The 210583-nt window shown below is 50.7% G+C and overlaps 8 protein-coding genes, 1 long non-coding RNA gene and 1 pseudogene across 19 annotated transcripts; 5 read left to right on the forward strand and 5 right to left on the reverse strand.

Moving 5' to 3' along the window:
* Positions 1-9286: 9286 nt before the first annotated feature.
* SMIM45 (small integral membrane protein 45) lies at positions 9287-10689 on the reverse strand. 3 transcript variants are annotated; one of them, XM_053661937.1, is made up of 3 exons: positions 10572-10689; positions 10137-10351; positions 9287-9395 (listed from the first exon to the last, which is right to left on the reverse strand). In XM_053661937.1, the coding sequence occupies exons 2-3, from the start codon at positions 10335-10337 to the stop codon at positions 9366-9368; spliced, it is 231 nt and encodes a 76-aa protein (XP_053517912.1). In that variant the 5' UTR covers positions 10338-10351; positions 10572-10689; the 3' UTR covers positions 9287-9365. The 3 variants fall into 3 exon arrangements, with proteins under 3 accessions (XP_053517912.1, XP_053517911.1, XP_053517913.1); XM_053661936.1 differs by lacking the exon at positions 10572-10689 and adding an exon at positions 10457-10556; XM_053661938.1 differs by lacking the exon at positions 10572-10689 and having other exon boundaries at positions 9287-10556.
* Positions 10690-17116: 6427 nt separating this feature from the next.
* On the forward strand, positions 17117-27468 carry CENPM (centromere protein M). 2 transcript variants are annotated; one of them, XM_037160773.2, is made up of 6 exons: positions 17117-17247; positions 17794-17873; positions 20889-20981; positions 21978-22057; positions 23150-23241; positions 26808-27468. In XM_037160773.2, the coding sequence occupies exons 1-6, from the start codon at positions 17191-17193 to the stop codon at positions 26946-26948; spliced, it is 543 nt and encodes a 180-aa protein (XP_037016668.2). In that variant the 5' UTR covers positions 17117-17190; the 3' UTR covers positions 26949-27468. The 2 variants fall into 2 exon arrangements, with proteins under 2 accessions (XP_037016668.2, XP_037016667.2); XM_037160772.2 differs by lacking the exon at positions 17117-17247 and adding an exon at positions 17512-17659.
* Positions 27469-34445: 6977 nt separating this feature from the next.
* TNFRSF13C (TNF receptor superfamily member 13C) lies at positions 34446-39133 on the forward strand. Its single transcript, XM_037160679.2, has 3 exons — positions 34446-34620; positions 34883-35206; positions 35709-39133. The coding sequence occupies exons 1-3, from the start codon at positions 34485-34487 to the stop codon at positions 35888-35890; spliced, it is 642 nt and encodes a 213-aa protein (XP_037016574.2). The 5' UTR covers positions 34446-34484; the 3' UTR covers positions 35891-39133.
* Positions 39134-45079: 5946 nt separating this feature from the next.
* SHISA8 (shisa family member 8) lies at positions 45080-50867 on the forward strand. Its single transcript, XM_037160067.2, has 4 exons — positions 45080-46195; positions 48928-49061; positions 49809-49952; positions 50213-50867. The coding sequence occupies exons 1-4, from the start codon at positions 45672-45674 to the stop codon at positions 50602-50604; spliced, it is 1194 nt and encodes a 397-aa protein (XP_037015962.2). The 5' UTR covers positions 45080-45671; the 3' UTR covers positions 50605-50867.
* A 2718-nt stretch (positions 50868-53585) lies between these two features.
* On the reverse strand, positions 53586-110123 carry SREBF2 (sterol regulatory element binding transcription factor 2). The gene is made up of 19 exons (XM_037160750.2): positions 110036-110123; positions 82981-83406; positions 81854-82035; positions 81027-81173; positions 79364-79585; positions 78001-78115; positions 77626-77807; positions 75971-76163; positions 75207-75388; positions 72322-72598; positions 70679-70848; positions 64363-64531; positions 62813-62930; positions 61972-62081; positions 60679-60811; positions 57893-58061; positions 56625-56810; positions 54855-54966; positions 53586-54491 (listed from the first exon to the last, which is right to left on the reverse strand). Exons 1-19 carry the CDS (start codon positions 110121-110123, stop codon positions 54271-54273), a joined length of 3402 nt encoding a protein of 1133 aa, XP_037016645.2. The 3' UTR covers positions 53586-54270.
* Positions 96676-97050, forward strand: LOC119060555 (60S ribosomal protein L27-like; annotated as a pseudogene).
* A 3342-nt stretch (positions 110124-113465) lies between the features above and the next one.
* On the reverse strand, positions 113466-128481 carry CCDC134 (coiled-coil domain containing 134). 8 transcript variants are annotated; one of them, XM_037160360.2, is made up of 8 exons: positions 128330-128481; positions 127853-127906; positions 126625-126743; positions 125662-125783; positions 125363-125447; positions 123276-123457; positions 122909-122980; positions 113466-116195 (listed from the first exon to the last, which is right to left on the reverse strand). In XM_037160360.2, the coding sequence occupies exons 3-8, from the start codon at positions 126725-126727 to the stop codon at positions 116070-116072; spliced, it is 690 nt and encodes a 229-aa protein (XP_037016255.1). In that variant the 5' UTR covers positions 126728-126743; positions 127853-127906; positions 128330-128481; the 3' UTR covers positions 113466-116069. The 8 variants fall into 8 exon arrangements, with proteins under 8 accessions (XP_037016255.1, XP_037016253.1, XP_053518173.1 ...); XM_037160358.2 differs by having other exon boundaries at positions 126625-126791; XM_053662198.1 differs by having other exon boundaries at positions 127853-127938.
* Positions 128464-131299, forward strand: LOC128626904 (uncharacterized). Its single transcript, XR_008391012.1, has 2 exons — positions 128464-128668; positions 130729-131299. It is a non-coding gene; the product is annotated as an uncharacterized LOC128626904 (long non-coding RNA).
* On the reverse strand, positions 129505-197974 carry MEI1 (meiotic double-stranded break formation protein 1). The gene is made up of 31 exons (XM_053662195.1): positions 197804-197974; positions 195584-195707; positions 194699-194749; positions 192737-192810; positions 189137-189242; positions 188428-188631; positions 187386-187516; positions 183363-183477; positions 182078-182194; positions 180991-181090; positions 180732-180866; positions 174011-174125; positions 172887-172978; positions 172232-172373; positions 170559-170670; positions 168647-168707; positions 167538-167635; positions 164874-165042; positions 162601-162748; positions 158112-158387; positions 147367-147532; positions 146173-146277; positions 144330-144440; positions 143866-144026; positions 141903-141984; positions 141572-141747; positions 132895-132976; positions 132331-132437; positions 130723-130854; positions 130425-130537; positions 129505-129616 (listed from the first exon to the last, which is right to left on the reverse strand). The coding sequence occupies exons 1-31, from the start codon at positions 197972-197974 to the stop codon at positions 129571-129573; spliced, it is 3822 nt and encodes a 1273-aa protein (XP_053518170.1). The 3' UTR covers positions 129505-129570.
* A 3569-nt stretch (positions 197975-201543) lies between these two features.
* On the reverse strand, positions 201544-207337 carry LOC128626879 (uncharacterized protein C22orf46-like). The gene is made up of 4 exons (XM_053661992.1): positions 207122-207337; positions 205241-205795; positions 202322-202474; positions 201544-201561 (listed from the first exon to the last, which is right to left on the reverse strand). Exons 1-4 carry the CDS (start codon positions 207335-207337, stop codon positions 201544-201546), a joined length of 942 nt encoding a protein of 313 aa, XP_053517967.1.
* Positions 207338-210583: the final 3246 nt, after the last annotated feature.

The following is a 210583-nucleotide window of genomic DNA, read 5'->3' on the forward strand; positions in this document are numbered from 1 at the left end:
AGCAGGCGGGGCTGTGCTCAGAGGGAGCGCTGGTGTCACTGCAGGGAGGATGGACCTGGGCAGGGGCACTTCACACAGAGGCCAGAGGCCACAAAGTCCACTGTGGGGGTCCCTGGGCTGCCTCTGGGAGGGAGAGGGGACGAGGCTGCAGGTACCCTGGAGCCCAGGCCAGGCCACAGTGACTTTCAGGCCCTGGAAGATGACCCAGTCAGACCTGCAGGTGGGAAGGCTCACTCTGGGCAGTGTGACAGAGCCATGAGAGGGGAACAGAAGTGGGGGTAGGACACTGTCGAAACTCTCTGTGGGCTGGGGGTGGGGGGGGAAGGCGGCATGACACAGGACCGCCTGCAGGTGGGACGTAGGGGGAGAAGAGGCGGACTGGGTGGATGAGACATGCCCCAAGGCCAGCTCTGGGGCCCCCAGATGACCAGCTGGCACACACTCCGGGCTCCATGTAACTCACCCTCTGCAACAAAGCTGTTCCTGTCACTTTCAGCACAGCAGGCTAGAACATGACGCTGGGGGTGCCCGGCCAGGGCTGGCAGGCAGAGCTCGTGGGAGGGGGGGGCTGCTCCTACAGCCAGTTCCCTAAGGTCTGGAGCAGGGGGTCTACACCGCCCCTCACAGTGCTGCCCCAGCCCCTCATCCCCCTCCAGCCACGTATTTGCGCCCAAGACCGCCAGCCTCCCTCACCTACCCGCTTGGCGTGTCCCTGCTCCCCTGCCCTATTCACAATCTCAGTACCCGGGCACATGCACATTCACCCTGCACACGACCATGAACGTGCACCCTCCGCACGCACACCCACGCAGCACAGGCCAGAGGACAGGATTTCTGAGACCCGTTTTAACGTCACCAGATCCACTCCCCACCCCCAAGATCCCTTGGTCCTCTCTCTCCCCCTACACACAAAAACAGCCACCTACCTCTATCAGAGAACAAGAAAGGTCCAGTGGTCTTTGGTCTGGGAAGCTGAGGCTGGTGCAGGCCCCTCACCTCCTCTGTGCCCTGTGTGTGGCCATGACAAGCAGCTCAGGGGCCTCTCCCCAAGGTCCCCTCCTAGGCTTCCACTCAGCCTCCAGGCCACAGCCCCCAGGCAGAGGGCCCAGCCCTCTCCTGACCTGTCGCACCAGCTACATCCCCAACTGGGCTGGGCTCTGGGTCAGGGAGGGGCTGGCTTCCTTGGAGTGGGCGGCCGTGAATGGCTGCTCTGAGCCTCTGGAATCCCAAAGGGCCATGGGAGGCTCCTAACAGCTAGGCTGGACGCCCCTGCAGTCCAGACCACCTGGGGCTCCGGGCCTGCTCCCTCCCTCCCCACATCTGCCCTCCCACGGACTCTGACCCCTGGAGAGATGTCTCCAGCAAGAAGGCCATACCCAGGTGAGCAGGGTGCCAACCTCACGTCTGCTTTCACTCCGCACGGGTCCTACCTCCTCTTCAGTTCTGTGACCTCAGGCCTTGCCCACCCAGCTGAGGTCTGGCCTCCAGCACACTGCAGTTCCTGGAGGCCAAGGCGGGACTGTCTGCTTCAACAACTCTTCCCTGAGCCCCTGTTCCACGGCCCCGAGGAGGTGAAGATAACACAGCCCCGGGCCTGCGGAGACCCACACGGCCACCCAGCCTGTTTCTGGTGCTGGGGGCTGGGCTGGGCACCCTTTTTGGCCTCTATCATAGCCACGATAATGATAGAGATGGTGACGATAATAGCTACCGTTTACTGAACACTTACTGAGAGCCGGGCTGGGAAGGAGCTCTCGTTCTGCTCAGGAAGACGGGAGTGTGAACAGATCCTCACAGCGTCTGCCGGACATCGGTGACGGCAGGCGCCACCCCAGCACTCGCCCTGGGCCGGGAACTAGGCCGGACGTTCTCCTAGCACCTCCTTTTACCTTCACCTGGTCACCTACATTCTGGTGGCGAGGACATCACAGCCCACACCACACTGCGTAGCTTGGTCTGTCTCCCTGTGCGTTGCTCTCCTTAACCAGTGAGCTTCTGGAGCCCCGCCGGCCAATAGAACTTTCCTCGATAATGGGGATGTTCTGTCTCTGTGCTGTCCACTGCAATAGCCACTGCCCGTAGGCAGCCATTGAGCACGTAAAGCGTGACTCCAGTGACCAAGGAACTAAATTGTTTATTTTATTTCATTTTAATTAGCAGGGAGGTCTGCAAAGCTTCGAAGGGCCTGGACTTCATTCTTTGCTGGGTCCCAGGGCCCGGCAAGAATCAGCCTCAGTACATTTCTGTAGAATCAATGAACTGATGAATGAATGAATGGATGGATGAATGGTGAATAGGTGGACCTAGGACCTTCCCCTCTTAACCAGACTCTCCCGTTGGAGCTATAGGTTTTCAGACTTGGCTGTGCTCTTGTTACCAGGGCAACCTGCGGGCCTGCCCCTGGATGGGGGAAGAGGGCCTCTGAAGTTCTAACCCCTTTCCTTTTTGCTTTGAGGCCTGAGGGCCAGACCAACCTGAGGAAGAACAGGGGCTGGAGGAGGGGGCGTTCCATCTAGCCAAATAGGGTGGGGCCTCCCCCCATGACTGCATTCTCTCTGCGGTGCAGAAATCCCAGAGCTGAAGTCAGGGGTCCTGGGTTGTCTCCCCACTTCAGCCAACAACTCATTCAGCGACATCTATCAAATCACTCGCCTTCTGGGCCTAAGGAGCCTTTTCAAAGAGGGACCAGGTATCCTCATGTAGCCTCTTCGAGCTTGAACGTGTAGAATTTTTTCATCTCATTCCCTGCCAGGCCGTTAAGGCCTTGAGAGCAAGCAATGTGTATTGTTCATCTCTGTGCCCACCGCCCGGCCCCCCTGCCCCTCTGCCCGGCTGGTGAGGGGCCTGGGGGCACTGCCGGCCCAAGACAGTAGTTACAAACCTGGCCTCAGCTGCCCTCTAGTGGCCCAAAGTGTACACAACTTTTCCCACCAAAGGACAGGTTGACAGGCCTGGAGGTGGCCTCTGAGAACAGACCACCTAAGCAAAAGCATCGCTGTGGTGGCCTCCCAGACAAGCGGCACAGGTTCTGGAGGCTCAAGCCTGGGTTTGTTACGGCTCTGTGATTTGAGCAAGTCACAATCTCTCTGAGCTCCAGTTTATCCATCTGTAAAATGGGTTTTTGTCAGTCAGGACAGGTTAAATTATGCTGCAGTGAAAAACAGCTACAAAATCCCAGGGGCTTATAACAACGAAGGTTTCTTCTCCTTCGGGCCTCACGTGCACTGTGGTCTGGGTCAGCTGAGGCTCCGCTGCTCTGTGTCATCTTTATTCTGGGACCCAGGAGCCACCGGACACCGTGGCCGAGGGAAGGGCGGAGCGCTGACTCGCACACTAGCTACTAGGTGCTCTGGCCCGGACTCACTTCTGATCACAACTCACTGGCGAGAACTAGTAGCCAGCACGAGGCGGTGACACCCTGCCACGTGCCACAGCTGAGAGCCAGAAGTATTTGGTGAGCCGCCCTGCCGACCCGCATGCGTGGTTGTGAGAATGCAGTGAGAGGTGCCGTGAACTCGGTCCCTGTTAGCCATTAAAACTGTGCCTTGCAAGCCTGATTTCCTGTTTTATTTATCCTTGTGGTTTCCTGTGACTTTGACATTAGTTCCAGCTGTTCACAGCTGCAGATACAGAAGGGAATGGGCTTGCCAAGGTTCACACAGTGAACCAGGAGCTGAACACTCAGCTCTCCAGGGTCCAAATTCTGAGCCCCCTCCCACATCATGGGGTGGGGCAGAAGTTTTGCCCACCCAGGGGTCTCTGCAAGGGCATTGACTGGCATTGCGACAGTTTTCCGGGGGAGACTGCAGCCTCTGCCCTCCTCCCAAAGCTGGTCTCTCAGCGTTCCCAAGCTCTTCCCGCTCTGCTAGCGTGGAGAAGGAGGGGGTGGAACAATGACAAGCCTGTGCTGTCCCCCGGGGCCAGAGTCCGAACATTGTAGCCATTCCTCCGCAGGGACCCTGCCCATCCCCGCCTCCTGTTCTCCTGCTCTGGGCTGGGCCCAGACACAGCCGCCCTATCCTGACAGCTCCCAGAGGGTGGGGAGGGAGAGCTCCCAGGACTCTGCAAAACCTCCAGAGGCATTTTAAAAACCTGCACAACAGCCTGACCCCCAGGAAGCCTTCACACCTCTCTAAAATCTTAGTCTCTAAGCAGACAGGTACCCTCTGGCGAGACTTCTAAAGAGACTGGCCCCATTCATCAACAGCATGCTTTCATGAAGGCCCTGTCCAGTGCCAGGCGGGCTTTCGGTTGCAACCAGAAGCCGCTGCTCTCCACAGACACATGCACAAAATCACAACACAAGATTAAGGCTAGAATGGGAAAAGCTGCTGGTGGGGTCAGGGAAGGCTTTCTGGAGGAGGTGGCGACTGGAAGGTTCTCTTCCTGAACTTAACCCTTACTCGAAACACCACTTTCTGGTTGTTCGGTCTCCCCCACACCACTGACTGGCATGCCAGGCGTCAACCACATGACATCACTCAGGGGTCTGGACTGGACGGGATTCTCTCCGGTCTCTTGCCAGCTCCTTTTCCCCACCTTCAAGCCCGGCTCAGTCCTTACATCCTCCAGGAAGGCTTCCCTAACAAACCCCCTCTGTCTTCAGTTCTCACACGTACTTCTCTTGCTACCTTTAGTTTTGTGCTTTGTCTTCACACCCACCTGCCCTTCCCATTCGTCAGCTCTTTTGATTCAGGGGCTATGTGGTTGTCTCTGCCTTCTTGGTGCCGGGCTGGGGTAGAGAAGGCACATGACGTGCCTCTGTAGGGCTCAAGAGTATTTTTTACATTTTTATTCATTTATTTTTAGAGAGACAGGAAGGGAAGGAGAAAGGGAGGGAGAGGAGCATCACCCTGCTAGCTGCCTCTCGCATGCCCCCCACCCCGGCATGTGCTCTGGGCTTTCTCTCCGTCTCCTTTGACATTTGCCACGCCCGACAAGTCAGGCAGGGCAGGACAACAGGTCTCCTCAGAGAACTGGACGTTGGCTTTGCATGTCAGGCTCTGGCAGGGGACATTTATCTGAACGTTCATCACCTCTGATTCTCAGTGCCCCCCACACACAGAATCGCTGGGAGAATTCGGCCATGTGTCTGTGAGCTAAGGACGTGAGGTCTGAACAAATTATAGGAGTTTCTGCTGTCAAGGCCAAACCTCAATTCATTCTCAGGACAGACCTCTGGCGCGCCTGGCAGGTGGAAGAAGTCTGCCTCCACGCACACGGACCTGTTGCTGCAGTGTCCACTGTCTGGGTAGATCCTTCCCCTTGTTTAAAAAAAAAAACCTTGGCTGGTGTAGCCCAGTGGATTGAACACCGGCCTGCAAAGCAAAGGGTCACTGGTTCGATTCCCAGTCAGGGCACATGCCTGCGTTGTAGGCCAGGTCCCCAGTAGGGGACACATGAGAGGCAACCACTCCTTAATGTCTCTTTCCCACCCTTTCTCCTTCCCTTTCCCTCTCTCTAAAAACAAATAAAATATTTTTTTAAAAAGCTGAGCACAGTCTGTTGTATTACCTTTAATATCCCATTTGAGACATTTCTTCTTAGTCTTTAGAATCAGAAAATTTGCCTTTCATGAAGAGTCCATCTCTCCCTTTGATCACATAACAGAAATAAAATGAGCTCTTTGTGTTTACCTTTTCTTCCTGGCTGCCGGGAAGCTCAGAGGTAAGTAATAGCACTATAGTAGGAATCAGAGTCAAAATATTTTCTTCTCACTTCTATGGACTTCGCCCCTTCAACTGAAACCTTGTTGGGTCCTTTACGAGAAGGGCACGTGAAAATCAACATTTCTGTAACAATCCTGCTGAGAGAACTGGGAAAGGACCCAGGTTTAAGAGCCGAAGGTTCGGGCCAACCCCTCACCCTCTCCGAGCCCCGGGCTCCGCCTCAGCAGCCCTTGGAAAGAGGCGTCTCTCCTGCGACGGCTGCCTACTGCCTCGGGGAGGTCACGGGGCCTCGGTCCGCATCATCCCCGTGGAGGCTGTGAAGTTCCCAACCTTGAACGCGTTCACACTTCCGTCCTAGTGTGGCTAGAATTTTCATTTGTATAGAGCAGTTGGAAGAAGAGATTTTCCTGACCTAATCCTCTGACCTAAATGCGGCCACCTAATCTGCATTTTTCCAAAACACTGTGCTGGACAGACCACAGCTGGCTGCAGGCCAGGTCTCTCCCCAGTCAAGCCCAGCCCACCCCCCACACAGTCTGCTGGGTGTGTTCTGGCTGGGGGCGGGGCAGCAGCTTACACCATTTCTTCTGAACCCTGTCTTCCCCACCCCCAACTGCCCCCACAACATCCCAAGAAACCTGCCTCGTTCTGAGAAACCCCAGCCCCCGTCAAGTAGATCCAAGGGGGCCCTGATTCAAGCTGGACCACACATCGGTAGGTCCCTGCCCCGGCCTTGGGTGATTGATTTGAAATGGGTGCCTCGCCTAAGATGAGCGGATGAATTCCCTCCCCTGGGCGTGTTTTTGCTGGAGGTCAGAGAGGAGCAGGTAACTTTCTCCAGGGACTGAAACAGTAAGATGATATAAAACTCAGCCACTGGCTGCTACTTCGTCCGTGGTGGGGCTGGGGGCTCGGCCAGTGAAGAGGGTGCACAGAAGTAAGAACGAAGAACTGTGAGAGAAATGCCCCAACCTGTGTGGCTCAGTCAGCTGGGCGTCATCCTGCAAACCGAAAGGTCCCCAGTTGGACTCCCAGTCAGGGCACAGGCCCGGGTTGTGGGCCGGACGCCCAGCTGGGGCGCCTACGAGAGGCCGCGTGTCCATGTATCTCTTGCACATCATTTCTTTCCCTCTCTTTCTCCCTCCCTTCTTGCCTCTCATAAAATATTTTAAAAAACCCAAAAAACAAAAAGGAACTGAGCCCTGGCTGGTGTGGCTCGGTGGACCGAGTGTTGGCCTGAGAACTGAAGGGTCACTGGTTGGATTCCCGGTCAGAGCACAAGCCCGGGTTGCGAGCCAGGTCCCCAACAGGGGCACACGTAAGACCCAACCACACATTGATGTTTCTCTCCCTCTCTTCCTCCTTTCCTCTCTCTCTAAAAATAAAAAATAAAATAAAAGTAAATAAATACACGGCCGAGAGAAAGACTGGGGGTCCAAAAGCCTGCTTCGCATCCTGAGCCGTACAGGGCCCAACATCCCGTCCTCACGACAATGTTCCCTTCTGACCCAAACAAGCCGAGCTGGCGTGTGTGTCCCTTGCAATTATCAGTCCCAGCACATCCCTGTGGCTTCTGCATGGGCCCTTCCAGGCCTGCCCTGACCGAGGCCAGGAAACAGCTTTTTGATAAACAGGCAGCCCTGAGCTTCGGGGCCTGGCCTCACACCTCTGGGTGCTCAGGTGAGCCCCGAAGGAGGGCCAGAGCCTCAGCTGTAAGAGGTTTTCTCCCTCAGGGAAGGGAGCCCAGAATACACTGGGGCTGGCACCGTGAGAGAAACCGAGGAAGTGCGGCACTATTTACCCAGTGGGTGGTGCTGGTCCCCCCATTCTTGTGCGGGGTGATCCGAAAGGCGCTGGAAGGGCCCCACCCTCCACTGGGTCCTTGTAGTACCCACTCAGCTGCCCACCAGCCTCTGCCACACGCTGCCTGCCCTGGCGGCCTCCACTCAGAGCCCCAGCTCACATGCTCGCCCATCTCTGGGGGCTCCAGTCTGCCCCTGCTCTGCCTCCGACTCCCAGTCCCAAACCCAGGTGGCAGTAACCGCGGGTCACACTGGGTGGGTCGCTTCTCTCTGAGCTTGTTTCTCCCTCTGTGTGACAGTGTCCTCAATACCTCTGGTTTCTCACCCATCCCTTCCTCCTTTAGGGAACAGCCGCTGCCCACACCCCTGCGGACCACGTGGTCAGTAGAGCAGACCGCCACCCCAGCTCCGGTGGAGGGTACCAGAGCTGTACGGCACTCGGGACTCCCCACCTCTTAAGCTCATGGGCCCCGGGGGCTCATGGGAACCACACCCTGAACTTCGGCTGGAATGAGACACATGCCGTCCCCTGAAATCGGGGCGCTGAGGGCTGCAGGAGCGAGAGCACCTACCCCTGTGTGGAGACAGTTCTCGTGGGAATGAAGCAAGACTGGGCGAGACAGAGCAATGCAGAGGGGGCACGTCCCGGTGACCTCCTAAAGGCCTAGGGTCCAGCCTGAGTCCAGAACCGAACCCTTTTCTAAGCTGTTTTCAGTTTGGTTTCTTGTGCCTGCAAGAGTCCTGGGCAGTAGTGAAGGGGAGCTGCCTGGTGTGGGGGTTCACGCTGTGAGGTTTAGACACAGCAGGGCCGGAGCCCAGCCAGGGTGAGGCAAGAGAAGTGCCCAGGACTCGGAACTTCCTGGATGTGACCCCAAGGGGCCTCTCTGGCCTCACCCTCAACCAGCTCTGCAAGACGGCTCCTGGCTCCGCCCGGGGGAGGAAGAGCGGCAGAAGACAGAAGGTGACAGAAGACAGCTCTGCCCTCCCTGACTCCTTAGGCGGGGCATGTGCAAGCCCTGGTCTGGGGTCCGGAGAGCCTGTCCACCTCTCAGCCCACTGCCCCATGGCCTCAGGCAAATCCCTATGAAAATGAATGGTAGCTGTCTCACCTGTTCCCCACCTTTCAAGCAAGTGGATTTTTTAAATGGACATGCAGCCACCCAGCTAAAGACTACACTTCCCAGCCCCCCTTGTAGCTAGGAGTTCACGGTTGGATATAAGGGGACAGAAGAGGTACAGCCCTCTGGGAGGAGGCAGCCCCTCCCATCCTCCCTGTGCCCTGCAGCTGGGAATGTAGAGGGCCCCCCTGGATTGGGCCAACATCGCAGGCACAGAAGCTGCCAAAGAAGAGCAGCTTGGGTCCCTGATGACTGCGTGGAACCAGCCACTAGACCAGCTCTGGACAAGCTCCCCATGGAGTGTGCCATGAGAAAGACAGAACACTATTTGATTTAGGGCTCTGCTCTTTTGCATCTCTGCGCCTGACTTTATACGATAACTAGCTCCCTGCCCCAGGGATCCCTGTTCATCGTTTTGGTTGTCCCGACTGGGGGTGGGGGCAAGTGTGACTGGGTAGAGACCCAAAGGTGCCCAACATCCTACAACATGCAGCACGGCCCCCAGACCGAGGATGACCTGGGCCAGGCCGGAATGCCCACGGGACTGCTGCCGAGAAGCCCTGCTCTGCCCCGAGGTCCAGTATTCCCACCTGTCATGTTTTCTGTGCGGACCCAGTGAGATGACAGGCACACGCCTACCTTCAGGAAAGACCACAGTCCCACAGAGATGCTCATGACGTCTTTTTATTGCCATAAGTTAAAAGGGAGAGAGTGAGGCAGGTTGCCGATCTGTGTCCACAAGGAGGCAACAATGCTCCCCCACACAGGAGGTGTGTTCAGGGTGGGGGGGTGCGGGACTGGGAGACCTGTCTCGGGAGAAAGGGCAGAGGGAGGGGGCGGGAGCTGCCGTGGGTGACCCCCAGACTGTCCACGGAGCTCACCCCACCCCCATACCTCCTGCCTGGGACCCCCGTGTCCCCTCTCACACATACATCTCCTCCCCTCCACTTGTGTGCCCACTTTCCCAAGACTCGCTTTCTCTCTCTCTCTTTCATACACATGCCTCCTTCCCCATGGTCTTGCCCCTCTATCAGCCCTCCACACACACCAATGCCAAGTCTGAGCCCAGGGCTGTGGGGCTGCTCTGGACCAAGCTGACCCCCCTCCAGACGGGACCCTTTCCTTGGGTCAGCTTGGAAGCCGGCCACCGGGAGCTGTGGGGTCAGTGCTTTTGGGTGGAGTAGGGATCTGAGTGTAACTGGGGACTGAGTGGGAAAATGGGAGACCTGGAGGCTCAGGACTCCAAGTGGAGGAAGGGACAGGAGTGCTAGGCAGCACAGAGGCACTGGGGGCCAGTGGGGGATGTCCCAAGGGCTGGGGAAGGTGGGCACAGGGTGAGCCAGCCTGATGTGGGGAGCCAGCCCTGGGCCAGCGGCAGCAACACCTCAAAGCACCCAGGTGCCTCATCTTTCCACAGGCAGGGTCTGCCCCACAGGCAGAGACGTCTGCTGGGAGGGACGGCCTGGAGGCCCAGAGGTCTCCAAGCCAGGTGGGGCTGGAGAGGGTGCCCGGCGCCCAACCCCCAGCCCAGAGCCTTCAGTTCAGACCTCTGGGCCTCCGAAGGCCAGGTTGTCACGGACCATCAGTGTCTTGCGGAGGTCACGGTCCACCACGGGGCGCTGCATACGCCACTTGTGTGCCTCCTGCAGGCCAGGCTCGAAGTAGTAGATGCAGGCGCCGAAGCCCACCAGGACGAGGACAGAGATGACCAGGTAGACGGGCACGAACCAGTCCAGGAAGTGCGGCATCGCGGAGGCCTCAGCTGCCGAGACAGAGGTGGTGAGGGCCAGCAGAGGTGACCCATGTGCCGCCCTCCAGCCCAGCAGGTCCACAGAGGTTCCCAGAGCCAGGGGGGTCCGAGCATCACTTTCTAGATGGGAAGCCCGAGCAAGAGCAGACTCCGGAGCAGGCCCGGCGCAGCCCCCATCGCAGGCGGCGCAGCCCCTCTCCAGCAGCACATTGCCTCGGGCAGGGCGCCTGACCTCTCCGGGCCTCCGCATCCTCCCTGGGGAAGGGGCCACGGGCAGAGCCTCCTGGGGATCAGCGAGGCGGCAGACCCCTCAGAGCGCTCGGTAAAGGGCAGTGCGGGCGGTGCCACCTCCGAGCCGTAGCAACTGCACAGTTTAGTGACAGAGGCTGCTGCTGCCAGTCCCCTCACAGATGGGTGGGTCCCCAGCCGCCCACACATCCTGGCCAGGTGTGGCCGGTGAAAGCGTGGCAACCAAACACCCGTCCCCAGGGGACCTGGTTGAAATCAATAGGGACGACAAAGGCTCCCAAATTCAGGCCCACGCCCGATGTCCCATTTATAGGACACAGGCACCAGCCCCCAAACTGGGGCCTCGGTTTCCACTTCTGTAAAATGGGAACAAAAATAGTGCCAAAGGTCGTAAGGCTGTTGTGACTGTTAAATGAATTAGTTGATGTGAAATGCTCAGAACCAGTGCCTGGCACAACACAAGTGCTATACAGTAGTTTGTTTTTATTTTCTGAGACTCGGTTTCCTTTTCTGTAAAATAGGGATCAAAGTAGGACCTACTTCTTAAGAATTTGGGGTGAGGAGCCCCCTCTGCCTGCCAGGAAGGGGGAAAACAACAGGCCTGCGGGGCGGGGGCAGCTGGCCCTGCGGGCGGGAACTGAGGCCCAGACGGGTCCACTCACCTGGCCTGGGAGCCAGACCCAAGCCCTGGTGACGTGCTGAGGTTCAAGTCCACCCGGGGGGTGGGGAAGACGCATGAGCAGGAGGCCACCTTGGCTTCCGGGGGGAAAGAAAGGGGCCAGATGGCATGACCCCCAGCTTCTGGGACATCTGTCTCCAAACTCCACCTCCTCTTATGCCCCTCCTTCCAGGGGGGTCTGCGAGGTGGGCAGTCACCCAGGTGCTGCTTGCCAGTCCTGTACCCCAGGGTCCCCACTTGCTCTTCTGAAGCACAGACATCTGAAGGTGCCCCAGCCCCGGAGGAGTAAGTTGAGGACCACTCTGGAGGCACGCACGCAGGGCAGCACAGCGCCCTCCTCTGCATCTGCCTTTCTGAAGCACCAAGGATAGAGTTCAGAATTGCCTGGTGCTGCCTGGGGTAAGTGGGGGGGGGGGGGGGGAACGACATCAGGAAGGGGGCCCCCAGGCAGAAAGGCTGCTCCAAACTCATCTGACAAAAGCCAAGGCGACTTGTCAGATGTCCCTAGCCCCAGCCAAGACCCCAGTCCCCTTTCGGCTTTAACATGAGAAAGGGCGGAGCAGAAGTTGTTTAGCTGCAATGTGTGGTCCATGAAGCAGAGTTCAGGGCCCCCACCCTCTCCGGCCCTATGGACAGAATCGCAGGCACTCAGGGGCAGACGGAGGACCCCTAGCCCTGTGCTGGGCTTCTTGGTGGACTGGCCTAGTTGGAGCAAATCACTCACTGGCCTTCTTTGTGACCTCGGGCCACTCCTCACCCTCTCTGGACCTCAGGCTTCCCCAGGCACAGTGACAGGGTTCGGGTGGGGGTTTATCCAGTGATCTGTAAGGAATTTTGCAGTCCCATTGCAGCCAAGGTCCCGTCCAGGACAGTGCACGGGTTGCAGAGCCACCAGCATCCCTCGGTCCCCCACCCACCGAGTGCTCGCAGACCCACCTCATGCCCTGCAGAGAGGCCTGGTCCAGGGCCCTGCGCTGAGCTCACCACCGCAGCCTGAGCACCTCAGCAGTTCAGCATTGGCCCGTGGACTCAGTCACAGCTGCTGTCCCCACAGACACTGCCATCTGCAGGTCCTGGTGCTGGAGGCAGAGGAAGGGTGAGGCCAATGCCCCCCACGGGAGACAGAGCTTCTCAGGCCCGGAGCTTCTGGCTGGGCCAGAAGAGAACGGTCCTGGACTGCTTCGGCACCCTGGTACCTCTCCCTGCCCATGGGAGACCCTTCTCTTGCCCCCCACCCTCAGGATGGCAGGAGGCGGGACCTGTCTCAGCCAATCAGTAGCCTGGTAGAGCAAGGGCTTTATCCTCCGTTGCCCTGGCAACCATCCCTTTCTTCTGGATCCCTGGCACTATGCACGCGGTACAGTGATGACAGACAGGGAGGGTGTGGGGGAGTCTGAAAAGCAGTGGGAGCCATCCACCGGGCAGGTCACTCAGCCCCAGAGCTGGAGGACCTGGAGAGGAGGGGACCCGACTGGGACACATGGGAAGGTTTGGAGGCTTGCCAGTTGAGAATAGGGAGAGACTAGGGTCCCTGGCAAGTGGGTGAGGACACGAGCAGTTACCAGTAGAGCCAATGAGGGCCATGTGTCAGGGGAACGAAGATGGAGACCGAGAGTCTGGACACAGGGCCCAATGTTGCTTTCGTCACGGGCCAGACCCTGTTTTCAGGGCTTTATTTACATTAACTCGTTTATTCGTCACACAGCAAGAAAGTGACGATGCCAGGCTCTGAGCCCTGATCCCGCTCCTGAGCGGCGGCTGCCCCTCCCTGTTCACCTCGCCAGCCCCACCAGCCCCCTGGCTGGGATATGGCCTAAGATAGTGGTGGGTCCCGGACCCTGAGCACCCCCATATGCCAGGCATGGCCCCCCATATTTGTCCTCCAACTTGGTGGGTGTCACGAGGCCATTGTGGGATGAGGCAGCTGCAGCTCAGAGAGGTAAAGCTGCCTACCTTCTAGGTCACTTGGCTTCACAGTGACAATGCTAGGGAGGGGGTGGGGTGGGACAGCCTCCCAAGCCTGGGTCCTCCTTCCTGAGTTATAGACAAAGTGTCTGCAAAGTGGGTGCCTGGCAAGTGCTCCTTAAACCGCAGTGGCTTTTGTCTCAGGAGAGAGCAGCCCCAGAGGCCCACAGGGTGGAGAAGAGGCTGTCCCCAAGTTCATTTCCAAACACCTGAGGACAGGCAGGTGGGAAAGGCTGTGAGCGAGATGACTTCAGCACGCAGGGCCCCCCACCCTGCCACCTCTGGGCCCCCGCAGGGGTGCGGGGCCCTCTCCAGCATATGCAGGGCAAGGAGAGGGAGTCAGACCACACAGAGGGCTTTCCAGTGAGACGCATGGCACATACATGGAAATACATATCTCAAGGCATGAGTTTTTACCTGTGCATACACCTGTGCGACCACCACCCAGGTCGACATCTAAGGTATTTCCGTCACCCCAGTTTCCTCCTGCCTGAGCCAGTCAACCTCCCCAAAGGGACTCACTGCCCCGATTTCTATCACCATAGATTCGTTCTGCCTGTATCTGTATTTCCCATCAACGGGATCACACAGCCGCATCCTTTTCATGGCTCGCGGCTCAGCACACTGCTTTTGCTATTCACTGACGCTGCGTGTATCGGTGCACCGTGTCCTGTTTGTCCCTCCACCACTGAAGGACGTTCGGGTTGTTTCCAGCACTGGGCTATTGTGACCGAAGCTGCCAAAGTGCTTTTCCCCAGTTTGGAGTAGGAGGGCAGAGAGGAGACGGGGGGAGGAACTCTGGGGCGGGGGGGGAATGGGTTTGTTCATTCTCCTAATTGAGGTGGTGGCTTTTGAGATGCACACATATGTCGTAGCTTATCAAACTGTATGCTTTAAATATGTGTAGCTTATTATAAGTCAACTATACTCTAATAAATCTGTAAAAAAAATGTGATCAGTGGCCTTTAGACATTGTTTTAACCCACGATTCTTTATTCACACAAAAGCTTATGGGAAGCTCAGTGGCCAGAGCTGCTTTGTTAAACAGAGGGATGGGGTTTCTGGACCCCAGCCTCGCAGCTTCCCCCTGCCCCTCACGGTACCCCAGGGACATCTCCCCAGGGCCCCACAGAAGGCCCAGAGGGTCTCTGAGCCCTGCCAGCTCACGGTGTCCTTGCCACGAAACCTCCAGTCCTGGGTCCGGCCTTCCTGCCAATCTCCTCCTTTCCTCTCACTCTGGACCCTAAACACAGCTATTTGCTGTGGCATCGGTCCACGTGACAAGCACCCAATCACCTGACAGCTAAGCCAACAATCACCTCCCCACTGCAGTGTCCCACGCGCTCCCAAGGGGTCCTTCATGCATCTTTGCTGGGCCCCTGCTGCTCCAGGCGGCTGTCACCCACTGTGCTGCGTTTGGTTGTCGCCATCCGCTCAACCACCATGGACAGCTCCCTGGAGCTGGGGTCACTTGCTCAGCGCCAGGCCTGGCCCCCTGGCAGGCACTCAGCACAAGCTGGCTGAGTGGCTCGGCTCAGTCCCTCCTAGGAAGGGATGACCAGGGTCCGAAGCTTTTCCATGACTCTCGAAGGGCCTCAGTCACCTGGCCCCCAGTCACCTCTGTGGCTTTGTCGCCTCCCACTCTCCTCTCCAACTGCAGTAGCCACGGGCCTCCTTGCAGTTCCTCCAAAGAGTCAGGAATGCTCCCCTGGGGGTCTCAGCACCTTGTTCCAAGGCCTCCCCTGACCTGAAGTAGCTTCTTCCTACTCACCTCTATGTATTTCCTCACCTGCCTTACTTTATTTCCGTGGTACTCATCCCCACCTGACTTCCAGGGAGTCCCCCCCACACCCTTGCCATTGGGGAATCAAAGGCCCATCTGTGCTGGGGCAGGGGTTCTATGAAGCCATTTACTTCCAGCTCTTTCAAAGCAAGATAGTCAATCTGTGGTGACACAGATTTAGGTGAAATGGGGAGTCTGCCTCCGCTTTCCCAGAGACCACTGCAGTGAGGACACTGAGTGATCTCAGTCTGACTTCCCCAACACACCGAGCCAACCCATAATGTCTGCTTCATCCATGCTCTCAGTGCGGAGCACTGGGTCTGCCCTTCAAAATAGTGACTAAATCAATCACTGCTGGGAATGAGTGGGTGAATAAATGTAATGAACGAATAAAAAGCAATCCATTCATTCAACAACTATTTATGGAGCAACTACCATGTGCCCAACGCTTTTTAAGGTGATGAGCATAAAAACTGGCCCAGTCTCTGCCCTCAGTATTTGGCACTCTAGCTGGAAAGGTAAGGAACAAGTAGTTTTATAACTGCTGGAAGAAGCCAACAGCCATGGCCCCTGAGCACCCCTGGGTATCCTAAGAAAGCAAGACCCTGAGAGCTCCTTACCAAGGCCATTTCTCAGGGCGGTGATGGCAGCCAACAACCTTGAGGAGTGACGTAACAGCTCTCGGGGACAAAGAACAGGACAGGAGAACTAGCACGAACCAACACGAAGCCCTAGCTATTGGTTTTACCGAAAGTAATAAGGTCCTTTGTCTCTTACCAAGGTGCTTCATGGCTTCTGCCAGCATCTGTGAGATAGTAACAGACTATTACAAAACAGCGATAAACTGTTTATTGGTTTGGAAAAACAGTAAAATCTCAGAGGCTGAACGGTTCTTGATGATGTGTTAAGTGGAGGTTAGAGCTATTGAGAAACTAGAGCAGAAAAAGGGAGATAAGGAGAATGGAGGGCTTGCTATTTTAGATAGGTTATTAGGAAAGGCCACTGTGAGGGCAACATTGGAGCAGAAACAGGAATAAGTGAGGAAATGAGCCACATGATATCTGGCAGTAGAGCATGTCAGCCAGAGGCAGCCACAGGCGCAAATGTCCTGAGGTGGGGGGATACGTTGATATTTGAGGGGCGGCCAAATGGCCCATGTGGCTAGAGGAGACGTAGAAGAGAGGAGCAGAAGATGAGGTCGGGGAGACTGCTGGGGGACCAGAACACGCTGAGCTTCAAAAGCCAAGTGAATTGCTTGTGATGTACTTAGAGATGGGAACTGCTGGTGGTTTGTGGTTTTTCTAAAGATTTTATTTATTTTCAGACAGAGGGAAAGGGAGAAAGAAAGGGAGAGGAATATCAGTGTGTGATTGCCTCTCGCAGGCCCTCAACTGGGGACCTGGCCAGCAACCCAGACATGTGCTCTGATTGTGAATGAAACCAGAGATCCTTTGGTTAGCAGGCTGGCACTCAATCCACTGAGCCAGACCAGCCGGGGCTGCTGGTGGGTTTTGATCAGAGATGTGGCCTGTTCCGATTTCTGTGTTGAAAGAATGGCTTTAATTGCTGTGTGGGGAATAGCCAGTAGCCCTGGGGACCAGGGTGCAAACCGGGAGTCAGGGAGAAGGCCGTTGTAGTAGTTCCCGGGGGGTGGGGGGGGGGGTGGCAATGGCTTGTCCTGGTGGTAGTGGAGGAAGTGGAGGAGGCAGTGGGAAGTGGTCAGCTTCTGGATGCATGTTAAGATTAGAACCCATAGGCTTGCTTAAGAGCTGGTTGTGAGTTGAGAAGAGCCAAAAACGACCCCAGGGTTTTGTTCTGAACAGCTGCAAGGTTGGAGTCAACTGAGATAGGGAAGATGGGGAAGGGGCAGGTTTGGAAAGAATCGGGAGTAAGGTGAATGAGCAGAAATGAACGAATGAATCATTGACTACCTTCTTTCTCTGAGGCGTGAAATAGAAGGCCTGTCCCATGGGCATCGCCTTCGAAGTCTGAGGCCAGCGCTGGAACACCGGCTCAGAAAAGGAGGTAGCATTTCCTTTAAGAGGGCTCCGCCCCGCTCTGCGAAACCCCGCCCAGGGGAGTCACGTGACCCTCGGGGAGCACCAGGGCGGGCCTGCAGCGCTGTTTGAAAGGAAGCCCCGCGCCGCCTGAGTGAGGATTTGGTCTGCGCCTGGGATGGCGGTGTTGCGGCCTCAAGACCAGCTGCCTGGCCTCAACACGGCCACCATATTGGTAGGCGTCGGCAGCCCGACTTCCGCCGCCCACCTTCCCTCCGGGGCTGTGCTTCAGCTACACGGTGCCCTGCGCTTTCAGGGGTGCTGGCGCGCGGTTCTGGAAGGGGTGGTGGGCGGGATAGCCACATTCTGAACCAATCGGAGTAGCCTCTCTCTGAGGCTGAGGTCGCCAATAGGTGCGCATCGGGCTCTTTTCCTGTTTGTGATTGGTTTCTGGCTTGGGGAGGCTGCGTGCCGGGTAGGTAGCTAAGTGGCTGAGATCCGCGCCGGGCAGGGACTTAGCTTTCCCTGGTTGCGGAATGGTCTGGCAGTCCGAGGGAAGGTCTGGAAGGCAGCGAGTGCTGTGCCAGCAAGACCCGAGGGTCGCAAACCTCAGGCCTTCCACCCGTGCCTATCAGAGTCCTTGTTCGGTAAATAGCGCCCTGCGCGCTGGAGCCAGAATCCTGGGAGTCGCGGCCGCCTTCGGTCCTTGCCCAGATCCCCATGGCCTCCAGAGGAACTGCTGCGTCCAGGTACCAATCGGCCGCCTTCTCTCTCTGGGCAGCTGGTGGGCACGGAGGATGCTCTTCTGCAGCAGCTGGCCGATTCGATGCTCAAGGAGGACTGCACCTCTGACCTGAAGGTGTAAGTAGTTGAGGCTGGAGTTGTCCGATCGCTCAGCTGTGGTCTGGGCGCGAGGGAGAGCGGAGGAGCCGCTCGAGGCTGGTGAAGGTGCGAAGGTGGAGCAGGTTGGCCAACCCCTTAACCATCCTTAACGCGTGGTCTGCCCTCCCTAACCCTGCGGGCGTCTGGCAGCACGCCATCCAAGGTGTCCTCTGTCACTCTCCCGCCACATACTTGTTCTCTTCCATCCAAGGTATCCTGTCACTCTCCCGCCACATACTTGTTCTCTTCCTCTAAGACTTGTCACCTCGAGAACTTTCTTTATTCACCTGTTCTCTTACGTGTTTCCAATCCACCACCCCAAGATCAGCCTCTTGAGGCCAGGGCTTTGGCTTTTGTTCCATGGTGAATCCCCAGTGCCTTGAGCAGCACCTGACACAGCATAGATGTATCCCCCGAATTTGGAGGAAAAGTGACTAAGGAAAGTATATTTTGTTTTCCTTCTAAACTGGTGGGAAGTAGAAACAGCTACTGATGGAGTCAACTGCTGTATGTGTGTGGGTGGCTTCTGCCGTGATAGAGGGATAAACTTCTAGGGCCGTGTTGAAGGAGGACAATCCAAATCTAAAGGGCATTTCCTCCGTGGGAACTGGAAATGCGCCTTACTAGGTAGATTAAATCCTGTAACAGCACCTGCACAAATCTCTGATGAAAGATTGTCCATTAATCTATCTGCCGTATGCATCGTGCGGCTCTTAGGCCACAGAACATCAAACACAATCAACTGTCTCAAACCCATGACTTAGAAATAGGAAAGAATATTTTTTTAATAATTCATTCAGCCCTGGCTGGTGTAGCTCAGTGGATTGAGCACAGGCCTATGAACCAAAGGATCTCAGTTCAATTCCCAGTCAGGGCACATGCCTGGGTTGCAGGCCAGTTCCCAGCATGGTATGCACGAGAGGCAACCATACATTGATATTTCTCTCTCTCTCTCCTTCCCTTCCCCTCTAAAAATAAATAAAATCTTTTAAAAAATAAAATAATTCATTCAGTTAGCAACAAGGTGAATGGGAAATGTGAACAAATTCTTTCCGCCTACATTGAGCAAGGTGGAAAGAAGTGTCATGGAAACCCGTGCTGAAAAAGGGCAAGGTAGTGACCTGCTGAAATCTGATGAAGAGCCCACTCCGGAAAAAGAAGAAAGCTCCTTCTTGAGTGTTTTGTGCTGTTGAGAAATGTAATAAGAACCTGAATATTTTAAAAAAGATTTTACTTATTTTTAGGGAGAGGGGAAGGGAGGGAGAGAAACATCCATCGGTTGCTTCTTGTGACCAGGGACTGAACCCGAAACCCAGGCATGTGCCCTGATCATGAATCAGACTGGCTTTGCTGGATGACGCTCAACCAAATGAGCCACACCGGTCAGGGAAGGAAACTGAAATTTTAAGAGGCATTCAAAGACCAAATGATAGAACAAATGAGTGACAGAAAAAGGGAAGTTGCAGAGCTAAGGGCAAAAATGGGCCAAAAATAATACAATACACAATCTACAAATAGAAACAGCAACATCAGAGTTGATGTAGTTCAGCACTTAATTATTTACAAAGAAGAGAGATTTGAGAACATCACAAAAATGTTTAAAGTTGTTTTAGAAGAAAACTTCCTGAAATGAGTAAAGAGTTTAATTTTTCTATTGTATGGGGACTGTACACCTTATTCCAGGAAAAATGGACACAGAACACTTTATGCCAAGGTAAGTTACTGAACTTCAAGGGTAAATGATTCTTCATATGGTCACCGGGTCCTTCCGTTGCCACATATTTGCAGCTTCTGCATTTGGAGCACATAACTGTAACCAGATCGCGCCTTTTGACCTTTTTTGGGTTTGTGGAGCCAAGTGACTAGTTCCGGCCAATGAGTTCTAAGCAGAAAAATGATCATCTCTTTTTTGGTGAGCTATTTATTTGACATTGAGACGTCCTCAGGGCCCTTTGCCCCTCCCATGGTGACAAGCAGTGTTCCAGAGAGGCAGCCTCATCGGTCTAGGCCCAAGGTTATAGTCAGAGCAAAATGTAAATATATATAGTAATAACAACAGTAATAATATGTCTTGTCCAAATGGTAGGGGAAGATAGAAGAATGTTAATTTTCTCATTTTTTATAATAGAAAATCAACGCAATTCAGATAAAATTCAAATGTGTGGTTTTAAATGATACCAATTTACTAATTTTTTCATAGTTTTTTCTTAATTGGGTCCTTTCAGGAAACAGTCTCCGTAGTTAAAAAATTATTTATCCAAGTTCATCTATTTTTTTTAGTTCTACTTTGTTTTGATTTCATTAAATGCAAATAAAATTAAATAATACTGTTGTCCTATTTTAGAGTATATCTATTCCAGTGTCTGAGTGTGTATAGTATGTTACATATATGAACATGATGTTGCATACATGTTGAGCAAAATGCTCTAATGTTAATTAATACTAGCAATTAAACATTCATATTTTTTGTACTTTTGGGTGTTTCCTGAATGGTAGGATGCTGGGTGGGAGGAGATGAGTAACAGGAATATGTGGAAATGGGCAGAGGTAGAGGGTTCACGAAAAACCTTCAGTGGGTATTTGACAACCAGAGACCAAGTCCCAACGAGAAGGACGGGGGCAGTGTGTCCAAGACCACACAGCTGCTGATCAGCAGAACTAGAATTTGAGCCACTTCTGTCACACTCTCAAGGAGTTCAGCCTTAACCTAAACTTCACAGTCAACACCCCGTCCTCTGAGCCTGGTGCCCCTCGCAGCAGTGTGGCTTGCTGGCCTCGCACGACCCTCCATCCAAAACTCCCTCTGGCGAGGCAGTTACTAAACAGCTCCTTTCTGGCACAGGAGCCGGAAGAAAGCGGTCTGGGTAGGACTGGCTCTGCCCTGCCCTGTGCTCCCCCGAGGGGTCTCCCCAGGAGGGTGGCAGGTGCATAGGTGATGTGCCTTTGACACAGCACGTGAGGGGTCACAGGAATGTCCTGCAATGTCTTTTTTAGCCACTTGGCACAGTCCCTCCCTCTGCCTTCCAATGTGACTCGCCCCCGAATTGACCTGATTGTGTTCGTGATCAACCTTCACAGCAAATACAGGTGAGAGCCAGCGGCTGGGGCTGTCGGGGCCCAGGTGGACCTGGCAGAGGCACCTACTGGGACAGCGACTCCGCTTTTGATGGGGATAGGAGAGGCAGGGAGGGGCTGCCTGGGGAGCCAGTGGCCAGCGAAGCGTGTTTAGAAGACACTGATACATCCCAGCAGTGTTACTGTCCCTTAGCTGAGGCTCTCTGGTGTCCGCCCTGCATCCCTGACGGCAGGCCAGTGACGAATGGCACACACCCCTGTCCTTCAGGAGCTCCTAGGCCCTTGGCTGGACTTTTGAATGCTGGTGAAGCCCAAATGACCTCTGACTCTCAGGACTTAGTCAGGGTAGACTTTGTGACACCTGAAAGGTGAGAAGGAAGGAGTTAGCCAAACAAAGCTGGGAGTGTTTAAACAAGGTGCTGGGTTTAAATACGGCACCTGATGGAAGGCCACTCGGCGATGCCTGCGTGCATTTTTAAAGGACGCGTGCTGTGCCCGCCAGGCTACTGCCCTACAGACACGTTCTCTTGGACGTGTCAGGATATGTGTGAGCAGGTGCTCCTGCAGCATCTCTGTGCCAAGGAGGACGTGGGGACCATGGGAACCTCGAGTCACTGGGAAACAGGGTGGCACTGTGGTCGTGCCAAACAGTGAGACAGATGTGGCACACCCAGCAAAATGCTTGTACCTGTCCCTGTCTGTATTTGCATGTGAAACGTTCCCAAAGAATCACACCCTAAATGTGGGCAGCAGCTCCCTCCGACCCTGGGGTGTTGGAACTGAAGGGCAGGCCGGCGAGGGAGGCGGTACTTTCTCGCCCACATCACGATTCTACAGGCTGGAGTCACCTCGTAATTAAAAGCTGACAATGAAAGGACAAACTATTGCTGTGGGGAAGTTTCCTGTCACCCGCCTCTCATTCCCTGGCCTCTGGGATGAGCCGGGGCTTCTGGGTTCGTCATTGTAAGGCTTGTCCTCTGATTTCTCTCCCTGGTCTGGCCGCCACAGCCTTCAGAATGTGGAGGAGTCTCTGCGCCACGTGGATGCCACCTTCTTCCTGGGGAAGGTGGGCTTCCTCGCCACAGGCGGTAAGTGCACCCCTCGCCCGCCACTGCCCATGTGCATGGAGGGCAGCGCCCCCCTGCCCCCCTCCAAGGGCAGCTGGCGTTAGGGTAGACTCCTGGCTCAGGAGGCCTGGCTGAGGGAGAGAACACAGGCTTCGGAATCTGACCTGCTGTCGGTCTTTCTAAAAGCACAACCTGAGCAGGGCATTCCGCCGAGCTAAGTCTGCTGAGAGTGTAGCTCAGAGTCGCCTGGTCGTTCTAGGGTAAAACCCAAACTCCTGGAAAGGCGCCGCGTGTTTGCAGCTGCCTCCCTGCCCGGCCTGGCCTCCTGATGCTCTCTCATTCCCTGGTTCAGCCTCCAGTTCTCTGAGCAGGCCCTGCTGCCTCTGCAACTTTGCATTATTAACAGCGGAAATAATGATAGCTGACCTCCACTGAGTGCTCACTGTACACCAGACACTGTTCTAAGTGCCTTGATTCTGTGTCACTAATCTTTGCCACAAGCACCCCTGTGAAGTAGGAGTGGCTATCTCTGGTATAGCCAAGGAAACTGGTTAAGTACCTTGCCCAAGGCCCCACAGCGAGAAAGTGTGGTGGAGCTGCGAGTCGGACCTAGGTAGTCATGTTCCTGAGCCATGTGGCTTCTCTCTCACTCTCTGCCTCTTCCGTCCAGCTAACCCCCTTTTTCTGTGTCCCGGGGGAAGCCCCCCCGCCCAGCCCTGCAGTCTAGGCCCTCGGGCACCCACCTGCCCTGCCCCCACGCAGAGCTGCGAGCTCCTTTCGGGAAGGGCCTGGTGCAGATTATTGTCAAAAAGCATCGGTGAATAAAGGAAGCCAGGTCGCTGAGCGAACTCACTCCGTGGGGCTCGGCTCTCACAACCCTCATTTTATAGAAGAGGGGACCACGTTTCCTAGCGTTCGTGCTCAAAGCCCTTTCGGCTTTCTTGTCTAATTTGATGACCTTGGGCCTGAAGAGAAGGTGGGACAGGATAGTCTACCCCCACCACCAACCAGAACCTGGGGCCGGAGAGGGAGGGGACCCGCCTTGCCCAGGGCACCCTGTTTGCAGCCAAGCAGCTGGAGGTTACAGCTGTGGCACTTGCGCCTTCTTTGCAGCTGGGCGGGACAGCCACTGCAGCGTCCACCGGAACACCGTGCTGAGGCTGGCCCAAGCCTACCGGAGCCCCCTGCTCTTCTGCGACCTGGAGGTGAGGACTGCACGCGGGCGCGGGGAAAGGGCAGTTTGAGCGCAGTGAGCTTGCAGGACTGCTCCTTGGAGGAGCCCCCGGTGCTGAGGGAGGGGTCCTGATGTGCAGGCACAGGGTCCCGGTTTGAATCCTGGCTTGTCCGCCCCCTGGCTGTGATTTGGGTTGGCCACCCTAAGCCGCGGGGACACAAATGTGAAGTGAAGCGATGACGTTCATTCATCTTGAGTGACTCTTATGTGCCAGGTGGTCCCTTGTTACCTTGCTTTTATTTTTGTTGTGTTTTCTGCACTCATAACTGAGCCGTGGGTGTTTATCTGTGGGTGCCTGTGAATGCCTCCCTCTCCTACGAGGGGTAAGTGCTGTGGGGCCAGGCCCCTGGTCTGTCTTGTTAGCCGGTACATCCCCCAGTGCCCTGGCCGTTGGAATGTCCCGCACCCCCTCACCTCTCTGATTGCAGACCTTGTCCACTCCCAGCCCGGGGCAGGGGACGGTGGGCGGGTGGGCAGATGTTGGAGGGACGCCTTGGGTGTTGGTTCTGCCCTGACTCTAGTGGCGTTTCTCTCAAGGTGATCTCAAGGTGAGCCCTAGTCATGGGCGGTACCAAGCAGATTTCTGCTGTCTTTTTTTTTCTCTCTTCAGCCTCTCTTTCTGCAGTAGAAATCCTGGTGGCCTTTTGGGAGGTTTGCTGAGGCCCCCAGGGCCTGGGCTGCCCAGGTGGTTTGAGGGTCTGTTTATTGGCTTTGAAGGTTCATTTAGAAGACTTGTGATTCTGGTCTGCTCTGCTTCTTGCACCCTTCCCCCAGGGCAAAGTGATGTAATGCAGAGGGAACTGAGTCAGCGTGCGGTCCTTCATCGCTGTTTGGATCAGGGGTTCTTAGTCCTGGGCCTGTGGAGCCCTCTGATCTGAGAGGAGAATCCAGGCATCTGTGAACTTGGGCGAGACAGCAGTTGCTTCTTTTATCTCACTAACATCTAAGTGAAATTTAGCATTATGAGCACAGGCAAGAGATGTCAGTAGTAGTAGCAGAATCTGACTGTTGCCGTCAGAAGTGGCAGGTGCACAGGGGTGCCAGCTAACCTTGTGGCGGAGGTGCAGTTCTGTGTGTGGCCAGTGGGTGGCAGGCCACACCAGGTCCTGCCTTACCCTGGGGCCTGAGCCCTGGAAAAAAGGCGTGTTGCCCCACTGCCCTCCACCTCCAGCCAGCAGCAGGCTTGCTGAGACCCCGTCCCTCAGAGGACACAGGCAGTGTTTAGACAGTCATCACTCCTCGCTCTCTCGGTGTCCTTTTCAGAGCAGACTCCATGTGATCAAGTTTGGGCCACACCGTATTTTGAGGCCTTTGGGTGGCAACAGTTATGGCCCCATTTTACACAAGAGGAACCCACTCTGAGGTGTGGGATTCTCCCAGTGAACCCGTTCCCTCGCTCTGCCAACAGGGCTGTGAGCCGGTCCCTGAGAACACAGATGCGCCAGGCGTTGGCTCTGCCCTCTCAGAGCCTGGTGAGCTTGGCCAGCTCATTACTTACTCAACAGAGAAGAGCTTGCTGAGTTTCTGAAGCCTGGGGGCGGGGGGGGGCGGGGGAGGGGACTGATTCCTTCCTTTCTGTGGGTGACAGAGGTGGTGGGGATTGGTCCAACTTGGGTTTGGGGGCTATGACTGGAGCACGGTGTGTACAGTGGGCTTGGCCGGAGGCAGGAGGCCGGCTGTGGGGCCGAGTGAGACCGGCAGCTTGCAGGTGTATTTCCGAGTGAGAGGGTTTATTCAACAGTTTCTTACATGTCTGCAGAGTGCCGAGCACTCTAGGCACCAGGGACGCATCACAGAACAAAACAGTAAAAAAACCCCGGTTCCATTCTAGTGCAGAAAGCAGGCGTGGAGTGCGTTAGAGAGTAGGGGGTGACACGGCAGGTGTTGCTAAGGTGATGAGATTTAGGTGGGGTGACGGGGAGGGGGTTCACTGGACAGCGGCCTGTAAGCAAAGACAGGCAGGCCGTGGAGGCTCCTGCGAGGAAAGCACTCGTGGCGGGAGGAACAGCAGGTTCGAAGGCCCTGAGTTCGGGACTTGCCTTGTGTTCAAGGTCCCAGGGGGGTGTGGGTGGCCAGGGCAGAGCGAACAAGGGGCAGAGCAGCGGGAGGTGAGTCAGAGTGACAGTGTGGCCAGGTTGGCAGGGCCTTGTGGGGGCATAGGAAAGGCCGGGACTTTTACTCTCAGCAAAACTGGAGCCGCCGCAGGGTGTGGGGCCAGGGAGAGATGTGGTTGCACTTGGGTTTCAGCTGGGTCCCTGCAGCTGTTGAGAGGAGAGTGGACTGAGGGGACGCAAGGTTGGATGGAGACGGGCCCGGGGGCTGTTTCTGGAAGAGTTGGCAGTGGCCTGGACTTGGTGGCATCTGGGGAAAAGGGCCCGGGGTGGGGCCAGTAGACCGTGCTGGTGGCCTGGGCGTCAGGTGTGAGTAGGAAGAGTCGGGGACGACTCTGGAGCTTTCGGCCTTTGGTTGAGATGGAGCCCCCCGGGGGCTCTGCGCTGGACAAGGTGAAGGTGTCTCTTAGTGGTCTGCACAGAAACTGAGTGGGCAGCTGACATGTGTGTGTGGCATTCAGAGGAATGGTCTGGAGATGTCATCTGGGATTGAGATGGTGTTAGGGACGTGGCACTGGATGAGGCCACCTAGGGACTGGGTGTGGGGCGAAGAAATGCAAAGGCCAGGCCCTGGGGCCCCGCATTTAGACTTTGGACCAAGAGAAGGGAGCAGCCTGTGCAGGGGGAGTCACCTAGGTGACTCTAGGTGGGGCCCTGGAGCACGGGAGAAAAAGCAGCTGGTGGGGGTGGCAGGGGACGGCACGGGGGCTGCGTGGGATTCTACCAGAGTCTCGGTGAGAGCCAGGCTGGTGCTGTGAGGACCGAGGCTCTGCCTCTGGGTTTAGGACCGGGGAAATGACAAGTGACAGACATGGGGAGCAGGAGGACTTGAGGATGCCTTGCTCTCTAGTTTGAGTCACTGGGTGGACGGTTAGAGAGGCATCAGAGGAAGGGGAGATGCTTCGGAGGCCACGGTCAGGCGGCTGGGGGAGGACATCTGAACGTCCGTCCCTCTGCTTGTCTACAACTGTGGAGCGCTGGGCCCTGGGACACTCACCCACAGAAGCCCGAGAAAGGGGCTCTTTGCTGGCGGCGTGTCCCTGTCCCGGGGAGGGCACTCTCGGTCCACCCCTCCGCCCCATCCCTGTGAGCGTCTTTCTCAGACCCAGGTAAGGGAGCTTCAGGGGCTCTGACCCTGGGCGGTGGTCGGGACTGGCCCCTGGTTGAGACCCCACCTCTGTGGTCACTGAGCGCGACTCTGGGCAGTTTGCCTACCGCCCCGGCCCCGAGGTTGAGCACTTGTTTCCTCTGGAACAGGGCTCACCGTCTCTGGTGTCCCTGGAGGGCGTTGGAAGGACTCGGAAGCTGCCCGGAGAGGTATGTGTGCCGTGGCCGAGGGCACGGCCGTGATGGGCAGTGGTGCGCCAGTCTGCCCCCGCGGGCGGTGTGTGGCTGCTCTGACCCTGTCCTCTGCTCCTCCCCACAGGTGGAGAGCTTTCGAGTCACCGTGGCGCAGCGCCTGGTCCGCATGCTGCAGATCTGCGCCGGCCACGTGCCCGGCGTGTCGGCCCTGAACCTGCTGTCCCTGATGAGCAGCTCCGAGGACCCCTTTGTGGAGGGCCTGTGACGTGGCCCTGGGCCAGCGGGCCACTTCCCTTTGGGACCCGACTCTGCGCCAGCAGGGAGTGCCGTCGGGGAGCCTAGCGGTGGGACCAGCCCCCCTCCCACCCGCACAACCCCACTCACTCACTCACTCGGCTTTGTCCATCGAATATGGTTCATCTCCACTCAGGACTTCCTGTGAATGGGGAGTCTGTGGCCAAAAACAGTTTAAAAGCCCTTGGTGTCATCCACCGCTTCCGTGCTGCAGATGAACTAACTCAGAACCATTAAGAGCAGGTGCGGGCGGGGCAGCTTGGCCTCTGCAAGCCCAGTTCGCCTGCACAGCTGGGCCTTGCTGTTCTTAGAGCCCCTGGTTGTTGCCTCTCGGAGCCTCAGTTTCCCTGGGAGGTCCTGGAGCTCGTGCTCCCTTTTTGCACCGTGGGGACTGCACCGAACCACAACAGGGAAGGCCCGAGCTGGCGTCTGCCCACCCTGTGCTCGGCCCGCGCTGATATGTTTCTTAATAAACTGTTCCTACCAGGCGAGCACTCAATGAACAGTGACTTGCTGGAAATCACAGAGCTAAGTTCCGAAACTGGTGCAAATCCAGGACTTCACGTTGGACTCCTCAGTTCGTGAGAATGAACTGAGGGTTGGCGGCTGGAGGCTTCGGGTGACTTGCACCCCTTCTCCCTGGGGTCTGACTGGAACCTGAAAATCCTACCAGCAGGCTGGGGCTCCTGCCCTGCCCTGTGGCTGCCGCATCCAGGGGAGCAAGGGAGTGAGTGGGAGGGCTGGTGGAAGAGAACCAGGTCCTGGCTCCCTTGGAGCAGGGCCGCAGCCCCTGGAGCTCACCCTGCTAGTGCCAAGGCCTGCCCTCCACCCCCAGGCGTCAGGAGGGCCCGGCCAGGTGCCTTGGGCAGTGCGGACACCTGATTCTCACTGGCGTGCGGGTCAGCTGCAACTCCTTACAGACGCTGGGGCCTCCTCCCAGAACCCAGCCTGGCGCCCCACCCCCAGCACTCAGGTTCCCCAGCACCTGACTGTCTGCGGGGCAGCCTCGCAGGCCCACCGAGCACCTCAGCTGCGTAGGTTTCGGTTGAGGCCCCAAATGTCACTGGACATTTGGCAGGGCCCTTCACGCTCCACAGAGCTTTTCTCACACGGTCGCTCCTGTCGCCTCCCAGCAGACCTGTGAGGTTGACGTTCCTCATTTCACAGCTAATGAAACCGAGACTTGTAGTCAGAGGCGTGTCCATAGTCGGAGCTGAGCAGCAGCGGAGCTGGCCTCCAGCCGCAACCCTCGGCTTTTCCTCCGGTTGTTCTCTTAGGCGGCTAATTGTTGAACAGAGGCTTTGGCTTTGGCTGGGCAGGCCCTGAACAGGGGACACGGTGGCGGAGGTGGCGGAGCTCGGGCCTCCTGCCTGAGAAAGCAGCCACTGCCTCCTGCTGGGAACCTGTCCCACGGGGCCTGGGGGCAGGGGCGCTTCACAAAGGAGAGGGCAGTGAGCAGGGGAGGAGGGCTGGCCCACCCCAGGGAGGAAGGCAGTGCCGACCCAGCCACTGTCCTTTCTGGGCATGTCACTTTTTGCTGGAGACAAAAGGAGGTCCTCCCAGTACCCCCGACCACCAGCGCCTCAGCCAGCAGAGGCGCGCTTCCCCCTCCAGCCCCTGTGCCGATTTTTCTTTGCTGCCTGGTACCATTTAACAAGAGAAGTGGCGTCGCATCTCCTGCCAAGGACCTGGAAGCCATTCCAACTGCTTGGGGACACGACACTGTCCCTGCTGCCAGCTCCAGCGAGCTTGGCGGGTCCTGGGACAAAGAGGCCCCTGCCTGCCGGCAGCACAGCTGCTTCGCACTGTCCCGAGGCCAGTCTTTATGCGCAACGGTGCCCAGAACTGGTGCTTGGCGCTGTGGAGGGAGAAAGGAGCGCCAGTGCTGGGCTGCTCACCGACCTGGTGACCTTAGGCAGATCACTTGTCCTCGTGAGCCTCAGTTTCTTCATCTGTAGAATGGGGTCAGGCTAACTAATGCCTTCCTCTCCAGCTGGTTGGGAGGACTGAGGATGAGAAGCCGTTTTAAACAAAGTTTGAAACAAACGTTAAGACCTCTCAGCTGTTACTGCAGCCGGAGTGGCAGCCTGAGGCTCCTGCAAGAGCCGCCCTCCACTGGGCCTGGAAGCTGCTGGGTCCGTGCCCTCTGAGCTGGAAGGAGGGAGGCGTTCGGCCCCTGCTGCGTGGTTCAGGCATTCAAGACTCGGGGGCAGGGCTTGTTCAGAGTCACAGGTGCTTTTGCCCCCTCAGGCCACCTGGCTGTGGGCAGCCCTCGGGCCTGCCCCAGGGAACTCACATTTCTCTGGGAGGTGGCCCAGGCCCTAGTATTCTGGCCCCAGTGGGGGTATTTCCCATCCCTGCCAAGGGAGCGGGGCCTCCCTGGTGAGGAGGGGCTCTGCAGTGTGGCACCTGTCACCTCCACCCCTCAGGGAGCGAAGGTGGGGCAGCCGGGGGCCCCAGGCCAAGGCTGGGACGGGGCGACCTGGCCTCAGAGGGGAAGCGATTTGGTGGGAAAGGACCTGGCCTTTCAGTCCCACTGACTTGGTGCCTGTGGCCAACCTGCAGCGTCACCTGGTGCAGCTCACTTCCTGTCCCTGAGCCCCAGAGCCTCTTGAGGTTCTTGCGAGGCTCAGAAAACCGAAGAGGCTGTCACCCACTGTACCTGCCCCGAGTCTGCCGCTGTCCACAGACAGCGGCCCCAGAAGGGTTGGTGGGCTGCACCCAGGGTTGTGGTGGGCGAGGCGGGCTGGGGACTCCCGAGGTGAAGCCCAGCCCCAGCGTGCCCCTCCCCACACGCAGCTACTGCTGGGCCAGACCCACCTGGCAGGACCCCCAGATGGAGGGACCACCCCACCCTCCCTCAAGCTCCCCTGGGGCCACGGGGGGGGGGGCAGGCAGAGAATCGTGAAAGGACTTCACCCTGACACTTGCAGACCCGAAGGACAGAGGAGGACGGGCTGAGGGTGACTGTGGAGAGCCCCAAGTCTGAGTCCTGCCGGAGTGTGACCCTATGGACTGGAGGCCACTGAGGGCCAGCTACGGATGGGCAGTCCCCAGTGTCCCTGACCTGGGCAGGACAGCTGCCTGCCTTGGGGCCACCCTCCAGGAGGACTGTCAAAGGCGTTCGGGGGCCCTGGGGCTAACATTTGGTAGTTGCCTGGTCTGACAGACAATGAGCCCCCAGCACTTGGTCCTCCTGTACTAGGCCTGGCCCCAGGCCCTGGTGGGCCTCACCTGACAGGGAGAGGGGCCGGGAGGGCCCAGCCGAGGGGCTGCCCGGCCCATCCTCACCCTCCTGCACTTGGTTGCTTTCCTCTCTGTAAAGGAGGATCGGTGCCACCCCCTACTCGGCTTAGGCAGAGGGGGCCCAGGGCCAGGCAGGGGGAGAGTCGGCCTGTGCTCCTGGTTGCTGCCTCGCTCCCTGGGCCTTGGGCCCTGCTCCCCAGTTGGCCTTGGGGATCCCTCGCACCTCCCTCCTGTTCCAAGGCCTCACCAGGCCTTCCCTGACTCACTGGCACCCTTCCCTCCTAAATGGTTTGACCACATAGGTTTTGTCTCCCTGGTTCCCTGCTGTCTCCCCAGAATGAGGCCTCAGGAAGGGTGGTCCCTGGGGAAGGTCCATCCTCCCCCCACACACAGCCTCCTTCCACCTTCCCACCTTCAGGCCTGGCTTCCAGGAGGTGGGCACTCCACTCCCGTGGCAGGAAGACTAAGGGGTGACCTCCTTTCCAACCCAACATAGAGGCATGGAGGGTCCACATTGCCCCACGTGAGTGCCCTTCGGAGTACTGGAGCGCGTGTGCGCGTGCGAGCCTGTGCGCGTGTGTAGGTGCAGGGCTGGCTCAGGCCTGTGGAAACCTGGGTGTGGGTTTTGCGACTGCTTCGTAGAAGGGCACTGTGTGCCCTTGGCGCAGCTTGAGTTCAAGGGGAGGGGCAGGATGGGGACTCCCGGGCTCTCCCAGCCCTCCTCCAGTGTCCTGAGGACCAGTGTCACATCCTTCCTGCTGTCCCCAGTGAGGGGGACTTCTTGGCAGCCTCCGGCTAACTCGGAAAAGGCAAGGGGAGTCTGTTCTGGGGATGCGGGTGGACTGAGACGGAAAGGGGACAGAGCAGCTACCGGACTGACAGGGATGGGGGGCGAATACAGGGGCTCCCACCGTGCAGCCCCCTTTATGAGACACAAAACCTGCATTCATTTTTAGAGAGGGGGAAGGGAGAGAACCATCGGTGTGCGAGAGATAACATCGATTGGTTCTCACACACCCCCAACCAGGGACCTGGCCGGAAACCCAGGCATGTGCCCCAACCAGGAATCGAACCCACAACCTTCCGGTTTGCAGGCCGGCACTCAGTCCACCGAGCCACACCAGTCAGGGCCAAAACCTGTTCCCCTAGGTACGCACTGGAGAGTTTAAAGGCACGACACAAGACTGGAATGAAAGACCGCCGCCGAGTGAAGTCTCCACCACCCTCCCCAGGGAGGGCGTGGAAATGCCTGCTCTTACTCAGAGACTCTGTATTGTTTGAGGGTTTTTTTCGGGAGAATGTCTTTAAGTATTACTCACAGAATTACATGTAAAGCTAATTTTTACCTAAGTAGAGAGTGCATTCTGGGTCTCAGAGTGCTTTCAGGTCCAGACCTGGGGGGCCGGGCCACCCTGCCCTGAGGGACTGCCCCCACATAACACCCGCTTGGCCCTGAATTTCCTCACTTCCCCCACCCTGTCCCCAAGGCCTGAAGGGCACAGGCCACGCTTCACGACCGGCTGAACACAGACCCCAGCCGGCCCCTCTCCAGTGCTGGGTCATCCCTTCACTCTCACGGCCTCTGAGAAACAGCTCAGCACAGCACTGGATGTTGGGCCCTTGGGACGGTGTTTTGAGGGGGAAAACATAGGGAGACTCCCTTCTCCTTGACAGACCCCAAATTAATCATCCTTTAAAAAATCATCAGTGAATGAAAACTTGAGAAAATGGAGAGATTCAATCACTAGGTTTGCAGCAGCAAATTCCCTTATTTTCTACTCGGGAATAGAGATGATGGTGTCCGTTACGTAAACACTATTGAAAGAATGAGGAAAATTCGTGAGAACCACATTGATTTTAGAAACTGTAACGCTTCCCTCTTGGGCACATATCCCAGTCAGAAAGCGATGTGGAATACTTGAATAAAGAATAAACTTAATTGCTGTGAAAGAAGAGAAAAACACATAGAGGAGTAACCTCACATTTAGCCCGTGAGTCTGATGGCGAAATTCTTCTAACTGCTGCACTGTCCAGGCAGAGCTTGGAGGCCTCCCTGCCCTCCCCGGTTAAGAGGCTCAAGTTAAATGGTTTGTCCAGGGTCAGGCAGCTGTACGCTCCACCGACGCAGGTCCCAAGGGCCCTTCGCTGTTGCCGGCTTTGTCCTTGGCACCTGCCCTGGGCAGGCAAAAGGAGGCGCCAAGTAGACATCTGTGTCCAATAAGTGCCCCCACCTCGGCCTCAGGGCTGCCCACGCCCACGGGCAGGAGTGACCATCTACGGTGCCCACTCTAGCTCGGGGCCCCGAAGGTCACCTCCTCTGCTCTCTGCCTGGGGAGTCAGAGGTGACTCCTATAAATGACCCCTCTCCTAGGCCCACCCTCTCCTAGGATGCGGGTCCCACTGGCGGCTTCCCGCAGGTCTCCGCCAGCTCTGCCCAAATGAATGTCTGGCAGGAGGTCTGAGTGAGGTCTGCCATCCCAAGGGTGACAGGTAGTAACACCAGTGGGGATGGGGGCGTCTTCTCCCCTCACCTCTACCCCTCTGCCCATAGGAGGGCCTTCCCTGCCTGGGCTGCTCCCCGGCTCCTGGCTCCTCCACCCCCTCATTACACACCCACACCCACACTCACACCCACTTCTCCTTTGCAGCTGCCCCACCGCCCACACTTTCCTGACAGGGGGTTACTGGCCCGTGGGCAGGGGCTGGGGAGGTGGTGGGCCGGGGCTTCTCAAGGCTGGCTGAGTCGGGGCTCTGTGTGAGTCCTCGGGGCCCTCCGAGACAGACATCTGGGACCAGCCTTGCTTTGCTTCCTCCACAGCATCACGCGTGTCTCCTAGACCGCAGCCCCCGTCCACGGTGCCAGACTCCTCCCTGCTCCACTTACCCGCCGGGGCTCGATGACTCGGCCCCTTCTAAAGAAACACAGTTCTCCTCACGGCCAGGGTGCCTACGGCTGGAGACCAGGCCCTGCCGGCCCGCAGCCTCAGGCAGGCTCCTGTCCTCCCACCCCTCCTCAGCGTCCCCTGAGGCAGCAGCCGTATCTGTCCCCGGAGAAAGCTTCCCCTTCCCCACACCAAGTCTTTGCCCTTCTGCCCGGAAGGTTGTCCTGCTCCTTCCATCTGTTGAAGAACCACTCCTGTCCCCAGGTTCCCTCCCTGTCCCCTGGACAGTTGCTTCTTCCTCTGTGCCCGCAGCCCTGGAGTGCTTCGGGCTGGTATGGGCCGGGAAGCACTAGGCCCGGCTCCTGTGCTGAGGGTCTCTGCCGGCCGCTGCCCCAGGGAGGGGCAGGCTGAGGGAGCTGGCGTGTGTGTCTGAGACTCACTCTGAGAGACACGGGCAAGGGACAAGTGGGGTAACGCGAGCCCTGGGGAGACAAGACAGACAGGAGGGGCCTTGGTGAGACAGAGGGGAGCAGCCCAGGACACAGTCCTGGAGGAAGGAGCGGGGCCGGTGCACCGTCCACTGGGTCTCCATCCCCTGGTCGGTCTGTTGATCTGAGTCTCCCTTCGGCTGAGGGTCTGGAGACTGAGCTGTCGCTGCCCGTTAGGCCCCCACGCCCACCCGCTCCGTGGCCTCCCCTCCAGCCGGAGGTCCCCGGCTAACCCTCAGGTCGAGGCCCGTGCAGCTCCCCAGTGCCTTCGGCCGGCTGAGCTCCTTCGCCCTGGGCTCAGGCTCTGGGCCAGCCCCTCCCACCTCCGCAGCTGGGCCTGGAGGCCTGAGCTCAGGCCAGGCCCCTCTTCCATAACTAGACCCCGCTCCGTCCAGCAGACGCCTCCTCATCTCCACACAGCTTTCCTGCACCTTCCGTGGTGAGCACCTGCATGGGCTCCCCTTTGCCCCGGCTCCCCCATCGCCATCGGCAGCGCGGCAGCGCGGAAGTCCCTCAGGACACATCCAAAGTGGGCACTCAGGGTGCATTTGATGAACTGAACCAGCTCCGCCTCGGAAGGGCAGGAGGGCTCCCCAGGGGAGGAGGCAGGTGGGGGGGGGTGGCTGGTGGCCTTGGGAGCAGGACAGAGGAGGCCCCCCCCAGGGTCTGTGCCCAAGAGCAGGCCCCGGCCCCGGTCCCCGGCCGGGCAGAGGGTGGGGGTGACGGTTGAGTGGCTGAGGGGAGGAAGCGCAGGTAGGAAGAGAAGGTCTGGGGTGCAGGTCCCACCCCACCGGGCAGGAGGGCGGGGCGGGGGCTGGCGGCCCCTCCTAGGCTCCTCCCAGCGGGGCCGCGGGGCAGACGCAGTCCCGGCCGGTGCGTGGCGGCCGCAGCATGCCGCGGCCGGCGGGGCGCCCGGGGGGCCAGGGCGGCCCGGACCCCACGAAGTGCGTCTCGCCTCAGTGCTTCGACGCGCTGGTCCGCTCCTGCGTGGCCTGCGACCTCTTCCGGGCGCCGAAGCCGAGATCGGGTAAGAGCCGACTCCCTCCGACGGCCGGCTGGCCGGGCGGCCCCGGGGGAAGGGGCCGGGTGCGGCCGCGGGCGGGGGCCCAGGCGCAACGCAGCCGCTCGGGCCCCGGGGCGCGGGTGCGGGGCGGAGGGCTGTCCGGGTCGCGGGCAGGGGCCTGCACGGAGCAGCCATCCCCACGTGGCCCTCACGGTCTCTCTCCTCCCCTCTCCATGACCCCACCCTCTCCACGCCCGGCCCTCCCTCCCTCCCCTCCCCGGTCCAGCCTCGCCTCCCTCCGACCCTTTACTCTTCCCTGGTCGCGCCTCTCTTCCCTGTGTCCCCTGCCCTCCCTCCCCGTCCCCTCCGCCTGTCGTTGAGCCGAGCAGCCTGGCGCCCAGGACCCCGCTGCAGCAGCAGGAGTCGGTGGGCACGGGGATGACCGCCCAGGCCGAGCCGGTGTTGCCGCTGCCCGCGCTGCTCTTAGGCGCCCCGGCGCTGCTGGGCCTGGCGCTGGCCCTGGTCCTGGTCCTGGTGGCCCTGGTGGCCCTGAGGCGGCGGCGGGCGCGCGGGCCCGCTTCCCCGAGAACCCCAGAGAGAGAGCAGGACGGTGAGTGCCCCGTCCGGGGAGGGTCCCACTGTGAGGGCTGGTGGCAAGGGAAATGGGGGGGGGGGGGAGGGCTCCATGGGGCATGCAGAAAAGGGGGGAAGGGCTGTGTGCTGAGGGTCTCTGGCTGAGACCCCCCCCCCCCAGGCTATGACTTGAGCACGAACTCCTGTGTTCAAGTAAGGGACACACATCTGCGGCCTCCCAGACTTAGGAGGAGGAGACCCAGGCCCCAGGGAAAGAGGGGCTTGTTCTGTCCTCTCTGGAATGGGCAGCCAGGCACTGGGCAGACTGGCTGCTGCACTTCCTCTCTCCTGTCAGCACCCGCTTTGCTGCCTGCTCAGCACTTCCTGTCCTGAGGGCCCATCGTGTGTCCCCTCTTCCCCCTCTGAAGTGGGGCTCCATCCATAACCCCTCAGCCGGAGGGCTGTGCTGCCCGTGAGGCTTCCAGGACAGGGATGGAGAAGGCTGTGACCCAGTCCTGACCCCGAGTTCCCCCCTCTAGGGCCCCTGGATAAAGTCGTGGTCCTCTCTTCTGGGTCCCCTGATGCCACAGCCCCGGTCTGGCCTCCACCCAGAGAAAATGCAGCCACCGGCCCACCTGCCCACAGCGTCCCCGTGCCAGCTACAGAGCTGGGCTCCACTGAACTGGTGACCACCAAGACAGCCGGGCCTGAGCAACAGTAGCGAAGGAAGGGGCAGGAGGTGGCCCTTGTCCGCCCTGGAGCCATCGGCCAGCAGACTGCAGCTTGAATTTGGCTCTTCCTCCCAGCACCTACCTGCCCCTTTCCTGGAAACCAGGCCGCGCTGCATGCAGACTGAGGCTGCAGATCGAGGCTGCAGGCCGCAGGGTTCAGCTGTCCCACTGTCCTGTGCCCATGTATCAGTGTTTGGGTTAAAACCCTACCGTGGGCAGGGCCCCCCGGAGGCTGTGACTTGAGCCCGAGCTCCTGTGCTTGGCAGGGTCCTGTGCTTGGGAGGGTCCTGTGCTCGGGAGGGTCGGGCCCTTCAGGCTGGGGTTTGCTTTTAGAGAGTGGAAGGCACCTGTGAGCCGGGATGAATCTCAAAAGGACCCTCGGGTCAAAAGGACCGAGTGGGACGAGGCAAGATTTGTAGCTGAGCGCTTATTTCTTTACTACTTGCTCTCGGGGCTGTCCTGCTTTTAAACTGATGCACACGGCTGCCACGCTGACCGAAAACCAACCGATGGGCTCACTTGGGGATTCAGCACAAGATGATTTTAAGAAATAGCCTGGATTGTGCTGATTCTCAGGTCTCTGCACCCTAGTGGCAACCCTGAGCTGGGCCCAGTCTGCTAGGTCCCATGATGCCATTTGCCCTCCAGGGGCAGTCCCTAGAGCCCAAGGCTCACCCTTGGGAGGAAGTCCACATCCCCTGGGGCGGGACTGCAAAGGCTCCGCACCGACAGGCGGCTCCCTCGGAGACCATCTGGGCCCCACCTGCCTCCAAAGCTCACTCAGCTGTGCACAGGGAAGGGCCCAGGATCTGCGTTCATAAGCCCGTGGCCTTGAACCAGCTGGACTCGATGTCCCTTGAGTTCCCTCCTATCTGTGGCCTGCCCTCTTCAAGCACTGGGCCCAAGGGCTGGGGCCACTTGGCCATTCTGTGCCAGCCCCTGGGGTCACCCACCACCCCAGTGGAACTGTTACTCTGGAGGCGGTGCCACCTGCCCTGCCCGGGGCTCCGGACCACACTGCGCACTCCGTCAGCCTCTCCCGCCAGCCCTCCTTCTCAGGGCTAGACCTGACCGGGACTCCTCCCTGGATAGTGTCCTTGGAACTTCTTACAGCTCAGCATCCCTGGAAGGACCACTGGGCTGCAAGTTGCAAGAGGGGGTTCTGGGTATCATTTCATACCGCCGCAGGACCTTGGCTACACTCTGTCCCATTCGCCGAAGCTCTCAGCTCTGCTCTCCCTGCGCTGAGGTCCCAGTCGCCTGGCCACCACCCTCGACTTCTGCCGAGAAGACCGTCAGCAGATGGCATCATTTGGAGCCCCCAGGACCTGGACCGTCACAGCGGTGTCTCTCCCTCCGCTCCCTCCCTGAACCATCTCAGACGCCCCTCCCTCCAGGAAGCCAGGTGGCTGTGATGAGGTCAGGTGGCAGGCAGTAGGCAGGAGGATGAGGGGCAGTCCCAGAAAGGCTCCAGGCATCCACTCTCCCCCATCTCTGGGGCCACTCCATCGTGCCCAACCCCCCTTTCCCCTCCGTGGAGCCCCAGGGCTGGGGGCTGGGCCTTGGAGGTGAAACAAGCGGTTGAAACTCCTCTGGGGCCTAGACATGCAAAGCTCTGGCACCTTGTCTCGCTCCCGCTGACCGACCCCTGGCTGACCCCTGGCTAGTGGGTGCTTCCCCTCCAGTCTGTTTCCCTTTCTGAAACATGGAGGCTGGGTTCGAGGTTCTCTCTGGCCCGTGACCCTCAGAGGAGGAGGACTGGAAAGAACCTTGGAGAATCCTTGTGCCCCACTCCCCATTTTACAGATGAGGAGACTGAGGCCCAGAGGAGAAGGCCTGGCATCACTGTCATCCAGCAAATAACAGAGGGGGTTTATTCAGGAAGAACCAGGAGCCGGGGCCAGGTGTGCAAGGAGGGGAGTCAGTCTCCTCAGCCCTTGAAAGGACCCCGCCTCCCAGGGGCCTCAGTCCTGGGCATTGTTTTCTAAGCAGCCTTCTCAGGATTACTTCATTTGGTCTTTAAAATAGCACCTGAAGGGGGCGGGGTGGGGGGGAGTGTTTGCGTTTGCTTTAAACAAATGTTTTCTATTTAAAAACTCAAGGCATGCACTCTGTAGACACTTTGAAAAGTTCGAGGCAGCCATCTAGGATGGGATCTACAGAGAACTGGCCCACAATCCAGCAACCCCAGGCCCAAGTGCTGGGGTTTCTACGTCACTGTCATCATGCTGTACCTAGGAGTTCGTGTCTTGACCGTCCCTTGTATTTAAGTCCTTCGTAAACAAGATGAAAACCTTACAAAGGTTGGAAAAGTTTGCCCCTGGGGCATTTGGTTTTGTTCCGTTTGTACCGTGGTCCCCCTTCATCCACAGTTTCACTGTTGGCTGCCTGGTGTCAACCACGGTCTGAAAATATTCCATGGGAGGGTCCAAACATGAACAACTTGTGAGTTTTAAACGGCACACTGTTCTGAGTGGCATGCCGAACTCTCCAGCTGCCCTGCCTGGGACATGAACCTGCCTTTGGCCAGCGTCTGTCTCCACGCGGTGCCCGCTCCCTGCCCCTCGGTCACTTAGCCATCTTGGTCATCAGATACAACACTGGGGTTCAAGTCAGCCTTATTTTACTCACTGTGGCCCCAAAGCACCAGGGCAGTGAGGCTGGCAATTTGGATATGCCGAGCAGAGGCCTTGAAGTGCTTCCTTTAAGTGAAAAGGTAAAAATGTTCCACTTTAATAAGGAAAGGACAGAAACTGTGTGCTGAAGCCGCTAAGATCTACAGTAAGGACAATTCTGTCCATGAAATTGTGAAGGGAGAAGAAGAAATCCCTGCTGGCTTTGCAGTCAGTGCGTGGTACGCGGTTAGTACAATGGAGAAAACATTCCATTTGTGAGTGGAAGACACGGCCGGAGCCCTGGCCGCTGTGGCGTGGCTGGCTGAGCCCCATCCCACAAACTGGGAAGGTCTCGGGTTTGAGTCCCCAGTCAGGGCCCATGCCTGGGCTGTGGTTCCCCGTCCGGGTGGGTGTGAGAGGCAACTGATCGATGTTTCTCTCCCATGTCCATGTTTCCCTTCCTTGCTTTTTCCCTCCCTTTCTCTTTCTGAAAATAAACAAATAAAATCTTCAATAAAGAAAAAGGCCATGAATAGAAAACATATTCTAATCCACGGCAGCCTGCGGTGCCGGAAAGTGCTGAGGCTGTACAGACTGCAAAGGGGCCACATTTGCATAATTTACTACAATCTATTGTTCTGTTTTATTAATTATTGTTAATATTGTTAATCTCTTATTGTGCCTAATTTATATGAGTTAACCTTTATCACAGGCATGTCTGTGTAGGAAAAAACAGCACACATAGTGTTTGGGGCCGGGCCGCCAGCTGGGAAGGGGACCGCCACCACGTTGCACTGGAGCCCCTCCTCGTGCGGGACTCTGCCTGAGTGTTTCCCAGGAGAGTTGTTGCTACCAAAGGCTTTGACCTTTTTAAAGGCCCCTGTTGTTTGAATTGCTTTTCTGCCAGTCTGGACCAGTGCATATTCATGACAGGGCTGATATGGCCCGTCTTGCCGATAGGAGAAGAGAGGCCCAGAGAGGCGAAGGGATCTGGCTAGAGATACAATAAAGCAGAGCCAGCCCGGGCTAGACCCAGGCTCCCACCCCTACCCCTGCCCCATGTGGAAGGTCATCAACCCAGGTGCCCTCCTTGAGGGACGACTCTAGGTTCTACTCCTTGCTTTCATCACTACTCAAAGATTTCTGTCCCCAGCTGGTCTCTTCGCAGTAAAGGGGATCCAAGGTAGACCCTGGAAGAACTGCGCTTTGGGATGGGGACCAAGGGAAGCAGCCCCTTCTCCTTAGCCTGTGCGTCTGGCCTAAAGGGGGTTAGGGGAGGGGCTGGCTGAAGTCTCAGTTCCTCCTGGGGCTTCCTGCAGGCACCTTTCACTTCCTGCCCCGCAGCCCTGTGTTCGGGGTGGGGGAGGGGGTGGCCCAGCTGGTGAGGCCAGGAAGGAGGGGCCTGACCCCTGATCTTGCCCTGTCTCAGCAAGGGCTGTCCCACTGAGCCCTTCCCTCCAGAAGCTGGTGGCATTGCTCTGGGCCTGAATCCCTATCTTCAAAATGGAGCCTGCAGGCCACCCGGCAGTTGGAGATTAAAGGGGTCAAAGGGCAAGCAGGAGGGCCTAGGCCCACCCTGGATGCTTCCACCTCCTTCCCTCCCTGGGACGCAGACACTTCCTGGCGAGCCCCCAACCTTCAGCAACCCCGACCCCACTCTGAAAGTCAGTTTCCCAGAGCAGTTTCCACCCCGTCACTCATCCATTACTGCCCCTGGATCGCGCGGGATCCCGGACCCGCCTGCTCGTGCCAAGGCCACCTTGGGTGGTGCTGGGTCCGCCCCAGGCCCTGCCATTGGGTCCTAGTCTGATGGGAGAGACCGACCATGGCACAATGATGGGACAGGGTGATCCCCTCCAAGGCCAGGGAGTGTCCCAAGCAGGGGGTGGGGGGAGACTAACCCAGCGACCCTGGGCAGGTGTTTTGAAGAATAGGAGGTATGTCCTGAATCCTAAGGCGGTTTTCTTGCTGCGATGGAGCAGGGAAAAAGCATTCCTGGCCCAGGGGACTAGGTGCGGAGGAGAGGGGGTGGGAGGGTCACGGTGCAAGGGAAGGGGCTGGAGAGCTGGGCCGCAGGACCTGAATCCCAGGACCGGTGCGCGAGAGCCTTCGCCGTGCCCGGCCTGCCGCCTGCACACAGCCACCCTCAGGGAACCCGAGCGCTCCTCCAGCCCCACTGGTGGTGTGTCACCTGTTCCGGTCCCCTCTGAGAGGCCACCAGACCCAAGTCTTCCTAACCCAGAGATGAAACCTGATCCCTCTCCAACCCGTGCCCCTGCCCCGCTGCCTGGTCCTGACCCCGGGTCCGGGTGGGGTAGCAGCAACTGCCCAAGGTCACAGGAGTCGGGAGAAGCCAGGAAGACACAGAGCCTGCGTCCCGGCTCTGCTCTTTCCCGGGGCTCTTTAAGGTAGGGGGGCTGCCCAGGGGACCTCTGAGCGTCTCTTCACTCCTTTGAGCTGCAGAGAATCTGGGGTCCAGCCCCGGTGGCGTCTCAATGAACGACCGCTAGGTGCTTGACTCAGACGGGATGAGGTCGACGCGGGAAGCGCAGCCCGGGGGCGGGGTCAAAGGAGGGAGGCGGGGCTGAGGGACCCCAAACCCCAGAGGGGCCAGAAAGGGGCGGGGCCAGAGGCAAGTGGCCGGCGGAGGGAGGGCGAGGAAACACCGGGAGGAATCCGGTGGGCAGCGGCGACGAGGCCAACCCTACACTTCTCCAAACTTCTCCGCACTCACGTGGCGTCCGGGTCCCCCTGCGCCCCCTGAGCCAGTGGGCCCAAATGCAGGGCATGGCCGGACTTTGGGACAAGGTGTGAGGAGGACACCTCACCCACCCTCCCGGTCTGGGCTGGGTGCTGACCTCGGAGCTGTGTCCCAGGAACCCGCAGGCCGGCGGGGCAGGGTGGACGCGTCCCAGGTGGACGGGTTGTACGGCATTTGCCGAGCCCTGTCCTCTCTGGATTCTTTTCTGTCCTACGGTCTTCGTGGCCAGCTCCGGACTTCCATGTTCACAGGGACCTTTGGAGGGTCCTGAAGATGGCGACTCATGGGGTCATTCCAGGCAGGGGGATTAACTGTGATGTCTGGGGCAGGACTCCCCAAGGCCCGGGAGATGAGGGGAGGGGAGGGCTGGGGAGAGGGTGACTGGGGAGTTGGGATGGGAAGCTAAGCCCCAGCTCCCTGTACCCGGGTCCTTCACTCCCTCACGGCCTCAAAGGGCCCGGCACCCCCTCCCTCCCACAGGCAGCTGGAGCCTGAGTCACCAGCTGCCTGTCAGGGAGACAAAGGAGCGGGGGCCCTCCCCTCCAGACCCTCTTCCAGTGCTGGCACCCATCTGTGCCGGCAGGGAGTCCACAGTGTTCTGCCTACAGCCTCTGCCTCCACCAGGGAGAACATGGAAGCACGATGAGCCAGAAATGAGGGCTTTGAGACTGCGGGCGGCACCCCCCCCCCCCGTGGCGATGGCCGGCTTCTCAGCCCAGCGGTGGGGGAGGTCCCCTCGAGGTTGCCTGTCCCCAAGAGCGCCTCTGGCAGGACCGGCTGGCTTCTCCCTGCAGCCCTGTGGCAGAGGCACCAGCAGCCCATCTTTCGAATGAGAAAACCGAGGACTAGAATGGTTAAATGGCCCTATTAGAGCAGAAATTGCAATCCCCGTTAGCCTGGCTCCAAGATGCAGGATAAGTAGGAGGGGCTGGGAAGGCTTCCCGGAAGAAAGACCCGCCCGTGGGAAGGCTAGGGGCTCCTGGAGGAGTCGGGGTGCCTCCAGCACTGGTCAGGCGGTTAGTTGGGTGCTGGGTGTGCTGTCAGGGTGCGGGAACGAAGGGCACTCGGTGCCAGGGCCCTCCAGCTTCTCTCTGTTGGCACTGAACTAGCCAGAGGGCAGTTTGGGGCTCACAGCGCAGGTTCCAGGCCAGACGCTGGCCCTTCCTGGCTGTGCTCCAGTCACAGCAGTCGCTTCCCCACTCTGGGGCGTGGGTTTCTCGCTAGGAAATCCCAGATCCCCTGGCCCAAGGCTGGGCAGACTGGTCACCCACCATCTAAAATGGGGACACTGAGGCACAGCACAGGCTTTCCCAAATGTCCACAACCTCTCGGGACCCTGAGCCTTGCACAGCCAAAGCTGGGCACTGAGTGAGGCTCAACAGTGAGGAAAGAACACGCTTTCACAGGTGCATCTGCACTGACACACACGTGTACACGTGCCCGTGGGGCAGGGAAGGCAACAGTCACAGTAGCCCCGGGCATGTACACTCGCTCAAATTCGTGAGCACGCAGACACCGCACACTCGAGCCGCCAGCACTCACAGCTGGGGGGCGGGGCAGGTGCCCTTCAGGCTCAGAGACTCGGCTCATCTGCCCGCCCCATGGGGCTCGCTGCAGATGCCAGGGGTTATTTTAAGCCTGGATCAATGGACAATTTTTGGTGACACAGGCTTGGGGGCTGGCGAGCAGAGGAGACAAGGGGCAAGTGCTCTGGTGCCATGACAGGGAGGGAGACCCCAGGTCCAGGAGGGCAGCCTGGGCAAAGGGCTCGCTCCAAAGCTGGACCACTCCATATGTGGGTCCCCTTGCCTGGCACATGGCTGGGCACCTGGGGGGAGTGTCGGCTGAATGGACGGCCAACGCCCAGGGCTCAGCCAGCCAACTGTGGTCTCTCTTTGCTTTGCCCCCTCTGCCCCCCCCCCAGGCTGTTTGTTAATACAGAGAGGGCACTGAGTGCTGGGCACGGATGGACCTGGTAGGTGTGGCATCTCTGGTTTGCTGGCTGGCCACTGAACCAGACTGAGATGGGGGCAGGAAGCATGGGTGAGGGAGGGGCTGGAGGTTGGACCTCAGTCCCTGGGGTGGGAGGGGACTGGAATATGTTCCTTTGTGGGACAAATGGAGATCATATATTATATATATATATGGAGGTTAACATGGGGGGGGAGGCTGAGCAGAGCACCCACTGAGGCCAGGATGGTGCAGGCAAGAAAGGAAGGCCCTCTGGGCCCAATAGGGTCACCCTGCCTGGGAAGAGGCCACAGTCCCAGGCAGCTGAGACAAGCCTTTTTAAACCTGGCACCCAGCAGTCGGGTGGAGAATCAGCCGCCCTCGGAGCCCTGGTAACCTAGAGGGCAGCTGGGCGGAGGGTGGCGGGGCATGGATCCAAACCGGACTGTGCTATGGGTTCTGTTCCCCCAGGAGGCAGGAAAGGACCCCCCCCCCCCCAAACACAGCCAGAAAGTCCTAAGCAGAATAACAAACTGAAAGTTTGGCATCAAAATGTAAACTAAGGGAGCCAAATATGTGGTGATGGAAGGTAATTAAAAAAAAGAGTAAACGAAACCACTTACAAAATGGTTTGTAAAGTGTGACATATTAGCATCAGTTGTCCCTGGTGTTGGGATTAAGGTGATTTCATTTCATTCCTTTGCTTATTTCCTTTTTCTCCAAATTTGTAATAGTGTTTCAGTGGGCTAGGGTCTTCGGGGCTGGATCAGAGGCACGTTTGTGGGTGGAGGGAGGTGAGGGGCTGCCTTTAGCTGGGGGATTGGGTGTTGCAGGAGGCCACCCCCCCCTTCCTGTCTTAGCCTGTCAGCACCTCATCTCAGCAACAGGACTTGATCCTCCTGAAAATGTAAATCCTGTCCCCTCTTCTCCCACCTCCTCTGTTTTTATAAGCTGATCCTAGTCGCTGAGTGAAGATGGGATTCAGAGGGGAGCAGACCCGAGGAGCCGAAATACTTCATTTTATAGGCACTGGAGACCAGAGTCACCTCGTTCATTCATTCAGCAGATACGCGCGGCCCTGCACTCTCTGGAGACACAGGGCCAACCCCCTGGTGTTCCCGCCCGGATAAGGGCTGACACCATAGTGACCTCTGCCTCTTGGGGGGGGGGGGCGGGGGGCGGGCACATGATGACTCTGCCCCAGGAAGAGTTTCTCAAGTTAAGATGCGAGACCAAAGGAGAGAAGCAAGGCGCTGTAGTTCGTGCTCACTCTCCAGGTAGAACCAATTTAGGTCAGCAAGGCCCAGCGCGCTCTCCGCCGGCCCAAGTTCCTTGCCCGCGCCCTCGCCCAGGGCTTGTGAAGGGACCCGCGGGTCCTGCGGGGGCCCGGCAGAGGGTCCGCCAACGGACTCTCCCCCTTCGCCGTCGGCCTGGGCAGCCGAGTCGAACCCCGGCTCACGTAGGGGGTGGCCGAGCGATCTCTGGGAGGCTTTGGCCCGGCCGTGCCCGTCGGCACCGTAGATATCCGGACACCTCAGGACCCCAACCCAGCGTCCAGGAGGTTCTGGGACCAGGGCGCGAGCCCCTGGGTTAACGCTGCGCCCCAGGCCGCGGGGAGGGGACCCACATTGGTCCCGGCGCAGCGGCTCTGCAGGGGGTCTCCTTCCCAGGTGACAGGCGGGAACGATCGGCACGCAGAGGGGAAAGGACTTCCCCGTGTCACACCTCTGCCCGGGTCAGAACTGACGGGGACGCAGGGGTGGGGGCAGCAACGACATTCACGGGGCTGCTCGGTCCCCTCACCTGGAAGGCACGGGCGCGCCGCGGCGGGCCCGGTGTCCGAAGCGCCAGCCTGGAGGGCCGAAGCCGAGCCCCTGCCGCGCCCAGTTCCGAGGAATGACCTGGGGAGGCCTTCGGGGCAGGTCCCGGGGGGCGTCGGGCTGTGCGGGCCCCGCCGCGTCCCCTCCCGCCCCTGCAGGCGGCCGCGCTCCTCCCCCGGCTCCGCTCGCTCCTTCCCGCGCTCCCTCCCTCCTCCCCCGCCCGCCCCAGTCCGCGCGGAGCGGGAGCCGGAGCCGCAGCCAGAGCGCGGGCAGCGCGGAGCGGGCGGCGGGAAAGCCATCCCCGCTAGGCCCGGGACCCGCACACCCGCTGGGCGGGGAGAGGAGCGGGGCGGCGCGCGGGTGAGGACCCGCCGCCCGGACCGGGGGACGTCCCGGGGCGCAGACCGGCCGGCTCCAGCCCGAGGTGAGCCCAGGCGGAGGACGCGCCCACCGGCCCCGAGAGCTCGGGGCGAGCCCACCCGGGTCTGGGGCCCTCGGAGGAGGCTGACGGCCCAGGAGGCATCCGCCGGGAGCCAGCGCCTGGGGAGCCGGCCCCGCGAGACCCCCGCGGGCACGGAGCGCGCGCCGCCATGCGCGGGGCGCTGTAGCCGAAGGTGCGGGCCCGATGGCGCGGGCCGGCGTGCGGGAGCTGCGCGGTGGCTTCGGCCCGCCGGGGCTCCGGCTCGCGCTGGCGCTGCTGCTGCTTCTGGCGCGGCCGCCGTCGGGCGGCGCGGGGGCCCCGGAGGCACAGGAGGCCGCGGCCCCCAGCACCGCGGCCCCGGCCGGCGGCGACCGCTGCCGAGGCTACTACGACGTGATGGGCCAGTGGGACCCGCCCTTCAACTGCAGCTCCGGCCCCTACAGCTTCTGCTGCGGCACGTGCGGCTACCGCTTTTGCTGCCACGACGGGCCGCGGCGCCTGGATCAGAGCCGCTGTTCCAACTACGACACGCCGGCCTGGGTGCAGACCGGCCGGCCGCCGGCGCGAGCCCGAGACCCCGCGGTGCCCGGGGACCCGGGCCGCGAGCGCAGCCACACGGCTGTCTACGCGGTGTGCGGCGTCGCCGCGCTGCTGGTGCTGCTGGGCATCGGGGTGCGCCTGGGCCTGGAGAAGGCGCACAGCCCGCGCGCGCGGCGCACGGTGACCAGGTGAGCGCGCGCCGACCGGGGATCCCCGCACATTCCGCTTGGACAGCCCGACTACGCGGTGGGCGCCTCCTCGCTACCCTCTGTCCTTCGTGCCCCTCTCGGACTCTGGTCCTCTTGACAGCACCCCCTCCCCCCGTTCTTCCTGTCTGTCTCCAGGTCTGTCTCCCCCCAGCCCCCACTGCACGGAGGGAGACAGCCGATACCGCCCTGTCTCCTCCCCTTGACCTTCCCGCAGAGCTGGGTGCTGGGCCGCCCTCCCCCCGCGGCTCCCCGGCCTCCTCCCGAGTGGGCGGAGGGCAGGATGTCAGGGCCCAGGGGAGGGGGTCCGGGGCCTGACCCCCAGTAGCGTGGGGTCGAGGTGGGGCGTAGGGTTGGGTGTCTTGGGCCGGAAGGGAACGGTGGGTAGGGGGCATGTTCTGTAGCCCTCTTGGCTGTCTCCCTCCCACTTCTCCCCTCACTTCTCCCTCCTTCCACCTCCCTCCCTGCCCTCCCGGGGCTGTGACTCAGGCCTGACCTTTCCTTTAGGTTTCAGAAGGCCTCCCCAGCTCACCCCACTCAGTACCCCTAGGAAGGGGGGACGCCTGTGGGAGGCCTAGACAGGTGCTCGCCAAGTTTGGAGCTTTGTGTGAAGTGGCATGTCCAGGACCCCGTTCCCCTCCTCAGTGGGTTAGGGACTCGGGGACTCTGTGTCCTGACCCTGGAACCCTCACCCACACTCAAATGCCCCCAGCCACCCTCATGTCCTGGGGTTTGGGCCCTCCTCCCTCACCCAAGTGCCGTTTCCCTTGGGCATGTAGGTTGCTGACACTGCTTGTGACAAGCTAGTATTTAGAAGTGACAACAGACGTCCCCATGCCTGCGCGGGCCAGCTGTGGATGCTTCTCCACTCCTACACCTCAGGGACAGAGGATAAGCGCTTCCTTGGGGCCCCACAGCACCCCATTTCCCCAGACCATTTAGCTCACCCTCTCAGACGGCTGCAGGGCAGAGCTGGGCTGGAACCTGTGGAGGCTCTGAGCCTGGGCCCTGGATGCTGCAGGCGCAGGGCCGAGGCCCCCGGGGCCGGGAGTCCCTGACGCGTGGTGAGGGGGGAGGATAGGGCATGTCCTTGACCCGAGTGGGGCAACGGGACCTGAGGTCTATGATGGTAGAGAGGGGCTGACTGGGGCAGCCTAGCTGACACATTCACCTTGAACCTGCTTCATCTGCACGGACTGGAAAGCAGGTCTGGTGAAGATTCAGAAAGAGATGGCCCACACCTGATGTGCTATGAGGCCAGGGTCAGTCCTTTTCTCTTTGAGCTTCAGGCTCCCTGTGTCCTGACCTTTTTCTCCTGCGGGGAGACCTGAAACCCAACTTGAGCTCACCTGCGGGTGTGTTGCGAACTCCTGTGCTCCTGCCATGGCCACGTCGCCCCCTTAATCCTGCCAGGTCGAGACTGATGATCAGGAAAGACTTCACCGAGAGCTTAGACGGGAGCTGGAGTCTGTCCCTAGAGAAAGTTTGTGCAAAGGCACAAAGGAATGAAAATTACTCAGGTGTCTGGGACAGCTGACGGAGGGGTGTTGGCCCAGAGACGAGGCGGGCCGCTGAGGCGTGGGCAGCACACGCAGGTCGGCTCAGGCACAAGGCGGCTTCCAGACCCTGCCGCATCGCAGCCACACCGTGCCTGCCCTGGGGGTCCCACCTCCAGTGTGATTCATCATGAATGAGCCATCTGAGGCCCCGACCCCAAAGGGGTCCAGAGGGAGCTGGGAGAAAACCATGGGTTGTGGGCGCCGAACGCAGCTGGGCTGCAGGCTGGGCCTGGCTGTTTGCTGGGAAGGCTCCGTCAGATGCTGTCACAGCTGGACTGGGGTCACTGCCCAAGGTCACACAGCCTTGGATGTTGGGCTGCCACAGGGGGGCCCCTGGCTCCCCCTCCCTCATCTGTCCGTCCTCCATGCCTGTGCTGGCAGCTACACCCCAGGACCCAGCAGAAGACCCCACTGCAGGAGGGGAGTTAGGTAGACCCCCCCTTTTCAAATACTCACCCAAGGGTGTAGTTTTATAGGTTTAGAGAGAGGGGAGGGAGGAGAGAGAGGGGGGCAAACATTGATGTGAGAGAAAAACACCGATGGTTGCTTCTCATATGTGCCCTGACCAGGGAATGAACCCCTAGCCTAGGTATGTGCCCTGACTGGGGATCAAACCGGACACCTTTTCTGGTGTACGGGATGATGCTCCAATCAACTGAGCCACCGGGCCGGGGCTAGGAGGGACTTCTTTAGGCTTCCTGGAGGAGGCATGCTGGTGGGGCTTGGAGGATGGGTAGTTTTATGGGAGGAGGTGGAGGAAGGATGCTGTCAGCAGAAGCAGCAGCACAAGCCGGTCCAGGAGACTGACACACTCACGGGACTTGTGTTGAGGGAGGAGGCTGAACTCGAGGGTCCTGCAGAGTGGACTCCAGGACCGGGGGGAGGGTTTGGAAAATAAGGGGCCTTGGCTACCCTAGCCCTCACCTGCTGCGGAAAGTGGCCACGTTGGGGCCACAGGTGGTGCCTGGGGGGGGAAACTACCTGTGTAAAGTCGGTCTGAGGGGAAAACAAGGGAGGCCCAGAGAGGTCGAGAGAGTTGCCCGGGGCCACGCAGTGCGGCAGTGGTGGCCAGGGCTGGCCTTCAATAGGGCAGAGCCTGGGCGATGGGGAAGCAGGCACCTGGGGGGTGCTGTGTCTCATCGCTGTTTCTCGCAGGACACTGACCGAACTTCTGAAGCAGCCCGGCCCCCAGGAGCCACTACCTCCACCTCTGGGTCCACCTGTGGGTAGCTATGTCCAGGTGCAGATGGGCGATGGCCTCCCCCGGGGCTCCCCCCACAACAGCACAGGTGAGCAGGCCGACGGGCCAGCATCTGCTAATCCACAGCACTGGGTCTCCCTGGTCTGTCATGGGCCTGGGAGCAAGGGAAGCGCTGGTTGTGCTGAGGGGCGAGAGGCTCGACAGGACTGCTTCCCAAACGGTAATGAGCTGCTGCCTCTGCAGGTGTGAGTGGGGGAGGGGCGCGCCGGCAGCTCCCCCTGGTGGATGGAAACCTGCGGGGTCCTGCAACCTCCAGCCTCAAGGACTCCAGGGAGGTTCCAGATAAAGGGCTCAGGGGCTCAGGTTGTGGTCCTGGGCTCCAGCTTAGCCCCCTGGGGTCTGCCTGGCCAGGCTCTGCGGCCGCCTGCAGGCCTTCCCCTCTAGGCTGGAGCCTTCCTCTTGTCCTCTTGTTGTAGAGGCAGGCTTGACGGCAGCCCCCAACACACACACACACACACACACACACACACACACGAGGGCTCTAATGCCAGGGCAGGTCCTGGGACTCAGTGCCTGGCTCAAGCTGAGTACGCTGGCGCGTCATCCCATTAGGTTAGCACCCACTTAGGACTGGCTGCCATTCATGTCATTCTGAGCCAGACCCTGTTCCGGACGCTGGAAATTGTGCCATGGAGACACCTTCCACTTTCAGTCTCACCCAAAGAGCCACCCACCCGAACTGCCCTTGGGCAGCGGCCCCGAAGCTCCGTGGCGGTGCACTGCAGAGCCCTCTGGTCAGCGGGCTGAGTCTCGTCTTCCCCCTCCCCCGCTCTAGACAAGAAACGCCACAACGGGCCCCTGGGGTCGGCGACACTGGGACCCCTGCGTGGCCCCCGGCTGCAGGGCGGTGGCAGCAGGACGCTGCAGCCCGACTACGCTAAGTACGCCACCCTCAAGGCGGCGGCGCTGAAGCCCTCAGGTGAGTGGCCGAGTCTGTGCGGGGAGCGCGGGGCGCACTGGAGTGGCAGAGACCCCAGCCTTGCTGGTCAGCGCTCCAGCCAGCTTCTACAGGGGTACAGGGGGGCCCCCCCGCCGCCGCTGTGGCCCGCACCCTGACCAGGCCGACTGGCTGGGACCCCTCACGGGACCCAGAGCCGCCCGGCGTGGAAGGCCGCGTCTCAGACGGCCTATCCCCGCCCTGCCCCCGACACGCCCCGCTCTGTCGCTCTGTCCCCACAGAGGCTGCCCCGCAGGACTTCTACCAGCATTTTCCAGCATCCGCCCCCGCCCCACTGAGCCTGCCGGCGCGGGCCCCGCAGCCCCCAGAGGACTTGCCCGCGCTGCCTGACGCATGCCCGTGGGCCCCTCCCGGCTACGCGCCCCCCGCGGGCCCCGCCCCGACGGGCCACCGCAAGGCCTGGACCACCGGCGGTCTGGCTCGGTCTGTCCCCTGCGGCCATCTGGCGGCTCAGGCGTCCCCTGCTCCCCCGGGCTCCGGTCGCCCACCCAGGCGCCAGTTCGGTGTGAAGCTGCCCGAAGTCTTTGGCACGCAGCCCCCAGGCCTTCACAGCTGCTCCGGTCGTGCACCCGGGCATCTGAGCACCAACAGCAAATCTGAGGTCACCGTGTGAAGGCGGGGCTGTGGTTCTTCTGAGGCATCGCCTCTACCAGGGATCCGAGTCGGCCTGTTCGAGGGGCCCAGGCCACAAGGGACAGGGGCACCATCAGCGTGAGTCCAGCGGTTCTGCCTGGCCAAACTGGACAGGAGCCCTTGGAGCCTGCAGGGCTAAGGAGGGGCCTGTCCTAGGGCTGCATGGCCCAGGTTCCTCATGTAAATAAACCCTTCTCTGTGGCTCCCATCCCTGAGAATAAAGGAGCCCCAGCTTGGGTCTGAGCGGAGCTGACAGCGGAGGCATTGGTCATTGACTGGACAGACGGCAGTGCGGGCAGAGAGCACAGCATGTGCACGAGCAGAGGACTGTTCTTGAGAGCTATGGGGTGTGTTCCAGGAGCCGGGAAGTGGCGGCTGAAGGGGTGGTCGGGGTTGAATGCCAAGCTTAATGTCCACACCAGTGGACCTGTGGGAGAGGGGCAGTTAGGTCCTAGCCATCTTGAGGCCTGTGCACGGGTGAGAGGGCAGAGGGGCCATCCCCTGACTGGCGGTGAGCACCCCTCCAGAGGGCCACCCCCCTCTGCAGCTTGAGTTGGCAGGGCCGGCTGATCCTCATTGACACAGTTTGGCGCTGGGCCTGCCCCTGGCCTGCAGGCCACTTGGTCAGCTTGGCCCAGAGCCACCCCCCTAATGGGTGTGGGCAGTGGGCCTGGTGGACAGCTGGTGCTCAGGATGGCTGGGCCTCCCTGCAGTAGCTGCTGTGGAGGGAAAGGGGACTGGAGATGCTGGATCCGGAGCCTTGGCAGCACCCCCATGTGGGTGCTCACACCACACACGTGCACAGCCTGCTCTCCCCCTTCCAGCCAGGCTGGCTTTGGGCCCCTGGCCGCAGCCCAGGGCAGTGCCAGCAGCCCGGGTGCATCACTCTTCTGTGACAGGTCCTGCCCGAGGGTTGAGGGCTGGGCTGCGACCCTCATGGTGCGACCTCAACAACACCAGCCAGGTGGGCCTTCTCCCCTCGGTGCCCTAGGCACGGTGTACTGTTTGAGTGACGGTGGCCACCATTCGTTGCTGTTTCTTTCACTTAAGCCTCACAGAGGCCCCAAGGGAATGCCACTTTACAGACGAGGAAAACCGAGGCTTTGAGACCTCAGTAACTTGCCAAGATCACCCAGCCGACTCCAGTTTAGGACTCTTCCATGTCTGGCTGCCACTGTGGCCCTGTGGCATGGCAGGCAGGGGGCAGCCAGAGGAGGAGGAGGAGGGGTATGGGCATCTGTGTTGGTAGGGAGTGGCCCCTGCTTCCAGGGTGCAGGCAGTCTCAGGTTTCCCGAGGCGCCCAAACCCACCAGCTCTTCAACCCCGGTCCCGCCCCCGCCTCTACGGGCTGTTGAAAACAAGGCCCAGAAGCCCCAGGACAGCAGAGCCCAGAGAGGGCAGTGAGGGCCCCAGTGGTGTGCTGGGAAGACGACCTCATGCCCTCAACCCAGGATGGGGTGGGTACCGAGTCCTGCGGGCAGCCCAGACTCAGAGGATCCGGTCCCTGGGCACACTGACCACCCACGATCACTCACCCTGGTGACTGAGGCCCTGGCTCTGCACCCCACAGGGTCAGGTTTGGGTGTGGGCATGACTGTGAATGGGGACCAGCTACAGTTGGGCTTGCCCTCGGGACAGTGGCTTGCTGTGACTGCCCTTCAGGGAAGGCAGTGGCTGAGACAGCTGAGCGGACAAGGCCCATTTCTCAGCCAGGCCGGGTTACCATAAAGGTCAGTACCCAGCATGCTTCCCTCCCCACCGCTCCCTGCGGTCTGTCTGGCCCCTCGCAGCCTCACTTAATGTAAACTGGCACGTCCAAGTCAGCTGACACACCCGAGGGGGCTGTAGCCAGAGGCAGGGGCCGTCACCCCCATTCCGCACACGTGGAAGGAGAGGCTGAGCAAGGTCCTGCCTAAGGCGGCCCAGCCTTAGGGATTTACAGGTGCTGGACTCGGGTACGACTTGAGGGCCAGTGCGTCTCCTCAGAGGCTCACTGCCTCTAGGGAGGATGGGGAAACTGAGGGGTGGCCCACCCAGTAATGGAGAGTGGTATCTCAGAGGGGTGAACACCAAGGGCTTAGCACCCCAAATCCGAAAGAACCGCTCGCTGCTGTCAGTTGAACAGCCAGCTCTGTCCTGGCTGAGTGACCACCGATGGCGCAGTACCACCCTTCACCCTGGGCTCTGTCCCAGCCCTGGGGTGTGTGCCAGGCAGCTGGTGCCAGAAGGAAGCTCCAAGTGACATAGAGGGAAGGCCTGTCCTCAGTCCCTGGCCCACTGAAGGCCAAGCCATGCAGCCACCCGGCTAGTCGCCACAGCGGTCACACTACAGACCCTCTCACACTTCGTGCAGGGTGGTACCAATCTGTTTATTGAATAACCTTCATCCAGGACATGGTGTAGGACTGATTCCACATCAAGGCTGCCACAGGTGCATCCCCCTTTTCAGTGAGAAGCCACCCCCTCCCACCCTGAAACAATACTAAGAAAAGGCACAGTATCTACACGACACAAGGGCTGGCTCGCCCTGTGGCCAGGAGCCATAAATTAGTGGGGGGGGAGGTCAAGGCAGGGGAAAGAAAGTGGGTGTGGTCCAAGCTGCCCCCCTCAGGCTCTGCAGAAACAGCCTCGGAGGAGGCACCAGGCCAGGGATCCACAAGCGGGACCACTTTTCCGCAGGACTTCTTTCAAGGCAGGGGCCCCATTCCTAGTGCCCATCCCACAAAGGGGCTTGACACTGGGGCGCCGGTCCCTATCACCCTGGCTTATTTTCAGATGAAGATTCAGGGATAAAAACAGACCATGGAGGTAGGAGTTGGGTGGGAGGGAACTGAGAACCCATGCTGAGGGAGGACACTGTCCCCAGTCCCAATGGGCGGCTTCATCTCTCCCAGTCCCTGGGCCTACCCTGAGCTTGGGCTAACACCGCAGGGATTGGGGGAGTGGGAAGGAACAGGACAATTAAATAAGACACCATTTATTTTTTAAAAAATTAAAAAATAATGCCGACATTATTTCATCCATTCCCGGGTTTGCCCCGTCCCCTGCCACCTCCCCAGGGCCGGCTCCCCCACTTCCCTGGCTGTCCTGTGTGGTAAAGAAAAAACAAGGAACTGGCTTTGGCAGCACAGGGGAGGGATGCAGACCCAGGGAGAAATAAAAACGCCACAGCAACTTAGTCCCGCATCACGGCAAACCCAAGCACACTGATATAAAAACGTTCGTATAAAAAAGGGGAGAGGGCATGCTGGGCACAGTGCCAAGGGCAAAGTGCTCTGGTGCCCAGAAACTCATGTCCCCAGAGGGACAGCCTGATAAAAACAAGGAGCAGGAAAGGGGGGAAGAGACACACAAAGAGAGAATCTTGGAAAGGCTGGAGACGGGCTGGCAGCCTGGGAGCAGGACCCCCTGCTGCTGTCGGATCAGGGCACCCCCGATTCTGCCCTGCTCGGCCCTGGACCTTCGCATCTCCCCGCAGCCCAGGGGTCCACTGTTCTGAAGTGGTCCACGAGCCTTGACAGTCGACACCTCGGAAGCTCAGGCGCATCCCCCAGCTCCGGAGGAAGGAGGGAGAGAGAGACTGAGAGACAAACGGAGAGACCGGGACAAAGGGCAGGAGAGGGCCGAGGCAGGCAGGGCGTGATGGTCAGGAGGCGGCGATGGCGGTGCCGCCCCCCAGCTTGACAATCATCTGCTGGCAGTCGCTGCAGGAGCGTCGGTCGCCCACCTTCTCCAGGGTGCGAGCTGCCTCAGCCAGCAGCACCGCCCGCTGGCCCGGGGAGGAGAGGAAGGAGAGGGGCAGGTGCCGGCAGGCCAGCAGGATGGCCGTGGCCCGCTCTCGCTGGCCGGGCCAGGTGTCCACCTCTCCTGTGGGAACGAGGAGGCAGGTGTAGGAACCGCTTGCTGATAGCCACCTAGAACGCAGGTCCTACTCCTGGGGCTCGATGTGCACTCGGTTATTCAGTCCTCACGTGGCTCATCATGTGGCGCAGTGAGAGGTGGCCCGTGCTGCCAGTCTGGCTTCTGCACTGGGGCAACATCCCCAGCCCTCCCCTCCCCACCCTGTGGCTGGACCCACAACCAGCCCACCCCCACAGCACCTTCACAGACCCTCCCAGGCAACATACCAAGGCAAGCCATGGGCTTCTCTCACCCACCCCACCTCTGAGAACACGGCCGAGTGCCTCCCCTGCTCCGGCAGGGCCTGCACCAAGCCGTCGGGGGACTCACCGTGCTTGGTGCTCTGAGCCGTGCGCCGCCGCAGGCTGTGCTCCAGCAGCTGGTGGGTGCGGGTGGGGCTGGCCCCTGCCATCAGGCGCACCGTGGCTTCATGCAGGAACACCTGGGAGGCACAGGGGCAACGCAGTGAAGACCCCGGTCTTCTCCAGTCTGTGCCCCAGGTGTATAGGTGCCATTCCCTGCAGCACCGCCTGCCACCTGACGACACCCCTTCTCTCCACGCCACCTCGCCCTGCTCACCCCTTGAAAGCAACCTCTGCTGTCCTCGCTCTGACCCAGTATAAGCCAGAAATGTGGAGGAATGGCAGCAGCAAGGAATGCAGCACAGGCCAGCTGGCAGGGGGAAGCCTCAAGTATTTGGAGGCTGCCTCCATGTTGAAAATAGGACAGAATGAGAGGTGAGGACAGGAGCAGTACTGGGGGCGGGATGGCTGGGCTGGTGCCAGGGAGGCCCAGGGCCCTGTTTCTTCAGAAGGAAGCAGAGTCCAGAACGTTCCTGGGTGAAAGTCTGCAGCTCTTCTGTAAATACAAGTCATGAGAAGGGCGAAGGACCAAGCCTAGGCCTCTTAATTTCTTGAAATCTCAAGGTTCTTTCATACGTCAGTATCTCAGAGTGGGGATTTTTTTTCCCTTTTAAAGATTTTATTTATTTTCAGATAGAAAAGGGAGGGAGAAAAAGTGGGAGCGAAACATCAATTTGAGGGAGACACACCGATCAGTTGCCTCTCCAGCACCCAACCCAGGTATGTGTCCTGACTGGGAATTGAACCTGTGACCTTTTGGTTTGCAGGCCAGTGCTCAATCCACTGAACCACACCAACCAGGGTGGGGAGGGTCTTGAGCGCGCCCTCAAAGCAATGGGGGAGCCATTAGAGGATTCTAACAGGGTTGGGGTGGGGTGGAAATGCTGCTTCAAGGGAGGCCTGGTAGCCAGCCCTGCCCTGAGCAGACCGAAGAAGGGCTGCCGAACCGTGGGGCACACTTCCTGTTTCCGGTAGGGGCGGCTCTCTGGTGATTCTGTTTTGTCTGCTGTGTCTGTCCTGGCTCGCTGAACACAGTGGTCACAGTGTAGCTCTGAAGGTCCCACGGCACCCTTGGGTGACAGCAGCCTCACCGGGAGCCCATTCCCTTTTTTGCACCCTTTCCCCTCACTGACACTCTGGCCTCCTCACTTGAAGTTTGTGAAGATAATTTAGGCAAAAATATGTAGAGCACATTACTCTAACCAGCAGTAAAACAAACAAACAAACAAACAAACAAACAAGGAAATGGTTTAAGTGCAGTCAGCCCAATTTTGCAAATGCCCTTGGAGACCTATCTCAGTCACGGCCAAGGGGCTGTTATGTGGACAGACGCGGGCAGCAGACCACAAGCTCCCAGTGGCTCAGAAGCGTTGGACGTAGTCCTAAGGATAGTCAGTCTCTGAGGCCAGCTATGAAGGCCAGAGGAGACTTTCCTGTGTCCTGCCCACCCCTCTCCGGAGGGGCCGGAGCCCTTTCTATCCCAGCCTTTGACTGTGAGGCACCAGCCTCTCAGTCTGCAGGCTCGTGTGGCGTGGCCTGCTCACCCCACACTCTGGGGCCAGGCACGCGGTCCGTACTCAACCCGCAGGAGCTGAACAAAAGGATACACAGCATACAACCAGTGCATGCCAGGTCAGCTGGGTGACCTCCACAGACCAACTCCTCGACCCCATGCTGGTGCTGGGCTGGGCCCTGGGGACCCCAACCTGCCTTCCCTCACCAGGTAGCTGGGTCTCACCTTGCGGTAGGCTGGGCAGAAGCTGTGTGCCAGCCTGCGCAAGCTGCCCAGGTCCCGCTGGAAGCCAGCCAGCTCAGCACCTGACGCGTGGTAGGTCTCTCCCAAAGCCTGGCTGGCTCCTGCCTGCTTTTGCCAGAGTGCCGTTCGCAGCGACAGTAGCAGATCAGAGGTCAGCAGCTGGACCACCTGTGGGGTGGGCGATGGAGGAGGAGACAGGCTGAGTGCTGGGGCAGGGGTCCCAGCAGCTCCAGGACGAAGCCGCCCTGCCAAAAACAAACCCTAGCACTCCGTAGAGGTGAGCACTGGGGGGCACCTTTGGGTGGGGCAGTTGCCTGGGGCTGATTCTGAGAGCCATGAAGCTGGATGGGGTCTCCCTCTTCTGGGCCCACTGTCCCACACATAGCCACCACCCAGGAACATGGTCCTAAGGGTGCTTGCAGCCTCTCTCTTGTTCTCCAAATCTAGCTGGTTCTGTCCTGAAGATCAACAAAGGAGAGGCACAAGTGGGGTGTGGCTCCCCCACAGGCCTTTGGTCTCGGGCCCATTCTGCACACTGCCTGTCCTGTAGGGCTGGCCTGCTGTTCCAGGTTCACCCCAGTGAAGTCCTGGGGCACTGGCTACCTCTAACTAGAAGTGCCAGCCTGGCTGGCACAGACCAGTGATGGGCTCAGAGAGTCTGACCCTCTGGGAAATACTCGTCCCTCCTCTTCTGGAGCAAAGCCCTGCGCCTCCGGGTGAGCAGACAATACTGCACTTCCAGTTGTGTGCGCTCCTCCCTCCCCTCCTGGGGGCTGCATCCGGGACCCAGCAGAGTCCTCTCATAAGGCCAGGGTGGGAGGTCTGGAGGCCGGGCAGGCCTCTGTGATGCACTGTGGGAACATTGCACGGGTACTGCCAGAACATGCAATGCAACTACAATGCACCACAGCTGCCCGCCACGAGGGTGCAGCCGGTCCGATCAGGGTGCGTGCGTGTGAGGGGTGGGGTCCACTCTGAGGCTGGCCTGTAAGCTCTGTGGGGTCGTGCAAGCTGCCTGGAGCAAATGCAGAGCCGAGTCTGGGACTCAGGTGCAGGTGGGACGTGTCCGCCCCCAGAACTGAAGAGGGGACCCACCTGGGCTAACAGACTACATTTTGGGGGAGGGGCTGCTTGCTTGGGCTCTGGCTCTTGGACAGCCTCACAGGCCAGGTCAGCTCAAGGCAGGTCAGAGTATTCTTACCCACCAGGGCTGGGCACCTCCCAGAGGGGCCAGATAAGCCCCGACTCACGTGGTTGAGGGTGGGGTCGCAAGTGGCCCCGCTGACGTTGAGGCTGCTCCACAGGTGACCGCTGGCCCTCTCACAGTGGCAGAAGCAACTCTGCGGCCCATCTGCCTTCCCGGGTAGCGAGGCATGCACGGCTCTGCAGGTGTGGAGGACGGCCTTTACCAGGGCGCTCCTGGGGAGTGGGGGGGAGGCGGGAGGAAGGCAGTCAGTACGCATCGCCCGGGTAACACAAGGAACCTGCTTAGGTAACCACCACACCCCAAACTGCCAGGACGTGTGGGTCTGTTGACTCAGATGCTGCCATAGCCCTGGCTGGGTGGCTCAGTCGGTGGGAGTATTGTCCCATACACCAAAAGGTTGTGGGTTCGATCCCTGGTTAGTAGGGTACATATGAGAGACAACCAACGTTTCTCTCTCTCTCCTAAAACCAGTAATAAAAAATAGTCTTAGGTAAGGACTTAAAAACAAAAATACATAAAAAACAAATGCTGCCACTGTGGTTCTGAGCGCCCAGCTCCAGGTCTGAAACGCCAGACCCAGGCCAGGGTGGGCTCCCCACGCCTGCAGAACTTCCTCCGAGCGCTGACTTGCCAGTGGGGGCCTGACAACAAATGCGCTAAATGCCGGATATACAACGGTGGGCAGTGCAAGAGCCATGAAGAAGGTCACTCAGAGGAAGAGGGTGGCACTGGTGAAGAACAGCCAAGAATGTCCTCTCTGGAAAGGTGACACTTGAGCAGAGAGACATGAAGGAACGAGGGGAGTAAACCGAGTGAGTTCCAGGGAGCAGGGCCCCAGGCAGAGGAGCGGCCTGTGCAAAGGCCCTGGGGAGCTGACAGGGTGAGAACACCCAGCAGTCGGTGTGGCTGCAGAGGAGGAAGTGAGGGGAGTGGGGAGGGCGAACTGCTGGGCCAATCATGGCCCTTCCCAGCCCAGCCCTGGCCTGTCTCCCATCTGCCTATGGCCCTGCTCCGGGCAACCAGAGCACATCCGTTCCTTTCTCACTCCTGCCCTCTGCTGATGGGGCAGCCTCTACCTGGAATACCCTCTCTCACCCTTTCCCAGTCCTGTCTGACACTTGTTCCACCTCTAGGCCACCTTCTCCTCCCTGCTAGCTCCACCTCCTGTCCCTACAAGCCTCCCCTGGCTGCTCAGTGGGTCAGGCCCTTTGAACCCATCTCCATGGCCCCAACACCAGCTCTTAGGTTATGGGCGTCCCTCCTTCACTGGACTCTCAGGGGATGATCTGCCTGTGGCCCAGAACCCCTCCCAGTGAAGAGATACACTGGCCGCTTCAGGGAAGCCGCCATGGCAACGGCCCCCCACAGAAGAGCGCCTGTGCAGGACGGGTCACTGCCTACCTGCTTATGACCCTAACTTGCTACCTGGCTCTCTGCTGCCTCCCTGAGCCTAGAATGGTGCCAGCATCAGGCAGCCCCCCGCTGAGTTTGCTGAGAAAATGGAGCAGTGGAGACTGCACAAGGAATCAGTGGCCCGGGCTCAACCATCAGGACTGCCACTAAGGAGCCACCCACCTAAGACGGCGAGACGAACAATCTGTGTCTTAGTTTCCTTGTCTATCCAGTGGCCATGATACCACTTGCTGCTGTCTATGGTCACAAACAGTGTTGGCCTGTTATTTGTACCTGCTTTCTAAGAGGTTATTCCCCCAGGAACTGACATTAAACTCTCTGGAGAAACTTAGCTACTTTTCATAGCGCAAACTGAGGAGAAGACGGCAGAGGCTGGGCTGGCAGAGGGTTTTCACAGCACCATTATCCCTGAAGGGACCCCAGAAAGTCTGACTGTAAGGGAAGGCATGCCTGCTAAGGGTCTTGGCTGCAGGCTGGGCTATGCTGCTTAGAAGTGAGGCAACTTCAGGCAGTTTCCTTGCCAAGCCTCAGTGTGTGGCTGGAAGACACACACAAGTTCAAGTGCTAGTACAGAACTCGGTGCAGGATGGGTGCTCACTGGCCAGGGCACTTAAAAATGAGTTACTTAGCACTGGCTGGTGTGGCTCAGTGGATTCCGTGCTGGCCTGTGAACCAAAGGGTCACTGGTTCGATTCCCAGGCAGGGTGCATGCCTGGGCTGTGGGACAGGCCCCTAGCAGGGGGTGTGTGAAAAGCAACTACACAGAGATGTTTCTCTCCCCCTCTCTCCTCCATTTCTCCTTCTCTAGAAATAAATAAAATCTTTAAGAATTAAAAAAAGTTAAGAAAATAAGTTATTTAAGTAAAATTGGGTGTCAGGGCTCCTTTAGGGAACCTGCTCACACCCCCTTTTCTCAGCTCCCTCCTGGTAAGAGTCTGCTTGGCGGGAAATGCTGTCTGCAGCCTTGGCCCCAGGACCGACCTCCTGGAGCCTCTGTGCCCCTCCCCTCAGTCACACCCGGTCAGAAGCGACCAGTCAGCAGGCCAAATGCCCGCAGGCATGAGTCCCCAAAACAGAGTGTCAAAGATGCTGGACTAGCCCATCGGCCCGCAGACCCCCGCACCGGCCGTGAGCCATCACCACACCACCCGGCTCCAGCATGAGTTTCTGAGGATGCTGGAGAAACACACCCTCCGTCAGCCCTGGCTCCATGGAGGCCGGGGGGCCCCCAGAAACAGCACCGCCAGCTCTGAGACGGCGCACAGACAGATGTGCTCACCAAGCCCCATTTCTCCATAGTGCCCCGGTCCCCCCTCCACCATTTGGTCCCCAGGCTGCCTGACCCTTCAACCCAGGGGGTCCCCCAGCATTTGGTATTCCCCTGGAGAGAAGTGAGGGTCAGGGAGGCTTACGCACTCGGTCACTTCCAGGGCCTTGGGGACACGCTCTACTTCAGTAAAATGAGCACGCACAGCCACATCATCTCCTTGGAGCCAGCTGATGGCCATAGTGATCGCAGATGTCCACCAACGACAGACGACGTCTGGACCTGGGGGGAACAGCACCAAACGTCCCTCTAGCACCCACAGAAATCAGACCTGTGGCACTCGGCCTGCTGGCTGCACCCAGTCAGTCCCCATGCGGCATGTGCTGTCTTCACTGTCCACACATTTCTGGTGGGAGCATCCCAGCGCCTTTTGGCAATGTGTATTTAGAGCCTTAAAAATGTTATTAACACTCCTATTAACCTGGTAATCCCATTCTGGGCAATCTATAAGCTGGAATTGGCCTAAAAAGGAGAAAAAAGCTTAACAAAGCTGTAGCGTTATTTCTAAGTAAAAGGCTGGAAACAAGCTGAATTCCCAACGGCCACGACAAACAGTGTTTCCAAACTCTCTGCAGGAACAGGCTCACGTTAGCACCTTTTAGGTCTTCTCTTCTCTTAGGGCTACTTTCCTCAGCTGGAAATTTATGATGCCAGTTTCCTCAAGATGCAGGGGAACGGACGCGCAGAGTAGAAGGCCTGAGAGCACGCTTTCAACTCGGAAATACCGACAGGCCCCGAGGTCACTGGTTGCCGGGGGGCAGCTGGTTTTCTGGGACCCTTCCCTTCCCAGGGAGAGTGACCAGAAGGGAGCTTGACACCCTCTTTCTCCCATCAACCTTAGAAGCACAATAGGTGGCAGCTGATGTGCCATCATCCTGATGGCATTTTAGGGACAGAAGCAAAGAATGTCCTGGTCCAATTCAATCAGCAGACTGTGCCCTGTCACCCAGGGCCATGACAGCTGGAGCAGCACAAACGCCCAGATGACAGGTCTTTCCATCAGAGCGTCTGACCCAAGGGCAGCCTGGGGTGGGGGCCGCGTGTCAGAAAGGTGGGTTCCCACCAGCCCCTGGTGCTGCACCACTTGCTGCCCACTCTGGGTGTCTGGGAAGGTCGCTGAGCTGCCCTTCCAGCCGGGACCCGAGGGAGACATCCATCGGCTCATCCCACTCCCAGGAGAACCTGTTATTTCCTGACCCCAGAATGCTGCCCAGCAGGGGTAACTGGGTCAGGGCTTTGGGCAGGGTGCGTGGATACAAACCTCAGATCCAGAGAAGATTCCCGAGAGCGAATTCACAACGAGCCCGGGACCATGGGACAAGGGGCTGTGAAGGATGGGATTAGCACCCGAGGCCTGGGGCGCCACCCTGCAAGATGCTTACCGAGGGCTGACTTGAGCACCGAGCTGCTGGAGAAGGGCGGGCTCACAGTCCCCACAGAGTCCACAAAAGAAGTAAGCAATTTCAGGTACTCCAGAGCACTGGAGAACTCACTAGAAAGAAAAGGAAGAGCCCCACTTACATCCAAATGCACATAAGGACCACACTGGTAGCCTGGCTCTCTAGTCATCCGGCTCCGAGACCCGGGATTGTTCCTGGACCCTCCTCCTCCACCGTGCCAGGCACACCAAGCTCTGCCCCTACGCCATTTGCGGGGCTTCCTTCTTCACACGTTACTGACACTCTTCCCTCCCCCGCTGGGAGGACTGGGCTCTCTCTTCAATTCCTGGTCCCCAGGCCTGACGCCTCCCCTCAAGGCCCACTTCAAATGTCACCTCCTCCCACAACTTTTCTGAACTGCCGGACAGAATGCCCTCCCCTTCCCTCTCAGGTGCATGCAGTCAGGATGTGGGCCTCGTATGAGAGTGGTCTTCCCTGTGAAGAAAAACGGTGTAAAAATAACTGTTGGCACGGTCTGGGTCTCCAGGTTCTGTTCCTGTCCTTTTAATAGGCCATTCCTCACTACCCCAAAGAAATCAAATCCCTGACCTGCTCTGGGAACTGATTCCACTGCAGGGGCGGGTGAAAAGGAGCAAAGATGGGAAAGTGACCTAATCAGTCTGGAAGACACGGGCCGAGGCCGCGCTGCAGGAATGAGCACAAAGGAATCACTCCAGTTCCTGCAGACCCGGCCCTGGGGCCTGTGTCCTTCTAGGAGCTCGGGCCTCACAGGTGCCCTGGAGCGTCCTGGACGTCCCAAGGCAGGGCGTCCTGGGGACATTACCAGCTCTCTTCTTCCTGGTCTCCGGCCTTCTTCTTGGCCTGCGGTTTCACCAAGGACTCCACAGCTCGTTCTAGCAGGTTCTTGCAGAAGGCCTGGTGGACCTGGGCAACAGGGTCGGCTGAGGAAGAGGAAGATCAGAGGAAGAGTTAAATGGGTTTCATGGTCGCTTACCTATGTGCCCATTTTGTCTCTACGCAGAGAACAGAGGGCAGCAAGAGGAACCCAGGACAGAACAGCCCCATCCAAAGCTCAGAACTACCTTGTTAAGGGGTTGGCAGGGGGTGGCGGTGGGGAGAGTGGCCAGCCTCAGAGTGCAGAACCCAAGACTACGCGTGGCTGTGCACAGGTTGTAAGTGCGTGCACATGTGCAGTGTCTCGGCACTGAGCTCAGCACTTCCGGTCAAGGCTGGGGGCTGTAAGGTGGTGGCCGCAAGCCTTGTCAGAAAACAGAAAATGGGAAGGCAGACCATTCCCCCATGTCTCAGAGACACTATCTCTTCTCCCTGTGCCTCAGGAGGACAGACAGCTGAGGAGGAAAAGGAGGTGGTTGCTGCCCAGACATGACAAGAAAGACTCCACTCCTGTTTTCCAAAGTCTCGTCATGGGACTTGTGGCCGGTGATGGTCTGGCTGAGCTGATCAACAAACAAGGGTCCCTGCAATGCCTTCAGTAGCTGGCTGTCATCAGTTAGGTCTCCTGTCAGCAGGCTCAAAGCCAGGCGTCACCAGCCCCTCACTTCCCCTCACACACATGTGTGGGCCTCAATCTGACAAGAATGAGAAGGCAGGACACTTACGAACACGCCCTGGTGACGAGGCCTAGAACCAGAGCCTGCCAGAGGCAAGAAGGCTAGTGAACATCTCGGTGTGAACAAAGCAGTCAGTGGGAGGGGCTGAGAGACCCAGGCTGGCTTTCGCTTTCATCCTTACTTTTTGGTGCTGTACAACATTGTTTTGTTGAGCCATAAAGTTATCTTTACAAAAAGGATAGTGGCACCCCTACTCCCCAAAATGTGTGACACACACAGCTGCACCTGTGGAACGTGCCCCACTCTGCAGCACAGAGGCGAACGGCACACAGGGCCGCTCCAGCCTAAGTCAACCGGCCCAGCCCTACCACTCTGAGTGGGGAGAGTCGACTCTAATCACCGTCAAATACCAGGGACGGCAAGCCAGCGTCCCCTCCAGCGCCTGGAGCCCCGTGCCTGCCACCACTCTGGGTGCTTCATGACCGCCTGTCACCTATTGTTTCCTATTTATGCCTGTCTGCTTTCCAGTGGGACCCGGGCCAGCAAAGAGCAACTCCACGCATCCCTTGTCTCTCCAAGGCACCCAGAACAAGGGCGAGAGGACAGTCTGACCGATGGAAGGCTCTGAACGTCAGAGGAAGTTGAGCCACAAACGCAGCGTAGCTGCTGATCAGGCTCAGGAGCCCTGAGCTTCAGGAGACACTGAGACGCCCGCGTCTCCACGGGCTGGGGCACAGTCACCCTGCTGTCCTGGTGGTGACTGCGGCTCTCCCCGTTGCAATGGCTGCAAAGGCGTTCTCACCTGGGTTCCGCTGGGCACAGTACAGACTCTCCTTGGCAGCCGACTTCACTGACCAGCTCCGCTCCATGAAAAACTTCTGGCCAAGGGGGTGGCAGAGCCAGCGCAGCGAGTCAGGGACAGCACTGCGCTCGGGGCCACACAGACTCTGGGCTCGACTGAGGAAGTAGCTCTGTGGAAGGACAAGGACCACAGGTGACGCCGGGGTAGCGGTAGGCTTGGGACAGGAGATCAGTGGGAGGGCTGGGACCCTCACATGCCTAAAAGTAAATGCCACCACTGAAAGCAGGGCAAGCGGCCCAGTGACCAGCCTGTGAAGAAAGGCCAAGAGAGACTTTGGAAGCTGCTCTGCCAGGCAGTTCAAAGAGCCAGCACCGGGCCCCTCCTCTGCCCACAGGAGAACGTGCACTCAGGGCCTCGGGAACAAGAACCACAGGGACAATGCTGCCTACCCACGATTTCAGAAATTCTGACGCTTCTCACCAAGGGCATTTTTATTCTAAACCATGCTGTCTGACATATAAAGCCACCGGATACAGGCCAACTTGAAAGTCGGGCAGAGAAGGATGCGGGGAGGAGCACAAGGCACAGGGAGCTCAGGAGCCCAGCGGAAGGGTCCCCAATGGTCTCTTCTACCCTGGCCCCCACCCCAAGGGGAGCTGTCTCCATGTGAGGTTCAGTCTGATGGTTCTGACCTTTCCTGGGCTCTAAGCAGCCATCAGCTAATATAACAGCTGCGAGAGACTTGAATGCCAGGATCAGAAATAGCACCGCCAAAGTGCCACTCAAGGAACGTGGACCGAGAGGGCTGCTTCTCTCTGTGGGAGTCTGGAGGCAGCCGCCTGAACGTGAGAGGAAACGACCCGGCCAAACCGCTCTCCAGACACACTGATATCACCACGGTGCTCACGGGGCCAGGCGGGACATTTCACTCGAACCTCTCACCACGGGCCAGAGCCTTAGTGGCCCTTCCTCCTCTTTGCTGGCCCCCACACCTGCGAAAGGGTCCTGAAGGGCAAATGCAAAGGGATCCCATGACCTCCTCCTGACCCTCAAGAGAGCATGTGCCGAACGGAGCTCACAAGGGCAGCGCTTAGACAGCAGCTGGGCCCAGGCGGAGGCTGGGGTGGGCCGGCGGCAACACCAGGTCCTCTGGAGCCGGAGAACCTCTAAGAGCTGGAAACTCTCCAACTCTCCCCAACTCCCCCTTGAGCACCTGCCTGATGGCTGCTCCAGGGGGAACTGAGGACCCTGGCCCAAATGTGACCCAGCAAAGGAAAGTAGACCCAGAACCTGTTTGGGTTGTACGGAAAGAGGAACCCAGAGAAGCCATTTAGAAAATCGCTAAGTTAAAATACATTTTTATGCTGTATTCTTTAAAAAGAAAAAGAAAAATCTTAGCTATAAACAAATCTCAGCTGGGTCACTGAGTCTGAGTTTAGTGGTTTGAATTAATAATAAGTATAAATCCACAAATAGTCACCCACAGTACGGCTGCTAGAAGGGAAATTGAGAAAATAACTTCTGTTGCTCTTTTAAAAATGTTCTTGGCACTAACACCCCATGAAGACCCCCTCCCAGAATTTTACAGACACCAGAATCCACCAGACCCGTGGCCCAGGAGACCCTGCCCATAACTCATCAGCTAACTGCCGGTTGGATCCAGTGACGGAGGTGCGAGACTCAGTAGGGTTTAGATCCCCAGGGCCGCCACGCACTCTGGGCCGGTCCTAACTCCACACCGCCTGACCTGGTTCTCAAACAGTGTGCCAACGCACCGAAAGCACTACAGTGAGCTTGCAGGGGTGCTGCTAGAGGTCACATTTTTGAGGTCAATACGGCAATGCTCAATGTGAGTCGGGCACCGTGTAAACTACCTGATGGAGGTAGCTCAGTCTCAATGAGACCTCAGCGACTTTCCTTCGGATGATATCACATCGCTCTGAAGCTGACTTTGTGAAGGTTGTAACACACAGCAAGTGGAAATCGATGTGGAACAAAAAATGAATGAAGTCCAACCTGACTGCCAAGTTCAAGAAGGCACACGCATCCCATTCGTAGGTAATTACAGTTAACAGTGAAAAAACTTCTTCTTTCAATTTCGTGTATTATTTTTCAGTGGCTACTAAATTGTTGAGATATACTATTTATTAAGATACTTGTACCAACCTAACAGACAAAACTGTTAGGTATTTCTTTTACTCCAGGCAAACCATGAAAAACTGACTGAGACACAAAGGGCGCCATGAACTGAGAAAGACAGGGAACCTTGGGCCTAATCCATTTCTAGGGGCCCCCGGGCGCCCCAGAGCCCGACTCACTGGCCAGCTAAATACACTCGGCTGAAATCAAACCTCTCCCTCTTTTAGAAAGTACCGTCTGGGCCTCTTCACCTGTCCCTTCCCGAGAGAAGCAAGCAGATGCACGGGGCGCTTATCCTCCTAGAGGTCAGGCCCTCCCCTCCACCACCGGACTGAGGACGGCCAGACGCCAACACCCCCCACGATCTAATGTCTACGTGGTCACCAGCACAACCACTTCCTAGAGATGTAACCCCAAGTGCGTGAAGACCGTGTGCGAGGACGCTCCCTGCCCCAGTTTGTCACAGGCAGAAATGGCTCAGTCAACAGTGGTACAAACACATGCTTACAGTACCAGGTAGAATAACGAGGTGATGGAGACAGAGGCCCAGGACTTAGGCTCAAAAAAGCAAAACAGGGTTTCTGGCCCTGGCTGGAGTGGTTCAGTGGACTGAGCACGGGCCTGTGAAGCAAAGGGTCGAGGTTTGATTCCCAGTCAGGGCACATGCCTGGGTTGCAGGCCAGTTCCCAGTGGGGGACACATGAGAGGCAACCACACCTTGATGTTTCTCTCCCACTCTTTCTCCTTCCTGTCCCCTCTCTCTAAAAATAAATAAATAAAAACATATTTTTTTAAAAACAGGGTTTCTGGTGCAATCATGTTAAATAAACTATAGCGCGTGTATGTCAGTACGTGCAGGAAGGGAGTTCTGAGGAGGGACGCAGCACACGGTTCACCGAATACTTTCGGTGGTGGGTATGGGAGTTCATGGGCAGGGACAGTTTCAGGGGAGCCACGTTCCTGATCCTCAGCCGCCACACACGTGTCTCTCGCAAATGGGCTCGCTAATTCCCTTCAAAGGACAGCTGTGTCTCAGCGAAAAGAAGGATGGAAACCCTGGTGGAATTTTTGGGATGACGAGATGATCTCAAAATTTGTACGGGAGGCTGAAGAGGAAACACTAGCCACTAAAGCCAGAGGGGTGACACCTCCACGTATCGAAACACACAGAGAGACTCAGCCACTGTGGCGTGTGGTGTGAGGGCGCCGGGGCAGACCACAGCGTCGACGCGGACCCCCATACAAGGACCACTGGACTAGGAAAAAGTAGCCTCAGTGCAGTGGGAAAGGACAGTCATTTCATTTCTTTTACTTCTTTCAAATCTGAACAAAGAAAATCATTTAATGCTAAGCCCTGACAGCACACGCACAGCAATGCCAGAACTGTGAATGAGTGGGACGAACCTAAGCCAATATCCTCCCATAAACGCACACAAATTGTGCGCAACGGCCCCCCCCAAACAATGAACAACAAACAAGTTAGGCAAACTCGGTCCTTCCCCCAAATTCATCCTGTGATTTTCTGCAGACTGGCAGCGACCACAGGAGCAGCGGAGCCGGAGTACGCAAGGGCAGGGAGAGTCGGCATTCCTGGAAACAACCGGAGTCCACGGCACGTCCCTCCCAGATGGGTGCGGGAACTTCCTTCCCCTGCCCAGTGGGTGGTCCTGGAGGAGCAAGTAGCAGGGCTCAGCAGGACACAAGGTGGTAACAGAAGGACAGATCTGGGGCAGGGACATGTCCATATGGGAAAGAAAGTAGATCTGCACCCCTACCTCCAAATCACACAAAAATCAACTCCAGATGGACTGTGGGCCTCTGTGTGAACGTACAAAATAAAGCACCCAACATAATATAGGAGACTATCTTCAGGACTTGGAGGTAAGACGAAGATTTAATAAACAGGACATAAAATGTCTAACTGTAAAGGGAAAGACTGGTACCCTGGAATTCATGAACATTAAGAAACTGCTCATCCATTGACCCGCGGAGGGAGAGAACAGGCAAGCCCCCGAGGGGAAAAGACATGAGCCACGCACATACCAACCCGGGGCGGCCACAGGCCAGACTACCGAGATCTGCTCAGGGCCATGAAAAGCCAGGCCCCCGGGATAAATAATAGGTAAAAGGCTTGGCCAGGGTTTTCACAAAAAAGTCTACCCAAACAGCAAACAAACCACCCAAACGGCCAATGCAAAGGTGCCGAACATTATTAATCACCTGGGAAATGCAAATAAAACCACAGTGAGATACCAGCAGAAGGGCTAACAAAACAAAGTTGGCACACTCGTGCGTTTGGTGAGGACGCAGAACAACTGAACCCCTACCCTGCTCACAGAGTGGAAGTCAGAACAACCACTCTGGAAAACTGCCAGGCAGCGTTTGCGAAGCTGAACCTCTGACCCAGCAATGCCATTCCTAGAAACGCAGTCAGTCGTGTATTTACTCAGCGAGAGATGAACAGAACGTTCACTCACCACTCACAATTACCAAAAGCAGGAAACCAGGCCAAAGTCCACCTACAGGAGCTGTCCTACAGTAGACACTACAGGGATACCACAAAGCAACGGGAGTGGACCTTCTACGGCTGCACGCAGCACGAGGGACGTTACACGTGACACCGAGCAGAAGCCGCCTGACGCCCACGGAACAGGCTCTGTGACTCTTCCTGTGTAGTTCAGTACAGGTCACCTGGCCCTGCGGATCAGGGCGCTGGTTACTCTGGCTGGAGAGCCTGGGGGAAGGGCAGTTTGCTGACTGCAGGGGGGCCCAAGGGAGGCTTCTGGGGTCTTGGCTGCTTTCTGTCTCTTGCTCTGTCTGTTGGTTACATGGGTGTGTTCCCTGTGAAGTCACTGAACTGTCTCCTTATGATTTGTGTACTTTCCCACATGTACACTGTAGTTCAATAAAAAGTTTACCGGAACAACAAACAACAGGTAGATTAAACTATGGTGACAATTCACGACAATGGCTACCTTTGTAGGGGGCAGGGTGAGTGGCAAAAGGCTGTGGGAGGCTTCTGGGGTGATGGGAACCTTCTACTTCTTGATCTGCTTGGTTGTTACATGGGAGAGTTCGCTTTGTGAAAATCCATCAAGCTGTAAATGTGTGCATCTTTCTCTATGTACATCACGCTTCAATAAAATTAACATCTTCAACATACCTTCTGGGGGCAGAGAAGCCGTGTGTGAGGACAGTGGCTTCGAGCACTGGGACAAACAAATGGAACAGAAGAGCAGCCTGGCCATGCCCTGCTCTCAGCCTGGGTTCGCCTTGCCCCGAGAGCCCCCGCCCGCCCTAGGACCGGGTCAGGACCCCGGTGCTCTCCGGGTGGCCAGATCAGCCCCAGCTCGCGCTCATCCTGCCATCCTGAAGGCCTGCTCCTCATCTGGATTCCCTGCCAGACTGCTGCTCCTCAAGGACAGAGCAAATGTCTTGCTCGCTGCTGCATTTTCACTCCGAGAAGTGCCCAGCCCAAGATAATGTTTGCCGAATGACTGTTTTATCTAGGGTCATGGGAACGGGGATGAGGCACACCCTCTGTCACCATGGGCCACGTTCCCGTCCAGTCGGCTCCCAGAGCCACTACTGACATATGAAAACAAACGGAGACGTGACAAACACAGCCAAGGCACTTGGCAGCCTGCCTACCAGAGTAGGCAATGAATAGAACCCGCCTGTCTGCTGGAGTGAGAGAGAGAGAGAGCGCCTGTGGACCAGCATGGAACAGGGCCTGTGAACCACCTCTGGGGCCTCCCAAGGCTGGTCCACACCAGGCACCTGGAGGCTCCTGACGACCACAGCTCCCACCCTGGTCTGACCTGGCTCGCTGCAGACGTGCACCATCTTCTATTTCTGGATCCAGTGACACGATCAACACGAGGTACCCAATAACTAACTCTTTCAGCAAATAAATGAACCAGAGACACAACCAGAAGATTCTAAGAATTCTTATCACCACTCGACGAGCAGAAGAGTCCAGATTAACCTTTGAATGTGGGTCACTGTCTCACCGAGTGGATCGTATCTCAGAGTGGATCGTACCGACATGCCCTGCTTATGCTGGTGAGAGCCACGGCGGGCGCACTTCAAACTGCTTAACTGTTCTGAGCACCTGGAAGGACCCACTGGGCCCCTCAGGCAGTCAGCGCCGCAGAAGGGAACCGAGGGGACTCACCGCCAGGAAGCCCAGGCGGCCTCCACACCGGGTCCTGAGCCCCACGGCGGCAGTCAGGTGGATCTCTGCCAGCGTGCTTGGCGGGATCTTCTCCTCCGCACACTCCGCCAGGTTCACAGCGCACAGAGCCATGTGGACATCCGAACAGGCAGATCCCGCGGGGAGCTTCCCTGTGGGGGCAGACGCCAACGTTAACACATCCCCCGACCCGAGGCTTTGCCTGCTTTCTCTAGCGCAACCAGAGCCATAGCAGAACCAAATGAGATAGTACGTGGACTGTGATCACACGGTCCTGGACGGGGTGCTGGGTCCTGCAACTTCCTAGCTGCATGTTTCTTTCCATCCCCCAGAGGGGACAGGAGAAAATGGGCCCCGTGGCACATGTATAAGGGCTGTGATGACAGGTTCCATAGGGGACTCAGAGGGGCACATCGTACTAGTTCCCGAAACAGTGTCAGCACCGCAGCAGTGTTCTGCTGACACACTCCCGTGTCTCCGAACTTTGCAAGAGTGGTGATGAAAACCTTTAAAATGGCCTGATTTGTATTCATTTTCACTTAAACAGACCCCAACACAGTGTGTAACAACGTGCCCTTTCGGAGGAGGGAGTAACACAACGCCGAGCAATGATGGCCACACGTGTCCTGGGTCAGTAGCTGGATGGCAGGAGTGGCTTATACTCCCCCCCACGTGAGGGCAGCCCCGACAGCAGGCTGAAGTGACCTTACAAAGGCACGTGGGCTCATCAAGGCTCTCGGGCTTTCACCCTGTTACTTGCTTTGGTCCTCACGACAGGACGGGGAGGTGGCCAGGGTAAGCAGTCACCTCACCTCACTGAGGGACAAAGCTGAGCCTCAGGGTGGGCCCGGATCGGAGCTCCAGGCGGGGGCAAGGCCTCTGCAACCTCCAGGCCTCCCGACCTCCCCCAGCTCTGCACCCTTCCCACGGGGCCGCTCTGCCTCCCTGGCCTTTTCATCAGTGGGAGACCTCGGCCCCCACACTTCATTCTGCACAGGTGGTAGGTGTCCGTTTGCCCTGGAGGTGCCCCCAAGCTTTCTCCTTGGGGGGAGGGAGGGTGGGGACAGTGTGGGAACCACATGTTGGTTGCCTCTGTCCCCTTAGTCAGTGCCGTGCACACACAGCACAGCCCACAGCACTGCAGAACTGGTGAAGGCCACACACCCTTCCATGCAAAGCCAAGACTTTCCAGAAAGTCTTTCGTGGAAAACCTCCCCCAACAAGTACGCACCCCCAAGGGAGCCCGATCCTTCTGCTCCCTCCACCACACCGAACTGTAATCCACTTGCTGACCTGTCTGCTTCTACTGGAGCAGGAGTTTGTTGAATGAAATAAATTATCATGTTTCACTGGATCTAAGATGTCAACAATTTTAAGTTTCACGATTAATTTAAGTCCACTAAGGAAAAAACACTGCTGATGCACCCACAGCATGCCACTGTGTAGAGGACGCAGCCCAAGTGTAGAGATGACAATGAGAACATCTGTGAGCGCCTTTAACTGATGAACGACAGTTACAAGCCACCCTTACAGCTGTGGATGTGGCAGAAAACCGGCAAACCAAGCCAGGGTGGGAAGGTGGCTCGGGGCACCTTGGGGCAGCAGGCAGCGGTGGTGCCTCTCACCTGTGATGTGCAGCTGGTGCAGCCTGTGATAGGCCAGGGCTGCATCCCGGGCACTGGCCTTGGCTTCGTCCTCAAAGCCCGCCGTGGTGGCCGGGGCGGCCCGGCGGCACTGGAAGACCTTCTTGAGCAGCCAACGTACCAGGCGCAGCTTCTGCAGGCTGTAGCGGATCACGTTCCAGGAGAGGCTGCAGGCCAGGTCCAGGCGGGAGGTGGGCAGTGCCCGGCCCAACACCGACAGGCAAGTGTGCAGGTTGGCGGCAGCAGCCGTAAAATCCCCCTAGCACACGGCAGAAGGTGTGATGCTCGCCAGCCTTGCTTTGGCTGTTTTATGTTCTAATAAAAAATCTTCCTCGCCCTGGTTGGTGTGGCTCAGTGGATTGAGCACTGGCCTGAGAGCCAAGGGGTTGTTGCAGGTTCGATTCCCAGCCAGGCCTCATGCCTCGGCCGTGGGCCAGGTCCCCAGTGCAGGGTGCGTGGGAGGCAACCACACATCGATGTTTCTCTCCCTCCCTTCCCCTCTGTCTGGGAATAAATGAATAAAAGCTTAAAAAATTGTCCCCCTCTCCCTTCATGTTCCAGAGTATCAGAGTAACACATGCCCCATGAAGAAGCCCCGGGGAAACTCAGAAAGCTGTGAGAGGAAGGGAACCGCCCGCGCCGTCACCTTCTCCCACGGCAGGGAGGACCGCCGGCACTTTAACGTGTCTCCTCCCAGCCTTTCCACTGTATTGGGATTGAACTGTGCCGGCACTTTAACGTGTCTCCTCCCAGCCTTTCCACTGTATTGGGATTGAACTGTTTCATCTCTGAGCAAACGCTCTTCAGAGTTTCCTACAGTCACTTTTATACACAAAATGATAACATGCGTTTAGATAACTTAGGTGACCTTTTAGGATCTCAAAGTGTGGTCCCTGGAGGTAACCAGCAGCATCAGCCCCTGGGGTCTGTTACAAATGCAAATTTTTGAAGGTTTTATCTATTTATTTTTAGAGAGAGGGGAAGGGAGGGAGAAAGGCAGGGAGAGAAATTTCAGTGCGTGGGCTGTCTCTCACACACCCCACACTGGGCCTGGCCTGCAACCCGGGCATGTGCCCTGACTGGGAATCGAACCGGCAACCTTTTGGTTTGCAGCCCACCCTCAATCCACTCAGCTACACCCGCCAGGGCAGAAATGCAAATTCTTGACGTCCCATTCCCACCCTCCTGGGCCTGCAGAACCTGAACCTCCCAACCCTTCATGTGATTCTGAAGCCTGCTGAAGTCCAGGAAGCACAGTTTCGGCAAATACAACAAAAGACTCCAACCAAGGATGTGGATGAACTAGTCCACTGGACTGAGAGAGTCTACGGACCTGCGCTGAAGCCTTTCTCTGTTTCGCTCATCACTGGGGGTTCAGAGACTCAGGCTACCCTCTTGGGAAACTTGAAGTAATCTCTCCTCTCCTTTCCCACAACAAACAGCGAGTATGAAATCTGTTCTTGCCTTCCTACATCGTTACAGGAGAGCGGATTATTACAAGGGGAAAGTGGATTCCCCTCTACAGTGCTGATGGCATCCTTCCGGCCAGGAGAAGCACCTGTATTTACAGATTTCAAAGGAGGTGGCCTTCCTTTGTCCTTCCTGTCCAGGAAGGTCGGCTGTTCCCAGGGCTCAGCCTTTGGCTCCTGCCTCTTCCGAGCCTCCTCAGGCAGCCCCGCCCTGCTGCAGGTGCAGAGCTTCCAACACACTCTGGTCCCCACCCTCCTCGGCCCCCACGGCCGAGGTCTGGTGGCTTCTCATGGTGTAGGGCCCTCTCACGGCACTGCCAAATACCGTGGCTTAGACAAAGTCCACATTTTCCAGGCTCCTATTTTTGAGCCAATGTCATTGCCACTTTCTTTCCATTTTACATCTTAGATCTTCCTTGACATGCCTTTCAATTCCATGTCCTCGCCACCTTCCCCCACCGTCTCCCTTGCATTTTTTGTCTCTCTCCAGAACCACACTCTAAACACAGACTGAAACCTGCCTCCAGGATCTATGTCCTGGGATTCTGTTCTCTGGGGACAGTCCCACTTCAAGGGGTAGGCCTCAGCAACCACAGCAGCCGTGCCCCAGGTACAGGGCTGGCAGACCCAGGCTGCTCCAGGAGGGGAGACCAGGCCCGTGTTTTTTTGCTGCTGCTGCTGCTGGGTGTTCTGGTTCTTGTGCCTCCTGAGACAGGGATGTTCAACTCTTCCTTCGGGGCTGAGCTGCTCCAGAATCCTACCTGTAAACTGTCTTGTTGATTTAAAAAAAAAAAAAAAAACCCAAAAAACAAAAACAAAACAACAACAAACTTCCAGCTAATTTTCCTGCTTAAAAATCTTTCTGGTTCTCCACAGAATTGGGGGAAAAGCCCCAGTCGGTTGCCAGTCAGAGCCCTCCCCATCTGGGCCCCAGCTACGCTACCGGCTTCGGCCCTACTCTCTCCTGACATTCCTCACACTCCAGGCACACCCATCTATCTGACATTCCCCACACTCCAGGCACACTCATCTATCTGCTACTCCCCACATTTCCCATGTATTCCTGCCTTTCACTCTGTTTGGCAGGTCCTTCCTGCCTCTTGACCATTCTGCTCAAGCCCCAGATTCCCTCGGTCAGGATATCTCTTCTGTTCCCAAACTCCTGCAGCACGATAGACTTCCTCTGTCATCCACGTGCGTGGAACCATTTACGCACGGGTGCCTCTGCTCCACTGCCCTGGGAGAGTTTAGGGGCAGGGTCCCTCCCTCCTCTCAAACCCCCGCTTTCCCCTGCAAGCACCTGCCATGGGACTTTATTCACTGGGGTACTTAATGTGACTTGCTAAGTCACTGGCTAATCCTGGTGGAGGAAGGGGAAAGGTGAACGGCGGAACTCACCCTGGCGAGGTCCAAGTCTGCCTGCTTCCGGTGCCTCCAGAAGGTGACTGAGGAGCGTGAGTGTGGCCGGATCACTGGCTCCCCGTGGACCAGCAGCTTCACAAAGACACTCAGGACAATCACACCATTTACCAGCCACAAGAGGAGAGTTGGCATCATCCAGTCAAACCAGCCCCCAGAACCTAAAGAACAGCTCTCAGTCAACTGGAGAGGAAGCCCCCCACTCCCCACCTTGGAGCAGCCCTGGGACTGCAGGGCACCTGCCTGACCCCTGGACTGTGACAGGAAAGAGCCTACTAATTCATTTGCAGAAGGTTGGACAACAAGATCACTTTATTTACTAACAACATCTAAATGCTCACGACAGGAATAACTTGAGACAATTCTACAATCTAAATAGGAACCCTATAATCCTTATCACTATGGAGCCAAGTGCCACAAAAAAATCTTTGTCAGCCAAGGGGGAGGTCACAGGTTTTAGGACTCAGGTGAAAACACCACATCCTCTTTCAAACAGCCCCCGACCCCATCCCTGGGGGATTATAGCAATGCGGGTTCTTGGATTATTTTGCTCTAACTAAACTCAGGTTTGCTCTGTTACTTCCAAAATGTGACTTATGCCAGTCCCTATCAAAAGCAAGCAGGTCAGGGTCACTACCAAAACCCTTTGGGACCTGGTGGACAAGCTGAGCAGTTTGTACACAGGGCCCACCTCTTCCACAGCAAGCCACCCGTGCTGGTGGCACAAGGACCCGTCTACCCACCTGACTCAAGTGACAGTACGCTGCGGCCGGAGCCTGAGTATGGGTGCTGGTCCGAGTCATGCGACCCTCCCCACTGCAGCAGGGCAGTCAGGGGGTTAAAGGACAAGCACAGGAAGGTGAGGACACACAGCAGGATTCGGGAGCGGTCCACCATGCCCAGCGCTATGGGAGGAGAGTCCGGCTCATCTTTGACCTTCAACACAGGGCCATGAGGTTAGAGTGCATGAATGCTGCATGGGTTTCTACAACATTTTACTTTTACATAGCTCAGAATCAGACTGTGAAATTTAAACTGAAGACCACTGAGCCAGACAGGAGTGAAGCTGGGAGGAAACTGCGACTCAAGCCCAGCAGCCCTTGCCCTCCTGCCGCCTGGGAAAGAACACATGCTGAAGACCAGAGGCAGACGAGCGGCACTTTTCTGGCAGGGCTCTACCCCAACAGGGCGCACGGCACGGCTGTTTCCTGTGTGATTCCGCCACAGGCAAGGCTGACCCAGTGATGGAAGTGGAGCAGTGGCCTGAGGCTGGACAGGGGTGTGTACATCACCTGCACGGGTGTACAAGGGAGCTTCGTGGGTGATGAAAATGCTCTGTAGTAGTTATATAAATGTACATGTGATAATACTGTACGATACTGTAAAACAGGAGCACTTTATTACACATAAATTATGCCTCAGCAGAGTTGATTGAAGAGCATGGATCTATATACAGGGGCTTGCCTGTTTTAAAACCATAGCACTGCCCTTTTCCTGCCCACTGTACAGAGGGAGGACTGGAGGCAGAGGCCTCGCCCACCCGGGAGCCCCACGGAGGGAAGGAGGCTGGGCTCGGACCTCCCGACTCCCAGTGTGCGTGAACCATGCCCCCTCTTTTTCAATGTTTTAAAATCATCTGAAAACTTCTTATGATGTTGAGGCTTAGCTAATTTGATGCATATGTCATATGGCCTTTTGTTATCAAATAGAACCACATTTATAAAATATTTGGAAAAAAAACCCCACCAGAGTTTCCTTAGTAAAACTAAGTATATGACACTATGAACACTTTGGCCAAAAGCATACACTGGAAGGGAGCTTTGTGCAATCAGAGTCAGAAAGCGCCAACGTTGAAATCCACTGCAGACCCAGTGGACTCCGCAGATTCCAGGAAGATCATTAGGCTCGAGCCTCTTTTAACCAATTCCATTAAACAGCAATTGCTGGGGGGGGGGGGGCTTTCTTGGTCCATTAGAGGCCCTTGGTTGGAACGCTATTTGTTAGACTGCACATTGTAATCATTTCCAGAAGAGGGCCCAGAGGCAGCTTCATCCTAAACCAGTGATGAACCTCACACAGTGGTCTTGCTAGGCCCATTACAGGCGAGGGAAGTAATTTTTAGCTCTGGATCTGGCCCTCAGTCCTCTTGGATGGGCCCTTTCAGCATGACCAGCTCAAGAGGACTTCACTGAACCAGTTAAACAGCCCCTACTGTTTCCCCCCGCAGAGTCGGTGTGCTCTTTCTTTATCGTCCAAGATTTGGCTAATTTCACTGAGTTCCTGCTCCTACCCAGCCTGGGTCCTCTGAACACCAGAGGCACCTGTCGGTGGCCTCCCCACTGCTAACTTCGGAGACATGGGAGAGATCCAGGGGCTGGGAGACTTTGAAAGTTCATACCTTTGCCTCATCCAACAGAGGGCTTCCGGGCTCAGAGTCGATGGAGTAGGGAGAGAATCCAGCCTGGGACCCCGAGTCAGAGGCCGGAGGGGACATCAGAAGCACATTCTGATTAAAGTCATCGATTTTCAGATCCACATCATTGTCCACCAGGCTGCCTAGGTCGATGCCCTTCAGGAGCTCTGCAAAGAAAACTCTATCTGGCAAATGGTGTTTTCCAGAGTCCTGCCTGGGCTGGGCAAGGGGTACACAGCCCCTGCTCCTGCTTTACCCCTGGAGGCACCTCGTGTGCATCAGTGGGCCCTCCCTAGTACCTGGCACGGGACTTCACCTGTCACCAGGTCTGACAGCCCTTCCCTCAATGAGCATACTCACTGTTTTTCTGACTTGCCAGCTTCAGCACCATGTTCTCCTGGCGCAATTTGTGATTGACCTGCTGCAAGTATTTGATGTAGTCAATGGCCTTCCTCAACACACCAGATTTGTGCATCTGGGAGGGAGATGGGTGAAAACACAGCAGCATCAGTGCAGGCTGCACGGCAGAGAGAGCGGAGGCCCAGAGCTCGTTCATGACAGCAAGGAGGATCTGGAGGGGGTGCAGCCAGGTCCAGATGCTGGCTCTCCCACTGATCAGCTCTGCTATCAGGACAAAGTAGCCGACATCTCTGAACCTCACTTTCCTCCTCCTTAGGATGAGGATAAGGATAATTATGTAAATCATAGCATGTAGTGAGGGCTCAAGGGGATAATACATGGAAAGAGCTTAGCTGCTGGCCTGGCACACAGTGATACTTGATAAATTTAGCTCTATGACTACTTCCTGTAATAATCCTGGCACCAAACAAACTTCAAACAAATGACAAAAAACCAGAGCACTGCTGGACAGTTTATCTTAAGTAAAGGTGTATCAGGTACCTTTCAGATTTGTAGGCTACAAAGGAAAGTGAAATTTTCTTCCAAAATAGAGATGAAGAACAAATAGGTAAAAAAAAAAAATCTAGATACCAGTGTATAAGAACATACATTCATTGAAACATCAGAAATATATATATAAAAAAAACAGCCACGGCTGGTGTGCCTCAGTGGATTGAGCACCGGCCTGCACGCCAAAGGGTCACAGGTACATTTCCCAGTCAAGGCACATGCCTGGGTTGCAGGCCAGGTCCCTGGTGGGGGATGCATGAGAGGCAACCACACATTGATGTTTCTCTGCCTCTTTCTCCCTCCCTTTCATTCTCTCTGGGGATAAGTAGATAAAATCTTAAAAAAACAAAACAAACAACCCCACACCAGAAATATATAAAAAAATCAACTTCCTCTATTTGCTGTTGATCCCATACCAGTTCCAGTTTCTTCCTCAACAGGTAAAAATAGAGCTAGCCACCCTGAACATAATTCAACACAGGCCAGCAATGCCATGGACCGACTTCAAGGCACATGCAGTTGTGTACCTGGCCCCCCGGGAGTGGCAGGCATTTCTCTGCCTGTGACTCTGGGGTCCATGATCACTGCAGGACAGAGTCAAAGGTCCAGGAAGGCCACTGTCGTACCCAACCCACAACAGTCCCCTTATACTGGTCAATGTTTTGTAATCTTGAAAAACTAAAATGCTTTATTTAATAAGAAAACAGCTAATTTGCATGCACTCAGCCTGGATCTGGAGACTTCTAAATTTCCGAAGCTAAAGAAGGTAGAGGGAAGATGGTAGGGCATGAAACATCACTTTGTTGGCACCCACCTTGGCATCTGTCCCCATGACCAGGTCCTTCAACTCGATGATTTTGTCATTAATGGAGGAGCGATACCGCTTCTCAATGATGTTGTGTGTTGTCCGCCTTTCTCCCTCTTTGGGGGGCTCAAGCTGCTTGACTCCTCCGGGAACCTGTTTAATGGGCACTTTCTCTTGCCCCATCATCACAGGCATTGTGGTCAGAATGGTCCCACTGCTGCCTACCAGGGTCTAGAACAGGCACAGACACAGGGAAGTTACCCCTTGGTTAGTCTGAGTAAAGCAACCTCACCAGACAAACCTGAGGACTGTCCATGTGGCACCAGCTGGTCCGCTCTGGGTGGTCTGAGACCCTTTCTGGGTTACAACCGAGAAGCCCCAAGAAGTCCGAGGAGCCACAGGACCTCAGTTCCTATGCCTCTTTCGGACTCACTGTCCATAACTCACGCTTCACTAGGACTAATGTAGGTAAAACTGTCTTAGCCTTTGGTCTGGGGATCCAGAAACAAGTCATATGACATCTGTTTTCCTGCTGAACCACCAACCACCTCTGAACTGAGCTTGCATTCAGCATCACTGAATCGTCTGGCCCCAGGGAGGACTTTTTCATAGAGTACAACATATTTTTCCCCTCACGTGACAGTGAAGTAACTTACTGCATTTGCTTATACTCTGTGTCCATCAAAAAGGGCAGAAGTGACACTTTCATCAGAGCGATGTCATTAAGTGAATAGGCCAAGCACAGAGGCTTTCCCCCATTTCTCCCCTCAAATTTGCTTTTTCCGGTTTCTATTTGTACTAATTTTAGTTTTAATTTGTTCCAAAAATGGCCTCAAATACCCAAATGACCAATGTACAAATAAAAAGTTGCTCGACTTCATTAGTTACCGAGAAATAATTTGCACATAATAAAAAACACACATTTTAATACACAACTTAATGAATTTTTACGTATGTGTATAATGGGTGTAACTAAGATAACCCAGACCAAGACAGAGCATTTCTACCCCCAGGAGGTTCCCTCACACCTCTTCCCAGTAACGCCTGCTCCTTTCTCCTCCCGGAATCTACTCTGACCTCTACCACCACGGCTTACTTTTGCTCTTCCTGAACTTCCTGTAAGTGGGTAAGTGGAATCATTGGCACAAGCTCTTCCTTGATAGTTATCTTTTGCTCAACATACTACACCGAGGGTAACTCAATAGTTCTTTTTGGACAGACACTTGGGTTGCTTCTAGTTCTTGGCTTTTGTGAATAAAGCTCGCTTTCAAATTTTGATCACCTTTTACTCTGAAAGTGGCTGAAACCCTACGCCTGAAGGATGGGTCCCTTCCATGCCCCTCACTTGGAGCCCCTCCCTGCCTACCGGGTCTGAGGTCTTTTAGAAGCCAAACCTCCATCGGCAGAACCGAGGAGGGTGGTCCTGTGCTGAGCTGTTGCCCAGAGCCTGGGCTCCGCTGCTGTTCCTCTCTCCCGCTCTGGTCCCTGAACTCCCATATAACACGCACCGGTGGTGCTTCTCTCGGGGAGAACACTAGGGGCGACAGCTGCAATGGGTGACAGCTGCAACACATTCCATGGAGCTCCCGCAGCTCCTCAGCACAGGGGCTGTACGGCCGTCTCTGAGACCGCACACCTCCTGAAGGGAGGTGGAGGGTGAGGTGGCTCTTACTGGGACTTGCAGGGCGGCCGTCTGGATGGGGGTGGTGAGGGCAGTGAGGGCCGGGTTCTGGACTGCGGCCATGACAGGGCTGCCATCTGTCTTCAGTGTGGTCAAAACAAGGGAATCTGTCTTGATGATCTGAGGCTGTACCAGGACCTGGATGAAAAGGAGGAAAAGGAAGAGGGAGGTAGCATTATTTTTCTTTTCTGCATAAGCTTCTTACTGCATAGACCCTCCAGGAAAGAGAAAATGAAATTTTCATGAAACTGAGAATACAACCCGATGACGGGATTGAGAGGGAGAAAGAGGGTACAGCTAAAGAGGGCCCTGATTTCAAGGCTGAAAGGTTTCGAGGCGAGCAGTGCCAGTGGCCTGGCAGGGAAAGGGTGGAATGACTTGGGGCGGATGGTGGTAGGGAGACAGGTCTGATTCTGAACAAACTCAGGAAAGCGGGGAACCTGGCTAAGAAGCAAAAATGATAAACCGAGACTTCTTTTCAAAGAAAAATTACTTTGTAAGAAAATACATCTACTGTGATTCACGACTTAAAAACATTCGAGCACCTTTCTTCCCAGTTTTATACTCACTGTCTGTGTAAGTGATACACCTGCATTTGTGGAGTCCATGTGAGTGCCGGTGCACACCCTCAGATGCCACCTCAGCCAGGTCTCTACACCGGGCTCAGGGATGCTTTGCAGGGCCTGGGTGTCCCTACCCACCCTATAAGTGCTCCCTCACACCCCAGTGGTCCTTCTTAGTATGCAGACCACATCTCTAACAGGAGACCAGCTGACAGCCCCACACAGTGACTCCCTGAAACCTTATCTGCCACCTACCGGGACCTGCTGCACCTGGGGTGCAGCGACTGTCTGCACCGTGGCTGGGGCGAGGGTCTGCAGTGTGCCATTGGCCGTTTGCGTCAGCACCCGCTGGGCCTGCACTGTCTGCACCTGCTGCTGGATGGTGACCGGCTGCACCTGGGAGGATGTCACTAGGCTTTGGACTTGAGGCTGAAGGACTTGGGAAAAGAGGAGAAAAAAGTCACATGAACAAGGAATGCATTCTGTCACTGTAGCCGCAGCAATAATGGAGGATAGAGTGCCTCATAACGACCCCGACTCCCCACCTACTGCTGCTGAAGATGTGCACAGCCATTTACAAGCCGGTCTAGATAACAAGAACATCCCAGAAGGGCCGCATCCATTTCTGAGGGAATGAGTGCAAATTATTTTATTATTCTGGGTGATGGAGTGGAGGTGAGGGAAGCTAATCAGCGAATGACTGGCCCAGCAAGGGAGTTAACAGATGTTGAGAATAACAAGTCCCTGGGGCTTCCCTGCCTCCCATGAAATGAACAGAAAGTGCACTTGGGGACGATTATCTCAGCTTTTGGCTTTGATGCTTCCTCCCACCATCCCCTAAACCCTGAAAGCCCAAAGAAGAATTATCAGAGCAATACTAATCCCACCCGGAGTCCCCCACAGGGCCGGAGGGTGTCTGACGAGAAGGCGCCGGGGCACAGCACAACAGGGAAAGCCCCGTACACGCCAAGGGCCTACTGGAAGGCCTGCTACTTGGCGACCCGGCACCAGTGTTAAAAGTTGAAGGCGCAGTTCTCAACCTACAGGTGCCAAGCCCTGGCTGTTACCTGGGTAAGTTTCAAGACTAATTCTATGTAAGCCTCCACCTCTAGTTACCAGGACAGTCCTGTGTCTGCTCTGCTTGCTGGACTCTTTGAAGCAAGCACAATAGATACTAAGGCATTTGAAGAGGCAGAATGTGAGCTATTCCATACCACTGTCCTGACTGCCAGTAACCAAACCTCATTGGACAGGACCAAATCAACAGATTCTGTCATCGCCAAAGAGGACAGAACTATTTACAATCTGCCTCGGGAGCAACAGCAAACTAGCACATAAACTTTTGAATAACCCATCACTATCATATCTGACTCTTGAATTACCTTGAAAACTGGTAGCCGCATTCTGGTAGATCAAAGGCTGCTGGATGATCCTCGTCTGGGGTGCAGTGCTGAATGTCGGGGTGATCATTACAGTCTGCTGCTGCAGCTGAGGTTGAGGCTGAGGCTGGGGGCGGGGCTGAAGAACGGGAGTTACCCTTGGAGGAGTGAGAATCGAGGTGGGGGAAACCTTGACCTGTAGCGCTGGAGCTTGGGGGGAGGTGGCCGAGGAAGAGAAGGAAGGTAATGGGACCTGGCTGAAGGAGCGCTGCACCGATGAGTCCCCAGCTCCGCTACTGCTGCCCCCGCCATTACTGCTGCTGCCGTTGCCACCGCCACCACCACCACCACCAGGGAAGGAGCTACACAGCTGCTCCGGGAACAGGTCAGGAAACTCTCCCACTTGATTGCTGACAAACTGCAGCATCTCTGTGAACAAATGAAAAGGGGTCATTTTACTCACACCCAAAATATTTAACTTTCAAATGTGCTTAGAAACAGGCATGAAAATCCAAAAGCATTCCCAAGATCAGAGCAGAAATGGGTCAGGAAACCCTCACCTCTTGTGTGGGGTTATCAACTGGGCAAAGACGGCCAAACTGAGGGAAAACGAGCCAGGAGTTCGTCCATTCGATACTCTTCCCTCTCCTGACCCCACCTCCAGGCCCTTTCTATCCACCTTCCTTACTGCATCAGGCCTATCAGGAGCCGCCTCCGTGCTGGGAGAAGGGTGCTTTTAGAGGATATTGCTGGTCCCATTTTACAGTTGGGGATGCTGGGGCAGAGAGTGGGTGGTCATAGTGGGTAGTCACTACCCTAAGGGTTTGGAGCTCAGTAACTTTGCTCTGTGAGGCCACTTCCAGTCACAGCACTGCTCCCCATGGCACCCAGGAGTCCTGTGGGTCTGGTCTGGATGCAGAGCTGAGCCAGACTCTCCTTCTCCCTCACCCCAGACAGACTTCCCTTCTGCCTACAAGCAGGTTCTGGGCCTCCTCTCCAAGATGGGCATGTTCCTGGGCACTGCTGGTACCCCCAGGAACACTCATGAAGTTGACCCAAGTCATGGACCTTTAGGGGTAGAATGGATGGAAAATCATCCACAAAGTCTAGAACAGGGAAATGACCTGGCCAAGGTCATAGAGCTCATCAGAACATGGCCAGGTCTCTGCCCCTCAGTGCATTCACTGCCAGAAGGGCAGGGTGGAACAACCTGGCTGTGGACTCTGTGCCTTGGAGGGCCCACTCTGGCCCTCCCCTGGCTGTGCCTCTTCCCCAGGGCATGGAGTCTGTGGGACCAACAGGACGCATCCACCTGGAAGCATCACCCCTGCCCACTCCGGTTCATGCTCCAAGTACCCAGGACCCCTGAATTCTTGGCCCAGAGGGCCTCAAGCCTGCTTCCAGGGCCTCTTCCCCGGTTCACCCTCACAAAGGTTTACCAAAACCCAACCGAATCCATGACTTGCCTCTCATGACTCCTTTCTTCCTCCTCATAGGACTGGCCCCCAATAGGAGTCTGGAGCCTCAGCTTTGTCCCAGGTATTTTTAGATCTGTGATTCTCTACACTGTCCACATCACCCCCCAACCTTTCCTCTCGCATATATTCCCAAAGACCTACCACTTGTTTCTGAACTGTGGTACCTCCCTCTCCAAACCCTCAAGGCCACAGGATGCTCTGATTTGTTCACCAAAATAAAAAACAAAACAAAAACAACCCCCTAAACACCATTTCCTTTCATTTCCCCAAACTTCCACCAGCGAGTCCCTCCCAGGTCTCTAACAGCTGCGGTGCACAGTGATGTTATTTACCAACACTTCCACACCACTCTGTCCCCACCTGGCCAGTGTGTGACAGAGGGAGAAATGGACAGCCTGCTGCAGGTACTGTCACTCATACCAACCGATTCCAATTCCTTAATATAGGACTAAATAAGGAGCATCCTCAAACTCAGCACAAAATTGAAACAAAACACAATTTAGTGCTGCCATGTTCCAAGTACAACAACATAAGATTATAAAAAAGCTTTAGGAAAAGGACTAAGAGAAACCTAATAATTTGTTGAGCTTTCCAGAATTCTGTGTCAGTTTGGTGAACTGACACAGAAGCCTGCTTCTGCCAAAAGAAAGTCACTCCTTGGCTGATTGTTTTTATCCACAGAATGCTAAGGACAAAAGGGAAAAGAGGCCAGAGGTCAGGTAAGTGGGCACAGGCTCTGGCACTAGGTGGGTCTCAAGGCAAGTCACTTATCTTGGTTTCCTCACCAAAAAGGCTGCCTCAAGAATGCTCACTTGGGCCCTGGCTGGTCTGGCTCGGTGGGCTGAGTGCCGGCCTGTGAACCAAAGGGTACCAGGTTCAATTCCCAGTCAGGGCACACGCCCGGGTTGTGGGCCAGGTCCCCAGCAGGGGACGCATGAAAGGCAGCCAGCCACACACTGATGTTTCTCTCCCTCTCTTCGCTTCCTTCCTTCCCTCCTCTCTAAAAATAAACAAATAAAATGTTTGTTAAAAGCCTTACTTGGTCTCTCTGTTTTGAGTATTAACAAGATAATTTATGCAGAGTGCTTGGTGAAGGGCAGACCTTTACAAAGCTTCCTCTTAGTGGTGCTTCTAGAGCACCCACTACACGGCACTCGGCTCCACTTATGTGATCCTGTTGGGTGCTCTCCAAAACCTTCTGTGGGGGAAGACCTGGCTGGCGTGGTGAGGTAACTCGCAGAGGTCACAAAGCTCAGTTCACAAAGCAGGGTAAGAGTGTGTAGGCAGATGGAATACGACTACTCAAATTAAAAAAATAAATCCTTTTCAACCCACACTTGACAAGCTCCAGTGGTGTTATCTCCAGCCAGGCAGATTGGCACTGGGCTGATTGGCACAAAGGGCCCATTAAGACCCAGCACTTGAAGGGAGAAGTAATGGGAAGCTCTTTAAAGCCACTGTCTCCCTGGGACCCCCATCTGGTCTGCAGTGACAAAGAAGAGGGGGGCTCCCCAACAAGAATGAGGCCAAGAGAAATAAGGCTCAGGAGGCCCACCCCCAAATGCAGCTTTGCTCTGTAATTCTGAGCTACCCCACACCCCTCACCAAGGGAGCACCCTAATGTCTCCTTGCTGTTCCCTGCTCTGATGACATGGGTTTTCATTTCCACAGAGAGCCGTAAGACCTACAAAAGACAGGCCTGGGAGGAGGCACAGGTTTTATGGAGCTTTGAAAATGAAGTTCCAGTTACTGCATCATGAGCTGAGGCCCCCAGAGCTGAAGGCCAGATGCCCTCAGTTGGGGAGGTTACCCTCCCCAACCAAGCCACATTTCTGTTTTTAGCTGTTGCTTAAACTGTTGGCTGTTGCTTAAACTATGGATTAGCTGTTGCTTAAACTATGAATTAAAAGTGGACTGAGCCCAGAAACTATAACTGGGTTTTAGACTCTTTAAAAGCTTGTAACCAAACAGAGGTTCCAGTTGTCACCTGTGTACTACAACCAGTCAGTCCAAAATATTATCAGATTAATTCTCGCCAGGAATAATGAGTCTGAAGCCCCAAGTGGAGTAACACTGTCTCCAAACTGCGTGTGTATGTCCAGACTTTTTCCAATACAGGGCTTGTTCACACACACAACCATGAACATGTATGTGAATGGTTTTGCAAAAACAGGATTATACTATTTTGTACACTGCTCCCTTTGCTTAGTAAAGCATGAAGAATATTAATTGTCAACCATTATGGATATTGGCTTACACTATCATCGTTTCTGAGAGTTCCAAAGTATTGTATTATATTGAATTAATGCACTAGAATTTAACCACTTAGTAATGATGGGTAGGTGTTTTCAACTTTTCAGGATTATTAACAATTCTTACACAGATCTTGAACAAAAATCTTTCCCCAGTTGTCTGATTATTTTCTTGGATGAATGTCTAGCGTTAGATGGCTGAGTCAAAGGACAGGTGCGTGTGCCTCGGAAAGGCTGCGACGATCTCTGCTCCTGCCAGCACTTCCCCACATCTACTTCTGTCCATCAAACGGAGGAAGACAACGACATCTAACTGTTCTGACTGATGTGAATAAGTACTAATGAGGCCAAATGTCTCCTCTTCCAATTTTACTGGCCATTTGTATTTCTTCCTTTGCAAATTGCCTGCTCCTGACCTTTGTCCATTTTTTTCTATTGAACTATTTGTCTCTATTCATTGATTTGAAAAAATTTCATATTATGGACATTTGCTCTTTCTTATATATTGCCACACTTTGTTACTTTTAGTTTGTTCAGGAAAAGGAATGACACAGAGATTATAGTTACCATGTCCTACCTAGCCTTGTGACTTGGGGCAAGTTTTACTTCTGTTAGCCGGTTTCCTCATCTGAAATAACGTGGTTCACAATTACATCTAACTCATGGGGTAAGTGCCTGGCACTTATTATTAGATAGCACAAGTTATTCATAGTGGGTTTTTTTGACTGTCAGTTTTGCTTTGACTCTTATTTTGAAAAATGCAAATTTGTTCCAATGCACTGGATAGATTAAGGGAATAATTTGAGCATAACATGAATTTTGTGTTTACTTATGCATGAGAGAAACACTAGAAAATGCAGAAAACCGTACCCGGCTGAAATGAGCCACACAGGAATCCACAAAATGCACACACACGCCCACCTCAGCTCATCACCAGCTGGTCAGGTCGCTTGGTGTTCCACACCATCACCTCCTACTTTCCATCGCGGAAGTCGGAACTTTCCATTTGACTTCAGGGAGCCCCGCTCCTGCCATTTCACTGTTCCAGTGCCCACTTCCACCTTACCTCTTTTCCAAGGTAAAGTGCCATGTTTTTGGTGGTATTTCTATACTTCTTAGCCACTTAACATCTGTTAAAACTGCACTGTTTTACTAGCTTCCTATCTTTAGTTTCTCTATCTTTTTTTTTTCTTTTTTGGTTACCTCTACAGTTTTTGAGTATTTGACCCCTGCCCCCATAAGCCCTGTGGATTTTATTGCATGATTTTTCACAGTATGGTGATTTTTTGGAATTCAGGTTACATTACAGCAGAAATTGACCACATATAAGTTTTAATATTGTGTAGTAAAATTTGTGTTCCACTTAAAAAATCCCTAGAGGGATTTTTTTAAAGATCATTAAGAACATTCACTTAAACTATCTCCATTTAGGTTTTTTTTTTCATTTTACCTTTCATATTAGCTCAGTTCAAGAAACATAGAACACAGAAATAAACATGGTATATGATGTGTGTAGACTATGGAATAAGACAGACCACAGCCAGTGGGGGAAAGGGAGGTAAAACAGAAAATCTAATTCCCAACAAGTATCCTTCTTGAGTGTCTTGCTTCCACCCCTCCTAGGATTTTCTTTTCCTAATAATTACAGAATCATAACATAATGTAATGTGATGTAATGTAATATAAATAAGAATAAACTGTAAACCAGTATCAAGCCTCAGGGTCAACAGTGAAAAAACTTTTCATTTCTCCACCATTCTGCCATTTGTGATCACCATTGCTTTCTCGGGACCTAAAACATCAGTCACCGCCATTCACGCAGAGGAACAAGGGCCCAAGGAGACAGACACTACCGACCACACCCTTTAACAACAGCCGCCCTGAAAGGCAGGCAGTAACACAAAGAACACAGGGACGGTTTTAACAGGCAAACCAGTGCCTAAAATCCTTCCGCTCCAACACCAGGGGGGCACATGCACTTGGACCAGACCTTGGCTCACAGGGACAGCACTGCATACTCCATGGGGACTCTGGGGAAAGGGAGTCTGGAGGAGGCACTGAATGACGCAGGATGGCAAACGAGTGACTAGGCACCCCATGTTTTCAGTGCGGGGTGAGTAAACTCTTTTTACTGGCAAAGAAACCATAAAGGAAGAAACTGGGTGGAGAGATGGGGTTTCTCAAATGCTTGTTTCATAACACACAAATGTGTCATATATGCCTTTGCATTTATCAAATATTACATAATAAAATAAAACATTTGAAAATTAAGAGAAAAAGATGACACAAAGGGAAGCCAAAGTCACTCTCAAATGCTCTCCTGGTCTGCTTTGCTTGGCTGTCTCTGGGGCAGCCTCAGAGGGTTCCAGCTCCTGGCTTCTCTGGTCCAACACAGCAGGGGACCGGAGCCAGCTCTCCGAGTTTCCGCCAGGAGAGTGATCTTCAGCACCACCTTCAACTGCTCTTTCTTCTTTCCTCTGTGGTAAGTTCACTCTGAATTTCTGGCAGGCCTCCTTCCATGGTATCAGAGGTAGCTCTGCCCCACTTCCATACCCCGCCTGACCTCCACTGCAGCCTCCCACCGAGACATCACCTTCTCTGAGCGGCCTGCTGGCCCAGCAGCCCTTCACACAAAATCAAGTTTCCTAAACAAAGCTTCCCACCCACTGCTCCCCCGACTCCAGGGGACTCCACTCCCCACCCCCATCTCACCATCCAGCCTGGAAAAACACCTACTCCCTGTTCCACAGCTGCCTCTGGGCACCGGGCAGGTTCTCAGAATGTGTTCACCGTGCCTCACCTTTCCCACTTCTGACCTCCTTCTTCCCATCTGTATTTCACAATTTTATCTCAAAAAGACCCACAATTACTTTCATCAAGGGCTCTCTTCTACCTCAGATCCAGTTACATATCAACTCTTAAACCCAACTGTGATTCATTATGAAAATTATCTAAAACTTGAAAACAAGGCAAAAAACAAAACAAAGACAAAAAAAAAAAAAAAACCCGTCCTTTTAAAGTCATATGAGAGGCAGGCCTGTCTAACCTGCCCGCCTAAAAATCCCCTGATGCTCTATGGAAACACATTGTTTGACTTTCTCTTCACTACCGATGAGGCCCACAGTCTGTAAAGTTAAGACGTTTACTTGTAGGAAACTGATAAATTGCAAAGGATTTCTGTCTGGCAAAAGGGATAACTCTGAAGGCTTTGTTTCTATTGGCTTGTAGGACATCAGTTTTGCATCTAAAATTGCAATTTTATTCTTTTTTTGTACTATGTAAATACCAGTTTTTTTGCACTCTCCTTAGATCCAAGTTGGTCATCTTGCTAGTTTTTCTCATTCATAATGTTAATAAGTCTTTAATTGGGGCTAACAATTTATTAGCATGAGTATGTGTTTAACATTTCAAAAGTTTAATTTTGCTACATTACATACAGTAAGTTTTTTTTTAAGATTTTATTTATTCATTTTTAGAGAGGGGGGAAGAGAAGGAGAAAGAAAGGAAGAAATATATCAATGTGTGGTCATCTCTCATGTGCCCCATACTGGGGACCTGGCCCACAACCCAGGCATGTGCCCTGACTGGGAATCGAACCGGCGACCCTTCGGTTCGCAGCCCATGCTTAATCCATTGAGCTACACCAGCCAGGCAGTAAGTTATATTTTTAAATGCTTTTCTCATTATCTTGTATCCACAAGCACATGGACAAAAATCTCCCACTACCCTGCACCTGTCCAAGAACTAAGCACTCTGGTAGTTAAAAAAAAGAACTGGCATCTACCCTGACTGGTGGGACTCACTGGTTGGGCGTCATCACACAAAGTGAAAGGTCACCAGTTTGATTCCCAGTCAGAGCACATGCCTGGGTTGAAAGTTTGGTCCCTGGTGGGGGCTCATGCGAGAGGCAACTGACCAACATTTTTCTCTCACATCAGTTTCTCTCCCTTTCTCCCTCCCTTCTCCTCTCTCTAAAATAGTAAATAATAAATAAAAATCTTTTAAAAAACCCCTTAGTATCAATTCAATGAAATGTCCCCAAAAGCAACTTTTGTGAAATCTATAAAAACAGCAATCATTCTTTCTGAACAACAATTGCAAGAGACTCATTACCTCACAATGGGACAAGATAGTTTTGAAACTGTCCTTGGATATCCAGATAAATCTATGCAATTTCTACAAGGTTTCCACCAGTATTTGGTGAAGCAGGTGTGTAATGCAATACAATTTATAAATTTTTTTATTTTTTGATTTAAGAGGGAGGGAGGAAGAGATGGAAGGAGGGGGAAGGATGGAGGGAGGGGGAGAGAGATTGAGACTGATTTCGTTGTTCCATCCACCTGTGCGGCCCGTATGTGCCCTGAAATATATACCGACTGCATGCTGGCCCACAGATGATAAAGTGCTGCTTGACCTTGAAGAGTTACTGGAAGTGACACTATATGGTCTGTGGTGATTGTCACAGCAGACAACAAGGACATAGGGAATGTGATAAAACCACTGGCTCCAGCACATCTAGCAGCTTCCCAAGAGGGCTGGACTGAAGGCTGATCAGGGCACAAGGTGCACTTGAGGCCCAGAATCTCAGGAGCCAAGGCCGGAGGCACGGAGCTGTGTAGTGGGCTGGGGAGGAGACTGAGTGACTGACAGGGCAGGGCGCCAGGCCAGGCAGTCAGGCAGAGACTGTAAAGGGTTCTGCAGCTCCTGGTAGTGCACTTGGTTTTTCTCTTTTTAAAAAATATACTTTATTGATTATGCCATTACAGTTGTCCTATTCCCCCTCTTCATTCCCCTCCACCCTGCACATTCCCTCCCCCACCATTACCACTCCTTTTGTTTATGTCCATGTGTCACAAGTTCTTTAGATTCTATATTTCCCATACTATTTTTGCCCTCCCTCTGTCCATTTTCTACCTACCGTCTCTGCTACTTATTCTCAGTACCTTCTCCCCCCTTTTCCTCCTCCCACTCCTCTGTTGCTAATCCTCCATGTGATCTTCATTTCTATGGTTCCGCTCCTGATCTAGCTTCCTCTTAGTTTGCTTTTGTTTTAGGTGTGGTTGTTAATAACTGTGAGTTTGCTGTCCTTTCACTGTTCATATTATTTTTTATCTTCTTTTTCTTAGATAAGTCCCTTTAACATTTCATATAATACAGGCTTGGTGATGATGAACTCCTTGAATTTGATCTTATCTGAGAAGCACTTTATCTGCCCTTCCATTCTAAATGAAAGCTTTGCTGGATAGATCAACTTGGTTGTAGGTCCTTGCATTTCACGACTTGGAATACTTCTTTCTAGCCCCTTCTTGCCTGTAAGGTCTCTTTTGAGAAATCAGCTGACAGTCTGATGGGAACTCCTTTGTAGGTGACTGTCCCCTTATCTCTTGCTGCTTCTAGGATTCTCTCCTTCATTTTAATCTTGGCTAATGTAATGATGATGTGCCTTGGTGTGTTCCTCCTTGGGTCCAACTTCTTTGGGACTCTCTGAGCTTCCTGGATTTCCTGGAAGTCTATTTCCTTTGGCAGATTGGGGAAGTTCTTCTTTATTATTTGTTCAAATAAGTTTTCCACTTGTTGCTGTTCCTCTTCCCCTTCTGGTACCCCTATAATTCAGATGTTGGAGCGTTCAAAGATGTCCTGGAGGTTCCTAAGCCTCTCCTCATTTTTTTGAATTCTTGTTTCTTCATTCTTTTCTGTTTGGTCATTTTTTTCCTTCCTTCTGGTCCACTCGATTGATTTGAGTCCCAGTTTCCTTTCCATTACTATTGGCTTCCTGAGTATTTCCCTTCAATTCAACTAGTTTAGCCTTGATTTGTTCCTGTAATTTGTGTCTGAAATCAATTCTGTGAACATCCTGATCACCAGTGTTTAGAACTGTGCATCTGAAAGGTTAGCTATCTCTTGGTCGCTTAGTATTGGCTCTGGGGCTTTGAGCTGTTCTTGAGCCATAATGTTTTGGTCTGTTCGCACCTGTTAGGTATGAGGGGCGGAGCCTTAGGTGTTCACCAGGGCGGGGCAACCCAGGTCTCAGGGTTGTGACGCTATATGTGGGGGCACGGTCAGAGAGGGGCAATGGCACTTGTTCTGCTCTCAGATTTCTGTCCCCTCTGCTGCTTCCCACAAGCAAACTGGGCCCTTCTGATGTTGGTTCCCAGTTGTGTGGGCTTGTGCACCCTCCAGGACCCTGTGGGTCTCTCCAATGAACTCTCTCTGAGCCTGGGAGCTTCTCCTGGCACCTCGACCCCGAAAGTCTTTCCTACTCGTGCTTTCAGGCTCTAATTCCCGTCACTGGGGCCCTGGCCTGAGAGGTCTGCCTCACTGCTTGCTCCTTCGCTTGGTTTATCTGTGCACGAATATGTGACCATAGTCAGCCAGCCACCTTGCACCCTCACCAGGTCCACCCGTTGCCACCCCACGCCTGGGATCCGCCAACCACCGCCTGCGCTCCTGAGCTCCTGGGTCAGTCCGGCTGATCTTCCCTGCCCAATCCCATTCTGCCACTGACTCCGCCCCTCTTACTGGTTTGGCTGAAGGGTTCGTTGTCGTCGGACTTCTGTACAGTTCAATTTTCTGTTTTGGCTGCATTTTTGTTATTAAAACTTTGTTGTCTTTAAACTTGGTTGTGCGAGGAGGCACAGTGTTTCCACCTGCACCTCCATCTTGGCCAGAAGTTGGTTTTTCTCTTTATTAAAGGAAAATCCATAGCAAGTTGTTTAACGAAGCTCTAGGGAGAAGAGTCCCTCCAGTTGTTCACCCTAGTTTGTACAGAGGGGCTGCTGGCCTGCCCAGAGTCCGGTAACACCATGAATTCATTCAGAATCGTCCTGAGTGTCCTGACCAGTGTGACTCAGATGAGTTGTGGGTTCAATCCACAGTTGAGGTGTGTATGAGAAGCAACCAACTGGTGTTTCTCTCTCCTTCCCTTCCCCTCTCTCAGAGAAAATAATAATAATTCTGAGCATTAGTTGGAGCACTGTCCCACACACCAAAAGGTTGTGGGTTCAATCCACAGTCAGGGCACACACCTAGGTTGCAGGTACTGGGGTGCATATGGGAGGCAACTGATTGGTGTTTCTCTCTCACCAAAATCAGTAACAAAAAAACCAAAACAAACAACCCCCCCAAAACCCGCACCTCGCATGAAGATTATTTTTAAAAAAAAAAAAAAGGAGAGTCATTCTGAAGGGCTAAATTCTGACTTGAGGGGAGAACATCTGAATAGCTGAAACAAAAACTTGGATAATTTTGTCAACCAATGAAGAGAGTCTTCTGAGACTCCATTAAAAATAAGTTCTGGTTATGTACAGGTGGGACAAAGCAGATTTACAGTTGACGTGAAACAGTTCATTATTGCATTAATGAGTCTTAATTACTGTATTTTTTCCTTTATGGACAACTATAAACCTGTTTTGCCCCACCTGGTATGGTGTTAAAAAATTCTCAAAACACACACAAGATCAACACCACAAAACAGGCCACCTGCTAGGAAGTGAGGCAAAGAATCTTATTAAGGGAGAACCGGATGTCCAAAAGCTTAACCAAGAACTCACAGGAAGACAAAACAGAATGGGGATTCCCGAGTTTCAATTCACAGAGAATTTCACAGATTCTGTGTGGACAACAACATAAGTACAGCTACTACTGACACCTACTCAGGACCCCACTGTCTGTGGAATCAGCGAGACCAGGCTGCCAGCCCAGGGATGTGATCATGGTGCTGCCTTGGGAAGATGACTTAAGTCTCCCTGAGACAGTTTCTCTACTAGTAACTACGGGAGGAATCCAAACTCCGACGGATATATATTAATATATAGAACTATGTCTAGCACATAATAAAATGTACCTGATTCTTTGATAGGTTTTTTAAAAACATCAAATTAGAAAAGGTGGTATCTGAGGTTAGAATCCAATTTAACCTCTAAATAAAAGCCAGTGATCACACTACTGAAGTTTAAAAGCAAAAGTCAGTGACAAAGTTAATAAACATATTTTCAAATGAAAAATCATATTTTATTTTATTTAAATGCACAGCAAGTGGTTGAAACTGAAATTAAATTCATTTCACACAGATGCTGTGTGGACAGCAACATGAGACTAGCTACCAATGATACCTACTTAGTATTTCACTAAATATTTAGTACTATAAACCCCGAGGCCAGCATTATTATTCTACTTTACAAGTGAGGAAAAATAAGGTTAAAGAAAATTAAATAACTTGCCCAAGACCACCACATAGGAGTGACAAAGTGGCTGAGCCGATTTGGATTTAGGTCTGTATTTAGGGTCCTTGGAATCTCTCCTCTGCACACAGTATTTGCCACAATAAAACGTTCTTGGATTTTTACACTCACACTCACCACAACTTGAAAGATGCAAGACAGATCTGGAGTGACAAGTAAGGAGGACTTGGGGCATGTGTATGGAGGAGGGAACTAATGTAGTCCATCTCATAACTCCCAATATCAAGTTCAATGCTAATGGAGAAGATTAATTTCAGGGTAAGCATCATCAGGGAAACTGACTCATCAGGGAAATAAGGGAGATTTTTGCCTGGCTGTGTTTTGCAAGTATACTTTGCTACCCAAATTATTATATTACTCTCCAAATAAGACCTTCAACCTTGACAAGATGCTCCTTTCGAGAACAATTTCTCTCTCTCTCTTTAAAGATTTTATTTATTTACCTTTAGAAAGGAAGGGAAGGAGAGAGGGAGAGAAACATCAATGTGTGGTTGCCTCTCATGCGTCCCCTGCTGGGGACTGGCCTGCAACCCAGGCATGTGCCCTGACTGGGAATCAAACCGCGGTTGTTTGGTTCGCAGGCCCTCACTCAATCCACTGAGCTACACCAGCCAGGGTAGTCTCTCTCTTTTTAAATAGAAAACAAATCAATAAAGACATGTCCCTTAAGACATTATCCAACAAACATTAACTGAGCCTACTAGGCGCTAGACATAAAATTAAACGCCTTCAAGACACACGTGTTCTGGTGGAGAAACACTATGCACACATCTGCCAAGGCCAGGAACTAAGGGTTGGGATAAAAAGAGAAACCTGTTGGAATTGTGTTGTTTAAAAAGCTTTTGTTGTTGATTTTTACTGCTATTTATCTTGTCCGTGTGTAAGTATATATATACATTTAGAAAGAAAATTTAACCAGATTAAAAAAAAAAGATTTTATTTATTTATCTTAGACAGGGGAAGGGAGAAATAAAGAGGGAGAAAAACATCAGTGTGCAGTTGCCTCTCACAGGTCCCCCACCAGGGACCTGGCCTGTAACCCAGGCAGGAGCCCTGAGTGGGAATCGAACCAGCGACCCTTTGATTTGCAGGCCAGCACTCAATCCACTGAGCCACACCAGCTAGAATAGATCTTTTTTTTTTAATTGGACAAGAACTTCATTAGCACTGTCACCCAGTTGTTTCTGCTTTTAACACTTTGCTGGCACTTTCACACACTTGTGGCATTGTGTATAATCTTCAAATCACCCTGTGAGGTAGCTATTTTAAGTACCCTTTTTAATGAGTGAATATGTGTAAAGCACCCAATAAGTTCCTGAAAAATCGTGGTGCTGGTTGTTACACAGGAAGAAACAAGTCCGGGTCTACAGAGGGAGCAAATGGCACACGGTCCCAGGCAGGTGGGTAAGTAAGCAGCCCACCGAGGCAGGCCCCTCCGCTTCCCCCAAGCACCCTGCTCCAGTCGTGGCCCCAACAAGCACACTGGGGGGTCCTCTCAGAGCCCCTCTCTGCGCTGGGCCCTGGAATGCTGCAGTCAACAATCAAATGCCATCCTGAGTGCCCTGACCATGTAACAGCCCCAGCCAGTGTCAGCGAGGGAACCCAAGCCTCCTAACCTAACACCAAATTAGAGGCATCAGAAGGTCAGCACCACGTTTGAAAGGTTGTTCATTTTATTTTGAAATGGTTGTTAAAAGGTTGTTTCATTTAACTTTGAAATGACTGTTCAAGTTCATGAAACCCGGGAAGGGGGTGCTGGTCCTGGCCTGACAAAAAGTGGTCATTGCAAAGAACATGGCATCTCAGACTGCCCCGTAGTCATGCTCTGGTTGCTGGAATTGACCATTATCCCACAAAGTGACAGCTGGGCAAGAAGGAAACTGCCAGGAGGTCCAAGATCAACTCTTTTGTAAAAGCTTGTAATTAAAACCACCTCATGCCTACAAGGTACTCTGTGAACATCCCCTTGGACAAAATTGTTATCAACAAGGACATCTACAGAGACCCTACTCCAAAATGCAAGGACCATAGGAGGCCAAGCTCAAGTTCAAAGAGAAGTACAAGATTGGCAAGAACAAATGGTTCTTCCAGAGGCTGTTTTAAATCTTTTGTCATTAAAAAAAAAAAAAAATAGTATTGCCCTGGCTGGTGTAGCTCAATGGACTGAAGATCATGGTTTGATTCCCAGTCAGGGCACATGCCTGGGTTGCAGGCCAGTTCCCAGCAGGGGACACACAAGAGGCAACCACACACTGATATTTCTCTCCCTCTCTCCTTCCCTTCCCCTCTGAAGATAAATAAATAAAATCTTTTAAAAAATAGTATAGTAATTGTTAACATTTACTGAACTCTATGTGTCACAAATTATGTTAAGTTTTTTACATAGATTTCCTCATTTAACCTCCATTACACTTTGGGGTACATGCTATTATCACCTCCACTTCACAGGCAAGGAAAATGAGGCACAGAGAGGGTAAGCAACTTGTCCAGCACCACCCCGTCAACATGTGGTGCTACTGGGATTTACAGTCACTCTCTTAGCCCCGGCCAGTGTGGCTCAGTTGGTTGGGCATCATCCCACAAACCAAAGGGTCACAGTTCGATTCAGTCAGGGCACGTGCCTGAGATGTGCGTTTAGTCCTCAGTTGGAGCACATATAAAAGACAGCCAATTGATGTTTTTCTCCCTCTCCCTCCCCTTCCCACTCTCTAAAATAAAAAATAAAATCTAAAAAAAAATTTTTTAATGAAATAAAAATGAAGTCACCCTCTTAGCCATCACACTTTGGTTCTATTACTGTAGGGGTGTCACTAACCAGAGCCTGGCATCAGGCAGATGCTCAGTAAGTGCCTCACTTACGAATGAGCACGAATACCCCAAGCTCAGGAAGAGAAGGAGCGTCACCCCAGCCCTTCCAGTACTTCCCAAGTCTTCACTTGCTCCTGCCCTGCACTGTTTTATTCTCTTTCTCACTCTTCCAGAACAAGAGACTGAGAGTTGAGCAAGAGCAGAGAGTAAGACTCCAAGGAACCCATACTGCATGATCCTGTTCTATTAAGACGAGGGCCTGGCATTTCACCATACCAGGTAACCAAGTGTCAACAGAGTCAGGCACAACCCCTAGAACTGTCCTCCTGGGGGCAGTCTCAATAGCAAGGGTGGGATGCTTCTCAACCTTTCCAGTACTTAACTGGCTGAGGCAAACAAAAACAAACCTGCCCTAGCTGGTGTGGCTCAGTGGACTGATTGCTGGTTTGATTCCCAGCCAGGGCACATGCCTGGGTTGTGGACCAGGTCGCCAGTTGGGGCACACCACACATTGATGTTTCTCTCCCTCCCTTCCCCTCTCTCTAAAAGTAAATAAATAAAACCCCTTTTTTCTTTTTAAATTTATTCATTTATTTGTTTAGATAAGAGGACGGGAAAGAAAGAAACATCAACATGTGGTCGCCTCTGGCACGCCCCCAACTGGAGACCTGATCTGCAACCCAGGCATGTGCCCTGACTGGGAATCGAACCAGCAACCCTTTAGTTTGCAGGCCGGTGCTCAATCCACTGAGCCACAGCAGCTGGAGCAATAAATAAAATCTTAAAAAACAACCAAACCAAAAACGCGCCACCAACAACTCATCATCTTACCCTTCCAATCATCACCACACCCCCAAATCTCCCTAAAATTAAGGACAAAAATAATACTTGCAAAGCAGGTTATTAAATCATGCTGCGAATATCCACCCAGCCCCTGGGTACTATGGCTGGGAGCTGCAGGATCCCGAGTGCCAGGCGTGGGACCCGGCATGAAGCGGGCTCCGAGGTGTTGGTTTCCTTCCCACCTCCCAATCTCAGAGAAACCTAACCAACAGATGGAGTTGGGACAATGACAGGAATCCACAAGTGCCTCACAAAGAAAGGGCTGTCAGAGTGTTGAGAAAGGACTGGTCCATCCTGGCAGGCAGTGGAAGCTGAGCATAGACAAAGGAAGTTTTGAGAGTGAGGGGCGAGTACCACAGGCAAAGGAAAGTCTGAGTAAGTGCACAGCACCAGGAAGTGGCCTGCAAGCTGCAGAACTGGAGAGGGCGTGGAACGGAGTGAGGAGATGCAGCTGCTTATAGTGAAGCTATGGAAGGCCTCAATAATACCACATGGCATCTGCCTTTATTTCAGAGGCAAGGAGAAGCACAGCTAAGGCAGTGGACACATTTGCCACTTTTGTCTTGTCAGCCCATCTCCTACCCCTCCCCTCCCATCAGCACCCTGAGCTTCCTTTTGGAGAACCCCCCACAGGGGATCTTGGCGGATGGAGAGGCTTCCTGCCAGTGGGCCCTGATTGACACATACATCACCAGCAGGGTGACTCTTCCGGGAGTGACCCAGGAAAGCAGTAATACGGCGGAAAGCATGGTGGCAGGCTCCTAACCCAGTTGCCTTGGGGCTACCCTCCGCGGCTGAGCCTCCCCTGGCTCTGGCCCATCTTCCAAATCTGGTTCTCCAGCTTTTCTCAGTCCCTGCATCATTCTTCCGCAAACCAGCGATTTTCAACCTTTTCCATCTCAGGACACACATAAACTAATTACTAAAATTCTTCAGCATGCCAAAAAATGTACTTTTTGCCAATCTAACAACACCAAAAGGCATAATTTTGATTCATTCACACCAGACAGTTATTGTTGTATGGACTATTGTCATTTTTTATTTGACAATCTAAGGAAAAAAGATGTCAGTGCCAGGTATTGCATGTTTCAAACATTCTTGCAGTGCCCCAGTTGAAAATTGCTGTCCTGAACTCCTTGTCTGTTTGGCAGCCACCAGAAGTTGCTGCTGCTTATTACCAAGGCTCCGAGTGACACAACCCACTGAAGCGGGAAGAGCAGCCTGCTGTGAACTGCGTCTGAGAAAGGTAACAGTTATCAAGAGTGCAGACTGCAAATTGCCCGCCTGCCCCCGCACTGGCCAATCCTTTAGAAAGGGCTGTTCGCGCAGCTTGGAACAAGGCTCCTTTCTCCTATCACCCTTTTGCCCTTAAGACCTCAGATTACAAGGTGCCCTCCCCCGCAAAAAAGCCTTCTCTGCCTTTACCTCTCCACTAGTTAGGTGCTGCTCCTGGACACTGTCCCAGGCCTTCCAGATTCAGATCTTTGGAGGTGCACATACCCTGATGGGTTCTTAGGCACGCAGTTTGAAAACCTGTGTTCCTATAATGCATTCTGGCCACACTGAACCACGTGTTCCAAGAACATGCTAAATTATTCTGAATTTTGGTTCAATTCTGTTAAAACGAACACCCTACCCCTTATCCTTTCTAAAATTCCATGCTCTCACCCATCACAACTCAGCTCAGAAGCAAAGTCCCTCTGAAGGTTTTCCTAATCCCCTTCCTCTATACTCCAAAAATGGGGTCTGTACCTCTTTCATGGCCTCTGTTGCATTTTGCTTTGTACCATGACTGGTTGTTATGACCAGCTCCCTGGAAATCGGCACTGTTTCATTCATCTCTATACTTCAAAGAGTCTAGCACTGTGCTGTAAATATAGTGGATTCAAGTTGAATTGAGTTGAATTAATTTTTTAAACTAAATTAGAAAAAACAACTTCTGATCAGAGCTGGGGCTCCTACTCAGCCTTCCTGAATCAGGGCATCTCCCACCTTATTCCCACGGGGCAGGAATGAGCAGGAGATTCCACATTAGGACACCCAAGTTCAAGTTCTGACGCCACTTCACCAGCATAGGAAACCTAGGGAAAATCATGTTTTATCTGTCTCAGTATCTCACTGAAAAATGGGAGCGAAAATTAAGCATGTGCCTCACAGCACTGTGAGGAAGACAAGTGTGCCAGGACTCGTGTGAAATACAAAGCCTCACCAGACTGTCCACACCTAGGAAGAAGCACGGTCTCCCCCTTGCTGTGGGTCTGTGAGGGCCCGAATGGAGCAGACACCACCCTAACAAGGCAGTTCCACATCTGGTCCAGCAGCCAGGATTTCGTCACTGTTCCGAACCAGACCCTAAACCTATCAGACCAGTTCCACAGGGCCAGACAGAGAAGCTAGATTATTAGGGACATTTAGACACATTCATTAGCAATTTCAAAGGCCTAAGATATGTGGAAAGAACTCTGCTTTCCAGTTTCCCAGCCCTTCAATGGTTTAGGACTAGTTTCTACACAGAGGTTCCCCAGGGAGTCTCACCTCGAGTCCCAGGCTCTGGGATCCTGCTACTCTTTAAAAAAAATTCCATCATGTCAACAAAGTTTAACCCTTGAATCTTGTGGTCCAGAAATGGAACACTTTACCCTGCACTCTGTGACTGCTCCTTTGTGTCCCACCCACACCTACAAAAGTCCTTTCAAAGAAAAAAAATAAACATTCTAAAATTGTATTCTAAAAAAAAGGCCCCTTGGTCCTAATTAGGAGTCAACTTACAGACTGAAGTTCTTCGTTCATTCTCAGATGGAATCAAAAGAAAAGGTGAGGTCCTGCTCCAACCAACCCCTGCCCCCCCACCCCCTTACATCAGAAACTGGGGCCCGGGTCTCTCTCGCCTTGGCCCACCACACTGCCTTGTTTTTACAACTTGGAAGCCCACTTACATCAGACAGGGCTGTGGTGTGGGGTAGAGGAAACGTACATGGGTTTTGGAGTTGGACAAGTCTAGACTGAGGTCACCACTCTATCTCTTCCCAATTGTGATCTCGGCCTCAGTTTATCCACCTGTAGTGTGTGGTAGAATTGGAGAAAGGATTAAAAAGTGAAACTTACGAGACCTCGTAGGTAAAGGGCCTTACACATTGTGCGAGGGTCTGAACTGTGGGTCTGCCCAGAGGCAGTGCCGGACACGTGGTGGGCGCTGCCCACACTGTGACTTCCAAGTCTGAGGAAGGACAGAGAACTAGAGATGACTGCAGAGACGATCAGTAACCAAGAAAGGACAAGTCTCATTCACTCAGAGAACACCAATGCACCTCAGGATAAAAGAAAGTACATCTGCACAGGATCCGGAGGAAATGGTCCCATATTCATTATCAAATATATGCACGCAGCAACCCCACTGATGGTCATTCACCCTGAACTCACACCTGCAGAGGCGCCAAAAGATGAATGTACGAAGCTATCGGCCACAGCCCTGTTTTCAGTAGTAAGACTGAAAATGCCCTCAGATGTCCATCGTAAAGGAACTGGATGAATGAGACACGGCACAGCCCGACAACGGAAAACCGTACAGTGCAGGGAACTGGAAAGACCTCCAAGACATATTGTTAAGTAAAAAAAGGGACCAAGGTGCAGAAGAACAAAGCTCAGAGAGTGCTACCTACTTTTTTATAAAATTGACTTGAGAGAAGAAACATCGATTTGTTGTTCCACTCATTTATGCATTATTGGTTGATTCTTGTATGTGCCCTGACCAGGGAGTAAACCTGCAACCTCAGTGTATCGAGACGACACTAACCAACTGAACTGCCTGGACAGGGCAGAGAATGCCTAAAAAACAGAGGGGGGAGCAAAAAATAAAAATCTATGTTTGTTATTTGCTTATATTTGCATTATGTTTTGAAGGTGGTAAAAGAACCTAAAAAATTGATTTCCTTGTGAGGAATTGGGGGTTGTGGGTCCCAAAGAGAAGACGGACAGGGCTGCTAGCAAGACTTTTTCCCAGACTCCTCTGATATTTTTTATTTTGCAACATGAAGATACTGCCTTTTCAAAAAAATTTACATTGTTTGCAAGTCATAAATCCCAATCAACACAGTCATTTAGAGCACAGGGAAGGTTTTAAAAACGGAAGAGCTACAGCTGGCAGTGCGAGAGAGCTCCTGCCTTGAAGGGTCCTCCGTGGGAAACACACACCAATGAGCTGACTCCGAGGTGACCGGCCCATCCATGTTCAGAGCAACAGCCTCTAAGATGATGAAAAACTCCAAATGACACAAGTGTCCCACAGGCACAGATATGTGTCAGTGTTTGCCTTTCAGATGGATTATGTTGGTTTACATGGCTATTACAACTTAACTATTTCAACATATAGCAACCTGTAAGTAAAAATGTAATAACCTGGTGCACAATCATAAAGTCCAGACAGAACCCAGAAGGATACAGACAATTTCATATTCAAGGACTATCTGAATAAAGTTGCTTAAGAACCTCTTAAATTGAGAAGAAAAAAGACCGAATTGAATAAGAAGTAAAAATACATTAAAAAAATGCCAAGACATGAACTGACTACAAGACTGACAGAAAAGCACGTTTGGTGAGAGGCAGGCAACACCGAAGAACATTAGGCCAAAGGCCTGGGTGGAGAATGTTTGTCAAGGGCGAGGCCAGTCTGACCTAGAAAGGAGGAAAAACCCAAGAAGGCTGGTTTGGTGTCTGAGCAACCCCAGAAAAAGTGTCCCAGGAAATGGACCTAGATGAGATCAAGAGCTAAAAGTGGGTAGAAAATAAAGAAGCTGTGAGTTAGCTCTTTCAACCCACATAAGTAACAGTGACATGCGGGCGGGTTGGGGGGTATATAGAAACCAGAATTATCTTCCGGAGGGCGAGTCCCTGGTAGTACAAGTGAGTGTTCTAGAGACCCATCTGTATCAGTGTGCCAGCTGGAATGGTTGTGAGAAGCTGCATTGGGCTTCAGTGAATTATTTTTTGACAACTCTTTCAGTGCATTTGCCTACTTTATGATGGGCAATTTACGAGCGCACCTGCCCACACAGCACTGCACATTTAGCAGTCTTTGACCAAAAAACGACATGACCTCCAAGCCCCACCCTCCCTATTCACGGGATCTTGCCCCAAGTGACCTTTCTTTTGTTTCCCCAGATAAAAAAGTCCTCAAAGAGAAATATTTTGCCAATGTGGAGGAGGTGAAACAAAAAACGAAGCACTAAAAGGCATCAAAATCAATGAGTTAAAAAACTGTTGGAGTAGTGGAAAAATCATCTCAATAGGTGTACTGCATCAAATGGAGAGTACTGTGCAGGTGGCGAAAGTTTTAGCATGTAAGAAGATAAAATAAATTTCAAATTTTTGGGGGGTTCAAAACAAAGCTGTCTTGAAAAAGGTACACATAGGGTAAAAAGTAGATCTGTGCGTGCCTCACCTCACTGAGTAGTTTTCCAAATTATGACTCACTGGAAAAATAGGAAGTGAGTTTTTACCCCTCTCACTTGCACTTCCCAGTGGTGTGTGGGCCACACCCTCACCGACTCTCAACCCTGGCTCACTGGGTTGGCCACTCCGACCTTCCTAGTGATGTGGACACCAGGGCTGGGGGCCCGCCCATCACCTTAAACTTCAAGTGCTTTCTTCTCCTCATTAAACATCCCTTTACCAAGCACCTCAGTGCCTGATAGGGCCTGGAGACTCTGCCAAAGAGGGAATGAATGACTGCAAGGAGAAGCTGGCAGAGACCCAAGACAGTGCCACCAAAAGGCTCACGGACCGAAGTTTCTTGCAGCCTGGGGTGCAAGGTGAGCTACCAGCAGGACTGTATGAACGAATGCAAGTATCTGACATCATCAGCCCTGTAGAGCCCATCATGCAGGGGCGTGACTGACAGACAGCTCAGTCACATCAGTGTGCACCATCGTGGAATTCAGAATGCCACAACAAGACCCTACAAGCTTCCAGAGGAGAAAATAGGTCACACACAAAGGATCAGGAATCAAAATGGTATCAGATTTCTTAACTTCTAGATGCTAGAAGACAATGCCTTCAAAATTCTGACATAAAATTATGTCCAACCTTAAAATTCTAAACTCAGCCAAACCATCCAATTGGAGTGAGGGTAGAATAAAGATATTTTTTAGACAGGCAAGGTCCCCCCAAATTTACCTCCAATGTACTCTTTCCCAGGAAGCTACTGGAGGATGTGTTCTGTCAAACACATGAGTGAAAAAACAGGAACTAGGGAATAGGGGCTTCAACATGGCCCACAGGGAGATGGCTAAGGGTACTCAGGGTTAAGCGCGGGACAGCAGACCTGACAACCACCAGGTGGGGCAGCAAGAGGGAGGTCTCCAGGAGAGACATCAACAAGGGGGATAAAAGGAACTGATCACCATGTTGAGAATTTGTCATAAAATTAGGGCTGAATTAGTTACGGAAACATGGGAAGTGAGCAAGTGAATAAATGGGGCTATCACAAACCCTAGAAAAACACAAACACCAACAAAAAATGTAGAGGATCTACCCAAGAGAAATGAAAAAATGTCTACACAAATGTTCACAGCAGCTTCATTTATAATAGCCAAAAAGTGGAAATAACCTAAATGCGCATCAACTGACGAGCTGATAAACAACGTGCTGTATCCATACAACTGAACACTATGTAGCAACGCGGATGGACCGGAACACTATACCACATAGTATATGAATTCATTTGTAATGAAATGCCCAGAATAGGCAAATCCATGAAGACAGTAAGTAGACTAGCTCGCTCAAGTTTCGCTAACCATCTCTGAAGAGAATAGCTGCCTCTCCTTGTCCATAGCCTAACTCACCCCTGCCTCCCTTCTGGTTTATCTAGCCTTATATTCCCTTATCTGACTACCGTCAAAGGCTGACCTCCTGACTGCCAGATCCCATGGCTCCTGGCTTGGCCTTGTCATCCTTACTGTCCTCAGCAGCAATGTCTCCATCATCCATGATCACCCCTCAAAATGCTTACCTCCCATCAGTTATGGCACTTCCCTCACCTGGTCTGGCCTCCCATTTCCATCCTCTCCCACACTGCCTACTCCTCGATCCCCAGTTTTGACCTCCTCCCAAGAACCTGCCTTCCATTTCCTAGTGGATGATCCTCCATGCACCTCAATTTCAGTTCATTTAAGACTAACTGTCATCTGCCCAAACCAGCTCTTCCTACTGGCTTCTGAATTTTAGAATTCCAGCTCTGCTCTGTCTTCAGATCCAAGCCTTCAGAGGCCATGTCCTGTCTTATCAACTTGTCCTGTAAAGGCAACCTGCACAAAGGCTACTTCCCACCCAAGTCCCATCACCCTCTTAGCACCAGCTCATACCTGGATGGCCGCAGTTCCCTCCTAATTGGCTTCCCCGACTCCAATCCTCCTTGCTCATCACCACAGTTGAATTTCCTTAAACCCATGATTAACATCGTACCTTCGCTACTTTCCACAAAACATGTGTCTGGTATGAAAACTCCCCATAATTTGGCTCCGAGTCACCTTTCAGAACTTATCTTCTGTTTCCTAACGCACACCCTCTATTCCAAGAACTTGCTTGTGATAACTTATTTTTTGATTGTTCTCTTTCCACATTTGTCATGCTGCTTCTGCCACCCCTCTTTCTGGGTCCAGCAAAAACCCTCTAACGACTGTGCCTTCTTTCCTGATCCCGGTGGAAGAAAATCCTGCCTCTGCTTTTGCAGAAGACCTGGCTTATCACAGTGTCTCACAATACAGACACCTACCACACACACACACACACACACACACACACACACACACACACACAAATACTTTAGATATCCTATCATAAGAGGCCTGGTGGCCTGTGACAACTAAGCATTCTGCAGCGGAACAAGGCACTGGAGACCTATTAACACACATGCTTTGTTGGGCCAATATTTGGAAATCTGGATATTTCACATAAAAATCCAGAGTTGGGGCCCTGGCTGATGTGGCTCAGTGGATTGCGCGCCAGCCTGCAAACTGAACAGTTGCCAGTTCAATTCCTGGTCAGGGCACATGCCTGGGTTGAGGGCCAGGTCCCCAGTTGGGAGCAGGCAAGAGGAAACCCATTGATGTTTCTTCCCCTCTCTTCCACTCCTCCTAAAAAATAAAATAAAATCTTGTAAAAAATCCAGACTTGGGCATCTCTTGAAGAAGAGATGCTGATCACTCTGCTGAGGCCTCTTTGACCTACTCAATTTAAACTTAGCTTCCCTGGCTGGCGTAGCTCAGTGGATTGAGCGCAGGCCTGCGAACCAGACAACCGCGGTTCAATTCCCAGTCAGGGCACATACTGGGGTTGCAGGCCGGTTCCCTGCAGGCCAGTTCCCAGCAGGGGATGTATGAAAGGCAACCATACATTGATGTTTCTCTCCCTCTCTCCTTCCCTTCCTCTCTAAAGATAAATAAATAAAATCTTTAAAAAAAAAGAAAAAAAAAAAGAAAAATAAACTTAGCTACTAGTCACTCTCTATAACATGGGCCCATTTTATTTTCATAGAGCTATGCCAACAGTGTTATTTTATTTGTTTAGCTTATTTCCTCCCTCAAGAACTGAAGTTTCCTAAAAGAGAAGAGACCTTGGATGTCTCGTTCAAAGCTATTCTCAGCACTTTGTCCATCACGGGGGGTACTTAGAAGCTACTCAAGAGATGTGCTTAGACCCTGGCTGGTGTAGCTCAGTGGATTGAGCACGGGCTGCGAACCAAAGACTCACTAATTCGATTCCCATTCAGGGCACATGCCTGGGTTGCTGGCCGGATCCCAAGTGGTGGCCACATAAGAGGCAACCACACATTGATGTTTCTCTCTCTCTTTCTCCCTCCCTTCTGCTTAATAAGTGATATGGCCTCCTTTGGTCCACATCCTAGTGAACTATAGCAGGGCCAGTGATGGCTACTGAAGAATTCGCCATGGATCCAAGAGGCAGGTATGAGCTCTCTACGTTGGAATTATCCCTTCTCCCCTACCACACACACACAACTCTGTGTGTGTGTGTGTGTGTGTGTGTGTGTGTTTCATATCCAGAATCTTTTTTCTTCCTCATCTGACTAGCACCTAGAAGCATCTGAGCTGGCTACCCCTGATCTAATCCAAACCCCTAGAATCCTGCCCAGTTCAAGGTTCTGGGTTCATTCAGGCATTCCACAAATAGTTCTAGGTGCAAGAAATACAGTGTGAATAAAACAAAAGGCCCTTGTCCTCATGGTGCTGATGTTCTGGAGGCAGAATGGATGAGTAAGTATTCAGGGATATTGGCACCTGCAGACCACTGGCCTTCAGTCTGCCCAACCGTTCTTGTCCTCCAAGGCCCAGGGGAAGGGCTCTCCTTGGTGTAATCTTCCTGATAAGCCGGCCTTCATCAAGCTCCCTTGATACTTTCACTTACTGCTGTGTGCAATAGTGAGCTATTCTATATTCAGCAACTATAGTTTTACTGCTATTCATCTCAAGCTCCATGAGGCCAAAAAATTGCCTATATACTATCTCTCATCGTCCCTACAGCCCAGAAACCACAACTAGCACTTCTTGGCCAATTAGACACAGGGAGCCACTTTCCCCCAAATCTGGTATGGGGACCTATGAAGCCATTGAACCACTGTGGTAATTTCCAGAATGTACGCTATACTTAGAAATCTCTGGGGACAAAGTTAATACTTAACCACTATGTAATTTAACACGTTACAAATCAAAACAAGTAGAGATGGATTATGAAATGAGAATGCAAAATAGACCCAAATTTCTAGGTGTGAACATCCTGGTAGGCAGTTCAGACATACTTCTTACTGGCTGTGTGACCTTAGGTAAATTAATAAACTACCTTGGGCCTCAGTTCCAGGATCTGTGAGAGTAGACTGGCAGTACCTGTTAAAAATTGAGAACATTGAGGTATATGAATACCTAACAGAGTGCCTGGCATGAAGTGCTCAAAACTTAGCTGCCCTTGTTAAGTTCCAAAAACTACCCTCCCCCACTTATTAATACATCTCTGTTTTAGCAGCACTTAGTGGAAAAGACTGTGGTTAGACTTGGGGCTTCAATTAAAGGTCTAACCATGCTGCCCAGATGACCAAAAATAGAATGCAAAGATAGGCCAAAGTGTAAAAATGTTATAGAAACAAAATGGGAAACTGATCCTTTTCAATTAGCTGCTGCCACTCATCTCTTCCCCTAGAAGACAATCTGCAGGTATGATGGAGCCATCATACCTGCTGCAAGGCTGAACTGAGATCCCAGGTTCGAAAAGTGCTTTGCAAAGAGCACAATGCACCTGAGATACTGCTTAAGAGCATTAAGTTCTGGACAATCTAAGGTGAGTGACCTTATCAAGTTAACATCTCCTAGACTCAATTTCTTGTAAAAAATAGAAGTAAGAATATCTGTCTTACGGGACTGTAGTGAGGAATAAGTGAAACAATATAAAGTATCAAATATCTGGGGACTAGAACATCACAAGAGCCCAACTATTCAGAGTTATCATTACAAACGTATTCGATGGACTTCTCACCCCCAAAGGTCAGACGGAAGCCTGATGTAGACACCAACACTGGCCCAGGAACTGGGCTCTGTAATCAGCTGGGTGACCTTGGGCAGGTCGCTGATTCTCTCCAAACTTTGGGGTCCAATGGTAACAAAGTGAGAGCATTTCAGAGAGGATCTCTGGGCTCCTACCAGCTCTTCCACTCCGCTGTTAAGGCCGCTGGAACAAAGGCTACCCGCTCCCCAGCCTGTCCCCGAGGGGCCACAACTCAAAATTCCTGCTGCTCAACTCCCTTTGCAGCGCGGCAGCAGGAGCACTCGGGTCTCCATGCCACCGAGATGCGTGCAGACTCCGCCGCCGCCACCCCTTGCTTCATCAACAACTTGCTTCTGCAGCCACTCGCTGCCCAAAGTTTCCCGAGCGCCGAAGACCCCGCCGTGGGTCCACCCCAGAGGACCGGGGCTGCGGGCGCGGAGTCCGGGGATCCCAAAGCCGCCCCCGCTTCGGGCGGGGAGTGACAGGTACAACGCTGGGTCGCTGGCGGCGGGAGAGTGGGACCTGGGGAGGCGTGTGTAGGCGCGCGAGGGAGGAGGCGGCTGCGCGCTCTTGTCGGGTCGCTCCCACCGGACCACCGGGACGCCCCGGGCTCCGCGCCCCCTGCCTCACGACCCTCGCTTCGCTTAAAGACACGCGGATCCCGGGAGCGGATCCTGTGGCCAGTAGGAACGGAGGGCCAGTAGGAACCCCGGCCGGGGTTCAGACCCACAGAGCCCGGAAAGCCTGGGGAGCTCCGGGGGGACCGCGTGTGCCGGTTCTCCCCGCGCGAGCCGGGGTTCCGGGCGGGGGGCGCACGCGCACCCGCGCGCGCCGCTGTAACCCCTTCCTCCCCGCGCGCCCCCGCACTCCCACTCACCCACCCACCACTCACCATCGATATCCCCCAGGGTCAGCTCGTCGCCCAGCTCGGTGAGCGTCTCCATGGTCTCCAGACCGCCCAACTCGCCGCTCTCGTCCATCGCCCGGCTCGGCGCAGAGGCCTCCTAGCCGGCCTGTTCAGGAAGACGCGGAGGCGGTGCCGCTGCCACCACCCATGACACCCTACAGCCTCCGCCCGGCACCGCCTCACCGGCCGGTGTCACCCTCCGCCATGTTTGCGCTGCGCGGGAGGGGCGGGGCGGGATTCCCCCGCCCCAATCCGCGCCCTCTGCGGCCCCGCCCCCAGGTCGCACGTACCCGCGTTTGTTGTCAATGGGACCAGGCTCTTCACGGCCAATCGGCGAGCAAAGCCGCGCGTGGGGTGATTGCGCGTCAGCGATCAGCAGCTCAGATTTGCATAGCAAAACACCTCCCCTCACGGTGTGGTAGCGAATGCGAACAAAAGCCTCCTGGTCCTCGGCCCAGCCTCCTTCCCCTAGTTTAAAGGAGCCTCTCTCCTCTACGTTGGGTCTGCTCCGCAAGCTATTCCATCCACCCGCCGGGAATTGCAGAGTTAACGAGCTCCACCCCCCGCCCGCCAGTCAGTCCCAGAGCAGGCAGTGAGCACATTACGTCATCGTCCCAGCTACCCCGCCGCATTCCCGCCTGGGACTGCTAGTGTAATCGAACCTGGCCCCCAAACGCTGGGCCCCAGAACAGTCCGGAGACCCTTCAAACCGCGTTCCTCCCACGCCCCCTACGGAGGCGGAAACTGAGGCTCGACGTGGACTACGAATTGTCCAAGTACGGAGCACGCTGACCACCTCTGCGCCTTCGCACCTGCCGCGACCACGCGCTTTTTCCTCCGGATCTCACCCCGGGTACCTCGGAATCGCCTGCGGACCTTTAAAACGATGCCAGTGCCCGTGCTACCACGAGCCTGCTGAGGCGGGCGCGGCATGAGCATTTTGCTAAAGTTGCGCAGGAATTCTGACGCATAGCCGACCCACAGGTTCCCACTCCTTCAAGCACCCCATTGCCCCCATCCTGGAGCTAGTCACGATGTAAAACAAATATGCAAGCGTCTAAGGATTTACCCTACAGAATAAAAGAACGAGTGCTCAAACAAGTAGGCAAGTCCTTTGTAACTGTCCCCAATAAGGAACTGCATGAATAAATGACAACCACACAATGGAATACCATGGCGTCATTAAACATTATGTGGCTAAATGTACAGCTATTGACAGACTTTTGTAATATATTGGGTATTTTAAAGATTTTATTGTTTTCAGAGAGAGGGGGAGGGGAAAAGAGGGAGCAAGAGAAACATCAATCGGTTGCCTCTCAAACGCCCCCATATGGGGACCTGGCCCACAACACAGGCATGTGCCCTGACCAGGTATTGAACTCCTTGACTGTTCCCTCGCTGGCACTGGATCCACTAAGCCACACCAGTCAGGGCTGCAATATATTGTTAAAAGGGAAAAGTATATTCCCTATGAGTATGAGAGGCAGCTGTTGCTTTGTGGTCAGGACTTACAAGCACAGAAGCTGCGTGGAGGCAGATATAGGGAGTCACTCATGCAGTGTGACCTTGGGCAGTTTGACTGTTGTAAGCCCTGGTTTTGTCATCTCTAAAATGGACCTGGCTGGTGTAGCTCAGTGGATTGAGCATGGGCCTGCGAACCAAAAGATCATGGTTTGATTCCCCATCAGGGCATGTGCCTGGGTTGCAGGCCAGTTCCCAGCAGGGGATGCACAAGAGGCAACCATACATTGATATTTCTCTCCCTCTCTCCTTCCCTTCCCTTCTAAAGATAAATTTTAAAAATTTTACAAATGGAAATAGTGCCCTCTCATAGTTGTGAGGGTCACCTGCACATTCATTTCATAACATTTGTTGAACACCTCTGTGGCAGGAAATAGTTCCTGCCCTCTGAGAGCTTCCAGTCCAGTGAAGAAAACAGATGTCAAACAAACAAAATAAGTAACATAATAGTACCAGTGATCAAGGGAAAGTAACAGGTGTGATGAAACTGACGTGGGATTGTCAGGAAGGGCCTTTGCCATTTAAGATGAAACTACAATTATGAGGAGAGGAGCGCGTGTGGTGTGGCTGAGGCAATGGACGACATGGACCAGGGCCCCGAGGCAGGAGCAGCTGTGCCAGCAGCACTTGGCATAAGTGCCCGCAGTATAGTAAGTGCCCACACAAGGTAGCTTTTTAATAGAAAAAACAGGGATTTATTTGCTCACATGAAAGGCAAACGGATAGAAGGCCCAACAGCTGAGTGCCAGTCAAGGTTATGGGAACAGTGGGTTTAGGGTGAATTTTACTTTCTTCTTGATAGTTCAATATACTTTTTATAATACACTTGTATAACATAAATAAAGTCTTACTTTGGGGAAAAAAGACAAGAATGTTCTCATTATTACATGTTGGAGAGCTGGTGTTCACTACACCAGTCTCACTCTGAGACAGAAAACCAAACCCTGCTACCCTGCTCTGGACCTGGCACTGAGCTGGACAGTGTGACCATCAACTGCGCCTCTCAGTGGCTCTCACAGGGCTCCCTACACTGTGGAGGTGACCATCTGCTGGCCCACCCTATGACTCACTTTGGTCCAGTGCCCTCCCATCCCCCAGTCTCAGTTACCCCCCACAGAGGGCTGCAGGAGCATCAGGTTGAGTAGGTGGACACAGCACTGCCCTTTCTGCAGCTGTTCCCACAGCTCCCAGTTGGACCTGCCCAGAGGCCCCGGTTCCTAGCGAGGCAGCCTGAAGGGAACATAAATGAAGCTCCGTAGAAACTATGGAAGATGATGGCACTAGACCCAGCCTCAGGAAAGTACTGACATTCTCCTTCTGGCCTGGACCTCACCTAACTGAACAGCTCCTTGAGCTGGCATCTTGCCTTGGCTGGGAGAACCAAGACGGACTCCACAGGGTGGACCAGCCTCCAACGAGTCACTCCTCAGAATCTGGGTTCTTCATCTGGGAAAGGAAGAGACTGCACTAAATGACCATTATGTCCAGATACCAACCACGGACTGGGCACTTGCTAGAGGTCATAGAGAGAACTTGGCATGTTTTTCCATTCACTACTTTTGATGCCTACACTGACAGGCCTCTGTTCCCAGAACTTGTTCCCTTCTCCCTCCTTCACTAATCTTTCTGGATTCAGCTTTGATATCATTCCTTCCAGGGTTAAGCAAGAGTGAGTACTCCATGATTTGACATAGAGGTGAGGCTTTAGGGTGGGAAATACATTTGATTTTGGATAAGCTGAAACATCAGGACTGAGGGTTATCGGGTAGCAACAGGACAAGTGCCATGAGCTTTGTGGTATTAGAGGATGCAGCTGTCAAGAAGAGCACGGGGGAGACTAAACCAAAAAAAAAACCCAAAAAACAAACAAAAACCTCTTTATTTAAGGCGCAGGTGAGGAAAGATGGATCAGGAAGAGACAGAGCAGGCTCAGACCAAGGGCAGAGAACCAGGACAACACGGTGGCCCAGAAGCCTGGGCGGATCAACAGTATCACTCTGTGGGCAGCAACGGGAGTCGGCAGAGGAGGATGGGGGCTGCAGTAGGGAGGAAGAAGGGTAGTGGGTAGGCCAGGAATGCTTTGCTCCCAGGGGACACCTGTTATAGGAAAATGAAGCGACCAGACACCGAGGGATTCTGGAGTACGAGGTTTATTACTTAAAGTGCATGGGCCCAGAGGAGTAAGTCTCCAAATTCTGAGCCCCGAACAAAAGTTTCTTGGGGAATATATAGATTAGGGGTCTTCCTGTCTAAGTGACAAATGTGGGATACAGAAGCAGAATGTGATAATTGTTCTATCAGCAGGGGTGCTAGTTCCAGTCCTCACTATCTGGCCACCCGCCCTCCCAGACGGCCCCATCATTCTCTCTAGGGCGCCTGGCGCCTGGGCAAATAAAGGTTAAACAGAGGTTTTTCAAAGTTTCCCATATCACATTTAGCAGTGTCTGAGATGTGGTTGGATGTCATACTGGGAGATCACTACAGATTTAGTGAGCAGCCAAGAATGCTGCTAAGTATCCTATAATACACACAGCCCTCCTCACAGTCACAGCAAAGAAGTATGTGGCCCCAAGTGTAAACAGTGCCACTGATGAGAAGACTTGCCTTAGGGGATATTGGGAACTCCAAGACTTTCCATGGGTGTCTCAGATCAGGCCTGGAAACTCAACACAGGAACAAAATCTAAGACCACACTAAAAGCAACACTGAAGACATCATTGGGCACCCCTGGGGCCACTGCTTCTACCAGCGCCACTCACACAGGCTGGTGATGGCATTTCAGCCACATAACTGAATCCCAGAGGCAAGGAGGCTGGACAAACAGTACCCTTGGGTCTCTACAGCTTCCAGCGGGGGAGGTGGACAGGCTCTGCGTACAGTAAGACTCAAGGTGGAGTTTCAGGAACGAGTGACCACAACAATCAACAGTGCAGCAACAGGAAGGAGAAAGGGGAAGTAGGTGATTCTGTCTGTTTCTCTGATGGTGTCAGATGGGGTTTGAAGATGGAGAGGAAGATATCGACCAAGATGGAGAGAGGCGGAAGATGTGTTAGGAGGAGCCCAGGAGCATAAAGGTACCAGATAGGGCAGAGGTGAAGACTGGACCCCTCTCTCTGGCTGTGCTTACAGTGGGTGCTTAGCAAATTTATAGAACAATGAAGAACCATCCGAGAAGGCCACCTGTCACTGAAAAGGCAGACCCCAGCCTTGGAGAAGGGCTAGGCAAGCAATTCAGACATTATCAAATTCATTTGGTCAATGAAGCCACAGCACAGACAAGAGGTGGGCCAGGCTCACTCAGCAAGTCTGATGGGCTGAGACAAGACTTGGGTCTCCCTTGGGCTTTGATAGTGGTGGTAGTGGTGGTGGGTTCAGGAAAGTTACATCTCTCCCCTGTTAAGAGGCAGGCCCTGGCTTGCCAAGGTCAAAGAGACAGAGCTAGAATTCCCTCCAGAGCCCCTCCCTCCTCTCCCTGGGAAGAGCACAACTGAAGGGCAGCTGCTCCCTCAGAGCCTCTGCGCCTTCCCTGCCCTGTGGCACAGGTCTCTGCTCGCATGCATCCTGAACCAGAGAGCTCACCGTCTGATGAATCAAGCTTGGAGCAGCTTTGCCATCACAAAGCATAGCCTTCTGCAGAGCTGCAGCCTGTCCCCCTACCCCCTGCCCAAAGGCTGAGGGTCTCCCAGCATTGCCAGAGAGAATAGACTAACGCTTCCCTGTGCCTGTTCTATGACTGTCCCCAGATAGTAGAGGAGAGAGATCATGTTGCTCCATGGTCACTTTGGATAAACACATTCCTAGGACCCTTCCTGTCCCTTTCCAACACTGATCCTTCAAGGACAGTGCTAAGAAGGGATTAGGGGGCCAAACCAAGGCCCTGCTTCACTGCCCCTCCTCCCCCACCTCCCAAGGGCCTGGGGCTCTCCTGATGAGATGGGAACATACTCTCAGGTGCTCAGTACGTCTCTGAGGGCCTCTGGTTACCCACCTGGTAAAGGGCTTCATAGCTACCTGGGGCCCAAACCAGCTGTGACTTGCCCAGAGGGTTGGCTGGCTTTTATTGCATCTCTGCAGGGGGCTGGAACTCATGCCATGTGGCTCAGTGACACTGGCACCACCACACATGGCTCGGAGCCTGGTTCTGCTACCTCCCCATAAAGGGCAGCAGCCAGCCGGCCATCAGTCCTCATCCGCTGGAAGGGTACAGCCCTGGACCCCTCCTACCTCCCCCAGCATCTCCACAGGGTTAGATCTGCAGCACAGTGTCCCCTGAAGGTCCCCTCCACGCTCCCTCCAGGGAAGCCCCTGGGAGGAAATCCAGCCCTCTGTAGCCCAGCCTCTTCAGTTGGGCCTCAAAGCCAGCTCCAGGGGGCCAAGCAAACAGGGCCTCCCTTCACAAGGGCCAGCTCTCACCACCAAGCAGTCAGCGCTGCTTCACCTTGGCCGTGCTGCCTCTTCCTCTTCCCCCTGGCCTCTTGAACCCTGGGCTACAATGGGCCTATAACTCAGACCGGGATCTCGAGATCCGCGGGCCTTTTCGGATTTCTTTCCGCTTCTCCTCTTTCTTCCGGCGCTTCTCCTCTTCTCTCAGGGCCTTCTGGAGAGGGTCAGTGCTAGAGATGAACTGCGGGCAAGAGCAGAGTGGTCTTATTTAGTTCGCTGGCAGCAGTTTCCCGTGAGCTAGGCCACTGCGGGCTGTGGGGACAGCAAGGCTGGTTAGACACGGGCCCTGCCCTCAGGGAGTCCACAGACATGGAGATGGTTCAATGGGCTTGGGGACAACTGCTAGTGGATCCTGAGAGGCCAACAGCAAACAGGGTGAGTGACAGGGGCCGATGTGTGAACCTGCACTGGCATCAGAGAAACAGTAAACAGATTCCCCCCAGGGTGACGGGGCCCGGCAACGGACCACACCCCCAAGCCCTGGCTGCGCACCACTGAGGATGAGAGACAGCATGCCTCCCGCCTTCCTGCCCAGGTGAGGAGTGCATAGGAGGCAGGTGGGTCACAAGTCAAACTGACAGGCCCCGGAAAGCAGGTGGGAGGAAGAGAAGACTGGACAGTGGAGGGTGATGCCTGGTGAGGAAGCGGGAACACAGGGTGAGCAGGAGTGGGATGGGGGTGAGAGTACTCCAGCTGGGGTACTCTGAAAATGCAACCCCAGGCCCTGCACTCCTTTCCCCATACTCTCTCCAAACCCAGGCTTCTGTTAAATCTATATGGTCAGTTACCCCTGAAATGTGTACCCCATACCTAAGTGTCCACCTGGCACCTCCACTAATATGTCCCAGATGTGCCCCCAACCTGGCATGGCTGAATTTCCCCAACACCCTTGCAGCAGCCCTGTCCTCACGAACGGTGCTTCCCCTACCACACTCTACCTCCTGTCCCTCTGAGTTAACTGGTCCTCTTGGGGGAGATGAGGAGCTAGGAGACCCATTAGGCCACCCCGATAACTTCTGGCTCTGGCTGGGGAAAAGTCAGTCAGGACCCTGCCCCTTGGGCCCCAGATGGCTGAGCCTCAGTAGGGGAGCCCAGGCTAATGTCTACTTTAAATTTCTGGTGCTAAGCTCAAGTGGGCCCTTTGTGCTGCCTGGTGATGGAGGCCGGGCCCCCCTCCTATCTCCATGCCATCATCAGTCCTTCCTCCCTCATGAGTCATTGCTGTCGATATGCAGACGTGCCAGTCTCTTCCACTGACTAAATTCAAATTCCCCTCAGGCCCACACTGCTCCCCAGCTACTCTCCCACCGGTGTGTTCCCTGGGAAAACGAACTCTTCAAAGGGGTTGGCTACACTTCCTGTGTCTACTTCCTTTCCCTTTATCTTCTGGAAATCCATTCTCTTGTCCTCACCCTTCCACCAAAATAGCCTTTGTGAGGATCTCTGATGGCCTCCATATTGCTAAATCCAGTGCCCAGGCCTCAGGCCTTGCATTCCTAACCTCTCCATCGGGGTTGATGGGCCCATCACTCCTTCCTGCAACTGTCTTCACGCGACCTCAGGGAAACAACTCTTGGGTTTACTGCTCTCACACTGCCTGTTCTTTCTTGGGGCTCTTTGCTAGCTCCTCCTCATTCCCTCAAACTCCAACTGCAGCCACATCTCAGGCTTCAGCCCTCACTCTGCTTCTCCATCTGCCCTGACCCTCCCCTCCGGACCCCCGTCCCCCATGATGGCCTCCTGGACACGGATTTTGACATTTTCTTTGCATGCATGACTCACATTTGTAATCTGAGCTTCAGCCCTTCCCCTGAAATCTAGAGTCATGTGGCCAATTGTTTCCCTGGCATCTCCATTCAGATGCTCACCAGGTCCACAAACAAAGCCTGGCTCCCCACCCAGCCCCCAGCCTGCTCCCACCAGTCTGCCCATCTTAGAAAACGGCAGCCCCATTCTCCCATGTGCTCAGGCCTACAATCTTCCAGTCATCCTTAATATTTCTCTCTCACTGCACATCTGCTTCCTTAGCAAGTCCTGCTGGCTCTGCCTTCAAGCGGAACCAGAATCTCACCATACGCACCAGCTCTACGGCTGTCACCCAGTTCAAGCCACTGCCCACTCCCACGCAGCAAGCACAGGAGCCTCCTCACCAGTGTCCCTGTCTCCACCCTGGTCCCCCAAACTACTCCCTTAGATCCCGCGCAGCAGCTAGATCCTTTAAAGGGGTAAGTCAGAGCCAATCACCCTGCTTGCTCTCCACGTCTCTCAGGGTAAATGCCAAGGCTCCTGGATGCCCTTCAAGGGCCTGGTGACCTGGCCAACAACTCTGACTTCACCTCCTCGCTCTCCTCACTCCTCCAAACAAGCTTCCAACTCAGGCCCTCTGCACTTGCTGTTCCTTCAGCCACGAAAGTTCTCCTTCCATCCCCGACAACACGCTGACTCTTACTTCCTTCCAATCTTCTCATTGAGACCCTCTGCATCCCGTCATGCAAGACAACTAACTGTACCTCCACCCTACCCCGGGATTCCTTAACCATCCCCCCCACGTTTTCCCCCACAGCCATGGTTGCCACCTGTCATAGTGTATTTTTATTGACTGTCTCCTCCAACTAGAACGTCCTCCCCAGCAAGAGTAGGGCTGGTCTGTTTCTCTAGCAGCAGCGAGTCAGTAGGTGCTCACTAAATGTGGAATGAAGGAACGGGCCGTGTCCCTGAGCCTTTAAGCTGGTCCTTCTGCCTGGAAGGTCTTCCCTGAGTACGTCTGGCAGCTCTCACTTATCCCACCGCCTTCCCCAGGTACCAGCAGAGGCCTGGGCCAGGCCCCCTCAGGGGTCCTGCGCTCATCACTTCCCTCCTCCACTGACATAGTGATCACGCTGGACTGGGACTGTGATTCTCTGCATCCTCCCCCATTAGACTATCAGCATCTGAAGGGCAGGGAGAGGGACAATGGCCAGCACTCAGCCTGACACAAGTTGGAGCCTGTGATAGCTGCATACAGTGGGGGAGGCCCCTGGAACACTCGTGAGTGTAGAGAAAGTGCATGATGGGAGCTGAGCAAGCCTGGGCTATGCCAGTAGACCGGTCCATGATGGACATAAAAGTGTGTAAGCCCTGGCTGGCTAGCTCAGTTGGTTAGAGCATCATCCTGGTATGCCAAGGTTGCAGGTTTGATCTCTGGTCCAGGCACATATAAGAAGCATGCAGTGAGTGTTTAAGTGAGTAGAACAACAAAGCAATTTTCTCTCTCTTCCTTTCTCTAAAATCAATAAATTAAAAAAAAAATTAATGTGTAAAACCTTGGGGCTGTCCCTAGACAAGAAGTAAGGAAAGCATGTTGCGGCTCTGGTTCTGTCCAAGCAAAGTGGGCACGTTACGATGAAGCTAAACTAAACCTACCTGGAGCCCACTCTCTCTGAGGCCCACACTCTCACCCCCTACCTGTGCAGGGCACCTATGTATGATCTGCAGGGTGAGGACAGCCAGTGTCACAGCCATATGGCACCCCTGTGGGCACTCTGCATTGGGAAAGGCAATCTGCTGTGGTCTTAAGCGTCCCTGCATGTTCTTGCCAGGTCCACCGAGAACCCAGCGCTGACTGTTCCTTACCAGGTCCATTTAACAGGACTGTGATTGGTGTGAGCAGCCTTGACCAAACACGTTATCTTGGGCTTACACGAAGGGGTGACAAACCACTGATTCAACGGAACCCTAAACTCACAAACTACCCTGAATACTCAGTCCTGGTCCACTGACAGTTCAGCCGAATTACTAGCCAATGGTGCTGTTGCAGAGAAGGGTTAGCGGAGCCAGCCTCACTGCTACCCTCTGAAAGGCCTGCTTCCAAGGTTGGCCTGTGCCTGGCATCTGGGACCTGGGATCCTGGGAGGGGTCCCACCACTCCGACCGACAAGAGCAGCTCACAGGGCCTGAGCCGTGGTTTATGCTGAACGCCTGCTTCCTCCCGGGAGTCTGGAATTTTGGTGTGTGCCAGGCAGAGGGTGCCTGTGTGACCAGTCCCAATAACAACCTTGGGCATTAGTCTTTAATGAGCTTCCCCAACAGACAACTTTCAAATGTGCTGTCACAACTTGCTGCTGGGGGAATTAAGTGTGCCCTGTGACTCCACTGGGAGGGGACGGGCAGCCTGTGCCTGGTTCCCCTCTAACTTCGCCCTTGCGCCTTTGCCCTTTTCTGATTTTGCTTTGTAGGTTTTCGCCACTGCCACAATAGAGCGCAACTATACACAGAGACCTAGCATATCATCAACCTGGGAGTGCAGTGAGGGACCCCTGACACGGCTGTCTATAGGTGGCAGAGCCATCAGCCCTTGCGACAAGGATGAAAGACCAGCTGCCACAAAGGCCAGCCAGCCAATGATCTGAATTAAAGCCGTCACCTTTACCTAGACAATGCTCCTCGTGACCAGGCGTGTTGCATTTTTACCAGCTGTTGTCAGTCTCCTACCATTTGGTCTGCTGCCCACAAGACTACAGACTGGCACATTGAAGACGGCCATCCCTTTTTGGGGCTGTTAACCATAGAAACATCTGGACAGTCTGTGTCACTCGCTTAGATGCCCACGGTGAGGCCCTTTCTCTGATGAGACCGACAGCATCAAACGGCGGATCGAGCTAGCACTGGCAGGCGTCACTGTACTGGATATGGCAGCACACCTGCCACCACGGGCTGGCACAAAGCCCACTCTGCACTTCTGGTTTGGTGACCTGGAGTCCCAGGTCGGAACAGAATGGCCCAAGATCATTAGGATAATGTCCACTGGTTGAGTATATTCCTTGCTAAGTGCCCCCACAGTGGCCCACGTGGACCAAGATGGAGATATGATATGCCTCTGCAAATGCTGTAAAGATGCCCTTGTCTCATTCCCATCTGACTCTTCTAGACAAAGGTCTAGGTGAGAGTGGGGGATGACCAGGATGTGACACACCGGTCTTGTAGCGATAATCCCAGCATCTAGCATAACGCCTTAGGTCCAAGGAAATGTGAACAATTAATCCTTTTTGTGCCTTAGATCCAGCACTGCCACTTGGCGAAACAGTCCCAGGGGCTGCCCAAGCCAAGGGCATTTGACCAGATCTTTTGTGCATGTAGTTCCCCCACTGAACCCCATCTGCAGCTGCAAATGACCATTTGACCAGCTGCTGGACGTGTCCTTCTCAAGCATGTGACAGAAAAACTGACGTGGACACGGTCAGTACTGAACCACTCCGGTGTGCCTAATGCCATCAAAGGCAGCCCCCGAGTGACCCTGTGCAGACATACAGGCCAGTACAGCTTTGTTTCAATCTGCCCGATCCAAACCCCTCTCCTTTTCCTGATGCCTGAATGGCCTGGGGTTCTGTCATGTAGGGCCACAGAGGCTGCAACTGCACAGTGACACTTGGGATTAAGTCAAACAATCTAAGGGTGTCCCATATCCAGTGTGACACGTGGGAGACAGTGGGCCACGGAGTATTTCTCCACTGGGGTCGAGGGTCGCTGCAGTTCCATCTACTGCCCTTGTAATCACTGGCAATAACAACGAAGACCAGCAGGTCAGTCTAAACTCTTGGGTGGGTAATAATGAATAGAGACTGGCCTTCGACCACATCTGACTGTCTAGAGTAAGACCTACTGGTTCCCCCAAAACTGATCACAGTTGAGTCCGGGACCCTGGAGCACAAGGCTGAGATCGATACTGCAGGCTGGCCTCATCCTGCTGCTTAGTTGTACTGATGGCAGCCTTAACTACATGCAGTAGGAGACAAATTGAACAAATTCGATCCTAGCCTCTATTGGTCAACTTAAGAGACGGAGAACACATTCGCTTGGAAGTCCGAGTTAAGCCACAACACGCAGGGCTGAAGGGCTGACTGTTGGGGAGATAGCCATGTGGCCCTGCATGTCCCTGCATGTTCTTGCTGGATGCACCAAGAATGCAAAGCCCTGACCACTCTGCACCTGGGCCATTTCTCAAGATTGTGTGTGCAGAGAACCTTGAAGGATGAGGTGGTGTCTTCACCACACACCGCCCCCCCCCTTGCAATGTTCACTATAAAAGTGGTAAATGTGCCAAGCTTGGTGTTCTTCAGCTACGATGTAAACCCACTGCCTGTGTGGCATCTACCTGGGCCCCTCTTGTCACTCCTGTGGGACTCAGGGAACAAGAGGAACCAACATGAGCAAGCCCCTACTCTGGACACTGCTTGTGCTATAGTACATTCTGATGTCTCTGACTTGTCAGTATCCATGCAACCGTAGCAGGCTGGCTTGCTAGCCTGCAAGCAGGGTGGAAAATCTGAGGCTCCTTGCAGACCCTGACACTCTCCCTTTCTTGCACCAGGGGTGAGCCTGTGATTTGAGGAGTCCAGTTCTCCAACCCTTCCTTCCTGCCCTTCTGTCCCCATGCCACCTCTGATCGTCTCCTCTACTGTGTGTGCCCTTACCTGTCATCCTACCCCATAGCCTCCAGCCCTCAGAGCCCACCTCAGCCCCCTAGGATGACACAGATACAAGAATGTAGGACAGAAGCCTGGCTGGGTGATCACAGACTCAGTGACAGAGAAGAGCATGACTTGACCTACCTTGGCTTCCCTCACACGTACCTGCTATGCCATGTCTACTATACACGGAGAAGGGAGTGTTCACAGCCTCTGACTGCCCTACAGCTGGGGTCCCCATGCCGTGAACAGACAGGCAGCCCGAGGCTAACACAGGAGCAGCCCGCAGGCACCAGTGAGTGAGTGACAGTTCCCGGACCCAGATCCAGGCCTGTCTGGCTCCAAGTCTAAGACCCTCAGGCTCCACCTCAGGCACCCAACCCCCTGCAGGACCTGGCTTCCCAAGGCCCAGCAGAGGCAGACAAACATGGACACAGCCCCCACAGCTCACCTCTGTGTGATCTACTTTAAATGGGTTCTGGAAGTCAGAGCCTTTCTCGCTGATCCCCAGCTCCTGGGCCATCTGCAGATGAGGAAAAGCTAGTCATCCTCTGCCTTCTCCTGCATCTTGCTCACCCATGAGGCACTCCCTCCATGTTGGAACCCAGGGCCCAAGACTTGGGCAGATGTGGGCTAGGGAATGACCCCTAGCAACTGAAATCAGCACAGAACCCCTTAGGATAGCACCTCAAGGTGCCCCAAGGCTGCTCACAGAAAATACAACCAAGGGCTGACATTCAGGCCCAGCTGCAGGCAGCTGCGAGACTCATGGGACTCTGGGAGACAGGGCTCCGGACTGCCTCCACCCCAGTCCTTACCAGGCTGAGGATGGGCGAGTGGGGCCCCTGGTCAAAGACACCCGACTGGTTGCAGAAGCTGATGCCCCAGCGGATGAGGAGATTCCAGTTGGAGTTGTGGTCAAAGTAATGGTGCACGATCCTTGGGAAGCGCAGCACCACGTCACCGAAGAAAGCCGTGTTCTCCATCACTTGGGAGAAAGCTGGCGAGAAGACCCTGATGAGTGCCCAGGGCAGATGCCCTTCTACTGCCCTCCTGGCCAGCCCCAGGCACCTCCCAGAGAATGGAGCCCAACAAACCCACTAAGCAGAGAAAGCACCAATGCCTGCTGCCCACAGGTATACTCCGTGCTAAGGGCGTTACATCCACCAAATCACTGAATCCTCAAATGACCATTAGAGGGAGATGGGGAGGCTGTTCCCATTTTACACGGGAGAAAGCGAGTGGCAACCTGGGCTGCAAACCCCGTTGTGACTGCCAAGGCCCTGCTCTTTCCCCTGTATTGCATGGCTTAGAGGACTCATTGCTGTGGGGATGAAAGGAGGGTGTCACTCTGCACAGGGAAGCAGATGCGTCACATGAGGCTTTTGCTGGGGCCTACTCGCTGCAACTTGGTATCCAAATGTCCAGAGCCTGGTGTTAGCACAACCGCAGCGTCAGTGAGGCTTCAGGTCGAGTAGGATGGCCATGGAACATACCAGGGTTTGCCTTTTAAAAATATTCTTTCGTTTTTATTTTCTTTTAAAGGCTTAAGTACTTATTTTGAAATAATTTTAGACTTACATAATACACCACAAATTTCCTTCACTTGGCTTCCTCTGTCGTTATCATCTTACATGACCATTGTACAATCTACACCAGGAAATAAACATCGACACAACACATCCCCAGACCTTACTTGAATTTCACCTATTTCCCCACTAACAGCTTTCCTCTGGTCAATAGGTCAGTCAGTTCAGACTGAGTTCAGCGTCCATCATGATGGCAGGTCCCCCGAGCCAGGCTGGCATGAAATGTAAGTGTAGACCCAGCCCTGGCGGCAGCTCCTGTTGGAGATCAGGCCTAGGCAGCCCTCCAGCATGGGCCAGGCCACACACAGAGATCAGCAGGCCCCCCAAAGATATGCCAAGCTGGGTCTGAGACAAGGGGGGCCAGACCCCGGGGTCTGCTTTAGAACAATCTTGAACTCAGGAGTTGGCCTGGTTGAAGAGCCAAGACATGCGTAACTTCCTCAGTTACAGAGATGAGAGATATCTGTAAAAGCGTCCACCACTGACTACACAAAGGCTACTTCCAACCTCCCTCAGTGTAATCTAAGACATTTTATTGTTAAAATGTTACCCATTACTGGGAAAACTACCACTGGAGAGAAATTCTTGGAAGAGGGGACAAAGAATATTCTTTTACCTTACAAGGAAAGGGACACAGAATATTCTTTTACCTTACTTATTGATGTTTGTCCCAAGTAGTCTCAAAAAAAAATTTTAAGGGGGTTGGGGCTTTTAGAACAGTAGTAAAGAGTGTGGACAACTGCCCCCACTGCCCAGTCACTTCAGTAGGCCCGTTTTTTTTTCTGTAAAGGGAACAACCTTTGCCTTCTCTATCCACTTATGCATGGTGTCAAACTCATTTTCAGCGGCAGCCACACAGCCTTGCGGTTGCCTTCAAAGGGCCGAATGTAATTTAGGACTGTATAAATGTAACTACTCCTTAACTAGGGGCAAGATGCTCAGCGCTGCCACCAAGTAGAAACAAGGCACCAGGCCAGATAAAACAAGGTGGAGGGCGGGATTCAGCCCAAGGGCCTTGTGTTTGCCACCTGTGTCCTTAGGGCTAGGCTGGTGGAGAAGGCAAGGATCCTTGGAGTGGGAGTGGGCAGAACTTCCTTCCTGGTTCCCCTGCTCCGAGCAGAGGGCTGCACCGAGGAACACATGTGTATCAGGGACATAGAAATTGGCCCTGAAGCCCAGGAATTCTTGGAGAACCACATACTAAGTGCCTATCCACCAAAGGGGAACCCTGGAGAGAAAAGAAGAGTGACAAACACAGAAGGGGAAAAACCAGTAGAGATGGGAGGGAGGAGAGGGAGAGACTGGGAAGACCGTACCATCCTTCAGCTTCTCATCCTGGGGGAAGGGCCCATCTGGCAGCACGTCCGCAGCGATGAGCACTGTCCGGGAGTCCTCCAGCACCTGAGGGAACCCCACCTGGCTGAGTGGCTTTGCAGATGCCTCACAGACCAGCCACAGCCCCGTTTACTTAAACTCTACTTCAGATCTTTTGTGGACGTAGTTTCCCCACCGAACCCCATCCCCTTAAGGAATTCTTCCTTCAGTTGATCAAAGATACAAAAATTCCCAGATCAAACACTAGGTCTGCCATGAACTGCCCCATGCCTGTATGTACCTTAAAGAGCCCCTTGAGCATGACATCAAGGATCTTGTACTGCTGGTGGACATCATTCAGCTGGACCAGGTTTTTCAATGCCAACAGCTGCTCCCGCCGCTTCACCTCAAACAGCTTCTTGTCTGAGCAGCATCAGGTTAAGGAGCTGGCACCAGCACTCCTGCCTGGATAATCCAGTGGTCACAACCCAAAGGGCCCATTCCTGACCAGCAAATACCTGCAAAGGCCACAGATGCCCGTGCCTGAGGCCCAGCCCCCCATGGAAGTAAGGAACTGGGAAGTCCTCGCATCCTACAATGTATCATTTGTCCAGTTCACAAAGGGTCCCACACCCAAGAGCCCGAATACAACCCTTCAGGACCTGGCCCCTGCCCACTCCTCCCCACAGTCTTTCCACCAGCTTCTAAAACCATTTGCTACGCCCAGAACCTCCGCTCCTCTGCTCACACTGCACACTATGCCTCCAACCCTTCTCTATGAGTCTTTATTCTTTCAAGATCCAGTTCAGAAATCAGAACACCGTGTTTCTCCCACGTTCCATATCAAAGCACTGATCACAAAGTACAGTGTGAGGCCTATGAAGGCCTCAAAGCCAGGGACTGCTCCTGACTCATCTCTGTGCCCCCAAGGCCTGGCCCATAGTATGTGGCCCAATATACCAGTGCCTGAGTCCCTGCCCAGGGTCTCACCCACAAGGTGCTAGACACATATGTGTAATTCTCAGAGCCCTCGTGGCTCTGAGATGTGCCTTATCTTCTCCATTGAACACAATAGGGAAACTGAGACTCAGAAGACAGTGGACTTGATCAAGATTTGATGAGACTACCTTACCTGTTCTCCCTTGTTCCCATCAGCTGGGCCTGATCCATCCCTAGGATGCCCCACGAGGTTGTGAGTATGAAGACCTCATTACAGACCTCTCAGGCACATCTCATGAACCTCACCTCCAACGCTCAAGGATACAGATCTCCAGACCCGGGTCCAGGGAGGTCCTCAGGGAGCCTGTGACTCCTGTCCCAGACACTAGCAGGACAAACAGGAAGACCAGGAACTGAAAGAGGTCCATATCCACGACCCTGGAGCTAGGCAAGTAACCCAGAGAAACAAAGGGAGACCTGGAGTTTGGTGTTCTGTAAAACAGAGGAAATGAATGGCAACTTCCCCTGACATGGCATAGCCTCCAAGTACCAAGAACCCAACTTTGGGAAGCCCTGGAGTCCCAGTCCCTAGCCCAGGGCCTGTGACCAGCAGACAAAATAAAGACCATGGGACAGTAGGCAGGAGAGAAGATAAATGCCAGTGATGCAGGAATGCTGGCTTAGAGCAAGGGGCTCAGCGTCTGGAGCTCTGAGCTGGAACCCTAGCTCTTCCTGTGGAACATTGGGCAAATTGCTCAGCCTCTCTGAACCTCAGCTTCCTCAATGTAAAATAGGGATAAGAGGCTGGTCAATATCATTCCTTCTCAACCCCCCACCCTCCATCCTGGCCTCCCAGGAAGGTATCTGGTCAAGGAGGCCCAGGCAGTCAGAGGGGGTGTGAAACTTCTAGTGTTTCCTTCCTTTCCTGACTTTTTTCATAAAGGAAGGGACACACAGCAGGAAGGGAAGCAGGACAGTCTTGGGCTAAAAGGGATGTTACTCTGGAACCTCAGGCACCACAAGCAACACCTACTCCTATCCAGGCAACAATGCCCCAATTACTTATTGAGTACCTACCATGTTCTAGTCACTGTTCTAGAGCTGGGAATACACCAGTGAATAAGACAAAACTCCCTACACTCATTGCAGTTATTTCTCTAGTAGCAGTAAGAGATAACCACTAAACTTGTAAAACAAGCACAGAAGAATGAGAGGAAGTTAGTGGTGTGCAATATTAAATACGGTGGTCAGATATGGCCTCAGTTCAGATGACAGGGGCCCAATTTCACCAACATGGAAGCCAAGGCACAGAAAAGTGAGGTAACTGCCCAGTCACTCAACCATTCCCAGGCTAAACCAAGAGTCTAAATGAGCATAGACTATCCCAGAGAAGGTCACTGTTATACCAGGACACCTGTCCCAAGGGAGAGATGCACAGTTACTGACAGTGAGATCCTGCAGAGGTCACCGAGAGAACCCTCCGGACCACACACAGGTGATGTAACTGAAACAGAGAGAATGAAAAGTAGTCCAAGTTCACCCAGAACCCCTACCTTCCAATGTCACACCCAAGACTCCAGGGAACCGGACACAGGATGGAAGAGAACCTGGGGGCGGGGGATTATCAGACAGCAGACGACTGAAGTAGGGGAAGAGTGGGAAAGAAAAGCAAAAAAAAAAAACAAGATTGCGTGGGGAAGGGTCTGTCTTCCCTACCGTTATTTCCATTTTCCAGCCTCCCAATCCTGCTCCCGGCCCGTGCGTCCCTAGAGCTCTTTCTGGCTCCTCGAACTACTCTGAACCCATTCTGCAAGAGTAGCGTGGTAGTGGCGGGCCGGGCCTGAGCCAGCTGTCTGGGCTCGCAGACCCCGAATACTGACTCCAGCCTTAGGGGCTCCGGGAGTAGAGGAATCTTTCCAAAAGGAGGAGGAGAGTCATAACTCCCATTGCCTGCAGCCGGTTCGAGGGCCCTCGCTCTCTCTTCCACACCCACTGGGAGCCTACCTGTCGGGGACCCGACCCCAACCTACCAGGCCAGGGATGCGGGAAGCGGCAGCCGCAGGCCCTAAGAATGCGGCTCTTAGATCCGCCCGGACACCCGCAAGAGAGTAGAACCCCACACTACCAAGGAGCGGTAGCGTGAGGACCGCCAAGCGCCGTCCCGCCCACCGCGCCACTCTAGGCCAATGAACGCGGGCCGCGACGCCCACGACAGTGACCTCACTTCCGGCTCCTCCTCGCGAGTCTCCAGGCTGATCCCGAGCGAGGATTTCTAAAGCCGTGTCCCGTCCACCCAGCGCTGGGGCTCCGGCGCGTGGAGCTCGATAAAGATCGGATTGGAGGAAGTTCAGTCGGCGCCAACGTAGAGGGTGCGTCAGCAAACTGGGGCCCTGCGCCCTCCCCGAAACTGTCGTCACGTGACAGGGTTTCGGCAAAATCAGTTTAGTGGGTCGTTGACTACCACTTTTTTTTTTTTTTTTTTTTTTTAAGTAACCAGCAGTGTGGAGTTGGCGCATCCCCCGCTCGCCCCTCCGGCCTGTGTATACGGGGCTTCCCTGTCCGTTCATTAGGACGGAGTCAAAACCACTTTTGGTAGGGTCAGTTCCTGGCACTGGGGCCCTCGCAGGCAGGTATTCTAGAAAGGAGCTACAGGTCCCGTGAGCTGAGCGCGGAACAGGAGTGAGCAGTTACAGAGCGCAGGCTTAGAAGCTCCAAAGAGAGCCGTTAAAGGAACAGAGGCCCTACTTTAGCCAGGGAAGGGCTGGGCTGGTACAGTTCCGCTCAGCTAGGAAGGCTGAGAATTTGATCTGCTCAGCTTCCTTGCCTGGAAATTACTTCTCTCCACCTCCACCGGAGGTGAGGCAGCCGGTAGAATGCCTCTGAGAGCACTTGAATAACAGCAGTGAGGAACACATGGCCTCTCATGGGCCTTCCAGCCTTGAGGGTTGATACTGTTTTCTGGGTACAACTGAGGCACCCAGCTAGCAGTGGTGCTTTTTCTGTGTTTGTTAGGACAAATCACGCCCCCTCTTTTCCTGAGAAGGCCATCCATCCTGACTAAAAAAACAGCTGGAAGGGGCCAAGATAGGTGAGAGTGAAAGGTTTTTGGAGACTTCACGCAGGCATGTGAATGTTATCATTTTATTTCTTGATGAGTAAATGGTTCCAGATGAATGGCTCCAGTTGTCATCCATTTCCCCAAACCACGGTGCCCCAACTGTCTTCTCCAGGTCTCAGTCCTCTCTGTTTCTGGGTCTTCAGTTGTTGAGGGTCAGCCTCTGATGTGGGACAGGGATACAGCCACCCCTCCCAGGCAGCTGGCAGCAAAACATGAGTGTAGAACAACAGAGAGGTAGAGCCAACCATGGAAGAACCACACTTCCAGGGCCCCAAAAGGATAAGAACCGTCAGATGAACAGAGGTGCTCCTGGGCTGGAGTGGGCTGGATTCTAAAATCGGAACCTGCACACCTGGGCTAGGTAATTGTCACAATGGACAAAGGAAAGAGGGCCAGGAAGGCAGCCAGTAGGATGGGGAACAAGCACCTCCACACACATACACACACACCTCCTGACCAAAGTGTCTCTGGAGCACCACAACAACCCCCAGAGGGTCTCTGACCACTGCCCATGACCCCAGGCTCCCTCTGGAACAAGCCAGTCACCCAGCACCATCTTGGACAGAGGGAAGCACCTGTGCCAACTGCACTGGGCAACTTTCTCCAAAGCTCCTAGGGAAGAACTAGCTCCTTCCATAGTTTGGTGATGTGCCTTTGGGAACAAATAAATCTATGATCAAATCCTAGTGCTACCACTGTGTGATCCTGAGCATGTCATTTAACTTCTCTGGTCTAAGTTACAAATACATTAATACTCCTAGCTGCTATGAGGATGAGATGCAGTACATGTAATGTGACTGGCCCTTGGTAGGATCTTTATTAATAAACAGAACAAGTCATTGTCATTGCTATCACTATTATTCTCATCGACCCCTCCTTGCTTTAGAGGACAAAGCTGTGGACAGTGCACCTCTCTGTCCTGCAGTATGATGCCACAGCATCTCATAGCGTAGCTCATAGCACAGGTCTTGCCCAGACCAAAAGCTCCCAGATGCAAGAAAGGATACAGCATGTCCTGCAGCGGGGGCTGGGTGGAGGAGGCACTGGTGGAAAGGGCCTCTAAGGAGGCCTGCAGCGTCTGGGCCACGCTACGATCAGCCAGCAGGCCCATGCTCTGGACCTGAGGGAAGAAGCAGACAGGGAAGACAGGCCTTTTCAGTGCCTACTCCACACAGGCCCTCTACCCTCCACCACCTGTACTCCTGACTCACCACTGGCTGCTGTGGCCAGAGCCCCCGCCCTCCATAGAGATGAGGGTATGAAGGGTCTAGCCTCAGTAACTACACGCATCCCCTCCCTACACACCTGCAGGAGGAAACCACGCAGAGCCTGGAGTGTGGTGTTCGCGAGGGTGGAGAGGTCGGCCAAAGCTGCGCCTTGCAGAACAAGACCCACCTCTTCGGGAGAGAGGATGCTGCTGCTCTGGAACCGCACAAACTGGCACAAGAAGCCCCAAACGTGCAACAATTCAGCATTTCCATTCACAGACATTGCCTGCACCCCTGCTGTGCTCAGTGCTGGGCTGAGAATGCAGATCTGTAGCCCACAGCACCCTGATTTCAAGGAGGTCAGAGTTAGTGAGCAGGGGTGGGGTTGTGTCATGGGAGAGTGGAGTAAATGAGGCAGACTTCAGACCCTGAGAAAGGTGGCCCTTCAGTAACCCCCCACTCCTGGCCTTGCACCTCACACTTGTAGCCAAAATGGACTATGTGTGGTTACCCAAACATACCACCATAGGCTCATTATGTTCTGCTCTCACTTCACTACCTGGGTTACATTTCCTCCTCTTTGCCTATTAATCCTTCAAGCCTCAGCTAAAATGTTATGTTCACTAATAATGTTCTTTCAATTTATTAAAGACAGGCTCCTCGTGCTGACTACATTTTTGTTCACCTCCTCCTCCCAGCACTAGCAGAGTACTTCCTTTCTTCAGAGTCACTTATTCTCTTCCCAACCTGGCACTGATTTATTCACTGATCCACTTTACTGTCATTGACATGCTTGCTGTTTTTGTTTTTATAAACATTGCTTTTTATTGAGCACCTACTATATGACAGCTTGTAGGAGGCACTACAACTACTCATTCACACCTTGCTTTTCCCTCCTTCCTGGAACATCCATTTGTAGTTAGGCAGGAGCCAGTATGCCATTTCCATGCTTCCTTTGCCACTCAGCACCAAACATGGAGCCCCGGTGTTGAGACAGTGGAGCTACGAGGTAGAAGCAGCCAGAATCCCTGATTTGCCTGAGAGCAGAAAGTCTCTGTGTGGACTTTAAGCAAATTATTTAAATTCTCTGGGCCTTTGTTGCTCATTGGATCACCAATTTATTATAAAAAGGATATAACGTAGGAACAGCCAAATGGAAGAGATGCACAGGTCAAGGTACGCTGTAAGGACACACAGCTTCCATGCTTAACCAGATGCTCCACGCCCCAAATCTCTAAGTGTTCACTAACCCGGAAGTTCTCCAAATGTTTTGTTCTTTATTCAGTGGGCACTTACTGCGAACCAGTCCCTTAGCATCTCTTCTACTCAACCGCTAATAACGTCACACTTTAACTATAGTTTCCTTCTCTATCTCCTTTTCTAGACAGAGATCCTTAAAGGCAGAGCATTTGGCTCATCAGCATCTCTGGTCCCTAGTATAGGACCTGGCATGAGGCAGGCCAGCTCTGGTCAATGTTTTATGAGGGAGTGAATGAGAATATCCAGCTCTTCTGGGGTGGGGAGATGTGGGCCTTGAGAGGAATTCTCTGAGCAGAGTGAAGGCTTTTTGCAGGGTGAAGGCCTACCCAGCCCCCTTTACCTTTTGAGGATTAGGGTTACCTAAAACTAAGGTGACCCTGGCCTCCTCAGGACCATCCAACTCATGACATTATTCAGACCACAAGACCATCCTTTCTACACTTACCACAGTCATGAGCCTCAAGATCTCAGGCCTGAGGAAAGAATTCTCTCCAGCATCCAGGAGGGTAAACAGCAAAAACCGATTCCAGGGCTGGGAGGCCACATGTAGTGCTATAGGAAACACCAGTCACCATGGGCTGTTGGTGCTGCTTTTCCAAACATCTTGGAACATTACTAAAAAGGACCTTCTCCTATTGGCTCAAAAAGGGCTACTCAGCTAGAGGCAGAGTATTGGACAGGCGACCCAAGGAAGTTTCTTTCTTGCCTGGGCTTCTAACCACCTCTGTGGCCTGGCTCAGGGATACCACGTACCCCACTATTGAGGGAGGCAGGCAACAGGAAGATTTCTGCCACTTAAGAACTTCGTGACTGTGATGGGTATGTTGCCTGACCTCTCTGAGCCTCAGTGTCCTCATTTGCATACTGGACACAACACTGCATGCAGTGTTGTTAAAAGAATTGAACAAAATTAGTGTGATGTGCAGAACAAGGGGATGGCAGTCTGCAGCAGGAGGTGACAGAGGCTGCCCGCCCCCCTGCCCCATTTCCCTCATGGGAGGGTTTCTACCCATATCTGGATTCCTGGCGTGCAGGTATTCAAGCAAGGCCTCCAGGCAGCCGACACAGGCATGGGACAACAGAGGGTCCTTCTGCAAGAAAACAAAAAACACAGATGTTTATGTCAGGTTTTGCTACCAATGGATTTTGGTGCCAACCAAGAAAAAAAAATCTGGTTTTCAGAACAATTTGGATTTCATAATTTCAGATTTGTGATTGGTTGTTTCATCTCTTACCGACTCACAGAGCACAATGCTTATGCTGATGATTTACCTACAGCGACTGTTCTGTTTCAGCAGAGGAGATGGACTGTGCCCCCCCCAAGAGATCTAAGAGATTCACAGTTTATCCTAGCTAGTGGGTTTCAACTTTTTTTTTAAGTACATGAACCTTTCATCAAACAAAATTTTATGCACTAATAAGCATGTGAAAAGATCTCACTATCAAAGTCATTAGGGAAATGCAAATTAAAACCACCATGAGGTATCACTACACACTCACCGACAGCTCAATTAAAAAGACTGATGATACAGAATGTTGGCCAGAATGTTGAGCAAGTGAAACTCTTGTTTACTTCTTCTGGGAAGGTAAAATGGTACAGCTGCTTTGGAAAATAGTTTGATGGTTTCTTATTAAGTTAAACATATACTTAGTGTATGTGGTGGACAGAATTTTAAGATGGTCCCAAGACCTTTGCTCCCAGATGTTGCTCCCATGATTATGTTGTATTAGATGATAAAAGGGAGATTGTTCGGGTGGGTCTAATCAATCCATACCAGCCCTGCCGGAGAAGGCAGTTTTCTCTGGCTGGTGGCAGAAAAACCAGAGACACTAGAAATGTGAGAAGGATCAACATTCACTGCTGGTGAGAAGAGGGGCCATGTGAGAAAGAATGTGGGCAATCCTAAAGAGCTAGAAGAGGCCCCAGGGGAAGAAATAGGTTCTTTCCCAGACATCTCAGGCAAGTGCTCAAGCTAGCCAACACCTCATTTTCAGCCTTGTGAGACCCAAAGTTGAGCCCGCCCAGATTTCTGATGTAGAGAACTGTGCAATAATAAATGGTTGTTGTGTTAAACCCTTAAGTTCGTGGTAACTTGTTACACAACTATAGAAAACGAATACAGGACTTCCTCCAAGATGGAGGTATAGGTGGATGTGCCGTGCCTTCTCACACAACCAAGTTTAGGGACAACTAAATATTAGCATCAGAAAACACAACCAGAACACGGAAAATTGAACTTTTCGGAAGTCCGTTAACAACAAATTCTTCAGCCCGACCGGTAAGGGGCAAAACCGGCCTCTGGTGAGGGATTGCACAGGAGGACTCCGGTCGGACGGACCCAGGCGCGGAATCCAGACGAGCGAATCCAGACGCACGGGTTCCAAACCCAGGATTGGACCTAGTGAGCGACCGAGCAACCCACCGGGTGAGCGACTGCTGAGGAGACAGTGGGGAGGCGGTGCTGCGTGTTGACTGCGGTTGCCTATCTGCGGGCGAGCGGACAGGCGAGGGAGTGGGCGGTTGGACCGGGGCCCAGCGGTCCCCGTGGCTTGCGGCAATAGAGGGCGCCGCCATTTCCCCGCTCTGACCACGCCCCCACATACAGCGTCACAACCCAGCGACCTGGGAGTCCAAGGCGCCGCTTCTCACATTTAAAGGGCCAGAACAGACCAAAAATGTCACAGGAAGACCTCAAAGCCCCAGAGATAAATCTAAGCGACGAAGAAATAGCAAAACTCTCAGACGCACAGTTTAAAACACTGGTCATCAGGATCCTAACAGATCTGGTTGATTATAGCCACAAATTAGAGAAACATATGAAGGCTAAACTAAGGGAAATAAATGGAATTCCACAGGAAACCCATAGAGATGAAAAGGAAACTGGGACTCAAATCAATGGAGTGGACCAGAAGAAAGCAAATAATGGCCAAACAGAAAAGAGTCAAGGAGCAAGAATTCAAAGAAATGAGGAGAGTCTTAGGAACCTCCAGGACATCTTTAAACGCTCCAATATCCGAATTATAGGGGTACCAGAAGGGGGGAAGACACAACCACCAGTGGAAAAATTATTTGAACAAATAATAAAAGAAAATTTCCCCAATCTGGCAAAGGAAATAGACTTCCAAGAAATCCAAGAAGCTCAGAGAGTACCAAAAAAGTTGGACTCAAGAAGAAACACACCAAGGCATATCATAATTACATTAGCCAAAATTAAAATGAAGGAGAGAATCCTAGAAGCAGCAAGAGCTAAGGGGACAATCACCTACAAAGGAGTCCCCATCAGACTGTCAGCAGATTTCTCAAAAGAGACCTTACAGGCAAGAAGGGGCTGGAAAGAAATATTCCAAGTCATGAAATCTAAAGACCTACAACCAAGATTGCTCTATCCAGCAAAACTTTCATTTAGAATGGAAGGACAGATAAGGTGCTTCTCAGATAAGATCAAATTCAAGGAGTTCATCATCACCAAGCCCTTATTATATGAAATGTTAAAGGGACTTATCTAAGAAAAAGAAGTTAAAGAAACATGAACAGTGAAAGGACAACAAGCTCACAGTTATTAACAACCACACCTAAAACGAAAGCAAACTAAAAGAACAGCTAGATCAGGAGTGGAAACATAGAAATGAAGATCTCAAGGAGGGTTAGCAACAGGGGAGTGGGAGGAGGAGATGGGGGGAGAAGGTACAGAAAATAAGTAGCATAGACAGTAGATAGAAAATAGATGGGGGGGACAAGAATAGCATGGGAAATATAGAACCTAAAGGACTTGAGACACATGGACATAAACTAAAGGGGGGTAATGGTGGGGATGGGGGGGCAGGGTGGAGGGGAATGAAGGGGGGAATAGAACAACTGTAACAGCATAATCAATTTAAAAAATAAATTAAAAAAAATTACATTTCAAAAAAAAAAAAGAAAACGAATACATCATTTGACCCAGAAATCCCACTCCTAGGTTTCTACCCAAGAGAAATAGAAACATATATCCACACCAAGACTGTACTTCAGTATTAAGAGTGACTTAATTCATAACAGCCATATAACTGGAAGTCCCAAATACCTATCAATAAATTAATGGATAAACAAATTGCGACAGCCACATAAGGGACTACTTACTCACCAATAAAAAGAAATGAAGTAATGATACACACAACAGTATGAATGAATCTCAAAAGCATTAACCTAAGTGAAAGAAGCTAGATATACAAGACCACTTATTGTATGATTGCATTTATATGAAATTCTAGAAGTGGTAAAACTATAGTGACAGCAGATTGGTGTTTGCCAAAGGTCAGAAATGGAGAGCAGGGATTTACTTGAAAAAGGCACAAGAACACTTTTCGTGGTAATGGAAATGTTCCATAGCATGAGAATTAGAAATCACCTAATTCTACACTTAAAAACCAGTGAATTTTATTGCATATAAGTTACATCTCAATAAAACAAAACTTTTCAAATGTAAAAGCAAACTAAAAAAAACAACCCTATACTCTCCTCGTGCTATTCTTCTGAAGATAGCGCCTGATGGTTGAGGGAAGGGGGCAGACTCAGATTTCAATCCTTGCTTAGTCACTTACCACCTGTGTGGTCCTGGCCAAGGTTATTTAACCTAGCTGAGTGGGAATATAGAGATTACCTGGGCTGCTGAGAGGATGAGATGAGAAATGAATATAGTGTTTAACCAGTGCTTGGCCCGGGTAAACACTCAATGAATGATAACTATCTTAGTGAATTGTACAATGGGGAATCATGCCCCTTCTTTCACAAGCCCTGAGCCTCCTGCACAGAACCCCTAAGGCCTCCAAGGCACACAGCTTAAAGTGGTTGAGCCCACACACTCAACCTCATTTTACTGCTGAGAAAATGAGGTCCAGAGGAAAAAGAAAACTTGATCTGAGGACACCTGGTTAGTAGGTGGCAAGTCTAGAACCAAACCCTAGGCCTTGTAAAACAAACAAAAACAGTAACAATATAGATGGAGTCACTTTAAAATGCAATGTTGAAACTGCCATCCAAGAGAATCTGCCGTGCAAGTCTTAAGCCTCAAACTTTCAGAATGTTAAAACAGGGCAAAATAACCTTTCAACTGGGCCCAAAGCACCATTGTTTCCCAAAGAACTGTTTGCAAAGAGTAAGAAAGTACATACTATGGCTAGCAGACTGATGGCTACCAGACTGAAAATTTACAACAATGTTTGGAATTAGTATCACTATGTTCGTTTATTGCACCAATAGAAATGCCTTCCTTCTATTGATGTAATTGTTCTTCCCTCCCATAACCCCTCACCTTTGCCTCCTAATCAGAATCCTGTTTGGATTTCTGCCTGAATCAGTGCTTCCTGAATAGCTGTTCTTTTTTTATCTCAAACGCTTGTTGCCTTCTACTTAGAAAGGTCTTTTCTTTTTAGGTTAACAGCTTTGTGCCCTTTCTCCTTCTCCAGTCTAAAATTAACTCTTTTTTAAAAAATATTTTATTCATTTATTTTTAGACAGAGGGGAAGGGAGGGAGAAAGAGAAAGAAGCATTGATGTGTAATTGCTTCTCATGGCACCTTGCACTGGGGAACTTGGCCCACACCCCCAGGCATGTGCCCTGACTGGGAATCAAACCAGTGATCCTTTGCTTCACAGTCCAGTGCTCAATCCACTGAGCTATACCAGTCAGGGCTAAAATTAACTCTTACCCAGTGGGCACTTTCAGCCTCTTTCCAGGTACTCAGGACCCCTGAGCCGTGGGCCAGCTTGCCTCAGCTTCCCAACCTGGTGAGGAGCTGTGGCCATATGCCACTCTCTGACCCTCTGTCCTATTACCCCATACAACCAACAAGGGCTCCCGGGATGGAGGGTGAGGAGCTGGGGCTGCTGGGCATTAGGAAAACCAGGGACTGCCTCTCAGGCTACAATGGCTCCTATTCACAAGATGTGCTTCTTGAGACACTGAAAGAACTTGGGTCTTGTAGTCAAAAGACTTAGGTTTGAATTGTGACCTTAGGCAAGTTACTTAGTGTCTCTAGGACTCTGTTTTCTTGTCTATAAAACTGAGATAATAATTGCTACCTTACAGAGTCATGACGAATAAATAATAGCTCAAGTGCTGGTACAGAGTAGGCAGTCAGTAAAGGTTATCTCCCTGTCCTCCCTACCTCCCACTCTCCTAGACCCTTAACCTGACATCAACATCTGCTCTTGTAGGAATGATCCTTTCACTCAAAGCCTCAAGTCTGGTAAAACTAATTGGCTCCCTGGTTTCCAAACTAACACATTCCACTCTCACCCTAATCAGAAAGCAAAGTCTGAGCACAAAGGACATGTCTCAGGTCCACACTTTGCCTCCCACAAGACTCCCCAGGGATGTGGCAGCTGCACCAGAATCAGAGAAGCCAGCCTGAAAAAGCACCGAGGCCATCTGACCCTGGTTAGAAAATTACAGAAAGCAAAACCAACCGGTCCAGAGAGCCTCGTTCCAAACCTCCAGGTGCAGGGCCAGATGGAGACACGTGACTGCTCTGAGCAGGCTAAGCCACTGTTCCCCCTCAAACCTGATACTTGTCAACACCTGTTAAGTGCATGCTTAAGGGTGCGTCTGAGCACTGGGACCCTGGGTGGAGGAAGCAGCCTATCTCCCCTCAGCACAGTCTACTCAGCAAGTCCAAAACCCTGCAGTCCCACTCTCCTCTGGAGACACAAACCACCACCACCACTTCAGGGCATCCTCACATTTCCTCTCCCAGAGGAGCACCCACCTCTGCCCGTGTCCACTTCCTTTCCATAGAAGGAGAGAGGACTAGAACAAGAGATGATTCTTTGAGGAGAAATACACTCAGCTCTGCCTCTACAGCAGACACTGACTTGAACCCACTGTCTATAGAGAAGGATGGTTTGGTCTACTCTCGGCCAAATGGTAGGTTCACCAGGAGGTGGGGAAAGGAGTCCTGGGGTTGTCCAGCTCTGCCTGTGACTGGGTGAGTACATTTAATTTTGGGGTGAGGTTGTCGGAAGGTCAATGTCCTTATATAATAGCCATTTTCTCCCTTGGGCTTTACCAATAAAATGGAAGTTTTGATCTTCATCTGAATTCTGTCTACCATCCAAATGATTCAAATTGGTAGATGGTAGGATATGGGACCGGAGCACTCTTCACTGACCCTCTAGTCCCATCCAGGGGTCTCACCTTCTGCCCCAAACAGTTTACCCAGTATTTCCTTCTAACCACACATAATTCTTGGAGTTCTCTTCATTGCATCCCCAGGGCTGCTGTGTCCCTGAAAAACTGGACCACTGCCCAGCTCTGCCAGGAAATGAGCTCTTTGAGAACTTTATTTGCTCTTCCTCCATCTCTAATCTTAGGTCACCCACAAGCTGTGTGACCCTGTGGAAGTCACATAACCTCTCTGATCTATAGTTTTCTATCTCATAAGGTTGACTTGTATGAGAACCATGAGATCACAGAGACAGAGGATTTGGGAAACTGAAAAGTGCCAACTATATAATGTTTGCTGACATTGCTATTTTTAATTGCCTTCCAGTCTCCTCCTCAGTGACTTGGGCCTGTCCTTCCACAGTGTACTCCTGGGCCTCTGTTTCAGGAGCATTCCCTTCCCCTAAAACAGAATCCCACTGTTGAAAGAAACCTTAAGGTCACCTAAACCAGTGTCCTTACCACCCTCTAGCAGGAGTTCTTGCTGGGAACACCTGCTTTCTGCTCAGAAGCCCCCAGCCACAAGACACTCCTCTCCATTTCTCCCCATCTACCATTAGACAGTCCTGGACACAAGAAAGGTCCTCTTCCTACCTTCCTGTAGCTCCACTCACTGGCCTAGGTCTCCATCTCTAGAAAAACCCACAACAAACCTATTTGTTTTCTGCTCTGGAAGGTACTTAGAGATTTACAGTCGTGTGACCCTTTTAAAACTAAGCAGAAGTCTGCCCCTGGCTCCTCCTTACTCCCGTACCACCCAAATCACACCAGGGACCACAGCCCTTCTTTGGACACTCCACTGCCACAGACTTGTCCTCTTCCCACCATGTGACCCACCGCAGGGAACCCTGGACACTGTTTCCATCCTCACTGCAACCAAATTTCCCTCCACTATGCTCCATTCCTGCACAAAGGCCCACATTGCTTAATGCTGACTTTTATTTTGCAGATAAAGAAAATGAGGATCAACTTGCTAAACTCCTTCAGGGTTAGGGGCCAGCCAGGGGCTATGATGCAGATCTGTGTGACTCTGGCCAGCACATCTACAAAATTCTAGAGATGGATGCTGGTGGCGTTTGCATAGTAATGTGAATGTTGTACACAGATGTGCTGATAGGATAAGACTCGCAACCACAGAGCCAGCATAGGGCTCCCTCCTGGAGCACCTGCTAGCTCCTTGCATTTCCCAACTTCCCCAACCTGTGCACAGGCCCAGTGGGGACCAATCCTTTAACATAAGAATTGATCTCCCACAATCGGTAGCCATATCATATGTGTGCAGTCATTATCTGGGCACTGAGTGGGACCTACTCTATTCAAGGCCCCCCAAGAAGTCTCTGCGACTCCGCTTACTCATTTGCAGGCTGCCCCACCTCCCTCTTCTTGTCCTGTGAGTACCTTGCCAACAGACAAGCATAAATGTCTGGGGCCTTGGTCACCCTAAGTGATGAGCTCATATTTGAAAATAATAGACAATAAGCTCCTTGAAAGACAAAAATCAAGAGTAGGAAACAGGCCACAGGCCAGGGACACAGAATGAATCCAAATTAGAGACTGAAATGGTGCTACTGTCCAGATCAATCCCACTTCTGATGCCCCTGCCTTTGGGGACCTAGGACAAGTCACTTGGTCTTTCTAGCCCAGCTCAAGCACCTCTCCCAGGAAGCCTCTGACAGCCAGCCCCACACTCACCCTACACCAGCCTATCAGTTACACCCTGTGCCCGCACAGTGCAGTGCTTTAGCTCACACACTGTTACACCCCCTATCCACAAGGCACCATCCTCCCTTCAACTGTTACTACTCAAAGGCAGGCACTTGACTTATCTCCATGCCCCACCATCCTTCACAGTATCTGCTGGCTAGACGAACAATGATCTCCAAAAATCCTCTAAGCTGTAAAACACAAACCCCTCCTGGTGAGACATCTTCTGTACTTGCTTGCCCCAGATCCAGTCCTCCTCCTTCTGGGAACGGTTTCCTTTTGCAGATCATCCCTCTCTCATGTTTGCTCCACGTAGGTTGTGGGGAGCTGACCATAAGCTCCAGCTGCCAGGAGAGGGCACTGACCCAAGCCAGGGTGATCAGAGCATCCCATGCCCCTGCCAGAGTGATTGGCACATTACCCAAGCAAGGCTAATGAGACTCAATTATGGAAACTGCTGGGAAAAGGAGAAACCTTTTTGCTAGAAGGATATAAGCCAGGGGCAGCTGTTGGTCATCCTGCCATCCATGACAATTAAGCCAAGAGATGGAGACAGTTCTGATGACATTGTCTGAGCCTCTGGGATCCAGTTCTGCCCGAAGCCAGCACTGACCCCTGGACTTCTCAGTTATGAGCCAGTCTGAGTTTCATTTCTGTCACTGTAATTTTAAAAGTCCCAGTCAATCTACCCTCCAGGCCCTGAGAGGCAGCCATTCCTCCCTGCTCTTGTCCTGGGATAAGCAGGCTCCACTACTAGGGACCCACCCAGCAAAGACCTTACCTGCACCAAGAGATTCTGCAGTCCAATGACCAAGGACAGCACTTCTGATGTTCCCAGTGGAGCTAGGACAGCGTCCTCAGGGGCTGGCGGTGGCCGGGCCCCTGAGGGCACCAGAGTCACCAGGGCAGAGGAAAAGCTTTGCTGCAGGGCTGTCCTCAGGAAGCGTAAGATAGCAGCTGCAAGCAAGAAACCCTTTACATCTGCTCCCTGCCTTCTTCCCCACCTCCACCCAGCTCTGTCCGAGGGGGAAACAATGTTGATAATAGTGGGGTGACCACAGAATCCAAGGGGAGAGCTTTTCTTTTACTGATAGAGGCCCCTGAGCCCATACCTGAGAGCAGCGCAGCCTTTTTCTTTGGAAAGCTGAGGGCCTTCAATACTTGGTCCAGTTCCACGGACAGTGTCTGGTGGACCTGGCAGGGTGGGGGGTGAAGGATAGCCCACATGTCCTGGGAGCTTAGACAGAAAATGACCTACGCCAATATCAGTTCTACCCACCCACACATCCCAGCTGCATCCAGAATGGCAAAGGAGGCCACACGTGGTCTTGTGTGCCTCACCAGCCTTGGATTCTGGAATGTGAGGAGGGGAATCAAACCCTTACCTGGAGAACCCCACTTCTCTTAAATCTCCCCTATCCTCAAGGACCTCCTCCACCAGGGAGCCTTCCAGAGCCTCTTCTGTAGTCTAGTCTCTGCCCCAGTAGTCAGGAAGTCCAGAATCAAAAATCCTGGCTCTGTCACTGACCAGCTGTGCAGCCATGGGGAAGCCACTGCACTTACTTCCTTCAGCTACGAAATGGGGACAATGTCACCTGCTTTCACTCTCTCCAGAGCTACCGTGAGGAACAGTTGAGGAGTAGCACTGGTGAACATGATCCTTAAAGTTAAAGCAGTGCCCTATGCCCTGGCTGGTGTGGCTCAGTGGACTGACCACCGGCCTGCATACCAAAAGGGTCACCAGTTCCAGTCCCAGTCAGGACACATGCCTGGGTTGCGGGCCCCGTCCCCAGTAGGGGGCACATGAGAGGCAACCACACATTGATGCTTCTCTCCCTCTCTTTCTCCCTCCTTCCACTATCTCTAAAAATAAATTTTAAACATTTTTAAAAAGAAATAAACTTTAAAAAAGAAGCAGTGCCCTGAAGGTTTAGTGGGGGTGGCCAGTTCAAAGCCATGAGCCCACTCTGCTGCATTCCTCATCTAGAACACGAGCTGCAGGAACTGCTTCTCCTCTGCTTAGATCTCTCACACCCTGGCACAAAGCAGTTCTCAAAAATGATTGTAGGCTGGTGGTTCTAGACAGAAGAACCAATTTGTGTAAAGTTAGGGTGATTCCATACTAATGTAAGATATTAACAGAGGAATCTGTTTGGGGGGTTTCTCTAACAATATGGGAATTCTTTGTGCTGTATGCTCAATTTCTTCTATAATCTAAAACTGTCCTAAAAATAAAGGCTATTAAGAATCAACCAATCAAAACAAACAAACACACACAGGTATGGAGATGGGAAAGAGCACAGTTGATTGGGAGAATTGAAAACACCTGTTCAGAGGACAGACAGGCAGTGGAATGGCCGAAAACAAGGCTGCAGAAGGGCTAGGTGAAAAGGGTCTCAGCAGCCCTTCGCAGAACAAAAAGCCAAAGGAGTGTAGGACAGGGGAAGTTTGGACTGACTGTGGCTTCGGGGACAGATGTGGAGGAGGGGAGAAGGTAGGGCCAGGAGATTAAGAAGAGGCCACATTAGTAGTGAAGAAGAACAATAGGTCTATGGTCTAGGGCAGTGGGAAGGATGGAAAGTGAAGGTAGTTACGTAGGTGGCCAGGCGTGAGTTAAGGGCCAAGGCAGAGCCAAGGACATGGGGCAGGCTTCTGCCCAGGCAGTGACTGTCAAGGATATGGGGAGGTCCATGTGCTTCACACAGAAAAGCAGGAAAGGCTCCTGCACACCTGCAGTTCTGCTATAGCATAGATCTGCCACCTAGAGGTCTCTTCATTATTTTTTAAAATGTTTAAAATAAGATTATTTATTTATTTATTTATTTATTTATTTATTTATTTATTTTAGACAGAGGGGAAGGGAGGGAGAGAAACATCAATGTGTGGTTGCCTCTTGAATGCCGCCTAACTTGGGGACCTGGCCCACAACCCAGGTATGTGCCCTGACTGGGAATCAAACTTGTGACCTTTCAGTTTTCAGGTCAGCACTCAATCCACTGAGCCATACCAGCCAGGGCAAGAATTCAGGATCTTTATGCCATCTGTGTCCCAAAGCCACAGGGGTTACAGACTAACCTGGAGACTGCCATTGTGCTGCTGGGCAGAGAAGGAAGCAGTGAGCAACCAGGCAGAGCAGAGGAGCGTGGTCCTGGGAGAGCCTTCCTCAGCCCAGGTAAGTGCCAGCATCTTCTCTAGAAGTTCTATCAGAGAGGTACTGCTCAGGAGTACTGCAGCAGCTGTAGAAGGTCCAGCAAGGCAGGGGCCACATGCATTATATAAAATCCCAACATGGTGGTTAATTAGCAACCCAATGGGACCTTCACATACACAGTGAATGAACCCAAGGATCAGCTAGAGGTTCTAAGGGTTCCATTTTCATTCCAGAACCACAGGTTATCAGAACCAGAGAGGCCCTTACAACTACCTGGTCCAGCCACATCCCCCCTTATTTTTTTAAGATGGGAAAACTGAGGGCAGCAAGGGCCACATACACTGCCCAGCACCCCTCCTCTTCACTATTACAGCCTGGGCCCCAGCACCTCTTTTCTGACTGCCCAGTGTGGTCTGGTGAAGGTTCCAATACAGGAAGTTGAAGGAGGGCTGCAGAATGTCCATGTCAGTAGGGCTGCATTTCCCACACAGCTTGCTCACTGCAAAAGACGAGAGTCCCCAGACACCCTTCTTACAGATAATGGCCCTCAACTAATTTCAGACTTCAGTCTTGGGGACCAAGCACAAACTAATTGTCCTCAGTATTACAGCCAATGAAAAGAAACATAGTGACAAACCTGAAGTCATCCTCACACTCTCCACCCAAATAAACATCTGGCAGGCAGCCCATAACTGCACATGAGAGTAGACCGCACAAGTCTGGGTGGTCAAAAGGTATCCCATAACAGTGCTCACACCAGCACAGACTCCAGGCTGGAGGCTGTGCAGAGGTCATCTAGGCCAACCTGCTATCCTTAACAGGAGGAAGACCCACACTCCAAATTCTCCCAGCAATGGGGCACTACCTACCTTCCCAGAGGAGCTCTGCAACCATCCATATGAGTTCCCTGAACTTGCCATATTCTCTCTCTCACATCACCCCCATCTGGCTAACTCCTTAATTCCTATTTGGCAATCATGATTCAGGTGAAAGTCCACCTCCCCCATGAGGCCTTCCTTAACCTCTCAAGGCAAACCCTCATCAGAGCAGTTACTATACCGTGAAGTACAGAGAATACATCCCTTTCCTCCTGGGAATTGCTACTCCTTGCTCCCTTGTTCCCATGACTCCAATATAAAACCTATTTAAGTTTCCATTCACCTTTTTGTCAACCACATCATACCTGACTTCTAATTGGCCTGTGGTCAACCAGACAATCAGGCCCACTACCCCACCCCCAAACAACCCCACATCCCTCACCCCTAACTATAGTCCTCTACCACCAAAACTCTCAAATACAAGTACTCAGTGATTATATGTAAATGTGCATTACACTTAACATGTGTGTTTCAGCCCATTACTCCCCCCTCTCAGAGACCCTTTGATGGCTAATTTTGTCATACACAGACCTCACTCCCAGCTGAGTGTCATTCTTGACCTGACAGACAGGCCGACAATGACCAGCACCAAGCTGGGCCTACAGGTCCTTTTTGAGCCTGTCACTGATCTTCTCATGGGGTTTGAACTCCTGGCAGGAAAAGAACCATCCTCACTCATGGCCAGAGGACCTGACAGTTCACAGGTACTGAAGATGCCATTTTCTCCTATTAATTTCAACCTGTCCTCAATAAATCTTCCTGAGGAAACTGCCTATGAGGTGGCAACTGAATTAATGAACAATGAAAAGTCCTAATAAGGTTTGGGGTGGGGGTAGAAAAGAGGCCTAGAGAACTGTGAACTGGACTATCAAACCCTGAGTCAGCTGTGGGGCTGAGGTGAAGAACTAAACTTGTACCAGAAAAATGATCTACACAGACAGTATCCATTGTAGGCCCACTGTGCGCCAAACACTGTGAATTCTGTACGTACAGTCATTTCTTATTTTAAACCTACATTGGGAAGTAGTACTACTTTACTACCCATGAGAAACTTAAGGTGCACAGAGACTAGGTGGCTGTCCAAGGTTATACAACTAGTGATGAACCTGAGAACAAACCCAGACCTTCCCAACTCCAGTGCTTGTGCATATCGCATAATTTTATATATATACCTATTTTGGAGAGTATCTCCCGAACACTCCTAGGGAACAGCAGAGAAAGATCTGAAAGGTCCGTTAGCAAGAAGCCTATGGGAACATTCATTAGCTTCTCCAAAGGGATGAAAAGAGGGAAGAAAGGAACCCCCGCCCACCCAGCCCCGGACCCTCGAGCACCGCGCCAAACGGCTGGCACCTTGGTGGAGGAGCTTCATGGCCATGCTGTCCAGCTCTTGTTCTGACTCGTTCCTTAGCTGCACTAAAGAAAGGAGGCTCAGCAGCAATGGCAAGTTCCCTGAGGCTGTGAAGAAGAAGAAGGGCTGGTCAGGGGCCTGATGCTCAGATCAGTTCAAGGTCAGACAGATACCCATCCAGCTGTAAATGGTTTGTTGGGATTTACCCCACTTCCTCCTTCTTCCTTCTCCACTGGGCATAGGGACAACTGAAATACTGAGTGCCAGTTTGGGGCTGGGTAACAAGAATTCAGTATTTCCCTTCATCCCCTTAAAACCATGTGAAACAGGGACTGTTATTCCTATTTTGCAGTAAAGAAAGTTGTGGCCTAGAGAGGTTGAGTGACTTCTTTAAGGTCCCACAGCTAATAAGTGGCAGGTCCAGGACTTGAACCCAAACCTGAATTCAATGCCCACAGTCTTTCTATTACATGTTTCCACTAAATCTCATGGCTGTCCAACACTGTTGTCCATTGGAATGTGATTTATGCTTCCCTGCAAAGAAAGGATTCAGCTCCTTGCGACACCCTTAAATCTATTTTCAAACTCCACCTCCAGTCAGGACTGGACCACGTGCCACAGCTCCCCTCCAATTTCTAAGCACTAAATTACTTGGAAATTTAACTTAAAAATTCAACTTTCTAAAAATAGGATAAGACAAACCAACCCCAACCTTTTCAGTGTCTCCATCCTATGCCAAACATCAAGCTTCCTTGACTCCAGGGAGTCCCATTCCAAATTTGGAATCTATCCTTCTGGATCTCATGGGGAGCTTCCAGTACATCACAGATCCACCCCCTCCCAGGCTCCTGCTGGCTGCTGTTGCCTGCCTGGCCTCCCCCACATTTCCAGCTTTCTTCTTCCCAACTGGAGGCTGCCATTCTTGTGACAGCTCTGAGCACATGCCATGTAGGGTGGGGACATGCACACATACATCAAACATACCCACCCATGTTACACACAGAGAATCATTAAACACAAAAATACTCACACTCACAAACACCCCCCATACCAACTATGTTGAGCACCCACCCTCCAAAGAGAGGAAGGAGGTAAAAATTTAGCTTGATCCCACACTGGCTGACGTATCAGGGCAGAGACACCTATACCATACTGACTTTCAGGTCAAAACGTGCTCCCAACAGCTGCAGACTGACCTTCTGATGGGGAAGCCTCATGTTCCACCAGCAGGTGCTGTAGGATCAGTAGGAAGTGACCTCGTATGAGACCACCCACTTGAACATCCTCATTCCTCCTCAAAAATGTCCTCAGGACAATTAATACCTTGCGGGCTATGTCCGCGGGGCTGGAATAGATGAGATCCTGAACAGGAAAGAAGAAAGTCAGAGCTCAAAGGGTATCATGGTTGGTGACAATAGACAGAGAGGGTCTGGGAAAGGGCCCAGGCTGATGGTACCACAGAACCTGGGGGAAGAAGTGTTCACTTACTCAGCACTAATTATATACCATCCTGACATTCTATAGGCCCATTCTAAGCAGGCAGAAATGGAGGCTTAAAGAAATTATAAGATGTGGACAAAAAGGGGCCACATACTGACCCTGACAAGCTCAGGGAAAGCAAGCACAACAGGCACCCTACAAATTCAGAGACTGAAAGTAAGCACATAAGGTGGTGGGAACATAAAAATTCCTAACTAAAGGTGAGTGACATGGGTAGTCACATCCTAGGCCTATAGCTTCCTTATCAAAGGGCCAGTCTTTACCTTAAAAGTCAGCCTGTTTATTAACTTTTACAGCTAAGGTAGCATACTTTTGAAATGTCGGAGTCATCTCCTTTTCTAGACCCCTCGAGGCACACATACCATCTCTATGTGCTATAATTGCTAACTATCCTGTACTCACCAATGTAAAAGAAGTATGTCTCTTCCCTTTTACTTTTTATCCAATCCCAGAGATTTCCCTCCTACCCCCACCCTGTTTGTGTTCTCCTGCCCCCTTACTCTACCACCAATGGATTTCATGTAACCCTCCTTTGATTCTAATGAATAAGATAAGCAGTAAAACTGCTTTTCTCCAGAGCATTTTCTCAATCCATTGAGATCTAGCTTCCCAGCAATTGTCATCATTTTGGCTCAAATAAACTCAACAAAATTCTCTAGATTTGGATGTTTCTTATGTGGACAGTATGGTGCCAGAGGTCACATAAGCCAGTACGTGGCACAGCTAGAATTTGAATGCAGATCTACTAACTCCAAGTCCAAGTTCTTTCTACTTTCCAGGATGCCTCTCTCATGTAAATGGAAGCACCAGGATCAAGAAAAGGTTATTTCAGGACAGCAGATCCTGAGTGTGCCTTAAGGGAAAAGAGAAGAGAAGGATGGAGATGCCACAGGATGGGTTAGGATAGATTCAGGACAGATGCGGAGCACAGGGAGAAGTGAGGATCAGGTCAGGCCCTTTCTCTGCCATGGCAACATGGCTATTTCTGCTCCAAGCTATTATATACAGGTCTTGGGTTCAGATGGTGGGAAAGGACATTGCATTTTATTGGCTTTCACAGTTAGTTTAATGAGTATACGTTAAAGGCAAAGCCAGTCAGAAGCTACACCAGAGGCAATCCCACTGATAGCTTCTAGCACCTGCCAGCTTGAACAAGACAATTCCTTTGGACAGGCTAATGTGCAGAGCCAGTTAGGGCTGAGTGCAATCAATACCAGGTCACACGCAGGCTTCTTTTCCAGGGAGGGCAGTTCCCGACACACAGAGACATGTCTACAAGACACCTGACCAGGCAATTCCAGATGGTACTGATCATAGGATAGCACAGGGATGTCTGGCCTTAGCTCTTCACAAACCTCCACAGCTGCCAGAGACACAACTATAATATCAACAGCAACCACTCAATCGAGGCTACTAATGTCAGGTACTATGTTGTTTAAACAATAGCTATATATGCCCTGGCTGGTGTGGCTCAGTGGACTGAGTGCCAGCCTCTGAACCAAAGGGTTGCTGATTCGAATCCCAGTCAGGGTATGTGCCTGGGTTTCAGGCCAGCTCCCCAATAAGAGGCATGCGAGAGGCAATCACACATTGATGTTTCTCTTCTTCTTTCTCCCTCCCTTCCTTTCTGTCTAAAAATAAATAAATAAAATCTTTAAAAAAACAGTAGCTGCATATGTGTATTTTTCTGTCTTCATAATAACTCTTCCAGGTAGGTTCACCCCAATTTTTCAAGTGAGGAAACTGGGACAAACCAAGTATTGTAGTTTGCTATCAAGAAAGCATTGGCATTGTAACTATGAATTAGTGAAGGACAGAGATGGGATTAGCTTCATTTCTGTCAACTTGTAGGGCTGAAAAAACATTTCTAGAAGGAGAGAATCACAAAATGGAGGGCTAGAGGGAATCTCAGTTTATTTCCATCAACCCTTTTACTTCACAGAGTATGAGGCTGAAGCCCAGAGTGGGTGTGGTTTGCCCAAGGTCACAGGGCCCAAGCCTAAACCAGTTTCCAGGTCCTGCTCCTTCAACAGCAAATACCTGCCTGATTGCCAGAGCTGGTCCCTCAGAAACCTGAGTTAGTACATTTTAAATGCCCAAAGAAAGGGGGCTACTCAGCCTTTGGTGGCTATGGTGAATGCCAGGGGAAGGAGTGCACCCACCACGTGGGTGACTGGGAAGGCTCTGGGCAGAACACAGCCCATTCTAATCTCTCCTGCCCCAAACTGTCCAGAGCTTTCTGGGATTGGACCAATCAGGGTGATGTGGCCAAGCAGGGAATAAACACAGCCTCAGTGATACCATTGTTTTTTCACATCTAAACAACCTACATGAAAGACCACCCATTGATAAGAGTGGCAATTAACAGCTTTGTTTTTGGTTGGTAATTACCCATATCAAAAACAGAAATTGGTACCAATGCATATTTTTAGACTCTTTTCCCCTCCTGTGGCTAGAAGCTGAGTAGAAATGGTAGGAATTATATATGTGAACAGACAACAAAGTTGTTTCTCACTCTTTTTTAAACGACTGATGTTTCTAGAACCTGATTTAGTGCAAAATTCATTAACTTTAGGCTCCAATTATCATCATGACCCTTACTAGCTAATGACCTTTGGCAATTCAATAAGCTTTTCTGAGAGTAATATTGTGGTTCAGTCAGTCATACTAAGAGTGTTCCTATGTATTCTTTTTTTTTTTTAGAGAGAGAGAAAAGAAGGGAGAAAGAGAGGGAGAGAAACATTGATGTGTGAAACAGACAAGTTGCCTCTCACACACCCCCAACTAGGGACCTGGCCCCAACCCAGGCATGTGCCCTGACCAGGAATCAAATTAGTGACCTTTTGGTTCCCAGGCCAGTGCTCAATCCACTGAATCACTCCTGCCAGGGCCTATATATTTTTTAAAATTGATTCTAGAAAGAGGGGAATGTAGAGAGAAAGAGAAGAAGAGGATCATTGATCGGTTGCCACCTGCATGCATCCGACTGGGGACCAAACCCAGGTGGGACCAAACCTGCAACCCAGGCAGTTGCTCAGACTGGAAATTGACTAGTGACCTTTCAGTTTGCAGGATGATGCCCAACCGAGCCACTCTGGGCAGGGCCCTATGTATTCTTTCATTTATCCTCCCATTATCTCCATTTTACATGTGAGAAAACTGAGGCTCAGAGAAGCCTTTGTCTCCTGGAACTCCATGCAGCATCCAGCCCTAAGTGCAGCTCCTTCTTATTGAGCTCTACCTGCCAAAGCTCAAGGCTCCTCTCTGTCCTGCCTCCCCCTGAGAAGGAGGGGTGATGAGGATGATGTATATTCAAGGACAAGAACTTGGTGACCAAAACAAAGGTTGGGGTACCTGCTTCAGCTTGCCTGGAACAGGTTCTCTAAGAATTTGGTTTCCTGACAAATTTGGATACAACAGCAAACCCTGCATGTTGCATCCAGTTGCATCTGAAACTCAACAGAACAACCATCTGCTTGCTTGTCCAAATGAATTGCAAGGAGGGCAAAAAAAGAAATGGAGGGGAAGTCTATGGATTAAAAGAGATTCAAAACACATATCCACACGGAAAAAAAGGAAGACTAAACTGTAGTGTTTATATTTAACTGACAAAACTTCAAGTAAATGTAAGAAAGATAGTACTATAAAAGTCAGGCTAGTAGTTTTCCTAGGGGGACAGATATGGGTCATTGTTGAGGGGAGCACATGATGGACTTCTGGAGTGGCTGCAAGTTCTGTCTCCCGATACACGTGGCAGTTACTGGAGTATTCCCATCTAATAATTAAGCTGTGCGAGTGTCTGGTGTGATTTTCTATGCTTGTTGAAAGGACAAAAAAAGCTCCTTTCAGGTCCTCTTTACTAGAGATAGCTATCACTTCCTTGAGTCTGTCAGGCATAATTCTCTATTCTCAGGACTGGAGAGATTGACTAAAAGCACCCCCCATGCAGGTGTTTTAAAACTTCTACAAATAAGACCTGCTGGACAGGAGCGCCTGGACCTGGAAGCCAAAGATAACAGCAGAACAAACTGAAGCCTGGACAATCAATCAGCCAGAAACCTCCTAATTTACAACTAATTGCCATGACTACATAGCTCCATCCTCTTCCTCCTTTATTACCCAATAAAAACTCACAGTCCCAACTTTTTGTTGCTGATGTATCTTTTCACACCAGCTCCTGACCTCTCTTGGAAGGTGAATAAAACTGCCTTTTCCTCTCTTTAAGAATTCTTTCATAGCCCATGTCACCAGCCATCCTGACATTTGTGTTATTTTTCATATTATGGAAAAAAATTTAAAGATTTACTTATTTTTAGAGAGGAAAAGGGAAGGAGAAAGAGAGGAGAGAAACGTCAATGTGTGGTTGCCTGTCACATGCCTCCCACTGGGGACCTGGCCCAGGACCCAGGCATGTGCTCCAGACTGGGAATTGAACTGGTGACCCTTTGGTTCGCAGGCCAGCTCTCCATCCCCTAAGCCACACCAGCCAGGCCTCATAAAAATTATTTTATTTATTTATTTATTTATTTATTTATTTATTTATTTATTTATTTATTTTTCAAGTACAGTTTTCTGTTTATTTCTCCCACCCCAGCCCACCCCGCCCCATGCTCCCCTCTTCCCTCCCATTTCCACCCCCCCTTAGTTATTGTCCCTGTGTCCTTTATACTTGTTCCTTATAATAAGTTTTTTTAAATAAATAAGTAGAATTTGGTTTCCTCAGATTCATTTTCTTTTTGGCGTGTTTCTTTCCTGTACTTATGTCCTTCAAAGCTAGTAGCCTACAATAGCTTTCAGTTAAGGAGGGATCTTCATCCTAGGCAGATCCAGACCGAGAAGGAGAACTTGGGAGAGAAAGATAATGAACTCCATTTTAAACAGAAATGTCAAATAGATAGTTAGCTGTGTGGGTCTGGAACCCAGAAGAAAGGTCAGGGATAGGCAGAAATATGAGACATCAGCATATGACATAAGGCAAACAAAGCTCTGGAAATAAATGAGATAACCCAGAAAGAATACACAAAGTGAAAAAAGAGAGCCTAGGACAAAACCTTGAGGAACATAAACTTTCAAGTACTAGCCAGAGAGAAAACTATAAAAGAGACTAACAAGGAGCACCAACAGATATAGGAGAAAAAAATGAGAGTTGGAATTAATGAAACCAAGAATGAAGCAATAAAAAGGAAGTAGACAACCATCAAATACTAAGAGGATATATAAGACAAGGACCAAAAGTCCACTGTAATTAGCCACAAGGACATCACTGCTGATCCAGGTGAGAGAGCTTTCAAGTAGTAATGAAAGTAGAAGCCAATGGGTGGGGGAATAAGAGATGATAATTTCAAGATCAGAAAACTAGTTCTAGGAGTTTGGCAGTAAAGGGAGAGGTATAGGAGTGGAAAAGGTTGAGAGGACAGGGACGAGTGAGAGTCTGGGTCCAGGTGGAAGATATCCAGAGCAACCAGAAGTAAGCCTTAAAGGGGCTTAGACTCTCCAGCCACTCCCACAGCCTAGTGTCATAACCTGAGATTTGTTTCTAGTCTCACCATTCCCTCCCTTCATTGATGCTTTTTAAGTCTCTATAAGGTGACAGAGATGAAACAAGCACCTGTGATTTCCTCGAGAGCAAGAATTAATCAACCATAACTGAATTATCTAATGGCTACTACCTAGTAAATACCAAACAGATGTATGATAAATGAAAAGTGAATGACTGAATTCAAGGGCTCTAAAAATCTGATCCTCAGGGTTTGAGTCATTGAAAGGAACTAAAATTTCCAAGAAGTGCCTCTCAAAGGGCCAGTACGTGGACTTAACTCAGACTCATTCCCTCTGAGCTCCAGCACTGGGGTAGCAGCTTGAAAGACACCAGTGGCATATGGGGAGTAATAGAAGTGTTTGGCATTAGGGTGAGAGCTAGGGCCCAGATTTATCCAAAAGAGAAAGGTGGTCAGAGGTCACTGTTCCTTTTCTGAGCCCTCTCCCCCCAGAGCTACAGAGCCAGAGGTGGGACTAGATCAACCTGGCTCACACGTTTTGCTCCACCCTGGGGAATCCCTGATGCTCCACCCCACCCAACTTACATCTCACCCAAGCTGTTAACAGTGGCTTTTCCACATGAACAGCTGGTCTCAGTTCAGGCTAGATATCTTCCTAAATCCTCTCAAACAAGGAGCAATCAGCCTCAGTGAGCTCCTAGGCCCAGCACTAGCAACGGCCAGCTTTAGATCACAGTTTGGTTTTGCCTGGGAACCTCCAAGCCCAGCATAAGTAGCAGCCATCTGCAGATTGCTTTGTAGCTTGCACTGGGAGGCCTCAGGTGGAACATAAGTGGTGATTGATCCTGGCCTGCACCACCAGGGAAACCCCAGAGCCTGTGTACCCAGTGGACAGCTATAGACCACGTTGGAACACTGCCATCCTGCCCCTGCACAGCTGATCCTCCATGGAGGGCGGAAGTTGGTGGTCAGCGGTCATAGCCAGTCCTTCAACCTGACTTGCCTGGGTAAATCCCTCCCACTGATCTGCCAATAGCAATCAAGGCTCAACTACAAGAGGAGGGGGTACTTGGCACACAGAGAGGATGAACTCCAGGTACCCAGCTTGGGTGATAAGGGAGGCTATGCCACTGGACCCTCCAGGACAACTACTACATTAGGCCACACTAGCATAACAGCTCTACCTAATACATAGAAACAAACACAGGGAGGCTGCCAAAAGGAGTAAACAAAGAAACATGGCCCAAATGAAAGAACAGATTAAAACTCTAGAAAAAGAACTAAACAAAATGGAGATGAGCAATTTATCAGATGCACAACTCAAAACACTGTTTATAAGGATGTTCAAGGAACTTAGTGAGTACCTCAACAGCATAAAAAAGACCCAGGCAGAAATAAAGGATACACTAATGGAAATAAAGAACAATTTATAGGGAATCAACAGTAGAGTGGATGAAGCTGAGAATAAAAACAATGATATTAAACATAAGGAAACAAAAACAACCAACCAAAACAAGAAGAAAAAAGAATCCAAAAAAAATGAGGAAAGTATAAGCAGCCTCTGGGACAACTTCAAGAGGTCCAACATTTTCATCATAGAGGTGGCAGGGAAGAGAAAGAAAGAGCAAGAAATTAGAAATCTGTTTGAAAAAATAGTGAAAGAAAACTTCCCTAACCTGGTGAGGGAAATAGACAGGCAAGTCCAGGAAACACAGGGAGTCCCAAACAAGATGGATGCAAAGAGGCCCACCTCAAGACACATCATAATTAAAATACCAAAGGTTAAAGATAAATAGAGAATTTTAAAAGCAGCAAGAGAAAAGTAGTTACCTACAGGAGGGCAACCATAAGACTGTCAGCTGATTTCTCAAAACAGACTTTGCAGGCTAGAAGGGATTAGCAAGAAATATTTAAAGTCATGAAAGCAGAGAGCTATAGCCAAGATTGCTCTACCCAGCAAAGCTATCATTTAGAATTGAAGGGCAGATAAAGAGCTTCCCAGACAAGAAAAAACTAAAGGAATTCACCATCATCAAACCATTATTATATGAGATGTTAAAGAAAACTTATTTACGAAAAAGATCAAAATTATGAGCTTAAAATGGCAATAAACACATACCTATTAACAACTGAATCTAAAAAACAAACTAAGCAAACAAGAAGAACAGAGACAGAATCATGGATATGAAGAGAATGTTGACAGTTGCCAGGTAGGTGGAAGGGGGGTGTAGGGGAATGGGTGAAAGAAGTGAGCAGATTAAGAAGTACAAACTGGTAGTCACAGAATAGCCATGGGGACGTAAAATTCAGGACAGGAAATGGAGTAGCCAAATAACTTACATGCGTGACCCATGGACATGGACAAGAACAAATGGGTAGGGATTGCCTGAGGGAGTGGGGGGTGCTGGGTGAGGGCAGGGACAAAAGGTGAAAAATTAAGACAACTGTAATAGCATAATCAATTAAATATAATTTAAAAGAAAAAAAGCTTAAAAGATAAAAATAGAAAAAAAAAACCCCTACTTATCCCTGTTTTTCTCCAACCTCATCTTCTGTGTCATACCTGACAAGTTCAAGAACCACCCCAAACTACTCATTGTCCCTGAATTATAATAAGCACTTTCATGTTGCTGCACTGGTCTAGCAACCCTTTCACTTGTCAAATCCTTTGAAGATCAGCATCTAAGACACCTTTCTGCCCTCCCTGCCACCCAAACACTATCCCTGACCTTTACTGCTACACTGTTAGTACAGTTGTTAGTGCGGTTTTTGTGCCTGATTCCCTCACCAGCCTGTGGGAAAATAATATAATCGAAGCCACTTAAAATGGAGACAGAGCTGCCATCCCAGAGGAGCTGCCTTGCGCATCTTACTCCTCAGAGCTGGAACATTAAAACGGGGCCAAACAACCTTCGGACAAGGCCTAAAGCAGCACTGTATTCCAGACAAGTCTGCAAACAGGAAAGCAGACAGTAAGACTAGGACTGAAAATTAAAGGCATTCTTTAGAATTAGCATCAGCTATGTTAGTTTATCTGCACCTACAGACATTCTCTCCTTAGCTTACTAACCACCATAAAAATGCCTTCCTTCTATTCAAGTAATTTTTCCCTTTCCTATTCTCATAAATACCCCTTGCCTTCACCTCCTAACTGGAACACTACTTGTTTCCTGATTAGAGCTCAATAAATCCTTGTTGCCTTTGACTTTGGCCTTTTATTTTTAGGTTAACAATCCCCAGTGCTGAAACGGCTCCCATTAGCTGGAACAATGGATTGACATTGTTTTCTCTCTCGTTCTGAGAGTTAACTCGATTTACTGAAGAGAACATTAAACAAAGAGTAAAAATCTGAGTTTTAATCTCAACTCCTGTGTCCTTGGGCAAATCTCTCTCAACCTATTTCTTCATCCTTTTAAAAAGAAAAAAAATAAGGTATCATCATTAGTATGTCTCTCAGAGGATCTGAATCCACCCCTACCTTTATCTGAGAGAGACTTGGATCTGTCTGGACCCCTAATTCAACGAGTCAGCAAATAAAGTACCTACTATGTGTGAGGAACACTTCATTTGACAATGAAAATCCAGTATCTTAGCTCTGTTCATTGCTACTCTCCCTGGTGTCCTATCTTGCCTTCCTCCCCTATGCAGTAATGCTTTATTTTTAATATGGTCCCTATCAAGCCAACACTTGTGTAACTTTACAAGATGGCAGATCTCAGGGATGGGAGGTAAAGATTTAAGTCTTAGTGGGGAGTGTGTGCGTATGTGAATGTGAACAGATATAGGTACCTAGGGATGTGAGACACATAACATGCAAGTGTCACATCTGCACCACATTCCTCCAGTAAAGTCAGGGAATTGTATTTGTTGATGATAAGAACATCAAAGGAATCCCACTGTCTCTGTTGGGCTGTGTCATTCTTCCTGGTCTAAGGAGGCATCAAGCAGGTGAACTGGCACTGAAGGCAGTGGCTCTAAACCAAGCATCTTCCATGCTGATGTGCTGCAGTTGGTTTAGGAGCTGTCCCTAGTAATTGCTCATTAAATACAAATTATCAAATATTCAAATACTTTTAAAAATATGTGAATTACAACAGTTACTTCTATAATAACATCGCTCTCACGAATTTGTTTTCAATGTGCTCTTGAATGAGAGGGAAAAAAGCGGAGTTGGCCCTGGCCAGGTAGCTCAGTTGGTTAGATCATCATCCCGATACACCAAGGTTATGGGTTCAGTCACCAGTTAGGACACATATAAGAGACAATTGATGGATGCATATATAAGTGGAACAACAAATTGATGTTTCTTTCTCTCTCTCCCTGTCCCCCACTCTTTCTAAAATCAATTTTAAAAAAGAAATTAAAAAAGGCAGAGTTAAAGTCATTGTGTTAGAAATTGCAGACAACAGGCAGCCAACTTATCTGGTACAGCTGATAGGAATTACAGGGATGTCTTACTTTACAAAAGGCACTGACATTTCTGACAATTCTAGGCAGGCCCAGGGGAGTGTTTGCACATGCACCATTATCGTGTTAGTCATGGCAGAAAAGAGGCATCGTCCCTCTGCAATCAGACATCCCCATCTACATGTCCCAGGGGTCTCCTTCAATATTAAACCATTCTTAGCAGAATCTGCTTTAGAGAAAACAGGGAGGTGAGAGGGAATGGTGACTGAGATCAGCCCTTCATAGTCACATCTCCTGGGGAATAGAGGGACACATTATCTCTCAGTGAGTAGACTTCCATCAGACTTAGGAAAGAGTACAAATTAATAGAAACCAGGCACCTGCCAGCCAAAAGGACTTCCTATTCACATGGGAACAGCATTAAGACCAGATGTAGGCAGAAGCGGCTGCTGGTGCCTCCTGACCTCAGTAAACCAGCTTCCAGAGAGAGAGGGCCCACTATCTCTGAATGCAGAAATGAGCAAGTGGTCACCTACTAGCAAAATAAGCAGGATGCTGGGGCTGCTTCTGAGTATGTGGAACAGGGCTGCCAAGCTGGCAGGTAGGGTGGGCTGTCCAGCAGAGGGGATATCATCCACCTCCTCATAGCTGCTCTCTTCCCAGGAGAACCAAAGTTCCAGGACACGATGCCCAAACCTACTCATCAGCTCTGGATACAACAGGAAGAATCTGAGCAGGAGAGGGTGGTGGGTGTAGATGAGGTGCAGATCTGGGATGTGCTCTAGAAATTTTCTGATGGCATTGACCACAGCCTGGAGGCAGAAAAAAAAAGAAAAGAAAGGAGGTGAATACATCTTGCAGAAGCAAGAGAAGCCCCAACAAACATACAGCTAAGACATGACAGGGAAAATGTACTGGCATCTCAGTACTCCAAGGACATCTTCACTGGCTCATCCCAACGCTCTCTTGGGAGAAGAAAACCCCACTACCTTATGTGTCTACCTTATGACAGTGGTTCTCAACTGGGGGTGATTTTGCTCCCTAGGGGACATCCAGAAATAATTAGACATTTTTCATGGTCTTGATTGGGGGAGTGCTACTGACATCTAGTGGGAGAGAACAGGAATACCACTAAATATCCTATAGAACAGAGGAGAGCCTCCCACAGGAAAGAATTATGCCACATGAAAGGTTAATGGTACCAAGGCTGAGAAACCAGCTCTATAGATATACTTACCACACTGTTTTGTAATTGGCAGCCTATGTGTCTACCTCTCACGCTAGACTTGAGCTGCTTGAGGGCAGGGACTGTGGCAGATTAATCACTGAATATCTGGCATAGAGCCTATCACAGACACAGCAAAAGGTGGGCAGAATCGTTTATTAACCCTCAACATCCTCTCTTCCCACTGCATATATGAAAAAGTTCAAATTCTTTAATATGTTATTCCAAGAGTCTTATAGCTTATTTTGGCTTTTTCATTTAGGTCTTTGATCCATTTTTGAGTTAATTTTTGTGTATAGTATAGGGTAGCAGTCCAACTTCATGCTTTTACAGGTGGATATCCAGTTGTTCCAGCACCATCTTGTTTAAAGACTATTCTTCACCTACTGAATTGTCTGGGTATCCTTATAAAAAATCAACTGACCATAAATATATGGGTTTATTTTTGTGCTCTCAAGTCTATTCCATTGATCTAAATGTCCATCCTTATGTCAAACCACACTATCTTTTTTTTTAAGATTTTATTTATTTTTTAGAGAGGGAGAAAAACATCAAAGTATGGCTGACACCAAAGTATGGTTGCCAAACACCAAAGTATGGTTGCCTCTCATGTGCTCCCTACCAGGGATCTGGTCTGAAACCCAGGCATGTGCCCTGACTGGGAATTGAACCAGCAACCCTTTGATTCGCAGGCCAGCATCAACTATTGAACCACACCAACCAGGCCTAAAACCGCACTATCTGGATTACTGTAGCTTTGAAGTAAATTCTGAAATCAAAATGTGCTAGTCCTCTAACTTTGATCTTCTTCCTCAAGATTGTTTTGGCTATTTTGGGTCTCTTGCATATTTATATGAATTTTAGGATCAGCTTATCCATTTCTAAAAAACAATAAAAGGCAACTAGAATTTGTATCGTGATTGTACTGAATCTATAGATCAGTCTGGAGAATGCTGCCATCTGAACACTATTAAGTCTTTTCTTTTCCATTTTTGTTGAAATATAATTGACAGACAACATTATATAAATTTATAACCCTATACAATGTAAGGATTTAATAAATGTATACATTGTAAAATGATTAACACAATAAGTTTAGTTAATATCTACCGCCTTATAGTTACAAAATTTTTTTCCTTGTGGTAAGAAGAAAACTTTTAAGATCTACTCTCTCAGCAACTTTCAAATGTACAAAACAGTATTGTTAGCTATACTCATTGTGTTGTATATTACATTCCCAGAACTTACTTGTCTTATAACTGGCTATTAAGTCTTCTGATTCATGAACACAAAATGCCTTTCTATTTACTTAGGTCTTCTTCAACTTATTTCAGTGATGTTTTATAATTTTCAGAGTACAAGTCCTTGCACTTTGTTAAATTGTTTCCTATGTATATTATTTATCGATGCTATTGTAAATGGAATTGTTTTCTTAATTTCATTTTTAAGCGTGCTATTAAAGATATGTCTACCTTTCCGGCTTCTTTCCACTACCTCCCATGTCTTAGCGAAGGCACACTAAACTTCCTTGAGTGTTTAGAGTGGGCAACTTCCTTATTCTATATCTTAAATCTTGTTCTACTCTCAGCCTAAAAATTCTCCCTTCACTCCAGTCTCCTCCAGGAGGCCTCTCCCAGTACAACAATCTCCCAAGTGCCTTCGTAGCTCTTGGCCAGTCCTTCAGGCTTCAGGGGAGCACCCACTGCTGTTGCTGCCTGCCTTACGGTTTTGTCTCTCCCGGCGAGCCATTGTTTCCTGAGGGTACAGAACATGTTCGATTCACGTCAACCCCAACAGGGCCTCACAAGGCAACTGGCACATGTCAAGTGGTCAATCCACATTGGCTGAGTTGCTAAAATGTTCAGAAACAAATTAGAAATCATGTGCGCATGATTTCAAATTTCTTTATTTGAATAGTGTTCAAGGCTTAGGAATGCTGATCAAACTGGAGAGAAGTTACTAAAAAGAAAGACCTTCCAGGAATAACTAGGGATTGACATTCTGCAATGTCTACCCCCAGAGATAGCCACGCTATAACTACTGGGGGTCCTCACACAACCCAGAAGAATCTTGTCATACTAGAAAGCCCCAACTCTGTTAAAGACTACCGCTTTGTGTCAAAAGATTTTAGGAACTATCATGAGTAGGCTCCCACTGGCCAAAAATAGAACAATTTGAGCCTCAAAGAAATAATAATAACTACTAGTGGATTAAAATACATCGAATATTTTTAAATCCATGCGTTCATAACAATACTGAAAAAATTTCCTTGGTCACCTTTGGAGACCGCTAGGTAACCAATTCATTTCTTTGAAATTGGTAATTAAAAGGGAAAAAAATCAAACATTCCACCTATTCTAACACTACAATTTACCATTCATAGTAACCCAACAGTTGATGAGGGAAGTTTTTTATCTTTAAGATTTTATTTATTTATTTTTAGAGAGGGGAAGGGAGGGAGGGAGAAAAAGAGGGAGAGAAACATTGATGTGTGGTTGCCTCTCACGTGGTCCCCACTGGGGACATAGCCTGCAACCCAGGCATGTGCCCGGACTGGTAATTGAACCAGCAACCCTTTGGTTTGCAGCTCGCACTCAATCCACTGGGCCACACCAGCCAGGGCAGGGGGAGTTTATTGTTATACAAATATTTCAGTTAATAAACAAAGAGAGAGTGACAGAATTAGGATATTATTATTTTGTAGTCCCCAGTGAATCAATGAATAAAGTCAGTGATCACCAATGGCCGTTAATACCACAAAAGGAGAGAGAATGGGACAGTGCATATCTAGGTCTATCTTGCTTGAAAACCCATTGCACTTCCACCACACCTTCCTGCTTCCATTCAAACTAAACCGGGTTTAATTAGCCCTGGCAGAGTGGCTCAGTAGGTTGGAGTGTCATCCTGTACACCAAAAAGGTTATGGGTTCGATCCCCAGTCAAGGCACATCCCTAGGTTGTGGATACAATTTCTGGTCAGGGCATGTATCAATGTTTCTGATCAATGTCTGATCAGTTCTGATCAAACTGATCAATGTTTCTCTCACATCAATGTTTCTCTCCCCCGTCATCTCCCTCTAAAATCAATAAATATATTCTCAGGTGAGGATTAAAAAAAAAAACAGGCTTGCTTAAATCACATTTGCCCCAACAGTAATCAAAAGAGACAAAATTAGTAGTCAGTGAAGGAAGAGTATCCTCAGGCTGAGGCTGAAGGGTCCACATCTAAGGAGTAGAAACAATCTTCAATGAAAAACGGGAGAGATTAATTGATGAATCAGACATAGTCCTTTATCCCCAAGAGCTTATAAAGAATCTGGAGAGAGAAAACTTGTACACACATAACCACCACCAAAAGTAACTTGAGGTCAGCCTGATTACCAATGACCTGGGTCCCAGCAACTCACTTTGTTTTATAAACTGTTACCAGAAGGAAACACCTCACACTTCTCTCCTTCTGCACACACCCAAGTCGGTACTAAGAAAAGAGCCATGGGAGTTGGCCAAGTTGGAGTCCTGGCTCCCTCCATCAATTAACTGTGTGACCTAGAGAAAACGACTTTAACCCATCTCGATTCACTTGTCTGTAAAAAGGAAATAATCATCTCTGCCTCCCAAGGCTGTTGAGAGGATTAGTTAAATTACGTAGGTTCTGTATGTGTCAGCACCCTACCTTCTCCCCCCTCCCACTTCTCTCTCTCCCATCCCCTTTCTCTATACGTACAACACCATGGTCTCCCAAGGAACCACAATGTACAGAGACACAAGAGGAGGAAGAGTGCCGGGCGTTGGGCCCATACCTCATCCAGTGCACTGTCTTTGTCCTGGCACACTGCAAGCAGATAGATGGATGCTCTGAAGACCACGAGTGGAGGGTGCTCACCCTGGTGCTGCAGAGACAGGAGGAAGCTTTGCACAGCCACAAATAAGTCTGCCTCTGAGACAAACCTGTCGACCGAAGAGAGGCTGAGTGAGAAAGGCATAGAGCTGTCCCACCTTGCCACATCCTCCCTTAGCCACTGTCATTTTGCTCCAGCATGTCCACAGCCTAGTGACACCTTGCACAAACAACATGCCATATACACTTCCAAAACATTATCACATGCACAACATAAGGTTCTAGGCTTTGTGCAAGGCTCTGTGAGGGACCAGAGACTCCTCACTCACACCTAGAAGGTGAAACATCAACCAGCGGAGCCAGTATGGTTAAAAAGAATGCCACTTCTGGGGTTATGAAGGCCCTTCTCTGGCTGCCAGTCCACTCCTCTCTTCTTGTACTTACCATTATACATTTGTGAGTTCAATGGGCTAACTTCTGGGGGAGGGAGACATCTATGCTTACATATTCAAGGGAGATGGGGATAAGAAGGAACTTGACTTTTCACTAATGTCTTTTTATACCTTTACATTTTTCTACCATGATATGTCTCACCTATCAGATTAAGTATGAGAAAAGAAAATTAAAAAATGAGTAATACTAAATGCAATGAGATATTCTAGATTCTTCCTGGATCAGAAAAGAAACAATAGAGAAAACACACAAAAAATCTGAATAAAGTTTAGTTAATAAGTTTTGTACCCTCACATATATGATCAAATGATTTTCAACAAGGATGCCAAGACCATTCAATGGAGAAAAGACAGTCTTTCAACAAATAGTGCCGGGAAAACTGGATATCACATGCAAAAGAATGAAGTTGGACACTTACCTAACACAATATAAAAAAATTAGCCCCAGCCCTGGCTGGCATGACTTAATGGATTGAATGCTGGCCTGCAAACCAAAGGGTCACCTGTACGATTCCCAGTCAGGGCACATGCCTGGGCTGCAGGCCAGGTGCCCAGTAAGGGGGTGCGCAAGAGGAAACCACACACTGATGCGTCTCTCCCTCCCTTTCTCCCTCCCTTTCCCTTTCTGAAAATAAAAATAAATGAAATCTTTTTTAAAAATTAGCCCCAAATGGATCCATACATAAATGTAAGACCTAAACTATATAAAACTCTTGGAAGATAACATAAGGCAAAAGTTTTATGACATTGGATTTAGCAACAATTTCTTGGATATGACACAAAGACACAGGCAACAAAAGGAAAAATAGACAAATTGAATTTCATGAAAGTTTAGAATTTTTGTGCATCAAAAGACATTTTCAAAAGAATTAAAAGACAACCCATGGAAAGGGAGAAAGTATTTGCAAATCGTATACCTAATAAGGAATTAATATCCAGAATATGTAGAAAGCTCCTAAACCTCAAGAATAAAAAATATCAATCTGATTCAAAAATTGATAAAGGACTTGAGTAGACATTTCTCCAAAAAAAGATATACAAATGGCCACTAAGCACATGAAAAGATGCTCAACATCACTAATCACTAGGGAAATGTAAACCCAAACTATGAGAGTAACAACTTCACATCTATTAGGACAGCTACTATCAGAAAACCAGAAAATAACAAGTGTTGGCAACGATGTGAAGAAATGATTGAACCCTTGTGCACTGTTGGTGGGGACATAAAATGGTACAGCCACTGTGGAAAAGAGCATGGTATTTCCTCAAAAAAATTCAAAATACTAGGTTTTACTTTAGAGTGAAGAAAATGTTTTGGAACTAGATAGAGGTGGTAGTTGCACAACACCGTGAAATACTAAATGCCACTGAATTGTTCACTTTAAAATGGTTAATTTTATATTATGTGAATTCTACCTCAATATATAATTTTTTTAAAACCTTAACAAAGAATAGTCCTTTGATTTTGAAATTTTGATAAATTGTATATAATTCTTAAAACCAAAGTAAATCACTGAAATTTTTTCTGTGCACAAACACCCTCAAGGATTACAAGGAATTCTTATCAGGATTCTAGGCCTGTCTCTCAGCGCTGTGACTGCCCACGTGTCTTGACTACCCCACTCCATGATATAAATAAACCCCTCAGTAATAAAACCCATCTCTTACTCGTCTGTGTCCCTGGTGCCCAGCACCAGGCTTGAAGAAGACGCCTCTGTAAATATTTATTAAGTTGAATTGGGTCCCAGCACCCACTACCTGCCATCAGCTGTGGAGCACTGACCTGTCCTCGTGGAGGTAGGCCAGGTAGAAGAGGAGCAGGATGCAGTACTGTCTCTGGCGAGCAGATCCCTCCACATGCTGGCAATCAGACAGGAAGGCGAGGCTTTCGGGGCTCCTGCTGCTTATCTGGGGCAGCCCGTGCTGCAGGACCTCAGACACTGCAGAGAGTTCTGGGGAGGAAATGAGCAGGAGAAGGCCACACAGAGAACACAGGAGAGCAGGTATGAACATATGAGCATCTACTACCTGAAGAGTACTGCACAAGGCAGCGAGGGTACATGCAAGATAAAAGGAAATCAGAATCCCCTCTTCCTTTATGCAGCTTTCAGCCCACCGGGAGAGACTAAAGTTGACATGCATACGTTTGTTCGTTCATTCATTCATCCGTTTGACAAATGTTCACTGAATGGCTACTCTAGGCCAGGCTGTGAGACACAGGCTCCACATCCGGGAGCTGACTGCTGGTGGGGAAAACAGATAATGAGACAAAAAAAAATGCAGGACAGGTGGTCAGTGCCAAGGGAGAGGGAGTGCCTCACACCTTCTAGAGTAAGAACAAGCTCAAAGAGGGAACTGTGGAGGGTGAGCAGAAAACAGGCAGAGAAGGAAGGCAAGAGAAACTAGGAACAGGAACCAAGGTGTTCAGAGGCCCAGTAGCATAAGAAGACACGTCATGTTTAATGGGGCAGCGAGGCGTTCTGCGTGACAGGACGGTCAGTGAATAGATGTAGTGTCAGGAATTGTGGAACTATGTGACATGATTTGTGGCCAGACTGTGAAACCTTGATTGCTGAGTAAAGAATTAGAATTTTATCCTGAGAGCAGATTCCTAAATTTCTTATGGAACTTTTATTTCATAAAAGAAAGGGTATTTTAATACCAAAAGACTATGAAAGAAAAGGGCCTCAGAGCTTAAATCTGAATAAAGTCAACATTATGGAAAATTTCCTATATGACCCTAATTTTCCAAATTTCATCACAGACAGAAAACACTCCTTCACTGTCTGACGGTGTCTCACAGACTAATGCTTTGGGACCACAGCTGAAGGCCAGGGGAGTTAAGATGTTAAGACCTGTTTTCAGATAGATCCTTCCAGCATGGGTAGAGACTGGTTGGAAGATGAGAGACTAAAAACAGGGGCCACGTTGGAGGTCAAACCAAAGGGTCCATCCTGCAAGCGCAGTGGTGGACGTAGGGCCAAGCGGAAGATGGAAACGGAGACTGCCCACAGCAATGTGGTAGCAGAGCCAGGTCAGGTTTCCGAATTCTAAGTTTAGTGCTTTTTCTACCAAAGCACATGAGCATTATGATGATAATGAAACTAGTATCCTTGAGCCTCACACATCCACCTGCCCTCGCTTCTGATATTTTAAAGAAGCAGTCTGCCTCTAGTAAGCTCTGCTGCTCTGCCTGTAATAAGGTCTGAGATGCGACAATGTCTCTGGGCCAAAGGGGACAGCTATGTGGAATTTCTCATATTCTAACAAGTAAGGGAGCTGCCGGCAGCACTGGTGAGCACAAGAAGCTGTCGTGATGTGGCTCCAATGTGGCCTTAGACGACCACCATGGCCAAAGTTGTTGTGCTATTCTCTCTGCAGGCCAGACCATGCCTGAACAGGCAGACAGCTACAGACCACGCAGAGAGGAGTGGCCGTATAGTGAGAGAACTAAGAGTCAAGCCACGTTGGAAGGAATGAAAATGTTCACCTGGGTTTCTGTCTCTCAGCATGGTGTCTGAGAAAGACAAAAGCAAAAGAGAGTCTAGGAAGTGAGGGAGAAGACAGTCTATATAAGTGTAAAAAGAGGAAACATGAGCAGCACCAAGTCTTACCTTAAAGGAAGATATAATATTTGATGAATGAATAAAATAATGGTTAAATTGTTTTATGTTATACCAAGAGAGAGGTCTAGGATAGAGGAACTCCTTAGGGCAAAGAACATATCATATCCCCAGCAGCATCTAGGCCTCCCCAGCACGTAGCAGAAGCTCACTGAACGTTCACCTGAAGGGGAGCTACCAGCCCTCCATTCTGCATGGTCTTCCCCTACCTCACTCAGAGCTGTGCTAAAATGTCACCTTCTCACAGAAGTCTGCCCTGATCACTCTAGCTAACATGTACCTCCTTCCTCCATCACCCTTCCATCCCTTTGCCCAGTTTTTTTTTGTAGCACCTATCCATCCCTGACCCTGTATCTGTAAGTTTATTGTCTGTCTCTCCTACTCCATGAGAGCAGGACTTTGTATCCCCAGCTCTATCCCCAGAGCTTGGAATTGAGTCTGATACATAGTAGATGCTCAAGAAGTATTTCTTGAAAAAAGAAAGAAATGAAAGAGGTTCAATATATTTTGAGCAGAGGTCTCTGAAGGTAGCAAGAAGAGGACAAGAGGTCTGGTCTGGGGGATGTGGCAGAGGGATAAACTGCACTTGATGAGCTTTAGGGTCCTTCTCAACCCTTAGAGTCTAAGGGTCCAGGAGCCTGGAGCCTTAGATTCCATCATTTTCTGATTCTATTATCTCAACTCCCTAGAATCAAGCTCCCCTGGGCAGCTTCAGGCTAAGGGATCCTATTATTGGACTGACTCACTACCTAGCCAAACAATAAGGTATCCAAACTCTCTTACACCACACAGACCTCATGAGCAGTCAAACAGCAGCATTTTACCTTCTTGAGATGGTGGTTCTGTCTTCTCTAGAGCTGAGAGGAGGTTGATGCACAAGTAGTAGAGGAAACTGGAACACACTTGATTCAGGGCTGAGTGACTAAGAGGGAGAATCCAAAGAGAGAACAAGAGAGAAGATACTGCTACCCTGGCCGGGACAGCACTATCCCTACCATGTACTGGAGCACCACTGCTCTGTGCCAGAGCCCAGTGAGCTTCTAACCATGGCCCTGGGAGAGGTCTAGAGGTGGCTGCGACAAGTAAATATGGAACCTGCTGTCCCACGCTGTAACTTAGGCACTTAGCCCATACAGATATTGACTAAAAATTTGCTGAAAAGTAAATCAAGGAAGGCCACTAAGTTCCAATTTCATAAAACATACAAACAAAAAAGTGCTCCTTGGTCAGGAAAGGGCTGGGCAGTACTAGAAAGAGAGGAAGCTGTTGAATCCAAGACGGGTTCTCAAGGAGAAACACAAACAGGCGAAAGTGTGACTTGGCATCCAGATGGATCCCCTTGTTTTCCCCTGGATACTATGTGTTCTACTCAGACGCATGAAAGGGGAGTAGATACTACACTGCAGTCACCTTGTAGGCAGTAGACAGTAACAAATGGAACCTGCCAAGTACATGCAGAGGCAGTTAGCAAATAATAAATGCAAAGGTAAAGAAAGCTGCTCTAGAAACCTAAGAAGACAGACTGAGGCAGCAACCTTTCTACAGAGTCTTCTCTGGAATTGCTGGGCTGGCAGCAACCAGAGCATGACTCTTTCTTGGGGACACTGCATCCCTTACCCTCAAGGGGCCTTGGTTTTCCCATTTGTAAAATGAGGGTTTACATAAATGACCTCTAAAAACCCTTCCAGTTTTGATGTGATAGGTACCCATCCAATTATCACATGGAAGGAGAGCCCTTACCAGAACCAGATTAAATAAAAGTGGTAGAAGCAAGTACAGTTCATGCCACCAATGGCTGAGTAACTCTGACACTGTGTCAACAACTCGCACCCCCGCCACGGTCCTATGACTAAACCAGTCAGAAATTTCTACTTGTCTAGTAAAGGAGGATGCTGGCTCCTTGGCCATTAAGTTTGCCTGGGACCATACATACCTCAGGCCACTGCAGAACCTGGCCTTCAGTTCCAGAGTTAGTCGTATGAAGGATGAGGCAGCTTGGGGAAAGTGGGAGGAAAGCAGAGAATGATTTAAACCAAACCCATTACAGAGGTTTCCAAATCTGGGTGGTACCGAAGAGGACTAGTTTTGAAGTCACGCAGACCAGGGTTCAAATTTTGCTCCATCGCTATCTAGTATTGCAACTCTGGAGCACCTGTGTAACTTCTCTGACAATCAGCTTCGTATCTCACTGGTTGTCAAACTGAGACAAAAGCAGAATTTTAAACAAGGAGAATATCAAGAGCTCCCACTGCGCCACCTCCAGTGTTGGAAATAATCTGCATTCTTTCCTGGGGCTAAAGCATATAGCAAGGACTTAATCTCTCCAAGTTTCACAGCGACTTTCTGGGACAGCAGTTTAACCCATGACTCCCCCTGGGAGGGGGCGGCCAGCTTGACTGCTGGAAGGGCTCCTCCTGGCCCAGTCTCTCAGGGACCCAGCATTTCTCCACCCCCTACTCCAGGTCTCTCTGCCCAACACTTGGCTGCCAGTGTCTGCTTCCCTCTCCTCTCCTGAAAGTTGGTCCCCTGATCCTGTTCTATCTGGCTTCATGCTGCATAGATCTCCCCACACACAGCCTTTCTCTACAGCCCTTGCTCTCCACTACTGCCACCCAGAGATTTACACATCTCGGAATGATAATGATAAGAGGCAAGCATAACACAGATTAAGAATATATGCCCTAGCCCTGACTGGTATAGTTCAGTTGGCTGGACATCATCCTGCAGAGAGAAATGTTGCCGGCTCACTTCACAGCCAGGGCACATGCCTGGGTTGCAGGTTCGGTTCCCAGATGAGAGGCAACTACTTGATGTATTTTTCTCTCTCACACTGATGTTTCCTTTCTCCCCTCCCTTCCCTCTCCCTAAAAATAAATAAATAAAATATTTTAAAAAAGAATAAAAGAAAATAAGCTCTAAAGCCATCTTCCAAGTTTGAATACTGGTCATACAACTTCAAGTTATTCAACCTCTCTGAGCTTCAGCGTGCTCATCAGTAGAATGAGGATAACCACAGTACATGTTTCCTGTGTTCTCTGAGAATTAAAGTAATTAATGCATGTAAAGTACTTAAAACAGTGTCTCACACATAGTACGAATTTAATAAGTGTTAGTTATTAATGATTCCTACCTTTCTCCTCCCCTTTCCATTTTTGGCTATTCCCACTGCCCATTCTCACCATCACTACCACTTTCTAAGGAAGATAAAGGAGACTCTGCCTCTGATTCCTGGGCTTATTCTGCAGATTCAAGTACTTATCGGGTGAAAACTGGAGAAGTGGGAAAGGAAGGTTTACACTGTAGAGAAGAAAAGTAACTAATGAAAGACAAAATAAACAGATGCAAGACAGCTTGGAGAAGAATAAAGAAGTCAAGAGCTGCTTGGGTTCAATTTTAGGAAGACACTTCGGTGTTTAGATACAAAGCAGCCTTTACACTGCTACCGCTCCCCTAGAAGGCATCTGAAAGTATGTGGGGATGTTTTGCAGTTGTCAAAATGACTGGGGGGTCCTTCTGGCATTCAGTGCTTAGGTGTAAAAGATGCTAAACATCTTGTGAGGTCTGAGGGAACATAGAGTAGAAGGGTAATATAGAAAGAGGTGTGTTGTAGGCTTTGAACTAGAACTTCCTGGATACTTTCAGAGAATTATGAATACATTTGAGAACTGCTTTGAAAGACTTTGCTTTCTGGATGATATTCCCTTCCACTCAACACTGGGCAGAGTGGATTTTGATTCTAAACAAAGATGTAAATTTCCTATCCACAGTTCATGCTCTTTGAGTGTCTGAGCACCTGCCTAAGGTGCCTGCCTCCCTCCCAACTGCCACACTTGCTTGCTGCCTACCAAGTTTCTTGGAGAACTTCTCTTTCATGTGGGGAACGATGAAAAAGAGGCTGTGTAGAATTGAGAGGAAAGCTTCCATCAAGGGTGGGTGAGTAGCCTGCTCCAAGTGACTCTGCAAAGAACCAGTGGGGAAAGCACACTCCATCAGGAATGAGCCTCTGGAAAGAAAAATCATTAGCAAAACTGAAATAAAATCTAAAACTGTAGACTAAACCTTTACATTTGAAGGAAACCTAAAGTCACAAGCCTACATCCAAAGTTTATGATCTACCACTTAATAGTGCGTGTAAGATACTTTACTTCTCTGGGCCTCTGTATCAAAAAGAGTAAAAGAGGAGTAACAACTAGTCTCCCTCCCAGAAACAGATGAGATCTGATGTGTGAGAAGTACATTCTCAATGATAATGCAGAGTGACAGCTGTGTTCCTATTACTATAGCCATAGTAACAATAATAGAGTATACAAACTGCCTTCACATTTATTTTTCATGTGATCTGTGAACAAGGTCACAAGACAGCCTGATGTAGTAGTAGACAGAGCTCTGGATTTAGAGAAGAGAAACTTGGGTTCTAGCTCAAGCTCTGCACAAAGTCGCTATGTGCCCTTGGGTTATTCTCCACCCTACCTCCCCCGGGACCCCACCCCATCATTCTTCTCAGTGTCCGAATTCCCTGTCTGTAAAGAAGATCTGGGACCTCAGACACATGGTTCTTAAAGATATTGTTCCTTTGGTTTTTAACCAAGTTTTTTTTTTTAACTTAGAAAATAAACAATGTGTACAATACAGAGAAGTAGAAAGCAAAAATAACGATTCTATGATTTAGTTCTAGATCTTGCTCTAACACTTTAGAAATCTAGGAGGAAGGCAGAGCAGATGAAGACATCTACATGAATTGCCCAAGTGTTATTGCCTGCGTGTGTCAGTCAGGGCTGCACCCCTGGCTCCTGACAGTCACCAGCCTGCAGCCCCTGGCACACGGGCTCACATCCTCTTCAAGGAAAAGAGGCTGTCTGCTGTCAGAACCTGATGGTTCTGCTGCCTCCCTGCTGCCACCTACTGTTCCCAGTGTCCATCCCGACTAATAGGGTGTCTTCAAAGGCTCACAGGATGTCCAAACCTCAAACAGGACAGGACTCGCTCAGTGTCAGCTGGACAGTCAACAGCTCTAGACCAGATCTTCTTAACATCTCCATCTTAAGTCAGCTCAAACTGAAGCTCTTCCAGAGTGGGCATCTCTCATTTTACAGAACACATATATGTATTTCTTAATTATTCTGGGTCACAGACATTCACTGCTGCTCTTTACTATGCACAAGGATACATGGGTTCAAATCTCAGTACCGTCAGGCACTTGTCTTATAACCATAGGAAATGACAATATCATCTTTAAATTGGGAAAGTTATAGCATCCATCTCACAGGGTCATTAGGGTGATCAAATTAGGTAATGACTATAAATATTACCTACTTTTTCCCAACTGGCATCTGTTAGTGTTACAATGAAATACTATGCTTTGTTTTTAAAACCAAAGGAAGTGGCTGCAAGAACAACCCTGCTGAGAACCTCAGAAGGCCCAGTGGAGCAGTTACTGCCTTGCATCTCTAGGCCTGGCTCCCTCTCTCATTCTTCTCCTCCCCAAGCTTCATTCTGCCCATGGCTCAGGGGAACCCACCATCACCATGGGGATACAAAAGGAGTCACAGGCACTGAGAAGAAATTCTGAGAAGGCCTCCAAGGTGTCTTCCTTCTCGGCACTGGGAGCTGTGAATGGATTCTCCTGGGCCAAAGGGTCACTCTGGAATTCCACAGCCAACCTGAGAAATCAACGTGTGAGTACATCCACTACCTCCTGTGGAACATGAAGGTTAGAAGCGTCCTCCTAGAGCGATGCCTGAGCTCAGGATCCAGGGAAAGTATCTCTACCAGCAGATTGGGAGAAAATTCAAGAGGCCTCAATAAAGGAGGGCTAGCACATAGTGGATATAAAAAACACTAGACATGTGAACTAAATTAATCCAACAAGTATTCAGTGAACACCTACTGGGCTAGGTTATTCGGGAAGAGAAACAAAGCTGAATGAGACACAACCTTGCAACACAGTAAAGCAAACATCACCAGAGGGAATCTCTAGAATCCTCCTACTCTAGCTATATGTCCTCAGACCTCCACACACTGCCTCCACACTCACACATATCCCCAGCCAGAGTCCTCTCACTATGCAGCAAAGCATCAGAAATCAAGTGTTGTGTCTAGAGTTTTATCCTTTGTCTGATTCCTTTCTAAGCCCCACCCTCCTTACTACTATTCAGACCACAGAGGGCCCTCACCTGCAGGCATTTCTAAATCCCTCCAGAGTGCTCAGGAGAAACTTTCCCCTTCGAAGAACGGCTTTCTCCAAGTCTCTAGTGGAGGCATGACCCTGAAGTGAGGAGAGAAGAGAACTTGTTGATCAAATGCCACTCGGTGTCCCAGGCTGTGCGCTGAGGCCCTCGGATCTCTTCCTCTCACACTGGGGCCTGGGTTTCCCCACACCTAACATTTTCCAGGGGATCTTGGTTATATCCTCACACATCCAGCCATCTACCAGGTCCTTTAAAAAATGATAGAAGGGGGAACCTTAACCATCTGTTTCCCTATGAACCATAGGACTGGCTCTTCTTCTGTCATACGCAGAAAGCTGCCACAGGCTGGCGGCATTGGCCAAACTGGCTATAATGCCCACATTAGTTGCTTCAAAACACACAAAAATCTCTGCCCCATCAGGTGTGAAGAACTTAATTTCCAAAGTTAATCCTCAAAGGCTTAATCATTATTCACATTAATAGTACCTTTTCTGATATTTTAAGTCCATGGACATTTAAAAGTCCACAATTCCCCCTTCCTAGTGTGGCTCAGTGGATTGAGCACGGACCTGCAGACCTCACTGGCTCAATTCCTAGTCAGGGCACATGCCTGGGTTCTGTGCCAGGCTAGAGGCAACCAATCAATGTTTCTCTCCCTTTCTTTCTCCCTCCCGTACCCTCTCCCCCAAAATAAATAAATAAAATCTTTTTTTTAAAGCCAACAATTCAACATATTGCAGACTGGTCAGATTCTAGTAAATCCAGTCTCAAATAATTTTGTGAGAATATTTATCACACCTACTTGAATAATATAAAAGATAAAGCATGTAGTAGGTTTGGGTACAAATACTCTGGGATTTATGATCCAAAATCAGGTATTTGATAGTTTTGAACTTTAGAGAAAAGTTATTTAACCCTGTGGCTTCAGTTTCCTAATCTGTAAATATAAAAATAGCAATTATTAAGCCTCACAGCTCTGTAGTTGGGGGGGGGGATAACATATTGTAGGTATACGGGCATGAGAAAAAGTTATGAAGTGCATACAAAGGTAAGATAATTATCTTCTAAAAACACATTACAGCATGATATCCAGATTGCAGTGCACTAACCAGGGACCGCCTGCCCAGCAGGGTCCGGGAGAAATCGGCACACCGGTTCAGCATGACTTCAAGCAAGGCCCGCAGTTCCCTGTACTGCACGGGTGGAGCACTCTGATGGTCCTTCCTGCACCCAGAGAGACAAAGGCAGGCTTAGGGCAACATAAGGGTGCTGCAAGATATCCTCAGGTTCTCGGGCAATGGGGGCCAAAGGGGCTGACAGAGCACAGGTCCAGGATGTGCTGGGATAAAAATCCCTGCCCCGGCACTTGCCTAGCTGCGTGACTTTGTGTATATTCCTCATCCTCTCTAACCTTCAGTTTCCTCTTCTATTAACTGCAAGTTATTAGCACTCTCCTCATAGAATTATTGTGTAATAAAATCAAATCAGATCATGTATGCCAAGCACTTAGCAGCACACTTGATAGATAGTAAGTCCTTATAAATGACAGCTATGACTATTATTATTGCTACTAAGGTTTTCTCACTGAGAAGGGCCTGCTGGTGAAAGTACTATCTAGAACTGAAAGTGCATGAAGAGATATGTTAGGGCCTCCGTTCTCAAATTCATGATAAGCTCTTAGTGGAGAAGAGGGATCAGCCCTGGCTGGTGTAGCTCAGTGGATTGAGCATGGGCCTGCGAAGCAAAGGGTTGCTGGTACGATTCCCAGTCAGGGCACATGCCTTGGTTGCGGGCCAGGTCCCCAGGGGGGGACACATGAAAGGCAACCACACATTGATGTTTCCTTCCCACTCTTTCTCCCTTCCCCGCTCTCTAAAAAATAAAGAAAAAATATTTTTAAAAAAAAGAGGGATCAGATTTGTCCTCTGTCATCTTGCTGAGGAAAAACTGGACCAACAGGTAAATGTTATCAGGACCTAGATTTTATTTCAGCATAAGAAAGAATTTTCTATGGGTCACAACTCTGTAGAGGTAGAGGGGACTATCTAGGAAGAAGTGAGCTCCCTGTTCTTTGAGATTATAAGCAGAGACTGAGAACTACTTTTGGAGAGTCATTGTGAGTGTGGGGTAACTGTGAAAAGAAGCACTTAGGGTCCATTTGAACCTTCATATTCTATGGACTCAGGGAAGGCAAGGGTCATTGACTTCTAATCGTGAGCCCCAAGAAGCCAAGGACCACTTCCACCTTTTCACTCTACCTAAACAGAGCTAGACACATCGTAAATTGATGCTAAAAAAAAAAAAAAAGATGTTAAATGAATGAATTCCTACTTTGCAGGGTATAAGGTAACAGTAATGGTTTTCCAGGGATGCTATAATAAATTATCACCAACTGTGTGCTTAAAATAACAGAAATTTATTCTCCCATAGTTCTGGAGGATACAAGTTTTGAAATCAAGGGGTTAGTGCCCTCTAAAGGCTCTAGAAAGAATCCTGTCTTGCCCCAGCTTCTGGTGGTTACCAGCAGTCCTTGTCATTGGTTTGTAGCTGCAGCATTACAATTTCTGCCTCTACCTTCACGTGGCCATCTTCCCTGTGTGTGTCTGTCACCAGTCATTGGATTCAGGAGCCCACACTATATGACCTCATCTTAACTCATTTTAGAAGAATGCTATTCAACCCAGTGCAGTAGCTAAAAAGAAACCTATGTTAACCCTCATCATTTGACCTTTTTTGAACAGTGAGAGTAATCTGTTGAGGCTTCTAACAAGCAGTCTATAGTTAAGGCTTGATTTCCCCTTTCCTTCATTTCTGGAAGCTCTCAGCTTCTATCCTACACTGACTGTCAAACCCTGGTTCCACCATCTTTAAATTCTTTTCAGCAATTTTCACTCTTTTTTTCCTTGTTCTAGTTGTGCTTCCACCAAACCGCTCTACTTCAAGGGTCCTACCTCAGAAAACACCCTGGGAAATTAAAGTCAAAAGTAAAGTCGTCTAAGGATTAACAACCAGCCCCCTACCCATCACTCTCCACTTTTCTGATCCATCTGGCTTTTTGGTTCTTCATGTGCAACTCCCCTTCACACAACCTGCTGGCCACGCTGGCTACTATGCTCTCAGTAACCCCTTAGCTTTCCCGCAGACACGTTCTGGCTAACCCTGGTCCTTCCACAAATCTTACCTTTCTCATCCTTCATAGCTCAGCTCAAATACCATCCCTTGTCTGAAAGGTGCCACGGGTCCCCTAACAATGACCTTCTGGGAGACTCCCAGCTCTGCGGGAGGCACCTCTGATTGAAACTGCTCCTGCTCTATGGCTTCATTACTCTCCCTGTTGGCTTACTCATCCCACCCTCACTGGGGTTTGTGCTCCAAATTTAGAGATTCAAATCTAGGAAAGGACTTGGAAAAATATAAAAAACAAACTATTAAAAAAAACAAATCTAGCCCTGGCTGGTGTAGCTCAGTGGATTGAGCGCAAGCCTGCGAACCAAAAGACCGTGGTTTGATTCCCAGTCAGGGCATATGCCTGGGTTGCAAGTCAGTTCCTAGCAGGGGCCAGTTCCCAGCAGGGGACACACAAGAGGCAACCATACATTGATATTTCTCTCCCTCTCTCCTTCCCTTCCCTTCTAAAGATAAATAAATAAATAATTTTTTTAAATCTAGGAAAGGACAAAAGGGCAAAAGAGACCGATGGAAGTCATTGTAATATAAATGCTATTTTTTGTGTTAATTTTTAGAATCTAGAGTACACTTCAATTTTCTATCTGTTTTGGTTGTGTTTTTGTTTCTAAATCTTTGTTGTCTTTAAATTTGGTTGTGCGAGGAGGTACAGTGTTTCCACCTACATGTCCATCTTGGCCAGAAGTCCCCTTATTTTTTCATTAAATTATTTTTTGTTATTCAATTACAGTTGTCCCAATTTTCCCCCCTTTGCCCTTCTCCACCCATCCCACCCCCTGCTCCCAGAGACAATCCTCACACTGTTGTCCATGTCCATGGGTCATTCATACATGTTCTTTGTCTAGTCCCTTCCCCTTATTCTCACCATTATCCCCCTCCCCCTTTCCTCTGGTCACTTGCAGTCTGTTGCATGTTTCCATGTCTGTGGTCCTATTTTGTTGATTAGTTTATTTTATTCATTAGAGTCCTCTTATAGGTGATTTTTAATATAATACTTTGTGAGATTTTTAAAAGTGAAAACATGGAGCCCTGGCTGGTGTAGCTCAGTGGATTGAGCATGAGCCTGTGAAACAAAGGATCGCAGGTTCGATTCCCAGTCGGGGCACATGCCTGAGTTGTGACCCAGGTTCCCAGTAGGAGGCATGCAAGAGGCAACCACTCATTGATGTTTCTCTCCCTTTCTCCTTCCCTTCCCCATTCTCTAAGAATAAATAAAGTCTTTTAAAAAATTTCAAAGTGAAAACATGGAAGCAAAATAATTTACTATATAAATAAATACTGCTTTCCTCCATTTTTTTCAAGATATCAAAGTCCATTGATATGAATAATAGGCAATCTTTTTTTTGTCTTGGCAACATTGTGTCAGATATCACAGAATTCTCAGCTGCAGCAGTGTCCCAGCCAGTGAGTTCTTCTCATTTACTGGCCAAAACTGTCCAGAAAGATGGAAAAAATGTCCCATCTTGACCCTAGGTTCTCTTAGTGTCACCATCCATTTCAATACCCTTTATTCTATACTGACTACCTATTAGTAGCAAGGCAAATATATAGCAGGAAAAAACTCACATCACCCTTGACCTCTTAAAGATTATGTTATAGAGGCTGGGGGGGGGAGGACAAAAAAACTGAGTAAACAAGAACTACCAAGTGTTTGGTAGGTGCTATAACAGCCTAACTAGTTAGTTAGGGAAGGATGCTCTGAATGAACTTGAATGATAGAAATAAGTCAATCATGCAAAGATTTAAAGAAAGAGTATTTTAGGCAGAAGGAACAATTAGTAGAAAGGAAGTAGGAGGGAAGTCTAGAATAAAACAAAAGACTGAGATTTTTTAAAAAAAACTACTGGTACATCCATGAAGTAAATGCAGAATAAAAGTGCTATTTAAAACATTCAGAGAACTGAAAAGAACTCTTCCAAATTAAAAATATGAAAGCAGGGACTTCCGCCAAGATGGAGGCATAGGTGGATGTGCCGTGCCTTCTCACACAACCAAGATTAGAGAAAACTAAATATTAGCAATAGAAAACACAGTCAGAACACGGAAAATTGAACTTTTCGGAAGTCCGTTAACAACAAATTCTTCAGCCTGACCGGTAAGGGGCGAAACCAGCGGCTGGCGGAGCAGGGTTGCACAGGAGGACTCGGCTAGACACACTCAGGCCCACGGAATCCAGGCGCAGGGTCAGACCTAGTGAGCGACCCAGCGAGCAACCAGGCGAGCGACCGAGGGGGAGACAGCCGGGCCCGGGGCTGCGTGTTGACTGAGGTCGCGCATTTGTGCAAGGGTGGACAGGCGAGGGAGTGGGCGGTTGGACCGGGCCAGCAGGTCCCCATGGCAAGCGGCAGTGGAGGGCACCGCCATTTCCCTGCTCTGACCCCACCTCCACATACAGCGTCATAACTCAGCGACTCTGAGTGGCCCGGCCCAGGGGAACCACCTAAGGCACTGCTCCTCAGCACCCAGCTGTGAGAAGCGGCAGAGGGGGCCGCCATTTCCCTGCTCTGACCACACCCCCACATACAGCGTCACAACCCAGCGACCTGGGAATCCAAGGCGCCGCTTCTCACATTTAAAGGGCCAGAACAGACCAAGAATGGCGCAGGAGGATCTCAGAGCCCCAGAGCCAATAAATCTAAGCGATGAAGAAATAGCAAAACTCTCAGACGCACAGTTTAAAACACTGGTGATCAGGATCCTCACAGAACTGGTTGATTATACCGACAAATTAGACAAATATATGAAGGCGAAACTAATTGAAATGAATGGAATTGCACAGGACACCAATAGCAATGAAAAGGAAACTGGGACTCAAATCAATGGAGTGGACCAGAAGAAAGCAAATAATGGCCAAACAGAAAAGAGTCAAGAAGCAAGAATTCAAAGAAATGAGGAGAGTCTTAGGAACCTCCAGGACATCTTTAAATGCTCCAACATCCGAATTATAGGGGTACCAGAAGGGGAAAGGCACAGCCACCAGTGGAAAACTTATTTGAACAAATAATAAAGGAGAATTTCCCCAATCTGGCAAAGGAAATAGACTTCCAGGAAATCCAGGAAGCTCAGAGAGTACCAAAGACATTGGACCCAAGAAGGAACACACCAAGGCACATCGTAATCACATTAGCCAAGATTAAAATGAAGGAGAGAATCCTAGAAGCAGCAAGAGCTAAGGGGACAGTCACCTACAAAGGAGTCCCCATCAGACTGTCAGCGGATTTCTCAAAAGAGACCTTACAGGCAAGAAGGGGCTGGAAAGAGGTATTCCAAGTCATGAAATCTAAAGACCTACAACCAAGATTGCTCTATCCAGCAAAACTTTCATTTAAAATGGAAGGACAGATAAGGTGCTTCTCAGATAAGAGCAAATTCAAGGAGTTCATCATCACCAAGCCCTTATTATATGAAATGTTAAAGGGACTTATCTAAGAAAAAGAAGTTAAAGAAACATGAACAGTGAAAGGACAACAAACTCACAGTTATTAACAACCACACCTAAAATGAAAGCAAACTAAAAGGACAGCCAGATCAGGAGTGGAAACATAGAAATGAAGATCTCAAGGAGGGTTAGCAACAGGGGAGTGGGAGGAGGAGAAGCGGGGAGAAGGTACAGAAAATAAGTAGCATAGACAGTAGATAGAAAATAGATGGGGGGGGGCAAGAATAGCATGGGAAATATAGAATCTAAAGGACTTGAGACACATGGTCATAAACTAAAGGGGGGGTGATGGTGGGGATGGGGGGTAGGGTGGAGGGGAATAAAGGGGGAATAGAACAACTGTAACAGCATAATCAATAAAAAATTTTAAAAAAATAAAAAAAATTTAAAAAAAATAAAAATATGAAAGCAGAATACTCAGTTTTCCTGGACCTCTCCCACATATACAGGAGGTATGCATGTTTCTAAACTTTGTTTTTCTTTTGCTAATCTGTTTCGTCAAGTGATTAGATCAGCCATAAAAACCCTGAAAAGTAGAGTAAAATTTTTCTTCTAACAGCTTTGGCCAATAAGCCAGAAGAACTCACTAGCTGGGATACTACTAGCCACTGGGAACCACTGCGGCTGAGAATTCTGTGGTGTCTAACAAAATGTTTCCAAGAGGCAAAAAGCTTGCCTATTACTCATATCAGTGGACTTAGATGGAAAGAGATAGGTGCATCTCTGGAATTAATCATTACTATGTTCAAAGGGTTTGGAGAACATTGATTGAGGAAGCATTTTCTTGACTAATGAAAAACAGTGCAGTTATTCTCATCTACCCCTGCTAGAAGGTTATGCAGTGTATTATGTAGCATGCAGTGTATTATAAAGTGTATAATAAAAATTTTTAAATAAAAATTTAAAAAATATGAAAGCAGAAATAAAACACTCAATAGAAGAATTGAAACACAAAGTCAAGAAAATCTCCCAGAAACTAGTGCATAATGACAAAAAGATGAAAAGCTATCACAAAACAGAGAACATTAGATGACCCATCCAGGCCATCCAACATCTGAGTGGCAGTTCCAAAAAGAGAGAACAATAGAGTAAAAGGAAGAAAAAAAATCAAGAAAATTTCCCTGACAAGTAGCCCCTGGCAGGGTCTTGACCTGGCCCTCAGGTACACACAGAGGTGGGAAGCTCACCCTGCCTGGGCCTCTCACCTCAGAAAGGCAGAAGTGGCCTTCACTGCCTCAGTGGCCACCTCCAGCACAGGGCTGCTCACTGCCTCTTGGAGGGCACGGCCCGCATCTCGGCACATGGCTGAGCTTGTGAACAGTTTGATCTCCTCTGGCTGCCTGAGAAACAGTAAATGAACAACAAGTTAATGAACTATCACTCACCCCACCAGGAGTCAGCACTGCACTTCTTTCCTTCTCCAGTCTGGCCCTGACAGGCCTGATGCTCCACTGCTTTGCTCACCGAGTCAGGATCTCAGCAAAGAGCAGCACGCCCTGCTTGTGCAGCTCTGTGTTGTTCATCCTCAGGCTTCCCTGTAGGCTCCTCACCACCGACTCGATCCCTACCTCAAAATAACATGGCAGACACAGGGATCAGTGCTTAGCAGTTCCTTTACTGCCTGTCTGGGAGAGGTGGGAGGCTCTGCACAGCACATATTTGCTAGCAGCCCCTTGTGGAGGGGCCCTGACAAGGTTGGGCTGATGGCACAAGACCATGAGGTCTTGAGGGCAGGCCCCTATCAGACTTATCCGTCTTCCCAAAACCCAGTACAAACCAAAGCACAGGCCCCAGCACTCGAAGTATTTAGTGAATACCTACTGACTGAGCTGCACTTTCTCCACCAGACATTCCTATTCCTCCTGGAATAATCACATTGGACTCCACCTCTCCAGGAAGCCTTCCCTGATCCACTAGGGCAGAGCTGTGGGCCTTCCTCGAGCTCCTGCACCTCCTGTTCTTTCCTCTAGCACAGCCCTAATCAGCTCGTTTATATTTCTCTCCCTTTCCAGAGGGCAGGGACCACGTTATATGTATCTCTAAATATCCAGGTCTTAGCCTGGTGCCTGACACAGAATAAAAATGAATGACTGAATGTGCTCAGACAAAAAATCCATAAGTGATACAAAAAGTCCCTGACAAGTGCTTCCTTACTTCACCAGGAAGGAAGAGAAGGGACATTTTCAAGAAATTTTAAAAGGATGAATCAGCAAAACTTAGAGACTAACTAAGATGGACAGATACCTGGAGCACACAGGAAAGGACTGAATCCAAGGTTGACTAAAGTTCTTAAGGTGCAATAGGATTTATTTAGTAGCTAACAGGAGTGTCCCTCTCTTGAGATGTATAGATACACATCCACTTCTGCTAATCAGTGAAAAGCAGAACTGTTTCCATGTGGATGGATCTGGTCACGAGTTTGGCTTGATGGAAATGATCAGAACCAGCATGCCCCTCCAAATGCAGGTTAACCCTTCATCACTGCTGTGGCTACCCAACTTCAAAGTGCTATCCACCCAACCCAGAGCCAATACAGGACCTCACTACCAACCATACACCGTGTGGCACTTGGAAAACAAGAGTGGTTCCTCTGCCAGAAGCATCAGGCAGTTGTAGCTGGACCAGATAAGCACTTCACTGGAAGAGGAAAGATGCTCAAAGAGGAACTCTGGCCGAGGAGAGGGAAAGAAAACAATAAACAACAGCTATGTAATCATGATCCCTTAAACTAATGGGGTCTTGGATTTTTTATTCAGCATCTCACACCTGTTACTTCATCTCTTCACACACCCTCTCCATGAGACATGATCATTAATTCACAGGCAAACCTGAAAAATGCCCTCAGGGTTATGGTCTAACCTCACTTGTTAACAGATGGAGAAACCGAGACCCAGAGAGAGGTATTATTAGTGGTAGAGGTGGAGCTAGAACTGAGATCCCCTAATTCTCAGGATGGGCACGCAGCATGATGCAGAGAAAAGTCGTTAAAACCAGAGAGGCTTGATTTTACTAGCCTTGTCGAATTAAAGCAGCTATTTCCCTTCTTTGACCCTCAGTTTCTTTTTTTTTTTAATTGATTTTTAAAAATTTTATTTAGTTATTTTTCAAGTACAGTTTTTTTGTCTATTTCTCCCATCCCAGCCTCCCCCACCCCTTGCTCCCCACCTCCCTCCCATTTCCACCCCCCTTAGTTCTCGTCCCTGTGTCCTTCCTATTTGTTCCTCCAAATCCCTCCCCCTTTTTCCCCTTAACTTCCCTTCCCTCTCCCCTCTGGTCACTGTCCCCTTGTTCTCTATTTCAGTGTCTTTGGGGTTGTTTTTTTTCTGCTTGCTTGTTTGTTTTGTTATTTAGCTTCCTGTTAAAGGTGAGATCATATGGTAGTTGTCTTTCAACACCTGGCCTGTTTCACGACCCTCAGTTTCTTTATCCATAAAATAGAAAAGATAGGAACCTAAATGTGGCAACATTTACAAGGCACCTTAGGGAATATTTCCTGGCTCATAACATGCCCTTGAGAAATATTAATTCCCTTTGTCTCCCTGGTCCGTGGGTCTTTCCACCACCTCACACTAGGTGTTTATTCCTAGATGATTAAACAAATGACAAAGATCAGTAACAAATTTCTCAAGGTCATATAAGCTAGAGAATTCAGACATCATGAGGCCTACTTTCCAGATTCTGACATGTACAACTGAACCTGCCAGTATGCATTAACACATCTCTCCAGTATGCATTATCACAGAACCCCAGCAAGGCTGATGCTACTGCTGTGACTCAAGGGTCTCCAGTCAGAACTCCAGGGTCCTTGGAGGAGAAGGTTAGAAGGGGCCCCCTACCTGGGATGTCAGCATGAATGAAGGCTGGGGCATGTTTCGCTGGGGAGTGGACCAGCACTGCAGTTATACAGTGGGCACTGGCCACCTGCAGAATCTCATCTCTGGACAGGAGGAGCTGGAGAAACAGGAAGCGGAAAGTGCAGCAGTCACCCCACTGACAGGACTAGAGGGAAGCAGCCTGGGTGCCTGGGGGCAGGAGCCTAATTGTTCCCTAACCCCTCCTGCTCTACCAGTTGCCAGCCACGAGGATGGGGCTCAGGGAGGGCAGTTATGGGTTATGGAAAGGAGTCTATGAACAGCAGCAGGTGAGAATTAGAACAAAAGAACACAATGGTATTCAAGACCATCTCAAAGCCTCCCCTCTCCTTCCCCCACTTCCCCTCTAAAGATAAATAAATAATAAAATATTTTAAAAAAAAAAAAAGACCATTCAAACCATCACCAAGAAGGGCTCAGGCCTTCACTGACACAAGTCCTTTCACAGCCCTCACCTGGATTTGGTGTTTGCAACAAGCCTGGGACATAACAAGGGAAGCTTCTACTATGGGCCTCACTTGACAGAGTGTGTAGAAAAGAGTTAACATGGAGGCCTGAGACTGTTACCTCACAAACGCCTGCCTGCAAGAATGACCACTGGCTGGGTTTGGGAAGCTGAATTTTGGGATGGTTCCCATCATTCCCAGAATTCATAAAAGTGGCTCACTATGACTAAACAGTTTGTACAAACAATATCGTTTGTCCTGAACACTGGCTTTCTTTCTGGAATCTGGAATTTTGGTATGCGTGAGGCAGAGTGCCCACCTGACCAGCCAGCTCCCAGTGAAATCCCTCAGCACTAAGACTCTCATGAGCTACCCTACCAGGCAACATTTCACAGGTGTCCCAGTCTATTGCTGGAGGAATAAAACACATCCTGTATCCACTGGATAGCACTCTCCGGAGATGTGCCTGGTTTCCGCCCCTCCCCCCATACTTCACCCCATACACTTTTCCCTTTGCTAATTTTGCTTTGTATTCTTTTTTCATCTTTATTTATTGATTTTAGAGAAAGGGGAAAGAGAGAGAGACATTAATTTGTTGTTTCTCTTATTTATGCATTCATCCATTGGTTGATTCTTGTGTGTGTCCTGACAGGGGATCGAACCCACAACCTTGGTGTATAGGGATGACGCTCTGACCAACTGGGCTTTCTAGCCAGGGCACTTTGTATTCTTTCACTTACTAAATCATAGCTGTGAGTGTGACTCTACACTAAGTCCTGGGAGTCCTCCTAACAAATCATTGAACCTGGGGGGTAGTCCTGAGGACCCTCAACATTGAAGTTAAGTTACTTACTCCAGGCCTCACTTTGCTAGTAAGTGGCAAAGCTAAGGAAGAAACTCAGACAAGCCATGTTGAAATCTAGTTTTCCCACAACTGAGATGTCGCCCACATCAAAATTTTATATGAGGTTATTCTTCTACTCAGAACATTTCAGTGAATTTCCATTGTATAATATCCAAACCCCTACTGGACACCACAGCTTTGAAGAGATCCTATAACACAGATTTTAGGTGCAGTAGAAACTGCCTTCTGGGGGGAAGTAATGAGTAAAACATATATAACAGGACGAAGGTTTTAGAGCTTGAAAAGAAAAGGACTAAGCCGCACTCACAGCCAGTGGAGAGGCACCTGAGGACTGCGTGCTTAAACCCATCCCAGTCATGTGAGACTTAAAAACAGACACATAAAAAGCCTTTCTGTTAGCATGCAGAGGAGTTTCTACATATTAAACACCATTACAAAAAAGGTGTTTAACCATTAAACAATGATTCTTGATTTAAAATGTACAGTCCGTATAAGTTGTATTAAGAAAAAACACTCTAACCCTACATGTTCATCATAAACAAAATTAATTATAAAAATCTTTTAAAAAATCCTCACCCTAGGATATGTTTTTTTAATTAATTTTAGAGAGAGGAAAGGAGAAAAAGAGAAACATTGATCAGTTGCCCCCAGTATGTGCTCCAATCGAGGATCTAACTCATTACCTAGGTATGTGATCTGATCAGGGCTCAAACCCAGAACCTTTTGGTGTACAGGATGCCGTTCCAACCAACTGAGCCACCTGGCCAGGGCTAAAAATCTATCATTAAAAAATCCTAATAACTTACCATGACCTAGCAGGACTTGCATGACGTCCCCTGCTTGATCTTTAGCCTCGTCTTGGGCCACTTCACCTCCCATCCATCCCACCCCACTGGCCTCCATCTGTTTCTGGATCACATCAAGCATTTCCCTTCCTCTGGCTTTTACTTGCTGTTCCCTCCACCTGAAAGGCTTTTCTGCCCACTCTTCTTATCACTAGCTTGCTTGCTTGCTTACTTACTTTATTTTCAGCTTTGTTAAGATATAATTGATCACTGGCTTATGTTAACTCAAGTGTCAGCTCAAATGTCAGCCCTTCAGAGAGGCCCTGCCTGACCACTCAACTTGTAGGTGGCATTTTCTGCTACTGTCTCATCCCTCTTTCTTATAACACTTATCACACTCTACAGTGACTTTGCTTGTTCATTTAATTGTTTATTATCTGCTTTTCCCACTAGTTTGTGAATAGGCAAGAAATTCATTTATTTACATACCATGATATTCCCAGTGCCTAACATAGTGACCAACACATCACATTATGCTCACTATGTATTTGACTAAATGAATGAATCAACGTTGCAACAGCAGGAACACAAACATTGACAATATGTTCCCAGGGACCTAAATTTTGAGAGAATAAGTTGATTATCAGCCAAAAGCAGGACTAGCCAGCATTAGACTCTGACAAAAGATTCCAGAATGGAGGTATAAGGATACATGCTGATCTTATCTTTATTTAAAATTTGGATATTTTGTACATCATGAATTTTTTGCATTGATTTTGATCTTTCAGAATATTGCATTAAAATAGTATGTATCTTGATTGCTGAATTTTTTATCACTCCCTTAAAATTTGCACCTAAGGCAAGTGTCTCACTCACCTCACCCCAGTCCCAACCTTGCTGGTTGCTGTAGTAAAATAAAATAGCAATCATCCCTGCCCTGGCTGGTGTGGCTCTTTGGACTGAGCACCGGACTATGAAGAAGAAGGTCACTGGTTAGATTCCCAGTCAGAGCACATGCTTGGGTTGCAGGCCAGGTTCCCCGGTGCAGGGAGTGAGAGGCAAACACACACTGATGTTTCTCTCCCTCTCTTTCTCCCTCCCTTCCCCTCAGTATAAAAATAAATACATAAACAATCAATCTTAAAAAAAGAAAGAAAAGAAAAAAATTTTTAAATCATCCGAAGTGGCCTATGAAAGGACAGTCTCCACATAGAGACAGAGGATGGGACCTCTAAACCAAAACTCCTGTCTCTACAAAGTTCTTGCCCCCCTAGGAAAGTGCTCTCCAATCTGTCCCTGCCACCATCATTATGCTGCCTTGGTATACTCTAAAGACAGAAGACTTTGTGCCCCTGCTGAGACCAGGGTCACTTGTTCTAACCAGATGTTACCACTAACACACAAACCTTGAAGACCGAATAAGAGGTCAACAAAGGAAAGAGAAAGGCTTTTTAAAGCAAAGGGGGAGAGCACCTGCACAGCTAGACAGGATGTCCTGGCACACACAAGTCCAGGGAGTGGTTGCATATGGCCAGAGCACTGGGTTGTGGAGTGGAAGGAACAGGCAAGTAGGACTGAAGAGATAAACAGGGTCCAGAGAAAGAGGGCTCTAGGTACCTTGCTGAGAAGCTTGAACTGTATCCCTAAAACAACTGAGGTAGCTTTGCTTCTGTTGTGGCATGTATACTTCATTCTCAGGCAGCCCAGATGTAAAGGGGAAGATACAATGTAAGGATTCACAACCGAAAAAAAAACGCATGTACTTTCAGTCTTCTAACAGCATGTTGTTTGGCTAGTAAGAAAATACTTTGTAAATCCTAGACAGAAAGAGTAGTGGATGAGGACAGGCCTTGTTACTGAACCTAGAAACAAGGAATCACAGGACAAGAACCTTTTTGAGCACCAGCGGCAGTGAGGTCTCCCCTGTTGGCCCCTCATCGCTGTTGGTACTTTCCACCAGTGCTGACTTGTTCATGATCATGGACACAAAGAGATCGTACTTCAGCAGCTGCCTCAGCAAACCTAGAAAACAAAGGGGTTGGGAAGTCAGGCAAGGGGAGAAAGCCTTAGGTAGCTCCTAACACATTCTTTATGTCTCCAAAGGTATTCCTAAGTTTTTTATTCTTTTTAATGCTATTATAAAAGGGATTGTTTTCTTAATTTCTTTTTCAGACAGGTTGTCATTAGTATATGGAAACACAACTGATTTTGTATCCCGCAACTTGATTGAATTCATTTAATGGTTTAAGTTTTTTTACATATATGAATTATAGTACTACTTGAAATAGAATCACACCCTTTTCTGTGCAGCCTCCAAAACAGCACTTGCCACACTGGATTCTGACTGTCCAAATCTCGACTTTGAGCTCCCTCAGAACAGAGCTTGAACTTGATCATCTTGATGACCCCAGAGCCCAGCACAAAGGCTAGCCCAGAATGAATGTTCACTGTGTGTGGCTGGACTGTTCATAACATAGCTTTTGGCCCAAACTGTGAAAAGAAACTATTGTCACCCACAAACTATGTGTTTCTCTATAGCTCCTGCCTAAGAAGGCTCAAATAACACACAAAGAACCCTGGACATCACCCTGGAGGCTAGAGGGAGCCCCAGATGATTTTCCAAATAGGAAACTGACAGGGTGCAAGCTGTGCAGTGTGAAGATTGACTTGGCAGCACCAGGATGCACCAGGATAGGCAGTGAAGACTGGAGGCAGAAAAACTGCTGTCCCACTTTCTTTCTTCTCCTTCCAAAGGCAACATTCTTAAGATGCCACACCAACTCTACACATCTTTCACAGTCTGTGCATTTTACCTCCCAAAACCTAGGCTTGGCAAAGCAGCACACTTTCCCACCATTAGAGAACCAGCATCTCAAGTCCTCAAGCAAAACCTCAAACCCTCTCTCTGTTTTCCCTGCAGTTTCATGTTTTACCCAAGCAATTGATCTGTAGCTCCTTTGTCTGCGCACCATCCAGCGTAGAAAGGAAGAGAGGGCACAGCTTCTCCCGGAAATGGCCTGAAAGCATCTCAGCTGCCTTTGGTGAAGAGTACAGCTTCCCATAGAGGTAACAGACAGAAGCTTGCACCCCCTCATTGGGGTACACTAAACCTCTCAATAGGTGCTCCATCATGTCACCTGTCCAGAAAACAACCAAGAGGCTGGGGAAGCACACAATGTCAACTGCCATGTGAAACTCAAATGCTGCCCTCAATGGAGTAGTAATGGTAATCCCCAATGACCCCCCCATGATAAATGACTTCTGGGCATTTAATCAAAGGGAAAAACTAAAGTTTAGAGAAGTTAAATGATTTACCCTTGGATAAATCCTCTGTGAGATATTCATTTGCATTTTACTGTCAGAAAAGAGTACTTCTAATAATTTAGAATTAATTCTCCCTTCCACCCAAAAGGAAGATCCATACTAGGTACCTAATTAATTTGCCTTAAAATAGTGAATTCAAATAGCCAAGACCAGAGTCGAGAAGCACTTTTTCAAACTGGCCAACACACAGCACATTTTGCAGATGGGGAAACCAAAGCTCAGAGAAGGAAAGTAATGAAGGTGTAATGGACCACCCAGATGGAAGTGTGATCAAAGCAGGTAAAGGCGAAAGGAAGCTCTTCCTCAGAGGTCACTCACAGTACTCCATTACAAGCTTGTCTGCCAGAGCTGGGATGGCATCCACCAACTTGCCGAGAAGGGTCACTGTGGCCAGGCTGCCTCGCATGGAGGGTGTGTTACAGAGCTACAGAAAGTGAACATACTCCACTCTGTGAATCAGGGTTGGATAAAGCTCCCACCAAAATCTATTTTGCCCTATCCACCCCAAGCCTGTCTGGTGCATGTCTCCCACCATAATCAGCAGTCAGCCTCTTTAGCTAAGTGACTATCTCCCCTATTGGTCTGGGAAGCTCTAAGGGAAAGGGGTTGAATCAGATTCCTCTCAGAGTCCTCAGTACCTAGCTCAGTACGTTTGTTAAACTGAATCAAAAAACAAACTAAAGAACAAATTAGCATATTATGTCTCCTATAGAGCAAGAAACTGGGAAATTTAAGTTGGCAATGTCATAAAGACAAAAATTCTGGCTCAGTGTAAAAAAAATATTGCTATTGTTATTACTATTAACTACTATATTGGAACACTATATGCTGGGTACTTTACAGGGAGAGTCAATAGTATATATTTCACCTTTTCTATGGACTAACTGTAGCACTTTAAGACTTTTTTTTTAACATTTCTCTTTTTTTAATTATTTTTATTTATCTTTAGAGGGTAAGAGAAGGAGAAAAGGAAAGAAATATCAATGTATGGCTGCCTCTCTGGCATCCCCTGCTGGGAACTGGCCTGCAACCCAGGCAGGAGCCCTGACTGGGAATTGAACTGCGATCCTTTGGTTCACAGGCCCACACTCAATCCACTGAGCTATACCAGCCAGGGCTAAGTAAGACTCTTAATTCCACCTGTGGGAGATGATAATAGTACCAATTTAATCAGGGTAGTTAGTTGGGAGGACTGAGTGAGAAAGTGCATGTAAAGCACCTAAAACAATGCCCAGCACATAAAAAGTGCTCACAGTGTTAAGTGCCATCATCACCTTAAGTACTGATATATATAATTGTAAACCCAATCTGATCTATTAATCATATGCAGAGTAATTATAATAACATAATTTCATGTAATTATAATGAAATGTTACTCTCAATGGTTTTAACATGAACGTTTGCCTTCCTTTTGCAAAAAAGTAAAAAATAAAAAGTGATTCTGACCATTCCAAAATCTTTTTTAAATATATTTTATTGATTATGCCATTACAGTTGTTCTATTCCCTTCATTCCCCTTCACCCTGTACACCCCCTCCCCCACCATTCCCCCCTTTAGTTTATGACCACATGTCTCAAGTTCTTTAGATTCTATATTTCCCCTACTATTTTCTACCTACTATCAATGCTATTTTCTGTACCTTCTCCCCCCTTCTCCTTCTCCCACTCCCCTGTTGCTAACCCTCCATGAGATCTTCATTTCTATGGTTCCACTCCTGATCTAGCTGTCCTCTTAGTTTGCTTTTGTTTTAGGTGTGGTTGTTAATAACTGTGAGTTTGCTGTCATTTTACTGTTCATATTTTTTACCTTCTTTTTCTTAGGTAAGTCCCTTTAACATTTCATATAATAAGGGCTTGGTGATGATGAACTCCTTGAATTTGCTCTTATCTGAGCAGCACTTTATCTGCCCTTCCATTCTAAATGAAAGCTTTGCTGGATAGATCAATCTTGGTTGTAGGTCTTTGGATTTCATGACTTGGAATACTTCTTTCCAGCCCCTTCTTGCCTGTAAGGTCTCTTTTGAGAAATCCACTGACAGTCTGATGGGAACTCCTTTGTAGTTGACTGTCCCCTTATCTCTTGCTGCTTCTAGGACTCTCTCCTTCATTTAATCTTGGCTAATGTAATGATGATGTGCCTTGGTGTGTTCCTTCTTGGGTCCAACTTCTTTGGGACTCTCTGAGCTTCCTGGATTTCCTGGAAGTCCATTTCCTTTGCCAGATTGGGGAAGTTCTCCTTTATTATTTGTTCAAATAAGTTTTCCATCCGTGGCTGTTCCTCTTCCCCTTCTGGTACCCCTATAATTTGGATGTTGGAACGTTTACAGATGTCCTGGAGGTTCCTAAGCCTCTCCTCATTTTTTTGAATTCTTGTTTCTTCATTCTTTTCTGTTTGGTCATTTCTTTCCTCTTTCTGGTCCACTCCTTTGATTTGAGTCCCAGTTTCCTTTCCATTACTATTGGTTTCCTGTGAATTTCCCTGCATTTCAATTAGTTTAGCCTTCATATGTTCCTCTAATTTGTGACTAAAATCAACCAGTTCTGTGAGCATCCTGATCACCAGTGTTTTGAACTGTGCATCTGAAAGTTTGGCTATTTTTTCATTGCTTAGATTTATTGGCTCTGGGGCTCTGAGTTGTTCGTGAGCCACGTTTTGATCTGTTCGTGCCTGTTACTTATGAGGAGAGGCACCTTAGGTGTTCACCAGGGCAGGGCCACCCAGGTCACTGTTTTGTGACGCTGTATGTGGGGGCAGGGTCAGAGAGGGACAATAGCAGTCCCCTTTGCTGCTTCCCGCTGCTGGGGCCTGCTAGGTCTGTCTCACCACTGGCTCCTTCGCCAGTTTATCTGCACGCAAATGTATGACCACAGTCAGCCCTCAGTGGGTCCGCCACCTTGCGCCCTTGGTAAGTCCGCCCACTGCTACTCTGCACCTGGGATCCGCCCACTGCCTGTGAGCCTGGGTTGCGAGCCCCGGTGGGTCAGGTGGATCTTTCCTGCCCGACCCCGCTCTGCTGCTGGCTTTGCCCCTCTTACCGGTTTGGCTGAAGGGTTCGTTGTTGTCAGACTTCCGTATAGTTCAATTTTCTGTGGTTCAGCTGCTTTTTTGTTGCTAAAACTTTGTTGTTTTTAAACTTGGTTGTGCAAGAAGGCACAGTGCTTCCACCTACACCTCCATCTTGGCGGAAGTGACCATTCCAAAATCTTAAACACAATGTAAAAGTTGCTGGTTTGAAGATAATTAATATCTTCAATTGATATCTGGGAAAAAGCAGGTTAAACATACCCACTCAGTACTTACCTTAAATCATGATAAAAGCAAATGCCTTCAGTACAAAATACTATATATAATTCAAACCAAATAAAAATACTAAGCCAAGACATAGTGGAATATATTTCCTGGATATATTCATCAAGGAACTCTATACTGTATTTAGGAGAACATAGACAATGGCCATGGGATGACTATGCCAGAAAGATGGGATTTCACCATATGGAGGTAGCATTTGGGAGTTTGAAAGGGGAAGGTAGGAAGCTGCAGAGCAGGAACAGAAGACTCAGGCCCTAGCTCTGGCTCTGCCACTGACCTCAGACAATAAGTCCTTTTTCCTTTAAGATTTTATTTATTAATTTTTAGAGAGAGGGAAGGGAAGGAGAAAAAAAGGGAGAGAAACATTGATCGGCTCTGCCTCTTGCATGACCCTGGACAGAGGACCAAACCTGCAACTCGGGCATGTACCCGAACTGGGAATCAAACCAGAGACCCTTCACTTTGTGGAACAGCCCCCAACCAACTGAGCCACACCAGTCAGGGCTTTTCTCTGGATTTTAATCTCCCATCTATCCAAAGAAGGGTTGGCCCAGCTGTGATGCCTGAGGATCCAGAGGGTACTCAAGAACTCACAGCTACTTACTGACCTCTTTGTGGCACTCATCCAGCAGGCAGCGAACGGTCTGCTCTAATTGCAGCTGAGTTGTAAGCTGGATAAGGACTGAACAGACACAGTAGCATTACTAGTCAGAAGACAACCCAGAGTTCACCTTTTGTAGCCCTTCTACTCAAAGTCACTTCCTTGTGCTAAGCGGTGCTAGTCTCTTCTGTCTCCCCCATTAAACTGTGCATGCACATCCAAACCAAAAGATTTCTGGCTTCTTCATTTCTTTCATATGAAAGAAGTCTAGTGGTTCACAACCAGACTGCACAACAGAACCACCTAGGAAGTTTTTAGAAAAAATATTCATGTCCAAGACCAATTTACATCAGAACCTCTAGAGAAAGAAACTAAGCATCTAGATTTTTTTTAATTTTTTTAAAGATTTTATTTATTTATCTTTAGAGGGGAAGGAGAGAGGGAGAGAAACATCAATGTATGGTTGCCTCTAGTGCATCCCCTGCAGGGAACTGTCCTGTAGGGAACCCCCCTGCAACCCAGCATGTGCCCTGACTGGGAATTGAACTGCGATCCTCTGGTTCACAGGCCCGTGCTCAATCCACTGAGCTATACCAGCCAGGCATCTAGATATTTTTAAAGCTCTCCAGGTGAGTCTATTGTGAAGTCAAGGCTGAAAACTACTATTTTTATATTATGTCTACTTTTTTTCCTTCCTCAGAATTTGCTCCTCCATAGGCTAGAAAACAAAATTCTGAGTGAGTTTCTTTGCCAATAATTGCCAACAATATTATCTCTCAACCCCAAACCCACCCTTCTACACAATGATTTGTGATGTTTCTGCTGGTGCTTGGCGAGAAGTGGAGAAGAGACTGGCTCTGCAAGAGTGAAAAGAAGCTGTAAATAAAATTCACCTCCTGATGGAAGGCTCTGCCACTTTCAGGGTAAAGAAGCATTCTAGGATAACACAGAGACAGGAAGAAAGCAGGAAGCAAACAGGAAACAGGAAGGAGCAAGTCCTCCTTCTCCCTCTAGTTCTTGGGGTCTGATGAGCAGGTTCTGCAAGTTATGCCGGCACCAACCAGAGGTGAATGGCTTTAGGATTATAGCCCCACTCAAGAGTGGCCTTGAAGAAAATGGTGATATCTCCCCTCCCCTGCCAGTGGTCATAACTTCAAGTGTCAGAAGTACATACAGATCATGTTAACTCATGATCTGCTATAGCTGCTAGCAGTTACATCTGCTAACTGAATGGCCATAGACCCAGCCGCAGCCAAGTAGCACCCTCTCCACAGAGGTCTGAGTTTCATATAGGGCATCCCTCCTCCAAACTTGTAGTTTTAATAATTCCAACCTCTCCCTTTGTTTCCCAAGCCCTAGGAGTGGGAGCTACTTTCAGAAACTGCTATCTCTGTGAATATTTGGTACTCTCTTTTTGTCTTCAGTTACCTAGCTAATAATTCTTTATATTAAAGTTTTTTTTCTGTTCAAATCACCTATGAGGTTTGTTTCCTGACCCTAACTGACACAGTTCTTGCTTTCTGCAAGAATCCTCCCATCCCAGTGCTTTTGTCTTCCATCTCCTTCAGCCTTTTATAGGCAAGCCTTCAACAGCTAACAACCAACCTATGTGCACTCAACTTCCAACCAACCAATATGCAATAAAATGCAATAAAAACAAAGTTTTATACATTTTTGTAACAGCACTCAGCAGTTCTTGTTATTTAGCAGTCAACCTCTCCTCCACACAGTAGACTGTTACAGGAAGGAACCATGTCTTATTCATCTATGTATCCCTAGTGTCTGATACAGTACTTGGCACAGAATAGGTGCTCGAGAAAGAAATGCAGAATTAATAATTGATAACTAGTAGAGATATTTTTATCTGTATCTAAAATAACACATGCCATCAAGGTTTCAAGTAACCAGAGATGTAACTGAGGCTAATATCCCCAGCTTTAAGTGCTAAGTACCCACAGTTTCACCTTACCTTCGATACAGAGTTCTGCCATACTCCCATCATCCACACTGCATAACAGCCCTTGGAGCAGAGGGAGGTAAGAGGGAGATAGTTAATAGTTAAAAGAAAACTAAACCCACAAAGGCACACTGTGAAGTCTAAAACTAATAGCAGCTTTAAGCAATGTCCCAGCCACCCTCAGCACCGAACACCTAAATTTTCAATGACCCACTCTGGCTTTAAAAGAATTAAAACAGTCAGTGTAATGCAGCATAAAAATTGTGTGCTCTGGAGCCTGCCTATAAAAGACCTGGGGTAAAATTCCAGTTCCGCCAGTTGTCACCTATGACTTCACTGAGTCTCAGGGATCATCCCCTCTCCCTTAAAGTACTGTCTTGGCAGTTAAAAGCCTGAAAAGCCTCTAGCAAAGGGCTCACTATGAGTGCTCACTTCATAACTCACTATGAAGTTAGCTTCCCTCCTCTCTAAAAGGGCTCCTTCCAAAGGACATGATAATTGTATTGAAAGAAGGGACATCTTAGTACATCTCATTTTACACAAGAAGAAACTAAAGCACAAGAAAGGGGAAGTAACTCAATCAGGGCCACAGCCAGGTCAGCAGACTCTAGTCTGGACCTTCTGATCTTGTTCAAAGGACATATAAGACTAGACTCTTTGAAAGATCACACGTTTTCCATACTCATCTTCACACTTTCACTACTCTCTTAGCTGTAATTACCATATAGTGCATCATGTATCTTACAAAGGTGACCTTTCTTCATCATTATGACAAAACAATTTGCTAATAAGTTAAACTGTTACTTCACAAAAAGTCTAAACTATCTTTCCAAGACCCCCCAAACCAAATATACATGCTATAGCAAAATACATGCCAAGTTTCTCTTTTCATCTCACCAAAAAGCATGCTTATGAAGTGGATACAGACTCTCTGATCCTGCCCCACCAGCTGCATGATCAGGGAGGCGTGCCTCACGAGGACATCTCGGAAGCAGGACAGCACATGCTTCTTGCGCACCAGCTTCGGGTAGGCAAAGAAAAATAATCACTAGCAACCAAGTCTCAGCCATCCTGAACCTAAACAGTTGTAATTATACATACAATGTATAACAATACAACTATAAGATAATACTGGAGGGATCATCTAATTCATGGTAAGATCATATTCCCTGAAGGGAGTATGGAAAAGGATATCATTTACACACAGGAATCCATATGTTCACACAGAGGATTATACATGTGCTAAGGTTCTTGATACTCTACATTCACATAGCGTTTTACTGTTCAGAAATCACTCTTCTCTCTACTTGCTTATTTAAGCCAAACAAGGTGGCGAAGCAAGCAGAAACAAGTATCATTGTAGCCATTTTGAAGATAAGAAAACTGAGGTTCAGAAGCTTTCCCAAGGACCCAAATCTAAGTCTCCAAATAGATCCTGTCAAAGGTCAGAGCTCTTTCCACTTTGACAGCCCAGGAATGTGATACTGGAGGACCCTTCATGAATCTTAGAGGTAGATGGAGAAAATGCATCTTTCCATTCAATGTAAATATAAATCTTCACACTCACTTCACCTGCCTGAACAGGGAACTGGGTAGTAGTTGTGCAAAGTGCTCAAGATAGTAGCAAAAGTTGGGTCAAAAAACGGTGTGTACAGAGGATAGAACAGGAACATGGGTACAACTGACTACATCACCCCTTTCCTGGTGAGAGGTGAAGCTAAGCAAAGCGTGTTCAATAAAAGAAGTTGCATCTCTTATTGCCTCTAACCTGTGCTCCTGCAAATCAGTTTTCCTTCACCAATTCCTCCTACACAGTACATTAAGGTAGTGATCTAAATGAGTCACTCAAAGAAATTTCAGTGACTCTCCTTACCTGAACTGATCTCAACCTAGTTTCCCAATCTCGACTTTCCTTCAAACACTAATTACTCCCCAAACTCATCCTTGCTAATACCCACCTCCTAAGATAAGATCCCCCATGTCTTCTGTTCCAAATCTCACCCATCTTCTCAAGCCTAATTCAAATGCTTCCTCCTCTAAAAACCCTTCCTAACTTCCCTCCTTATCCCACACAGCACCTGACCAGCTACGTCCATCCTAGTAAGGCGTTCTCTGATTTTGCCCCCTACCTCTCGGTCTTACCCGCCTCTGCACCCTCTGACTCGCTGTCAGAGAATGACAGCCCCAGGACCCCTGGCCTCGGTGCTATCTCAGATGTTATCAACTCGCTCAGCAATTCTCAGTGGGGCCCCGAGAATGCTCAGAACCCTTTCAGGGCAACCATGCGGTCCAAATCCTTTTCACAGAATACTAAGGCACTATTTGCCTTTTTCACTCTTATTCTCTCACAAGTGTACAGTGAAGTTTTTCAAGTATTACGTGACATGTGATATCAGATTAAATGCACGTATAAAAATCCAGCTGCCTCCTCTTACACCAAACATTAGAGACCTGCAAAAATGTAAAACAAAGCCAGTCCTCTCACTCTCTCTTTTGTTTGGGAAAGTATAGATATTTTTATTTTTAAAGTTGTGCCTGCTGCCTTCCCCCTTCGCCTCACTGGTGCCTGGCTGTGGCTTCCAGCCGGCGACCCTCCCCGCCACACTTCCACTCTCAGACGCGTCAGGGACACGAGGCGCCCCAGCGCACATGCGCCCGGCCCGCAGGGTGAGCAGGCGACTTTTAAAACGAAGCCGAGCTAAGGCAAAATTCTGGCGAGAAGGTCGGCGTGCAGCCTGGACAGCTAGCTGAGAGGGGAGGGGGAGGGGAGGCGGGAGGGTGCGCCCGGGGGTGTCGCCCGCGCCGCTGGGGCTCCAGCCTGACGGCGCACGGGGACAGGCGGGCTCGAGGCTCAGAGCCTGCGGCAGGGCCCGTGTACAAAGGGCTGCGGGAGGGTGGCCAGGGGCTGGCGAAAGGACGCGCCGCCGGCCAGGGGCCGGCCTGCTTACTGGGTGGGTTAGCCAGGCCGGCGGGGCCGGTACAGGGAAGTTGGTCTGCCAGGGGCGGCCCTGTTTGGTAACAGAATGCGGGTGCAAGGGGAACGCTGGGGCTGGGGCTGGGGCTGGGGCTGGGGCTGGGGCTGGGGCTGGGGCTGGGGCTGGGGGGGCCAGCTCGCACCGACACGCCGGGCTCCGGCAGCAGCTCCAGCACGCAGGCCAAGCAAAGGCGTGGGGACACGGGCAGCAGCCAGCACGGGTCGTGCCGGGGATGGGCCCTCTCAAAGAGCAACGCTGCCTCTCCGTCCCTCCCGGACCGGGAAGGGTCCGCAGCAGCCTCCCTCACAGCCATCTGGCTGCTCGCACGCTACAGCGACAGCGCGTTTTCCCGCGCAACTTGTGCGCAAGCGCACTTGAAAGAGCCCCCCCTCCGCACGGGCCGTGGCCGTATACTGCGCCTGCGCAAACGGCTAGTGCGTGTCCAACCAAAGGTTTTCCCCGAGCGTCTGCAATCTGCATCGCATAGAAAGTTGAAAAGCATTTGTAAAGAAGCTGTCATTAGCTTGGGAAAAGGAAGCAATCTATTTGAAAATTAAATGAACGATTTCAGGGATTTTTATCTAAACGCTATTGCTATTACTATTTTAAATTTACGTGACACCTTTCTCTCAAAGAATCTAATATGTTCCCCTTACAATGTCCTCTCACAGAGCACTCCCACAGCACTTGAGACTTTGTGAGTTCACCAGGAATACTGAAGAAGAAAAATTTATTATGTTAAATATATTAATTGTAACAATCCGTCAATCAACAGGGATTTATTTAGCACCAAAATGCCCTGCAACTGGTTAATGTTGAAGGAAACAAATTCAGGAGGTGTTTTCTACATTCAGAGCAGTGTGACTAAGTGGGAAAAATGCTTTCCATAGCAAATAGTTTGGGAAACAATGGTTTATTATTCAATGGAGTGTTATGAAGTAATGTTTGAAAAAAGTAGATATTAATATGAAAAATCCCCATTAAAATGTTAAGTGTACAACAAATGCATAATTATATAGTATCCAAGTGTGCAAAATAAATAAGCAAACAAAAAACATTCAACACATTTCATAGCAGTAATACATATTCAAAGAAGAAAATTTAAAAAAATATTTTCCAATTTTTTCCTATACATTTTTACAACAGCAATGTACAAAGGTTGTAAACAGCTTTCTCAGAAAAAATGTCATGTACATCTTTTATGTCATATTTTAAATGTCCACAAAGTGTGTATTTTTTTCACAAAATGTTAAGGCAGGAACTGGGGTAGGAATTAGAGGATTCAAAAGTGTACAAGAGACAATCCATGTCTTCAAGGAACTAGAAGTCCAGTCAAGGAAACAGATAAGCAAATTATTACAATAGCATATATGCATGTCTATTACTGCATAACAAATTACCCCATGCGATGGGTTGAATGGTGAGCCTCGAAAAGACATCTGCATATCTACAATGGACTTAATTGTGCAGCCCAAACTCAGACGTTGAAGAATTAACAGGTAATGTGACTATTTGGAGATAAGGCCTTTAGGAGATAATTAGAGTTAAAAAAAATAATAAGGGTGGGGCCCTAATCCAATAGGATTGGTGGCCCCATAAGAAGAGGAAGAAAGATCTCTCCACCTCTCCATGTACATGCACTGAGGAAAGTGCACGTGAGAACATGTGAGAACATAGTGAGAAGGTGACCATCTATCTACGAGCCAGGCGGGAAGCTCTCACAAGAAACTGAATCAGCCAGAAGCTTGATCTTGGACTTCTAGTCTCCATACCTGTGAGAAAATAAATTTCTGTTCTTTAAGTCTCCTAGTCTGTAGCAACCAGAGCAGACTAATACAACAGCCTACTCCCCAGAACCTGTAAATGTTACCTGATTTGGAAAAAGGATCTTTGCCAATTAAGTTGACCTTGAGATGAGGAGGTCATCCTGGAGTATTTGGTGGACATTAAACCCAACAACGACAAGTGTCTTAAGAAGAAACACATGGAGTAAAGGAGGCAGCAAAGTGAGCACAGAAGCAGAGATTGAAGTGATGGTCCCACAAGCCAATGAACACCTGCAGCCACCAGAAACTGAGAGACAAGGAACAGATCACTCCCTACAGACTTCAGCCCTGCTGACCAACCCAGCTTGGTTTCGGACTTCTGGCCTCCAGAACTGAGAGAATAAATTTAAATTGTTTTAAACCACCAAGTTTGCAGTAATTTGTTTTGGTAGCCCTAGAAAACTAACATTCCCCAAAACTTAGCTCAAAACATCTCATAGTTTTTATGCATCAGGAACCCCTGGCTCAACATCTCTCATGTGTCTGTAGTCATCTCAAGACTCACTAGGCCTGAAAGATCTGCTTCCAAGTTCACTCACATAATCGGTGGCAGAATCTAGTTCCTCAAAGGCGGTTGGAGTCAGGGACTTACTTTCGTGATAGCTGTTGTCCAGTGCCCTCCTCAGTTTCTTGCTACAGTGCCTTTCCATGGGGCAGCTCACAGCATGGAAGATGGCTTCCCTCGGGGAGCAAGCAAGAGAGCGAGACATGTACCCAAGATGGAAGTCTTTGTAACCTATTCTCAGAAGTGACATTCCAACATTTCTGCTGTATTGTTAGGGGTGAGTCACGAGATCCAGTCCACACTCAAAGAGAGAACACATGAGGGCATGGACACCGGGAGGTAGAGGCTGCCTACCATAGTACAGATGCTACAGGAGAGACAGGCACAAGTTGCTATGGGAACACCTTGCCTGCAGCAATGCACAAAAAGAACATCCAACATTAACTGGGTCATATCATTATGGATTATGTTTCCTTTTCTGAATTTTCTAAATTCTAATAAGCATGTATAAGTTTGACAGTGAATTCAAAAAATCAGGAAGCTAAACGCGAGAAAAAACAAAAAGGGAGAAGGGAAAGAAGGGAGGTGGGGTAAAAGAAAGAGAAGGAGAAAACCTGAATTAAATTTTCAAGTCCAGCACTCACTGAGTTAGGCTCTGTGAATCTGTTTCCACCTGCTGAAGCTGTCTACAGAGGTATCATAAGCTATAATACCTTTTAACTCAGAAGTTTTACTCTTGACTAAAACAAATTATTAGCTCCAGGATGTCCTGCAGGTGGACCAGGCAGAGCAGCAAGTAATTATGGTTGGCAGTACTTGAGGATTGGAGAGCCAGGGTGGCTTTTGCATGGAGTCTGTCCATGGGCAGCAGAATCCCAGCAGGGCAGATGCCCAGTGATCATCTTCCTTCCTTCCCTGTGCCCCAAAGGACGTGAATGGTGGTTTCCAGGGCAGAGCACTAACCCTTCCACCAAGCAGCTGAGGCTGTCTGAGCATTTTATCTCAGTCACAATCAGCTTGGGCTAGGGCAGGACAGAACCATGACAGGAACCTCAGTAAACCCTCCCGTGAGGATTTGGGGGTAGTGGCGGGGGAACTGTTAGGAGATGACATGGGCTGACCCACATTCCCCAAACCTTCAAACTCATAGAGTGAAAATGGCTGCTATCGCACCCACAAAGTATCGCAAACCCCAAAAGGGGGCACTTAGAAAACACGTGCCAGAGAAATCAGAACCCCAGAGGTTCCAAATAACCAATTTTATTAGAGCCTTTGGGGGTGAACAGACCACTCTCATGCCTCCTCTGATGTGTTCTGAGGACTCTGTGTCTGCAGCCTATTTTCTAAAGCAAAGCCGGAGCGGAAAACTCCTCAAGTGTTTTATAAAACCATTTTTTTTGGAGACCGGTGGATTCTGTGGGGTGCCATTTGGGTTTTCAGGTTCCCCTTGAACCTGGACGCGCTCTGTCTTGGGAAGAACAGCACCAGCACAGCAGTGTCCTGGTGGCTGAAGGTCCCTCTTCGAAGTGTGGACTCTAATGCTGTCTTCCCTTACACATGGGTCACCCACTTTGGGGAGCAGTGGGGGATCAGAAACCCTCAGGTTCGGGTTGGGGGCTGAGCGCTGGGGCTTGGCCAGGGGTGGGGACCTGGATGTTTGGGTCAGAAGGGTCGTGGTCAGGCTCGCAGTGGCAGAGTGGAGACTCCCTTTGAAGCCAGATGTGTCTGTGGAGCAGGAGGAAGACTGCTGCTCGGCCCCTCTGCCCTCCAGGCTTTTTCTTCTCCAGCGTGTGGTCTGCTGATATTTAAGTCTGGGCAGCTTTGAGGCCTCCAGGGACGAGCTCTCCCTGCCGTGGTCCTGGCCTGCCCTGGAGTACAATGTTCTCACCCTGCTGGGAGCCTTCTCTGTGGTCTGTGAGACTCCTGGCCTGACCATTTTCCTGTCCCGGGTGTTCCCACTGGAAGACTCTCGGACCATTTTTTGACCACATCCAGGCTCTGCTGCAGACCGAGGGTTCCTGGGAGCAGGGAGCTTGGCCCTAGGAGGAGCCTCTTTCTGGACATCCCATCTTTCTCTGGGGCCGCCAGGTGCCCTGACTCTCCGAAAATTTGGCAGATGGATGGAAAGGCCCATGGGCTCCGATCCCTGTAGACCACACTTTTCCAGAGCTCTGGCCTGTGTACAAAGTTTTGAGCTTTTTCTTTTTGAGGGTTGAATCCTCTGGGACTTCTCAGGGGACTTAAAGCCTGGCCTGGAGGCCTGAGCCTCACGAAGCCTTTCCTGCTGCTGTTGGAGCTCACAGGCTATGTATAACCCAGGAAGCTGCACCCCAGAAGAGGGCAGTGGTCCCGGATCTAACAAGTTAAACAGCAAATGGAACTCCAGGACCAGCTTCTGGCGGAGGTCCCACTTCAGATGTGCAATCTTCCGCCGCATGAGGGACTCCAGGAGGAACTGTTGGCTCTTCTTGAGGCCCAGGCACTTGGAAAGGACAGGGTGGGCACTAGGAATACCCACTAGAGCTGTGGCAGCTTTGGGTGCTTGGCCACACGAGTCAGAGAGACAGGAGGAGGGCAGGTTCAGGGAAGCAGCCAGAGAGCGTGGTTTCTGGAACTGCCAAGCCAGACCAGACGCCTTCCCAGGATTCCTCTGTTGTCTTCTCTCGGGTTTAAGTGGGGCCCGAGTGGAGTCTGGACTGATCCCCACTCTGGGCCTCCTGGCAGGGGCCAAGCTCTGGCTGGCCAGATGCTTTCCCTCCCCACTGGGGAGCAAAAGGAGCTCACCCTGCTTGGGGAGAGGCTTCATCTCAGGACAGGTGGCAGAGGACACTGCTTGTTCCTGATTCATGGCCCCAGACCCAGTGAGGACTGGGAGCCCCTCAACCCCAGAACAGTCAACTTGGAGATTGCCTTTAGCTGCATCCCTTTCTCTGACCTGGTCCTTGCTTCGTCCCCCTGGAACTTCAGGTTCTTCAGCATCCTCAGCTATGCACTTTGTCTGGTTCTCTACATTCTGGATTACTGCCGCATCATCCTCTCTACCCTTTTTCTGGTTCTCTTGACCTTGTATCTGGATCTCTCCATCAGTTTGACTTCTTAACTGTTCTTGGTTATCTCCCCCAGGAGCCTGGATCTCTCTACCATCCTCACCTGTGAGCCCTCTTAGGTTTCTCTCCCCTTGTATTTGAATTTCTGCCCCATTCTCCCCTCCAATCTGCTCCTGGTTCTTCCACGCTGATGTACAGGTTTTTCCATTAACTTTTCTTTTTAACAGTTTCTGATTTGCTCCACTAAGTCTCTGGATCTTTCTACCATCCTCACTTCCCATGTCTTCTGCATCATTCTTTCCTCCATTCTGCTCCCAGTTCCTCCTCCCTGGCGAATGGCTCTCTCCATTTTCACAGTCTAAGTGTCCCAGGTTCTCTCTCTCAGGTCTAAGGGTCCCTACACCATCCTCACCTCTCAGTTCTCTCTGGTTTCTCTTCTCTGGAGCCTGGATTTCTGTTCCATTTTCACCTCCCATCTGCTCCTGGTTCTTCCACTCTAATAAATGGGTCTTTCTATCAATATCACCTCTTAACTGACTCCAGTTTTCTTCCCCAGGTGCCCCGGTCTCTGTACCACCTTCATCTTCAGCTTCTCTATGGTTTCTTTTCTCTGGAGCTTGATTTTCCCTTCCATTCTCACCTCCAGCCCACTCCTCTTTCTTCCACTCCACTGAATGAGTTTCTCCATCAGTTTCACTTGTTAATTCTCCCCGGTCCTCTGCATCAGATACCTGGGTATTTACATCATCCTTGCTTCTAATGTGTCCCTGATTTTTCCACTTTGATGTGTGGATCTTTCCATTGATTTCATTGCTCATCTGACCCTGGTTTTCTGCCCCAAGTTCCAGGGCCTCTTTATCATCTTCACCTTCAACCGCTCTCAGATTTTCCATCTCTGGCACCTGCATGTCTGTACTAGTCTCATCTCCAAACTGCTCCTGGTTCCTCCTGGCTGGTGGATGGGTGTCTACATGAGTGTCACCTCTTAATTGTCCCTGGTTTTCTATCTCAGATGCCAGGGTATTTATACCATCCTCATCTCTGTCCTTCCTTTGGTCTCTTTTCTCTGGTGCCTGAATTTCTGCTCTACAATCACCTCCATTCTGGACCCAGTTCCCCCAACATGCACTCTCAAGTTCTCTGTCAACTTCAATTGCCACTGGTCTCTGGTCTTCCCACCACAGTGTCTGGATCACTACCCAATCCTCCTTTCTTATCTCCCTGAGGTTCTCCCCTCTACAGATCTGGGTTTCTCCAGCATCCTTGCCTCCTCTCAGGCCCTGGCTTCCCCACCCCACTCGAAATTCATGTCTTGGTTGTTTCTGGAGTTCTCCCGCAGCTTTCTTACTTCTACCCCGATCCTGCTTCTCCCACCCTGGTGTCTGGATCTCTCTGACATTCTCACTTCCAATATAGTCCTGTTGTCCCCATCCCAGAGCCTGGATCTCTAAACCATCATCTTGTTTTACTTCTCCCAGGTTCTCCATCCCAGGTATTTGGCTTTGCCCAACATTCTCACCTCCAACCTGGCCCTTGTTTCCTCTCTCTTCTGCCTGAACTTCTGCACCAGTATCATCTCTAGGCTGGTCTTGTTTTCTCCCCCATAGCACGTGGTACTCCTCACCATTATCACTGCCAGTCAGGCCCTGCTTCCCCAACCCTTGTGCCTGGGTCTGTCCTTCTTCCTCCCCGCCGGCCTCTTTCTTGTTCTTCTCAAATACCTGAGTTTCTATTGCATCCTCATTTCTACTCTTATCCTGGTTCCCCCACTCTGAAGTTTGGTTCTCTGTGTCAACTTTACATCTTAACAGTTCCTGGTTATCTACTATATGCGCCTGGGTTTCAGGAGAATTCTCACCTCTAGCCTTCCTCTGGTTTCTCTGGCCTAGTTTCTGAATTTTGACTGTACGCTCAGCTCCCATGTGGTCTGGGTTCTCCCACCCTGGTGTCAGGATCTCTCCATCACTTTTACTTATTGCTGGTCTCTGACTTTTCCACTCTAGGCCCTTAGTCTCTACATTGTCCTCCATCCCCAAGTTTCCTGGGGGTTGCCTTCCAGATGCCTCAATCTCCCAAGTATGCTCCATGCTGCTCTCTCTCTGGTTCCCCCATTCCAGAGCCTGGGTCTCTCTGCCTAGTATCTGGTTTTCCATCCCTGGTGCCCAAGCCTCTTGTGGGCAGTTCCAGGTGCGTATTCCCACTTCTTGGTTAGAAGGAAGAGGCAGGAATTCTCTGGAGCAGAACTGTGGCCTCTGAGAAGGGAGGTTTGGGAGAACAGCAGCTGAAGTCATGGAGGTGGAATGGGAGTGCATGCTGACAGCAGACTCCAGTGGCACTAATTTTTCTTGGGAGTGGGCCAGCGGTTGCTCCATCCTTTGATAATACCTGTCCAGGTCAGGCTGCAGCGACTTGCCAATCAGTTGAGTGTGCTCATCACGAAGACACCAAGGTACATGCCATACTCTGGAACTGTGCTGAGGGAGCATACAGGTGCTTGAAAAAGGGGTGGTGCAAAAGGTGGTCTTAGTAGGGGTGTGGAAATCCCAAGGCGGGCACTGGCATCGCTGCCAAGAGAGCAGGTATCGGACCCTTGATTCCCGGAGGCTCCTCCAGTATCCCCATCTCTTCTTTTGTGCCCATTGCCGAAAGTGAGCATCCAGGCCCCTGTACTTGCCAAAACTGTAGAATGGTTTAGAGGTCCGCTCCAAACAAGTGTCAGGTCTCATGAAGGGCACTGCCCACTTCTGCGGTGGCACCTACAGGTGAGAACAGAGAGGCAAAATTCTTGCACACATCATCTCACCTAATCATCACAGATCAGAATTGTAATGCCATTATTCAGAAGAGGATTCTGGGGCTCAGGAAATGGGGAATAATTTCCTTAAAGCAAACAGTAGTCATTCACTCAGAAAGAGAAAACATTTACTTCAGGGCAGGTGTTACTCTAAATGGTGGAGGTACCACCATGAACAAAGCAAATCCCTTCTAGATATGGAGAGACAATAGTCAAGTATACAATATAATGTTAGAGGTATGCTAATTCTGATGCAAGTAAAAGCAGAAAGGGAATGGGGATAGCTCCATCAGACAGGTGGTCAGAGAAGGCCTCTCAGAGATGGTGACATATGACAAGAGACCTAAGGGAAGTGAGGCAAACCAAGCGACACCTGAAGAAAAAGCAGGTATTAGTGCAAAGGCCCTGAAGACAGAACAAGGTCATGTACACAAGAAGAGCAAGGAAGCCCATGTGGTCAGAATGGAATGAGTGATGAGAATGCTGGAAGATGAGGTCAGAGAGAAATGTAGGAGCAGATCATGCTTTCCTTGGAGTTGGAGTTGAAGTTAGGAGCTTGGATTTTATTCTGAGTTTGATGGGGAGTGTATTCTTAAGAGCCATTACTGGGTTTTGAATGGCAAAGTGCAATGATCTGCCTTTAAAAGTTTGTTCTGGCTTACAAGCATAATGTTAGGTGTAAGCCGGGTGCAAAAGAAAGCTTACTATATGATTCCATACAGACAAAAATCAGTCTGTGTTATTAGAAATCAGCATACTTGTGACTGCAAGCTCCTCAGCTGCTGGTAATGGTCCATTTCTTAACTGGGTGCTGCACATGGATGCATTGTTTGGGAAAATTCATTGATTTATACACTTATAATCTGTGTGTATATTACCCTTGGATTAATTTTTTTTTAAGAGAGGAAGGAAGGAAAGAAGTCATTTTGTTGGCTGCATGGAGCATTGTGGCTGGGCAAGAGAGGTGGTAGGAACCAGGCAGAAGGCAGTGCCTACGGTCCAGGTGAGACACAAGGGAACTCTGCCCAGGTGGTTCTGAGAAGTGATCACATTTGAGATACAGTCTGCAGGTAGAGCCCAAAGGACTCATAGATGGATTGAATGCGTGGAGTGAGGAAAAGAGGAGTCCAGGGCGACTGCTGGGTTTGGGGCAAGATGATGTTCTCCCTAACCAGTCTGAGTTCCCCAGGATTGATCATCTCTGTACAGAGGCCATAGAACAGGATCTTCATACAAGTGACTAAAACAATCATGGTGCTGAGGGAAGGAGGTGTGTGGGGCCCCTCACCTTGATGACCCTCTTCATGCTGGGGGAGGTCCTGGTGATCTGGTGCCAATAGTGCCGGACCTGCCAGATCAGAAAGAGGCAGAGGACAAGCAGGTTGCCACAGCACCGAGGGCTCCTGCAGCTGTGATCCTTGGAGAGCAGGCTCAACACTGGCTCCCACTCAGAGCCCTGGAATGGCCCCAGTACGATACAGGCACCCAGCAGTGACAGCAACATGAAAAAGTTTAGGTCAGGCAGATGGTATTAGGCAGTTGGAGGGCAGGACTGATATGGCTGGTACCCCAGCCAGTTTGGGGTGGGGTAACCCCTGCCTCCTAGCACCTGTCACTGAGGCCACCTCACAAAGGAGCCTGATCCTCCAGCCTCAGCTCCAGCTGTTAAACCTGGCACCAGAGCTGGCTAATGTGCCCGTGCTCAGTGCAGGTGAGGGCAACGTTGGGGAACTGCCCAAAAGCAACTAAGAGGAAGAAGGATTTGTTTTAAACAGCCTGTCCTCTGGAGTGAAGACGCTAAATGTCCCCATGGATGATGGGTGATGTAACCTGTGGCCTACTTGTTTCCTTCTTCCTATTAGTTACTTTTATCCTTTTGTCCATGTCTATCCAATATCAAACACTTAATGGACACCATACTGAACATGTGTATTCTTGTTTGACCACTCAGAATTGCTTTTCCCATCTCAGGGTTAGTGTTGGTGGGAGGACAAATGCTACCCGGAATAAATGTTACTGTCTTTCAACTAAAGGTTATATTTAAAAAACTGAATAACAGAGCAGGCAGGGACACCAGCTCATCAGAATCAGCCAAAGCTTAACTCTTTAATAGCTGTGTGGCAAGTGGCCCCTGGGGTCCTGGGAGAAGGGCATCACCTATTTACCAACTGTTTGGGAGGTTTCTCTATTCTAAGAACCCAATATGCCACACAATGTACCTTGGCTGAATGTCACCCCAGCGTATACCTGACACTCTCTCACAGACCCAAGGTAGTCAAAAAGTGAGGAGTGGCCTTAGTTTGGCCAAATCCATTTGGCTCTAAATATCAAGAACAAAGATTCAAAATAGGAATAGGAAGCTGGCGATAAAACGAAAAGCAGAGCACGGCAGCTAGGAACTGGCCCGGCTCTATCAGTTAGGCCTTGACGTTGCTAGGAGCTAGCCTGACAATCGTAGTTGGGCCCTGGTGTTCCGCTACACATAAACAATTTCACGAAACATCAATATCAGACGAAGCCTCTCTAACTGTGAAAATGAAGACAAAAATAAGACCTCTTTTTAATTATGCCTGAATGCAGACAAAAACCTGAATGTTGTTGAATATATAAAAATAACCAAACATCCCCTTACTCTGACTAATATGAGTGACTGCTATTTCTTTACCAATTCCAGCCTTAGATTCACTTCATCTCTTCCACCTCGTAGATAAGATTTATTATGATGTCCAACCATAGGATCACTTGCACTTCCTGACAGTCCCTAATCTAGAGCAAACACCACTTCCTTGAACCTTCCCTAAAATCACCTAACACAAGCCCAAACCCTGTGTCAAATATTTCCCAACACCCTCTTATTGAGAAGTCCCACAGTTCCTTATGGTGTGCATTCTCCCTTTTTGCAACCAATCATGACACTGTAGGTATGTTCTTGGTGGTCTTTGGCTGCAGGATATTGACAGTGAAGTGAGACTGCAGGACTGGTCCTGCTGTCACCATCAGCTCCCCTTAAACCTCTGGGCTCCACCACAGAATCTTTCCCCAAATTCTTTTTTGGTTGCGTGCTTCCAAAGATCCCCAAGTGAAACAAGGACTCCCTTTGGGCCTGGCTTTGTGCCAGAAGACACGTCCACTGTGTCCAAGGCAGCTATTAAGCCTGCTCTCATAGCACTCTGTGTGGTTGGACAGGTGGACACTGAATAAAGATGAGGTTAACAAGTGCTACAAAGGGCAAGAACAAGGGGTGTGTGGGTCCATTAATAGGGGCAATTACTTTGTCTGGGTCATCAGGGAAGTTCCACTGAAGATGTGATGAATAGGAAGAGGGTACCTTACTTTCAACAGAAGGTGATGAAAAGGGTTGGAGAGATTGGAATGTGCTTAGGGTAGAGAAAGAAGCTGGGTGGGGCTGTAACATGGAGTGAGGCAGGGACTACTGAAGAGGGAGCTAATAAGCCACGGCAAGGATTTAGGGTTTTAAGCACAGAAGTGCAGCAAAAGACAAATTCCTACAACAGGTTGATCCCGTTGATCATATGTCAACGTTTATTACTAGCAAGGGAATCAGCAAGATACAAAAAGGTGGGCTAGTTCTGAAAGACTATGGAAATTAAGTAATTATACAGGTGGGAAATATAATTAATTAGGTAAAATGTACTGTCTGATTTCTCTTGGTCATAAAAACATCAAGTCTCTATCAGCTATTACTGAAGAGACCTGGGACACAATGGTCCAAGATGCCAGGCATGCCAAAAACAATCAGAAATTATTATAAAGGACAACAAAAAGCAAATGATCAGGACACATCTATTTGTGTCCTAAGTTGGAATAATAAGGTTTCAGTCCCCTAGAAGTGGTGGGCAATAAGTCCAATGAATATAGCATCACAAAAGAGGATCTAAGAGAGATGAGGAGCAGAGTCAAAATCACAGGTTCTGCTCTTAAATAGGAGACATCAATAGACATTTTTTTAATTTGAAGGCAAACTTTGTTTTTTGATTTGCATGAGGTGAAGTCTGATGGAGATATTTTTGATGTAGTAAATGTAAAGTCCTGGAGGCAGTTCAAACCTATCCTGCTGCCCAGTGCCACAACTCACCCCAGGCAGAGCAACCAGAGTTAATGGAAATAACCCAGGCCAATAGCCAAAAGCACAAGGTTCCGTTTTGGCTCTGCCACTTCTTCACTCTGTGATGTTGGGTAAGCAGCTTCACCTCTCTGGGCCTCAGTATCTTTAAAATGAAGGGGCTGGGCTGCACAATTCCTAAGGGTCTTTCCAGGTCTCTACCTCTAGGTTTCCAAAGAAATTAAGTGAAACGAGGACGTTTCACTTAATGAAGTATTTAAAGTATTCACTTAAAGTATTTAAGACTTTAATGGTCTAGTTCTGGCTAGATCCAAACGGGTCCCAAAATATGCCTGGTATTATGTTGGAGAGAGATGAAAAAGGGCTGTAAGAATCAGACAGAACCTCTTGAAAGTGGGGAGGCATGAGTCTAGCCTTAAACAATGGGGAGTTGGTGAAATAGAACAGTATGCTGGCCAGAAGAAAATAGATGTCCTACGAGATCTCCAGACCCAACCTGATAGGAACTCAACTGCCATCCCCAAACCTGCTCTTTCCTGAATTCCCTACTCAATTGATTCCATTTCTGTTGGGCTCCACTCCCCATCAGAGCTTTTAACAACGATCTCTGAATATGAAGGAAAACATTTAGGACTACCTATCATTAGCTCCATACCTTTCCCTCAC

This window comes from Artibeus jamaicensis, unplaced genomic scaffold (genome assembly GCF_021234435.1).
Source record: "Artibeus jamaicensis isolate MK-2021 breed Jamaican fruit bat unplaced genomic scaffold, CSHL_Jam_final contig_233, whole genome shotgun sequence".
Taxonomy (NCBI): domain Eukaryota; kingdom Metazoa; phylum Chordata; class Mammalia; order Chiroptera; family Phyllostomidae; genus Artibeus; species Artibeus jamaicensis.

Coding starts and splice junctions, on each gene's coding strand:
- LOC128626879 (XM_053661992.1), bottom strand. CDS start 207,337: ATGTTGCTGTCACTGCTGGGTGCCTGTATCGTACTGGGGCCATTCCAG. Junction 205,796..207,121: donor GCATGAAGAGGGTCATCAAG/GTGAGGGGCCCC, acceptor TCTCACCTGTAG/GTGCCACCGCAGAAGTGGGC. Junction 202,475..205,240: donor CTCTTCCTTCTAACCAAGAA/GTGGGAATACGC, acceptor GTCCTTTCCAAG/TGCCTGGGCCTCAAGAAGAG.
- MEI1 (XM_053662195.1), bottom strand. CDS start 197,974: ATGGCTGTGAGGGAGGCTGCTGCGGACCCTTCCCGGTCCGGGAGGGAC. Junction 180,867..180,990: donor TTTGCTGAGATCCTGACTCG/GTGAGCAAAGCA, acceptor ACTGTTTCTCAG/GCAGCCAGAGGAGATCAAAC. Junction 158,388..162,600: donor AAGACAGTGCACTGGATGAG/GTATGGGCCCAA, acceptor TTCTGCCTCCAG/GCTGTGGTCAATGCCATCAG.
- SHISA8 (XM_037160067.2), top strand. CDS start 45,672: ATGGCGCGGGCCGGCGTGCGGGAGCTGCGCGGTGGCTTCGGCCCGCCG. Junction 49,062..49,808: donor CTCCCCCCACAACAGCACAG/GTGAGCAGGCCG, acceptor CCCCCGCTCTAG/ACAAGAAACGCCACAACGGG. Junction 49,953..50,212: donor GGCGGCGCTGAAGCCCTCAG/GTGAGTGGCCGA, acceptor CTGTCCCCACAG/AGGCTGCCCCGCAGGACTTC.
- CCDC134 (XM_053662196.1), bottom strand. CDS start 128,027: ATGGAAATAACGGTAGGGAAGACAGACCCTTCCCCACGCAATCTTGTT. Junction 126,685..127,852: donor CTTGGGTGTGACATTGGAAG/GTAGGGGTTCTG, acceptor TTGTCCTGCTAG/TGTCTGGGACAGGAGTCACA. Junction 116,196..122,908: donor TTAAAGTAGATCACACAGAG/GTGAGCTGTGGG, acceptor TCTTGCCCGCAG/TTCATCTCTAGCACTGACCC.
- CENPM (XM_037160772.2), top strand. CDS start 17,549: ATGGTCTGGCAGTCCGAGGGAAGGTCTGGAAGGCAGCGAGTGCTGTGC. Junction 17,660..17,793: donor CCTATCAGAGTCCTTGTTCG/GTAAATAGCGCC, acceptor CTCTCTGGGCAG/CTGGTGGGCACGGAGGATGC. Junction 20,982..21,977: donor AACCTTCACAGCAAATACAG/GTGAGAGCCAGC, acceptor TGGCCGCCACAG/CCTTCAGAATGTGGAGGAGT.
- SMIM45 (XM_053661937.1), bottom strand. CDS start 10,337: ATGCCGCACTTCCTGGACTGGTTCGTGCCCGTCTACCTGGTCATCTCT. Junction 9,396..10,136: donor TGGCCTTCGGAGGCCCAGAG/GTCTGAACTGAA, acceptor CTCCCGAGACAG/GTCTCCCAGTCCCGCACCCC.
- SREBF2 (XM_037160750.2), bottom strand. CDS start 110,123: ATGGACGAGAGCGGCGAGTTGGGCGGTCTGGAGACCATGGAGACGCTC. Junction 81,174..81,853: donor CCCAGGTGCAGCAGGTCCCG/GTAGGTGGCAGA, acceptor CTTTTCATCCAG/GTCCTGGTACAGCCTCAGAT. Junction 64,532..70,678: donor GCCGCCTGGGCTTCCTGGCG/GTGAGTCCCCTC, acceptor GTCCTTCCACAG/AGCTACTTCCTCAGTCGAGC.
- TNFRSF13C (XM_037160679.2), top strand. CDS start 34,485: ATGCCGCGGCCGGCGGGGCGCCCGGGGGGCCAGGGCGGCCCGGACCCC. Junction 34,621..34,882: donor GGCGCCGAAGCCGAGATCGG/GTAAGAGCCGAC, acceptor TCCCCGGTCCAG/CCTCGCCTCCCTCCGACCCT. Junction 35,207..35,708: donor CCCAGAGAGAGAGCAGGACG/GTGAGTGCCCCG, acceptor TCCCCCCTCTAG/GGCCCCTGGATAAAGTCGTG.